The 273,052-nt window shown below is 45.8% G+C and overlaps 38 protein-coding genes, 2 long non-coding RNA genes and 1 other non-coding gene across 68 annotated transcripts in view; 21 read left to right on the top strand and 20 right to left on the bottom strand.

The window, feature by feature from the left end:
* The window catches only part of LOC121404613, a 5,921-nt gene extending 2,474 nt beyond the window's left edge, over nucleotides 1-3,447 (top strand). The window contains exon 2 of the long non-coding RNA XR_005968103.1: nucleotides 3,236-3,447. This is a non-coding gene — a long non-coding RNA (uncharacterized LOC121404613). The remainder of the gene's footprint in view (nucleotides 1-3,235) is intronic.
* Nucleotides 3,448-23,103: 19,656 nt separating this feature from the next.
* Nucleotides 23,104-34,158, bottom strand: LOC111078361 (protein suppressor 2 of zeste). The gene is given in 8 exon segments (XM_022373001.2): nucleotides 23,104-24,059; nucleotides 26,069-27,825; nucleotides 27,827-29,886; nucleotides 30,084-30,324; nucleotides 30,413-30,580; nucleotides 30,965-31,061; nucleotides 31,143-31,427; nucleotides 34,051-34,158. Coding segments are annotated over 7 exon segments (4,650 nt in total). The 5' UTR covers nucleotides 31,345-31,427; nucleotides 34,051-34,158; the 3' UTR covers nucleotides 23,104-23,934.
* A 19,805-nt stretch (nucleotides 34,159-53,963) lies between these two features.
* On the top strand, nucleotides 53,964-68,561 carry LOC111078360 (polycomb group protein Psc). 3 transcript variants are annotated; one of them, XM_022372996.2, is made up of 5 exons: nucleotides 53,964-54,940; nucleotides 56,811-57,639; nucleotides 59,725-59,815; nucleotides 63,885-64,088; nucleotides 64,201-68,561. In XM_022372996.2, exons 2-5 carry the CDS (start codon nucleotides 56,856-56,858, stop codon nucleotides 67,943-67,945), a joined length of 4,824 nt encoding a protein of 1,607 aa, XP_022228688.2. In that variant the 5' UTR covers nucleotides 53,964-54,940; nucleotides 56,811-56,855; the 3' UTR covers nucleotides 67,946-68,561. The 3 variants fall into 3 exon arrangements, with proteins under 3 accessions (XP_022228688.2, XP_022228689.2, XP_022228690.2); XM_022372997.2 differs by lacking the exon at nucleotides 53,964-54,940 and adding an exon at nucleotides 56,607-56,666; XM_022372998.2 differs by lacking the exon at nucleotides 53,964-54,940 and adding an exon at nucleotides 56,612-56,631.
* A 9,511-nt stretch (nucleotides 68,562-78,072) lies between these two features.
* LOC111081572 lies at nucleotides 78,073-80,417 on the bottom strand. Of its 3 annotated transcripts, none has more exons than XM_022377671.2 (4): nucleotides 80,251-80,417; nucleotides 78,820-79,211; nucleotides 78,582-78,743; nucleotides 78,073-78,486 (listed from the first exon to the last, which is right to left on the bottom strand). In XM_022377671.2, the coding sequence occupies exons 1-4, from the start codon at nucleotides 80,291-80,293 to the stop codon at nucleotides 78,187-78,189; spliced, it is 897 nt and encodes a 298-aa protein (XP_022233363.1). In that variant the 5' UTR covers nucleotides 80,294-80,417; the 3' UTR covers nucleotides 78,073-78,186. The 3 variants fall into 3 exon arrangements, with proteins under 3 accessions (XP_022233363.1, XP_022233364.1, XP_022233365.1); XM_022377672.2 differs by having other exon boundaries at nucleotides 80,269-80,416; XM_022377673.2 differs by lacking the exon at nucleotides 80,251-80,417 and adding an exon at nucleotides 79,571-79,680.
* Nucleotides 80,418-81,213: 796 nt separating this feature from the next.
* Nucleotides 81,214-82,689, top strand: LOC111081577. 2 transcript variants are annotated; one of them, XM_022377677.2, is made up of 3 exons: nucleotides 81,214-81,306; nucleotides 81,455-81,487; nucleotides 81,673-82,689. In XM_022377677.2, the coding sequence occupies exons 1-3, from the start codon at nucleotides 81,303-81,305 to the stop codon at nucleotides 82,530-82,532; spliced, it is 897 nt and encodes a 298-aa protein (XP_022233369.1). In that variant the 5' UTR covers nucleotides 81,214-81,302; the 3' UTR covers nucleotides 82,533-82,689. The 2 variants fall into 2 exon arrangements, with proteins under 2 accessions (XP_022233369.1, XP_022233370.1); XM_022377678.2 differs by lacking the exon at nucleotides 81,455-81,487.
* On the top strand, nucleotides 81,218-84,391 carry LOC111081576 (cell wall adhesin EAP1). Its single transcript, XM_022377675.2, has 2 exons — nucleotides 81,218-81,306; nucleotides 82,769-84,391. Exons 1-2 carry the CDS (start codon nucleotides 81,303-81,305, stop codon nucleotides 84,190-84,192), a joined length of 1,428 nt encoding a protein of 475 aa, XP_022233367.2. The 5' UTR covers nucleotides 81,218-81,302; the 3' UTR covers nucleotides 84,193-84,391.
* Nucleotides 84,392-87,587: 3,196 nt separating this feature from the next.
* Nucleotides 87,588-93,254, top strand: LOC111078350 (multidrug resistance protein homolog 49). Its single transcript, XM_022372972.2, has 8 exons — nucleotides 87,588-87,786; nucleotides 88,761-88,916; nucleotides 89,000-89,193; nucleotides 89,261-89,506; nucleotides 89,592-91,132; nucleotides 91,207-91,655; nucleotides 91,733-92,341; nucleotides 92,420-93,254. The coding sequence occupies exons 2-8, from the start codon at nucleotides 88,791-88,793 to the stop codon at nucleotides 93,167-93,169; spliced, it is 3,915 nt and encodes a 1,304-aa protein (XP_022228664.2). The 5' UTR covers nucleotides 87,588-87,786; nucleotides 88,761-88,790; the 3' UTR covers nucleotides 93,170-93,254.
* A 125-nt stretch (nucleotides 93,255-93,379) lies between these two features.
* LOC121404591 lies at nucleotides 93,380-94,465 on the top strand. The gene has a single exon (XM_041594299.1). The coding sequence runs from the start codon at nucleotides 93,415-93,417 to the stop codon at nucleotides 94,288-94,290; it is 876 nt and encodes a 291-aa protein (XP_041450233.1). The 5' UTR covers nucleotides 93,380-93,414; the 3' UTR covers nucleotides 94,291-94,465.
* Nucleotides 94,466-94,566: 101 nt separating this feature from the next.
* LOC111078347 (sugar transporter SWEET1) lies at nucleotides 94,567-96,074 on the top strand. Its single transcript, XM_022372970.2, has 5 exons — nucleotides 94,567-94,745; nucleotides 94,825-94,902; nucleotides 95,161-95,390; nucleotides 95,470-95,645; nucleotides 95,711-96,074. The coding sequence occupies exons 1-5, from the start codon at nucleotides 94,672-94,674 to the stop codon at nucleotides 95,828-95,830; spliced, it is 678 nt and encodes a 225-aa protein (XP_022228662.1). The 5' UTR covers nucleotides 94,567-94,671; the 3' UTR covers nucleotides 95,831-96,074.
* Nucleotides 96,075-99,176: 3,102 nt separating this feature from the next.
* Nucleotides 99,177-99,826, bottom strand: LOC111078348 (C-type lectin 37Db-like). The gene is made up of 3 exons (XM_022372971.2): nucleotides 99,804-99,826; nucleotides 99,646-99,745; nucleotides 99,177-99,581 (listed from the first exon to the last, which is right to left on the bottom strand). Exons 1-3 carry the CDS (start codon nucleotides 99,824-99,826, stop codon nucleotides 99,177-99,179), a joined length of 528 nt encoding a protein of 175 aa, XP_022228663.2.
* A 1,333-nt stretch (nucleotides 99,827-101,159) lies between these two features.
* Nucleotides 101,160-101,962, top strand: LOC111078357 (vacuolar protein sorting-associated protein 28 homolog). The gene has a single exon (XM_022372994.2). The coding sequence runs from the start codon at nucleotides 101,238-101,240 to the stop codon at nucleotides 101,871-101,873; it is 636 nt and encodes a 211-aa protein (XP_022228686.2). The 5' UTR covers nucleotides 101,160-101,237; the 3' UTR covers nucleotides 101,874-101,962.
* A 2-nt stretch (nucleotides 101,963-101,964) lies between these two features.
* LOC111078355 (protein lingerer) lies at nucleotides 101,965-111,494 on the bottom strand. 8 transcript variants are annotated; one of them, XM_022372987.2, is made up of 15 exons: nucleotides 111,412-111,494; nucleotides 110,128-110,527; nucleotides 109,879-110,053; nucleotides 108,352-109,808; nucleotides 107,848-108,281; nucleotides 107,587-107,667; nucleotides 107,373-107,477; nucleotides 107,134-107,240; nucleotides 106,546-107,045; nucleotides 105,409-105,543; nucleotides 105,210-105,335; nucleotides 104,887-105,138; nucleotides 104,660-104,815; nucleotides 103,670-103,702; nucleotides 101,965-103,170 (listed from the first exon to the last, which is right to left on the bottom strand). In XM_022372987.2, the coding sequence occupies exons 2-15, from the start codon at nucleotides 110,497-110,499 to the stop codon at nucleotides 103,072-103,074; spliced, it is 4,032 nt and encodes a 1,343-aa protein (XP_022228679.2). In that variant the 5' UTR covers nucleotides 110,500-110,527; nucleotides 111,412-111,494; the 3' UTR covers nucleotides 101,965-103,071. The 8 variants fall into 8 exon arrangements, with proteins under 8 accessions (XP_022228679.2, XP_022228675.2, XP_022228678.2 ...); XM_022372983.2 differs by having other exon boundaries at nucleotides 107,587-107,679; nucleotides 111,412-111,493; XM_022372986.2 differs by having other exon boundaries at nucleotides 104,893-105,138; nucleotides 107,587-107,679; nucleotides 111,412-111,493.
* A 713-nt stretch (nucleotides 111,495-112,207) lies between these two features.
* Nucleotides 112,208-113,710, top strand: LOC111078359. Its single transcript, XM_041594300.1, has 5 exons — nucleotides 112,208-112,582; nucleotides 112,642-112,916; nucleotides 112,974-113,139; nucleotides 113,218-113,412; nucleotides 113,453-113,710. Exons 1-4 carry the CDS (start codon nucleotides 112,579-112,581, stop codon nucleotides 113,355-113,357), a joined length of 585 nt encoding a protein of 194 aa, XP_041450234.1. The 5' UTR covers nucleotides 112,208-112,578; the 3' UTR covers nucleotides 113,358-113,412; nucleotides 113,453-113,710.
* Nucleotides 113,711-114,200: 490 nt separating this feature from the next.
* Nucleotides 114,201-126,508, top strand: LOC111078356 (putative uncharacterized protein DDB_G0277255). The gene is made up of 5 exons (XM_022372992.2): nucleotides 114,201-114,461; nucleotides 121,385-122,608; nucleotides 122,669-123,073; nucleotides 123,152-123,295; nucleotides 123,380-126,508. Exons 2-5 carry the CDS (start codon nucleotides 121,385-121,387, stop codon nucleotides 123,842-123,844), a joined length of 2,238 nt encoding a protein of 745 aa, XP_022228684.2. The 5' UTR covers nucleotides 114,201-114,461; the 3' UTR covers nucleotides 123,845-126,508.
* Nucleotides 126,509-134,716: 8,208 nt separating this feature from the next.
* LOC111078354 (protein Optix) lies at nucleotides 134,717-145,413 on the bottom strand. 2 transcript variants are annotated; one of them, XM_022372981.2, is made up of 4 exons: nucleotides 144,374-145,413; nucleotides 142,971-143,089; nucleotides 142,660-142,909; nucleotides 134,717-136,140 (listed from the first exon to the last, which is right to left on the bottom strand). In XM_022372981.2, the coding sequence occupies exons 1-4, from the start codon at nucleotides 144,658-144,660 to the stop codon at nucleotides 135,309-135,311; spliced, it is 1,488 nt and encodes a 495-aa protein (XP_022228673.2). In that variant the 5' UTR covers nucleotides 144,661-145,413; the 3' UTR covers nucleotides 134,717-135,308. The 2 variants fall into 2 exon arrangements, with proteins under 2 accessions (XP_022228673.2, XP_022228674.2); XM_022372982.2 differs by lacking the exons at nucleotides 142,660-142,909; nucleotides 142,971-143,089; nucleotides 144,374-145,413 and adding an exon at nucleotides 136,224-136,319.
* A 16,154-nt stretch (nucleotides 145,414-161,567) lies between these two features.
* On the bottom strand, nucleotides 161,568-162,689 carry LOC111078351. Of its 4 annotated transcripts, none has more exons than XM_022372973.2 (4): nucleotides 162,280-162,689; nucleotides 162,064-162,219; nucleotides 161,843-162,010; nucleotides 161,568-161,788 (listed from the first exon to the last, which is right to left on the bottom strand). In XM_022372973.2, exons 1-4 carry the CDS (start codon nucleotides 162,328-162,330, stop codon nucleotides 161,633-161,635), a joined length of 531 nt encoding a protein of 176 aa, XP_022228665.2. In that variant the 5' UTR covers nucleotides 162,331-162,689; the 3' UTR covers nucleotides 161,568-161,632. The 4 variants fall into 4 exon arrangements, with proteins under 4 accessions (XP_022228665.2, XP_041450231.1, XP_022228666.2 ...); XM_041594297.1 differs by having other exon boundaries at nucleotides 162,079-162,219; XM_022372974.2 differs by lacking the exon at nucleotides 161,568-161,788 and having other exon boundaries at nucleotides 161,882-161,972.
* A 1,043-nt stretch (nucleotides 162,690-163,732) lies between these two features.
* LOC121404590 lies at nucleotides 163,733-164,533 on the bottom strand. Its single transcript, XM_041594292.1, has 4 exons — nucleotides 164,381-164,533; nucleotides 164,165-164,320; nucleotides 163,944-164,111; nucleotides 163,733-163,888 (listed from the first exon to the last, which is right to left on the bottom strand). Exons 1-4 carry the CDS (start codon nucleotides 164,429-164,431, stop codon nucleotides 163,733-163,735), a joined length of 531 nt encoding a protein of 176 aa, XP_041450226.1. The 5' UTR covers nucleotides 164,432-164,533.
* A 2,809-nt stretch (nucleotides 164,534-167,342) lies between these two features.
* Nucleotides 167,343-169,738, bottom strand: LOC121404588. The gene is made up of 4 exons (XM_041594288.1): nucleotides 169,629-169,738; nucleotides 167,775-167,930; nucleotides 167,554-167,721; nucleotides 167,343-167,498 (listed from the first exon to the last, which is right to left on the bottom strand). The coding sequence occupies exons 1-4, from the start codon at nucleotides 169,677-169,679 to the stop codon at nucleotides 167,343-167,345; spliced, it is 531 nt and encodes a 176-aa protein (XP_041450222.1). The 5' UTR covers nucleotides 169,680-169,738.
* LOC121404593 lies at nucleotides 168,914-169,575 on the bottom strand. The gene is made up of 3 exons (XM_041594321.1): nucleotides 169,414-169,575; nucleotides 169,193-169,360; nucleotides 168,914-169,138 (listed from the first exon to the last, which is right to left on the bottom strand). Exons 1-3 carry the CDS (start codon nucleotides 169,573-169,575, stop codon nucleotides 168,983-168,985), a joined length of 486 nt encoding a protein of 161 aa, XP_041450255.1. The 3' UTR covers nucleotides 168,914-168,982.
* A 1,786-nt stretch (nucleotides 169,739-171,524) lies between the features above and the next one.
* LOC121404598 lies at nucleotides 171,525-172,235 on the bottom strand. Its single transcript, XM_041594328.1, has 4 exons — nucleotides 172,176-172,235; nucleotides 171,972-172,112; nucleotides 171,736-171,903; nucleotides 171,525-171,680 (listed from the first exon to the last, which is right to left on the bottom strand). Exons 1-4 carry the CDS (start codon nucleotides 172,233-172,235, stop codon nucleotides 171,525-171,527), a joined length of 525 nt encoding a protein of 174 aa, XP_041450262.1.
* Nucleotides 172,236-173,146: 911 nt separating this feature from the next.
* Nucleotides 173,147-173,913, bottom strand: LOC121404597. The gene is made up of 4 exons (XM_041594327.1): nucleotides 173,863-173,913; nucleotides 173,662-173,802; nucleotides 173,426-173,593; nucleotides 173,147-173,371 (listed from the first exon to the last, which is right to left on the bottom strand). The coding sequence occupies exons 1-4, from the start codon at nucleotides 173,911-173,913 to the stop codon at nucleotides 173,216-173,218; spliced, it is 516 nt and encodes a 171-aa protein (XP_041450261.1). The 3' UTR covers nucleotides 173,147-173,215.
* Nucleotides 173,914-174,399: 486 nt separating this feature from the next.
* Nucleotides 174,400-180,039, bottom strand: LOC121404596. Its single transcript, XM_041594326.1, has 7 exons — nucleotides 179,648-180,039; nucleotides 178,317-178,485; nucleotides 178,145-178,257; nucleotides 178,007-178,082; nucleotides 174,730-174,885; nucleotides 174,509-174,676; nucleotides 174,400-174,453 (listed from the first exon to the last, which is right to left on the bottom strand). The coding sequence occupies exons 1-7, from the start codon at nucleotides 180,037-180,039 to the stop codon at nucleotides 174,400-174,402; spliced, it is 1,128 nt and encodes a 375-aa protein (XP_041450260.1).
* Nucleotides 180,040-184,032: 3,993 nt separating this feature from the next.
* On the top strand, nucleotides 184,033-189,360 carry LOC111081088 (slit homolog 3 protein). 3 transcript variants are annotated; one of them, XR_002608582.2, is made up of 8 exons: nucleotides 184,033-184,799; nucleotides 185,136-185,723; nucleotides 185,809-186,031; nucleotides 186,097-186,386; nucleotides 186,461-186,641; nucleotides 186,721-186,860; nucleotides 186,918-187,274; nucleotides 187,486-189,360. XR_002608582.2 is itself a non-coding variant. In XM_022377024.2 (8 exons), the coding sequence occupies exons 2-8, from the start codon at nucleotides 185,330-185,332 to the stop codon at nucleotides 187,501-187,503; spliced, it is 1,425 nt and encodes a 474-aa protein (XP_022232716.2). In that variant the 5' UTR covers nucleotides 184,033-184,799; nucleotides 185,136-185,329; the 3' UTR covers nucleotides 187,504-189,360. The 3 variants fall into 3 exon arrangements, 2 of the variants coding, with proteins under 2 accessions (XP_022232716.2, XP_022232714.2); XM_022377024.2 differs by having other exon boundaries at nucleotides 186,918-187,096; XM_022377022.2 differs by having other exon boundaries at nucleotides 186,918-189,360.
* LOC111081090 (ornithine decarboxylase 1) lies at nucleotides 189,347-190,957 on the bottom strand. Of its 2 annotated transcripts, XM_022377026.2 has the most exons (6): nucleotides 190,647-190,956; nucleotides 190,414-190,571; nucleotides 190,058-190,355; nucleotides 189,747-189,995; nucleotides 189,618-189,686; nucleotides 189,347-189,543 (listed from the first exon to the last, which is right to left on the bottom strand). In XM_022377026.2, the coding sequence occupies exons 1-6, from the start codon at nucleotides 190,917-190,919 to the stop codon at nucleotides 189,403-189,405; spliced, it is 1,188 nt and encodes a 395-aa protein (XP_022232718.2). In that variant the 5' UTR covers nucleotides 190,920-190,956; the 3' UTR covers nucleotides 189,347-189,402. The 2 variants fall into 2 exon arrangements, with proteins under 2 accessions (XP_022232718.2, XP_041450192.1); XM_041594258.1 differs by having other exon boundaries at nucleotides 189,618-189,995; nucleotides 190,647-190,957.
* A 2,327-nt stretch (nucleotides 190,958-193,284) lies between these two features.
* Nucleotides 193,285-194,899, top strand: LOC111081093. The gene is made up of 3 exons (XM_041594259.1): nucleotides 193,285-193,446; nucleotides 193,683-193,863; nucleotides 193,974-194,899. The coding sequence occupies exons 1-3, from the start codon at nucleotides 193,405-193,407 to the stop codon at nucleotides 194,678-194,680; spliced, it is 930 nt and encodes a 309-aa protein (XP_041450193.1). The 5' UTR covers nucleotides 193,285-193,404; the 3' UTR covers nucleotides 194,681-194,899.
* A 2,505-nt stretch (nucleotides 194,900-197,404) lies between these two features.
* LOC111081091 (hairy/enhancer-of-split related with YRPW motif protein) lies at nucleotides 197,405-199,770 on the top strand. Its single transcript, XM_022377028.2, has 3 exons — nucleotides 197,405-197,652; nucleotides 197,728-197,942; nucleotides 198,869-199,770. Exons 1-3 carry the CDS (start codon nucleotides 197,435-197,437, stop codon nucleotides 199,768-199,770), a joined length of 1,335 nt encoding a protein of 444 aa, XP_022232720.2. The 5' UTR covers nucleotides 197,405-197,434.
* A 273-nt stretch (nucleotides 199,771-200,043) lies between these two features.
* On the top strand, nucleotides 200,044-201,311 carry LOC111081092 (mitochondrial dicarboxylate carrier). The gene is made up of 2 exons (XM_022377029.2): nucleotides 200,044-200,722; nucleotides 200,783-201,311. Exons 1-2 carry the CDS (start codon nucleotides 200,310-200,312, stop codon nucleotides 201,240-201,242), a joined length of 873 nt encoding a protein of 290 aa, XP_022232721.2. The 5' UTR covers nucleotides 200,044-200,309; the 3' UTR covers nucleotides 201,243-201,311.
* A 2,989-nt stretch (nucleotides 201,312-204,300) lies between these two features.
* Nucleotides 204,301-205,699, bottom strand: LOC111081100 (nucleoporin seh1). Its single transcript, XM_022377041.2, has 4 exons — nucleotides 205,534-205,699; nucleotides 205,035-205,472; nucleotides 204,767-204,975; nucleotides 204,301-204,702 (listed from the first exon to the last, which is right to left on the bottom strand). The coding sequence occupies exons 1-4, from the start codon at nucleotides 205,642-205,644 to the stop codon at nucleotides 204,396-204,398; spliced, it is 1,065 nt and encodes a 354-aa protein (XP_022232733.2). The 5' UTR covers nucleotides 205,645-205,699; the 3' UTR covers nucleotides 204,301-204,395.
* A 168-nt stretch (nucleotides 205,700-205,867) lies between these two features.
* LOC111081094 (acetyl-CoA carboxylase) lies at nucleotides 205,868-220,636 on the top strand. Of its 5 annotated transcripts, none has more exons than XM_022377032.2 (14): nucleotides 207,824-207,950; nucleotides 209,294-209,452; nucleotides 209,593-209,957; nucleotides 210,041-210,162; nucleotides 211,564-211,930; nucleotides 213,199-213,487; nucleotides 213,558-217,291; nucleotides 217,360-217,662; nucleotides 217,725-217,895; nucleotides 217,958-218,386; nucleotides 218,445-219,314; nucleotides 219,383-219,730; nucleotides 219,797-219,931; nucleotides 220,005-220,636. In XM_022377032.2, the coding sequence occupies exons 2-14, from the start codon at nucleotides 209,311-209,313 to the stop codon at nucleotides 220,137-220,139; spliced, it is 7,410 nt and encodes a 2,469-aa protein (XP_022232724.2). In that variant the 5' UTR covers nucleotides 207,824-207,950; nucleotides 209,294-209,310; the 3' UTR covers nucleotides 220,140-220,636. The 5 variants fall into 5 exon arrangements, with proteins under 5 accessions (XP_022232726.2, XP_022232724.2, XP_022232723.2 ...); XM_022377031.2 differs by having other exon boundaries at nucleotides 207,824-207,988; XM_022377034.2 differs by lacking the exons at nucleotides 207,824-207,950; nucleotides 209,294-209,452 and adding an exon at nucleotides 205,868-206,135.
* Nucleotides 220,637-220,651: 15 nt separating this feature from the next.
* LOC111081098 (COP9 signalosome complex subunit 4) lies at nucleotides 220,652-222,283 on the bottom strand. Its single transcript, XM_022377038.2, has 2 exons — nucleotides 221,632-222,283; nucleotides 220,652-221,565 (listed from the first exon to the last, which is right to left on the bottom strand). Exons 1-2 carry the CDS (start codon nucleotides 222,190-222,192, stop codon nucleotides 220,915-220,917), a joined length of 1,212 nt encoding a protein of 403 aa, XP_022232730.2. The 5' UTR covers nucleotides 222,193-222,283; the 3' UTR covers nucleotides 220,652-220,914.
* Nucleotides 222,284-222,320: 37 nt separating this feature from the next.
* LOC111081375 (PX domain-containing protein kinase-like protein) lies at nucleotides 222,321-225,783 on the top strand. The gene is made up of 9 exons (XM_022377423.2): nucleotides 222,321-222,377; nucleotides 222,446-222,663; nucleotides 222,812-223,097; nucleotides 223,154-223,565; nucleotides 223,623-223,804; nucleotides 223,869-224,108; nucleotides 224,174-224,487; nucleotides 224,600-224,798; nucleotides 224,896-225,783. The coding sequence occupies exons 2-9, from the start codon at nucleotides 222,562-222,564 to the stop codon at nucleotides 225,132-225,134; spliced, it is 1,974 nt and encodes a 657-aa protein (XP_022233115.2). The 5' UTR covers nucleotides 222,321-222,377; nucleotides 222,446-222,561; the 3' UTR covers nucleotides 225,135-225,783.
* A 1,054-nt stretch (nucleotides 225,784-226,837) lies between these two features.
* On the top strand, nucleotides 226,838-228,472 carry LOC111081376 (dynein light chain Tctex-type protein 2B). The gene is made up of 4 exons (XM_022377424.2): nucleotides 226,838-227,095; nucleotides 227,663-227,737; nucleotides 227,803-228,002; nucleotides 228,082-228,472. The coding sequence occupies exons 1-4, from the start codon at nucleotides 226,925-226,927 to the stop codon at nucleotides 228,245-228,247; spliced, it is 612 nt and encodes a 203-aa protein (XP_022233116.2). The 5' UTR covers nucleotides 226,838-226,924; the 3' UTR covers nucleotides 228,248-228,472.
* A 1,435-nt stretch (nucleotides 228,473-229,907) lies between these two features.
* Nucleotides 229,908-233,074, bottom strand: LOC111081373 (RNA-binding protein spenito). Its single transcript, XM_022377422.2, has 3 exons — nucleotides 232,953-233,074; nucleotides 232,096-232,730; nucleotides 229,908-232,015 (listed from the first exon to the last, which is right to left on the bottom strand). Exons 2-3 carry the CDS (start codon nucleotides 232,665-232,667, stop codon nucleotides 230,185-230,187), a joined length of 2,403 nt encoding a protein of 800 aa, XP_022233114.1. The 5' UTR covers nucleotides 232,668-232,730; nucleotides 232,953-233,074; the 3' UTR covers nucleotides 229,908-230,184.
* A 40-nt stretch (nucleotides 233,075-233,114) lies between these two features.
* Nucleotides 233,115-234,785, top strand: LOC111081381 (septin-2). The gene is made up of 2 exons (XM_022377434.2): nucleotides 233,115-233,208; nucleotides 233,263-234,785. Exon 2 carries the CDS (start codon nucleotides 233,390-233,392, stop codon nucleotides 234,653-234,655), a length of 1,266 nt encoding a protein of 421 aa, XP_022233126.1. The 5' UTR covers nucleotides 233,115-233,208; nucleotides 233,263-233,389; the 3' UTR covers nucleotides 234,656-234,785.
* A 211-nt stretch (nucleotides 234,786-234,996) lies between these two features.
* Nucleotides 234,997-236,562, top strand: LOC111081380 (zinc carboxypeptidase). The gene is made up of 2 exons (XM_022377433.2): nucleotides 234,997-235,356; nucleotides 235,416-236,562. Exons 1-2 carry the CDS (start codon nucleotides 235,012-235,014, stop codon nucleotides 236,406-236,408), a joined length of 1,338 nt encoding a protein of 445 aa, XP_022233125.2. The 5' UTR covers nucleotides 234,997-235,011; the 3' UTR covers nucleotides 236,409-236,562.
* On the bottom strand, nucleotides 236,503-238,800 carry LOC111081379 (protein RRNAD1). Of its 5 annotated transcripts, none has more exons than XM_022377430.2 (6): nucleotides 238,353-238,800; nucleotides 238,177-238,297; nucleotides 237,907-238,119; nucleotides 237,030-237,844; nucleotides 236,775-236,965; nucleotides 236,503-236,713 (listed from the first exon to the last, which is right to left on the bottom strand). In XM_022377430.2, exons 2-6 carry the CDS (start codon nucleotides 238,252-238,254, stop codon nucleotides 236,607-236,609), a joined length of 1,404 nt encoding a protein of 467 aa, XP_022233122.2. In that variant the 5' UTR covers nucleotides 238,255-238,297; nucleotides 238,353-238,800; the 3' UTR covers nucleotides 236,503-236,606. The 5 variants fall into 5 exon arrangements, with proteins under 5 accessions (XP_022233122.2, XP_022233121.2, XP_022233120.2 ...); XM_022377429.2 differs by having other exon boundaries at nucleotides 238,177-238,411; nucleotides 238,480-238,800; XM_022377428.2 differs by having other exon boundaries at nucleotides 238,177-238,800.
* A 996-nt stretch (nucleotides 238,801-239,796) lies between these two features.
* Nucleotides 239,797-251,368, top strand: LOC111081377 (SH3 domain-binding protein 5 homolog). The gene is made up of 4 exons (XM_022377425.2): nucleotides 239,797-240,388; nucleotides 249,244-249,306; nucleotides 249,366-249,543; nucleotides 249,613-251,368. Exons 1-4 carry the CDS (start codon nucleotides 240,347-240,349, stop codon nucleotides 250,743-250,745), a joined length of 1,416 nt encoding a protein of 471 aa, XP_022233117.2. The 5' UTR covers nucleotides 239,797-240,346; the 3' UTR covers nucleotides 250,746-251,368.
* On the bottom strand, nucleotides 243,165-243,246 carry Trnal-aag. Its single transcript has one exon. It is a non-coding gene; the product is annotated as a tRNA-Leu (tRNA).
* LOC111081378 (SAM50-like protein CG7639) lies at nucleotides 247,321-251,831 on the bottom strand. The gene is made up of 5 exons (XM_022377427.2): nucleotides 251,662-251,831; nucleotides 248,630-249,183; nucleotides 248,455-248,566; nucleotides 247,818-248,376; nucleotides 247,321-247,732 (listed from the first exon to the last, which is right to left on the bottom strand). The coding sequence occupies exons 2-5, from the start codon at nucleotides 249,142-249,144 to the stop codon at nucleotides 247,581-247,583; spliced, it is 1,338 nt and encodes a 445-aa protein (XP_022233119.2). The 5' UTR covers nucleotides 249,145-249,183; nucleotides 251,662-251,831; the 3' UTR covers nucleotides 247,321-247,580.
* Nucleotides 251,832-252,018: 187 nt separating this feature from the next.
* On the top strand, nucleotides 252,019-252,653 carry LOC121404583. The gene is made up of 3 exons (XR_005968084.1): nucleotides 252,019-252,140; nucleotides 252,403-252,520; nucleotides 252,590-252,653. It is a non-coding gene; the product is annotated as an uncharacterized LOC121404583 (long non-coding RNA).
* An 8,033-nt stretch (nucleotides 252,654-260,686) lies between these two features.
* LOC111079076 (nose resistant to fluoxetine protein 6-like) lies at nucleotides 260,687-263,578 on the bottom strand. Its single transcript, XM_041594279.1, has 9 exons — nucleotides 263,137-263,578; nucleotides 262,709-263,063; nucleotides 262,577-262,650; nucleotides 262,303-262,505; nucleotides 262,126-262,238; nucleotides 261,849-262,065; nucleotides 261,611-261,783; nucleotides 261,074-261,539; nucleotides 260,687-261,010 (listed from the first exon to the last, which is right to left on the bottom strand). Exons 1-9 carry the CDS (start codon nucleotides 263,447-263,449, stop codon nucleotides 260,756-260,758), a joined length of 2,169 nt encoding a protein of 722 aa, XP_041450213.1. The 5' UTR covers nucleotides 263,450-263,578; the 3' UTR covers nucleotides 260,687-260,755.
* Nucleotides 263,579-273,052: the final 9,474 nt, after the last annotated feature.

Here is a 273,052-nt window from a genome sequence, read left to right as displayed (position 1 = left end):
GAGCGAAAGAGAGACGTACATAAAACACTCAACACGGCAACCCAACCCACCCACGCACCATGGAGCAAGCACATGGAGCACACGTCACTCGTGAGCTCTAAAGCGCCCCTGGGAATTTGCCAGATACACTCGTAATTTATTTTAAATCTCGCCCGGTTCGCTCGCTTTAAATGTAAATCATTTATTTATGCCCATTCCCATTCCCCCCTCCTACCATATCCGTGCACCCGTACACCCTTTCAAAGCTGTGCAAAATGTGGCATCATTTCGGAAAACAGATCTTAATTAGCTGACGGGAGCTGCCTAATTGGCGAATGGAAATATGGCTGGGCCGTTGGTCAATCATCTTGAGGGGAAAATACTCGCTTGAGTCTTAACCGAATTACTTTATAGTTAGTTAGTGGATGCCATATTCTCTAGGGGGGGAAGGAACGACAATATATATTTAATTTTTGTATGCTGGTTGTGTATCTATGGGATTTGTGTGAGAAGCTTCGACTGTGGCATCTGCTAAAAACTAAACAGAACCGATTGAATTTGAGACCGACTGAAACAATGTCCAGAGTCTTTCAGAGGAACTCAAACAGGAAAACATGGGACAGGCTTTATCTGTTGTATTTAAGCAAAGTTTCTATAGGTATGTTCTGCCCAAGGCCCGAGTTATATAGTAATATCATTTACTTTTCCAATAGATGAGTGATTATTCCCGATCCGGCTGCCGTTACCACATTTTATCTAATCCGGAATACCTCTGAATGGGTTACGGGGCTGCTGAATCGACACAGCAGGTTGCCAGGGGCCGCTGGCCAGGGGTGGCCTGGCAATTGACATTTAACGTTGGCTGGCTCTGACCCTGCCACCCGTTTTCCATTCATTTTTTGTGTTCGTTGTTGTCGGTGGTGCAATTAACCGCAAAAGGTTTCCTTTTGTCGCTCGTCCAATCTCCCGCTCCCATTGTCCACGAACCCCCTGAACGGACACCGACCAACAAATATATGATTCTCGCTCCTGCTGCCGTTGTATTCGTTGTAGCAGATAGAGCTAGGGCCGTAGGCCGTATACCGTATACCGTCCGTCGCAGTGCTTTAAGTCACGAAATAATAATAGACCTGGCGCCCTGGCATAACTTTAATGGCAGAGTTATTAACTTTTGTGCCCTGGCCGTGGTGTGGAGTGTCCCCCGAACTGGCCATCGATTTGATTGTTATTGTCCTTCCGATGACATTAACTGCGTATTACTATTATTATATTATATTTTATTTATTCTTACGATATTACTTCTCCTTCAAGGAGGCAAAGAAATGTAGCAAGTGGGGAAAAATGTGTCATAATCATACCAATTACTGTGGAAGTTATATCCCCTAGGCTTATTCTTATTTTTGGGAAACTAAAAGGAATGGAGGATTAACTACTTTTTTAATCAATTGCAAAGAAAAGACAAGTTTAAATGCAAAAATTGCCTGTTCTTTCTAACATCAAATGTCAAGTTTACACCAGCAGCAATCACGGAAACATGCAATTTCCTGGCAGTTAACTTTGTTGCACATTTGCATCTGTTCACGACAGGAAGCTGAAGAATCTATGCCAACTTCAAGCAGTCCAAAGTTCAAGGACGAATAAATATATCCTTTAAGATTCCTCTCCCATGTTTAAATACGCTGATAAAGCTCTACTGCCAACCAGTTAATCCTGTATTGACTTATTTCGTACATTTCATTCCAATCCAGTTCATTAAATTGCGGGAATCCAATCCAAACAAGTTTGTTTCGATCATCACGACACAATTTCGCACAAAATTCTTGAAAATTTTAGCTCAATTAAGTTGCAATTCCACAACTGCAGCGGAAGTCCCTGCCAATTCTGGAACGCTTTTCGATGCCAATTTCGCCCATCTGGCGGGCGGCTCTTCGATTGCCAAGTTCGTTCGCAAGTAGTTCTCGAGGAATAAACTTTTGCCGGCCCTGTCGCATATTTGTGGCAATACAAAGGGCATTGCAACTGTGTGTGGAGTGTTTTTTGGGCACAGCAAACATTACCTAATCAGACTTTCAGTGCTCTACGTGTGGGGAGGGGTGTGGGGGGAATTTTATCAGCCGGCAATCAATAATACGAAATAATGGGAAATGCATTAATGGGCTGGACGGGCTGGGCTGGCCAGTGCGCCATAAACTGAAAATTGAATGCAAAAATGCAAAGTCGTAAAGCGAAAAGAAAGTCATAAATTAAATAATTAATGCAATAAAATTTTATAAATATTGCAAATGTGTGTTTTTTGTTGCGCCCAGCGTGAGGTGGCAGCGCCCAGCGGCAGCAACCAGTTTATGGCAGCGCAGAAGAAAAAAAATTAAAACCACACACAGATACTCATATATACATACATATGTACACATATAGTAGATACAGATACGAAACGAACAGAACAGAATGCCGAGTGCAGGGAACAACAACAACAACAACAGGCAACAGCACGGGACAAATGAATGCAAAAAGGCCTTCGGTTTATTTGCAAGTACAACAGCCGCAACAACAGCAACATCAACATCAACAGCCACAGGCACAGACACAGGCAACAGCGACAATTGAAATCGAAATGCAAATTAAAACGATCAATAAAAATGCGAATATGTCAATAAAAGTCAAATGCAAATTTGTCTCATGTTTCGAATGCATGCCGAAAAAAGGCAGCAACAGCAATCAAGGGTCGCGTTTGGCGGGAACTGAACAGAAACAAAATGAAATGAGATCAAATGGGATCACCCCGGGCTAAAACTATGTTCCAAATGGCCGAAATTAGGGTGGCAGGAAAAGTAGGGTTTGGCTTATACCCACAGGGGTTGACCTAAGGAGGCTTGAGCAACTCCACGCCACTCACAGAATTAAAACATTCAGCCCTACTTAGTTGTCAGTGAAGCATCTAAAGCATATAGCAATAGACCATACAACCTCTGTAAAAATTACTTAAAATAAGCCCAATAATTAATTTAATAATAATTCTAAGACCCACGCTATTGATAGTCATTCTAAAAATTAAAATGCTATCCCCATAAAGTACACAAAATGAAACATCGTTAATATTCATTTTAGAAACGAAGGAAAAAAATGTATCGACCCTTTTTGGGTTCACTTTAGCCTTTCCTTCTTTTCATCAAAGGGGGCGTGGGGGGAACTGTGCTTTTTCTGGATTATATTTCAGCATTTTTACTATTATAATTTCTATTATATTTCATATTCCCAGACTGACATCTTTCAGACAAATAAAAGGGAGAAACGATGAAGGACTCAGTGGACACCCACTCGCTATGTTCAAACGAAAAAGAAAATAAAAGTTCGCTGATGTGCGAATAGTAAGTTAAGGTTTTGAGAATAACACTTGACAAGAGTTTCTCCAAAACGTACAAATGGAAAAATTCTTATTTAGTATTTAATAAAATGTTCAACCAATTGTTATCCTTGTTGAATGAATTACTTATAGAATTTCAGTAGGGAAGACCCAGATCTACTCATTCATTCACCTTTGCCTGCTGCGTGGCAGTGTCTACAGAATATTTGCAGGGTTTTTTCAGTTCTCCTGTCCCTATACGATTGGAGGCAAAACAAAAAAGTGTTTCATTTTCAACATTCATATAAGACACATTTATTCGGATTCTGTTACTATTGTTAGCTAAAATTCACATTGGCTGGGCGTTCCTCATTTATCTGCTGCTTACCAAACTTTCGGGTCAAATGGGGCTGGGGCATTATCTTCTTGTCGTTCATGTCGGGTTGGTGTTGCTAAAAAGATAAGATGAAGGCGGCCATGGCGAAGCGATGCAATGCAAAGAACAAGGAGAAACTGGATTCCCTCTCCTGTCTCGATTCCCTGTGGATGCCGATCCGCAGATCAACATATTTCCATTGCACAGCAGCAAGGTAAATCATCTGAAAGATTATGCCCGATCGGTAGGTCATCAATCTGAATGGGAACATCTTGTCCGAGGAACATCTTGTGCTCGGAGCTTTGCAAGGAGCTCCAGCTGGCATCCGGAGAGTCGAGTGATGCTTGCTCTGTAGCACTTCCACTGGCTGCTACTCCGGAGGAGCATGGTCCTGCCCTGGTATCGTCTGAAGGAGGCGAATTGGGATTACAGTCCCCCCGTCTTTGACCAGATACCGCCATAAGCCTTTTATCAAGTAGACGATGAAAGATCGTCAGGATCACCCACATCTATAACCCCAAGCTGAATCACATTTAGAGCCGCGACTTGACCAAAACGCTGACCACCAAAATATATATAGAATCAAGGGACGAGGAATGGCCTCGTGTCTGGCGCCGTTCTGCTCGTTGCCCCCATCCCCCATCCGCCGAAGAGGAATTTCAATGAGGCTGCAGTTGCATTTTGTGGGTATTTTTGTGTTGGGCTCTCTTTTTATTGCTGTTGTTGTTTGTTTGTTTCTTATGTGCAGTGTGCGATGTGTATCTGCCGGTGTCTGCCTGGGCTGCGCTACCCCCATGGGTGTTAAAAATCGGGGAGCGAATAAATTGTCGTGCACACACACAGTCATGCATGCAGCGTAGCGCCCACTTAGCGGAGATACAGATACATGAGATACCCAGATACATGCAGCGATACCTCTCGGCCAGGCCAAGGAGAAAGAAGACAGAGAAAGAGAGAGATAGAGAGAGCCAGCAATCATCATCATTAGCAATTGGCGATGTGGCAGTCCAACGTCTTGGCGTAGGCAGGCAGCGCCGCAAATGGGGCAACGTCGACAGCGACACGAAGCGTACGCCGCGTCGTTGCTAATTAAAAAATGCTCGCCACAAAATAAAACTTAATTGCGATTTCATTCGAGATACGAGGGAGACGATGATGCCACAGAGAGTGGGGCAGGCAGCGCAGCTCGTTGCCGGGCATTGGTGCAGCAATTGAGAATATGCGGCCAAAGAGGATGATGAAGCACGGCACACGCGTCGTATGAGCGACAATTGCAAATGCAACAACGTTGACAACGGAAGAGAGGCCGACAGAGAGACAGAAGAAAAAGCCCCAAGAAGGAGAGCAAGAGAAAACTGAAAGCAGAACAAAAAGTGGCTGCTGCTGGCCCAAAGTTGCACTTTAAACAGGTTCGGGCTGGTTGCTGCCTCTTCTGGTTGCAGTTGCCGCTGCTTCTTCTTTTCTTTTTTTTGTTTTTTGATACATTGGCCAGCAGCACCCAGTGGTAGTGCTCTAGCGGGAAAGAGGGAAATCAGTGGTGCGGTGGAGCGGTGGCAAGGTAGCCCGAGCTTGCACTTAATAAAGATTGATTTACACACATTGCGGTCTGCCGGTGGGGAGCCGCAGCCACAGCCGCAGCCTCTGCCACTGGATGGAGACGGAGATGGAGCCGCGGTCGTCCGGCTCTACCCAGTAATGCGCAAAGTTATTGCAAATGAAGCTCACTCACTCTCTGATTATTGTGCGGGGAAAACGGTGGAACGGAGAGAGTAGTGCAGAGAAGAGCGGAGGGGACGACGGGAAAGCCAAAAAGAGGAGAGAACAGAGATAAATCAGCTTTTACACGACACCTTTTCTACCGACGGCTATCCGGCCGAGCGGACTCAATTTCAACGGTGCAAAATGCATCATACAATAGCAAGGAGCTAGGAGAGAGGAGAAGGAGAAGCAATGCAGAGCAAATCTCAGCTAAGCTTGAAAGCAGGACGGACGGAGGGGAGATTTCGGTGGAGACACAATGCATTGAATGGGATGTTTGTGCCCCGCCGCCGCGAGTCGCCGCGAGTCGCCGCGCATCCCATAGCGTTCAGTTGAGCGTTCCGTGGCTGCCTCCAATCAAACTGACGCCGGCAGTGCCGCCGATGCTGGCGCTGTTTGCCATTTATGGCCTTGATTTATGTATCGCAGCTACTGGATCTCTAATGCGGACACGGACACAGCTACACAGATACAGATACAGCTACAGATGCACACAAACATACACACACACACACATTCCGAATTTATTTTGCAATTTATTTCATTTCCTTGGCTTTTCGATTGCCATGAGGCAGTGGCAGAGGCAGTGTCCAAAGACGAAGTGGAGTCGAGTCGCTGGGGAAGAACGTCAAGAGGCAGGATGCATGGATCTCAAGATTCGCTGTGCTGCATTGCCAGTGAGTGTCTGCCTGCCTCCGTTTTGTATTTGTATCTGTGTGGGTCTCTGGTGAGTGTCTCAGAATTTTTCCATTGAATTTGGAACCAGAAGGTACGGACTACGAGTAGCACATAAAGAGAGCCTACACACGTGCAAACTTATACCTAAAACGAAGATTTTAAATTACACTCAAGATTCGAAAGGGGCAAACATTGCATTAGTGTCCCCGCCCGATGAAGGGACCCCGCTTTGTGGTCATACGAGCATCGCAACGGATTAGATTGGCACATCGTTAGCCGCCGTTTAACAACCCCAAAAACAAAACTGCTCTGGCTCTGCCTTTGGCTCTGCTGCTGCCCATCCATCCATCCTCCCAGCGACGAACAACCAACCCCCGAAAGGCCGCCTCTAGCCGACTCGCAATAATACCCGTACACCAAAAAAAAAATAAAAACCAACCAAGTCGAGGACTTCTACACGGAAGAGGACAAAACAAATTCAATTTGAGAGTTAAGATGTTAGATACCGCACCGAGGGCTCAGCAGCAATCGTCTCCAGGAGTCGCCATTGTTGTTCAGTTTTCGAAAATATCCACAGCAGGAATCCACTTCACTTGAGTTCGTTCTGTGCTGAAAGGGAATATCTAGTTATCAATCAATGTACTTACATTTTGTGAGCTTCTATTAGCTCTTTAGAGCAATAAACTTGTAAATATCTGACAAAGTTACAAGCCAACGGATAACCCCTTGGCGTTATTGAAATATCTAGAGAACAAATAAAGTATTCAGAAACATTTTTATATACAAATTTGTACTACATTTAAGCTGGAATAAGCTTTAATACATAAACAGAAAGGTATAATTGTAGATATTTACTAAGCATATTGGAATATTTATTACATTTTGCGACCTCATACTAATACTTTCCTTTGATTGAGCTCTGCAGGATATTTACCACACTAATGTGGCAGACACTAATGATTCGAAACTAACGGCACCGACCAATTGAGAAAGTTATGGAAATAATTGTCAATAACAGCCAACCATGCAAAATATGCTTTCAGCCAATACCGTGCTAATAAGTTTATGACTTTAAAGGTTTAAATATATGTATTAGTTTTGCATGCTATGCCCCCAAAGTATTCAAAGTTTTTGCGAAATTAAAACCCAATTACTGAGAATCGCAAAAGCACTCTAACTTCTGGCCACACACACAAATCGAGTTTACTTAAAGCCTCGACGATCAAGCAAACTTAGTTTATTGTTAGTTGACTGAAACCCCGTGGCCAGGCAGCTTTTCGCAGTTCGGGCTAAATCCACACAACACCAAACAAGCCTAATGAGGTCCAAAGTGGAGTAGAGCTAAAATGTTGTTGAAATTTTTGTGTTTTCGTTTTTTTGGCAAATGCAAATGGGTTCTGGCGACGAACGCGATGAACTTGACAGATCCCATGGAAGTGGCAAACATTTGTGCACATATTTGCCTATTTAAAAGCGTCTCGTATGCCGTATGGAAAAAATTTAAATGGAAATTAAGTTGGCAAACCTTGAAATGCTCTCGGCCCGTAGCTGAACCCGAACCCGAACCTGAACCAACTACTTTCCACTTCAACCTGTTCAAAGACAACGCTTAGGTATGTATGTACATATGTATGTATATAAGAATATATATAAATACTATATGTGTATGTATATGCATAGCTAAAGTAGATTCTTCAGATTGCAGACAAACAGAAATTGCTTTGGAACATTTCTGCCATCTCATGGAATTTAACACGCACCGAACAAAGAAGTTTTCTACTCTCTAGACAGGCCGCAAAAACCTCAGACATCAAACAGAATGGACGGACGGACCGACGGACGGACAGTGGAAAACATCGCATCGCATCGCATCGCAAAAAGCTGCTAAATAACATCGACACAACATAAAGAAGACGATGAAGAACGATGAAAATGCCAAAATACAAAAAGCGAGAAACTGAAACTAAATCTATAAAAGCTTAATGTTTGTATGTACATATGTAAATATGTGCACATATAATCTAAATATGTGTAAGTAAATATATACAAATACAGTTGCGGGTAAAATTATAGTATGCTTTAAGATAAATCAACAACAAATTAACCTATTTTTTATTACACTATATTATTACAACTTTGACTTGTGGTGCAAATCGTATGTCTTTTGCTTTAATACGTATGGAATAGTACAGGAAAACTCGAATAGGGAATGTTTGAGTTAGTGAAGCTCAACCGCATTCAGAATATTAAATAGTCCTAAATAATGTAAGGGACTATCGCATAGTGGAAGAAAGAGAATTCACATAAATTATCTGACTATCCATTCGAGATAGTCGAAAAGATAACCAAAAATAATTATGGAAATATATTTTCAAAAATTAAAAACAGATCGCAGTACGCTAATCTCTTGCCCACAACTGTACCTACATGCATACGCTACATACATATAGTATATGGGTGTATATTTGTTGTACATACTCGTACCTAGAGTGTAAATAAGTTTTTCTACGGCTGGCTGTGTTTTTATTGCATGGCATGGCACCAGCTTAAAGTCTAAAAACAAAACAGCAAACAACAAAATGTGATTGCGACTGCGAATGCGAATGAGAGTGGAGTGCCAGAAAGGCCACAAAAAAGTTTCTTATCTTGAGTGCTTTGTGTGCTGTGCTGTGCTGAGCCGAAAGCAAAGCAAAGCAGAAGCTTGCTTGGTTGTTGTTGGCGTTGGCGTTGAACCCCGCCCGAGTGTTAAGTCGCCAACTAGACGACGCGACATCCGCAGAGAAATGTTTTGGAGCCTTCTTGGAGGGGCTTGGATCGCAGCCTCGAATCCTGTTGAGTGCGCATCGGCGTCTCCAAGTGTGAGCATCGTTGCCTTTTTATGCTTTTCTTTTTTCCCTTTTTTCCTGGTTTCTTTTTCTCTCTCGTCTCTTAACACATTTGAGCCCACCCACAAGTGTGTCCGTCCGTCCGGCTTACCTGTCGTCGTCATCGTTAAAATGAATACATAAGTGAATGAGGGTCTGGTCTGAATGAATGGGCGAGGGCGAGCCGTGTGCATTCGTTCTACTTTATGTTTTGTTGTTGTTGTTGCTTTTCTTTGATGACTTTGTTGGCCGTGTATTTCAGTGTGTGTGTGAGTGCTAGTGTGTGTCTTACCTGCGGGTCCTCCACACGAAGGTATGAATGTGGCATAAACGGCGGGCGGGCGGTGGCGTTTTTATTTTTATGGCATGATATCTTCGCCGCTGTCCAGGGTAAGCCATTAACACACAGCAGCACCAATAACAGCAACAACACCAGAGGGCTCTATCTTTGTTGTAAGGTCTCCGGGACAGAAGTTGAGCTTGATTTTGGGAAAGAAGCCGAGACGAGCGTCGCTGGTCGGGTCGGGTCGGGCATCGTCAATGTGCCCGACGCCATTTTATATCGGAAAAGGTCGCTGTGGCACGGCCACGATTCCAGCCTCTACTCGTAGAAGTTCTCCGGGGCGACACTCAAAGTTTGTGGCACTCTGAATGTGTGTGGGGACGGTGGGTGGGTGGGTGGTTGTGTGATGAAACGTGCCGATTGCCTCGCATTACGATTTCTGTAGCATAGGAATGGCCTAATGCATATCTAAGCAAATTATGGCAATTGTCGGCAAAGGTGTTTGGGAATACACACGGCACTCCGGCAGCCAGCTCGGCGCTTAAGGTGGCAAATTGAGAGATATTCACTCCACATTAGCCACAAATTATTATGCAAAGTGTTATCTTTATGGCTTTTATAGGTTTTACAGCTCAGACAGCTCCTGCGTTGAAATGTCTATCGAAGATTCGTTGAAAATTCCACGAGAATTTCTACCGAAATTTGCCGCAAACAGATTAGAAATACGAATAAATAAATTTCTAATTTTGTTATTGAAACAAAAACTATAAAAATTCTACAAAAAATAAGCAAATGATCATTACAATCACTCAAATAAAGAATTTTAGTACGAATAGTAATGAAAATAAAACGAATTTACATGAAACTACGTTGTCAAAGAGTTAATCTGTAGAATATTCAGATACTGTTCATTAGCTGTTTAGTTTAGTTTATGTTGGTCTGCCAGTATATTTCCATAATCGTATTTATTCAGTCAATTCATAGGCCTCTTTAGCCTTCGAATTCATTGCGTTATTCATTAGAGTCAATGACTGTAATGAGCAACTCACTCACACTCGCACACACCCATACAATACAGTCGCTGCCTTATTCATCCATCTGGTGCTGCCTTATAAAGCTAAACACACTTTGGCGGCCTCTTTCCGTGCATCTCGTCGGGCTTGAATATCAATTTGCCGAGACTTTTTTTATGGATATTCTGGCTGTCGCCAAATTTGATGCTTTCGGTTTCTATATTTGTCATAACCCAAGAGTTATGGGCCATAAAAGACGTCTCAAAATGGCCGCAGCTGGTTTTCATATTCGTTTACTTAATTGTGCTCAAACTGTTGCAGGCAGCGTGGAGGAAATATACCGCTGGGGCTAATAAAAATGGTGCCTGCCTGCAGTCCAACTATACTTGGTATTATAGAAGCAACATACAATGTATATAGAAGGCATACATTTATGGATAGATTGTAGAGTATTCGATTACAGAATTCTCCGATACCGCTTTCCAAGTGTGAAGCCACAGAAACTGTATCCAAGTGGATAAGTACAAGTGTGCAGTAAACTCAAAAGTACAGTCGCGTTGGCAGTTAAGCAGGAAAAGTTTGCAAAGGAAGGAACGTTTAAAAGACACTAACTTGCTTTCTTTATATCAACTATATGAAGATATGTACATATGTACTTATGTATATGAAGTATTAAAAGATTAAATTATATGTAGTAGGCTTTTAGCTAACTGAGCTGCGGGTGAACCTAAGCGGTAAACAGAATGTACAATTAGGTAATAGAATATATGTAAGTATGTCCTAGAAGTATGTCCCTGTTCGGCCTTACTATCCCTGGAATGTACAGTCTGCTCCACAGAATATCTTACTAATTCGAATATATGTACATACATATGTACAAGATATCTCGACTTAGCTGCGCAGATTTACTGAAAATAAACTGAAGTTTAACTATCCATAGCAAATATTTCACATCTCTTTATTTGTCAAAACTAGAATCATATGTACACCTATGGACATAATAATAGGTGCTTTTTTTTTTTCTTTTTCAACTTTTAATTTCTAATTCATATCTTCTCTAATCTCAACAAATCAAAGTTTTTTCAAAACTTACAGTTTCACAGACCCTTTAATTTACAAGAAAATTAAATATTTCCTTAAATCCGTCAATTTTGGCTGGACACAATAATAGGTGTATGAAGCAAAACATTAACCTGTAGTTTATTAAGATAATTATTTAGTTGCAGAAGGTAAGGTGTTAGCAAAACATACCTAAATATAGACTTAACAACCATTAAAATTGTATAAGATCTGCCGTGGGCGTCCCTGCAGTGCGTAGGAGAGAAGGCTCATTCGAAGACTCCGAGATGATGGAAAAACTTATAAATCCATTGCCAGGTTAACTCCTATAGAAAATATTTCACATCTCTTTAAATGTCAAAACTATAAGCATATGTATGTATATATGTAGGTTCCAGCTCCCTCCCACCCATCTTTACGAACTGTCTAACCTGCAAATATGTTACTTTGAACAAGAAAACTTTCTCCCAAGTTGAAACTTTTCAAATCACGGCAAAAAAAAAAGAAAAAGTCTCCCACAGCACCCAGCGGATGTGTGCGCTTAATAAACCGTATGAGAATCATTGGTAAACAAGGTTCTAGTACGAAATTCGATTATAAAACATACTTTCAGATACTAGAAAAATCAATTTCCGTATCATGCTAAAGCGAACAAATCGTATGCATTATTGAAATGCCGCACTCTCCTGCCGCAAATGGAGGATGATGGTGGTTAGAGCAAAGCTGTGCCACAGCATCCTTGCGAATGCCATGCTGCTTCTGATGGCTTCTCCAAATGCCAATCAAATTACGGAGGACGGACACGTATAGCAAGCGGCAGGATGCAGGAGGTTCTGCACGTGCACGAGGCGACATCTAATGGCTGTCATGCGGGGACTTTCATTGCATGCAGCGCTGCAGCAGGTGCCGCCATTTTCATATCAGTCAGTGGCAGTGGCGTGGCAGTGGCGTGGAAGTGGCGTGGCAGTGGATGTGGCAGTGCCTCCACCTTTTGTGTGCCGCGTTTGTCGTGTTCAGCGATGTGAAAGGGCCATCAAGAAGCTCCGAAGCACTTGTAATTAAGCACCAGAAACGCTAATTGCGTTAACACTTTCTGTTAATTTGAATTTATGAAATGCTCTTCAAACGCTGAATAATGAAAAGCTTGCCGCAAAGTTTATCCAAATGCCAACGGCGGATGAGTAGCAGCAAAAAAAAAATACGAAAGGGAAAAGGAAACTTTACGAATATAATTAAAACGATTTTCCATGGAATTTAAAATGAAATTTCGCAGCGAGAAAAGTTGCCAACAAAAGGAGGTGGACTGAGCGTGGAAGAGGAGAGAAAAAATAAATGAAATGCCAAATAAAGCGAAACAGTTGGTTGCTTACACACACACACACACACACATTGGAAACTTCAGACCCCCGCCCCCGCCCACAGCATAAACAGCCAACGAACTGCAGGCGAACGGAGCATTGAAGAAAGCTAGAAAATTGCCAAAGGCCTGGGGAGAGAGAGCGGACAGGGCAGCGAATGGTTGTGAAGAGAGAGCTCGCCCAGTGAAGGAGGTGGTGGAGAGAGCAGAGCGAACAAGCAAAAGAAAGAGAATAGTGGGCTGTGTGTGTGGGCTTGGGCTGCGAGGCAGGGTGGCAGCAGTGGAGAAAAAGTTTTGCTACTGCTGACGTTGCTTGTTCGTTTATGCGTTGACTTTGCTTGCGATAATGAAACCACGAAATGCACAGGAGAGAATGGCTGGCCCACTGAGCGAATGTGTTCGCAATCAAGTCGATATCGAGTTAATACGATCGTATAAACCCAATACTCTAGTACTCTTGCCAGTTTCTGGGCTAAGGACTGAGCAACGCTGCTGGGAGAAGGAAAAGAAAAAGCAAAGACATTGCTCACACTGATGAATGGGAGCTAGGAGCAAAGGAATGTCTGAGGGGGGCTGGGCAGAGTGGGTGGACAGAATTATCGCCCAAACAGCAAACAGCAGCAGCAATAAAGCAGCGGCAAAGGCAACGTCGTCGACAGCAACAAAGCGACACATGACAAATGGCGCACTAGACGAAAGCGACGTCTATGTGTGCATGGCAGTGTACAAAATAAATTGTCTGTATATGTGAGAGCGTGTCTCTCTCTCTCGTCGCTCTGCCTTCAATACTCTATGCAAAAGCAAACCTTGAGCTGTGAAAATTCAAATAAAAACGTTGAGAAGAGAAGCTGAAAAAGCGCGGTGAGTGCTCCATTTTTGGCGCGCACTGCAATTTAAAATTGCTGTCAGCCAGTCAGTCATGCAACGAAACGAAATGAAATACACCAGCCAGCCCCAGCAGTGGGGCAGGGTAGCCAAAAAAGAAAAAAAAAAACTAACACCAACAAAAGCAACAGCAGCAACATTCAATTTGTTCATACGAATTTATCGCTTGTTCGAGACGCTCTGGAATTTCAACCGACACTCAAAGCTTTTTGTTGTTGTGCTGTCGTTGCGTCGCTTTGTGTGGAAGCGTCAAATGAATGTGGATCATATATGTATGTATATGAGATGTTCTCGATAAATAATAGCGCGAAAAAAAACACCACAATATTATTATAATAATAAAGCCATAAATAGTTATCGTGTTAATTTATGGCTCATCATCGATGAAAGAGGGTTGTGGTTGTTGCTGTTTGCTGCCTTTGTTAGGGGTTGGGAAAATGCAAAATGGAGATGTGAGATGGATATTTTCAGTTGGGTATGCTATAGCAGCAAAATAATACAGTAAGTAGAAGAAATAAGTAGCTAATCCGATATGGATCTAATAGACTTCTATTGTGTAAGTTTGAGGTGCTAAACGGAGCATTTAACAATGAATTATTGAGGGGTTGACAACTCTTTGGGGAGATACCAAATCAAGATACCAAATCAAGTAATGTGTAAAAATGATTAGCACTGGAATCAGTTGGTTCGAAGAATTAGGAAGCTATTTAACTAAGCCAAGCTAAATTAACTAAATATAGGACATCCAGCTATGTGTGTGAGATATGTGTGCACAGAAATATTTACATACGAGCATGTTTCTTATTAAACTTAACTTAAACGGTTTTAGTTATTTTACCAGATCACTTGATCGGATAATCAGCAATTCGAATAAAGCTTACGACTTATTTAGCAGTACAAGCAACGGCATTTGTCTGAATAAACTTTGTGCTACTGATTTGTACCTCTCATTTTTATCCTTCCTTCTGGAACCAGTAGCATCTTTAACAATAATTATAGCCGTACTCAAAAAGAGTTAAGGGGTATAATAGATTTGTGGTAAAAGTGGATGTGTGTAACGCAGAGAAGGACACGTTTCCTACCCCAAAAAGTATACATATGTATATATTCTTGATCAGCATCAATAGCCGCGTCGATATAGCCATGACCGTCTGTCCGTCTTGATGAGCGACTAGATCTCAGAGACTATAAGAGCTAGAGAAACCAAATTTTGTTTCCAGACTCATGTGATATCACACGGCTACAAGTGTATTTCAAAATTCGCCCCACAAAGGACGAAAATCTGTGGCAGGCACAATTTTAAAGATACGATAAAACTAAAATAGCAGTATCGTAGAGAATGACCATTTTTACCAGATTGCTGAATCATATCGGATTATTATTATAGCCAGTATAAAGAAATAAATTTTCAGTGCAGATGTAGATAACAAATGTAGCAAACAAAATTAAAATGTAAAGTATTTTAAACTTCGTCATATATCATAACCTCAAAAATGTATATACTGACTGAGTACGGGTATGAAAGTAGTGTCGCGTCCCCAAAAGCGACTCACACGTTCCTTCCCGTTTTGATTGGCTTTATTCTAATTTATTTATTTAATTTACAGAAGTTTCTCTTTACAAAGCTTCCCGTTCATTTTAGCTTGAAGCATGTGTAGACAAATAAAGTTTAATATTTAATGGTATTTTATTTATTCAGTCAATCAATTAGGGATGCAGCAGAACACAGAACATAGAGCTTTTAATCAGGCGGTGGTAAATTAAAGTGGTTCTTTAAATTAAGATCAATATTTGGTAAATTAAAATGCATTTCTTAATCCTTAATCTTTGATCTTAGAATGAGGCAAGGAAACAGAAACAGTTAAACAATGGAGATGAAGCTTCTCCTTGCTCCGAAACGTACAGTCTAAATGGCCATTGTTCTCACTTCGACTGCCTTCATCTTGCTGTTTCTGGTTTCATTTGAGGAAAAGTAGAAAATTATTAATAAATATTTAAATGCTGAGAGCTTCAAACACAACACTGACGATGTAATCTCAACGGAATTACTTGAACATTTTATGATACATACATATGTACATACATAGGTATGTTGCACAGACTTATTGACTTATTGATTCGTAATTGACGGACGTTGCAGCTTCTCCCAACTGGGGGATCAAGCTGGCTACAATTGAAAGCAATTTTGAATTAATTAGAAGTGAATTTGAGGAACTTGGATAGTTTGCTTTCAAGCAGCAGCACCGCAGCTCCGCTGCACCGCTGTTCTCCCGGCACTTGAGCTGAGCGGAGCGGATCTGGAGAGCTGCATAAACAGACCAGACCCGTGTCCGTACAGATGTGTGTGTGTGTGTGTGAGATGAAGGTCGCTTGTGCAGCAGCCAGCAGTCAGTGGCATCCACAAAGGGAAGTCGCAACATTGCTTTTCTCACGCATCGAGCGCCGAGCCGAACGTCTCGTACTTCACAAATGAGTGCACATAATTTTTGACGAGCTGGAAAGCGGTGGAGCGGTGTAGCGGTGGAGCACAAGAGGTAATAAAACAGCAATAACAGCTCCCCAAGCAAACGAACAGCAACAAAAAAAGAAGACAAAAGAGAAGAGGCAAAGGCAAGAACAGAAACAGAAACAGAAGAGGCCGCACGAAACATAACAAGGCGCGAGAGGCGAGGCGAGGCGAGGCTGCCGCCACGGAGGCTATCATCTTCCATTCCAATTTCAATTCCAGCGAAGCGAAATATTTTGAAAAACACGCCAATTGGTCATGTCTCGACCTCGTCGGGGGGCTGCACTTTGTATCTGTGTGCGAATCAGTCTGCATTTGTGTCTGTATATGGGGTGTACGTATGTGTGTGTGTGGTGTGCGCTTATTATTCGATTAACTCGAATCCCCCTGCAGCGGCAATATAACTTTTATTTGAGTTCCGCCTACAGACGACGGCTCTGTGGCAGGGGCAGGAGGAGAACGAACACGGAACAAAACAGGCAGCCAGGCGCAGCCGACACCGACGGCTAAAACAGTCAAAACGAAGTTCATCGGAGAAGGCAAAGTTCAGCGAAACAGATACAGATACAGATGAAAAGGCACAACCGTAACAGGTGCGCTCACTCTCACACACACTCACACACACATACACAATGCGCACTGATTGAAGCTGATTCAGAATTTCGGGGGAGCCATCCATCTACAACGTTTCCCATTTCCCTTTTGCAGCACGTTCGCTCCATCACCATTGAAGAGATGAGTGGAGCCCGAAGGGGAGCGCTGTGATTTCGGAACTGTGGAATATGAAAAGCTTCAAATGAATATAATGAAAGAAATCTATTCAAAAAGATCAGACTAGACAGGGTGAGCCAAGAGAGCTCTTACACTGGGAAAAACAGTTTCAGTAGATCAAGAATTGAATATTGAATGATTCAATGAATGAATGAACTCTAGGACAAGTATGTACACTGTACATATATTTATACTACTTAGCTACTAGTTACTGTTTTACTAGTTCAATCAAGTACTTTTATATTGAGATTAGTTTTTGTTGGGACTGTATTTCCACGTTCCAAAATGTTCCTGCTTGAGAGTGTTACTGCTAAATCGTAAATTAAAAAAGAATCTTTGATCTTTAAAGATCCCAAACATCTTGTAGCTACATTCAGTTAGCTGTTTCCCCTTGGTGTATTTTTACACCACAAAAACCATCATTTGACGAATATTTTACAGCACCTGGTCACACTTGGCCAAGGCTCAGCTCTAATCAGCAGCCGTGGCAGTGGCTGTGGAATTCCACCCTCGCGCCCCCACGCGCGCCACAGCCGACGCCTTTCCTTTGGCGTCCAATGGAGCCGCAAAATTGTGGCCTGTCCTCCTCGGTCGACTCCCGACTCCCGACTCCCAAATCCCGACACCGACTCCGACACTGGCTCTCAGGCTCCTCTGTGCTTCGTTCAAAATGGCAAATTGCCATGCTAGCCATGCACTCCAGGGAGGGGGAGTAGTGTGCGGCGGGAGGGGGTGCAGAGAGGGGTTGCTTGTGCGGCAACGGCAACGGCAACGGCATCGCATCGGTACAGGCGAAATCGAATCGCTTTGCGTGTTTCGCATAACGTTGCGAGCTTCGCCCCCTGCGCTGCCCCTCCCCCCACCCGCAAGCCAACCACTTCCAGTCACGGACACACCTTGGTCGTCCTCTGCCCCTGATCCCGCCCTCCCTGCAGCGCAGCGAACTCTGCCGCCACTGCTGGCGACTCCTGGCCTCGTGTAAATTCCAAAACGTGCCGAGGATTCGCTTGGTTAACGCTCATTTTGTTGCTATTCTCTTCGTTCGCTCTCTCGCTCTCGCTCTCTCTCTCTGTGTTTCTGCCTCTTTCTGTCCGTCTCTTTTTGTGGCTTGCATTGCCTTCCCTCTTCATTAATTTTAATGGTTATGAAAATAATGCCCCTCGGATTCCATTCATCTGGGATCAAAGTTGAGGCTTGAGTCTGTGCTTTTGGCAAAAGCTTCTGCACTTATCTTGCTTGCCGCCCCGATCTGTGGAGAGCCCAAAATCTCCAGCCAAATGAATGAATACTCGCGGTCGCAGTTTCTATTTGACTGAATCTTAACGGCTGTCCTAAAACTAATACGTTCCTAATTGCCATTGATTTACGGCCAACTAGATTGGATTTATGCCAAGAATTTGTTCCACCATCCGTCGGAGAAATGTACTCGTACAATTATACCCACTTGGGGTACGTCAAGGATATTGTGTAGGCATCCAAAAATACAGAAAAAACCAACGGTGCTCTGTGAGTGAATATCAGTGGTATAATCCTCATTAAAAGTATAATGTTTTTCCCCGCAAATAGAGATGCCTTTTACATATTTTAGTTCTCAATTTCTATGATTAAAATTCTGTTTTTAAATTAATCAAAAATTTGCATGTGCAGCACTAGATTCCATTATTAGTAGGAAAGGCCTTTAGTTTTCCGATTATTCGCGACTATTCCGGTCATTCATTTGCGCTCTCTAGTAATTATCAAGATTATAATTTCAAAGTATGTAATTGGATTGGAATTTTAAAATTGCGAATGCTAATGGTATTCAAAATACAAAGCGTAAATAACGGCTGTATAGCCGATTGCCACGTTATCAAAGTTGTGGGCGTAATCGCATACAAATTTGACTGAGACTCTTCTAGCATCTGGAAAATAGCTATTTACTAAAAAGATAAGTTCGCGCTGCATAGGAAAATATTCATTCATTTAGATTGCTGGAAATGCTGGTGGTACGAAAAATGGCGGAAGAATTTTGATTAAAAGGCATAACTTTAATAGATATTTCCAGATAATACATCAAATTTGCAGCGTTCAATCTATTAGAGGACTCACAGTATTGATGGCTCTATTGCACTCATTATTGGACACCGAACCGATGGGACACGTGCTTTAACCTGGGCAGCACATTTGCAAACAATGTAGTTCGATTAGCCTGACCGACCTGCCCTGCCCGCCCACTCTGTGCAAATTGTTTATGCAAACTTTAAGTGCAATCTATTAGCATTAATAACCTGTCGAGACAAATGACTGGCACGGGCTGCGCGAATTCCAATGGAATTACTTCACTCCACACACCGATAACGGTTGCGTAAGCAGAAAGGTTTCGACTACTCGATTAATTAGCATGTCAATATCAGAGACAGTTGCCGGCAGTGTTACCTAACAACTTGGGTAGCCAGCCCAGCCACTGACCCCTTGCAAAATACTCTCCTGATTCTCGTACTTCGATTCTTGGAGCTCAAACTATCCTTGCACTTTTATCCCAAAGATAAAAGATGGTTAAATATGAAATATATCAAGATAAAAGCATATGGGTATATATTTCATGATTTTGGCTTTGTGCATGATCGAATTGCGATGATTTTTGAAAGATTGTTGCATAATCACGAGCCATATAAGTACAACAAACAACGGACTCAGATAGCTTAAATTTTGATTAAATGAGACATGGTAGAACTTTCAAGAAAATGTTAGCGTAAGGAACTGTCCTGATCAGATATGACAATGATGACGGTGTATCCACAAATTTGATTTGTAATTTTGTGATGATTTGCCCTGTTAAAGCGATCGGAACGTAGTAAATTTTGATAGGTTGGTAGCTTGTAAATATGCCTAGGAGCCGTTCATATAATTTAGTATTTAGACATTCTTTAACATAGTGGAAAAAAACCAAAACTATTTCCCAACAAAAGATTATTATTTGCATTAATATCTTGCGTGCGTTTTTTTTTTCTTGCTGAAAATTCAGAGATCCCGCGAATCAGGTACCAGGGAGAACGTTTATCAACCCTTCGAATTTGGCTAACAATACTGATATACACGTTTGATTGATTCGTTTTTAATTACTAGTATCGTACTATTATTCAGGCCAACAATTGAGTTTGTGAAGCAAATGAGATTTTCCATACAATGTCGCAGCTTGAATGGCAGTTACATCAGCGACAGGGGCAGAAGTGGAAAGTACACAGATAATAAATCATAACCGTTAAGTGTTTTCAATTACCCAATTTACCAATCGCGAATCGCAAAGCGGGGCACGTTCCAACTGTGGCAACAACAAAGGCGCAACAGCAACGGCAACCGGCAGCGGCAGCGGCAACACTAATACTTAAATGCTATTTATCAGCAGAGCAGAGCAGGCCTGGCACGGGGTGGTGCTGGTTGTGCTGGTGTGGTGTGGTGGGGTCGAGTGGGGTGGGGTGTGGCAGGGAGGCAGCACATGCCAAACGGGTGGCCGGATGGAGCAAAGCGTCGCGAGGCGACTTGGAAAGCTCTCTCGTAGCCAGGCAGGCAGGCAGGCAGGCAGGCAGCAAAAGCAACAGAAACAAAAGCTGATAAGTCTGTTTTTGCAACGACAGCAAAAAGTCAAACGGCGTCTGCCTTTCCCCCTGCTCAACTCACTCTCTCTCTCTCTCTTACAATCTCTCTCTCCCTTTCCCCCACTCAGTCAACCTCTCACTCTCTTGCCAACACTAGGGATTCTACGGATTGATGGGGGAGGAGACGCGGGTGTGGGTGTGGGTGTGGATGTGTGTGCGCAGTAAAGTGCGACATTTTGCTGCTGATTAAGTAGCGTTCGTTTTTAATAAAAGTACGACAAGCAAATAAAACAACAAGTTGCACAGCTAGTGATGGCAGCGTGACACGAGCGAGCTTCTCGTGAGCGAATGACTTGTAGAACAGGAGTAACGGAGCCTGTAGCAAGGTCTTAGTAATTACTGGCAATAATAATGATATAAATAATATTTTCAAGAGTTCTTTGAGCTCAGAATATTCAAATGTACATTGATCGAGAGTCTACGAGTTTTGTGTTACTTGCATTAAGGGTTTATCTTAATGCTCCATTAGCCCTTGAAGTTGGCTAACAACTCAAATATGCGATATGGTAGTTTAATTTCCAGCTATCCCCCTGGGAGCCTGACTCGGCAGCCCCGTCACGCACACATCTCTGGGGCAGAAAACACACACACACTTACCGTTGGATGATATACACATGGCCACAGAGCGACAGGCAGGCCTGCCTGCCACCCACTGAAGCTTCGGCGAGCGGGCTCGCTCGGCAATCGTTTACTCGCCTTCGTCCTTGTGCACGTCCTCGTGCTGTCACAGCAACAATCGCCCTTGCAGAAGGTTACGCTGCTGGGACGCCGCTGGCACGTGCCCTGCCCCGTGCACTGTCCCGTTATGTGGCTAGGGCTCTGCGGCTTTTGTGGGGGAGGATGAAGGGCATGGACAACGACAACGACAACGGGGTTTGGTTTTAGCGTGCTGCCATATGTTTCCGGCAAGTGTCCGCCCAACTCCTTCTCTTTGGTGGCTCCCCTCGGTATCTTATGCTTGGAGTGTCAGCTCCAGCTCCCCCCTCATGTGAGGCATGAAAAGCGTTGAAATCTGCAATGCCAACAACAAGTAGACGAGGGGTGGAAAGGAAAGGAACGGAACGGAACGGGAGTCGTGGCTGTAACCTGATCCAACTTCCCTTTCACTGGTGGGGGAGGGGAGGGGGCGACACCTTCTGTCGCCACCGACGCTTCGCTCTGATTTATCTGTGCCACAGCCATATCCATAAAAATATATAGAAAACCGCATTCGTATTCGCATTTGCCATCCCAGTTCAAATATTTTTCACATACAGGGTGTTTTCATTATGATGATTTCTTTTTATTTGTTTCGAAAATCAGCTAAATTAACTTAGAGTGTGTGTGTGCGTGTGTGTGTGTGGATTACATTTCGAGTGTGGTCTAACAATATTTCATACAAGAGTGCGTACAATCAGAGCTATATGCTACATATGTATATTAATAGGTTTTTGTTTCATTATTTAGTTTAGGGTCTCCGAACAATAAAATATCAGCTTACACAAGTCCAAAGATCCGATCAAATATACAACTACACATACATTCATATACGTACTTACATATATCTAAATATATCTCAATAATAGGAGTAAATAAATATAAATATACAACAATCAGGAGTCGAGACAAAGTTTTGGAATAGCTGGAAACGAGCTGAGCTGATTTTCAATTTGTTTGATTGCCTGGAAATTATGTTAATTTCGTGCCGATCACGAGGGATGCTGTGGATGCCCAGGGGTTGAAAACAAAAGGGTAGGTTTATCTCTCTCTCTCTCTCTCTCTCTCTGTCTCTCTGTCTCTCTTTCACCATTCTACAAATCCAGCTATTCCCGTAAGAAACTCATATATTTTAGTACGATTACTTCCAGTCCTCCTTCGCAATTTTTATACTTTTTTTTTCACTGTGTAAAATATGTACATACGAGACGAAATAACAAAAACAAAAAAATATCAGCTAAAAGCGGTTAAGGTTAGAGGGGAAAGTATGAAAACCTAAAGCCTTTTTTCAAGTCTACGAATATCGTAAATTTAAGAGTATAATATCATTCATATCTGCATAATGTATAATAGCCATAGCATATGTAGTGTATTTGTATTTGTATTTGGTCAAAGCTCTAAAATAAAAAAAAAAATCCAAATTTAATTCCATGTGCCGTGTGTGTGTGTTGCTTTTTGTTTTGTTTTTTGTTTTTTGTTTTTTGTTTTCATTTCGCTTTGCCCGATTCATTTCGATTCGATTCGATTTAAATTTATGTACAAAGTTCGTGCTGCAATTAAACGTAACGCGCTTAAACAACTAATGCGAAAAAAGTATCTACAAGATATACGCGTATCTACATATACATACACATGTATATATGGATATGGATGTGTGCGCCTGTGTGTGGGGGTCTGTTATTTGCATTATTCCGTTTTGTTTGTTTGATTTGCTTATAGTATTGTTTTGTTTTATATTTTTATGCCTGACACGCTCGCTCCAAAGCGGCGCAAAATCGTTAAAATTTTATCGCCTCGTTGAAGAACGTGAGTATGTATCGGGGTATATGTGTATGCCTGTGTGTATCTGTGTATATCTATCGGGTATATCTGTATCCCGAGTTTTTGTGTGTATCTGTATCTGTGTGTTCTCTTCATCTTCTTTATGGGTTCTGTAAGTGCTGTTCTATCCGTTCCATCCGGACAGCACATTTTTGACTCCACCACCACCATGCCATCGAAACCACAACTTCACACTTCGTAGCACATTCTCCACGCCGCACTGGTGGCAAGGCGCAAGTGTGAGAGGGTGAGAGGAGGGCACAGACACAGCGCAACACTTGCCATAATCAAATATTCTTGATGCGATTACACTTTTCCCCTAACATTCAGGCGTCCCCTATCAGGCATCGCCATTCTATAATCCTATTTTAAATTAAAAAAAGTCTCTCTCTATCGGCTACTTCTAGTGTGGTTCGTAGTGGGGTTCTGTTCTGGCTGGACTTTCCCCCAAAAATAAAGCGAAAACCCAAAAAGATCCATCAAAATCGTTACCCGTACGCGACCTTATCTCAGGTTCTTGTTGATATTTTATAATTAATTCGTTGCTGCTTTGTGCTTTTTGCCTAACTTCTCTTCTCTTCTTCTTTTTTTTGTCTGTTCTTTTTCGCTTGTTTGATTAATTTATTTACGATATTTTTTAACATTTTACTTGCTGCCTATTATGGAATATTTATTAGCTTAGTGGCATCCACTTAATACAATGTCAAAATATTTGCTTGGCTATGAAAACGATTCGGTTTGATCTCTAATCTATTCTATATTGCTTTCTATTGAGGATATTTCGGGTCGGTTGTAAGGCTTTACGAATCTCGTCTATTTCAAGTTAACTGATTTCACACAAATTGCACTTTTCTTTTCGGGAGCGAGGACAGACGACAGGCGACAGACACAGGTGTCTCAGTCTCTGTCCTTCTCAGTTGTTGTCATTGCTGTTGCTGTTGTTGTTGTTGTTGTTGTTGCTGTTGTTGCTGCTGTTGTTTTGTAGGTTCTCCAGAGGCGCCACAAGATACATTTGCGTTCCGCACAGCCACAGAAAAGCTGCAAGCAAAGAACCAGAAGAAGATGGAAGAAACAAGAATGAATGAAAATGTTATTCGCCTTTCTATGGGTGAAAATACAAAATGATGTAATGATGTTCATTAAAAGGCCAACCGAACAACCGAACAACCAAAAGAACAGAACGAAAAGTGGAAGGCTAGCAAATATTTAAATACCCTACAGATCTGTTGTGTTATTCGGCTAGCTATATAATAACAGTAATCCGCCAAATGAAGCGAGTTATCTACAAGTATTTAAGACTACAATTTGCAATGTTTGGTTGGATTTTCTTTTCTTTTTCCAATAGCCACCAAGCGAAGGATTCGCATAATTTTTGCAGCCAAATGAAGGGTATGTGCAAAGTTGTATCGTAAATACCTCAGGGGGGTCAAACATCTAACCAAAATTATAAATACTCAACGGACGGAAGGGTACGAAAACAAAACTCAAATGCTGCTAACGGCAAAAATAAAAGCAGACTAGAGTTCGTTCGGTATGAATGACCGACCACGACCGCTGCCGAATGACGAACGAGAGAGACAGATTGTGCTGGGAGAGGGAGAGAGAGACAGAGAGGAGGTATAAGTACGCGAGAGAAAAATAGTAAAAGAGAGAGAGGGAAAGGGAGAGAGCTAGTAGAAGAAGACACATTATTTGTGTATAATGACTACTTGAGAAAAGTAGAAACGAAAAGCAGCAGCAGCAGGCGGAGTGGAGTGGAGAGGTGAGGTGAGGTGAGGTCAGGTGAGATGGAGGAAGAGGCCGGAAAAATAGGAAGAGTGAAAAAAGGCAAAACACGAAACGTAATTTGTATAATTCGAGTCTCTATTCCGTTCCATTAAGTGTGGGAAATGCGCCAAAACGTACAAATTATAGCCAACTCATAAGGGAAATAGGAAACAAGTTGGCTAGAGCTCAACTCTGAAGAAAGAAGCATCCAGAAGATAAACCGTTATGAGGAACCCGACTTTGGTAACAACCTTATAGGGTTTGAGATGAGAATAAATCATAAAGGAAACATAGCCGGAATTGGTTTAAATAAAATCAAGCATCTAAAAGAGACTACCAAAAGACAGGAATTCGATTTATAGAAAATCTAGGATGAAAAGAAAGGATTATCTACACAGAACAGGAATAGGCATTAATCGAATCTTTAGTAAATAAATTGGAAAAACAGATATGCAGCATGGAATGGAAACTTCCAGAGATTCGAGGAAAATTACAAGAAACCAGAAACAAAACTGATAAACAAATGAAAGTCGAGCGTAGAATAGCGAATCAAATACAGTCCCACATGTTGAAACGATTGCCGTTTGCAATTAAAGCTGGAAAGCTGGCCGGCCAAACACAATATAATAATTGTTATTTTGTCTTCGGGACGGCCCTATCTAATGGGTATAGGTAAAATACACCGCTGCAGCGCTGACGCTCACGTACACGTGCATTACGTGGTTGGCACCAATACAATGTTCCGTTTTGCCTGCTGTCTACGCACACAAACGCATTGCAAACCATGTGAGTGTGTGCGTGCCAACCACTGGATTAAAGGAATTGAATGAATCCACAGAGAACAACTAACCGCGTTGAAATAAGACAGATCTGTTCGATGTTTCAGTCAAAATAAATCTTTAAAATCTAGCTAAAGCCCATAGCAGCCACTGCTAGTTTATCATCACTTACTATAAGGTTTAAACATTATAAAAAGTTATTAAATAAATAAAAAACAAATCTTTAAAAAGCAAATCCAAAGATACATCGAACTGATCAAATAAATGTAGGATAGAACATTGATAATGTGAACTCAAGAAGAAAAAAAATAGGATTATAATCAGAAAAAAGAAAACCTCTTTGGCTCCCATAAATCACATATTGACCCCCGATCAGAGAAGCAAGTAAAAGTGCTAAGCATCGAGTAAACCTAATGAGAACTCAACTCAACTTGGGAATGAACATCATTATTTACGAGTAGCTAAATGCAATTAAAAGTTCTTCAGTTATGTGGCACTCACCTTGTGACTAAGCGGAACTCGCCACCGGAGCCAGGGTGTCCGTCGCGGCGATCTGTACGGGCGGCTTGGGCAGGGCCTCGGACTGGCCCACGAGGCCCGCCGCTGCTGGCATGGGCAGGAGAGTGCTGGCCGCCGAGACGGTGATTGTCGTCTCCTTGGTCGACTCTGTCTTCGGGCCGATTGCGATTTCGGGCTGGGCTGTGGCTGGTGTTGTTGTTGTTGTGGTTGTTGTTGTTGCTGGCACTGTGACCGCCGCTGTCGCTGTCGTCTTGGCCAGCTCCGGTGACTTGGAGGAGCTTGTGGTGAGCACCAGGGGAGCCTCCTCGGCCAGAGCAGCGGCTTTGGCCTCGGCACGAATATTCAAATTGGCCGCCACTTGATCGATCGTCGTCGGTTTCTTGGTCAGGGCACGCGGCGAGGTGGCTGCTGCACTGCATCCAGAGCTGCTGTGGCTGCTGCCAGTGCTGCCAGTGGGACTGAGCAGGCCCGGCGCGGTGGTTGACATCTTGGGCTTCTCCTCGGCCTTCACCGTCAGTGGTTTCGTGATTGCACTGGCCATAGATGCTGCGGCTGCTGCTGGAGCTGCTGCTGGAAGCGTTGTCTGATTGCGAAAGGCCAGTGCGGATGGATTGGGTATGCTCCGCACCGAGGCGTTCTGTGGCCGCACCACTGCATTCCCATTCTTCGGCTTGTTCTCGAAGATGTTGCTGCCGCCCGACTTTATCGAGATCTTCTCGCGCGCCGTCGCCGATTCGGAGAGCAAATGCAGATTCTGTAGATCATCGCCAGTACCAGTGCCAGTACCACTGGCTGTGGCAGTGCCACTGCTGCTGCTGCTGCTGCTGCTGCTGGTGGTGGTGCCGTTTCCCGTGGTTGTTGCTGCTGCTGCTGCTGCTGCCGCTGTAGGCCCAGAGGTTAAGCCTCCTCCATTGCCATTCCCATTCCCATTGCTGTTGCTGTTGGCGGATATGTTCTGTATGATTTTGTTTAAGGTTGCCTCCAGGCTGTTGCTGCTGTTGCACGCAGGCGGTGATGTGGATGTGGGCGCCCTGTTTGTCCCAGCCAATTTGGTGCTGTTGCTGCTGCTGCTGCTGTTGCTGCTGCCGCGACCCGGGTTCGCTGATAAATCAAGTATGTCGGCATCCTTGGCTGCTGCTGCTGCTGCTGCTGGCAACGCTGTGCCAAACGGCGGTCGAAATTCGCGCAAACCCGTTTTCGATGGATCCAATGCAGTGGTGCCATTGGTTTTGCTTTGACTGCTGCTGTTGCTGCTGCTGTTGCTGCTGTTGCTGCTGCTCGTCGAACCACCTCCGATGCAACCAGCTACAGTTCCCGCTGCCGCTGCTGGCGGGGATTTCTTTGAATTGGCGTCTGCCTTTGCGCTTGACTTTGATGGAAACGGGAGTGGAACGGTGTTGCGCAGATTTATTAATGCAGGCGGAGATGCGCGATAAGCCGCATTGTTGTTCTTGTTGCTGTTGTTGCTCTTGTGGTTGTTGTAGTTGTGGCTGCCACGTTGCCCACTCAGTGCCACTGACAGCGGCGGTGACTTGACAATCGCCGGAATCGGCATTGGCAGCGGCATCGGCATGGGCATCGGCATGGGCATGGGCATTGGCGGCGACTGGACAGCAGCCCTCTTGGCCTGGCCCTTGGCCTGGCTTTGAGCCTGATTCTGATTCTGGTTCTGGTTCTGCTTGGCCGCCGGTGGTCCCATTATCCGACCGCCAGTCATCATCGCGGGCGACTGTTTGGGCACCGCAGCCGCCGGCTTGCTCCGGACCCAGGCGCACAATCTCCAGGGCGGGCAAGTGGCTGGCTGGCTCTGGGAAGGAGTAGGCCATCTGCTGGCTGGGACGCCCGCGGGGAGTGATGGTCACCGAGCCGCTGCTGAGGGTGGTGCTGGGCAGGGACATGCTGATGCTGGCCGGACAGTGCACGGGCAGCGCCTGCTGCTTGGCCATTTCCGGGCCGTACAGCCGCATCTGGGGATTGGGCAGGTAGGAGGCGGAGGCCACCTTGGGCCCGTTTCCGTTGGCCTGCATCTGGAAGCGAGCTGCGTAGCTGGCCATCGCCTGGACCTGCTGCAGGCGCGCCTGTTTGGCCTGGCCACCGGCCAGGGACTCGTCCACGGAGACGGAGCGCTTCGGCTGCTTGTTGGCCGAGCTGGCGATGGAGCTGGGTGTGGAGTGGTAGCGCTGCATGTGGTACATGTTGCGATTGGCGTGCTGCGGCGGTTGGGGCACCACAAAGTGTCCACCGGGGGCCGCCAACTGGGCCTGCTTCCGGTTGTTGTTGTTGCTCAGCGGCGGCTTTGTGGCAGCCTTTGCCGGTTGCTGCTGCTGCTGCTGCTGCTGCTGCTGCTGCTGCAGCTGCTGATGTTGCTTGGGCTTGGACGCTGGAGCGGCTGTCGTCGGGGATGGAGTCCGGATCGGACCTGTTGCTGGTGCTGGGGCTGGGGCTGTGGCTGGGGTGAAGGCCTTGAAGAGGCTGGGCGGCAGCGGTGGAGATGCCGGCAGCGCGAGCTCCTTGGCCACCAGCGCCATCTTGGTCGCTTCCGTTTCCGCTGTGGGCGTGGGGGGCGGCGTGGGAGCGCCGGTCATGAGGCTGCTGATGCTGCGCGACTCCTCGCCGAGCGTCCGGTTGAGCGCATCGCTGGTGGCGCCTCTCGCGTCGTCCAACTTCAGGTGGGAGAGGGAGACGGCGGAGTCCAGGCCCCGGCCCAGTTCGCCGCCAGCCAGGGAGTGGGATCGCTTCAGGTCCAGCTTGTGCGCCTTGTGGTTGGTGGTGGGGTTGGAGGTGATCTTCACCTTCATCTTGCCATCGGTCTGCGAGGAGATCTCCGCGTGCAGCTTCTTCCGCTTCCCGTTCGCGTCCTTCGGCTCCTTGGAGTGCTTCTTCTTGCGCTTGCGATGGGAGCCAGACCCCGAGCTGCAGCTCGGAATGGAGGTTGCGGAGGCATCTGCTGTGCCCAGGCCATTGGAACCGGACCCCGAGCCATTCGTGGATGTGGAGCACGAGGACATGGGCGAGGCGTTCGGACTGTATTTGCTGTCCGCTGCGGCAGCCACCGCTGGGGCGGAGTGGCTGGAGTGGCTGGAGTGGGTGGTGGGTTCAATGGGCTTGAGGCCGATGTTCTTCGCGTAGGTCTCCAGGTCGAGCTGCTGCGCAGAGCAGGAGGTGGTGTCCTCGAGGCGCGGCTCCGCGGACATCGGCATGGACAGCTTGCTCCTCATGCTGTTCAGCTCGATCTTCAGCTTGGGCAGGTTGCCCTTCTTGTTGGCCGTCTTCAGCTCAAAGTCGCCCTCGTCGACGTAGCCACTGAGCTGCGAGGGCGGAATGCTCACCACAATGTTCATGTGGGGCGGCAGGGCGGACTCTCGGGGCTGCTCTGCGGCATCCGGTTCCGGCTGGGGTTCGGGCTCGGCCTCAGGTTCGCTCTTGACGCGCGCCACGGCGTAGTCGCTGTAGCGCATGTCGTTGCTCCGCAGACTCTTGAAGCTGCTCACCGAACCGGAGCTGGAGCTGTCCTCCAGCTCCCGCTTGGCCGTCGCCAGCCGCTTGGCCTTGGGGGGTGGCGACGCTTTCGCGGATTTGTTGCTGCGCCCCTTGCCACGCGGTGACCCCGACACCAGGGCCGAGTCCATCTCCGATTCCAATTCGTCCGCGAAGGTCACCGACTTGCCGCTCTTGGAGCGACGCACCTTCTGGCCATTGTCCACGTCCCGGCTATTACTCTTCGACAGATTGTTCTCGTCCTTTTTTGCTCGCTCGCTCTCGTACACCATAATCCGGTAGCAGAAGGCCATCGGGGCATGCTGCAAGGGGTGCACAGCGCACAGTGGACAGTGGATAGAAGGGGGATGGCAGGGGATGGAAAGTGGACATTGAACGTTAATCTGGTGGCACAATTGGATTCGATTCCCCCCGGTAATTGGAAAAGCCACAACGTGCGGCAATAGACTCCGCCCCCCCCGCCCCTTAGGGCCACAGAGTAGAGGATTCCGGAACTTACCCCAGTCCACTTGTAGCAATAGCCCACGTCCATCAGTGTGAAGCTGGAGGGCAGCACCTCGTCCTCGTAGGTCACCTCCACCTCGACCAGCTTGTTGTCCGCATCGATGTTGTACTTGGAGCAGAGGAAGCGCCGCAGCAGCTCCACCTTCAGGCCGGCGGGGCACTGCAGGTAGATAACCGGCGGCACCTCGCCCGCCGCGCACGTCTCCAGCATCGCGGGATGGTACTCCAGGGAGAGGCTGCACACGAAACGACAAGCGACAAACAAAATGGGAGGCATTAGAGCCTCCGCTTGGACTGTCTTTCCCCCTTTGCGCCCAATCTTACCTCACAAGATCCGCCGACGTGAAGAACTCCGGCTCGGCCACCGGCTGCTGGTCGTCCGCATCCAGCAGTTCTCGGTGCTGCTCTTTGAAGTCGACCAGCTGGTCGCACTCTCGTCTGTACAGGCCCGGCACCAGCTTATAGATCAGAGATCGCAGTATGTCGTCCGATCTGGGATGGAAATGCGGGAATTAGTCTTGGGGGTTGCAAGTACAACGCAATGGGAACATAGAACCCTTGGGAACCAAATCAGAATTTACTTGAGAGCTATTAAATTGGGCAGAACTTGGAAGAAAAATACTAGAAGGTATAGCCTTGAATGGAGCTCTTTCTGAACAATTAAAATTAAATAATTAAAACTTAAGTTTGGCTTGAGGAATTGATGTTAGAATTAAAAGGTACATATCTAATAGAAATCTCTTATTTTAATATTTTAATCGAAGTTAAATATACTTTTCAGGGAACCAAAAGACTACCATTTGCGGAACTCGTAGCTCGAATCGAATTGGGTGGGAGGGAACCAATAGTGGGAATGGACTGTAGACATAGACCTACCTGAGATTGATCTCGCTGATCTCCTTGCCGCCGCTGGCCTTGCACTGCGGGCAGTAGGCGACGCGCAGCAGATGCTTCAATATGCAACTGCGGCAATCTGGCGAGGAAGGGGAAAGGGTTTTCACATGAGGATATCCTGGCGAAGAGGCCAATAGCGGAGGGCGGGGAGTCTACTTACATGTGTGATAGCAATAGTCCACTGTGGTGGGATCGATCATGTAGCCCTGGCAGAGGCCGCAGGTGATCAGTCCGTGGAACTGCCGCACATCGCAATGTGTGGCAGCAGTTGCCGAGGCACTGGATGATGCAGTTGAGATTGTGGAGTCCATTGCGGGGCTTGCCTCGGGCTGAGCCGTTTTGTGCGTGGTCTGGAGATGCATTCTCCTGCCGGAATTCTCCTGTGGAGTTGTGTGTCGCTGTTAGTTAGCCTCTTTTTGGACTGCACTCAAGCGGCAAGCATGTCCTGCAATAAAGCAAGCAATTCTGGTTAAGTTATGGATAATAAACTGATGCCCGGTCCATGCCCCGTGCACCCCACTAATGATGGCCAAAACGAGCGAGCCTCGACCCCACAACTGGCACAACAGACAACAGACAAGAGACAAGAGGGAGATAGAGTCAGAGTGAGAGATGGGCGAATGGGGGAATGGGGGGAATGGGGAAACCCATAACTGTGAGAAACACAAGATTGAGCAAAGTCCCATCATCACATCACCATTCGCCCATCATCGTCAACATCTTTGTGGTTGTCGCTCGTCAACGGCAGCGACAAAGCCACAGAGCAGAGATACATTCATCAACTATGTATCTGTATCTGGCCTCAAAGATACGACAACGACAACGTCAGCAGCAGCAGCACCACAGCACACACACACACAGAGAGAAAACTAGACACAAAACGGAAAACTTTAGACTAGTAAGGCAGCCATCCATATCCATGAATCGGAACAATGATGAAAACAAAAATATGGATAAAAAGAAAACAACAACAAAAAAGAGTACAAAAGTAGCAACTCTATGGGGTTGGGGTTGGGGCATGAGGGAAGGAAGGTTGCCAGAGGGGGGGCAGGGTCTGCAGTCTTTCGGGCGCACAAGCGACGCCCTTCGTGCCACAGAGGGCACCTACCGAGCGAGAGAGCCACCCGAGAGAAACACACAGACACAGACACGGACACACGCACACACACAGAGATACGGACAGTGGCAGTGGAGGCAGAGACACAGAAAACGATGTGCACTCGACGGTGTACTTGAAGCTAGTTTTAGCTTACCTCCCTGTCCGCCCCCTGAACCCTAGTGGACCCCGCCGCTTCTCTCCTGGCGCTGGATGATGTTGCCGTGCAAACGAATAAAACTACGAAAATTACGCTTTTGTGCCCCACACAAGCGAGACAGAGTCAGAGTCAGTCAGTCAGTCAGCCAAAGGCAGAGAGTAAGTAACAGAATTTCCATCATTATTACAATGACTACAACGATGATGATGATGATGCCGGGGAAGTTGGTGATGCCAGGGCAAAGTTCAGCAGGTTGTTTGGGCTGCAGATACTGTTATAGAGAGATTATTTGGCATACCCAGAGGATTTCCAGATGCCTGCAAGATCTGTCTATAAGATATCCCTGAGAAAAGGATCATTTGAACCTTATTCAAAATTATTTATTCTTATTTTGTACACTAACTAATACTATAATCAAACTATTCCGTTTGACATTATGCGGGTTTTGAATATTCCAAGCATCCCTCAGACGATATTTGAGTCTGTAATCCATTTCCATTTCCCTTAAGCATAAACATATCAAAGCAAACTTGATGTTTGGAGTATCCCATAAAACATTTTCATTACTTTTAGCAGCAATAAACTGAATACAACTATTCACTTGTGTTCTCTAAGTGTATTTCATGTCTCAAAAGTATCTCCTAGAGCGAATTTCTTTAGTTCTTGCTACCAAATCACTCAATAAGATCAAACATCGATACAAAGTGCTGAATTACCTATACAATAAAGTGTTAAATGACGATGAAACCCTTTGCAACCCTTTTTCCTGAATATCTTCTCAATAATTTCCCCACTTTTTTTAACCTATTCTCTAATCTGAGCTTCCACCACCCCCCAAAGGGCAGCCAGTCGTCGCATCAGCTTCATCCATTTTTTGTCTCGATTGCCGCTTTCCTCTCTTCCACCTCTTTCAGTTTCTGGTTGCTTGCTGCCGCACGCGAAACTGGCACGAAAGCTTGGGCTTTTGTGAAGGGAAGACCGAAATAGTTGTGGCAGTTGACAGCAGGCAAAATGACAACAGAGAAACGACGACGAAAGAGATGAGGAATAGTAGGAATGGGAGTAAGACGCAGAGCAGAGCGGAGCGGAGAGGAGAGCAGAACAGCAGAGCAGTGGAGGAGGCTGAGCTAGCAAAACAAAAACCCAAACAAAAACAAAAGCAAAAGCTCAAGAAACTAGAAACAAGCCAGAGCTAAAAAGTGGGCGCAAAGAGGTTGGAAATATGTAGAATATTAAGAAGATGGTGATGCTGCTGCCCCTGCTGCTTCTTTTGATTACAAAGTCGGGGGGGCGGATGCCCACACGCCCATGGGCCCGCCCACACAGCTGGGCAAAGGTGTGAGAGGGAGGACACATAAGTGCTCGTTAACGTGCCACCCAATGTGGATGTGGGCCGAACAATTGATGACGCTGCGTATTGATGACGTCGTCAGTGTGACGTTATTGTCCACGCTTTTTGTTTATACGCCGCAATTTCGTAAAAGGCGCGCACTACTCCACACACACACAGATACACACACACGCACGCATACAGTGACAATGACGAAATGGTCACAGCTTGAAAGAAACGCCAGCAGAGGCAGAGGCAGCGACAGCGACACCGACAGCGGCAACAATAATAACAAAAGTTACGACAAGCGCCGGTACGAGACGACACCCACCGACCCGCCCGCAGGGTGGTGGTTGCTACTGCTACTCAACACACACACACACACAGGCCCATCTATGTGGAGCACCATACGCAACAAGCTCTTGCCCGAATAGCAGACGACGAGAGACCGAGACCGAGAACGACAAGCGAACGAAACTCACATTTAGAAAAAAGGTAAAATAAAGCACGTCAAACAAATTTCACATGGAAACGGCAGCACTGTGCTGCCTTGTATAGCTTTTCTTGGGGCACGAAGACAAACTAAAAGCATTGCACGACGAAATTCAAATGCTACGTGCGGCACACACTAAATCGCGGTTTCAGATTCATTCGCCTCGCTCTCGTGTACTCGCCACAATTACGAACGGGCCCGAAAGAGCGCACGCGGCGAAAAACGCGACAACACCAACATGTGCGTGTGCTTGTGTTTGTATTTGTATTTGAGATTGAGACGACGACACAAATTTTGTAGATACATTCGCCGCCGCTGCGGCGAGAGAGCTCTGGCGGCGAATTCCAAGTGGGAGTGGATGGGAGAGAGAGAGAGAGACCTGGCGGCAACTTTCTACTTTTGCGCGCGCGCAATTTCGCCGCACTCAAACCGAACCGCTTTTCGCCGCACGACGAAATTCCCATACGACACACACACACACACACGTGTACACTGGTCACGTGTACGTGTGTTTACAAAATGTTCACCAATACACTGACACCTCACAGTTTTTCGGCGTAAAGTGAAATTTTCAGATTAGAAATGGGTTTCGTTGTTGTTATTTTTCCCATTTCCACTTGGCTTACTTTTCCGCCCGTACCGAAGGGAAACTGCGACGCAAATTGGCAATCCTCCCGAGCTGGCGCAGAGGAGAGTTTTCCCTGCCGAATTTCGAATGTCAGTTTTTACGCGCTTTTCTAATCGATTTACAATAAATGGAAATCCGTATTCACACACACAAACACACACACACACTGACAGCACCACACACCCAACAATCAGCGGCATCAACAGCGCTGCTTCTTCTTCCACTTCAGCTGGCTCTTATCGATTTCTCATACACGCTCTTTTTTCCAACCATACCTCTCCGTCCGTCTCGCTCTGTCACTTCTCGCCGTAAGCCGCGTAGTAATTCTCCCGTATATGTCTCGCTTACAGAGTGCACGCCACGAAAAGTCTTAAAAGACTGACTGAAAGATAGAAATGCTGGCGCTTTGAACCGTTTCGGGGCCGCTTTTCGTTCGCTCGACGAGATAGACATTCAGCGCAAACTCAGAGAGAGCGACCAGAGCGAGATGGCTCGATGTGCACGCGTTGCCGTCCCTGTCTTTGCCGCAGCTCGATTGGCTGCCCGAGCACTTCGTCACTCGCGAGTGGGTGTGTGTATCTGTGTGTGGTGCGAGAGAAGAACTTGATTTTTTGGGGTGCTATACACATCGCTCCGTTCGTAACGCTCGGTCCGTTCCGTTCCCGATTGATTCCGCGAGAGTGTGTGGGTGGTGTTTTTAATTGAATTCGACTCCCGTCAAATGAGAGATTAACGCGTTGGGGGCCTCTAAGGCCTTGACGTTTATAATTAACGCAAAAATGCTCGTTTCGCTGTTGCTTCATCTTTTTTTTCGTTTCGTTCGTTTTGGCCATGTCCCCATATCGCAGCGCCGTTGGGCATTTCATTTTGTTAAATCTGTTGAACCTGTTTTGGCCCCAGTCACAGTCACAGACGCAGTCTCAGTTCCAGTCACAGTCCCAGTTCCAGCGCCAGTGCCAGTCCCAGCCCATATCCACAGCCATATGCAAAGTGCGTTGTGTCTGTGGCTGACATCATTCGCGTGCCTGAAACTGATGCCGCCACTTGATTTTACATTCACTTGACAGTCGCCGCAGGGGCAAAAAGTGTTGTTGCATGGCGCAGCACACACAGAAAAACAACTGTTTTTAGTCGATCTGAAATTTGCATTACAAAGGATTATCGCAAATTGAAGGACAGCAGCAAAATGTCCTTGGATAATTTCCAGCACGTTCCACAGAAGCGTTTCACGGTTGCTTTGCCCCCCCACCGAAAAGCCACGCAAGAACAGCGAACCTTCCTCTGGAAGGCATCTCACGTTTGATCAACTGACAGAGATAAATGATGAGACTCTCATATCCATGTCGGTCATGTCCTCAAGTCCTTTGCCGCCGTAACTGCCATGGCGGGCAAATCCGTCTCACTGGCAACCAAGACGGATGGTTCCATTAAGCCTAAGTATCTTTAGATTGTCTTTCTGACAGCAACTAAAGGTACTTTGATTTCGTTGGTAAGTGTAAAATATGCCACAAAAAATGTAAAATAATATTGGATACTGCCTTTTCCAATTCATTAATTCTTTTAATTCTTCAAATCTTTGTGTGATATGGTGGTCCTCTGCTTTATTCTTTCGCTTTTTCGTAATTCAGCCTGTGGATTACCTTTTTCAGACCAATTTTTATTTAACTGCTCATCTGATTTTATTTCATCAAATTCCATTTTCCTACTATCAATCAGAAAACTGGATTGATTACACTCCATACTATCTTTCTGGAGACATACCGTACTATCGTTCGGGTACTTATCATTAGCACATTCCGTACTATCATTCAGTATACATTCCGTACTATCATTTGGGAAATCTCGAGAACCTTAATTATTCATTTTAGTTCTAGAATTTAACATATTTGTCTGATCAACAATAACACCTCTCGCCATTGTAAATTTTCTGGATTTTACACCCACATTTTATAGCCATTTGGCTCATAACCAATGAGAACTCCTTTCCACGACTTCTCATCAAATTTTCGATTTCTAGTCTTGTCAGGAAGATATACAAATACAAATACTTTCAAATACTTAAGATTTAGTTTTCTACTATGTTACATCTCGTATGGTGTTTTCATACTATCTTTCAATGCAACACTACGACTTCTGTTAGTTAAGTAGATTGCCGTCAAGACGACTTCACCCCAGAACGTTTTCTGCAATTTAGCTCCATTTTGCATGGCACAACCTTTTTTTTTTTTGATATTTTTCTAATAATTTTTTAAGAAACACCATTCAATTGTGGAGTATGTGGAACTGTCAGGTGGTAACTGGTTCCTTTCTGAACTCAATATTCTCGCATTTCATTAGAAAGATACACTTTACCATTATAAATATATAAATAAACTAATTTTAAATTAAATTTAAAGACTACAAAAACACCTGACTTGTATGTAATTAAATATGTTACACAATAAAGAGTGTATTGGTCAACAAATATTACATAATAATCTTTACCATTTGCGGTAGCAGGCTTAATTGGACCACACACATCAGAGTGCACAACAAATAATAGTCTCTTTATATATTCTTTATCTTTAAACTTTTCAAAACGAAGTCTAGCCTGCTTGCCGAAGATACAAGCTTCACATAGCTCATTACTAGGCTCCACATTATTAATTAAATTAACATCCACGAACATATTATTTCTTTTAATTTCTATAAACTTCCCTTTGCTTATGTGTCCTAGCCTCTCATGCCACAATCGATACGTATTATTTTTGTTTAAATACAGCATTTTGCATTCTTTTTACAGAGAGAAAAGTTTCTGGGACATCTGGGCAATAAAACACGTCCTCCAGAGTTATCTGACCGATGAATTCATTCTCGAGTCTCACTCTACCCTTCTTTTTTGCATATGTAAACTCTCCTTGCTTGGCCACAGCTTTATTCGGTATATTCGGTAAACAAGCCTTCATCGTTAATGAGGTGGTTCGAAGCTCCAGAATCGAAAAGAAAACATAAATTTTCTTCCTTCGGACGAACTACTTCACGTCGGAGCATGAACGCGATTCGCTGCTCTGGCTGAGTTTGTTTTGTTTTTGTTCTTGTTTATCTTGTTCACTATTTTTATAATTGTAAGACCTTTTGTAATTAAAACAGTTCTTTTTAATGCCACAATAATTGCACTTAAAATTTGCATAAGGTTTTGGTTTGTAATTTATGTTGTTTACTTTATTGAATTTATTGTATTTATTTCTCACTTTATTTGTCGTTATAAATTTTATTATCTTTTTTTTCATTTATTTTCACATTTGGGTGTTTATAGTTCACGACTTGCAACGCTTTTGAACTAGTGTCTTTACACATTCCTTTTAGCTTCACTTCGTGATCCAGCAATCATTGCTTCACAAATACCAGCTTTAAATTGTCTTCCGACAGGGTCTCAATGGCCGTGTTAACGCCATCGTAACTAGATTTCATCTAATTTAGCTCCTGCAGCTAGTAACTAGCGTATGAACTCATCAAATGTATTGAAATGATTCAGCAGTTGGCAGTCCCCTTACAATTTCAAGCTTAATAATTTTTTTCGCAGAAATGCCAAACCCTTAATTCATATATTGCATCTGAATTAGCAAATACTTCTTTAGCACTGCATTTAACACTTGCGAAACTAAGAAATGAGTCACTGAGATATTCTATTATAACGCTTTTCGCCCTTTTGTCCATTTTCATCCATTCATTTGAACTTCTGTCTAGATTGTCGGCATCACCACACTTGGCACGTCCATTTCGTTTAACAAGGCGCGCCACACGAGATTTTCAGATCGAATATTTTTCGCCATCGAATGGCTTTAAATTGCGTTTTCCGTTTTTCCATTTCAGACTTATTAATTTAGCAGACAGTACCGTAAACTGGGCACATAACCTATTAGCAAACAGTTCTGTTTTACTTTTATAAATTAATTTTTATTGTTCAGTTTTATTGCATCGACTTGTCACAAACGCTTTTACAAAAAGAATGAAGGAAAGAAGGAGCCGGTCGAAGTACATGCATGGCATGCATGTGTGTATTATCTCTCCTCTTCGCCCTACCACGCATACACACACATAGTCCTCTTCTGTGTCTTTTGCATGGAATTACGAAGCACGCTTACGAATTACGCTGAGTTTGAATAGTTTTCGTCTTAATTGCAGCAATATTTGTATGTATGTATGTACATATAAGCGAAACTATCAAAGTAGAGGGACATTACCGAGAGTTGGAATATGGCCGAGTTTAAAGTCAGGACTTCAATGACAAATATGCCAGATTGAATCTTTTTAATATGCAAACAAGAAGATATGTTCTAATAAATGCTGAACTGATATTTTCGCGTGTCCACAGCAATCGGAGGTACTGGCATTAAATCATTTTTAATTTGGGTAGCCCGTTAAATGAGCTGTGACGCTTTGTACAAAAGCGTGAGTCATTTTTTAGCATTAAAGTATATATGTAATTATTACCGCATTTATTAATTAAAAAGCGTTTGCTTAGTACAAAAACAAAGGTGATGAGAGAGGTGCAAAAAACTCGGTAGCGATTCAGTAGAGATTCAGAAGAGTGCACGAAAGGTCGCTCCAATTTATTCGTATTTCCCAACGAAGCACAGGTTAATCTTTTTGTAAATATAGTTTTCCCTCGGGACTGAAAACTTAAAATGAGATGTTACGTTACTTGTCAAGGACCCTTTTTTCGAATTTACAATAAGCATGATCAATTTGATGCTCCAAATATTGGTAGTATGTACAAAATCGAGCCCATTGCAAGTCTCTAATCCCTAATACAGAAATTGGCTTAAGGTTTCGTAAAATGGGAAAATGTAGCAGCTAACTAGTAAATTCTTAGCTAATTTACTATGTAATACATATTATATCGATTCTCCCTTTTTTTGTCCCATAAGTTCAACTATTAAATGTACCGATTCCTGCTCATTTTCAGTCGAAAGGTGTATCTTTTTTCGAAAGTAATTAAGAATGCTGCCCCCAAAATAAGCTCCTCTCGGTAACCACATGCTTGACTTGCACCGCCAAACACACACACACACACACACACTCGATGTGTTGTGAATCCTTTTGACTCGTTGGCAAACGAATCCTCTGGCAAAATGAATAATTAATGTAGCAACTGTTCTGTGGTTTTGTCGATGGGGTTGCAGATACTAGCTCCCACAAGGATGTTAGGCAAGGTGTGTGGGTGGACTGGTACTTGGGTGAGGTGTGGGGATGTATGAATGGCTCTAATTGCATTTTCTCTTGTCCATGGTTCTGTCGGTGGTATGCCGGATACAAGAGCATGAGTTATTCACTGACTTTCTGGGGAATCTGCATACAATTTTATTGCAACATGAATTCGCGTCATGTTTCAATTAAATGGGGATGTAGGATATGCTGTGAAAACTGCCTTGGGGAGCAGACTCCTACGGCTCGATGGAAACTGCAGCAGCATTCCTGCATAGCTCGAACTGAGATTTACTATCATAGGGAGAGAGAGAGATGTCCATACAAGGTAGCTACATATATGAAACATGAACTTGCGTCAGGTTGTAATTAAGTCTGCAGGGATAGGATCAATTCCGTTCCCTCGTACTTCTGTCCGCCCAAAGGATATTGAAACCTTGTTTTCTTCCGGTTAAAATAATGTCTGGAACGTTAGGAACTTGTATAAAAGCTCTCTAGGGTGGAATCTTAAAGTTGCCTGTTTGCCAAGGGAAGATATCGGTATTCAAATGCGAGATGTCTCTCACAGAGAGACGGAACCGTCAAATGGAAAGATATTTCGCTTTTCATAAAATGTTAGCTGTTGTAGACGGAGATTTCCGCTAAAACGAGATGGTAGTTCGTACTTAAGGTACGCTCCAGGGAAAGAAATGGAAGTAAAGACAGTTATTTCCCTGTATAAATTAATATCCTATAGGAATTATATAAGCATGATTCTATTCGCTTTACAATGTCCCTTTTGCGGTGAACGCCCCACAATACTTTCCGAACCAAACCCAAAAAGGCATAATTCTGCTGGAAAATAATTTTGACAGGTGCACTTATTACGGTGCTTTCTAGCAATTACATTCTGCCCGCCCACTGCCGCGGCTTGGGCCGCCACCCCTCGCCGCCACACACCCGCAATTAGTCGAAAATGTACGCTCAAAGTGACAGTTATCAGAAAAGGGAGGGGAGCAGAGCATAATTTATTAACCAGATCGTCGGTGGGTGGGAGCGAGAGAGCAACACACGGGAGGCAGCGAAAAAATGAAACGACCTTTTATTTTAGGGTACGAAAAGATGAAAGATTTGCATTGGATTGGGATTGCTGCAAAACAAATCTGTGCAGCGCAATGAAATATCTTTTCATATTAACCCTCGTAAAAAATGCCATGCAGTGTGTGTGTGTGTGTGTGTGTGTGTGAATCCGTAATGAGTACTTGCGGTACACGGATAATGCGGGGTATTTATTTCAGCGCATTCAAGATACCAAAAGCAACGACGAAGCAGCAAAATAACGTTGCCCCGCCACTCTCTCAGTCATTCACTCTCTCTCTCTCTCTCTCTTGCTCTCCGCCGCACACATACAAACACAACTATGCTTGTGCTTGCTGTTGTTGCCTTTGCTTCTCTCGTTCATCGTTCCATTTACGGCGCAAGCAAACAAGCATGCGAATCCTAGTGACCAATTCGCTGGCGATGGTGAAAATATTTAGTATGTTATGGTTAGCTTCGAATTGCATGGTTTTAAATTTTGTCTAATAACCAAATTAAATAAGAGCCCTAGATGTATGCAAATACAGTATATACCAGTACCTGAATCATACTCTCCATTCTTTCTTAGTTTTAAAATACTATCTGCTGTTGCGCCCCTTCAAATTTCCAACTGGGTCTGTTCTGTTTCCTCTTTCTGTTGACGTTCGCTAGTAGTTAGACAGAGTGAGAGAGAGAGTGCGGGTGTATGTGTGTGGCTTGGTATTGGCATATTTGCTGTCGGCATTGCCAGCCGCAGCCAGCGTCGACGCCGACGTTAGTGCTTTCAGCCGCAGCTTGATGTTGATGTCGTGCGCAAACATGGCGTTGCTTTTGCATTTGTTGTCCACAGAACGAAAGACACAGCCACAATATTCTTAAATTGCAGCCCAACAAACCCCTCCGCACACCCACCACTCCAAACCCCCTGCCACTGGCCAACCGACTGTGTGGATTTACATTTTGATTGGGAAACTGCCGCCGACCGAGGCTCATTTTACGGGTACATTTGTGTGTACACTGTATATGGCGTGGGTGTAGTTTAGCATTCTGTTGTTGTCGTTGTTTCGTTTTTCTTTGTTTTGTTTTTGCCTCGGTGTTTTATTTTTTCTTCCTTTTTTCGTTTACGGGCACATAACAGCTCATATGATGCATGTTGTATCTCTCGCTGGTGTGTGTGTGTGCGTGCGTGCTGTCTGCTGACTGTGTGCGTGTGTCTGTTTCGGGGCGCTGTCATTGCTATCCACTTTTGTCCAATTATAATTTGTTTCGATTTATCACACGGTGTTTTTATATTGAGACAAGAACAGCGGCAAGAAGAATGATACCTGAAGCATGATTAATTAATCGAGGGACCACAGAAACGCTAATCTCTAAACAATCGAAACGCAATTTATTATATAGAATTGAGTTATTCCAAATATTTCCCAAAAATGGGTATGGTATGCTGTGGGGGTATACGGACATGAAGCAAGTTTTGGCAATGAATTCGAGATTTTTTTATATCATTTGTATCATAGCTTTAGTGTAGGAAATTGCGCATTAAAAAGTTTTTGAAATATGTAGACTTATGTACCTTAAGTATTGTGAAGTTAAGATTAAAGTAGCAAGGTGCAAAAACGGCTGTAAAATGTACATACCCTTTGCTTATTTATTTTCGTCTCTTCTAATATTTTTCACCAGATTGTCTTTTCAGTGACGTGTCTGATTGGTTTCTATTTGAAGTTTGCGTCAATATCTATCGGCAGTTCTTTGTTTAATCAAGCTACTTCGTTTAACATTCTGCGTCTCATATTTTTATCGTATACCTTGGATATAATAGATTTTAGTACCCCAAGTGTTTTGAAATCATTTCTTTAGACTCTGAATCCTAGATTCCTAAAGTAATTTTGAATCGTTTTGTTTTACATCATCATTTGAATAGATCGATGGATAGGTTGGCTGGTTATATGTACATTTTTATTAGAACTCGAAGCTTTACTTAGGTAATAACTAAAATGGACACATAAAATCATTTTTCCTTTCATGGCTTTTTGTTCCAGCATTCTTTCATCACACTTTGACTCTTCGTTTTAGTGGTATGCTGGATGCCAAAAGGTTCCGAAGCATTGTTAAATCTAAAAGGTAACTGCAAAGCTTCAATTTATTTAGGCAAATATTTAATTTCTTAGGGCAGTTGTGCTATAGCCTGCTGTCGTCTGGCTTTGGTTTCTCAGGTCCGTGTAATGACACAGCAATTTTTCATAATTATTATGTAATAGAAATTGCTTCGCTTTTGACAACCTGCGGGATTCGTCACACCCCAAATTTCGAACCCAAGCCAAGAGCCACGAACCCAGACCAGTCGCGACTTTTGAAATTATGTCACTAATTAGTTTATGCTGGCAACATTCAGGAGGTAGAACAGGCTGTTGGAAGTGGGGGAAGGGTGGAAATTGAAATACCAGAAAGCGTGCAACAGGATGAGGCTGAGGCAGGGTGAACTGTGTCGACGCCTGGCCGGCCTCGCTCTGGTCCGTCCTGCTTTTAGTCGAGCCCTGGCACTCGCCTTTTCCCTGAGGATATTGCGAAATTTGCAATTTAAGAGATTAAATTGTTGTTTGTTGTTGCTGTTTAATCTCCGTCGCAGTTAACTTTAAAAAGTCCCCATTAAAGTGGATTGAAATGGTCCGAGCGGAGACCTCTTCGGCCTGCCGCCGACTCAGACACTAAAATTTGCATAATTATAGCCCCGACTTTCAATATAGAACGCTATAAAATGCTCACTAAGTTTGATCAGAATTCAGCTCAAGTCGGCTCCGGCTGTGGTCCCCTAATGATTAGTTTGAGAATGAATGGGTGCGGCTTTGGAAACTTGTTTTTGTTCTTTCAACGAAATTCAGATGAAATGGCGCTTATAAAACCGAAGGGAAACGGAAATTAAGAGGCTGTATAGAATATTTTCAAATAGGGGGTAGCAACAGATCTCCGCCCGAAATATAACCCCACCGCCCATACAATTTTCGGTCGGATATTGTACATATTGTACAACAAAAACTATCAGATAAAAAAAATCATATTTTGCCGCTTAACAATTATGGCCAAAGGTAAAATTATACAAAAAATCCTGCTAAAATCCTAAAATATCCTACTAATTTTATTATTTTAATTTGTGAACTCTTGAGGCCACTGCTGGATATGTGTGAGTAGTGCATAGACGATTTTCATGGTGAGTAGACGAACTCCCACAAATTCTACAAAAACATGCCTGAACATAATAAATTAATAAGATCATTAATTCTCTTACGTCCTGTCCTCTTGCATAATTCTGTTGATTTACACAAAAATGGTTTTCTTTATAACTATTTTAGCAACAGCTTCTTCTTATCTTATAATTGAGAAATTGCATTTCAGCTTTCTAAATTGGGGGTGTTAGGCCCCAAAAACAATTTTTTTTTCTTTCCATTGGACATGGGCAGGAACAACTTGTATGCCACAGCTCAATTGCCCAAATCTATCGTATTTAATTCGAGAATCCAGGATCAGATCACTATATCATACCGCTATTCTGGGACAGTGAGCCCTTTATTAAATCATGCAGAACATTGTGAATGTTATTAGCATTCATTTGTAGAGAGTCATATCTACAATTTAACAATTACAGTGGAATTTCGGAAATAAGAACCACTTTGCTATAATTTCTGAAAAGGTACAATTTCTGGACACAAAACACAAGACACAAAAAGACATTAAAATTCATAGAAAAATATTTAAGTTATTTTTAAATTTTTAATTTTAGCTCTTTAATTTTAAGTTCGGCCTTCAGTCATCAAATAACACAAATTTCTACAAGCGAATAAAAACGAGAAGGAACGTGTGAGTCGCTTCTGGGGACGCTACTCTACTTATACCCGTACTCAGTCAGTATATACATTTTTGAGCTTATGATTTATGACGAATTTTAAAATAAAAAAAAATTCTACATTTTACATTTTTTTGCTACATCTGTTATCTACATCTACATCTACAATGTATATTCTACATCTAACATGTAGATTCTACATGTACCATTTATATTCTACATCTCCTCCGCTAGGGGTTGCTCGCGCACTGAACGCGGCAGAGTGTGCGAGCGAGAAGGAAAATGAGTTGCGTTGTCGTTTGCCGGATGGGGCGGGGGGAACCAACTGAAAATTAATTTCTTCATTCTGGCTATAATTATGATCCGATCTGATTCGGGAATCTGATAGATATGGTCATTCTCTACGATACTGCGTTTTTAGTTTTATCGTATCTTTCTGAAATACACTTGTAACAGTGTGATATCACATGAGTCTGGAAACAAAATTTGGTTGCTCTAGCTTTTATAGTCTCTGAGATCCAGGCGCTCATCAAGACGGACGGACGGACAGACGGACATGGCTATATCGACTCGGCTATTGATGCTGATCAAGAATATATATACTTTATGGGGTCGGAAAGGTTTCCTTCTCTGCGTTGCACACATCCACTTTTACCACAAATCTAATATACCTCTTAACTCTTTTTTGAGTACGGGTATAAAAAACCATGCAGATGACCAAATTGTACACACCACAATTAAAAAAGTCAAAACTGTAAAGGTATTAAAAAAATTATTCACTTAGAATCACAGGTTCTAATTTCAGAATCGCCAATGCAATAAAATGCCCGGTTCTAATTTCTGGACAGCTCTAATTGGTGGGGGGTTCTAATTTCCGAACTTCCACTGTATATTAAAAATTTCTGCTTAAGCTTTGCATGAAATTTACCTTATCAAGAGAACATTCAAGATAAGTGACAGATAAAAGCTGATTCTCAATTAAGAGCCAATGGGAGAGGACACGCCTTTCCATGGATTGGTAACCACCAAGGCAATTATTGATCCATTCCCAAATCAGATGCTCTCGCTTCGGAAAAGTGTGTGCTTCGATTTGCAAGTGTACCAATGATTAAAATTAGACTTCTTTTGAACAATGCCTCTAGCCACCCTTGTCCATGGTGAAGTTCGGCTACTCCCTCAATTTTTGTATTTCCCAATTTGGAAGCATGTGTCCGTGGCTCATGGTTCAACCCATATAATTGAGATAATCCTCTTATATGTGATGCCGTTTGATTTTGGTCCGGTATCTGCAGTTGTCACTGAGAAGGATTGGGCGTTAAGCTTTCCGATTTTACAGTTGTTTGTCACATGAGGGCGGAGTATCTGATTGTCCATTTATCTATTGGGTTCCATACGTAGAGAAAACGTATTCCATCATTCTGCACTAGTTAAAAAAAGAGTTTCCAATGAAGTTTGAGCTTCCGTTTAATTCTGAATTCTGTCAATCTTTTTGACTGGAGTTTTTAGCAGCAGCTTTAGTATTTGCAAACTAGTGGGAAATCATGTAAGTTTTATATATTTATATGCAGTACTCCCCGAAAAGCAATCTTGAATTTTCTTCATTGCCTCTTAGTCCTCAGAGACTATTAAAGCTAGAGCTACCAATTTTTATGTGCAGACAGTCTCCTATAATATAATATCACATTGAAACAAGCGATTTTCAAAATTGACACAGATGGAAATTTGTCAAAGATATTAGAAAACCGAAAACGCTGAATCGTAAATGGGTAAGATAACCAGATTGCAAGAGATTTGGGATAGATCGTGTCAATATTTTAGCCAGAATGATGAAAACTACATATGTCCTGCGGCTGATCTCCGCGCCACTTATCGCTCTCTATAGTGTACATAATTCTCGTTCAGTGGCGTCCCTGGAGGAGTGAGGCGGAATATAACGGAATAGAATAGCTCATAAAATTCCATATATTTCGTTTCGAACAGGTTCGAGGCTCCATCGGCTATAAAAAAACCAAAATTGAACTGATAATACCCGTCGAACATTGAAGGCGGTTTTGCTGATTAGTAAGAAACCTATAAACATTACGATAATTCTAGAGGATCCAAAAATGTACCCATATATGTTCATGCATTCTAAACAAACAGAATCAATGGTAAATAGTATCATATTTCCGGAATCTCTGCCAGCTCGGAATAAATTCGCACAGAAACCTAAAGAGAAAATGCGCAAACGAAAATAATGATTTGTTTATTTTGAGACTCTCCTTTGATGTACATGTACATACATATATGTATCTCCTCTCACTCGCAATCAATGTACATGTACTCGTATAAATAAATCGAAAGGAAGTATTCAGAGTAATTCAATAATCTGGAAGAGGGATCTCCGCAACTCGGGAGTTTATCAGCTTCTTGGGGTCGTCCGTCCGAATTTCGAGGTGAATCTGTCTCGAGAAAATTGATTTTGCATCTTTGAGTGCGTCAAATCCGCTTTCAACTGTGAAATGGGCCGGGTTTTGCCCATCGCCTGTCATCTTTCAACTTTGCCAAGGACTTCAGAGGCTGGAAGAGAGAACCCCACCCATCCCTCTATTGACGACCCAAACGACGCATTGATCCGCTCCCGGATTTCCTTTACGTGTTGCGCTTCCTCTGGCCCTGCCCTCGTCTCTCCACCTCCACGAGACATCGCATAAAAGTGGCGTGAACATAAAAAAGTTTCACGACTTGGAGTGAACTTTTGGGTAACTTTCTGTTAAGTCTACCTCCTCCAATCCCTCCCTACCAATCCGCCCGCCTTCCATCAACCTCTTCTCCTTACCTCTATCATGTTCTCGTTTCGTATAAAAAGAGATAGAGAGGGAATGTGAATGGAGAGCCTGACATTTCAGCTTTTTCGTATCTTGTCGCCCTGGAATGGTTGGAAGGACTGGAAAGGTCTGAAGGGAATTGGTATTGTGGGAAGGACTGGGCTGAATGGTGGGAATGTAATGAAATTACTGGAATAGATGAAGACATTGGAATGTCTGGAACTGGAATCATTACTAGATGAACTAGAAAGGCTTGTGGCTCGAATCCTAGCTCTAGGAATGCCTGCAAGGACTCCAATGAATGAAAACACTCAAATGGATGGAATGCCATCCAAGGAGGGGAAGGCTGAAAGTCAGCTGCCTGTTGGGCCAACTTAACAAACTAATTCATTATGGGCCTCAAAGCGGTCGGCTTGGCCTACGTTTAATTGAAACTAAAATATGTTTTGATTAATTATGAACTGTGCAACAACAGCAACAAGAGCAGCGTGCCAGCAACCTTTTCTTTCCACCACACAAACAAACCCAGCGGCTGCGTCAGCGTCAGCAGCAGCAGCGCCAACGTCAACCACATGAGGCGTTCTTCTCAAGGCTGGTGCGGTATCATGCTGGGCTCTGCTTGCGCCTCTGCCGACGTTGCCCCAACCTTTTGGCCCCAGTCACCGTCGCTGTCGTTGTTGCTGTCAGCAGCAGCAATGCACACACACCACACACACTCACACATATATAGCCATACATTCGGCCTCTTATGTATTCGCCTCTCTGCCTTGTCCCGAGTTTTGTCGAGTGTCCGCTTTGGTGTATCTTTCGCTAGCATTTGGTATCGTTTCTGTACACGCTCTGCCTTCAGCTTTGCTCTCTCTCTCTCTTTCCCTCTCTTTCCCTCTGCTTTGCTTCCCTCTCAGTAAACGCTTGCTTGCTCTCCTCTCTCGAACCCTCTCACAAACATATTTGCTTGTTTTTCGTTTCTGCTTTACTTATGTTGGCTTCATTCTGCTCGCATATGTATGGCTTCGCTGCTGCTGCTGCTGCTGTCAGTTATTTTTCTCCATTCCACACATATTCTTGCCCTCGCACAGCTCTAGGAACAACCAGTTTTATGTTTATGTACATACATAGGGTATGTACGAGGGGTTGTATGTATGTATTTACGTAGCATGTAGCGTAGCTCGTTTCGTTTGGTCGTATCTTGTATCTGGCAACGCAACCAGCCTTATTTATAATTCCAATATTATTCCATATTATCCCTTCTGCCCTTAACCCCCCGTTCGACGAACATACACTGGGAAACTGTGTGGAAACGAAAGAGACAAAGTGAGAAAACTCATTATTATGCTCTGTACAGCACAAATTCTGACTCGACTCCGACTCTCTGGCCTGTGCGAGCGTAGATAAACGCGAGGCAAAACCAACTGCTCCAGGGTTGTCGACTGCGGCAAGTAAATGCATAATATCAATTGTGTTGGAAAATCTGTGGGAAACAGAGTAAAATATTTTTAAAGAATATAAACACTAAGAAAATAATAATTTAGTAAGTAATATAATTTATGCAAAATATACAGAATAAGTAGATTTAAATTTATCTATATTGAATATCGTATAAACGCTAAATTATTATCAAAAACTCTTGTACATTAACATCGCTTCACTTACTTTTAAAACCGATAAACTCGAAGCATTTTCAATTGCCACTCGCAATCGGCGCTCTGGCAACCCTATGCCAATGCACACAGATGCATACTTTTTCACACATACTGCACACTGGCGCACATAAACATCTGCTGTTGTGCTAATAATGATGGGACCGATGATGATGATGATGACGATGCTGATACATACATGAATACATACGTATGCATATAAATACAATGCGACTGTATATGTGCTGTTCGTCTTGACATGCGCCCTGAATTCAGCCAGCGAGCGCCAGCAGCAGCAAGAACAACAACGAATCTCTGAGGTTCGGTTCGGTCATTGCTTGTGGGGATTTGCTAAGGTGGGAAGTGGTAGGAGAGCCAAGTCGGGTTGGATCGGATCCGACGCGAAAGAGAAGAGGAGAAAACGGCAGCATCGACACGGCAGAGGCAGAGGCAGCGACAGCGGCGTCAACGTCAGCGACGGCACACAAATTAAACTTAAATGCCCCCCATTCACTGGGAGGCTGCTACTGGAGTTGCTGTTGCTGCCTCTCTTGCAGATGCTGGAGCTGCTTGTTATACCCTTGCCGAGACGGTATTATGGCCTTGCCAAGAGGTTTGAAACGCAGATAACGAAGCACTTCGGACGCCAAAGGTTAAAAATGTATTATAGAGCCACGTCTGTCAGTTTTCTCATTTTGCAGAGACCTTTCATTTTTCCCCACCCTCAACACACTTGTAGTAGATCTGGCTGACCACATCCTACAACTGCCATTGAAATGATGGCTCAGTAAGGGTATCAAAAGCCTCGGCCCGCCAAAGCAAGTATTTCCCTTGTTGTTGCTTTTAGTTGCTGGGCATCTGGAAGCGAGCGGGGGGGCAACAGCAGACAACGGACAGTGGGCAGCTATAGACACGACTCTGACTTCGACGTCGTCGTCGTCTTTCCACAGTGCGGCACATTATTAGTTTCTCTTTCTCGTGCTGGAGTCTGAGCTGAGCCCGTCCGCGCTGAGTATGGCATGGACTAAGCCCGAGTCGAGGTCTGGGTCTGTCGCTTTATCGCATTTATTGCTTCATGGGGTCTCAATTAAGCTGTTAAAACCAGTTGAGGCAATCTATCGCTCGGCATTAAAGCCAATCAATAATTTACTGCTCTCTGGGCCCCCAGTCCAGTCCAGTATCATCCCAACCCATCCCGCCAGAGTGCACCAGGCAACAGGCGAACGCCCGCCGCACAGGATGAGCTCAATCAGACATTGATGACGACGGCCGACTTAAGATGGCGTCCGCCTCCGATAGCCACCAACGGTAGCAGAACGGAACGGGACTGCTGGGGATACGGCAGCGACTACAGATGGGGCCACACTTAATGATTCCGCTTAGACAGAGAGAGCAAGTGACTCGGGGATTAGTGTCCGCTCGAGTGGCTCTAATCGGCCAGAGTCTCAGAAACAGGACAATTACTGCTAGAATGTAACTGATATTCCTGATGAACCTGGGAATATAGAAATTAGCTATTATACCACGCGATAAACACAGTCAATTAGTCACTGGGAATATTCCTTTTCAGCAGTCCAAACAGAATTTAGATCCGAGTAGAACCCGGACGTAATGATGGTAATTTTACTTCTAATGAATAAAGAGAGCAATGTGGAAATTACGTACTATTCTATCCTATACGAGATTCGCTCATAATACATCTCAATATTTCCCAGAGTCCACAAAGTGCAAATTGAAATGGCAGAGTCTTTCTATCAAAACACTCATGACTTTTACGTTTTTCATTACTTCATCGACAGCGCTCTTAAGATATCTTAGCTAAAGATGACATTACAGGAATTTGAAGAAACAATATGTAAGCACAAACAGCTGTGAACATTGAAATAGTAGTGCCGCACCTCAGCACTTTCAAAACTCTTTTTGAGACTTTTCCAGTCTTTCATTAGCATTAGTCACATCTGTCACATCACAGGCAGAGCGATATCACATTTTTGAAGATATTGAAGTTATGGTGTTGCCTTCAACCATCGCCGACCATCCTCTAAAAGAGAAGTTTTTTGCTTAGAAAATCAATTTTCAGTATATTTCTTATAGATACAAGAGTGAGAATGCATAGAACTTAGTTTTCAACTCCATTATACCTCTTGCCTTTAGTTTTTAGTCAACTCTTAGGACTCCCCTCTGGACCGAGCATTGATTTCTTTTGCGCTCCAAAACTTAAAGTAACAACCATTGCCAAAAATGTCTTTCATTAAAATATTCAATAACTATTCAATACGGAATAAAACTTAACCAACTTGGTTCAATTGTCCATACCTTCAGAAACTATGTTTTGTATGAAGCTTGTCTAGAGATTCGCTTTTCGATTCATACATATATTTATGTATCATATGTATGTACCTACAACTATGGATGGCCCACTATCCATTTACTATGAATCTCAACCGATATCCCAGTACTCGTAAGTACATTCATATGGTTACATATGAAGTAGCATAAATAAATAAATATGTATATCCTGTAATTCATTGAAGATTATTCTTATAAATTTCTTTAGAAGTCATATGAGAGCAGAGATAAAGGCAAGTTCTATTATTCACCAATTAGAGATAAATTTGTTGGCAAAGAGCACAACAAGAAATTGAAATTGTTTCCTTTATAAACGTATCGTTTACTTTTAATGTCCCTTTATTAAATTACTTACATCCTCAAAGAATCATTACTCATTTGTTTTATTTAAATTATATTCTGATTCATGGTTAGATACATAAGAGCGGGTTTCACAACCTTAGGGAGGGGGTTGGGTTGAATCATGAAACCAAATTTAAACTGCTGTAATTTAGACTCTTACACGAGTGCAATCGTCTTTTAAATTACATTTCGTATTGGCAATTGTTAGCCTGGAAATGTTATTACTGAAAATGTTCAATATTCAAGATTGTCCCAATTTCTAGCTGAAGAATTTGGCAAACTAATCGGCTATATTAGATTATATCATACCAAATTTATTGAAACTTTATATCTTTGAGTCTAATTCTGCATTGGTTTTTATGTAAACACAAATCGTTCATCGACTACATTAATGTTGATTCTGCCTAAATCGTTCAGAATAATAAGACAGAACTCCAACGAATAATAACTGCACTCTTAAAAGAAAAACAAAAGCTTAGGCTGTAAATTCAAGTGGACCATTGTGCATTTTCAGACATGTTTAAAGTTGTCTGAAATAATGGAGTTATTTGTTCTCTTTAAATTGAGTGTCCCTCCCTCCCTTTGTTTGTGCTGCACTGCGTAATGCGATATTTAAGCTGTTTTGAAACGTTTTTGTCAATAACTTTTAGTTGATTTAGGAAGAACAGATGTACGTCAACATTATAGCTTTGGGAGTCTATCTTCCTCGTTGTCCGCTTGTAACTTTATACTTGCAATCAGACTTACGTGTAATCGCTGGCTCTGCAATCCACCACTTTGTGGGACCTTTCGCATGCTTTATCTGCTCTTTGCCAGGGATTTACCCATCAAAAGTTGATAGAAACAAGGTCCCCAATTAGCTCATTAGTACATCTAACAAATCCAGCCTGTACTTTCCTTTAATTTACTCGTAGGACTTGTACATCGTCTAATCATAGCCTTTACTTTGCCATTTGTGTTGTCCATTTAAAAGAAATTCTACTAAAATTCAAACTTCAGGAAAAAAGAGGCAGCGTAAGCCTCTTTTCAACAAAATTCAGATACAATATATAGATTTTTTAAGTCTAACACCAAATAATACCTTCAATAAGAATGATTGAAACTAAATAGTTTTCGGCATAGGTAGTGAAAATCTTGTATATTTCGCCAGATGCTTATGTCTGGTAATTCATTCCTTTCCTTCCTTATAAAGCATCTTCACACAAAGTAAAGCCCAAATACTCGGCTGTGGAAATCTGCAACCCACGCGAAAACATTCAGTTTTTTCGCATAGAAAGTGTGCCGCAACATCTCGTCGTGGCCTGAGAGTGGGACTCTGGGACTCTTTTGTTATCTGTTAGATCTACATTGTTACGTAATCCAACGGTACATTCGCGATCGCAGAAACGGAAACGGAGCTGCTGCTGTTGCTCTAGTTGGGGCACTGCTTGCGCACTGATTGGAGAGAGCTTTTGTTGCTGGGACTCGACTCGGACTCGGACTCGAGTGGTGCCTGCCTGCCTGCCTGCTGATTGCTGCCGATATTCCAATTTGGGGCCTAGACTGTGCGAGCAAGAGAGGCGGAAAGGGGAGGCCCTGTGCTGTACTGCACTGTACGCCTACGTGCAAATATGCAATTTTCCGTCTACGGAAATTGCCGTAACATGAGTGCGCTGCAAATGTGGCCAGTGGGTAAGGTAATACTCTTATGTACACAACCATTTTACAAAGTGTTTACACATAGGATTTCGACCATACACACATACTGTTTGCATATGGATCAGAAGTTGAAGAGTCATAAAATGGAAAGAGTGCGATTGAAAGGGAAAAAAAGTACATAACAGACGGCCGTACGAAAAGCAGTCTCAAAGATTGCTCAAAGCAGTAGATACATAGATATTGCTGTACATGGCCAAATAGTATCTCCAGAGCAGCTCTGTACATGAAAACTCCGAGTCGACGAACAAAGAAACAGCAGGCAAAGCAAAAGACACAAAAGGCAACAGCAAACGCAGCAAAAGCAAAGCCAACGCCGCAGTCAGCGTCGCAGCAGCGAAGCGACCCAAAATGCGATTCAGATACGAGCGAAACGAGAAAGAGAACGGTTCGAAGCGGACGAAACAAAGAAAGGAAACGAAACGAAACGAATAAAACGCCCCATGAGAGAGACCAACGCGGAGTGAGTAGAGAGCTGAGAAAAAAGAAAGAGAACGAAGCAGAAGGAAACAGCCGTCCAGTGAGAGGCCTGAGCGAGTGAGATAGCTGCTTAGTGCACGCAGTTAGTTGGCTGTCTACCTGCGTTAGGGAGCGCGCGCGTGTGTGTGTGTGTGAGTGAGTACATAGTCGGCAGAGAGTTGCGGCAGAGCAGAGGCATAGCAGCGAGCGGCAGAAACAGCGTGGTCTCAGTCCGCAGACGAACGGGAAAATTTGAAACGAATGGACGTGTGATGCGGACGCTCCACATTTTCGCTATCTGAATGTGTTCCGAGATATTTACTGTAACCAGTGCACAAGTGTTAAACGGTTAAAGTGCTCTATAAAACTAAAAAAAAAATAATTCAAAATAAATAATTAAAAAAAGGAATAATTATTTTGTCAAATGCAACAGCAACTATCGGTTGCATGCTCGAAATTTCCTTTGTGTCTCGTTCTTGTGTGACAAATGCCGCAGCAACAGCGGCAGCAGCATTCGGCCTTATATACCCCGTCTATGTAAACGAAACGACTCGGTTCAGTCTGGTTCGTGTGCGTGTGTTTGTGCGCGCTTGAAAACATAGAGCAAAGCGGAATACACAATAAAGGTGCTGTCGAAAGCAACGCGCCGATGAGCGCAAAAGTGTGAGTGTGTTGTGTGTGTAGTGTAGTGTTTGTGGAGTAACGCAAGAAGAGAAGTAAAAGAAATGAAACAACGCTGTGTTAAAGCTGAGTGTTAGCATACACTGTGGATTACTTATATTTATATATACCCTGCAATTGGATACAGTACCTCGTACCCCCCACACATCACTATGCCAATTAACTGGCTGGATTAGCAGCATACAACCAACCAAAAGGTGAATATAGCTAACGAAACGAGCCGTTGCTCAACACTGCTCAGACACAGCTGTTGCGTGCTCTCCCCACCCACCCACAGTTTTGGGCCCCTTATCTGGCGACACACGTTGACAGCGCAAGCAACAAAAACAACTTGCCCCAAAGTGAGAATTTCGATTGGGCACAATTGAAAGTCTCCCCAAGCCGCATTCGAACGTGTGCGTTTGTGTGTGCATGGTTGTGTGTTCCAACCTCTGATTATCTGGCATTCTGTTTTGCTGCCTGCTTCTTCTTTTTACTGAATGAAAGCGGTCGTCGGTCGTCGGTAGGCGCTTGCAAGAGTACGCGACTGTGTGTGTGTGTGTGTTGTGAGTGTGTGAAAGAGGAGATAAAGCCGCAGTCTCGGCTTTCGGAGTCCTCTGCATTCTCCGAATTGCGTTCGCTGTCGTCCGTCGCCGTCACCGTGCATTGTCACAGTCTGCGCTCTACCTCCCTCCCGGCTCTTCGCAGGCACCACAGCTCTTACCATTCCATCCCTTTGCCTTTCCTTTGCGTCCTTTCCACTCTCCTGCACGCACACACACACACACACTTAGAAATGAGAAATTCCGCTGCTTTTTATTATCCTTTTCATGTTGGTACTCACATTTTTTTTGCGCGCGCGTTTCTTCTCCCCTCCAGCAGCCAAGCCGCCTGTATATATTGTGGGAATGGGAACAGAATACGGGAATGGAGGAAGGAAGGGTTAAAATCTTGTGTCGGCAGCCTCTTAAATTTTGCTGTAAAAAGGATTTAAAGAGGCTTCTCCCGGACACAAGGCCCTCCTCTGCACTGCGCTTCCTTATTCTCATTCATATTCCATTTCCATTTTCATTCCCATTCCCCATTCCAATTTCCCATTCGGTATGATTTTCGCATTCGGTTCGTTGACTGAAAAAGTTTTTGGGAAAAGTTTTTCGTGTTTGTACCTTGACTTTTTAACGGGGCGTTGATGCAAAAACAGCTTGAAATTGTTTGGAATACATTTTCCATGTACTTGCCACTGCCACTCCGGGTGTCTGGGCAGCCCTTCACTCCCACCACTCTTCACCCCTTTCGGGAGTGGAAGTGGGAGTGCGAGAGAGTCAGAGTCGGAGTCTGTGCGCTCAATGCTCCCCCGAGTGCTGTGGATTTCAATATTTGCAAACATTCCCATGGCAACGGCAACACTGCTGTGCCGGGGCCAAAACAACAGCAACAACAGAAACATCCATTATCGGAGGCCCCGCATCCATCGACTGATTGCATATAATGGCTCACATATTGTTTAATGTCAGCAGTGGAACAGGCATGCCACCCACCTCCTCTACTGCGCTCACTCCTGCCACAAAGTTACTCCTCTGCCTGTACCTTCAAAGTCCATCCCCAGCTTGTGTGCCCTGCCTCGAGGTCCTTCCTCTATTGCCTGTTTGCCACTGGCGCTGTGGCCATGTGGCCATTGTTTTGGCTTTAAATGTGGCAGAAATTGCGCTCTGGAAGTCTGTTTTTGGATCTGTTTTGTGCGGGGCACTAAAGATAACAGAATGCCTAGGTATCGCTTTTCATTCTTCGATCAGCAGTTTGATTCACCACAGTAGGCTCTCCGATTCCCAGATATTCTGATTAACAGCAGTTTCTGAGTTCCAATGACAAGGAAAACAGCAAACAGAAAACGAAATCCGATCGTCGAGAGGTTCTGAAGGTTTCAAGAGCTGCTTCCCCAGAGCAGTAATATTGAATTCTATCTAGCGGAGCTTAAAGCTCTTGCCTAAGCTTCATTCTGGATTTGTTTATAATCTGCATGGATGCTACTCCGCTCAACCAATTTCCATTTCGCATTTAATTTCAACTTCTGCTTTGTCTATTTTCCAGATTGACGCTTGTGCAACACACAAGCGAATTCGAGCAACGAGTATTATGATTATGATGACGCCAGAGTCGAAAGCGGCAACAACAACTGCAACTTCGACTGCAACTGCAACTGCAAATACAGATACAAATACAACAATGGCAAACACACAAAAGCCAGCGGCAGCGTCGCAGCTCTCCGCAGTGGCAGCAGCGAAAGCAGCAGCCAAAAGCAGCGCTGTCAGCAATAGCAGCAAAAAGCTGGCTTTGTCTCTGAAAGCGCCAACAACAACAACAGCCACTACGGCCAGTGCCAGTGCCACTGCCACAAATGTGACGTCGACAAGTGCTGATAAAATGCAAATGCAGCAACGCCAGCAGCAGCAGCAACAGCAACAGCAACTTTTTGCTGCCAGCAGCATTAAAGTAAAAAGTGAAAACACATTAGCAGCAGCAGCAACAGCAACAGCAACAGTTGCAACACCAATAACAGAAACAACAGCAGCAGTAAAAAACATGTTAGAAAAGAGCATCAAGAAGGAATCAACGCCACCGGCAACAACTCCTAATGTCGAATCAGTCGAGGCACCCGCCTCCTCCTCCGCCTCATGCTGCTCATCGTCGGCGTGGTCCACGACAACAGCCACGTCAGAGGATGCCAGCAGCAATGGTGGCGCCTCCGCTGATGAGGAGGCAGCAGATACTTCCGATTTGGCAGCACCAGGAACAGCACTGGGAACAGCAACAACGCCACGACCAGTGCTGCTAACTGCCGTTAATCCGCACATCATCTGTCACCTGTGCCAGGGCTACCTGATCAATGCCACGACAATTGTCGAGTGTCTGCACTCCTGTAAGTATCCCCCACTGTCTCTCATCTTAGTCGTGTTGCATCTCCTAATCGCTATGCCTTGATTAGAATGAGTATCTCTATTCCCATTCCCCTCTCACATCTCCCACTGGCACTGGGACTGCCCCTCCCCCAGGCACTGCCTCCTGTGTCTGTCTAGAAGCTCGCCAAAATTGCCTCGGCGCGATGAGTTATGTCTGCCTTTGGGTTGGCCAAAAAGGGTGGTGAACGCGGGCTGGTGGGGGGCAGGGTGTCGTGCCACAGACGACACGCAGATGTTGTCGGGCGATAAGTTTGTGGGCCCATTAATGGCTCGAGTCATGCAAGGAGGGAAACGGGGAGTAGGGCTAAGTACTTGACTCTTGATTGGGAAACCGTTGCAGGCAGCTGTGTGGATATTGGATGAGGAGAGAGGAGTATCCTGTTTAAGCATGGTTTAAATATGCCTTCGAAACCGCGAATAAGCCAAGAATAAAAATAAATACAAATTAAAAGAATATTTAACTGATTTTAGTCATACTTTAAGAGTTTTTTATAAAACGTTTTAGGTTGCGTTGGGGCACAATTCTTGATTAGAATTATGTAGATCCATATTGAAGATGGCCCATTTCTTATACTGTCCAACGAGTTTTATTTTCTGAGACTGAGACTTATAAATTACAGAAATCACCCAATAATACACGACATTAGCATTCCCGGGATGAAATAAACCCAATAAAACTAAAGAATATAACAATATATCACACACTCTCCCTCACTCTCTTTCTCTTTCTTTGCCATTAAATGTTGGCTCCCTTTTTGCGGCGTAAGGTTAATTTCGCAACTCCTCCCCTTTTACCCTGCATCCTCAGCCTCAGCCTCTGCCCTGCCCTCCCCTTTTTGATGTTCGTAAATCTAGGAAACCAATGTGTTGATAATGGACAGACACACTGGCCGTGGATACATTTGGTCAGGCTCATTTAAATCTGTTGGTCAGTCTGCCAGAGATGCCCGACGATGGCAGGGGTGGTGGGGGGTAGATGGGAGACTGAAACGAAATGGAGCAGCCAACCAGAGAGACAGACAGACAGATATATAGAGCACCCGGGAGTCCCATCTAACTGTCAAATGCGCCAGACTGGACTGGGTTCGGCCCAGAGGCAAACCTGGACTCTGGACTGTGTGCTGTGTACTGTGGACCGTGTGTGGCTGGCGGCAGCAACAGCTGCCGTCGTCATCGTGTGGAAGAAAATTTTGTTTGCTGCACTCTCACAGTCGCTGTGGCAACAGCAGCAGCAACAGCAGCAGCAGCATCTCTCACTCGAGGCCATTTGGTGGGCAGCAACATTTTTTTTTTGTTTCCTGCCACCCCACTACAGACAGACTGTTGCGAATTTTTCCTTCATTTTTTTTGGTTCCCCCCTGTATTACATTTTCGGCATTGGACCAAAACTGACGGACAAGCGTAACAAGCCAAAGAAAGAGAGACTGGGACGAAAAGAGAGAGTCAGCTTGAAATGACTTGGATTCTGCGAGACCCCCAGTCTATCAGGTCTCTGGTTCTCTGGTTCCTGGGTGACAGTTGTAGCGTGCAGGACCCTGGCCTGGCCTGGCCTGGCCCTGGCATTGACATTAAAGTCAAAACAACTTTTTTGCAGTAATTTTTTTCTTGGCTCGTTTCCCTGAAACGTTTCTCCTCTGTCTCTGCCTCTGCCTCTGCCTCTGTTTTTCCCCAGTTTCAACTCTGTTCTGTGTATTTGCCTGCTTTTACTTTTGGCTACGTGGGTGTGGGTGTGGGTGTGGGTGGGGGTGGGTGCCTGTGCCTTGATTGCGTTTCCTTTGCCCAGAAGGTGGAGCTTGGGTTTGCTCGGAATATTCCAAGCGGAGCAGCAGAGATGTTTTTACATAAATTTGAATCGTTTCAATTTGGGAGGGAAGTGGGTAGGGGAAGCAGAAATCTGTACAATTTATTTATGCCGATTCGCAGTTGCCATCCTAATTTGCCTCTTTGTATTGCACTATTGTACGGAGTAGCTTTCGGATATCAATGGGAATTTGAAAGCCCTACTAATGTACTTTTCTCTCTCTCTCTCTCTTTCTGTTTTGCAGTCTGCCACAGTTGCCTCATTAATCACCTGCGCAAGGAGCGCTTCTGTCCACGGTGCGAGATGGTCATCAACAGCGCCAAGCCGAACATCAAGTGAGTAGAATCCTCAGCGTGGCTGGATAGAGTCGTTCGTCGTGTTGTCTGTCTTTGACAACAGCGATTAGATGATAGATACAATAATGGAATGGAAAGGTGAAGCAGCCCTGGGGATGGGGAAATACTTGAAGATGCGATTTGTTGTCTGCCACTTGACACGGGAATGGGAATGGGAATGGGCATGGCCATGGGCATGGGAATGTAAAAGGAAGCTCAGGCAATGGAAAAACTCTTTGAAAGGAGATACTTATCTCTACCTTAAGGAGTTGTGCATACATCTTCCACCTAGCCCCGACTGGTGCTCCTCTGAAGCTTTGTGGAAATATATGTATGCATACATGGGTGTTTTTTTGCAATTCAGTTAATAGAATTGTAAGCAAGAGTGTATCCAATATCCAGTATTAACGTAGGAGGCGGCGTGATCTTTGTTTCCAGTTTTCCCCATTGGTTCCGTTCAGTTAGCCTCACTGATTAGCTTTGACTGCTGCCAAAGTACTTGCACACATTGTCACCAGGGACGAACCTGCCTACGAGTGTAAGTGTAAGTGTCAGGGGAGGGTGAAAGCTAAGGGAACGCTCGCTCCCTCTCCCTTCTGTAGCTTATAACATTTCCGTTTTAGTTCACTTAGAGATTGATTTTCCCCGGGGAAAACCACTGCCGCCAGTGGCAGGATTGTGGAATCGGAGTAGTATGTAGTTTCTTTATAAAACTGCTGCTTCGAACCGCACAACTTTCCGTATCGTTTGGGGAGGTAATTGTGGTTGAGAGGCGGTGCGGGCGGTGCGGTGCGGTGCCCAGGCGGAAAGTTTATCAAAAACCTTTGGCCCCAAAGTGGGGCATAAACTGAGACACAAGACACTTTTCGGGATCCCGATCCCCCACCACGTGCTGGTGGTGGTGGCGGATCCACCTTTGTTCGTGGAAACTTTTGGCTGTGGTTAACTTTATTTGACGGGCCATGGGCTGGCCTTTGCTTTGCTGTGGGAGGGAGGGGGACTGTCGTCCCTAACTGAACGTGAACCATCTTGTCTGGCACGTTTCAATTCATTTCATTCCATTTCGTTTCGTTTCGTTTTGGGTGGATAGATGGAATGGGATTGGGATTGGGATGGGGGACGGGACTCGGGAATGTGGCTGCGTAATGAAAAACACGTTTCGTGTAGAAAGGCAGGCCAGGCAGGCGGGGAGATGTGGCAGAATCTATTTAAGCTGCAGCAACTTTAATGGGAAGCTCTGTACAGTAAACCACCCGCTGGTGGCACGCCCACGCTCCCCCCCCCAATCCAACCAATGCTCGCCGCCTGCGCCTGCCTCCAGCGTCGCACGTTGTAATCTCTCCCGTTGCACACACACACACACACACACACACCTCGCACAAAAGATAATGAATACAAATTCAAAGAGAGGCGGCGATATTGTGGGGGCAGACTAAATGAAGAACAGGTGAATGGATGAACCTTTTCGTTGGGTCTGACTCCGAGTCTCTGGCCAAATGGTGTGAAGTGCCTCCCCGGTTAGGGGAGGGGGAGAGCCGTGGAGGAGTGGTAGTGGTAGTGGAGGTGGAGATTGACTGCAAACAAGTGTCTTTTGTGCCTGGCCCATGGATGCCGCTGGCTGGCTGGCTGGCTGGCTGGCTGACTCTGCTTTCCATGAATTTTTAGTGGCCCTAGTCATAGTGGTAGAAGTAGTCGTGTAGCATTCAACCAGTCTCAAGTCTCCAATTAAATTTATTGCGAAAGTTTATTGTTTAACCCAAAAAAGGGGCACAGGAAGGGGAAACGGAAAAGGAAAAAAGAAACAGCAGCAGCAGTGAAACACACAAAAGAAAAGTCAGTTTCACTCGAATTCAGTTTGTCTTTGAAAAGATAAACAAAAATAAAATAAAATAAAGCTCGCTTTTTGCTGAAAAAACAAATAAAGCTCGCACTGGGTATTGGGTGAAGGCACGGGGAGGCAGGCACAACAGATACGGTCAAAATAATAGTAAAGCTGACAAATTTTAGACGATACTTGGCTTGGGTTCCATAGATCTAATAGTAGAGGATGAGTAAACTAGCTTTTCGCAGAGCTTTGGAGAGCTTTTCAGGATCGTTACGGGATCATTGGACAAGTTTTGGAAAGCTATGTAAACGGAAGCTGCAGCCATTCATAGCGAGCATTTCTTTAGGATTTTCTGCATATATTTCCATAATATTGGATTGAAAATATTACTTCTATATAGTATCAAGACTATACTTTTCCCCTCTGCTGTGGTTTTGCCGCACATATTTTTCGTCATGCCGGCCATGTTTTCATAGCTGTCTCTGCCGACGTCTTACCTTTAAGCAGTGGAGCGGAGAGGAGAGGAGAGACAATGCCGACAGAATCATCTGATATAAACTGCCAAAACGGGCAAGAAAAGAAGTAAAGAAAGAAAGAAAAATAAACGGAGAGGAGAACTTCCAGCAGAAGAAACAGAAACAGCAACAACACAACAACAACAACTACAACTGGCGGTAAGGCGACACGCATTTCCAAGAAAACAAATCGAAATACGGCAAAGATAATTAACGGGCGGGTCTTGCGCTCAGTTTTCGCCGACGGCAAACGACAACGACAATGACGTCGACGCAGACGCTGACGTAGTGAACGATGATGGGGTAGGGGGGAACAGGGGACAGGACAGCAGCTGAAAAACAACAACTGCTGAAAGCGTAGTAGGGCAGCGGTAGGGCAGAGGAAGTGAGAGGGTGAGCGAGAGAGGGAGAGGAAGCGCGAAGAGTTGCGGCTTCTGTTTTTTTTTTTTGTTGTTCTTGCCGTGCATTGGTATTCTTTTTGTGAGAGCGATTACCGAACGAAGCTAAAAAAGAGAGAGTGGGCATGAGTGGGAGCGATACGAGAAGCAGAGTGTGGGGGGAGAGAGTAAATAAAAGTTGAAAGAGCTCAAACTTTAGTTCGAGTTGAAGAAGTTGCCTGACAGTGGGTGGGTGGTATTGGGATGATTGAGTGTTATACAACAACAACAACAAAAAACAGAAAAGAAGAAGTTAAGTTTACCCTGGTATGGGGAGGGGGAGGCCGGTAAAGTTATGGCATCTCTAATTTGTTTGATCATTCACTGATGCGCCACATCGCTGACTTGAATCCAATCCAATTGCTGAGGTTAATAAATACTGATAGATTGATCGGAGAGATATCACATCTCCCCCCCCTCCAGGCTACCAAAAAGAGATATGTTAATGAGAGAGTAGTCTGGCATGCCTTATCCCTCTACTGCGCCTGCCTGTCCCTCTTTATCATCTTCGCCGTAGCTCACCTTTCCCTTCCTCCCTCCCTCCCGTGTCATCTACTCATTCCCTTTTTCATCTTTCTATTCCATTCAAGACCTTTTTTTGGGTCTCTCCACGCTCCTTCTGTCTTTTTGTTTGTGTGTGTGTGTGTGTGTGTGTGCGTGGAATGATTGAAGTGAGCGCCTGCATGGATGGGCCGGAGAGGAGAGCAAGCAAAGATGTTTGAAAGGCGACTTAATGCGAGAGTAGAGTTCCGTTCGTGTGTTCCACCACCACCGCCGCACCGACGAACCACCACCACCACCACACCACACCACACCACATCGCTCTATCACCATCGTCACCCGGGAGCAGCAAGCAGCAAGCAGCACATGCCAAGGAGCAATAGCTGTTGTAGTTTCCTTATTTATCCCACTTCCCCTGCCCCTGCCCCTTTGGCTGCGCTGCTGCCTCTCCTTGTTTAGCGTTTTTGTTGCGTGCCATTGAAGCAATAGAAAATTGCATCTGCCGCCTAATTTGTACGGGCGCTTCTTGTCCTGTCTCTCTCTCTCTCTCGCTCTTCCTCTCTGTTCCTTTCTTTGTGTGTGCTCTCATTTCCGCGCCAAGGAAGTGCCTCTGTTTCGACTTCTTCGACTTTGGCTTCTGCCCCTGTCCCTGTCCCTGCTCCTGTCCCTTCTCCTGCTACTGCTCCTCTTCCTTTGTGCTACAGTCCTTTCCATTCGAATGAGCACGCACCAGGATGAACCGAACCGAACCGAGTTGTAACCGTTCTCTTCTTAATCCCTATTATTTGCAGATCGGACACCACACTCCAGGCGATCGTCTACAAGCTCGTGCCGGGCCTGTACGAGCGGGAGCTGATGCGGAAGCGGGCCTTCTACAAGGATCGGCCGCAGGAGGCAGCTCTGGCCACGCCCGAGCAGCGGGGCGATGATACGGAGCACTTGATATTCGGCCCCACGGATAACATGTCTCTGTCCCTGGAATACGCCGAGTTGGGGTAGGTTTCATCAGCCCCCATTGTGCCTATATATATAGCGCCAGATCCATACCCCTGATCATTGACTAATCCATGGTTTCTTTCCCTCTATTTGAATCCTTTCCCCCCACAGCGAGCTGAGCACCGAGTCCGAGGTGGAGTTTCTGCGACCGACGTACCTCCAGTGTCCGGCCATGTGCCGGGTGAGCCACCTGAAGAAGTTCGTCTACGACAAGTTCGACATCGATGTGCAGCGCTTCAGCATCGACATCATGTACAAGGTGAAGACGATCGTCCTGCTGGACTACTACACCCTCATGGACATTGCGTACATCTACACGTGGAAGCGGGACGCGCCCATGCGCTTCTACTTCAGGGTGTACGAGTCGACGCAGCGGCGGGTGAAGCCCCCGCCACGTCGCATGCTCCCAGCGCCCCTGAAGGTGGTGAAGCAGGAGCAGGAGCCGGCGCCAGAAGCGGCCAAGGTGGAGCAAACGCCGCCGCCTGCAGCAGCATCTCCGCCCGCCAGCATTAAGCAGGAGCAGCAGGAGGAGGTCCGTGTGCCCAGTGAGCAGCCCCTCAAGCTGATCATCAACCGGAATATGCTGGAGAAGCGCGAGAAGAGCCACTCGCCGCAGTCCTACAGGTCGAGCGCCAAGAGCGCCAATCACCACACGCCCACCACTCCGTCCTCCTCCTGTCCATCGCCCAGTGGGGAGCTCAACATCAAGCTGAAGATCGATCTGTCCAAGCACAACAGCGTGACCATCATCAACATGTCCGATCCGGACCGCAAGGAGATCGTCAAGCCGCTGAAGCCCGAGAAGGAGTCGCGCTCCAAGAACCGGAGCAAGGACAAGGACAAGGACAAGGACGGCAGTCCGAAATCCTCGAGCAGCAGCAGCAGCAGCAGCGATCGGAAGCGAAAGAGTCCCAGTCCGCTGACGGTGCCTCCGCTGACTATTCGCACGGAGCGCATCCTCAGCCCCAGCGGTGTGAGCACCCTGAGTCCCCGCTGCGTGGCGAGCACCGTCTGCCACGAGGATCCCAAGTCGGAGTTCCTCAAGTCCTTCGCCCTCACCCCCATCAAGGTGAAGATCGAGTCCCCGGAGAGATCACCCAGCAGCAGCGGCAGCAGCCACAGAGCTCTCACCCCTCCGAAAACTTCTGCTTCTGGCGCTGGAGCTGCGTCCCACTCGCATCACAGCGGAAGGTCCAAGGCCAGCCTGGAGGACAGGGAGCTGATGAGGCCGCCCGCCGGAATGGCACCCAAGTCGATCGCCTCCTCAAAGCGCAAGAGCAAGGAGCCCGTCAAGGCCGTCTACAAGAAGCCAAAGCTCTCACCGCCCCTGCCCCGCGAAGACTTCAAGATTCGCCTGCCCGCCAGCAACTCGCATTCGCAGCCGCAGCCGCCGCCATCTCCGTCCACGCCGCCACCTTTTGTCGGCAGCTTGGAGAAGCTCATGCCGCCACCGCCAAAGCCTCCGATGCTGGCCCCACGCAAGCCCCAGCACGCGGCACAATTCACTCCGTCCTCGCCCCTGCATCCGGGCATGCAGATGGCGGCTCCAGGCAACCGCACGCCCATCGCCAAGCGCTACCACCCCATTCTGCCGAAGGCGGCGCGACCCAATCCGTTCGCCAACATTCCCAACGAGGTCAACCGTCTGCTGAAGGACGCCGGCACCGAGATCAAGTCGATTGGAGGCAACACAAGCGCCTCCTCCTCCGCCAAGTCGCATGTGTACGGGCCCAAGGCTGACAGCAAGATGGGACCACCGCCGCCACCGGCAGGCGCTGCAGCTCCCCACGCTGGACGCCACACGAGCGGAGGGCACGCCAAGGCGGGAAGCAACAATCAACCGCAATCCCATCCGGCCCCCAGCTCCAACGGTGGCCAGAACAAGGCGGCCAACAACTACCTCAATTTGGCCCTGTTCAATGCCAGCAAGTCCAAGGGCCGGGAGGCGCCACCCGGCTGCCGCACGCCCATGTACACGCCCAACTCGCCCATCTACTCGCCCAGCTCGCCGCAGTACGTGCCCAACTACAACATCCCCACGATGCCCACCTACAAGTACACGCCCAAGCCGAGCCAGGCCACCGCCGGGGGCTACCTGCAGAGCATGCTCAGCGGCAGCGGCAGCGGGGGATCGATGGGGTCGGGGTCGCTGTTCCCCTCGCCGCCCACCAAGGCCGACCAGAACACCAATCCGGCGGGAGCAGCTCCGTCCGTAAATGCCTTCCAGCGTGGCGCCAGTCCCAACAACGAGGACGCGCCCGAGAAGCAACAGGTGAAGGTCAAGTCGCTGCTGAACTCGTGCAACATCAACATCCCCTCCTCGCTGTCGATCACCATCTCCAGGGACAACGGCGACTCCTCGTCGGCCAGCAACGGGTCGCATCCGAAGCACAAGAGTCCCGTCAACAACTACATCGAGATCGTAAAGCTGCCCGACCAGCCGCAGGACCAGGGACAGAAATCCAGCGCCGCCGCCGGTGCCACGGAAGCCCAGAAGCGTCAGTCGTCGCCAGCACCTGCTCCCGGACGCACTCCGCCCCCAGTCCAGGCTCCTGCTCCAGCTGCCGCATCCATGCGTCTGCCACAGCCACCGCCCTCCAAGGCCATTCCCTCCCCGCAGCACCTGATGTCGCGTATGACGCCGCCACAGCTGCCGCAAACAGCCCCGCCCTCATCTTCGCCCACCGCTCCCAGAGGGATCACACCGCCCAAGATATCGCCCCCGACCAGCGCCAAAGGCGCGCCCCTGAAGACCGTGCTGACGCCCTCGCAGGCGGACACCAAGAAGACGCCCAGTCCGGAGAAGCGCAATGCCGCCCAGATGGGCAGCCACTCGCCCACCGCCAGCGAGAACAAGTCACCAAAGTCGGCAGGCCAGTCGGCACCAGGCTCTGCCACTCCCAACGGAGATCCGGCGGCCAAGAAGTTCCGGCCCATTCTGCCACGCCAGAACGCCCAGATCCCAGACATGGCCGCCAAGCTGCCCAGCCTGGCGCCCGCCTTCAACTTCAGCCAGCCCCAGAGCCAGGTGCAGACCGTCGCCAAGAAGGTGCCCACCAGCAAGAAGTCGCCCAACGGAGGAGCAGCTGTCTTCCTGCCGCCCCCGCCGAAGCTTCCCAACGGCAGTCGGCCAGCGCAGAAGCCAAGCCCGCCGCTGAAGAGCCAGCAGATGGGTGGCAAGAAGCCGACCAAGAACCCCACACCGCCGCCTTCATCGTCTACCGGCTTGGGGGGCGGTATCCAAGGGAATCTGGGCAAGCTGATGTCCCATCCTGGTCTGCCGGGGTTGAACGCTCCGCTGAGCATCGCCTCCAGTGCGGCGGCCGCTGCCGGTCAAATGGATCTGAACAACTTCATCAAGGAGAACCTGATCCGGGCTCAGGTGGCCCAGGCCGCACAAGCCGCCCAGGCTGCCCAGGCCCAAGCGGCCGTCAATCAGTCGAGTCTGCTGTACAACTTTGCCCAGATCGGGCACATGTCTCCGGCGATGTACAACTACCAGCAGGCGTACGTCTTGGAGCAGATCACGCGGATGCAGCGGGCGGGCAACGAGGTGTTCCACGACTACCTCCAGAAGCTGAAGAGTGCGGCCAATGGCCAGCAAGGCGATGTGGACCACAAGACGATCATGCCCATGCTGCCAACCGTCACCCTGCCCAGCCCCTCCTCCGCAACGGCGGCAGCCAGCCCCAAGAGCTCGGCCCTGCTTAACGGAAAGCTGACGGCAGCAGCCACGGGAGCGCCATCCAGCCACACGCCATCATCGCTGGCCAAGGGCGGCAGTGGGGCTAGTCCACGACAGCAGACAACGGCCAACACGGCCGCACCCCACGCGGCTGCCACCAAGAGCAAGTGAACAGCAGCCACCCGTCCATACCCGTTCCCATTGAGGCGGAAGCTGAAGGGAGTCCGAGTCTGCATCCGGAGCGAGGTGTGAGATGGCCATGATTAAAGGAGAGGCAACATCAGAAGCACCAACGCCAGCAGCAGCAGCTCCTGGACAGCTCTAATTAATATTTAAAGACTTTGTTTTTAGTTGTACCCGTAGACGACCCGCGTCACCCCGTTCGCGAGTCAGAACCCGAACCAGAACCAATTCCTCGCCCTAATTATTGTTAGAAGCAACCACCACGCCACCCCAGAAAGGGGTAGGTAGTAGCTCATGCCGCGCGGCCTCCAGCCGAGCGTTACGCATCCATCCGCGGAGTGTAAACTTCCCCTAGGCTATAGACCGTAGACCTATGTAAATATTGATCATTTTATCATCTATCAGATGTATACAGAAAGAAAATAAAGACAGCGATTCAGAATCGATTTATGCATATACGATAATCATAGAAATAAATAATTAAGTGCTGCGGCAAAGTTGAGCTAATCCTAAGTGTAAATACCATCCATTAAATACGATTTTATATGTATAATCTTTTTTACCCAAAAACTAAGCGGAAAAATAAAAATCTAATTTATACCAAAACAAAAAAAAAACAAATACATAAAATCAACGTGAATTTTCTTGCTGTTCGTCCACATCTAAAAGGGAACGGAACACACTGACACACACAGAGGCACTGTGGCACAGTGGCACGGACAATGGAATCGACCAATCCCTATGCTAATCAACTGCTCAAGGTCAGAGGTCGACCTTCCCCGATGACCGACCGCTGAGTTTCGAGCATTTCTAATCTGCCAATTCCGTCGCACCGTTTCCCTGCCAGAGAATAAATGTCAAAGAGTCTTTAAAATGAAAAATGCTCAGCAACGAACAACTCGGCCCAGACCAGACCCAGACCCATACCCATACCCATACCCAGACGGTTCTTTCGACCATCCAACCGACCCTTGGAGTGAGACAAAGAAATAAAAGATTATATTGGGTTTCTCACTGATACGGATGCGGCGGACACGACACGACGGCCACTACGGGATTGCAGCATCAGCCATCGCATCGCATCGCATCGCCCGTCTGTCCGTCCGTTTGTCCGTTTGTCCAACTTTTGGGCATTTTCTTTTCGCTTCGAAACATTCAATAAAAACGATTGGAAATCCTGTGGCCTTTGTTGTTGTTTCCCTTTCTGTGTTTCTTTGCTGTTTTCCTTCTTTTTCCCCTATTTTCTGTCACTTTTTGCAGAGTTTCCGATTTCAAAAATTGCCAATTTTCACCAATGTGTCCCAAAAGAATGCCAATCCGAACCTTGAACCTAATTCGTATAATGAATATGCTGGCAGATAAAAGGCGGACACAGACACGGACACGGCGCCCAAGAAATGGGATGCGAGGTGAGAGATAGTGCCACACACAGGGGTGGATTAGGTGAGAATTGCCTCTCCACAGGGAGATTTATGTCATATGGGGGCTACGCAGCCAGGAGATCTGTGGCTCCATGAGGCTCCACGAAAACAATTAACATCTGATTCCATCTGGAAGTGAACTCATCTCTGGCCAACACTCTCATCTGGCTTGAATAATTTATGCGAATTTACGGCCTAAGCCGAAAACTCCAATTACAATAATTAAACCCTTTTCCCCAAAAGCTCACCTTGCCGCAAAAGTGCCAAAAAACCACGCAGATATATTTATGCTACGTACCTCTCTGTTCCAGTGGCACGATGTGGCAGGCCACATCTGAAAACCGGTTTAATATGCTTGGCTTTTAGCGCATTAAGTCGGCATTTATAAATCATTTCGGTAAGTACAAGATGCGAGTGCAGGCAACACAGACAAATATATGTACATACAAACAAACATATTGCTGGTGAGCATAACAACAAATGCAAAATTACCCTCAGGTAGAGAATGAGCGCGGGAATATGTACACGAGCATGTACAGACATATATTGTGGGATTCTTCCCATATGCGTGCCATACCCATGGCGAATTGTATTCATATTTGGGCCTCATTGGAATGATATTGATTTGAAGTCATTGGCAGTGCAGATCCTTTGTCAGCAGACTTATAACTTTACATACACGACATTTGATAGCTAATAAAAAAGATAATAGAAATGCTAGATCAATATAATGTACATATAACTATAGAAAGAAGGAAAGATAGATAGATAGATCAATATAATGATTTAATATAAATACAACTATTACTATTAACGATTTAAATTTTGAGGACAAAATTTTAAAATTCTTCCTTCTTGCAACAAGTACATAAGTTTACTTTTCTGATCTACCAATTTGAGGGTACTAAAAGTTTGAAACTATTAAAACAGATGTGTAGCCAATGAAACTTGTTGCTCTGAACTCTTAAAGCAGGCTGCTCTAAAACTATAAGCTTGGCTGCTTTGAATATTCCTATAGATTCACAGAATTTACAATGAAAAACAATTAAATAAACATATGTACATACGAGTCAAGAAATAGTCTTTTGAATATCCTCATAAGCTGTTCAGTTTGTTCAAGTAAATACCACGTGGCGGTAAACCATCTTTCCATCCTTCCAGTTACTTTTATGGGTGTAAATACTTTTCCTGACATTATCAAAGATTATGCATACTTTATTGGTTTGTTCTTGGGATTATCGTTGCATCACCTGAGCGTAAAACTTTTGGGCTGTCGCTTAGGGAAATGTGAGCCAAGCTCTAGCACTAAAACACTTGTAAACTTTAGAAGAGTAACAACATAACTTTGCTTTTGCCAAATCTTTACTGGTGCTGTGCTTCCATGGCCCGTTTAGATAATCACGTTGCCGAACCAATCCAGTATTATCCGAACTTTGCTGTGTTCTTGAGAGTATTTTGCTAATTCAGAGTGAGTATTGTTCTCGCAGAAAGCAAAGAAGAGAAGTGAACCCATGTGAGCTGCACTTAAACTTCTTTGTTACATCGACATCTCTTAGCCGTTTCCCGGCTTCCAATCAATCGTAAACTTTCAATTGAAAAACTGCAATAAATCCATTCTGTTAGCAAGCACTTTAAGTTGTCAAGGCAAAGACAGTCGATAAATCTAGCAGACACCAGTTCTATCTCTCTCTCTCCCTCCGACCCAAGATACATCTCCCTTCGACTTGCTGGGTGCCTCGCAAGTATTTTAATGAATTAATCCAGCTCAGTCAGTAAGTGGCATTTGAAGTGTCATACGGGAATCGCCACTAGTTTCCCGGAAAAAATTCGCAACTCACTGACGTTTCCTTCCTTTGTGAGTCTTGAAGGCATTATTATTTTCACACATGGCTAAATGCCGTTTGTGCTGGAAATATAAGTATCAGATAAATTTCTTCATTGTAGTTTGTATCTAAGATTAATGATTGATTTTAACAATATAAATTCTTCGATTTAACCAGTTTGAAATCTTGACCATATGGGATAGAAATCATCGCTTGTCGAACATTACGACAACCCAAATCGGTAAAAGATAAAAACTTCTGTAAGAGGAAATTAACGTTCGGCGGTTATGATATGTATCGTTTATATTTATTTACCCAATCAGATATTGGGCCACACATTTGTATTTGCCAACAGGTAGATAGCAGGAGAGCCGTCCTGTCCGAAATGTTTATGGAAAGTTTAGTTATTATTCTGCGCTCCACCGCAGATTTATTACCACATCGATCATCCATCACATCGGTGAAGTTGTGGAGCGTTTAATCGAAAGACAGCCGTGTGATTGCTAATTAAATTTCATCCGATGAACGATTCAACTTGTCGCTGTCGGAAAAGTCGTTCGCTTAATTTATCGGCGTTATGTAACAAATGTTAAGCACGTAAATTGTTATTTAAGAGCCCTCCTGTGCGACAGAACAAATTGTAATTGGAAGGACCTGGTCGGGCGAGCGCCTTTGGAGCTGGCAAACAAAACTTTTGCCAGGAGCAAACTTTGTTTACCAAATCAATTAAAGTCGCTCTCTGCTGCTGCTGCCGCTGGCAGCATTGTCCGTCTGTCGCCATGTGAGCCGTTGAGGGGGCTTGATGCAGTGGAGCGGAGATGTTTTGTCCAGGGTTTTCCCCATGTCATTTTATGGGAATTCATTAATCAGAGGGAGAGTGGGAGTCTCAGGGCTGGTCGGGAATGCATTCTATTAATGAGAATGGCGTTCTATTAATCTAAATTAGACAATTGTTAGTACAGTTTGTTAATTATTCGCACTTTAAGCTTTAGTTTTCAATGATTTTTGTTTCAATTATCGTACCACTTATACTTTGTTTTCGTTCTGCTGAAATTAATACTAAATCCAATACCGAATCCCCTGCTCGTCTTCGCAAGTGAATGATCTAATAAATTTGAATATCATTTGCAAGTGCATCACGCGAATTTGTCAGAGTCAGAGACAGTGTCAGGGGCCCCCATCCCCATTTCAATTGAGTAATTCCGCAAATTTGGAAATTCACTCAGAGGGTGTCGCTGTGGCGTAAGTCCGGCAACACTTTCCCTCGATTCGTTGGCTGTCCCTCACTAATTTGATTTATCAGACATAATTCAGTCGTGTAATCAAATAAAATGCCAGCATTAAGATCCAATTAGTGCGCCATTATGAATATGGATGGGATGGATTGGATGCTCGTCGCGACCGAATCTCAAGTTGTCTCCCTGTCTCGTTCCTTATTCTTTTTTTTTGGGTGCTCTGAAAAAAATGCGAACTGAACGAACCCCAAAAGTGAAAAAAGTATCAATTTACCAACCCAGGAGTATGGTTTGGTATACTGTTTACTGATGCCGTGAACGGCAGGGAGCGGTACGGGAGAGGAGGGATCGGTCGAGGTTGCGGTGCGTCAGAGAGACGCCCAGAGTTCTGGGCGGCTTGGACTCGGACCCAACACAAGACGAAAATCAACGAAAATCCTGAACCGGAAATAGGAATAATAACTGCGCGAATTGCTAAACGAGTGCGGAACGACAGGGCAAGGCATAAGTTATGGGAACGACGAAGTTGTCTCTGTTGTGGGGAGGGGTGTTGAGTGGATCTGGATATGTATCTGTATCTGGTTCTGGTTCTGGTATTTGGCGGGGGAGGGGACCACATTGATTGATTTGAGTGGCAGATAGGGCTGCTGGCGGAGAGCCACTCAATTGTCTCTGAGGTGAGATGCAATGGGGTTGGGGTGTTGGGTGTTGGGTCTTAAAAGTCACTTTAACAGGAGATAAATGAGCGGGGCGGGCTTGGAGTTGAGTTGGAGTTGCCTCAATGGCGCCAACATTGGTGGCCGTTGTAATTAGTTGATTACACAAGCAGCTTCCTCCTCCCCCCCCTCTGTCACGACGCCCACTCTGAGTGAGAGCTTTTGCTGTTTGCATTGCAAATGAAGTTGTGACAGGGGTGGGGTGGCGATGGATGCTGTGCTGTGCTGTGCTGTGGCGGGACAGCTGCATGACGTTGCCATTTGCGAGGAGTTCTCTGCCTCTACCTATGTATGCCTTTGGCTCTCCATTCCACTCCCCTTTGGCCAGGAGGATGTCGAGCACGCACTGGTGCACGTACTTGTGTGCTTGCATGTACATACATACATGCATATGTGTGTATGTGTGTATATTTACCGTACCGTCCACAATTTGCCGGAGCAACCAACTCATCAACTTTTGCCTCAATTTTTTATTGAATTATCAGCATGCCACAGCGTTCTGACAGGGGTACAGGGGTACAGGGGTGGTGGTGGTGTGTGCCTCGGAAGGGGAGGAGTAAGGGTAGCTCTGTTTAAACCACTCAGGCTATACATACATATGAAACGGTAACCACAATGACGACGACAGCAGCGAGCGAGCCCCAGCAGCCAGGGCCACCAAACCAACTGCAGCCACGACAACCGCTCGACAAGGGGGGCAGAGCCAGTGAGTCGTGCGGTTTACATAGTCGATAAGCAGGCTCACACACACACACACACACAGGCACGCATACACTCACGCCCACTTCAACAACAGCAAAGAAGCAGCAAAGAAGGATGGGTTGAAGGAGGGATGGGGAGGGGAGGATGGATGGATGGTAAAGCAGAAGCTGAAGCTGAAGCAGTGACGGACGGCACAAGGGTGCTTTTGGGACAGAAAGTAGACGAAGCAGAAGCAAGGAAGGCCCAAAGGCAGCAAACGAACCTAATTTGATAGCGCGCACACAGATACACACACACACACATACCCGTCCATGTACACGAGTATATAGGTAGGTATCTATGTATATTCTCTGCCACGCATTCGTTCAACTGGCAATGCTCATTAAATACTCTTCTTTCTCTCGGCCCCTCTTCCAGCCCACTCCGCTCTCCGCTCTCCACTGTGTGCTCACATTCGTTACGTGCCAGACATTGGATGGGAATTTAAATTGGTAATGTGACCATAGTTGTTGTTGTTGCTGTTGTTGGAGTCGCTGCTGCTGCTGCTGCTGCTGTTACTGTTGTCGATGGTCGGATGTTAACGTCCTCGACACTATCGCACACACTTGAGTACATACGACACAACTACATAGCTACCTACCTACCTACCTACCTACCTACCTACCTACCTACCTACATAAATGCATGTGTACATAGTGTGCAGTGAATGCTGTACATGGGGCATGGCATTCGTGTGTACATAACCATGGCCAGAGGGGGCTTCAAGATTCATGGCAGTGCCAAGCCCCCCTTGCATTCAGTGGATCCATGCACCCAATGGCCTCCCAATGCGACCCCTTTCGGTTCGACGCCCCATGCTGAAATATGTACTGAAATATGTATGTGTTTTCGAGGCGCACAAGCTGCACACATAATGCCCCCGCCGCCGCACCACGTCCCTCCGTTCCATAGACCCACAACAGCAACGACGTCTCTGCCACAACAGCAACGACGTCTCTGCCACGGCCGCTGCCGCTGCCTCTGCTTCGCTGCCTCTCTGCCTGTGTTTCTCTGCCTCTGCCTGCCTCGACCGCTATTCCAACAGGGTTGCAACATGGACATGGTTTTCTCGTTTCTCCCTTCTCCCTCCTTCTGCTTCATGGTTCCTCTTTGGTCTTGCGTTCCTATTGAGGTTGCGTTTTGGAAAGAGCATTTGGTGGGACAATTTTTTTTCGAGTTTCTTGTTTCTGTTTCTTTTTTTCTCTCTTTTGCTTCCGCTGCACTCTGGTGCTGCTGGGCTGGTGCTGCTGCTGCTGCTGCCGCTGATTGTTGTTGCTGCTGATTCACACATTCCTAATTGAATTATCACGCATAAGCGGACTGGGGCCGGGCACGGAGACGGAGCGCCAGATGAAATGTGTTATGTGCCACGGAGCTCCCCTTTGGAAATTGTATTTACGGTCTGGCTCTATTTTTAGACGCCGAAAACTAATTAGACGAATATGTACCAGAGAAGAGATGCAGTAAATACTCGCCTTGGCAACCCTGCCAACAAAACTAACGGTCCCGGCTCAAGCTTTGGCGCTGGCGTCGCAGTCGACGTTTCAGTTCAGTGGATTGGATAGGAGGCCAGGCCAGGCCAGGCCAGGCCTTCTTGGTACATATTAAATTCGTAAAAGGTTTTCGGTTTCGGTGTCGTTTCATTTACCGAAACGCCCACCGCTGCCGTGGCCCGCTGCTGCTGAGGGCTTAGCGAAACGTAGTCAGTCGCACATTTCCATTTTCCTCGATTCCGTTTTGTTTTCTCGATTCGTGTATATGCTATGTGTTTATTTTATACCTACACCCCCCCACCCCCCGCCGCCACGACAAACCCTCATACACCACTTAAACGCTGAACCAGCTGAAACCTCCGCGTGTCCTCTTCCCAAAAAATAATTTCACTCCAAGCAGCGACGCAGCCACAGCCAGAGGAAGGAAGGAGCGAACGGAGCGAACGGAACGGAACGAACCCACCCTTCCAGGACAGGCACACGAATACGCAGACACGACACCACCACTCCAATCCAATCCACACCACTATATAGGAGAGGCAACATCGAATCGTACTTTGGCTTTCCAGCAACTAATTGTATCGTATCGCATTTGTTGTGCGGCCTCCGAGTATATATGTAAGGCTTCCTCTCCATGTATTACATGCTCTGTACATATGAGTGGGTAGAACACAATGTTTTTCCCTCACCCCCCACACATGCAACCCACTCCACACACCATCCGACACTCGCCAGATACAACAGATACGCTGCTAGGTGGCACGGCGGCACGGCACGGCACAGATTCAGATACAATGACAGCCCGGAGGCGAAATTTTGTCATTCCTCTGTAGAAACTGATATTCCTCGATGCCTCGATGCCTCGATGCCATGCCTGTTGTTGTTGTCGTTGTCGTTGCTGTTTGTTGCTCGGGGCAGGAATTCCGAGCATTTTCACAGTTATTCGAGGGTTGGCGGCGGCACGGCCAAAGGAAGCTTCGCTGGGATGTGGTCTCTGATAGCATCACAGTTGCTTTTTAATATCTTTTCAGCTAAATGGATACAAAACTTCAGAGGCGGGGGCCCTATCTGTGTTCGTACCCCGTACCCCGTACCCCCCATCCCACCCATCCCACCCATCCATGTGTGTGCGTTTTTCAATAGCAAAATTAAATTATAAGAATTTATATTGGCTGTGGGGCTTCTTTTGGGGCAACCAACGGAGTGTGATACATGGGTTTTTTCTTCCTTATACTCGTCTGTAGGGCTTTGAAATGATGGCTTCTCGTGTAAAGTCACGTTTTAAGAAAAAACAAAGTTTATTGGGAGTCGAATAAACCTCCAAATCCAAGGAAAATGCATTTAATCATTCGAAAAGTAACAATTGGATAGTGTACCTTGCCTTTGGGTGTAGTTCATGGACCAATATAATTGTCTACAATGTTTGATAATTCAAATTAATATTTTCCAAAAATAAAATATCGAAAAGTTCGAATCTTCAAGCACATATTAAGTGGTTGGGTACTCACAAAATGAATTATTATGATTTGATTTAATTATTAAACTTTAACCTCTCTCTGGCTGTAGTTTTATTCTCCCAAGAAGGAGGAAGGGAAGTGGGTCTTAAAAATAGGTCCGTTCAAAAGAGAGACAAATACAAGTTTCACTGGCAATAATACAAATATTCAACTACAAAATAAAACAGTTCTTAGTGCCCTGATACCCGTCGGACTTCTAAATATACTTTATTTAAGAGAGAACACAGAAAAAACAGCATAAGAAGCTTCTATGACTCTATTTCCATTTACAAAGTACAAACTTGCATCAATCTATGAATCATTTCTAGTCCTGAAACTGAGTAACTTCCATGGAACCGTTTCTTCCAGGTTTCGGGGAATGGTTGTTGTCTTCTGACAACCGAAGCGACGGCATTTGCAGGCCCAAGATGTGGTTCCATCCAAAACCAGTTTCGCGAGCAGAACACGAGTTGAAGATACGAAGTGGAACCCTATGGATACACGCCTCCTGGTCTTGGCCTTTTTATACTTGCCACATGGGGCAAGTATCGCCACCACAGCCAATTGAAACCGACGTTCGTTCAGGCCGCCACCAATCACGAGACAGCTGTTCCGAAGATACTCCGCCAGCCAATCGGAAACGAGTGGAAGCAATCGTTGCGAGCGTGAGTGAGAGGAAAGTATCTGCTCGTAAGTATTCGACGGATACGAGTAGCTCTACGTGCCATGCTACATGCCATGTAGAGTGGCATGCGAAAGCTCACGAAAGCTCCACAAAGTGAAGCATACGATGGGGATTTGTTGGGGATCGGATCCGATCTGCAAAACAGTTGAGTCGCCACAGAAGGCAGCCTTCGATTGCAGTTGCAGATTCAATAGCAGAGCTGAATCCCGAGGGACTTGCTATGCCCAATTACGCATTTGAATTCACGTTTCCTGATGGATCTTTATCTCTATAACTTGCTTGTATAAGATATCGCTGCTCATTTATTTTACGGTACTCTCCTTATCCACTTGCAGCATTGCACTCACTTTAATCTGCGCACTCTTTGCTCCAGCTTTCTTCCAGAGGCTGGAACCCCTTCAAGGGGAAAAGTCTGGCCAACGACCTCTGGTAAAATAAAATATATATACATATGTATATACCTCCTGCCTTCCCTGGGATAGTCGGAATAAATATTCAAAAAGGCTTTGCTGTTGGCTTGAGTTTTTAATGAATCAAAGTTGGATTTGTGACTGATGGAATATAAATTATGTGACCGAAATACAGAAGCTAACAACTACAAGGCGGTCGAGGCGCCCGCTTAGGCCCGGACGAGGACCTCGTAGGCGTCTAGGCGCACCTCATCGCCGCCGAAGGGGATGTACAGGCAGCGATGGGAGGGATGGATCTTGCCGGGAGTCAGGCTGCCGGCGTGGTAGCCACGGCCAATGTACAGGCTCTCGCCTTCGGAGGTGCGGCCGCAGACGATGGCATTTGGTGGCACATTGCCAAAGCTGTCTGGAACCCAGCCATAGCCGTAACCGGCCAGCAGCTCAAAGTCGTGCTTGACGTGCTCGGAGCCGCCGAATGCCACATAGGCGCAGCCCTTGCTGGGAACGACCTGCAAGCGAACGAGGAAAGGCATAAGGCATAAAGGATGTGCATGTGGATTGCTACTCGCTTAGCTTAGGAGCGTAGGAGCTGACTGTGTCGTACCTTGGCTGGCAGCAAGTCGCCTTCGTGGTAGGCGCGGCCCACATAGATTTGATCGCCATCGGCATCGTGACCGCCCTGCACTGTTCCGGGCACGATATGGCCGCCGGAGGAAGAGATCCAGGTCTCCGGCTGGACCAGCACTTCGTACGCCTCCAGGCTGTGCTGCAAGGAGAGAGGGCAAGGGAGACGTAAGTGGATGTGGACACCACTCGTTCCGAGTCGAATGCGGAATAGTTACCTCCTTGCCGCCGAAGGGAATGTAGAGGCAGTGGTGCGAGGGATGCACCTTGCCGGGCGTCAGGCTGCCCTGGAAGTAGCCGCGGCCAATGAACAGAGGCTCCCCGTCGGAGGTCTGACCCACGCGGATGGCATGGGGAGGCACGTGGCCGCCGCTGGATGGGATCCAGACGTAGTGGTCGCCCGTTAGGATCTCGACATCGTGCTTGTTGATCTCCTCGCCGCCCCAGGCGACATAAGCCTGGTTCTTGTTGGGAATAACCTTGGCCGGCAGCATGTCCCCGTTGTGGTAGGCGCGGCCCACGTAGATGGGATCATTGTCCGAGTCGTGGCCGGCGACGATGGCGCAGGGCGGCAGCTGGTCGAAGACGTTGCGGCTGATCCAGGTGTGGTCTGCAAGGGGGGAAGATGTGGCTCAAGGTTAGACCTGACGCTTGTCTAGAATCTAGATATATGTATATATATATATATATTCAACTGATTACAGTCCAGCAGTCGAAGCACTGCTGATGTGTACAGTTGCAGACTGTGCCTCACCACACCACACCACACCACAGCACAGCACACCTGACACATTAATCACTAGAACTTGGTGGTCGCTTATCTAACTGGGTGTGAAATCGCAAGATCCCGTAGCTCCAGGGGATTTTCACTGTCAGCTGAACTTGGTATCGATGGGTCTTCGGCACTTGTTCAGCCGGTTAATTGCAGAGCACTTTTCGCTGGAAATCTACCAGCGTCCGTCCACCTACCCATTGTTTGTGTGTGTTGACTGTTGTGGGATTATTCTTCAAGGAGAGAGCGTAGGGACCGTGCTGTACGGGCTGACTTTAGTGACTGGCTAGCAGTCGTGGCGGGTGTTGCGCTTTAAAAGCTGTTTGCTGCCGCTGGGTGATGGGTGGTGGGTGGGCTAGTCGTCTGCTCTGCCTCTTGCTCCCTTATCGGTCGGCAATGTTAACCGACTTTGATAAGATATCTTAGTCAAAGCTATAGGGCCGCGCAGTCGGTCGGTCCGTCGGTCGGTCGTTCGCTGTGTCACAGCGAGTGGTTTTATGGAAAAAACTGTGTAATGTAAGGGGATCTTCCAGCTCCTTCAAGGCACCCACCAACAGTCACGTCAGTCACACAGTGCAAACCGAAACGGGAAGCAGTCATTAGTCAATCCGTCTAAATATATATTGTATGTATATATTTGTGTGTGATGCAAGGCCCTTATCTATGAGCGATTGGCCACGCCAGAGGCCAGAGGTAGAGCCAGAGGTAGAGCCAGAGGTAGAGGAATCTTATCGCCGTTAGTCAAAAATAACTTTGATCAATAAGCTCGTAAAGTGTACACCTCTCGATATGAACACGTATACACATGTCCGTGCCACAGGAACGGAACGCAACGGAACGCAACGGAACCCAACCCAACCCTGAACTCCTATCTTACCCTCAGATCTATACTCACAGTCGTCCATTTCGTAGGATTGCATTGGGGGAATTAATTTTGAAGCTTGGGAGAGCCAAAAGGGTATGAGCAGAGTATAACCAAAGTCGGTTAGTTCTGTGGCTAGTTATGTATTGCACATCTGGATTTTGGATATCTGTTCTAAGGATCCAAGTAAGGGAAGTGTTGGGATTTTAAACTGATTTCGACTTAGCCATAAGGAAAAAGCCAACTTTCTGACTGCTTTCCTTGGGGAATCATAATACACAGCTAAAGATATCTATACCTATTCTTTATGGCTACTCGATAATACCCTGTGGAGGTTCAAAGTTAGCTTATAATCCATTCCGTTGGAATATGCTTCCTTGTGCTATATGAATGCGTCATCTTTCGTCACAGAATAACTGAAGTTTATATACATATCTGTATATATAGATATGTATGTATATATATGCCTGTACAATGTACAGGAATTTTAACAATAAAACAATTGTTTCGCACCTTTTTCTTCTAGATGGGGAGGCTAATCAACTCTTTCGGAATATTGTTTTGGGGGGTTTTTCGACATATGTATCTGCTGACTGGCAGGCGTCATATTGTTTTATGGATTCAATGAAATGGAGCACCTGCTTTCGCTTTTTATTGTAACTATACTCCTGGCCTCTCGCCTGGCCCGACACATGACTCATTCCCAGACAAAATATGTGATAAATGTGTGAGCTTTCCCAGTACATTCGCTGGAACAGAAAAACAGAGATATCGAAGCGTAGAAATCAAGGCCTCAATATCAATATACCCACATGCATATGTGTATGTGTACACACACAGATACTACCTACCCCATATGGGGTAGCTGGAGCCCAAAAGCTCGTTGATAAGAAAATGGATGAATCAACTTGGCTGGGGCGCAGTTTTAACGACACGCCGCTGCTGACCAATCTGTCAGTGGAAAAACAAACCTCAAGCCGTGCAGTCGCGTACATATACCAGATAAAATATCGTAATTTATACAAAGGATTCTCATACGTACCACAGCACACCCACAGAATATCGAAATGGGTAAGTTGCATGGGAAGTTGGGTCGCATATCGGTTGAATGTTTGGATCCAAGTCGAGAAGTCGAGAAGTCCACTCCCAGCAGATCTGTGTCTGACTTGAGTACATTTCTCTCCCCTTTGGTTCTCCGCTTTTCTTTGCACTCTTGCAGGCGCCGTGCAGCCAGGAGCAGTTGTGAGCATTGGTAGGACGAGTGCGCCGCGTCAGCCCAGCCCAGCCCAGGGAGAGTCTAATTCGTAGAATATCTAGAAACTTCCCAACCAAGTACCCAACCAGTCCGCAAATCCGTATAGAACTAACGAAAAAGAACCGAGTGTTATCTTATCGCGCAGTCAATGCTTATCGGTTCCTCTGGTCCTCTCCTTGCAGAACACACCTGGGTGCACTCGACTCCATACGCCGCACTGCCCCCGTACGCTGTCATCGGTGGCCACGACTCCGACCGCAGCCCCATCTATGTGGGCCGATCCTTCCACGAGGGCGAGAACCTGCCCGCCAAGGTTATTCCCAGCAAGGGCTGTGCCTACGTCGCCTACGGCGGAGCGGAGCACTCCAAGACCCACTACGAGGTGCTGGTCGGACAGGGCTTCGCCTGGGTGCCCAGCTGCAGCGGCGGTGTGCCACCCAATGCTGTGCGCAGCGGCACCACACGCACCGGGGAGCCGCTCTACGTGGGTCGCGGCCACCATGCCGGCAGCTTGAGCGTCGGAAAGGTGCATCCGTCGCACGGCTGCCTCTACATCCCCTTTGGCGGCCAGGAGGTGCGCATCAACACCTATGAAGTGCTCATCTACCAGCAGCAGGACGTTTGGGTTCCGGCCTCTCCGGCCTACACTCCGCCCGGAGCCGTTGTCGCTGGCCACGACTCGGACCGGACTCCCATATACGCCGGACGGGCCAATCACGAGGGCGAGATGCTCCCGGCCAAGGTGGTTCCGAGCAAGGGATGCGCCTACGTCTGCTACGGTGGCTACGAGTTCCAGAAGCCCACGTACGAGGTGCTCACCGGCTACGGATACGTCTGGGTGCATGTCCACCATCACGGCATTCCGCCCAATGCTGTGTCCACGGGTCGCGCCCGCAACGGAGATCCCATCTACTTCGGACGCGGACACCATCAGGGCAGCCTGACCCCGGGTCTGATCTCGTCGCGCCAGCGCTGCCTCTACATCCCGTACGGCGGCCGGGAGATTCGTCTCGACTCCTACGAGGTGCTCTGCAGGCAGTGAATGCCGGAGTGAGTCCCGGAGCGGAGTCGATGAGCCACCACCCACCACCCACCACCCACTGCATTTAGCATTGATCAACGTTCAAACGTAAACCCTGTAATCGAGTATTACCTACCCAATAAAATCCAATCTTTGCCAACCCAAACGAAAACCCCGGTGTCGTGTCTTCCTTCTCCTACTACTACTACTACTCCGTACTAGCACTAACCCCGCCGCACTTTCCTCCCCCGTTTCAGCCTACAAATGGGTGCAGTCCTCGGCCTACTCCTCCATCCCCGAGGACGCTGTGGTGGGCGGAAACGACGAGGACGGAGCTATGATATACGTGGGTCGGGCCGAGCACGACGGCGACATGATGGTCTGCAAGGTTGTGCCCTCCAAGCAGATCGGCTTCATCTCCGACCGCGGCGAGGCGCTGCCCAAGGACATCTTCGAGATGCTGTGTGGCCAGAACCTGGTCTGGGTGAAATGCTATGACCACGTGATACCCGAGACGGCCGTGCTGTGCGGACGCAGCTCTCTGGACCAGCCCGTCTACATCGGACGCGGCCACTACGAGGGTCACCTGATCATCGGCAAGATATCCTCCGTCCATCGGGCTCTCTTCATCGCCTACCGCGGAGCCGAACGCCGCCTGGACTCGTACGAGATCCTTGTGGAGGAGAGGAGGGTTGTGCCCGGCTGGCAGTTGCCGCCGCCTCCGCCACCAGAGGAGCTGGAAAAGTGTCCTCTCACACCGCCGCCGCCGCCGTCTCCACCTGCACCTGCACCCGCTCCGCCTGTGGCCGAGAAGCCGTATCCGTATCCGCATCTGGCCGCAATGCCGTTCCCAATGGCCGACAGGCCACCACCTTATACACCCACGACCGACCCTCTGCCGCCGGTGGGCGGAATTCTGGTAATGCCACGCCCCACACATGCACCGCCACCGGGAGGCGTTTTTGTGATGCCACCTGTCCAGCCGCAGCCGCAGCCCCAGCCCCAGCCACCACCAACACCCTCGTTCTACCCCGCTGAAGTCGCTTCAGCCGGAATCGTCGCCGGACCATCGTTCACACCAGCGGAGACGTACAGGCCAGGATTCGTACAGGATTCCTACGGAGCTGCTGGCTACACTCCGGCCGAGTACGCGCCACCGCCGGCATACGAAGTGTTCCCCTCCTCCTCCTACGGCTACGAAAACAACTACGACGTCTGGGTGACGGCAGAGCCGGGCTACTTCTACGCTTCTGATGCCGTCATCGGAGGCCACGACAGCAACATGGCGCAGCTGCTCGTCTGCCGCGCCTACTATGCGGGTGTCCACGTTCCGGGCAAGGCAGTGCCCAGCCAGGGATGTGCGTACATCGCACACGGTGGACGCGAGATCGTGGAGCCCACGTACCAGGTGCTGCTCGGACAGGGAAAGTATCACTGGGTGCGCGCCTACGAGGGCAACATTGCCCCCGGCGCCGTGATGGCGGGTCGTGCGCCCGGTGGCGAGCCACTCTACATTGGACGCGCCCACTACTGTGGCAGTCTGACGCCCGGAGTGCTGCAACAGTCCAACCGCTGCCTGCAGATCCCGTTCGGTGGCCAGGAGATCCGCATCAGCAGCTACGAGGTGCTGGTCCGCAGTGACCTCTACCATAGCCAGCAGGCCATCCGCCTGGTCTACTGAGCATCGATATCGATTGAAAAGCGAAACTACCGAAACGAGAGCAGCTATCTCTGAATACCTCTGTATACCAAAGGATCCAACATATTTACCTTGCTTTGCCCTTTTACTTGCTACATACGTACATAATATATTTATCTATTTATGCGAATAATGTTGGTCTACTTGTGCACTAATTATATTCATTCACCCTTGGAGTTTTACTTACTGCTGTTTTACTGAGTCTTGCGATTTTTATTTGGGTATCCGAATCATTAGTGCACTGATTTAATGATTTAATGGGAACATGAATTTAATTTGCGTTGCTGCTTAAAAAAAGAAATGCGAATATCTAGATTTTGTATCACAATTATGGCTGTAATCACAAATATTCATACATACATATATTGATAATATTATCAGTCTGAAGAATGGATATCAGTAGATAAACTTAAACTTTGAACGTCACTTTAGTTCGTCCGATATTGGAGTATTCTTATTGAATCAGTTCAAAAAAAATGTTTAATCTTTGCCCTTAGGAATCTGAACTGGGACTCTGGCAGACTCTTACCACCATACCGATCTAGGCTTAAGCTTCTCGATCTTCCCTCATTAAACCATCGCAGAATTGGCAATGGGGTGATGTTTATACATAAGCTTATTGTCGGGTCTGTTGACTCCCAAACACTTTTAGGAAAGATAGATTTCGCAGTTCCATCCAGACCAACCCGTACTTTCCGACCTATCCGATTACCCTTGTGTAGGTCTAACTACGTCCAACATGAACCGTTTCACGTTTTATGTAATAGTTATAATTCCCTTTACAATATTATATCCCCTGAAATATCCCTTAACATCTTGCTACAAAATAATTACTATCATCTAGATTTAGCGAATTTGTAATTTTAATTTGTATTTATTTTATCATTATTTATTTTTATCCTAGTCCATAATTAGCAAATCATTTTTAATAAATACCCCCAAACAATTGCTGCACCTTTTCATTCAACCATTCACAACCAGTAATTAATGGTTCCGTAGGTAATGCAAGTTCACGTCCCTTGATAGAAAATACTAGAAGGACAGAAAGAACTTTCAAATAAGTTACACACTCACATCAAGTCACACAATCATCCAAATAATAATCACACGCATTAATAACAAAGCACTCTACAAAAAAACACTCAATAAAGAAATTGCTTGTTCGGCAAGTTCAGAAAAGTTTCGTTGAAAATACTCCACAAAAATATCGATATTATTAAAAATAACTCACTTAAAAGTATATCACCGCTAGCTTTCTGAGCAACATTTTTAATTTTCGCAGTTGTTGGCGCGAAATTATAAATCGTAAAAAGCGTCGCCAAGCTGTTTGAATGATAAACGAAAATGTTATGAAGCCTAAAAAAACAGACGGATACGACAACAAATAATAAAAACAGCAATAGCCAATAGATAAAATGGGAATTATAAATGTTAAACAAGCCGATTTGGAATTGGTTAAAACTAACAGCAAAATTTAAAAATATCGGGGAAGAATATACTCGTAACTCGTAACTCTTTCAAAATGCAGCTCATGATCATTCCAAAAAGACTTGTTATTAACAAAGATTTCTTTAAACGGATTGGGGTTTTTATTTATCAACGACATAAGTCGCAGGGATGCAGAAAATGAATGTGCGTCTGCGTCACTGGAAAAAGTGGGAGAGTTACCACTTATATAAATAATAAACAGAAGTATTCTTTGGATAGAATAAATATTGCCGCTGGAGATTTGTTTATCATGTTGGTGATATCTTTATTGGGAAAATAATCTACATAAAAAAGTATTTGGAACTTCCCAGGGGTCAGTTGGGTCTCAGGTGGTCTCTGGTTGCAGCTGTGAAAGCTCGAAAGGCATATACTAAATACTACATCCGCATGACCTCGTTGAATATTACACAGTTTGTGTTTGATGTAGATCGTTGACGTTCGTTAATGCTTTAAATTGATTGGGATTTGGGGAGTCTAAAGCTCTGCTACAGAGCTTATCTCTCTCAAAACTCTTGAGAGGCGGAGATTTCTTTGCGCGTAAACGGATCGTGGCATACTAATTAAGAATATAGGGGTCGCTGCTAACATAAGCTCTCAAAAGAATAATGTCTCCAACACAACACAGAGCCAAATAAAAAGTCAGACAAATAATTCAAATAAAGGCAAATACAGACACGCTTTCCTCTCATTGTAAATTCGCTGCTGTTTGTCCAATATATTACCCATACCCATACCCATCTCTATAAACATAAACATCCACACGTCTCGTCACGAATCGGAAGTTCGTTCGTTCGTTCATTCGTTCATTCGTTCGTTCGGTAGAAACAGAGAACATCACAATGGCCATAACCATAACCTGGCACAAAGGAAATACAAAACAAACCCGATTATTTTACGCCAAGACGGCAAGTGGTCGAAAGAGAGCTAGACTAGACCTTGTTGTGGCAATTATCTATCCGATTTGCCTTGTCTAAATTGCGACAATTTATGTCTATCTAGCCCGTAAAGAGTACGCACATCTCCGCATTGAATATACAATGTTCTGTGTGGAAAAGGTATAAGCGTATAATTTTTATTAAGGTTTGATAGTACAATAAACAGTTCTTACACTTAAAGATTAGATTCCGTTTTATTTGTGGGGGAAAATTTTCGAAAACATCTCTCAAGTGTTGCCAATAATGGTGAAATAATCAAACTAAATCAACTGATTGTCAGAGGCAGTCTGTATGGCACACGTGGGAATGCCTTTACGCATCCGCAGGTATTCCACAGAACACCTGACAAACGGATGAATCACGGTTTTCGCACGCGATACAGATTTCGTCTCGGTTAGTCCCCCGATGTTGAGAGTTCTGCTTAAACGATCTCAAGGGGGGAAATCCATGCACGCAAATGGAATTGGAACTGACAGACTGGAATTGGAATAAGTAGTCGCTTGCTCCCAGCTCAGCTCAGCTCAGCTCGGCCCAGCCCAGCCCAACCCAGCCTCCTCCTCTGCAGACTGCATGCGGGTGCGGGTTTGTTTAGAGTGGGTAAACAAAACACACAAAGGCAAACAGGTTATGCCACCGAGAAGCACAGAACGAACCGAACCAAGCCGAACCAAACCAAGCCGAACCGAGCAGAGCAGAGTCGTCTATCGGAGTCTATCTAATCTGCATGCAACGAGGGCTATAATCACTTGTCGAACTTAATGTTTGGCCTGAAATTGTTTACCAGTCAGGACAGAACAAGGAATGAGTGTTGCTCCCCCAATTGGAGCGCGTCCGACGTCCGTCGGTTGCCAGGGGGAGCACCGATTAAAATATACGATCGTGTTTATTGCTGTCGCCGATGTCGAACCGAGATCTGAAACCGAGCTGTCGTCGCAACCAATTGAATGCAGAGTCGTCCAGTTCAAATCGCGCGCTCGCTGGCCACAGACGCCAGCCTCCAACTCTGCTCTTGCTCTTGCACTTGACCAAGTGATATACAGTCTGCTCTGGCCATTATCGTATCAGAGGTACAGAACGTGAATCGAATCGAATCGTACCGTCGCGTCCTATCATTCCGTCGTTGATTGCCGTCCAAAAAATCAGCACGTGCTGCGTAAGTGTCCAAATTAGGGAACGAAATCTCTGAGGAGTGTGTGTGTGTGTGTGTGTGTGTGCAATCTGGAAAAATCATATACCATATAAATTGTTCATGTACATATATCTGTCTAGAGTTGAGACCATAGAATCTAGACTCCAGAGGAGAATGTGAAGCAGTGCGCGTACATCGACAATTGTCAATTGAGAATCGTAATGAACGGGAAAATATACCCACTTTCCAATTGTTGTTAATTTATTAATATATGGATGCTTTTTTATTTGCGCAATCAAACTAATTTTCATAAATTGACTTGGGAAAATGGTTTTTACTTTTTAATCAGCCCCAGCCCTTGCACTTTATCTGTGCTCGTGTTTCACATCAATATATATTGGTGTATAGTATATATTTAATCAATATGTATATTCGATATGAATAAATCAAGTAGTAGATACATTAATGAATAATTACAGAACTCAATTGGAATCCAAGTATTTCTGCGCCTTAAATAATGTAAATTTCACAATAAAATTATTATTATTTTCGGATATATTCAATATCGAAGATGGCATTTAAATTTTGTAGTTAATTCAAGAAAGGTCTCTCTAATTCGAATTATTATGCATAAACTCAATGAAAGTGTCATTAGCAGTGGCGGAGTAATTAATTTCTTTGACTTGCAGACCAACCAAATATATATACTTATACTTTTTACAATGGCCAGCCAATACCATATAATTGTTGCAATAAATCCTAAATTGGTTTCTCTGCAAGGTAGTACTTGCTTTACAGTGCCATTTATTGCTCTTTTGGCTCGAGAATATTTTGAGGTACATATGCTCGTATTTTGGGGTCACTGACCCATTCAAGCGATTACTCACTGGACCACCATTATTTAAACGACAACCTCCGAATAATTACCCAACTCTATAACAACAAAAAATAAGTGTTTGTTAGCTTTTTGAACCACGAACGAATCCCCTTGCTTACAGGTTTAAGTTGGAATTGTCCGCAGCAACAAAATGGATCTCAAAGAAACGAAAAAGGAGGAGTCGCAGCTGCCCCAAGTGGGTGATTTCCTGGCACAGAAGGGGCAGGGAGCTGCTGCCCAGGAAAAGACAGAAATTAAGTACAGCTACCTGGATATGGTGAGTCTGCGATGCTCGCTCAGCTTACAAATGGAATCCTTCATTTGCGAGTTTCGTTGTCGTTCTCGTTCTCCGATCTGCAGTTTAGATACTCGACCAGCTGCGAGCGAGCACTGATGGGATTCAGCATCGTGCTGGCCGCCGTGGCATCGGCATTTATTCCGTTCTTCATGATCATCTACGGAGAGTTCACATCCCTGCTGGTCGACCGCACAGTGAGAGTGGGCGCTTCCTCGCCCACATTTGCGCTGGCCATGTTTGGGGGCGGAAAGCGACTGTAAGTCCGGCCAAGTAGTCCCGCGGGGGCACAGGAGCAGTGCTAATCCAGCTTAACTCGGTTGCAGGTCGAATGCCAGCAAGGAGGAGAATCAGCAGGCCATCATCGACGACTCGATCGCCTTCGGTGTGGGAAGTCTCGTGGGATCGGTGGCCATGTTCGTGCTCATCACCCTAGCCGTTGACATTGCCAATCGGGTGGCGCTAAAGCAGATCGTCCGCATCCGCAAGGTGTTCCTGGAGGCCATGCTGCGACAGGACATTACGTGGTACGACACCACCTCTGGCACCAACTTCGCCAGCAAGATGACAGAGTAAGTCACAACTCATCCGAATCGAAGCTCACACCTGACTGTTCGGACTGTTCCGACTATTCCGACTATTCCGACTGTTTTTCAGGGATCTGGACAAGCTGAAGGAGGGAATCGGCGAGAAGGTGGTGATAGTCACCTTTCTGTTCATGACATTCGTCGTTGGCATCATTGCATCCTTCCTGTACGGCTGGGGCCTCACACTGGTGATTGTCGGCTGCTGCCCCTTGATCATCATCGCCACCACGGTGGTGGGCAAGCTGCAAGGATCCCTCGCCGAAAAGGAGCTCAGGGCCTACTCCAACGCCAGCAATGTGGCCGAGGAGGTGTTCAGCGGTATCCGCACGGTGTTCGCCTTTAGCGGCCAAAAGAAGGAGCAGGAGCGCTTCGGGAAGCTGCTGCTGCCGGCCGAGGCCACCGGCCGCAAGAAGGGGCTCTACACGGGCCTGGGCAGTGCCGCCACCTGGCTGATCATCTACCTTTGCATGGCCCTGGCCATCTGGTACGGCTCGAAGCTCATTCTGGAGGATCGCAATCTCGAGGACCGGCAGTACACTCCGGCTGTGCTTGTCATCGTTTTGTTTGCCGTCATCATGGGGGCACAGAACCTCGGATTCGCCTCGCCGCACGTCGACTCGATGGCAGTGGCCACGGCCGCCGGACAGAACCTCTTCAGCATCATCGATCGCCAGTCCCAGATCGATCCCATGGTCGAGGTGGGGGCCAAGCCAGAGAGCATCACGGGACGCATCCGCTTCGAGAACATTCACTTCCGCTACCCCGCCCGACCAGACGTCGAAATCCTCAAGGGCCTCACAGTGGACGTGGAGCCGGGCCAGACGGTGGCCTTCGTGGGTGCCTCGGGCTGCGGCAAGAGCACGCTGATCCAGCTGATGCAGCGGTTCTACGACCCCGAGCAGGGGAGCGTCAAACTGGATGGACGGGATCTGCGCTCTTTGAATGTTGGCTGGCTGCGGTCGCAGATCGGCATCGTGGGCCAGGAACCGGTTCTGTTTGCCACCACCATCGGCGAGAACATCCGCTACTCGCACCCGGAAGCCACGCAGGCGGACATAGAGCGGGCGGCACGGGCCGCCAACTGTCACGACTTCATCAGCAAACTGCCCAAGGGCTACGAGACCCAAGTGGGCGAGAAGGGCGCCCAGATCTCGGGCGGGCAGAAGCAGCGCATCGCCATTGCCAGGGCACTGGTGCGCAAGCCGCAGATCCTGCTGCTGGATGAGGCAACCTCCGCACTGGATCCCACATCCGAGAAGCGGGTGCAGAGCGCCCTCGAGCTGGCCAGCCAGGGACCCACAACTCTGGTGGTGGCCCACCGCCTATCGACCATCACGAATGCCGACAAGATTGTGTTCGTTAAGAACGGAGTGTTGGCCGAGCAGGGCACCCACGACGAGCTGATGCAGCAGCGTGGCCTGTACTCCGAGCTGGTGAACATTACCCGGCGGAAGGAGACCACCGAGGAGGAGGAGAGCGGCGACAGAGCTCTGCAACAGGCACAGGACCTCTCCGAAGAGGAGGACGGCGAAACCGATGACGAGGAGCCAGAACTGGAAGCGGGCACCAGCAGGGAAAGTGGATTCAGCCGCGCCAGCACCCGACGCAAGCGTAAGTACAGGAACGAGTTGTGCCGGTCCCCGTCCCCGTCCCCACAGGATAACCAGGAAACTTCCATTTTGCAGGTCGCTCGCAACGTCGCAGCAAGAAGCAGAAGCAGAAGCCGGAGGCTCCCAAGTTTTCCTTCGTGCAGCTGATGAGGCTGAATGCGCCCGAGTGGCGCTACATTGTGGTCGGATGCATTGCCTCGGTCTTGCATGGCGCCACCTTCCCGCTGTGGGGCCTTTTCTTCGGCGACTTCTTCGGCGTGCTCTCCAACGGAGACGACGACGCGGTGCGAGCCGAGGTCATCAATATCTCGTGCATCTTCATCGGCATCGGCGTGCTGGCCGGACTGGGGACGATGCTGCAGACGTACATGTTCACTACGGCGGGAGTGAAGATGACCACGAGGCTGAGGAACATGGCGTTTGGGACAATTTTGGCCCAGGACATTGCCTACTTTGACACTGAGCGGAACGCGGTGGGTGCGCTGTGCTCCCGCCTGGCCAGCGACTGCTCCAACGTACAGGGGGTAAGTTAGGACGCAGGACGTGTGGCTGGGGTATCCTGCTAATCCTCCCAATCCTTCCGATCCTCACGTGGTTACAGGCAACCGGTGCTCGCGTTGGCGTCATGCTGCAAGCCGTCTCCACTTTGGTCATCGGCATGGTCGTGGGCTTCGTCTTCTCCTGGCAGCAGACGCTGCTCACGCTGGTCACCCTGCCGCTGGTCTGTCTGTCGGTGTACCTGGAGGGTCGCTTCATCATGAAGAGCGCCCAGTCAGCCAAGGCGGCCGTCGAGGAGGCGTCCCAGGTGGCTGTGGAGGCGATAACCAACATCCGGACTGTGAACGGACTGAACCTTGAGCGACGCATTCTGGACACCTACGTCCAGCAGATCGACAACGTGGATGTCGCCTGTCGTCGCAAGATTCGTTTCCGTGGAGTGGTCTTTGCACTCGGACAAGCCGCTCCCTTCCTGGCCTACGGAATCTCCATGTATTACGGTGGGCTGCTCGTGGCCGAGGAGGCTATCAATTACGAGGACATTATCAAGGTTGCGGAAGCCCTGATCTTCGGCTCTTGGATGCTGGGCCAGGCATTGGCGTATGCCCCGAACGTGAACGATGCCATCCTGTCCGCTGGCCGCCTCATGGAGCTGTTTAAGAGCAATTCCACCCAGCCCAATCCGCCAGAGAATCCCTACAACACAGTGGAGGTGAGTCCCGTTGCTGCCGCTTCCCTTTCCCTTTCCCTTTGTCACGGATTCTCACATCTTGTTTTGTTGCTCTTCCAGAAATCCGAGGGAGACATTGTGTACGAGAACGTGGGCTTCGAGTATCCGACCAGGAAGGGCACTCCCATACTGCAGGGCCTGAATCTCACCATCAAGAAGTCGACGACTGTGGCTCTTGTGGGTCCGTCCGGGTCTGGCAAGTCCACGTGCGTGCAGCTGCTGCTTCGCTACTATGACCCCGTCTCCGGATCGGTGAATCTCAGTGGAGTGCCGAGCACAGATTTCCCACTGGACACGCTGCGGTCCAAGCTGGGCCTGGTCTCGCAGGAACCAGTGCTCTTTGACCGCACAATTGCCGAGAACATTGCGTACGGAAACAACTTCCGGGACGAGGTGCCCATGCAGGAGATCCTCGAGGCTGCCAAGAAGTCCAACATTCATAACTTCGTCAGCTCCCTGCCGCAGGGTTACGAGACGCGGCTGGGCAAGTCGTCGCAGCTGTCTGGCGGCCAGAAGCAGCGCATCGCCATTGCTCGGGCTCTGGTGAGGAATCCGAAGATTCTGATACTCGACGAGGCCACCTCTGCGCTGGATCTGGAGAGCGAGAAGGTGGTTCAGCAGGCGCTGGATGAGGCTCGTTCTGGGCGTACCTGCCTCACGATTGCCCATCGTCTGACCACGGTGCGGAATGCCGACTTAATTTGCGTCCTCAAGCGCGGCGTTGTCGTGGAGCATGGCACGCATGACGAGCTGATGGCTCTGAATCGCATATACGCCAATCTCTACCTGATGCAGCAAGTGGCGGGATAACACATTATTATTTAGTATGTAGATTAGAGTAAGAGGACATGTTGAGTACCTTAGATTCGAATAGAATACATAAACAGATAAGCTACGAAGTAGACTTGCTAGCATCGAGCCTGGATGGGAAAGGGGAAACGTTTTAAAAGGGGGATGTCCTCTGAATACCTCCCTTACTTGAAGGAAGTTTTTCCGAGTTAGTAGGCCAGTCCTTGATCTGTCACTGACTACAGAGCTGGGCCACACTACACACAATGTATGGAAATGATATTTCGACCGAGCAGGCACACGAGCAGCCCCCCTTGCACATTCAAGGACACCCATTGAGCCAGTGGCACAGGTCGGAGGCAGTGGTTGGATCTGCACCCATTCCGGCAGCAGCTTCTGGCCTTCTGCCTAACAGTTCGGAAGTTGGGATGCTGAGGAATTCCTCATTGCAATATGCGGATAACACATCGAATGCTGAGGAATCAGATTGGGTCCAGAGCAACCAGACGGTAATGGAATTCACGGAAAACTGGGCAGACTGCTATGGGACAACCGAGGGTAGAACTGATTCCAGAAGATTTTACGATTTTAATGTCCTGGCTCAAGAGTGCGCAAATCTAATCAATCCTGGGTTGGTAGCGAGCGAAAATCATATTCGTACACCCATGAAAATTCGCTTTAAAGATAATGTGCAGCCCAGGGCCAGGGCGGAAACAGTTGGTGATCCTGATCCTGATCTCTCGGTGCAGCTGGACAAACTGAAGATTTTCTCAACAGAATTTCCTCAAGTGAATCCTCACAGCCAGCGGGACAGTGCGGGGGAGGTTTCGATATTAAAGAATTCGTTATTGCAAAGTGTGGAAAACACATCGAAGGCTCCGGGATGTGGGTGGGTCCAGGCAAGTAACCAGACGGCAATGAGATTCCCGGAAAACTGGGTGAAAAGCGATGTGATGGGCAATGGAAAAAGCGTTTCCAGTAATCCCTACAATTTCAATACACTGACTCAAGAGTGCGAAAATCTAAATAACGGAAATCGCTCTTCCGATAATGTAAACGTCAATGAACTTTCCTGCTATTTCGACGACATTCTACATATTCCCAAGAAAATAACGGAATGGGCTGATAGAATGTACACGTGAAGGTGCATATGCTACGCCGATGTAGGTAGGGTGTCTTCTGTGTTAGCAAAGGCGGCATGGCATGAATAATTCTTAGTGTTACTCAATGATAAAATACACTAGATAATTATATTTCAGTACCAATATAACCAAATTATAATATTTATGTAAATGCATAAACATCAGCGCATGTCATATTTGGTAACCCTACCTGTTATTGTTATGCCATGCATAAAAACAGCAGTCGATATATCGATTACTTCTGTGGCTCTGCGATATTCCATCTCAGTTGCAGCTGTTCCATTTTTTTGTTGACGTTGTATATACGCGTAAATTTCATTATTATTAACTTAAATAGTTTAACTTTAGTATAAGACTAGTAGAAAAAAGAGAAAGAGCACCATGTCGGCGGTGGCCTATGAGCTGCTGTCCACAACGGCTGTGATCAGCACCGTATTTCAGTTTCTGTCCGGCGCGTAAGTATTAATGTACATACATACATATGTACAGGTATGTTTTGAAGCAATTAAGATCTAACGATTTATTTTCATGTAGCATGATATGTCGCAAGTACATACAGAAGAAGAGCACTGGCGACTCTTCCGGCGTTCCATTCATATGCGGCTTCTTATCGTAAGTACAAACTGTCGACGTTGCCTGCCATCCTATGACTGGCTCGACATCCCACGATAAATATGTACATATGAATTGGTTGCGGTTAGCGTGTACTTCTCGTACTCGGTACAAGAGTAGATTGTGTTCGTGCTGAGGCTGTAACACGTCAAGGGATACCATACGATACGATACCCATTATCTACTTTTGCATCGCTGGCACCTGGTGAACGTTTTCGCGCCTTTACACATTTAAATAAATAAACTTTGTGTTCACAGCTGTAGCTTCTGGCTGCGATACGGCGTTCTAACCGAAGAGCAGAGCATTGTTTTGGTCAACGTAATTGGATCAACGCTCTTTCTGATCTACACGCTGATCTTCTATGTGTTCACCGTCAATAAACGTGCCTTCGTCAAGCAGTTTTCATTCGTACTGATTGTACTAGTTGCAGTCATCATATTCACCAATCGGCTGGAAGACCAGCGCGACCAAATGATACACATTACAGGTATATGAGCACGTTCGGTCGAAGGCATATCTCATTGATTACATTACATTACTCTAATAAAATCATCTGTGTTTTCCAGGAATTTTCTGCTGTATTGTCACCGTGTGTTTCTTTGCCGCCCCCCTGGCCAGTCTGCTGCACGTGATTCGGTCGAAAAACACCGAGAGCCTGCCACTGCCCCTCATTGCCACATCCTTTTTGGTGAGCCTGCAGTGGCTGATCTACGGCATTCTAATATCGGACTCGTTTATCCAGGTGCCTAGTTTCCGCTTGCTCCTTCCCAAGACATAATTTTTAATATACACACTACTTTATTCCAGATACCAAACTTTCTGGGCTGCCTATTGTCCATGCTGCAGCTGAGTTTGTTTGTGGTGTACCCGCCACGCACCTACTCTGGGCAGGGGTATAAACTAGTCGAGCAGGCTGTGCCATTTTAGAGACTATTTGGATGTGGGATATGTGTATATTCGAATATACGGAAAGTATTGCGGACGGATATGCTGCTTGCTTATTTACTACAGACATACGTAATAGTGATTGTATATTTTAAAGTATTTATTAAATTATTTGTCTCAAATGTGTGTGTACTTACATCACTGTGCTGATTTGTGGCGCCCATCGCAATTCATCCTGTATATTATGTCCTTGCTTAAACAATAAAACGCTGTAATGTTTTCGAAACAAGTTATATGTTTTATTGCGCTATAATTCAATACTCGATACCTGACACTCCCGATCTAGAGCCCAGATTTAATTGGGGAAAACATCCTTGATACTGTAAATTGACTAAATCCATGATTTTCCCCGAAGGCGACGAGGCGTAGTACGCCCGGATCAGATGAAAAAATACGATTTTATTAAAAAGGAGGATGTGAATTGATTTCAAGGGATCCGGCACATTCTCCCGGTTGAGCGGTAAGTTCTTGAACTATTCTCATTTAGTTGCAGCAGTTGCTGTCGATCTTAGGTGAACATCCACCAGGGAAAATTTAGTTCAAGAAATCGCCGGTGGTACATGTGGGGGTGCCACTGTGCAACCAAAAAGAAACTACAACAACTAATTGTGTTATACAAAAATTTTGGACTTCAGAACATCAAGGATATATAGCCATAATAACTCTATTCATAAATATAGTCCCTATATCGCTATAATTAAATACAAAAGTATTAATTGCTTGTGTATCTCTAAGATACAGAATTATCTTACAGTATGAATCAGTGAATGAAAGAATGATACTTCATATTGTGAATATTACACTCGACAAAATTGAACTTTTTATTTAGGCTGTGAACCAAAATGACTTTTTCTGATAGATTTCCGGATTTCAAAATTTTTGTAGTACTTTATTATTTTTTTTATTTTGTAATTTTTTTTTAAAGAATTTAAAAAATCTGGTATTTTTTTCATGGTTTTTTCAGAGGTTGTGCTTCTATTTTTCACATAACTTAAGTATCTTAAATTTGGTTGCATAGACCTTTGCAGTTCTGAAAAGCTAACAAATGCAACTATAAATCGTGCTCAGACACTTTTTATCTGCAGCTTAACGCCTGAAAGATATTAAGCTTTCAAATTCAAATTTTATTATTTTCTGCGGTATTTTTTTTCGAAATTTTTTAAAAAACTCGGGAAAAGTCGAAAAAAAAATTATTGGCCAACATTTTTGGTTTTAGATAGACGCATTAATTAGGCGTCGTTTAAGGTATTGCTCATTAGAATCTATGGATAAACAGTCAACTTGCAGCCGTTTGACCAAAACAACTCAAAAACTGCATAAGATATAAGATACTTCATTTATGTGAAAAATAGAAGAACTACCTCTGAAAAAAACAAAAAAAAAATACCGGAATTTTAAAAATTATTAAAATAAAAGCTACACCACAAAAAAACCATAATTCTTTAGAAAATTTTTAACCCCGAAATCTATAAGAATCTATATTTTGGGCCAGAGCCTAATTATAGTGTTGACTAGTGTTATTAATAATTTTAAAAATCATCAATGGATATTTTTGTGGTACTCAGCGGACTTGTCTCCTTCAGTTTCTCGAACGTCGCCTGTCTTTTTGGGATCTTCACAAATTTCTGCCTAGGCTTCCATAAGTCAGTTAGTGGCGAAGCAACTAAAGCAAAATTATCAATACAATTTCGGTACCATCCTACCATCCCCAGGAAACCCTGCAGGGATTTCTGACTCTTGGGCAGCGGACAATCTTTCATGGCCGATATTTTCTCTGGGTCAATACGAATGACGCTATTCCCCACATTATGGCCCACATTCCCCACATTATGGCCCACTGTGAGTGTGAGTGCTGTCTTATCGTGCGAGCTTGGCTCTACTTGCCAATATGCGTCTTTCAAGTCTAATAGCCTTTTTACACTGGGCGCGTCTGCTATCGATATCGGCATAGACGCAATCACTAACCATACAGTATATAGATGTGCCAGTTCATACAACGAAAGGGGCGCAAGCTGAGTGTTCTGTCCCGGCTCCCAGCGCTTCGGCTCTCTGAGGCTGAGACCCCGGGTCGTGACCGGCCGGGCGGAGGGGCGGAGAGACCGGGAGAGAGAAAATTAAGAGAGTGAAGTGAAGGGAGTTGGCCGCTGATGGTTTTTGTGTTTGAGGGCTGATGGGACCGGGCGGAACCCTCAACCACCACAATGGGCCCATGATTTTCCAGGGCAATATTTTTATCAATTGATTTCAACAAAATTGTCAGGGGGCAGGGAACGGCGGACCGAAGACAAGGGATGAGCATACGCCGCCGCCCCGACCCGAATGGCCGCCCACCCGAAGCGGGAGCCGGGACAGAACACCAGCTGCGCCCCTCGTATGAGGCACAAGTAGGTAGGAGGGGGGGACGGGGGGGAGGGGGGGGGGAAGAGCGGAGGAGGAAGGGGGGGGAGAAGACCGGCCCAAGGCAGGGGGGGAATTTATTATAATCAGTTCAAGTATTTTTTAATGACTTTATGTTTTTCACCTTTGCACAATCATACATTTAGCCAAATTGTGGGAGGGGGGGGAGAGCACGAAGAAGACACCACTCCCAGACCATACAGTATATAGATGTGCCAGTTCATACAACGAAAGGGGCGCAGCTGAGTTTGCAGGACGTTCCCAGACTTTGGTTTGGGAATGGCCGTTGGGCATGACGTCACACGAGCCGACTGGAGCAAGCATGCATGTGTTGTGTACGTGTACACTCCAAAATATATGATTGTATGCATGAATAATTTTTAGTGCCAAAACCGACTTTGTTGGTTTGTTTAGTAAACTGTTGTGGGCTTCTGGGGGGGGGGGGGGGGGGGGGGCGGGACCGTGGGGGGCGGGGCGCGGGGGGGGGGGAGTGGCTTAACCTATGTAAAAAAAACTGCGTCTTCGCCAAGACGCAAAGAAGCATGACGCAGCCCCAGTGTAAACGGCCTATTAGCCGAAAAGGTGTGGCAAAAATCGTATTCTGAGTGAGAAAATCGGATTATTGTCTTAAGAGATTTGAGCATTCAACATTCAACAATGACCATTTCTTAAGTGAGTAGCAAATTTAGCTTAATTTTTATGGAACCGATTCAGCCACGAATCATTTAAATTGTATAAGAACGATGGTTTTTTCCTTTTATACATTATGATGTTTATTTATTTATTGAAAGCGAATTACTGTCTATAAAACCAAACGTTTCAGTAAGTAAGAAGACATCGTCGCTTCCGTATGCAAAAAGCAACGAAATTATTATATGGAGCACAGACAACAACGCATAACAGAACTCCTGGAGCTCCATTTACATATAAACTATACAACTACAGAAAGACTTCTATTCCGATCTGACCGAGTAAACTCGAAATTCTCAGTCTTCTTATGAATAACCTCGCATAGATATGAGTATTCTTTGAAGCAATTTAGGTCATGCATAAACCAAGTTCCGCTGCTGAACTTGATGCCCAGGCAGTTTTCCGCACTGCCCGAGTCATTGGGTTCGGCAGTGGCCCACTTGAAGTAGGTCTGGATCTTGGAGTTTGCCAGCGAGATCCAGGCCCCGGACTTGATGCCAAAGCTAGAGAACCAAACCGCTTCGTCTGGACCAAAACCCAACTGATTGAGGTATTGCGATATGGCATTGAGCTCTTGCTCGCTGTCGATGGTAGCCAACTGCGTTCCTAGGTCCATGCAACTTCTGGCCGCATCCCACCAGTTGAACTGAAATTGGAGGACATCATTGCAGTGGACCAGTACACATCTGGAGCATGGAGTATGGCATTACCTTGCCGCGCTCCAACTTGAAGGCGCTGTTTCCCAAATGGACATAGTCCACCGAGCACTTCAGTTCCTGCGCCAGGAGGTCATTTTCGCAGTGAATTTCACTTTTTCGTTGGGAATGTCGACTATTTATGATTGAAAATTATCGAAAAAATACCGCACGGAAACGTGCGAAATAGGAACATCCCAGATGGATGGTGTAATAACTGGTAAATTTTCGGAACGGCAAAACCTTACGGACAATCCCCGAAATGGATGGTGCATGGTCGTCAGTGTGAAAAGGCTTTGAATCGGTGTTTCACATCTTTCAAAATGAATTTTATAGAATAGAGATATTGTTTGTAATTTCAGGCTCCCAGTCTACTCAGTCTCTGTTTGAAAAATATTAACGAAGTTTTGCAGCTCACGGGTACCAATAATAGGTATCAGAACCGGGATAAATGTATTTATAAAACACAAAACATAAGCATTATTAGGTCAAAATTATGTCAATCTAGGATAAAATGCAATGTTAATGTTTCTAAGCAGCTTGGAACAACAAATTTAAAATCAATTAAAGGAAATATGGTATTTAAAGTACATACGCATAGAGGAAACTTGGTTCACAAGCAACAATGACGTCACATTTCGTACACACTTACGTTGTATGCTTTGGCCGTTTTTGTTTGAACCTTATTAAGTAAACAATCCAATGAAAACGAGTTCTGAAAACTATCCAATCTTGTAGAAAATTTATTGAGGAATTGGATAAAAATATTTTTTTAGGGCTGAGAGGTCTAACTAGCTAGTAATATTAAACTGAATATCAAAATCATGGAATACGATTTCAATTAATAAAATAGAACGAACAGGGGGGTATTTAATATTTCCACGAAATGTATGTAATTTTAACCTATTTTACGCATTACAGGTGAAAGATGTCGGTGGTCATTTTTGTTTTGTAAGTGGTGTTAAGTGGGTTAAGTCTCATTTGATTGCCATGTAGAGATGGAGAAACATCGATGTTCGTGGAAATCGATTTTTTTCGATGTTTTCAAAAAAACATCGATGAAACATCGATGTTTTAAAAAATATAAGCAAATTTTTTGTTAATTGAAAAGATTTGGTTCATTTTATAACAAAATAAAAAGCTTTATTCGTAAAAGCAAAAAAAAAAAAATTTCAATGAGATCAAAATACAAAACTTATTCTATAATTTTAACAGAAAATGGTTTGGTTCTTATTGATAAACATAAGTTTATCTACGACATCAACTTTAATTCTGGTGCGACGGCCCGATATGATCTGTCCAGCCTTGCTGAAAGACCTTTCGGACTCGCACGATGTTGCCACACATCCACCGATGTTGCCTACACCAGCAGTTGAAAATCTGAAAACATCTAAATACAGTTAATAATTCAATTTATAAATATATTTTTACACGTACCTTCTGCGCTTCCTATACCTTACTTACCTTGGAAAAACATCGATAGTCGCCATTAAACATAGATGTTTCCAAAAAATTTAAAAACATCGATACATCGATGTTTCTCCATCTCTACTGGTGACGAATCTGAAATATACGTGTTTATTATTATAACTCGATCAACCTTCAAAATGATGCATGAACAAAGTCCTGAGCTGTACGAGGAGGTGAAGCTGCATCGCAATGCCCGCGAGCGGGAGAGGTACGACAACATGGCGGATTTGTACGCCATTATAAACACAATCCAGCAGCTGGAAAAGGCCTACATTCGGGACTGCATTACGCCGCAGGAGTACACGGCTGCGTGCTCCAAGTACTTGGTCCAGTACAAGGTTGCCTTCAAGCAGGTGCAGTGCGACGAGTTCCCCACAGTGGAGACGTTTGTCAAAAAGTTCCGTCTGGACTGTCCAGCAGCGCTCGAGCGCATACGGGAGGATCGCCCCATCACCATACGCGACGACAAGGGAAACACATCCAAGTGCATAGCCGAGATTGTCTCTCTGTTCATTACGATTATGGACAAGCTGCGTCTCCAGATCAACACCATGGACGCACTGCAGCCCGATGTGAAGGACCTGGCCGACAACATGAACCGCCTATCCCTCATTCCCGAGGACTTTGATGCCAAGCAAAAGGTGGACAAGTGGCTGGGAAGCTTGAACGAAATGCAGGCATCGGATGAGCTGACCGAGGGCCAAGTGCGCCAGTTCCTCTTCGACTTGGAGTCTGCCTATGCGGACTTCAACAAATTGTTGCACAGCCAGTAGTAATTGGCAGTTTTTCGTCTCTCTCAGTATCCAAATGTAATTTAAAATAGTTTATTATATTCCGCATTAAAACGTTTTATATATATATATATTCGTGTATAAAAGCTCTGTGGTCTTTATTCCATTCCAGATAAACAAAAATGGGTTAAAGATTTGCATTTGTTTGGATTTAATCGTATCTTCTTTTTTTTGTATTTAGTTTAAATATTAAGGTTATAATTATACATATAAGTTTAAACCGATTACAATAATTGTTGTTTGTTTTGTTTTGTTTCGCATTATCTTTATCATCCACGTAATGTTTGTTGTTTTGTTTTAGTTCTCTTTAATATATATACTCGTAGTTTTTAATTTACTCTTCTGCTGTTCTGCTTTCTGTTCGGTTTCTGCTCTGTTCTGTTTCCTCTTACGCACCTAATCTGATCTGTTGATCTGTTACATCGCTTTACGCCTTTAATAATTAATAATTGTTACTCTTTATCTTTGTAGATTTATTTGTATGCAATGTGAAAATGGTACTTGGTATATTTATGCGGATGTTGCTGTATGTTTCTTGTTTGTATGTGTATGTGGCATTCATGCGTGTACGCGTCCATGAGAGGAGGAGAAGCATCCTCCCTGCACCGCACTGCCTTTTCCTAACTCTGTGCTCCTGTCTAGGGTATGGATGCTGGTTGGGGGCGGGGGCATGGGCATGGGTATGCTGAAGGAGGAGGCGTGGCCTTTTACGGTGCGCTCGTAGTAAAAACGTTTCTTATTAAGTAAAGTATGATCGCTTATCTTCGTATATTAGATAGTCATCGGCCGATGAAGGCGACAGCTCCTCGCTCGCCTCTTCAACGGCGTGTGGTTGTGTGTGTGTTTTGGGGTGGGAATTGGATAGGGCTTCAGGCTGCTATGGTTGTGACTGCTCCTGGAACAGCATTAATAGCGGACTGGGAGTGGTGGCTAATGCTGTGGTTGTGTAGGCGTCGTCTGTGGCGACTCCTGTTGCTGCGGCGGCGGCTTCTGTAGTGGTCACTGTTGCGGCTGTCGTCGTATTGTCTGTAACGGACAACGCTTCCGGATTGCTGATACTGTAGTTGTAGCTGTGGTTGTTCTTGTAAACGTGTATGGGCGTGGTTCGAAGGCTATAGAATTCGCTCGCTAGGCAGGCGGCAGGCTGCAGAGCGATCTGCCAGATTGCGTTCTCCGGAAGCTAGTTCTGTCCGGTCCAGTACGAGGGCGAGTAACCCTGCTTTCCGGCCGACTTGGACTGGCTGCTCGACTGCTGGCGCTGGCCGGCGCTGTTCGAGTCCTGCAACAGAATGGGAGGGTCACTAATTAGGCAAAAACAAAAAAAAAACAACCAGACTTTGAATCCCCTGTTCCCAATAGAACAGTGCTCTCCCTCTTCCGGTCTCCACTTAGCCATCGTTACACAAATGTTAACATACATATAAAGTACATACACATATAGTAGGTATATCACTTATTTATACAGCAGATATGGTATGATATGGTCATGACTCATGAGTGATGATTCTGATTAAAGTAGGGCCTTTCGATAAATGATTTCCTCTGATTACATTTTGTTTGTGTCTCAGCTACGATTTGGCGTCGTTTCTATGAAGGAGGATTCATGCAAACTACAGACTAAATGAACCGATGTGTGGATGGAGTCGAGAGATTATTATTGGCATGCTTGGGCGTGTAGGATGGTATGGATCGAATGGGGGGTTAGATACGAGTTGAGTTGTGCGTGTTTACCAGAAATTAAGCAACTTTTACACATGATTTACAACAAAGGAACTTACCCGGCGGGATGAGCTATGAATCCTGCCGTCCATCTAGTTGTCCCATAAAAAAATCAAAAGAAATTATAAAGAAAGGTCATACAATAGAACAATTTCATGCATTTTAGAATTCTCCCAATCTCTCCAACCTAATGGATGTGGCGTTACGGCTGTACATATTTCTCAATTCCGTGTTCTATTGATGGGATGGGAGTCTACACTCCGCTGAGACTAATACCGATAAATTTTTCATCAAAATATAAATTACCAAAATCAGAAAATGCATGAAATGTGTTTGGGTTAGTCACGAATACATGATTACAGAAAAAGATAATGGGGGAAAACAAATGATCGATTAAGCGAAAATTAAGAAAATGTTTAATGTACAGACGTGGGTGGATGCATATAAGTATTACAAAGTGGTAGTGGGGTGTTGGTTAGTCTCTTGGGTTTACAACACTTTTCAATGTTTGCTTATTCTGTTGTTATGGCTTCCGTTTTACAAAGGGAAACGTGCGGAATAAACTATGTATGTTGTCATCTAAAAATAAAGCCAAACCAATCGGAAAGGGTCTACGAGAGTGTGTGTGAGTGCCGCATAGAGAGTGTCGTGTAGATTAACGTAAAGCAAGTGTAAACTCAAGCAAATGGATGGTTTATTGTGTTTGATTCGTGCGTTATGCTGAGCGAATGATGATGGGCTGTATTTGGTCTAGTGCTCAATGGCGGTAGGCTGGGCTTGGCTGGGCTCTATTTCCCCTTGTGTTCCTAACAGTTGGAAATTAATGATTTTCCACTGACGTTATCTTGAAGCTAGTCGGACTGTTCTGGCTCCTCAACATAGCAGTTGCATTCTTGATCGTAGTATTCGCTATCTGTTTGAAAGCCATCACCGACATAGCAAGGATCCAGCCAAATCTGATCTTGATTGAATTCGCCAGGTGTCCCAATCTCAAGGAATTGATTCTCGCCGCCTCGTACCACAATCACTTGTTGCATTTCGGACCCTACCTGGTGTATGGGCTGATGTATCATATTGTGGTGTCCGGCTGCGGGCATCGGCAAGTACATGCCGTACGGCTGGGCCGAGGTGCCGCCCGCTGTCTGCGTGTTGGCCATGTTGAATGGTGGCGGTGTGCCCGAATGGAAACTCTGCTTCTCATACGACTGTAAGGGGAAAGTGGTGAATCGGAATGGGGTGTTAGCGCGTCTAGGATGACTGGCAAAGCTGTACGTACATTAACCTTGTTCAGCGCCACGTGGCCCTTGCTGTACATCGATGAGGTCAGGTCAGAGGCAGTGCCCGCCTGCGGCTGGTTGGAAACCGTCTGGGGTTTCGCTTGCTGATTCACGCTCGACGAGTAGCCGCCCTTGCTGTAATCCTGTGTGGTCTGTGAGAGGGTATCGTAGTTGGTTGAGCCGTAGCCCGCGCCATACGATGGTTTTGGGAACTGTCCACCAGATGCGGTGTTTGCCGTCGGTATTTGTTGCTGTTTAAAAAACACAATTACACACATTAGCATGGGGAAAGAATTTAGTCAGAGAATATTCAAGAAATTACTGGATAAATGGCAGGCGTGCCGTACTGGAAACCACCAGGCATCACATTGCCACCATAGAAATAGGCATAAGGAACATTCAGCATGGGTGCGCTTGAACCCGCCTGTTGAGACATTGTGCTAGACACCTGCAAGGCAAAGATACAGACAGCGACAATTAGCTACTGTTCGCGTATAACTTGGACAGAATTAAGGACTCACGTTGCTAACTGGACTGGAGTTATTGTCGGTGCGGGCAAAGCGTCCATCAGTCATGGTTGAGTACGCCACAGATCCGAGATTGTCGCGTCCTGCTCCCAGGCTGGTTGGCGTGTAGTTCAGATCGTAATATCCCTGCTGCAATCGACAGAAAAACACACAAAATTAGGAGGCCGTCGAGGGGGAGTGGGCAGAGTCTGTCTATAATGGCACGATGGCTGACGGACGCAGCTTTGCCAGACTTTTGCGCAATCGGAACTCAAGATCATGGCCGAATTATCTGTATAGTTTGGCAAAGCTGTGTGCGGGTCGGACCACCTCAAAGCTCATTTGGATGGAAATGGAAAATGAATGATTTGTTATGCTAAATGCTTAAATTAATCACATGGAAAATATACATATACAAAATATGAGAGCAGGTTAGGAGCGTGGAGTGGAGTGGAGTGGCGAGAGGATGCGGTTGCGAGATTAGTAAGATGAAAACAAAACCCAAATTAAAGCAAAGTAAATTTTGTAATTAGTTTTTTTTTTGATTTTGCATGAGATGTTCTTTTTTTTGGCTATGGAGGGATAATAGCATGGATCGGAGATAGCATGTTGTGTGGTGGGATGATCTGAGATGAGATGGGGATGAAGGGAGTGTGGAAGCGGAAATGGTATGACAAATATATATACATATATATAGAGTGCATAGAGTAACAAAAGAAATCGTGATGATATACACATATACATAAACAGATCATACAGACAAGAACATAGACAATAGAGATATAGGCACAGACATCGCTCGAATGTTAAATATGTTACAATGCACACTGAGGAGAGAGGATCGGATCTGTTAGAAGTAGAACAGTAACATTTGCGAGCTAGAGGCCCTGAAGCTGCTGGAGGATGCGCGGAGCCATTTAACTTGATCATGAATATACAATACGATGAGTAGTAGTAGTATAGTAGTTCTTATTATCCTACGAGTGGAGTGAATGGAATTTGGACAGTGGCTTATGCGGATGCGGATACGGATAGAATTGATTGATTATTGCTATTATTGATTCGATTGATTGATTGGTTGCATTTTGTTGTAGGTTTGATTTGGTTTGGTTTTGGTTTGGTTTTTGCTTTTGCTTTTCTCCATGAACTCACCACATGTGGCACTCTCTGTTGCATCATTTGTAATTCCTCGTAGGAATAAACCGGTTGCTGATAGTATGGCAATCCAGTCTGAATATATTGACTAACCATTTGGATGTTGGTGGGCACCAAGCCGCTGCCGCTGCCACCGCCACCACCACTACCAGCACCAGAACCAGCGCCGCCTCCGCCACTGCTTGCGCCGCCGACGCCGCCCGCTGTTGTGGCGCCACCGCCGCTGCCGCTGCTGTTACTGCTGCTGCTATTTTTGTTGGTCAGCGAGGCCAGAACTGCTGCGGTGCCCGCAGCTGTTTGGGCTGCAGCCGCCGCTCCTACCACCGAGCCGGCATTGTTGTTGTTCACATTCACACCGACGCTGGACGCACTACCGCTGCCACCGGGCACGCCCACGCCGCCGCTACTTACGCCGCTCTGGCTAACGCCTCCTCCAGCCACATTGCCGCTCGTCACGCCCGCCGTCACGTTGCTATTCGAGCTGCTCACATTGTTATCTGCGGATGAGGAAAACCAAAGAGAATACATCACATGTTGCCTGGGGAGCCCCCGGGATGGGGGGATCCGCACTGTTATTTCACTCACTGTTCGACACAGACGCCTGGTTAACCCCTGGCTGCCCACTCACAGCACCTGCCGCTCCGTTGCCCGTGCTGCCGCTGCTGCTGCTTACGCCGCTGCTCGTCGACACACTGAAACAACATACACAACGAAACGCATTGATTAATCGATGAATCAAGGAATTCGAAACAGAAGCTTTTACTTCTACATCCTGCTGGGTTTTAGTAAGTGAACTGAGGATCAGCATGCAGCGATGAACTTACCTGTCGTAGTGCGCGGCGCCGCTGGCTGTGGATGCATCCTTGAGCTTGGCGCTGGCACTAAAGCTAGCGTACTGCGAGGACGCGTTGCTCGCACTGCCAGCAAACCTGAATAGGCGATTGGGGGAGGAGATTGGTCAGGGCAGAACAAAACAAGGGAGCATGTGTTAAAATATGGGAGGATGAAACTGGGAGAGAGCCGCATTCCCATACATACCCGCTGCTGTTGCCATAGACACTCTGGCTGGACTGGTAAGCGCTTTGTGGCGTCGAGTATCCCGATGTGAGATACGCAGAGCTGGCATTGCCGCTGCAACATTGAGCATGGGGCAGGGCAAAGGCAGGAATTGGCAGGTTGAGGCGGGTTTTAGCAAAGAAACAAACAGTGAACGTGTGTTAGAAGAAGAAAACAGAACAGAGCAACAGAACGGCATATGTTAGATCAACGAATGGCAACAAAGAAACGGCGTGACGTTACCTGGAGCTGTTCTGGCTGGCACTTCCTCCGACCGGAATGTTTTGCGTGGCTGCTGACCCACTTCCGGGCACACCACCACCCGCGGAACTCTGCGTCCCAGCGACAGTCTGCTGCTGCTGGTAAGAGTTGACATTAGGCTGGTACGAACCATAGCTCTGCGTCTGGTAGCTGTTGGCCACCGACGACTGGACATTCGCATAGCTGGAGTTGCCGTAGCCGCCCTGCGCCGCCGTCTGGTAGGCACTGTTCGCCTTGCTGGCTGCACTACTCTGGTACGCATTCTGATAGGCACTGCCCGCACTGCTTGCCTGCCCGTACGGATCGTTCTTGGTCAGTTGATCCAGCGCATTGCTGGCAACGGCCGAGCCACCGCTTTGCTGCTGTTGCTGCACCGTTGACCGGGACGCATAGCCGGCACCACTTAAGGCATCACCCTGTTCAAAACATTATTGCGGATTAGATTATAGAGACCATAGGGCGTAGAGCGGTTATGAGGGAACTCACAATTTGAGAACTTTGCAGGCCCGCTGTCAGAGTCGACTGCTGCTGCTGCTGAGACTTGTTCTGGTAGTCGTCCTGCTGCATCTGCTGCTGTTCGACGCCCGCGTTGAACTTCTCTGGCATGGCGTCGAAGCTGTCGTCCGTGCCAAAGTCCAGGGCACCGAATTGCACATCCAGGTAGCCAATGTTGTTCAGGGCATTGTCGCCGGGCATTTCTACCGCGGTCGCTGGGATCTTCGATGGAGGCGGCAGTTTGACACGTGCCCTCCTCACCTGCGTCTGCTGCTGCGACTGATCACCAGCTGCGGAGCCAAACACATTCGCATACGTGCTGGGGTATTGGCTACCAGCTACGCCCACACCAACACCTACACCTACACCCCCACTCGTACTCGTCTGCGAGTAGGCGGTGGCAGAGCTTTGGGCATACCCAGCTGGCGTTGGCTGCACGGCAGTGGAACCGGGACTGACGCCCTGGCTGGCCAGGGAGTTAAAATACTGAGATTGCTCAACAGAAAGGGTAGCCGACGGCTTGATGGGAGTCGTCTGCTGCTGCTGGAGCTGTTGCTGCTGCTGGGCCTGCTGCACTAACGTGGCTGCTGCCGAGGCGGCGCTTGTGAATGTGTCTGATGCGGCGGATACGAAGGATGATGAAGCGCTGCCCCCACCGCCAGCTGCAGTGCCTCCGCCGCTGCTGTGCTGCGTGCCCTGAGACTGCATCTGGGGTGGTGGATTGCTGACCGCAGCGCTGTACTGAAGGAGCGGCGTGGTGGCCGAGCCCGACAGCGCCGATGGCGGTGTGGCCGGCGGTCCACTGCTGCCAGTATTGTCCTCACCGCTTGTTCCCACTTCAACCGATGACACAAGAGCACCCAGATGAGATCCTTGTTGGGCCAGGGCACTGCTGCCCAGATGATGCTCCAGTCCTGGCGGGGCCGAAAGCTCGCCCCCAGAGCCAGTACTTGACGCTGCACCTGCACCGGCACCTCCTCCGCTGACCACGTTGGCGGTCGTCTGTGTGGACAGATTGCTGGTGGTGAACACTTTGCTGTCCTTGAGGGACCCCTCGTACTCCTCGTTATTCCAGTCACCCCAGGCATCGTCGTGGCCAGGCTGCTGCTTCTCGGCATTCTGCGCAATGGTGTTGTCCCAGAGCTCCACCTCGTGGTGATCCTCGTTGGCATTACTACTGCGCCCAGCTCCAAAGCCACCGCTGCCACTGGTTCGATCTCCGCGTGGACCACTGCTACGACCACCCATGCGACCTCCTCCGCGTCCAGAGCGTGAAACGAAGCCACCGCCACGTCCACCACCGCCTCCTGGCGCACTTCGTCCGCCGTTGCGCTGGCCGCGATAGTTGTCGTTGGCCCGGTCATCGCCACGTTCGCCGCCGCGTTCCCCACCGCCACCGCGAGATTCGCGAGTGCTGCGCTCGTTCTCGCGGGTCTCTCTGCCGCGCCCTGGAGGCAAACAAAAAATCATTAAGTAGGGGGGGTACGTTCATGAGAGTAATTGTTAGGATATACTTACATCCACGGCTGTCAGTGCCGCCGCGTCCGCCACCGCGGTTCGAGCTGCGGTTCCGGGTATTTTCTCGCTTGTCTCCATTTGCATTGCCATCGGCCCACTCGCCATCACCAGCGGCACCATCTGCAGCGGTGCTTGCAGGCCTCTTCTTCTTTTTCTCGTACTTGGCAAAGGCGCCCTGCAGGGATTCAGATTCAGAGAGGAGATTCCTCATATAGTGGTTGTGTGCCTTGCGGTTGTAGAATCACTCACCTGAGGGAGCTCCTCGATCAAGAAGTTGGCTGCTGCTTCCAAGTCGTAGTCGCACTCGTTGAGGGCGCAACACACCTCCTCCTCGGAACGCTGGGTCATGGTCAGTAAGAGGGTAACCTTTTCGTTGATCTGAGGATCCTCTGTGGTGCTATTGGTAATCTGGGCAATGCGCAACTGTTCCGTGGTGGCCTTGGGCTGGGCCTTCTCTGGCTTGTCTGTCTTGTTAGCATCGCCCTTCTTGTTCGCTGCTGCATGTGGGGCTGCATCGTGACCCGTTCCCCCGCCAACATTGGCGGAATTTGACTTTTTCTGGCTGCGACTGTTGCCGCCTCCTCCGCCAACGCCGCCGCCTGAACGAGTTTGTGTGCTCATCTCTATGTACACTGTATATACAAATTAGCTGCAAGCGGCAAGAAATCAACAAAAAGGATTAGTATGTGGGTTTCCAGTCTAGATAACAATCGAGGCGCCTTCTCTATGAGGCCAAAATTTGTGATGTGTTGTGTTGCAAAACAAGTGGCAGAGTAAAGGCTAACATGATGATGAGAGCCGCCGACAGATGAGAGTTCAATGTACATTTAATCAAAAAGAATGAAAGAACCACACACACACACACACACCTCACAATCCTAATAAAATACAAGAGAGAGCATATGAGAGAGCCGGAGCGAGAGAGCGACACGCACGCACAAACAAAGCAAATATTCAGAAATAACAAAAATGTAATGCAAACCGTGCATGCGGTGTGGGACGGGGAGGGGAAATTAGGAAGTAATAGCAGCAGTGCCATAGAAAAGGCAGCGGCGGCGGCGGGGTGTGTATTGGCAAAACAGGTAACGGAAAGGGAGCGGGACGTTGGCGGGGTGCGTGACCGAAACGCATCACAACGAAAAACGTCGACCGCTTTTCGAATCGGTGGTTGCAGACGGAGAAGTAGACAGCCGGAGGGGGGTGGTTGGACACACAAGAGAGCACTGCACAGACGACAATGACCAATTCTGAGAGCCCGCTCTGGCCCGGTGCACGACCCCGATACCAAGTGCATCTGAATCATTTAATGTTGTCACCGCAGTTTTATCAAATCTCGCCATGAATAATGACATTATTCATATTCACATAAACGCACACACGCACACACTTGGCCCCTCTGCCGCATACACTTTTTCACATAGGACACACATTTCGCACGTCCGTCTACAGCCGCCTGTCGCTCACAATTCTAAGTATATATTTCTTTTGTCAGCCCCTAGCATATGGGGAGGCGCAGACCAGACAAAATATTACTTGGATATGGCCACAATTGCGAGCTCGGGCATAGACAAGAATTGATTTGCAAATTCTTGGCCTCCTCGCTTCGGTTTTCTGCTTTTGCTTTGTGCTCGGATTTCTACAGCTGCCATAGCTTCATCTCTGTCGCACTTTCCCAAGCGCTTGGTATTGCCAGGTGTGAATGGTGGGCCCGGCGTGTTGCGGATGCGATAAATGTATTTACCAATGCTTCGGGTAACGAAAGATATAATTTGCGTGAACTATTCGAGCAATTTAAGGCAATAAACTGGCTTTTTTGTGAGGAAAATTCACTTTTTCGAACAACATTTCGCCATTACACATCACTGGGCTGGCCGCGGCGGCACTTGGCAACACTGAATGCGAGGGCATTGAAACCGAATGAAGCGCACAAAGCGGAATAAAAAACCGGACAAAATGGTGTACACTTCACTGAATATGAAATGCATTGCCTATTATCATTGACTATTGACTATTATCAATATATTTCCAGATTGCGAGTGCTTTCTGAACATATGAAATGGGAGAGCAGTTATAAATAATTAATAAGCAGCCCCGGCCATTGTCTAAAGTCTTGGCCATGTGCACACAACACACTTCGACTCGACGCCATTTCTGCAAGCAATATAGCCGACTCGCTCGCTCTTATGCAAACTTATGGCCACAGTAATTATATTGACGGCGACACTGCCGCTCCAGACAGCGGGTGAGTATTGAATTTTCAACCAAGTTTTACGCCATAAAAAGATTGAAAAACACCAGGAAAACACTACACATATACGGAAGAGCACTTTAGCAACACTTTAACACCTAATTCGGATATTCATCACGCTTTTTTAATGTGTAAACAAATTTTTAAAACGGAGCCACACAAAATACCTGCAAATGCGCCTTATATTAAAACAGTGTTGTGAAATACTCCAGGCAGCTAAAGAGTACTGCCGCGATACTTATCGAATAGAAGTATCGTATCACCATCGCCTAGTTGCAACAACAACGAGAACGTCATCTAGATATGCGCGATTTACGATAGCTCCTAAGAGAGCATCAAAACAATGCAGAGCAACGCATCTCTAAGTGCTCGGTTGGAAAACAAATATAAACCAAACGAGCGCCCAGAATTGTTAACATATATTCACAAACACATCATTGCTGTCGCAGGCGATGGGTAAGACATACTTCCAGCCATATTCCCTATTCTTTTTCCTAATGCCATTAAATCCACAGCGTTTGCCCGGAGGAATAAAGAGGATCCACTCTCGTCGAACGACGATGAGATAATGCAAATCAAAATAATTGAGCTGCAGGACAAATTGGACGATATCTTGAGCAATCAAGACTTGATAATCACCCTCCTAGGCCAAGTAGCAAATCCTCTGGGAAGCACTATTTTGACCGGCTCTTCTGAATCCACAGAGGAAAGAACGGAATATTTCCCAGTGCGAGAGCCGCAAGAACTGACAAAATTAGACTCCGAATTGGCCAGGGCCGGAAATAGCTTTGTGAGTATACTACAGGATCGTGTCTACTATTCGCACATATTAAATTTAGCTCTGCAGATTCCTATGATGAAGCGAATATTGCGCCCAGAAGGCATCATCCAGCCACTCAAGGATAATATTCCCAAGATATTCGGAGAGGAAATAATAATGGGCTTCAACTTCGATGGTGTTAACCACAAGCAGCCGTTTAGGCAGTTTAAGAATATTAACAAGACCATCTATGGTGAGTATTAATATATATGTGTATACCTAAAGGTATGTACGTATCTGTACAGAAATTAATCAACGTGTATTTATTTAGAGATTCAAAAAAGAAGTGGATACACTGAAGCAGACTACATCGCAGACATAAGAATCACCTTCCACACACTGAAGCGGCGCTATCATAAAAGAAAACACGATGTGATGAGGAGGAGTAAATTGAACAAATTCTTTGACTGAGTTCAGCAAAGAATATGTGCTTAAGAGCAGTTGTGCTTATGATAGAAAACAGCAAATGTGACAAGAGCAGTTGTGCTTATGATAGAAAACAGCAAATGTGACAATAGCATAGTTACTAACATCATAATGACAATTCAATGATGAGCCCAAAGACATTTACAAGACACACTGAACGAGGCAGTGCAGGCAGTGAAGCCAGAGAAGATCGATTACCTGAAAAAGATGTTTTTACTCAAGTTTCTTCCTGAATTTTTACGAATATGTGTTGCGTAGGAGAGAGATAGTGACCGACCCTTTTGAATGGTTTTCTTCTTAAAAATATACTATATTCTTATGTTCGTTATATTGAAAAATCATTTTGTTTATCATTTAATCCGATCTCTTTGAGCATAGTTTTGTAAATAGGTTTCCCTATTATTTAGAGGATCCTGAAATACCTACAGAGGACAGGTCAAAGCTGATTGCCAGAGGAAACAGTATGTTGGGCAAATACATTTTTCGATTGTCTTGGCACTATGGGTAATGGCAACAACTACCAGTACAACACTTGTGGCAAGTACAGTGCACAGCAGACGTCGTTGGAGCTACAACCACTGGCCATAAATGAGAACTCAATTAGAACGTTTACATTTCTGTAAGACAGACCAGCAGCAAAGCAAACGAGTTGCTGTTCTCCTTCTTGTTGTTGCCCGTTGCTGTTGCTGTTGCTGCTGCTGCTGCTGTTGTGGTACATTATTTTTTGGCCTAAATAGTAGGCCTTGAGGAATCGGAATCGGAATCGCTTGAGTTGTTTTTGTTCACCAGAGAGCGCCAGCCGCCCCAACGGCGCAGCAGCAGCAGCACACTGCTCACTCTGCTGCCGTTGCTCTGTGGTGGTGCCTCGTCGTTTTGCCGACGCCGCTTCAGTGTAAATTTTTCTTTTGGCCCATTCGGATGTGGCCACGACGCGCGCGTTGTCCGTTAAAATTATTCTTATTATTATTGTTGTTATTATTTAGGCTTTAACTGTGGATCCGATCCGCTGCGCTTGCCCTTTCGTTTCTGTCGTGCATATATTTGTGTTCCAGTTGCAGCAGCGTCCCCGAGTCCGGGTTGTGGGAGGAGGTTAGTTGTTGGATAATAAGTGTGCGACGCGACTCCAAAGTGTACGCAAATTGCAAAATCCCCCCACTGTAGCTGCCACCCAGCCAGCCAGCCCCTTCCCACATTCGTGTCCATTGAGAAACATAGATCCAAGAATTGCAGCTCTGTGTCCATGTGTGTGTGTTTGTGAGTGCGAGAGAGGCAAGTTGCCTGCCGAACGAAGGAAAGAGATAGAGCGCGCGAACCAGAGAGCGCGCGCCAATGTGTTCTGCGAGTTTGTGTGCCTGTGTGCCTGTGTGTGTGTGTGTGTGTGCTTGTGTGTGGTGTGTTAGAATGCACCTTGTGGTATTTTGAAATCTAAAAATTGCCAAACACAAACGTTTCTTTTTTTTCGAGAAGCATTGCAAAAGACTCCAGCTGTGCCTAATGCTAAGGTAACAGAAAACATCAGAAACTGAATAAAATCAGACAGACGGCAAGAACCACATCCATCCACATCCACATCCAAGGCTGTTTTTTGGTTATAGAAATCTGTTTTGGCGGGTATGTATCGCACAATCTGTAATTACGAAACTCCCTTCGAGTGGTGGCTATTTCGGATCTTGGATTGCGACACATTTTGTTGGATTTTGTGTTATGGATTAAGGGCGCCAAGGGTACAGCAGCAGCTACACCATTCCCATTACCATCATCATCATCCTCATCTAGGTGCTTGCTTTCCCAAAAACGTTCCCACACACACACACACACACACAAACAAACACATACAGGCACAGTGGGAAACACACCAACACACAGATAGACGGCCGCATTGGCCAACATATTTACCTACGTCACGCCCACCTGATTTCAGTGCAATCGCGTTGGCCCAGTTTACGGGCATGCTCCAAGACAAAATATACTCCTACAAGGTCGATTGCCTGCCTCTATGTGTGTTTTTTTCTATACCAGTTTTCTATAAACTTGCCGCAGCGACTAGTTTCAATTTCTACTGGGATTATCTGCCGCGCTGCCTCTGGCTCTGGCTCTGACTCTGGCTCTAGCTCTGGCTCTGTGTCTGTCTCTGCTGCAGGTGGCTGCAGCAGCTTTTGCCTCTCTGGGAGCCTCATTATTCCTCCTCTCCGTCTTGTCTCTCCCTCCTTCATTTACCGTCTCTGTCTACCTTTTCGCATCGCTGTGTGTGTATGTGTGTGTGTGCGATTGTGATTGTGACACAGAAACCAACTAAGAAGTATGTGGAAATCTCTTGGCAGCAACGAAATCAATTCAGAAACCCAAGTTAGCTGCTTGCCAGTTGAGTTTCCATTTCAGAACATATGCGGATTTTCGCCAACATTTTGCAACAACGGACACAACTGATCCCTGCTACGGGCTGGATTATGTTGTGGGCAGAATGGAAAGATTTGATTTGATTTCCAAAGGGTTCCTTCCGTTCCCCTTTTCCGTGCATCACTGAAGCCCTGAAGTTGTGCTGCATCCCTGGTTCATTTACCCAAATGTAACGGGCGCCCTCTTGTCTCCCCTTTTGCACCCACACTGCGGTGTGCTCAATTCTGATATGCGTGTGTGTGAGAGTGTGTGTGTGTGTGTGTTCGAGTGCATCTCCCCCACAGCCACTGCAAACTGCACGAACTCTGGTGCAATAAACGACGGAACGAACGGAACGCATATTGCGTTGGCGGCGGCGGCGGCGGTGGCAGCGATAGCTTTGCTTTGGATGTAGCTGTCTCTGCCTCCGTCGCTGCTGTTGCTGTTGCTGCTGCTGCTGCTGCTTCTGCTTCTCTCTTGATGATGACAGCCGAGGTCGTAGGCAAAGACGACGGACGGCATACGCTCGAGTAACTGGCTCAGGCCCACTACCACAATCAACCAAACCTGTTGACCTAATTTCAAATTCTGCTGCGTCTTGTTGTTGGTGTTGGTGTTTCTGCTGCTGCTGCTGCTGCTGATCTGTGTCTCTGTGGCTGTGAGAGTCTGCGTGTGTGTGTGTGTGTGTCTGTCGGAGAGCCAGAGCGCCAACGATTGGCAAATCTTTGACAGTGGTAGGAGTGTTGGGTGCTGCTGAGGGGGATTGATTCCCTTGGGGCTTAAATATGTTCGATTCAAGATGCCCAGCCATCCAATATTGGCTCTCCGTCTGCATTTGCACCTCTTTCGGGGGGCATAACCTTTTACTGAGCGACCGGACCCCCCTTTGGGGCGAGACGCCACCCTTGTCATTTCCGTTCCCAAACAAAACAGAGACAGATACAGTTGGGTCTCCTAGTCAGTCGGTCGGTCGGTCGTGTCGGTCGGGCTGTTGGTGCAACTGTCATTGCATTTTTCGATCTAAATTCGAATTTGAATTTGTATTTGTGGTACGTTTCAGTTCGGTTCTAGCCTATGTCGCTCGCCCGCGTTCCCTTCGATCAAATCAAAGTGAAGTTTGGATTAGCATAGAATCCCCTGTCTATACAGTGATACACATACATATATATGCAGATGTACATGTATCACCTATAAATAGTGAGTAATAAATTGGGTGAATAAAGATTGAGCTCCTTTCCCTTGCACCTGCCCACGCCTCCACCCCCACCCCCACACTCCCCCTTTTCCACATTCATCCCACCTCTGAACAATCCCTAGCATGTGCATGTTCTGTGGAAACCCAATAATGTGCGTCCCAGTAACCACAAGAAATTACGGTCGCCTGCCCCAATGTGGGGCTGCTGCTTCTGCTGCCACTGCCACTGCTGCTGCTGCTGCTGCTCCACTTGTCGTCCCAGTGACGACGACACGTTCATGTGTGCGTCTGTGTGGTTGTGAGCAGAGAAAATCAAGTGAATCAAAATGAGCGTATAATTAGGTCAGCACAACAAAAATTATACGCTAGCCAGTGCCACTTACCAAAGAGAGCGCGAGAGAGAGAGAGATAAAGAGAGAGCCCCAACAGCAGCAGCAGCAGCAGCAGCAGCAGCAGAGTGGGGTCAGGAAACGGAATCGGAATCGGAAGTGGGGCAGAGCCCATTGCATAGGCCATCAATTAGAAATTAATTCACGCGGCTAATGCTGATAAATTGCAATTGTTGGTGCAACCACAGGCGAGCAGAAGAAGAACCATAGCAAAAAGAGCAAAGAGGAGAGCGCGCATGCACCTGCAATAGAAACAACAACAACAACAAGAGAAGCGCAGCGGCAAACCATAAACAAAAATGGGACATGCGCTCCACTCGAACACAGAGAGTGGGGAAAGAGAGAGCTGTCTGCTACTCTGGCTATGGCTCTGGCTGTGGCTGTGGCTCTGGCGTTGGCTTTGGCTCCCTCTTGCTCCCACTGAACTATTTTTTTTTTCCAATCTTTTTTCCGTTTCTTGATTTTCTCGATGTCCGCTTGTTGTTGTTGTTGTTGCTGTTGTTGCTGTTGGTGCTGTTGCTATTGCTGTTGCCGCCATTTGGTTGTTGGCCGTGGCAAGTGTTTCGCAATGAGTGCAGGCCAAAATGAAATCATCGTGCTCTGCCGCTGCTGCTGCCGCTGCTGCCTCTGTCGCCTCTGCCTTCGTTTTGGTGGCATTGATGGGGGGGAAATTCCTGTTCCACTTTCTATTATGGGGAACCCGAGTCCAAGTTGTTGTTGTTGCAGCAGCAGCAGCAGCAGCAGCAGCGGCAGTGGCAAAAGTAGCAAAAGAGCACGTAGCATATAAAAGTGTGTCGCCATGGAAAGTGGTTTCTTTCTCTCCTCTCTCTCAGTCTTCTCTCTCTCTCTCTGTTGTTGTGTCTCTTTCGGCTTGTTCTGGTTCTCGTTTCAACGCACATGTAACGCTCATTTGTTCTTGTTGTTGCCGCTGCTGCCGCTGCTGCCGTTGTTTGCGGGGGGGAATGGTTCATTGATTTGCTAGAGACGCCACAGCGCTCCATCGACCGACTGACTCACTTTGTTGCGTGACGCCAAAAGGCAAATGGAACAGCCGACCTGGACGCGGTTGGAGTAAATGGCACAGAGGGCGCGATCCCCCTCCTGCTTTCCCCCTCCCCACCTGAACGGCACCAGCAAACCGGTAGGCAAATGTCTGCTAAGGTCAAATCAGTTATACGCTCTCTTTTGTCTTTTTTGTTTTGTTTTGTTTTGCATGCGATCAAGTGGGGGGGCCGGCCTCCAGCCTCAAGCATCGCCGCACCAGAAAAAGATGCGTCCGCTTTGGATTTGGATTCAGATTCAGATTCCAACACCATTCGAAGACCGCTCTTCCAATGGCTGGCCAATGCAATGCTAATGGTCTCGGCTTTAGATTCGAATTTGAATTTGAATTGGAATTGGAATCGGAATCGTGAGGCGAAGCGAAGCGAGGCGAGGAGGTGCCTGAGGCTATCCAAAAGATTAATTTGGCCTACAAGCCACTGTGCCACTGTGCACAGTGGTCTGAGTGCCAGTCGAAAGAGTCTTTCACTATTTGTAGCTACAGATCAAGGAAGATCTTCAGATCTATCTATTCAAATCACATCTCACAAATCCTTTAGAATTAATTTGCATAGAAGAAATTATTGCATTTACCTTTCTTACATTTATGTATGTACATGGGAAGAACGTTGCTCGTTGGTGATTATGATTAGGTTTAAGTTACGCTATAATCGCTCTAAAATTAGCCCCAATATTGGCGCACATTTCTCCCCCATGCTGCGGACACTGTACACTGTACAACATCATTAAGGGCTCTCAAAGCGCTCCAATTATGTCGCTCACTTGTGTGTGTGTGTGTGTGTGTGTGTGTGTGTGTGTCTCATTTCTGGAGCAGCTCAAGCTCAGGCGCTGGCGCTTATATATTTTCTTTTGCTTTTGGCTTTTGGTATTCCGAATTGGGAACACCTCGCAAGTGAAAATGCGGGACACCCCACCGGACCTCAGACCTCAGTCCCCGAACCCACCGAACCCCCGAACCCCCGAACCACCGAACCACCCGAACCCTCTAACCCGAGAGCCAAGACCAAGTTGGGTCGCCCAGCCAGAGATGGTGGACAGCGATGTGTAGGATGACGATGACGATGACGTGATGATGGCGATAATGATAAAGCATGACCCAGTTGCACTTTAAAACTTGACCCAATGACTCCATTGGGTTGGCAACAACTCGAGGCCCGGGCTAACTATGGCATTTATAATGCCAGAGAGCAGAGCCGAAAGCAAAGCAAGAGCCCCTCATAATTACTCAAAATGCAAACCAACTTTTTGTGCGTTTTCGGTGCTATAGTTTTTCGCTGGTCCGTCGCTGCTAATGCTTACAGGTTTACAACATTCAAATGGGTCCGTCCCCATCACCATCACCATCACCATCCCCATCCCCATACCCAGTGGGGAGTCAGTCGGTGAAACCTGTTATGCATCGAAAAGTGAATTCGTAATTATGTTGATATCTTTATGCTCTCGCACGAGTGGTGTGGTGTGGCGTAGTGTGGTAGGCCCTACGACACACACATTTCAATCTCTGCTCTGCGGATGATGAGACGATGAGAAGGCGCCCTCAATCTGCTGACTGACCTGACCAGAAATGCACACACATCTCCATCCACATCCAACAGCACACATTCGAATGGTGGATGGTGGCTAGTCGGTATTCGGTATTCGGTATGGGGAAGCTTCATAGCTTCAGCTCTTTAGTCTGGGGCTGAGGTCGTCCCCCATGGCTCTTGGCTTTTGTGATCTGGCTAATGCTAATGCACAAGCAGCATTCAAGGTTGAATTGAATTAGCTGCGAGAAGAGCTTCGCACCAGCTCTGCCGAATGATTATGGATGATGATTTATGCATACATATGTATGTATGTATATGTAGTATTCACATTTGACCTATTGCCAAATATCCAGACCCAGACCAGACCCCGATCAAGTGACATGCGTCTCAGCCAGCCTACATGAGCGAAAAACCCACAACAATGGAACAATATAAAACTGAACTCAACGATCCCTGGGAGAGAGACTATGAAATCGTTTAAGATCTTCAGTCTCTCAGTTCTTACCAAAAGATTGTATGCCGAACCAAGGTTTGGGTGTCAGGTTAGGCACAACCTAAATAAGATCTGTAAGAAACTATAGAGATGAATGATAAACACTCGGAAGAGTTTCGTACACAAAATCTTGAGAGAAAGGTTCCACTATTAGCATGGGCATCAATTTGGAGAATTAACTTAGAAATGGCTTCTCTTATGAATCAACATTTCCCACATAATACGAATATATATCAAAATATATCCAATATATTTAAAGATTGGGCGATATTTTCATGTTTTAAGTACTTTTAAGTACTGCATGGAAATCGTTGCTCAGAGTTCTTCTTTAAAAATCCATCAAAGTTTCCATGGCGAATACCTAGCATTGTGTTTGGGGCAAACTTTTGAATGATTTGTGCTGTTTGTTGGCGTGGTGTGGTGTGTGGTGTGGTGGTCTCTCCATCTCCAATCCCCAAGCAGTCTGTTCTGGCTTTGTATGGGTGTCCAAACGATTGCCCACCTGCAAGACCAGTAATTGGCCCCAATAACTTTGGTATTTTCATAGAGCAGGCCCCGCACGAAGTCAGCGTCAACGTGCCACCAACAACAAGCATAGTCAGAGCCAGAGACAGCCACAGCCGCAGCCACAATGTGGAGGCCGCCCAAAAATGGTCGTTGTTGGTTCTTAGCGAATTCGCCGCAGGTCTCCGCTCAACCTCGCCCCCCTCTGGCCACCTTCCCCTCCACCGTCAACACCCGGTAACCCCCCTCACCCACCCCCTGCCCATACCAGTCAAGCTTCGACGCTGACACCAATTTGGCTTATTAGAGTCGAAGTCAAAGTCTGAGTTTGGGGTTTGGGGTTTGGGTTGCTTTGGAAGCACTTGAAATGCCAAAAAAAAAAAAGCCGCAACTTGTCATCGATTTTTGGGCGTGGCTCGGTCTAGTCTTGGCACTTATCCACCTCCATTATCCATTATCCATTGCAGATGGCCGAAACGATCAGCAGCGCAGCCAGCAGCATGGAGCTGGCCCTCAAGGACACCAGCCCCTCGGTGGCAGTGGGCGGTGGTCTCATAGTGGACATGACGCCGACGACGGCAGCTCTGTTGCACCACAATGCGCTGGCCCTGCGCAGCCTTAAGGAGGCGGCGGCCCATCGGGATGCGTCCGTGTCGGGGTCCGGATCCGCCTCGGAATCAGAGCTCCCAGAGCCGCGCTCCCCGACGCCGACACCCACGAATCTCAGTACTGGCGGCCCCCACTCGCCGCCCATGACATTCCGCTGCGAGAGATGTGACAATTTCGAGACGAGCTCCCGGGCCTCCCTGCTCCTCCACGTAGTGCAGTGCTTGGCCGGGCAGGCGGCTGCGGCCGCGGCGGCGGCCTCGGTGCGCCTGAAGAGCGAGGATCTGGGGGAGCCGGAGAACATGAGCCTCAGCCACATGGACACGGGAAAGCCCTCGTCGGACAACGTCGGGGGGTCCAGCTCCTCGGCCAGCTCCTCGCCGGCGGGCAACGGCAGTGGCAACAGCAGCAGCTCCAGGAAGGTATTCGAGTGCGACGTGTGCAACATGAAGTTCTCCAACGGAGCCAACATGCGGCGCCACAAGATGCGGCACACGGGCGTGAAGCCGTACGAGTGCCGCGTCTGCCAGAAGCGATTTTTCCGCAAGGACCACCTGGCCGAGCACTTCACCACCCACACCAAGACGCTGCCCTACCACTGCCCCATCTGCAACCGCGGCTTCCAGCGCCAGATCGCGATGCGCGCCCACTTCCAGAACGAGCACGTGGGACAGCACGATCTGGTCAAGACTTGCCCCCTCTGCAGCTACCGGGCTGGGTCCATGAAGTCGCTGCGCATCCACTTCTTTAACCGGCACGGGATCGACTTGGACAACCCCGGGCCCGGCGGCACCTCCTCCCTGCTGCTGGCCCTCGAGTCGCAGGCCTCGGCGGCGGCGGCTGCGGCAGCTGCCAGCTATGTGCCGCCCGGCATGAGTCCCGTTCCCGTTCCCCAGGGTCAAGCCCAGCAGCATCAGCATCAGCAGCAGCAGTCGTCCTCGGTGGCGCCTCCTCCTGCCAGTCATCAGAGCGACAGCGGGGAGTCGATGCGCTCCCTGGAGAACGCCACACCGCCCATGCACTTCCTCACGCCGCACGTGGAGATCTCCACGCTGAGCGAGAATGGCAACACGGAGCTGTTCAACGTAAGTTCCACTCGAGCATCTCCTCCACCAATCCCCCTTGCTTATAGTAAGCCCCCACAGCTGATTTGCGTTTGGCGTGAATCTGCATTGCAGGGCAACAACAACAACTGCAGCAGCAGCAGCAGCAACAACAACAATAACAACAACAACAACAACAACAACAACAACAACAACAACAACAACAACAACACCAGCAACACCATTAGTGTCATTAGCAATGGAAACAGCGAATCGAATGCGGAGAAGGTGAAAGATCGCGCCCTGATCATGCAGTCGCCGGTGGAGCTGCAGCTGCAGCTGCCCATGGACTGCAACACAAAGGCCACACCCATCACGTCGAGCACCACGACAACGGTGAGCCTCAAGAGTCATCTCCAGCAGCAGCACCAGCAGCAGCATCATCACCATCACCACCACCACGAGAATCACATAACGCCCTCGATCAGTCTGATACCAATCAAGCAGGTAAGTTCCAGCGACAGATCTATCGAATGATCATAGGCAAATAATGCTCGTCTTTAATTCCAACTCAAACATTTGCAGGAGCCAATGACAGAGGATGTGGACAAAAAGTTACAGATCAATGGCAGCGATCCCAGCAGCGACACTGAACAATCTTCCAACCACAGCAGCAGCCCCCACAACAACAACAACAGCAACAACAACAACAGAACCTCACTGATCAAGGTGGGTGGATCACTGATCACTTATCACTTATCACTGATCATGCCATGATTACTATGGTTTTTGTTTTTGTTTTCCTTCGGGCAGGTCTCACCATTGAAGTCTCTCCTGCGTGAAGATCTGAAACGTCGAATATGCGCCAAGGCCAACAACCGGATCACACGGAATGCCACACCCCTGGAGAGCAACAGCGTGCTGTCGAACAGTCTCAGCAATGGATCGGGTCCGGGGTCTGGATCGGGCGGCGTAAACAGCAGCAGTAACGGCGGTGGCACACCCGCATCAGCCTTGCCAAATCCCAGCAACGGGTCCAGCTCCACACAGATATGCAATGGGACGATCACGTCGACGGGCCAGGATGGGGATCTGCTGAATCGCAAGCTCATACTCACCTGCCACTTCTGCGGCATCGAGTTCCCCGACGAGACGCTCTACTTCCTGCACAAGGGCTGCCACTGCGAGAGCAATCCGTGGAAGTGCAACATCTGCGGCGAGCAGCTGAACAACGTCTACGACTTCAATGCTCACCTGCTGAGCAAGAGTCATCAATAGCAGCCACAGTTCGCCAGCGGCATGTAAGCCAGCTGGCACTTGGATGCGATGGAATGGGATGGAGTGGGATGGAGTGGAGTGGAGTGGAATAGGATGGGATGGGGAGGAGATCCAATCCTCCAGATCCGATGGACAAACACGGATGCAAAAGCAAAAGCAAATGCAAAAGCGAAGGCGAATGCGAATGCGAATGCGGATTCCGAATATTTACTTAGCTCAATTTTGAGAGATTTTCCACAACCAGGCACACAGTTACGCTCAGAGCAAATGATTATACACCTACCATCTAGTTGTACATCTAGGTCTACGTTTACATCTACATTATATATAGTTATATACATACATACGTACATATAGAGATAACACTCATCATATTTTTATGATCTGCATGCGGAGCCTCTGCAGGCGAGGCATGGAATGAGAGCTACGTAGTTACCTAATCCCTTAACGAATCGAAACTTTATATGAACGTTTAACGTGACAAGGAAAAGAAACAGAAACAGAAACGGAAACAGAAACAGAAACGGAAACAGAAACAGAAAACGAAACCGAATATGATGTTGAATACCTTCCCCTAAGCGAACCGAACCGTACAGAACCGAACCGAACCACCCTGTTATGTAGTGTTATTATGCATTAGGTTTAGTAGTTTTAGTCTTTAAGTCTTGGCAATAATTTTCCAGCCGGTTCAACTGGCAGCAACACACTTACGCGATACGTAACAAGTACAGTACTTTCACGTGACGTAAGTGATCTTAGGTCGGTCTTAGTGCATTGTAGTGCATTACGGGGGACGCCTCAAAGGTGGCAATTTATGGTTTTAAACTGGGCATCCGGCATCAATCTACTCATCGTATACACCACATCGAACATCGTATATGTACATCGTACACATTAGTTTGTATGTATGTATGTATATTCGTACATCAAAATGCCTAAACAGTTTCAACAAAGGCTTTAAATTTGTTATGTTTTCAGAGTTTAATAGAACAGCAACAAGTTTAATTATAACAGATCTATATGCAAAAGCGGTATAAGCAACGTTACAATTCATATATGTAAAACAGGATATATATATATATAAACACACACACACAAACACATAGCCAGGTTATATACAAGACCCTCTCACTGACACACACCAACTCACACTAACACAGGTACAGATACATAGATACAAATACATTAGCAGATACAGATACAGCTACAGATACAGCTACAGATACAGCTACAGACATAGACACAGTTTGTTTTAGCTTAGCAAGAGGTTAACGAATTTTGAATTCAATTATTATAATCGTAACTTTTACTTAAAAACAAGCAACAAACAAAAAACGAAAGCAGTAAAAGAAGCAGTAAAAGGAAGCAATAAAAGGAAGCAGTAACAGCAACGTAACAAAAAGTAACATTTCGAATACCCGCACAGTGCTGCTCAACAGTTTGCATACATCGCCTGTGTCCCACTGTGTGTCCAAAGCATAGCAACATTTTTTGAAACAAGCAAAACGCAAAAAGAAATGCAAAAATTACAATTGTGATACGAAATTGTTGTAAATAATTGGTAAACTGAAACATGAAACCTTATTGTTTAGATAAAAACTATGCCTTAGATGCCTATGATATAGCATTACATAAGTACACACACACACACACACACATTTATAAATATACTGACAAGTATATGTATATGTATATGTAGATTTACATCTATGATACGAGCACGTGTGCGCAAACACTGTACAAAGGAAACAAAATGGAGAAGCCAACTTGGACACGAAGCTGTTGATTAGTATAGTTAACTTTAGTGTAAATCAAAATTTAAATACTCCCTTTCCTGAATCCACGTTTCCCATTCCCCTTTCTCTTTCCCGTTTCCTGTTCCCGTTCCCCATTCCCATTCCCACCTCAACTCTAACCCAATCTTGGCTGACGTCGCGGGTTGTATGCAGTCAGCAAGGCGCCACTGTGCGGCGCCAAATTTTACTTCAGATTTAACATCCGTCCATGATGTTCACAAATTTCTAGGCCTGATAGCGAAAGTAATCCACGTATTCATAAAATTCATCTGTGTAAAAAAAATGAAGATAAGGAACATAAACTAAAACCCATCCCAATGTGTAGGTCCTTCTCTTTCGGTTGTTAATGATCTTTACACTTAGTTAGAATTAATCATTAGTCGAAGATTTTTGTTAGACTTTTTATTTGTTTCTCATCTCTGTTAGCGCATTCATTGTACATTTTATCTTCTTCTAGACATGGTAATCTTTCTTTTACAACACTTTGCTCTTCTCTAGCCAATTCCCTTGTGTAAAAATGGTTTGTTGTGTTCATTTAATATAGTACCCATATTCAGTAATCTATCCTAGGGATTAATTATGTTTTTGTTTTTATACATACACGTACGCCTGCGTACGCATTGAACTTTGTTAATAAACTAGCATCCAGTTGTTATTAAAAATACCAATCCATTTCGAAATCAAAAGCGTATAACGTTGAATGTAACGATTGAGCAATTTTTAGCTGAACTTTCGTGTTGAATTTTAATAGAATTAAATCGATAAATGAGAAAAAAGAAAGTGGAAAAACACCAAATGCAGAAACAAAACATTTACTTAATTAGTGATTATAATTATAGCTACAACAAAAAGGCATGTTAATTTTTTAGAAATAAAAATGGTTGAAAACAACAAAACAATGGGTTTTATTTGAAATTCTTTTTAAATCTCTAACGGCAGTAAGCAGTGAAAGCAGTACATGCAAGCAGTTTGCTGCTGTTAAACGTAACATAGCTCTGTTAACGTGCTTTCTTTCGATTGGTTAAATAGCAGTCTACCAATAAGACCATTTACTTGTGTACATACATATGTATGTACACACACAAACACACACACAATATGCATCTCTTTCTAGCGGGTGTTTCACCCTAAAAGATGAATGAAACCGTGATTAGTTTTGAGAAAAACAACATGTAAGGTCACATTCTCATCGTTCCGTGTCTGCAATACAACCCACACACACTCGTACATGCACACCATATTGTTTAATTAAAAGGGCAGCCAAAAATCCGTAAATAAATGAAAAACAAATTTCCGTCGGAATGTCATCAAAAATGGGTTTCTATGTATTTACATACATACATGTATGTAGATCCAGTTTTAGCTTTTGAAAATTAAAATACAAGAATCTTTGTAAATATTATGATCAATATTTTATTATATATATTATATTATTCGAAATCCGCTTCAGTTATTTTCGTGGTTGAGACTCAATAGACAAACATACATATGAATGTATGTACATATTAACATCAATTGATTTTTTAAGGTCATTTTCGCTATGAAATTCATAATAAGTACATGGAAATACATATAGTTAACGAACCAGCCAAATAACCCAATTAGTATGTGTTTTTTAAATTATATAGAATTAATTTTTCCATTGAAACCATATCAATATAGTGAACATACCAAATATTTAGCAAATCCATCACATACCTACACATAAATACATATGTATGAACGACTTAATCAAACAACCCCCTAAGAGAGAGGGAGATAGAGGCGACTATGGTATCATTGGCAGCTCACTTCCGTCGCCACTGAAGCCATTTGACAATTTGTCTAATACCTTCACGATCCCATCCCAATCCGGATTCCGAGCATATGCTCTGGTTGCCCCGATCCGGTCCCATATGCATGTTTTCCTCGTTCTTTCTCTTTTTTTTTCTGTGGTTTTGCTTTGCGGCAATTTGTTTGCAGTTTTGTTTGCGATTTAGGGATAATGTGCCATAAAGCCAAAACATTGACGATTGACTGAGTCGCCGGTGACGACTAATCGGAATAGAGCGAAAGATAGGTAGAGTGAGTGAGAGAGATCTGGCAGGACGGACGGATGGATGGATGGATGGCTGGCTGGCTGGCTGGCTGGCTGGCTGATCGGCTGAGGATAATACCCGGCAACTCCATTGTGTACGCATCAATAGTTATAATCGCAGCATCAATATTTACCCTAAGACCGACTCGGGGGCCGATCCGGAGCCGAGCGCAGAGCATAAGCCCCGACTCCGACCGGCCGGCGGACAACAATGCGAGCAAATCCGCTGCCAGCGTTCCAATGAGGCGATTAACACCTAAATATGTGTGTCATTAGAGGCGACGAATGGAAAACGTATTGACAGGCAGGCAGACGAAGGCTTTGACATCCTTATCCTCATTTCCAGCCTGCCAGAAGCATTGCCGTCGCTACTACCGATGGGTTACACTGAGAGACGTCGGTGGGAAGTACTGCCTTTTCGGTTCGAAATTTAATACAGATTTAATAACAATAATTGGAGATACCCACAAAGGTTAAACGTATTTCAAAAATTAATTCAGTTCGAGATTCTTTCTGGGTTTCTCTCAGTGTAATTCCACATATCAAAATCGCTGTGCAGGCTGTGGATGCTGTTCTGTTTTTGGTCTGTTCTGTTCTGTTCGGGTTGGTGTCAATAATGCGCGTGTTTTTATTTTCAAATGCCGATAACTTGCCCTTAAGCCGATTTGGCATACGTATCGTCCCTGCATGCATACATATGTACATATATGCACACACATATACCCAAAAACACACACATGCAGATGCACTTTGGCCCAGACGATCCATGACATCAGCTAAAGTGACACCTCCAAGGCGGGGGACACGGCCAAAACTGCAAAAACTGAACCCATTTTCAAGGATGGGTGAAACTTTTTTGGCAGAGTGTAAGAGCCTCACCACAGCACTCCCACAAGTTGCGGTCGGTGTTCTTTTGGGCTCTGGTCATCCATCGATAGATGGGATCCTTCTCTCCTGTGGCATGTGCATCGTTCCCCTGTTCCCGTGTGTCTCCGTGTGTGGGCGAACCTAACCTAACCCGATTAGGGCCTGCCACAGCCCGGAGTAAGGTTAACATGGAAGGGGGGCACTTAGCTAATGCAGTGGTTGATTAAAAAGCCCCAATGACACTTTGGGTGACACTCTACACCGCATGGAAGGAACTGTACGGGTGGCTTTTGGCTTTTGAGGCTTTTGAGGCGAGTATTGGGAATGCAGCAGCTCCCCTACAGAGGCAATGGTTTGCTCTTAACTTTAAGATCCGACAAGTAAATATAATTCTAACATATATGCAGTGGCAACGAAGCCCTCAGAAGTTTCTTATACGTATTCGAAGACCCCCGAATTTGATCTTCAAATTGAAATAAATTTCTTGTATTTAATGCCGAACAAAGGCTGCAATCTGTGCGAGTAAAATAATTAACAAAGCAATGGTTCTCAAATATTATCTATCCACTTCTTGTTGATCTTCCAAGCGGATTTATTTGACCCCCCTGCTGCTGCTCCCTGCCCTTCCCTTGGCTGACACACAATCTCGCATCGGAGCGTTAACGCTCATGTCAGTAAGTTCAAATTACATTTAATTGTTGGACATTTTTTGGATTCGTTGTGCGGGAGGGCGAGGGTGTTGCTCGCACATCCACACATCCACAGATACACGATAGATGTACATATGTACATGAAAAGCCACCACAAGGCCATCTCCGAATCCCAAAATCCGGCATGGAAAATGTAGTCGGGCTTAATTTGTAAAAGAGATAACATTTACACGTCAAAAGCGTTCAGGACTGGGACTGGGACTGGGACTGGGACTGGGGCTGGGCTTGGATGAGGGCGTTACGAATGATGGTGGTGATGTGTCAGATACTTACTTCCATTTGAAATATAATAAGTTGATTCCGATGGCAGTTGGGGTAAGTGAATTTGAATCTCAATTGAATTGCGAATCGTTCGTTGGTTTGGGGGAAGCGAAGCGAACGTTCGTCAGTCCGTTCTTTACGCCTGTCTGGTCGCCCAGGTCCTGCCCTCCTCATCGCCTGCCCTGGCGAACGAACCCAATTATCTTTCAATAAAAGGGGCAGCAGCAGCAGCAGCAGCAGCAAAAGTGCATCCTCAAGTTACACGCATGTTGTTGTAACGGATTTGTGTGTGTGTTTTTGCCCAAAATCCAAAATCCAAAAAGCCAAAACAGCAACACAGCCAAAGCCAAAGCCAAAGAGAACGAACGAACGAGCGAACATTTCCATAGGGGTTGGACTTGGACTTGAACTCTCTCTCTTTTTCTATGTAGCCAGAGAACTTGCTTGCCGGGGCCCCTTTTGTCTTTTGGCTGGCGTAACCCAAATCTGGCCTGCGGGCAAACATCTTTATTAATTCATAATTCAATCGGGAATCGCTGGGGAAGACACAATAGAACACAGAGACCGGGGACCAGGGACCAGGGACCAGAGACCAGGGAGCATGCAACATGGAAAGCATCGCACATTTGGCAACATTATGGATTTTGATTTAACTTCAATTTTCGTAGGTCTATGGTCTCCCTATTTCACTTTTGTTTCAGTAATTCAATACGATTTTTCAATCTCCCAACAATGGAGAGCAGCCACAGATGATTTCAATGGGAAAGCTCACTCGGGCAGCCTCAATTTTCTAAACGAGATGATAATGTTGATGATGATGATGATGGGAGGATGGTACAATGGCAAAATGGTCTGTCCCAAGGCATGTTTTGGACAGCAAGTGGAAAATTGGAATAGCAATTTAGTTTAATTAGTTTGAATGAAGGCAACCACTGGCCGATTAAGTTAATGCATCTCACATTAAGTTTTCCCAACTGCAGCAGCTAGCTAGGGAACAAGGATGTGTTCCTCGTATCTATCGAGGGAAAGTGATATTAAAATTCTCTCAACTAACTTCAACCCATCAGGGATCATCGGGGGAATATGCCATTAAAACTAAGCAGAATTTCTACACATTAATCGTTCGCGTATGTACGTATATATCTACGCATCATCGGTGTACGTACGATGCTATCGGGGCGAAAAACCGTTTACATGGCGTTCCAGTAATCACATGGAAAATCTGCCAGCCACGGCTCATGAATATTTTGGGCAGCGCAGCGCAGCGCAGGAGAGAGAGAGAGAGAAAGCATTTAATGCATTTTTCCCCCGACTTTCCGTCTAATCCGTTTTCAAAATCTGTAAATCCATGCGGTCTGCGGACAAGAATAACAATGCCAACAAAACTGAAAGAGAAACAGAAAGAGAAACAGAAACAGCAGCGGAAATGTTTCTAAAATCAGAATCGGAGTTGGCTGAACTGAGCTGAGTGCTTTTGTTAATCCGAATCCCAGGGACCGACCCCAGCAGAGGAGGCGAGTCTCTTTAGCACCGAGACGCAACCACAATAGCCACGCCCTTCTTTTTCTCAGCCAGAACAAGAACAAGAGCCATAACCAGAGCCAGAGCCAGGATGAAGACATCATCTTGATAGATACAGATAAAGGGAGACGTGGGACTGTTACTGTTACTATTGCTGCCTTTTCAATGCTCTTATGAATTACGGATCGACGCCTCCTGTTCCTTTTGTCTGGTGCACCTTTCGCCCGAATCGGCATCGGGCATCGGGCATAGGGCATCGGAGTCCCCGCCCGTCTCGTCTGAATATGACTCCCCCATCTTTATATCGATGGCTCTATCCAGGGAAAATCTCATTAGACACACAAAAGGGAAAGCGACTCATCTTTCGTTTGGGATGCTCGGCGACAATTAGTACGAGTGTCGAATTATTCCGCAACCGAAGGTACGGTGCAGTAAATGAAGCATTAATGAAGCACACTGAAGAGGTGCTTCAGGTGCCCCACAGGTACGCCCACAAGCTTTCTCTATAGGGAGGAGGATTCGCTTGGGGCGAAGTGTCTGTCCTGTGTCCTCTCCTCGCCAAAAGAAAAGGGTTATTTATATGTACAGTCTGGCGCATGTGTGAAGTGTTTGCGTTGCTCATTTAATGCTGCAAATATTTGGACAAAGTTCAAGCCTATCCAAGTCCCTCGGGCCATTTAATTCACACCCCGAACCGCTCTTCAACAATTTGTCACGAAAAATTATCATAATAAAGTCGGAATTTATTGATTCGCCTTGTTGACTGTTCACAATTGTCGGAACACAGTTCGGAACAGATGGGCCTTTCTCGGTTTCGACTGCTGTTTGTTTGGGGAATTTGCATTGCTTCCGCCAGCCATACCCATCCTCCTCCACCTCCTCCTCCTCCTCAATCTCTTCCAACCCACGGCAAGGCAGACAACAATGCAACTCTTTTGGATGAATTATATTCAAAGCGCGTTTGTCTATTTACAGTACATTTACGCACTTAATGATGGGGTTCGTTCTGCTCGTCCCTGCTCGTCCATGCTCGTCCCTCATCATCATCCCACCCCCACCCACAGACAGGCGGCGTGAGCAGAAAGTGAGCAAATGTCAGTCAAAAGATTTAAAGATGTGCCCGTTAAATGTTTTATATTGTGGTAAACGTTGCCCCCGTCTCCTGCCTGTCTCTCTCTCTCTCTCTGTGCTTTGTCCCTTTGTCAATAAGCTCCGAAGACAGTGGAGCAAACGTGGCACAATCCAGAACAGCATCTTTTCTGAGAGCTGCACAACATTAGGCTTAGCTGCGTTCGAGTATCTCTCCTAGTATGAAGTCCAATGCCCGTCCAATTGCCTTCTTATGAAAACAAACATTCAATGTGGCCTGTCCAAATATTTTGGGCACCCACAATGAGAGTGCATTCCACTGTGAGCATGGGCTTTTGTTCGGGGGAGTTGGTTGAACAGCAATTTCCGAACTGTGTAGACGGGACCCAGAACGAGGCGGGCCCCGAGGATGGGATGGGATGGGATGGGATGGAAGGAAACTCTGTACAAATTGACGACAAAATAGAAAGAGACACACACACACTTTTTCCTGGAGGGTGCATAAATTCAATTTGAAATTTGTGTGTGTGCAAACCTTTGCAGCGAGCGAGACGATCTTTTTTTTATTTTTATTTTTATTTTGTGGCTAACCTAATTGAGTCGTCTTGTAAAATATGTAAATGCAGGACCGCGACACACCACCCACCCCCTCAGTGGGCCCATAGAGGTCAGAGGTTGTTTGACTGTTCCTGTTCCCGGGCGTTGATAATTATCAACCCTCGAAATTATGTCCACGACGCATTAATTGGATAAAACAACAGAAGCAACTGGAGGGCAGTCCAGTTCCAACTTCAGTGGAACCATTCAATAGATAGACATTTCTCACACTCTCGCCGTGAGCACCGTTGGCTGCTCATGTAATTGGTCAATGGCTCTCTCGAATGACACATTCCCTGGAAGTACGAGTATATGCTCATGCTCCATGCGCTAGTAAATCAATTACGCGGCAGAGGTGGGGAGGGGAGAGGTGCGTCGCCGGCTAATTGGAGACATATGGTGTTCGTCTATCGCCTATCGATTCCACTACCAATAACGGACCACAGACCTCAGACTCAGACTGCAGACTGCAGACGCCAAGAGGCAGTGGCGGAGGTGGATCCGAAAATTGGTGGAGGATAGTGCAGGGAAATAGGGTCAAAAGTGTCACATCATGCATAATGATGACGGTGATGAGGCGGCGCGAACGGTGCGAGACGGCACTAAAAATAAAAACATGAAATGGCCGAAAATGCCTTCTTGCATCGGGGAAAATTAACTGACAATGCGGCGTATACTTAATGCCAGGCCCGGGCTACTGATAATTGCGCTTTCAAGTGTTTCTAGCGCTGACGACTGTCGGATGGTCTGACGACTTGCACATGCTCTAGCCCCCCCCCTCTCCACCATTGGATTCACCTTGTAATTTGAGCCGAAAATTTGTTGTAAAAAGGAAGCACTTATCCAACTAGTCAGTCAGTCAGGCAGGCGGAGGCCCATCAATCTGGCGAAAGAGTCTTCTCCTCTTCTGGCGCTTGCTCTGGCTCTGGCCTGGCGCTGGCGCTGGCTCTGCTCAGATTAGATCGCATATGCACAGCCGGAATGATTCCATATTCGATATATATATATATGGGTATATATGGGCATGGATATGGACACAGAATGTTCCCAGGGCACACCACAGACGCGACTTTTGAGCCCATAATGACGATGATGTGGTGCATTTGTGTGTGAGTGACAGTGACGCGTCACTTTCTGTGGATACTCCGCTGCGCTCCTCTCCTCTTCACTCCACTCTCCTCTCCTCTCCTCTGTGTTTTTTTGGTGAGAGGTGCGTGGTTCTGGTTGGTTATATTGTGGTTATTCTGCTTGTGGCTGGATGCATTCGTGTGTTTGCGTTTGCGTTTGCGTTTGCCCACAGCATTGGATATTTTCATAAGGCAGCTAAGTAAACCACTCAAGTAGGACATGGCAAGGCCGGACATGTCATCGTTGGCGCCATCCGCCGACGCCGACGCTTACGCTTACGCTGAGGCTGAGGCTGACGACGTTGCCATCATTTGGATAGGATGAGGGGGTAGACGTTTCTCCGTTGTTGTTCTTTCCCTTTGGACTTGACTTGGCCTGCAGATGACTTCGGTGCCGCATGCACTCGTACTGAAGTCTCTTGTTGATGTTTACACAGAAATTGATATTTTATTTCAAAATATCAACAACAATCGGGGAAGCAGCACACACAAACCCACAACAGCAGATGAATAAACGGAGGATCGACACGGGGAAGAGCGAATTTTCCCGATCCTGTTCAAAGTTATTGAGAGATTATTTACACAGAGTCTGATGTTTGCCCCGAGGAAAGCTGAAAATGATAGCTGGCGAAGGCATTCTTCAATCTCATTAATTAGGTTCTCTTCCCGAAGGATTGGAAAATATCATTCCCATCGTCATATCAGCCGAAGAATGTGCAGATACTTCATAGATCTGTTACTCAAGAGATGTCTCCAATATATCTGCATAATGATTGGCATTCCACAGCCACCAGAAGAAGAAAACAAATTCGTTTAATGATTTAAATTCTTAACTGTTCGTTCGGTTTTTATTGCAATCTAAATGTATACGTAAGCTCTATGATTTGCATACTTAAACTCTATTTACAATTACGTACACACACATAAGTTTGAATGAAAACGTTTCGAATTCAAGTTTCACATTCAGCTCCCAGGCCTCGGCATCGGCATCGGCCTGGCCTCTCTCTCTCTGTCTGTCTCTGTCTCTGTCTCTATATAGTACGAGTGTATCCCTCTGGTTCCTCTATCTGTAACTCTCCTTCCAACTGGCTTAAATGGCTATCTTTGAAGAGTGTGCGACGCTTGCGTTTTGCTGTGGTACGAGTACTTGCTGGGGCTTACGAGCATAGGGTACGGTACGATATAGGGTAGGTAGTAGGGTAGGTAGGATCTTGCCGGATTCAGTTATTGCTCGAACTGGAACTCGCTCCAGGGATGCGCTTAACTACATTTAACTTAGAATTAGAATTGAAACAATTTGAATAGCTGGGCCTTAGTGCTTCGGGGTATAGATGGGGACAGGTATGGGTGCGGGTGTGGGTGTGGGTGCGGGTGTGGGCGTGGGTGTGGGGATGTGGCGACACCTCAGACCCGCTGATATCATGTGATCTCTGGGGCACTGTGCTTCAGCTCGGGCGACGTTGAGAAGGGTCTGTGCAGCAGCAATTGCCCACTGTGGTGGTAGCCCGTGTTCGTTGCCTCGTGATGATGCGACGCACCGCCTCCTGCTCCTGCACCTGCTCCCGCTCCCGCTCCTGCAACGGCTGCCGCCACCGCCGTCGAGTTGAGCTTCTCCGGGGAGTTGATGCGCAGCTTGGGGGGCGGTGGGTGCTGCTGGGCGTGGCTGGGCACGCACTCCACATAGGCCGCATAGGCGGGATGATGCAGATGCGGAGGTCCGCCGGCGCCTCCGTTCAGAGCCAGCGGCTGTGGCAGCTGGGGCAGCTGTGGCAGCTGTGGATGCGGCCGCAGGACTATGGGCTGGATGGGGAACTGCTGCGAAATCTCCTTCAGGTTGCTAAAGCTTTGCAGGTAGCAGCCGGCGCTGAACAGACTGGTGGCCGCATCCAGCTTGAAGGGCGGCAGACAACCCCCCGGCCCGGGCAGTGGAGGACCACCCCCACCCCCACCCGCTCCACCGAACACGACTCCGACGTGGGGCAGCTGGGGCGGGGTCAGGCCGGGCGAGGCCAGCGGCAGGGAGCTGCTCAGATCGCGCGGCTTGTCGTCGTCCACGCTGAGGCTCTCGTCGCGGTCATTGGCGCCGTTGGAGGTGCTCCCGGGGCTGTGCTGCAGCTGCAGGCTGCTGGGCACCGGTGAGTGGGTGCCCAGCGAGATGTCCGAGTCGGAGCTGTCCGAGGGCGTGGGCGAGGCAGCGCCATCTGCACGCCGGCTGCGGCAGCCCATGCCCGAGTTCTGGTTGTGCTGGAGGCTGCAATGAAAAGGAAAAGGTTGAGTGGGGGCTTCTCTGATGTAGGTACATTAATTAATAGATTGTGGAGAGGAAGGAACTACCTTCTTTATTCTGAAGATGGCAGAGATCAGATCAGAATATCCGCCTAAGAGCCAACTAAAATAAAATATCTGCTGCCTCAAATGTCACCCCATAAATTTACAGGCTCTGCTCACATCATATGTACATATGTACTATGTACAATATATATATGTAGCTGCCATGTGAACGCTCTTTCTGCCAAACCCCAGGACTGTGGCAGTTTCCGGTGCCCGTTTCAGAGCAATGCAATAATAATTGATCGAATGGCTAATAGAATTAGATCGGTTCCCAAGCCCCCATTCGATCGGCATTCACTTCTTTTGCTCCCACAGACCCGCCGCTCCATCGCTATTTTCCGCTCTTCCACCTCTTGATGGACTTCGGTCTGTGACTTTCATTGCATTGGCTTCAGCATTGGCATCAGCATCGTTAATTAGTCGAAGGCCGACAGTTGCAGTGAGGCTGCGGCTTGACGCCCATTAAGGCGGCTCATTTGTCGCTGCCCTCCAGCGGCAAGGGGGTCAAAAGGAGCAGGGGGAAGTGCAGCAAGAGCAGCAGAAGGAGGCGACTCCGACTGGGACTCGGACCCCGTTCGGCTCATAAATCTGACACAACTTTCACACATGCTTGAGATAAATTGTCTGTGGCCAAAACAAAAGACGCGCCATCCGACCAGAAGATGACTTGATTAGCCGCCATAGATTCGACACCAGCAGCGAGACAGAGACAGCGAGACAGAGACAGAGGCAGACAGAGGGTGAAAGAGTGGGGGTAGAAGGGCGAGAAGCATTCTCATATACATCATCATTTGCCATCGCGCCATGACTCCTGCAATGTCATAATTATCGGTTAGGATTCGCTCAAGTTGCCGCAATTTGTTCGCCACACTCTGCCCCACCGCTGATCCTTGGGCGGCTCGTGTTGTGTGATTAATGGTGCACCACTTGCACTCACTACCAACAGCCACCACATCACCAGTGTGCACCAGCGGACGGGGGAGCAGAGACACTGGCACAGTTGGGGCCTCGAAATGTATATGCGGCTACCTTTTTGTGGCCTTTGTCTTTCGCCTTTGAGGGAGCATTAAATCGTTTAGTTGCCTAATGTGCCAACTTGATGGATCACTGCCACAGCCACAGCATCTGCCCCTTCGCCCCTTCGCCAGTGTTCCCGGCCAAGATGAATTGTTAGCTAAACGATCAGGGGAGCAGCATGGGGAGACTACCCGCTGTTGGGATACTCCAGAAAAAAGGGCCTACTACGCCGATTAGAAAGGTTTTTCTGCCTCTGATTTTCGGTAATTGGAACCCTCCAACGATGGGAAAGTATTGGAAATCGGTGTGCGGTGGGTCGGCGGAATGAAACCCTAGCCCCGGCGGTAGCACAAACACAAATGTGGAGCGATGGATGCCATGCCAGCGATGTTAGGTATCCTTCTGGTAAGTAGCCAACATTTTTGGCACGGGCGACACTCAAGGCCACTTTTACGCTCCATTGGGAGCATCGCTTGGCTTGGCTCGCCTCGGCACGCTTGGCTTGAGCCAAGAAACCAAAAACTTGGATACATGAATCTGATATATATTTTCCACACAATTGACTTGTCAGGGCACAGAGCAGGAGGCAGCAGGAGGCAGAAGGCAGGGGGTAGCAGGAGGCAGACTCAGAGTCCAGGGGCAAAGGGTTGAATGAAATCGGATACCGTGTGGCACCTAACCTAACCGAAATGACACGTATGTAATTACCCGCTTGGACATGGCCAGTCAGAGGAAGAGCTGGCTGGCTGGCTGGCTGGCTGGCTGGCTGGCTGGAAACCCGAGAAGAGAAGCATTGAAATGTTCTTTAATCGGCTCATGTCAGAAGATGGAGATTCCGACTCGGATTCAATACGAATCGAATACGAATCCAAACGAAACGAAACGAAACGAACTGAGACCCATTCAGGCTGCAGAAGAATGCTGGTAACATGATCCCCGATAGACCAACAAAAGACTCTCTCGCTGCGATTTAAATATGGCTTAAAGACCCAGAGACAGACCCAGAAACAGACCCAGAAACAGACCCAGAAACAGAGACAGAGACAGACAGCACAATCAGTGACAAAACCAGCTAGAGGGAGCAGTCCAAGTCCTTTAGCAGCCCCACTCTACATTCTACATAGGATGTTGAGGTAACTCTCTACGGGAGCAGCCAATGTCAACAGCAGTTGGTACCAAATCAGGCAGAACATTGCCTCGCATTGCATCGCATCGCATCGCTTTCGAGCCATTTCGATAATTGTGTCAATTCAAATTGAATGCTCTAAATTGTGTAAATATTTAGACAAGCCTGAGCCTGAGCCTGGGCCTGGGCCTGGGCTGCCTCTAAGAGCCATTTCCAGTCAGTCGCTCCCGAGGGGTTTCTGTTTCTGTTTCTGGAGTGGCGGACCTAAATGCAATCAACATTTATTCTGTGCTCTTTCTGCCCTGCCTGAGTTCCACAGAGATCTGTTGACAAACGGGATTTAAATTTGTTCGCCTTTCAATTTGAATATTTGCAACCCCCCCTCTGGGGAGGAATGTGACCCGTCCGCGCCTCGTTCAAACCCCCCTTCACACCCTCTTACCCTCTCTATCACTTGTCAATTGAACAAAGGCCACATCCGGTGTTGCTCGATGCTCGAAGCCATCGATGCAGAGTGAGTGCTGTGCTGTGCTGTGCTGTGCTCCGATGATGATGTTGATGACTTCTTATTAATTTCTTTAATACACTTTCTATATGGCATTGAAGTGTCCGACTTCTCATTCAACTCATTCAACTTCTTCGACTCGCAGCTTCCATTGCTTCCCATCTCCAGCTCCCAGCTTCCCAGCTTCATCCATCTCTGGCTCCTGCTCCCCATTGCATGCAGCATGTTGAATATTGTATATTGTATATTTTTCTCACAAGCCACCGAAAAACGGTAGTTGGTGTTGTGCAAACAGCGTCGAGTGGCGGCCGGAGTCGGAGTTGGAGCTCCCTCACGGGGGCTTCCATCACGGCATCATGGGCATGGGCATGGGCATGGGCATGGGTATGGGTATGGGTACTTATGTGGCTCGAGTGCCCTGTCCGAGCGCTCAGACAAGTGCCCACTCGGACTCGGATATTGACAATGGACGGTGTACACGGTGTGGATGTGGATCTGCTTCTGCTGATGCTTCTGCATCTTCCTTTCTTCATTAGAATTCGGGTTCGGGTTCGGGCTTGGGTTTGGGTTCGAGTTGAGCTGAGATGTTCGGATGCTGGGAAATCGATGGGCAAAACCTCTTCAAATTTAGTGGCAGCTTCTTGTCCTTATCCCTCCTCCCCTCTCCCGCAAGCCTGAGCTATCCTCTTCTCTCTCTCTCTCTCTTTTCGACTGGCTGATGTATCTCTGGCCCAGTGCTCGTCTCTCTCTCCCCACAAGTGTGTCCGCAAGTGCGTGTTTGTTATTTTGATTGATAATTGACATTTACAACATATTTGTTGTGTGTTCAATTTTATTACACTCCCCTCCGGGCTCTACCATTCTTTCGGGCACAATTCCAATTCCAAATCCAATCCCAAAAGCCCGAACCAGTACCCAAATGTCCGTTGATTTGATTTCTGCTGGCACATTTCGTGTTCTGGCTTTGACAAATTGCTCTTCTCGCTCCCAGCTCCCCGCTCCCCGCTCTGCTCTGCTCTGCTCTCCTCTCTGACAGCTGACACCCGCCCACTGTGCCCCTAATTTGGGCCCGCTGCTGAGCATCCATCCCATCCCATCCCATGCCATCCCATCATCCATCTGTGTGGGCGAATCTCCAGTGGCTGGCTGTCCACGAGCCACGCATTTCGGTTTCGTGTAATTCACGCAATAAAACAATTGTGGCGGGCGAGGCAGAGGCAGAGCACAGCACGGCACACATTCTGAGGCTTGTTTATCCGAGAGCAGAGCCGAGAGCCGAGAGCCAAGAGCCTCATATCGCTGTCGTGCATCATCAAGTGGCAATTGTAATTGATCAAAATCAAGTCTATGGCTGGGCTAAGGCCATTAGCCTGAGTCGCGTTTTCGGTTTGAATCAATTTGCCAAGAACTGAAGCTTCTTCGAATTCTGATTTCTAGTCTGAAATATCGTATGACTCAGCCTCGGTGTTAATTGCTGTGGATATTGTGGAGTCAATATCGGAATGAACGTTGGGTTAATTCAACTCTTTCTCTCATACACGCCTCGAGGGGTTTTCGTATCTCCTGGATACAATACAGGTACAACTATGCCATTCACATCACTGCCAGTGGGCTCCCATGTCAGAATTCTTGTATAATGTGCTGCAATCTTGATTTTGAATATCTCGCAACTGCAACTGCGGCTGCGGCACTACACTTGGCAGTTGGAGGCATCAGAGCATGACAAGTTTCCGCTGGCTCGAACAGAGTCAAGTTGAGTCGATCAATCTCTGATGTCTTAATTACTCAATTCGGGAGCAGGCGCTGCCTTTCTCTGTGGAGCCTTTCTAATACTTGTGGTGCCCTGACTGCGTATTTGATTGATTTACCATCTTAGCTGGAGCCACAACTTGGCTCCCTCTTGCCCCCACGATCTTGTTTTGCTTGGGCCGACAGCTCCACCGCCAACTCCAGCTCCAACTCCAACTCCAGCTGCTCTGTCTGTATGTCTGCCTGTCTGTCTGTCTGCCTGTCCGTGTATCTTTCTGTGCTCCCCGTTTGCACAAGTGCAGTAGCAAAAATGTGAACAATTTTTCAGCGCACAATGCTTGAACAGTCAGCGCCTGTTCTTCGCCAGGTCTGAGGCTTTCGATCTGGGTTCTGGTGAGATTGGTCTGACACTGCCCCGCTGCCCCGCTGCCCCTCTGCTTTTGTATACTACACTACACCTCCACCCTGCCCTGCCCTGCCCTGTCCTGTCTTGTCCTTTCCTGCCGGAATCCCCTTCATATTCTGCTGTCTGCCCATCGCCTGGCGCTGTCGAAGTGCTTGCCGCTGCCGTCGCTGGGGCATATGAACGGCTTTTAATTTCATATTTCTATATATACAGATACATATTTGTATACCCTCCGATGCGCACATACATACGTACATATATATCTTTTGGATATCTTGTAGACATTTGTGTTCAATGCGCTTCTCGTTTTTTCTCTCCCTTTTTTTTTTGTCTCATCTTGAAGTCTTTTGCCGGCGCTGCTTAATAACACGATGAGACTGCACGAAACCTCGAATTCGAGCTGCGGCTTTGGATCTCAACCTGGCTCCGGATCGGGTGCAAATACGAGTCAGAGAGTCAGAGAGTCAGAGAGTCAGAGTCAGAGTACGAATGGAGCTGTAATGGCCGCGTATCCATGCTGCTTCGGCTGCTTCTGCTGCTGCTTTACAAGCGAAATAATCGCCATCATTTTAACTAATGACCCGTTCCAAAAGGCGCTCGCTCGCATCGGTTTGTTGTTGTGGTTGTTGTTTATTTTGGGGGTTATACGTGGATTGGATTGGATTGGATTGGTGAATAATGAATGTTGCTTGGCGCTTTGTGCAGATTCATTCAAGTTGAGACGACTCCTAACTTAATAAACACAGCCCCGCGGATCGGATCTCGGGGCTTCTCGGCTTCAAGATCTCTCCGAAGAATGCCAAATGTTGTCTCGATTTCTTTTACTTTTCCTTTCCTTTTTTCTCCGTCTCTCTCTCTCTCTCTCCGTCGCTCTTTCTCTTCATTTTCGGTTAGCAGGTAGAACTTGAAATATTTGCGCATCTGCAGGAGCAGCCAGGCACTTGAGTGGACTACGATTTCGACTCCGAGACTCCGTCCTGTCCTGGCTTTTCTTGCAGTGTCATTCCACTTAACTTGCGTTCCTTCTCCCCCGCCTGCTGCTCCTCCTCCACCACCACCACTTTGTGGGCATCTTCTGTGCGGGATCTTCTTCATTTCAACTTCGCGCGAATTGGTCGAGTTTTAACTTCTCCGCCCCCCGATCTCTTGATCACTGTCTCTGGTCATATTTTGCAAGCGGTTGCACCTTTCCAGCTGAAGCCTGAGCTGCTGCGTTTACATTGTCATCGTCATCGTCATCGAACGCAAGTCGGCGGCGGTCAGTTTAATGTGGCCAAAAAGCGACGACCGCAACAAACAGAACAGCAGAAATCGAGAACGCTTCACTGAGTGCCGCCACCGCGCCATAGCCACCGCCATAGCCACCGCCACCGCCTCCACCACATTCGAGTATCGGCACGGATCAATGAAATGGAAACGCTCCTGTATGGCTCCCACTCCACTGCGCTCCCCCCCAGCGAACCCCACGCAAACCCACTGGGCCGCTTAGAAGGAGATGTGATATCGTTTTACCTAGTCCAGCTCGAGTTACCTCCTAGCTGGAGCTGGAGCTGGAGCTGTAGCTGTAGCTGGAGCTTGGAACGAGTGGGGTGGGATAATTGACCCCCGAGAAGATGTTGTTTGTGGTGAAACTTACCGATTCTTGGCCGCAGCAGCCCGATCCCGTTGGCGGCGATTCTTGAACCAGTTGCCCACTTGCGTGGGATTGAGGCCGGTGGCCTTGGCCAGCTCCCGCTTCTTGGTGGGATTCGGATAGGGATCCTGTAGGTACCATTCGCGCAGTAGGCTCCTCGTGCGCTCCTTGAAGCAGTGCGTCTTCTGTTCGCCATCCCAGATGGTCGGTGGCAGCGGAAACTTCTTGCGCACTCGATACTTGTCCACGGGGCCTGTAAATGGGGATTTTTCTGTTAGATGGGATCTCCCCTCAAAAGATCTACTCGCACGTACCTAGGGATCGACCGCGCAGCTTCTCGGCCTCGATGTAGTGGGCCTCCAGCCACATGGCCTGCAGCTTGCCGTAGGATGCCTTAGTAAATTTATGATTCTCTATTATTGCATAAAGTTCCCTGGAATATACAAATGGAATCAAAGTTAATGCACTATAGTATAGGAGGAGTTGCGTTGCTGGACTTCAACCCTATCGCCAACCCCGCTGGGATTGCTCCGGGGATATCCTGCTGGGAAAGCCATTTCCATCCAATTCCAACCCCCCTAGTCGGCCGGCCGGCCGGCCATATGTATTTGGAAACAATTTCATAAGCATTTATTGTCGTCACTGGCGTTGACAGCTCCGCTGAGTACGTCAAATGATTTTAATTGGAAGTCGTTTACTTGCCAAGTCAAAGCAATCAAATCACTTGCCACAGCAGAGATCCGTATATGCATATACAACTCGTACTCATACATATACATATACATAGGTATATGTATATAGATAGTATTTTATTCGAGTGTATCTTAATGTGCATTCACATTGATTGATTGTAGTCAGATTTCATAGCTGCCATGGCAGCCCCATTTGATTTGTCAGAGACGAAAAGAAAAACCTGATGCAACCGTAAATAGTCGCGTGTACTCGAACCGATCGGATAATTGTCTATATCGATTGCCGTTGCGTCGAGTCAGGTTGGGAACGGGACCCGGTTTGACCGCCTGCTTTGCTTGCTTTAACTGGCATTCACTGGCATAGCTAAGTGGGTCTATAGCCTGTCTAGCTCTCGGATAGGTACTGATTCCCCCCACTATCCCACACTCGGGCTGGGCTAATTTCTGGCGATTCCTTTGTGATCGCGACCCATTGAAAGCTTATTGCTCGCTGCTGCTGCTGCTGCCTAAATTTCGATTGAAATGAACTGTTTCCGGCTTTCTTAGATATTCAAATGTAATGTGAGAATATTTTATAAGTGGCGACGCGACGCGACGCGACGGAAGCCGAAACATCAGACCGATCAGACAGACCCAGAACCAGACCCAGACCCATACCCACGTCCATTCGCATTCGCATTCCCATTCCTGTGCCCACTCCTGTACCCCGATCCTGCTGCATTGTTCGGTCGGTCGGTGTTTTATTAATCAAGCCTGCTCCACTTGGCTTTGGGATGGCTGCGATGGTTCTTTAATTAGTAAATTAATTCCTTTGTTTATTAATTTAGGAACTCATTGTGCGCTCATTACGGTCGAGGCACAAAGCTCGGGGAAAACTATCGAATAACCAAGAGCAGATCAGTTCGGGTCGGATCGGATCGGGTCGGGTGGGGGGGGTTAATCAGGGAGGCTGCCCTGCTGCCTCTGAGGTTATTTGATCTGGCCTGGGGGGCTTTTGTGTGGCGTGGAATGGCGTGGAATCCTACCTGAAGTTGCCAACATGATAGGCGACCACTGCCCGGGCCCGGAGCACCGCCTCGCAGTTGAGTATCTCGTGCATGTTTGGCAGGGCGACGGGCAGACTCCAGAGGAACCGGGCCAGCCGCTCGATGTCGCCCGAATCCTCCAGGGTCTTGCAGACGATCTCCACCTGGGCGGCGGAGAAGGCGAGTGTGGGCACCGCCAGTATCGGACTGGGCGCTATAATCTGGTGGTGCGTGGGCGAGAAGCTCTCTGAGGGCGGCTGTTTGCCCTCCGTCGGTCCAACGGCCATTTTATTCGTTGAATCCACTGTGGACGAATTCGCATACTATTCTGCACCGAAACGAAGCAATCTTGCTTGCCACACCAACTAGACCAGAGTGGAGTCCCGGATGGAGTGCGTGTTGCTGGATTTTCTTCTTCACTTTAAGACACTTTTTTATTCGATCACTGAACGGGGGCGGGGGAGTCGTCTGTATCCACGGATATGTTGTATTTATATATTTAAAAATGTGTTAGCACTTCAGGAGAGGATTTGGAATCATTTAAGTGTGGTTGGATCACTCGCGCGTGGCTTGGACAGCGATCGTTGAGGCTGAGGCTGAGGCTGAGCCCCTGGGGATTTAGATGTGGATGTGGATGTGGATGAGGAGGTGACCACCGCGTTGAACGCACTACTGGCGGTGTCGGCGTGCGAATCCAAATGAATGCCAATGAGCCAGCTCATGAATGCGATACCCGGTCCCGGTTAACGAGTGCGAGTACGAGGGCGAGTGCGAGTGCGAGTACGATTCGATGAGACTGCAGAACTGCTCTTCCAAATCCACTTTGTATCCAAGCCTCCGACGGAGGGGGGCCTGGGACTGGGCGTGCTATGGATATAGCCGAGCAAACCGAGCAAACCGATCAACCAACCGAGGTACCGAGCGACGACCAACCAAACGGCCAACCGAGCGCGCAAAAAATACGTCAAATAATGGTCTTGTAACTGAGCTGCCTACTATGCGACGGGAACGGTACGGTACGGCAGTGGCAGCAGAAGCAGCAGTGGCAGCAGCAGCAGTGGCAGCAGATACAGCAATAGCAACACAGCAGTGTCAGTGGCAGTGGCAGTAGCAGCAGCAGCACAACAATGACGCGCCACAGATACAGATACTCTGGCAGCTAGCTCAAGCTACTGCTACTGCTGCCGCTTGCCGCCGCCTGCCAGCTGCAGACACAGATACACCGACACAGATACAGATACAGATACAGATGCAGATGCAGATACAGATATGGTAACAGAAACGAGTTGCCACCAATACCAGCCCAATGCCAGACCAGTTTGCTGCCGAGTCCATGTACCAGGCACGCACACAGATACTCCAGCCAGCCAGATACACAGCTACGCAGATACGCAGACACAGATACGGATAGTGAAACACCACCATACCCAAAGGCCCTCCGCTGTGGCAGTGGGCGTGGTTCGCCTTGCTCCTATTGCCGTCTCGCTTTGATCAACGCCTTGCGACCCCCAATCGGACTCTGCTGCCATTTCGCTCTGCCGCCTGCGGTGGTGGCAGTGGCAGTGGCTGTGGCAGTCAGTCGCCGTTTCTTGGGTCTCGTTTAAATGAAATGTATATAAACCCTACACACACACACACACACACACACACTCTTGCACTCATACTGCTGCAGTTGCAGGATAACAACAGGGGTCTACAATCGGAGTTAGGAATGGAGATGGGTGATGGGATGGGGCAGAGGGGTACAGCGGAACAGAGGGGTACAGTGGAGTGGAGTGTGGAGTGGCGTGATGAGGCAGAGGCAGAGGCAGAAGCAGCTCTGATATTGATAAAGAAATCAAATAGAACAAGCAGGAAGAGGCAGGCAGAAGGGCAGGCAGACGGCAGTACAGTGGTTCCGTGGATCAGTTGGATTATTTATAAATTATAATTGGGAAAAGCTAACCATGAACCACTTAAATAAATAATAATAATATAAATCAATAAATATTTGCATCAATTATAATAATTTTAATATAATATATTAATTGAACATTTCATTGCGGTATATTTCCCATGTTTTTCTACTGAATGTACTTGCTATATTCAAGGTATATACTTCTCTTCCATTCCACTATAACCTCATTTTGAGTCCACCAAAATGTACTCACCCTTTTCCATATATTTATGCCACTGTGGCTAAAGCATATTGTATAAGTGTAGCAAAATGTTTGACACCATGTGGTCTGGCAGCGTCTACTTTGGTCCCCTCTCTGCTGCTAGTTCCTGGCTCATGTATTCGGTCTCCTTATGTTCTCGAATCCCTCGAATCCTTGTCGCCAATTGCACAACGAAATCACGTTTCTATTTTGGCAAAAGAGAAAAAAAGGAAAAAAGGAACTTTTGATTACGAACGAGGGAAATATTCACGAGCAAAGTTGCCATTGTGGCGCTGTCACTGGTGGTGCTTCATCATACTCCGCCTGAATGACAGGAGCCGGAAATACTGAGAAGGGTGGGGGACAAAGCGGTGAAGCCGGGTAGGTGGGTAGGTGGGTAGGTGAGTGGGGGAGTAGGGGGGCACGGGGGCACGGAGAACACGCTAATGTATCGTTCGCGCTTTGTCCAGAGTGTTAACAGATTAGTTGTTTACATGCCACAAGTAAATGAGTTTTCGTTGCCACCGTTGCAGTGGCGTAGTGGCGTGAGAGTGAGCGGCACACCCACTTCACACCCCACACCCCACAACCCACACCCGAATCCCAGACCAGACCTCCCTCCCCCTGCCACCAATCCCCGAGTACATACATACATATGTACACGAAGCCATCGACTGCCATTGCCTGCCACTCGCCTCCCTCCATGTGGCACTCAGATCAGCCACTGGCATCGGCATCCGCCGCTGGCTGGGCTCTTGTTAAATCTGAACGATGACTTTTTGAGTAGTTGGTTGAGCGTTTTGGACAATTTCATTACGTGAGCGGCAATCGTTGTTCAGGGATAACTGTGTGTGTCTGTGTCTGTATCTGTGTGTGTGTGTGTGTGTCAGATATATAGATACTCAGGATGAGGCAGAAGATAGGGCACGCATTGCGGCATCTTCATCTCTCACATGGCTCACATTATGTGCTGCAGCGCCTGCTGCTGCTCCTGCTCCTGCTCCGTGGTCCTCTGAATGCGCTCATTATGGTATCGATCACCTTTCATGAGCCACATTTGACGCTGCCAGCGAAAGATACAGTCGAAAGATATGCACCCAAAGGCAGAGATATAAACACAAATGCAAATGGCATGGGATGGGATGGTGTGAAGGTCTTTGTTGGCTAGGGATTCATTATTCAGGAGTACCATAGAAGATCTCTACAATAGTTCCATGATGGCACACGGATCTCCATACTTATATATGTACATATATACATATATATATTTACATGTGTATTCTTTGGGTTCAATTCAAGAATTCATTAAGTTTGCATCCCCTCTTAGAGGACAGTTCTGTTAAAGTCTAAAGACAAGTCAATCTGTGGCAAATGTATTTGTGAAAAATGTCTTGGGTTCTCTATCGGCTGTTTGAATATTAAAACGAGAATCAGGTAAATAAATATATTTCATTCGTTTACCCCAACGGATTTTGCTTTTTCGTTTTTTCTCTGAACTCTGAACGAAAAAGCAATTGCGATTCCATTTGAATTGGCTAACGAACCGTGATTTCTGTCGGGGGAGTGCTGCCGCGCACTCGTATAATGTATAATGTCATATTGTTGACAATTTCGCTTGCGGTGCTAATCAAAATATCCAACTCCGGAGTGGAACTCCTCGACTCTCGACTCCGGCAAACTGTGTCACTGGCCCAATCGAATCATACGCCCAGTGGTCCATTAAATGACAACATTTGCGCGCTTAGACTGGATAGCGCCCTCGCCCTATGGCTAGTGGATAAAGGGCCCATGCAATTAGGCCAAATACAAGTGCCGTTATGGCTGCTAAAATTCGTTTTGCGAAAACAATTAAAAGGCAATTAAGAGCAATTTTTTGTTATGCTCGCTTGGCCAGGCTTTAAAGGCTTCTGCGCTCCACCAAAAGCCAACCGCAAACAACAAAGGGACAACAACTCTTGCTGGGGTTTCACTGGGGAGCCCGCGGGCAGAAAGTAAATTTCCATTATTGCAGTCTAGTGTGCCCTACATATGCTGGGGTCTGGGAAAGCACCAGGACCAGGACCAGGACCAGCACCGGGACCATGTCCGGACCGAAGCTATCTTTTCGTAAATAAAATTTAAATAGATTCCCTGTTTTTTGTGTAGTTGTGTTTGAGGATGTGTGCTGTTCCTCGTTCCTCCAGGGTAAGTAAGTTGCTATCCCTTTGTCTGGGTCTCAATTTGCTTGGAATAACTTAATCTGATTTCATGTACCTGAATATTCATATACTCGTGCGACAGTGGGACAAGGGTTGTTGGACCAGGAGGTGTTAAAAGTGCCACACCAAACACACAATATCCAACGGGCGCTGGACAGTATCAATCATTTCTCATTTAATTTAATTTATATATTTTTTATTGTTAGAGTTTCGCAAAGAATAATTTGACCCAAGACCCCCAATCCCAACTACAGCCAACATTGTGTGTAAGGACCTCACGCTGGGCAGCGTTCAAAAAGGGATCAAAATTCGATTTAAACGTTACATGAAATCGTTTCTCCGTCTGATGTTTGTGGCTTTTGGACTAGAGTTCGTTAACCGATCCGAAAAGGTTATCAAATATTTGGCCAAAATACCGCAAGCGGGAATAACAACTGGCAACAAGCAAAACTTGGCAATTATCAAGTTTGTCGCTGAAAATATTTAATATTTTAATTTATACGAAATTCAATAAATCGAGAAATGAAATGAAATGAAATGAAAAAGCCAGAATTACTGTCGCACTGATTGAAAATGAAGAGATGGAATAACTTTATAAGAAACAAAAAGGAGCAGGAGCAGGAGCAGAAGCAAGGCGATGGCTAGGGGGTGGGGGGGCATCATCAACGATGAAAGATCGGCGCTGTGGCAAGGTATTCGTTTAATTTACATCGTTCTTGTTGTTCTGCTTCGGCTTCGGCTCTGGCTGTGGCTCTGGCTCCTGCAGACGCGCCGGCGTTTAGAGTGGACAGTGGGGAGTGGGGAGTGTGGAGAGTGGAGCCTAGAGGACTCCCAGTCCAGTCCCTATCGCAGTCAGTCGCAGTCCCAGTCGCAGTCACATTTTTGTGGCCGCTGCCCGCTTCTGGTGCGATTGGGCTGCATTCCATAGTCATAAGGCTGGCGACGGCGGCTCCGGTTGCCCCAAGAAATATCTTTGGGCATTAGGTTGCGGAGGAATGCCGGCAATTCGTGGCAAATGTATTGAGCTGCATTTAATAATTATGATGGGGACGGGACGTGGTCGACAACTCAGGCAAACGAACCGCATTTTGCTGGCCTGGCTGACTTTTCGGCTGTTCCGCCTAATGGATATGTCAGACAGTCGCTGTCGACGGTGGACGGTGGCCGGCAGACGGCAGTCGGCAGACAGCACACCAGACGACAGACCAGCTCAGTGTCATCTGCTTGCCCATGCCCTGGCCAGCCCAGCCCAGCCCCATCGGTATCGGGAGCAGGACAGGACCATTTGGCCCCGGCTACTGTTTAGTCAGAGCTGCGCATATTAATCAACTTTACGCAGAGGTGCGCGACGAACAGGAGCAGACGAGCATCCTCTTCTTCATCATCATCATCATTATCACCATCATCATCATCATCATCATGGTCGTAGTGATACGCGGCACGGAACATGCGTGAAATCTTCTGGCCAAGGCAAGATTAAGCTGGGCCCAGTGGCTTGGCCAGCAGGCGTACACAAACAAGAGCGCAAAGGGGGAAGATCGTCAGTTCATATATGGCTGGATATCCCTCCGAAATGAATCCCCGACTACGCCATTGTCTCCCGCCTGTGTGCGAGTGAGGTGAGTCTTTGTGTTGGGGTTTTTTTGCGACACTTTGACCAGTCGTGCCACTTTTGATATTGCCATCGCCACGCAAAAAGTGTGAAATTGTCGGACTACTGCAGGAGCAGACACCGATGGAGGCTCCAGCCTCGGGACTGGTTGCCTGGTTGCCTGGCTGCCTGGTGGTTTAATTAAGTCATTAACACCAGGGGCTGCCAGTGGGGGGAAATCTCCCGCTCTCGCTCCCGCTCTCGCTCTCGCACTTGCGGCTTTTTGTCCCTGTGGACAATATCGAATTTGCCATATTTGGTCAAAATAATCTGATCGAAAATGGTCCGTGGAAGCGATACTGTTGGCCATATAAATATGTATATAAATTATGCAAGCGTGTTTGCCCATTATAAAGCGTCGAGTGGGAAGGGGAATGGGAATGGGAATCGGCCACGGCACATTCATCAATACGATTGACATTTCGCTGTCAACAACCATCGCATCGCTCTCCCCATGGGGGCTAACTAAGCATGTGAATCGGAGTCGAAGTGGCAATAATCGGGGTTGAGTTGCCTAACAAGCGCTAAGTGGATAATTACTGCGATAGCTCTGATCGTCTTGATCGATGCTAAAAAGCATCATTATTCCATGCATACTCCGAGTAATGACAATGGCCCCCACCACATCCCCCCGTCTAGTCCCTTCTCACCAGCAGCTAATGATCAATGCTCACTCACTCACTCTCCCTCTGTCTCTCACTGTATTGTATCTGCATGCGCATGTCGAACGATAGGAGAGGGAGAGTAAAAACAGTAACAAGTAAGAAACGAAGCAGACGTGGGGGGCTATTAGCATGCCGATCAAGAAATAATACCCACTGCGCTGGGGCACACACTGAAAAGAAGAGCGCACTCAATTATAAACTAGATGTCGAAGAGGTAGAGAGGTTGGGAGTGTCAATTAATGATCTGCTTTTGTCTCCCTCCCTGGGATCCTGTCACTCCTCCCCCACCCCATCCCTTCAAGCTCACAAAAGAAACGAACGTCAAACAGCGCGTCAAATGAGCAATGAGCTTAATTCGTTGCGCCTGCGCACCATTTACGAGTGTGTGCTGCTCTCTCCCCTCTCTCTCTCTCTCGCTCGATTGCTCTCCCTTTTGGTTTCTCTCCCTCTCCATATCTCTTCTTCGGTCAATTGCGTTGATTGCCTTTGTTTTAATGTGCCGTGCCCCTTGGGGGAATGAGATGGAGATAGCGAGTATTTTGACTTCTGCTGCTCTTTCGCTGGCTCTGTCGTTCGTTCGTTCGTTTCGTTCGTTCGTTCGCTGCTTAATTGAACGGGAATGCTTTGTGACATTATTATATTTGGTGTTGCCCCTTCCTCCCCCTCCCCCCCCCCAACCCCTCTCTCGCTCATCATCCTTCTCCTCTGACATTTTCTCGTACAAATATAAATGAATGTAACGCCTACCCAGCGGAGCTGCCTTTTGTTTTTTTTTTGGCAAGAGGGAGCGAGCGGACGATCACCTATCCCCGTAATATCCGCTGTCCATTGTTCTTGGCCACAATTCATTAGGAGCGGAATGGGTGTTGACGTCTCCGAGTGTGAGTGTGAGTGCGAGTGCGTGAGTGTTTGAGTGTGAGAGTGGCTGTGAATGGAACTGAACTGTGCCACACACAACAGCCACACAGCCTGGCTATTAATTAGATAAGTATCTTGAGAAATTGCCCATTTTCAAATAGACGGCGAGCATTCGCGTAATTAGATTTGCTTTTCACAACATTTACGTTGGGGCGCGGCCCAGTGGACTGGCGGGAGGGGAGTGGATTTGAGGGCAGTCAAGTGGAGTGTGGAGTGGAATGGAGGTGGAGGTGGAGGTGGAGTAATGCGATGTCTTGCCCAGGTAAAAGTAGACAGGTAAGAGGCAGGCGCGTGAGAATACTCGTAGTCCAGTAAGTCCCCTTGCCACGTATTTTTTTTTATTTAATTCTTCGGTTTAGATTCTACAATAAAACAGAAGATACATATATGCAGATAGTATCCTAGAGTGCATACCAGGGCGGGTTAATTTGAAGCCTCCACCAGAATCGGAATCTACGAAGAATTCTAAGAACCTTTCACCAAGAAACGATGCGTCTAAAATCAATTCCGGCTCGACCGATCAGTGAAAATTTGCTGTTCGAAGCGATTTCTTCTGGGGTTACCTGTACTTCCGTGAGTGACCTCAGTGGAGTTTGACTATCACACGGATCACGCACCCATCGCTAGAGAGCAGAGCCAAGGGGTCTGCCTGCTGCCGCCCGTTGATTGCATTTGGCGGCTGCGACTCAACTAACTTGGGCGATTAATCATTGCCAGACCCGAGTACGAGTATACGAGTGTACGAGTGTACGAGAGCCCGAACCCAAGCCCAGGCCGGTGACCCAGCGAACACGAGCAGAGAAGAGAGCTACCGACATCAACCGGGCCATGTGTAAATGCCGCTTTGCGGTTTGTCACAATTTATGAGGTGATAATTATTCATGGCGAGCCGCAGAACTGTCATAATATTGTAATTAACGTTAGGCCAGCAATAAAATTAAACGCATTTGATTGCGGCTGCAGTTGTGTTGGTGGCTTGACCCGCACTGGCCAGCAACTCTCTCCCAGCGTATGCCAATTACAGCTCTTGGCCAGCCCAGCCCAGACCAGCCGAGGCCAGGCCAGGCCGCTCTGGTTTCCCTATTGACTACAAATCCGATGCGGAAATTGCCAGAGCCACAGCAGCAGAGGAAGTCGAGTCAATCGATCGATAACATCGTCCTGTCTGGCAGCAGGAAAAGGATAAGAAAATCCACAAACTAATCACGAAAAAGGAAATAAACGAAGGCGGTAAAACGAAACGGTACAGAGCGACAAATACTCAATAATGTACTGTTCGCAATCGAATCATTGGAATCACCTTCAGCAGCAGCAGTCGATGGAAATTCGAGCTGTGCAAGGACACAGCCGACTTTGGTGGGAAGAAGACCACAAATGTGGTTATACCGATGCTCCGATAAATTCTGTTCAATGGTTTCCTTGGAAAACGAACTGATAAGAGTTTCCTTCGAAAGCAGCTGCAGCAGCTTCTCCTGGCAAAATTCCATCTACAACTGCACCAAAATGTTCACCAATTAATGGCCCTGTGGACTATAACAATTAGCTTTGTTAACTCATATAAATATATGGCATGGACCCATTCATCGTGGAGAAACTAACCCCTAACCAATGGGAGAGACGGAGACGGAGACCAATCCAACCCTCCTCGCCACGACTATGTAAATTGACTCATCCGTGTAGTCAGTGGCATCCGACTGAGTTTCAGATTATGCCAACATTCTGCCAAATGCTGTAATTTGAACTCACTTCAGCGTCAGACAGGAGGGGCAGGACAGTGGACAGGGGACAGGGACAGGGACAGGGGACAAGGCAATTCTTGTGCCACCTTTTTCGTATTTTCAATTTTTTCCTGATTCATTCGTGAATAGAAATCATTGTACGAGCATAGTATTGTGCTTTGTATGACCTGCCTACCATGGGCCTCTGCTAATGGCATAATGCGCCTTCCCTTCCTCTTGCTTCATGCCTCATGCCTCTTGCCAGTGCCTGCGTCTATGGACTCTGGCTCTGTCCTTCCTGTGGCCTGTGTGCCGCTCCTCGGGTTCGTTTGGCCTCACGTTGGGCACAACAGTAACTGATTTTTTAATTTCATTATGGCGCACAATAGGCGTTCCATGTACTGTGACGATTGTGACCCGTTGACTACCATGCAATGCCCTCCTCTCCAAGTGCAGTAGAGGAGGAGGAGGGGAGGAGGGGGGGGATTGAAATTGTTGCCATTTAATGTGGCTGCCATTGCCCTCGCCTTTGTGTGGATATGGGCGTGAGCATGGGCCTCCCTTCCTCGGCTGGGATCTGGCCAGGAGGAACGAGCACTCATACCCACATAAATACATATACATATGTATGTATGTATGTATGTATGTACGTGCGGACACATTATGTGCGCAATTTCAATTTATTTGTATTGCAAAGTTTGAACAGTGGAGTGGAAATGTTCGCCGAGTGTACCGCTAACGTGGCTTTTGTGGCATTCATGCTTCTGTTTCTGTTGCCATTCGGGGGGTGGTTTGGCTTTGGCCAAGTGGTGTCGTCGTGCAGTTGTGGAAGGGGTGCTCTGTGGGAGTGGTTTCTAACGCCCCAAAATGTGAGGCACGAACGCGCGACGCCATTTCAAAAGGAAAATCTAAACTCTGTTGGCCAGTGGCGTAGTCAGAAGCCAAAGGGGGCAGCCAGTACAAATAATAGTGCTTGGAAATCCCTAATTTACCAAAGAAGGAACCAAGAATGTATTCTCACAAGTTATTGCTTCTATTATTGCTTGGATATCCCCATCTCTGGCCCGCTTCTCCCCCACCCCACTGCCCCAATCAGCTCACGTACTCAATGTATTACAAAATGACTTCCATGTCATGTAACTGGCTGCTCTGCGGCTGAGGATGTAACAGATGGACCGGGATGACGCCCCATCGGGTTTCCTTTGAATTGCGCTCGAAGTTGGAACAACTGTCCACCACCAGCCAGCTCACCGCTCACCGCTCCCCTGCCCCCCCCCCAGTGAACATGTTGGAAATCACATAATGTGTCATTTAATAATCAAGCTCAATATTGACAACGACACAGCGCAACAATGTGTGCTGCAGTGGCAGTGTGAGCGGAGGAGAGGCAGACCATACACAAAGTAATACAACAATCCCGCCATTAGGCATAAATTCATTTGTATCTGTGTGTGTGTATGTGTGTGTGTGTGTGTGTGTGTGTGGCAACAGCAGCCATTGGCACAATCATAAAAGCATAGCAAGCATATCTATTGGGCACTCTTCACATTCATCTCTCCCATCCGATCCGATCCCATACCATACCATACCATACCAGCCATCCATCCCTGAGGCCTGCTTGCTGCTGCTGCTGCTGCTGCTCCTCTGGAAATGGAATAAAAAAGTTAAATAAACCTTAAATGAAAAATTCAACTCAATTGAATTCGTTAGCGTGAAATGTCGTTCTTCCTTGTTACTTCATCGTCATATAGCAACATTCCCAGCGACAAGGAGAACGAACACCATGAACATCATCGTAATCATCGTCAGTGCACATCAATGTCATGGAGCGGAGCTGGAGCTGGAGCTGGACTCGGAGCCATTGTCGAGCCGGTCCTGTCACTGGCAATGTCCTTTGGGGCGGGCAAAACATGTGGGCTGGAATGTTTTTTTTAAAGGAAAGCTTTAAGAATGATTCCGAATGGAGCGGAAGACGATTATGGGCAGCTTATGGACGTGCTATTATTTCTAAGTTCCCATGTACGTACAGTACACCCTTAAGGGGTTGAAAGTGCACAGATCTAAGGTTATATAATTCCATGCCTCAAAACATTTAGTTGTTGAGGGGAAGGGAACGGAACAGCCTGTCCGGATGGGCTGACGGTGTGGCAGGTAGTTTTCACATAAAGGAATACCAGCAGAAGAGACTTTTCAGGCATGAGTACATGATGATGATGCTGATGATGATCGCGGCTATAATGACTGCGATGATATGGCAGAAATGAGCGAGGCGGATGCCAATGCTAGCAAATGCGGCCCGGCCCGGCCTGTCAACACGACTCCGACTCCGCTCGGCTACCGTGTGCGGGGGCGACTTTATAGCCACACCGCCCGACAAATTGCCATTTACACCACTCTCAAAGACAGTTACAACAACACCGACAAGTGGCACCGGCCCAGGCACGCACACAGCTGCAGATACATTGTGAGTGTGTGTGCGAGTGTGTGTGTGTTCATTGAGCATTTATTTTCCCTTCAAGTTCCATCTATATGGTTGTCTCTTTTCTGCCAAAGTGAGGCGTGACCATTTCATGACACGCCCTCTTTCCCAATGGCAGCCACACAAGACAGCGAGCAAGAGAGAGCGAGGTAGAGAGAGGTAGAGAGAGAGAGAGCGGGATAGCGCTGTATATAGCTTACATCCGCTAGAGCGCGCGTATCTGTGTCTGTGCGCACAAAAATTTCACAGATGCAGATACTTGGACACTTTGTTGCAGCAGCAGCAGCAGCAGCAGCGGCAACAACAGAGGAGCAGCAGCAGGCAGCAAGCAGCAGTAGCTGTAGAAGAAGCAACTTTGAGTAGCTGCCTTTGACGTATTTTGAATAAATTTTAATTGAATTCGCACAATGAAACTGTTTACTTAACTTGCCACTTTGCCCGATGAGCTTCATCTGAGCGCCAAAGCCAAAGCCAAAGCGAAGATACGGTTACACACTCGTGGAGAGCCCTGCTCCGTCGCTTCTCCCATGTGTCGTTTAAATTGTGGCTCTGGCGGGAGTCGAGTGGAGTCTGTGTGCTCCTCTTGGCCTCCGTTTAATTACACCAGCCAGTGGCTCGGCTTGGTTAGCTGCTGTTGAGTCTATGGTAAAATGTCTGACTGTCTGCACAGTTTGTTTAATATAATACTTTAATGGAGTAGTTCGATAGATCTTCTAAAAGAGTGATTCACAATACCCGCTGAGTAGACCCACTTTTTCTTGTGTTAGCTATTTCGGCAGTCCGTGATCTATAGTATTTAGTCGTTTAATTAATATCTTTGTTATCAAACAATTAGTACAGGAGGTTCTCAGCTAATTGGCACCCTCCACTTTTCGCCAATGTCTTCTTACAATTCCTTAGACGACAGCCCCAGCATCCAGGAAAATGTGTGAATGGAGCAAAGTAAATAATGAACGTAAGAAGAGTCGTCTCATTGCAACATTAGGGGGGATTCCCCATCCATCCCAGTGTTTCCGGTACGTGGTACATGTGCACCGTGCACCGTGCACGGAACCCGAATCACGTGTCAGGTAAATGTGTCTGACGCGCAACACTCCTTCATTAAGTTAATAACAGTTTTCCAAGTACAAAGCGAAATTCCGTTTCACAATTTTTCAGCAACGTTTTCCACCAGCCCTCCCCTCCCGCTCTTCCATCTCAGCGCCCTTTTGTGAGGCAACTGCAACTGTAACTGTAACTGGAACGAACTGTTTTTGCTGTAACATCTCACAGATCTGTAATTTGCCATCGCTTGCCTTTTGATTCTTTGACGGTTTTTTGTTTGGTTTTGAATTACAGCCGCCGTGTTAAGGCCTCAGACCGACAACCTCGCCCTCACCCTCACAGCCCCGACTTGTAGACCCTCGACCCCCTGCCACTCCTCCTGCCGGATTGTGTTTTACATCTTGATTATCTTCCGTTTGTTTATATAGGACTCAGAGCAGAGAGGGCAGAGAGGGCACAGAGTGGCGTTACGAGCAACCCCAACTCCATATGCAATCCCCATCCCCCATTAGCAGCGAAGGAAACTGAAATAAAATTCTATTCAAATCCATTCAAGGATAAGAAGTCAATCAGTCTTCAAAGTGTAAAGGATTTCGCACTTTGTCAAATGCAAAGTCCGCTCGTATCCCAATGCTGATTCCCCCGGCTGACTGCCACCTCTTGGCATCATAAGCATAAGCCACACTGCCAGCACGGCACAGCACAGTATGGCACAGCACGGGATGCTGCTCCAGTTGCCTGAAAACTTAATCCATGCCCTGAAACAACCCCAAGACGCTCGGTAAGGCAAAGGAATATCAAATTGAAACTTTGGTCCAGACCAACCGACAGATGAAGGCGTCTTGTGGCACGTGGCAACACCAGCACACAGCAACACAGCACCATAAGCAGCAGAAGGGAACCAAGAAGGGAATGGGTTGAACGGCCTGTTCTTCAATTACCCTTTCGACGACGTTCGGTCATGTTATCATAATCGCATCCTAATTGCGAGAAAATTACGCCCACGTGCGGCTGTAACCTGATCAGGATTGCCATCAAAGGAGTAGCCGGCAGAGGCATAGTAGCATTGCAAACTCCACAAATTCAATATGTTTAACAGGTTAAAGAAGTCATCGTTGGAGTATGCATAGCGACAGAGGGAAACGTACATACGTTTGTACCCTGAACTATCAAGAATCTTTTGCACTTTCTGTCACTTTCCACTATACATTACCTGTATTGTATTCATATAATGTTGAAATAACAGACCCCCCCAATCAATTAGATATTGCAAACAACTTACAACAATCAATGCATCAAGCTTTTTATTTATGTCGATCATGAAATTGATTTGTTATACATATACATATATTGGTAATATTATATTTGTCAGAAGAATACAAATTAAGTTATGTTATGCAAAAGAAGGGAGAGAAGGGAACAGAGAAGGGAGAAGGGTAAAATTTCAAAATTTGCGCCACGTTTCATAGCTGCGAGTAATTAATCGTTACCTCTCTTTGACACTCTGACAAAAGCTCGCCACCATGTATATATCTATCGTTATCGATTTGTCATTCAACAATAGCTGAAATAAATGAAACTATTATTATATACTCGTTTCGCTCGTTCGCCAACCACCAAGTCTTCTATATCATTTTATAGTTTTTGTTTTTTTTTGTATTTGAATCATTTCATTCATATCCATAAAAAACATAGTCTCGTATTATTTTCATTTAATAACCATATGACATTAGACTTAGACAATTTTTCTGTATAGAGAGGGATATCACTAGAGACGAAATGCAACATTATTGTTCGTAGCCGTCTCTAGACACGTCTAATGGCTTTTAGTAGAACAACTGAGGCACTTCTTGACACACAATGATGTTTTCCAGCAGTTTTCCAGCTCGCTCTGACTGCAGGCATTTCCCATAAGGCCATCTTTATTTTTCCAGCTAGTCAGTTAGCAAAGTCTAATGTCATATGCCTATAATAGAGGGGCATTCTCATCAGAATTTTGAATTTGAAACACAGTCATATTGCTGATTTTTTCCACTTACTTGCAAATATATTTGATAGATTGCACTGAACTGCAGAACGATAGTCAATATCAATGTCTACGCTGTTGATTTCACGTCCACCATTATCGATATTTTTATACCCCGTACTCAAAAAAGAGTTAAGGGGTATATTAGATTTGTGGTAAAAGTGGATGTGTGTAACGCAGAGAAGGAAACGTTTCCGACCCCATAAAGTATATATATTCTTGATCAGCATCAATAGCCGAGTCGATAGAGCCATGTCTGTCTGTCCGTCTGTCTGTCCATCTGTCCGTCTTGTTTGACGCCTGGATCTCAGAGACTATAAGAGCTAGGGTAACCAAAGTTGGTTTCCAGACTCATGTGATATCACACTACTACAAGTGTATTTCAAAATTTCGCCCCGCCCCCTTCCGCCCACACAAAGGACGAAAATCTGTGGCAGGCACAGTTTTAAAGATACGATAAAAATAAAGACGCAGTATCGTAGAGAATGCCCATATCTACCAGGCTGTCGAATCTGAAACAGATCGGATCATAATTATAGCCAGAATGAAGAAATTAATTTTCAGTTGCTTCCCCTGCCCCCCCTCCCACAAACGACAACGCAACTCATTTTCCTTCTCGCTCGCACACTCTGCCGCGTTCAGTGCACGAGCAACCCCTAGCGGAGATGTAGAATCTTAATGGAACATGTACAATCTACATGTTAGATGTATAATATACATTGTATATGTAGATGTAGATATCAGATGTAGCAAAAAAATGTAAAATTAAAAAATTTTTTTTTTTTATAAAATTCTAAAAAATCATAAGCTCAAAAATGTATATACTGACTGAGTACGGGTATAAGTAGAGTCGCGTCCCCAGAAGCGACTCACACGTTCCTTCTCGTTTTTTAATATGTTAATTATTAAACTGAACATATCCAGCATTTTGATTGACTGAACACGTGTAATTTTCTAATGACTCTCATTAAAGACTTCAATTTTTGCTTGATAAATAATTTCAATAATTCATTGGGATGATTAAGTAGCTCGTCCACCTCTCCAACTATGCGCCTGGCTATTGCCGAACTGAGGTTATGGCAACCGCAACGTGCATCTACGCGATTGGTTAGTGCGCGATTTATGTCCTCACCACCCATGAAGTATACATATTTGTAAGAACTCATGTGCTTCGTTTGGCATTGGTAGCAAAAGGCCTACACTTGTCCTTTGATTACTACTTTGATTACTACTTACTACTACTTTGATTAATACTTGTTCAAAAATCATTAAACATACGTAATGTCACAAAACACAATGACAGTTAAATCAATGCAATGTTTGACAAAATAAAAATGAAATCGCGAAATCACATTTAAAAGTTAATTGGTGGCAATATGGAGATCAAAAATAGTTTACGACCTCTGCGCAGGCCTACTTAACATACGACAATAACTTCATAAAAATCGGTCGCGCAGAAAAAACACTGACAACTAAATCAACTTCAGAAACAACGAGAAGGAACGTGCGAGTCGCTTCTGGGGACGCGACTCTACTTATACCCGTACTCAGTCAGTATATACATTTTTCAGCTTATGATTTTTTCAAATTTTTAAATTAAAAAAAAAAAATTTTACATTTTACATTTTTTTGCTACATCTGTTATCTACATCTACATATATTATGTATATTCTACATCTAACATGTAGATTATACATGTACCATTTAGATTCTACATCTCCTCCGCTAGGGGTTGCTCGCGCACTGAACGCGGCGAGTGTGCGAGCGAGAAGGAAAATGAGTAGCGTGGTCGTGGGCTGGAGGGGGCAGGGGAAGCAACTGAAAATTAATTTCTTCATTCTGGCTATAATTATCATCCGATCTAATTCAGATTCGGCAATCTGGTAGATATGGGCATTCTCTACGATACTGCGTTTTTAGTTTTATCGTATCCTTAAAATTGTGGAGGCGGAAGGGGGCGGAGCGAAATTTTGAAATACACTTGCAGCAGTGTGAAACAAAATTTGGTTGCTCTAGCTTTTATAGTCTCTGAGATCCAGGCGTCAAACAAGACGGACAGACTGACATGGCTCTATCGACTCGGCTATTGATGCTGATCAAGAATATATATACTTTATGGGGTCGGAAACGTTTCCTTCTCTGCGTTACACACATCCACTTTTACCACAAATCTAATATACCCCTTAACTCATTTTTGAGTACGGGTATAAAAAGGGCACAAGCTCAATTGCACTGGCAATGGTGTCAAATTCATGTCAATGCATCATTAAGTCAACTATTTTTTTCCTTTTGCAATTAAGATTTGTTTGCGACCTCGGAATGATTAGAGTACCCGAAGGGGGATGAACAAAACTTTATTATCGAATTTTATCAAACAATTCAAAGGCATTTTATACATTCATATATCTGACAAATACATAAGTCAAGAAAGAGTATAATAAAATTTGATCACAGACCGATTGATGTCGTAGGCAAGCCAATTTAATTCTACCATATAATCCCCTTCCGGAAATGGCAGCACTTTAGTAGTTTGGTGATTTATAAACTCGGTTGATAACTTTTCCAGAACAAGTGCCCCCTGGAAAAAAAATATTTTCAAATTGTTTGATACGTCCACAATGGATTAACTTACATTGAAGGGACACGAATGGTTCAAATTTGAGAATTCAGCAAATGAGCTAAAAAAGAACAATGTAACTGGGTTCGATTTGGGATTCTTCAGGAATCTACAGGCATCCACAGTGATGTTGTACATAAAAGGCCTATAACCATTGAATCGTTTATACAGTGAAAAATTTACCTGAGATTTCAGAGTGGAATTAATAAGTATAACTTGCAGTGTGTGGCACTTACTTTCACTTTCTTTACCGGTGTTTGGTACAAGTTACTTTTAACAGACACATATTTGTAGGTCCGATTCACCGACTTCAGATAGCAGTACTCAAACTCGGAAAACTCTTTATCGAGGGAAGTACATACAATGTTGGTAAACTCGACCTTCGAAGCGACCTGCCATATTTTAACGAGGTTTTAGAATATATCGCAGTGATTAAGAATGGATATACCAACCTCATATGAAACCACAATGAGCAGAAAAAGGACACCTCCTGCGTGGGACATGTTTAAACGTCGATGACCTAACAGCAACTGTTTTGGCACATTCCAGTTAAATTCGCATATTTGATCGATTCATCTCAATGCAATTTTTTTAGTCAGTGGAAAATTAATGCTCCCATTTTTTTGATGTACAATTAATGATGACAAATAAACAATTAGTTTGCAATTAACCCTATATGGTCATGCTTCGTTGATTCGACGTTTTCCTCTGCCATTTATTGCTACTCTTTTTTTACAGCTCAGGCCATTGATGAACTGCTGCAGTGTGCCGACCTTACAAGTCCATCGATCACCTGTAACTACGGTTTTTGAAAAGTTGCGTTGCAAAAACGACGAAGCATGACCTTAGTGTGATTTTTTTTTTAAAACATCATATATTGCACATATGTACATATATTTGTAACATTATAGTAACCGTGGGGGAAGCAACTGAAAATTTCTTCATTCTGGCTATAATTATGATCCGATCTAATTCAGATTCGGCAATCTGGTAGATATGGGCATTCTCTACGATACTGCGTTTTTAGTTTTATCGTATCTTTAAAATTGTGCCTGCCACAGATTTTCGTGCTTTGTTATGGCGGAAGGGGGCGAGGCGAAATTTTTAAATACACTTGTAGCAGTGTGGTATCACATGAGTCTGGGAACCAAATTTGGTTTCTCTAGTCTCTGAGATCTAGGCGCTAGGACAGATGGACAGACGGACAGACGGACATGGCTATATCGACTCGGCTATTGATGCTGATCAAGAGTATATATACTTTATGGGGTTGCAAACGTTTCCTTCCCTGCGTTACACACATCCACTTTTACCACAAATACAATATACCCCTTAATTCTTTTTGAATATGGGTATAAATAGTTCAAATAAAATGGCGCAGCATACATATACCGGGGACTTCCGATTGAAATTTCAATGCATTGCAATGCTGGCATACGACAGACAATGAACCGATATCAACGCAGCGAAGAACCTGTGCAATAATTAATTTATTCTGCACGTTCCTCTTGCTTTAGATTAATAGAGACATTCCGATTACTTATTTCACGTATTTTATGTACGTCTTCCAAGGTTTGATCGTCTAATAGCAGGAATATTATAACTCAATTGATGAATAATATCTCGAGTTTAGAACTTATCTTCAACTATGACAATTGCCTCTTCGCCTACTTCCATAAGATAAACAGATATAAAATCCCTTTTTTCGCGATCGAAGGTTGGTTTTCCCAGCATTTTCTTTCGTAGAAAGATTCTTTTGGCAAATAGGAATAACTGAATATAAATTGAAACCAAATCTGCCCAGCCTTTCTCACGTGATGATGCACTACTATACATTTTTATCTCTCCATTTTAATATATATATATGTATAGTACATATGTACATATATCTGAAAAATTCTTAAGTCAAGAAAGAGTTAAATAAAATTTGATCACAGCCCGATTGATGTCGTAGGCAATCCAATTAATTTCTATCATATAATCCCCTTCCGGAAATGGCAGCACTTTAGTAGCTTGGTGATTTACAAACTCGGTTGATAACTTTTCCAGAAAAAGTGCCCCCTGAAAAAAAAAATATTTTCAAATTGTTGGATACGTCCACAATGGATTAACTTACATTGAAGGGACACGAATGGTTAAAATTTGAGAATTCAGCAAATGAGCTAAAAAAGAACAATGTAACTGGGTTCGATTTGGGATTCTTCAGGAATCTACAGGCATCCACAGTGATGTTGTACATAAAAGGCCTATAACCATTGAATCGTTTATACAGTGAAAAATTTACCTGAGATTTCAGAGTGGAATTAATAAGTATAGCTTGCAGTGTGTGGCACTTACTTTCACTTTCGTTACCGGTGTTTGGTACAATTTACTTTTAACAGACACATATTTGTAGGTCCGATTCACCGACTTCAGATAGCAGTACTCAAACTCGGAAAACTCTTTATCGAGGGAAGTACATACAATGTTGGTAAACTCGACCTTCGAAGCGACCTGCCATATTTTAACGAGGTTTTAGAATATATCGCAGTGATTAAGAATGGATATACCAACCTCATATGAAACCACAATGAGCAGAAAAAGGACACCTCCTGCGTGGGACATGTTTAAACGTCGATGACCTAACAGCAACTGTTTTGGCACATTCCAGTGAAATTCGCATATTTGATCGATTCATCTTAATGCAATTTTTTCAGTCAGTGGAAAATTAATGCTTCACCTACTCGTATTTTTTTGATGTACAATTAATGATGACAAATAAACAATTAGTTTGCAATTAACCCTATATGGTCATGCTTCGTTGATTCGACGTTTTCCTCTGCCATTTATTGCTACTCTTTTTTTACAGCTCAGGCCATTGATGAACTGCTGCAGTGTGCCGACCTTACAAGTCCATCGATCACCTGTAACTACGGTTTTTGAAAAGTTGCGTTGCAAAAACGACGAAGCATGACCTTAGTGTGACTTTTTTTTTAAAACATCATATATTGCACATATGGACAGTTCCTATCTGGCGTTACGTTACATTCGTACGACAAAATGTTGAAAAAAATAGTAAAAAAACTGAAATTTGGAAAAAAGATTATCCTCATCGAATATAATTTGGTTAGACCTATATTCACCAAATTGGCAATAATCGAGCGTACGGTTTTAAAGATATAAGCCAAAGTATGACCCAAAAGTGCGTTACATAAAACAGAAGTGGTTTTCGAGGTTGGGGTACAAAATGGCAAAACTCTGCGAATTGGATAGGGCTATCTGTATAACATTTTTTGTGCTAATAAATGAAGTATTGAGAGTTAATTTTCAAACTTATTAAATTCAAAACTTTTCCTGTTTTTTTGTTAAAAATCCGCGGAGGCATCTGGCGAACGTTACTGGCGTTACGTTACCAAATTCCGCGATTATAAAAGCCTAAAAATATACTGTTAGCCAAGGTTCGACCAACGTTCTGATAATGGTTTTAGGTAGTTTAATATATTAGAAAGACTTTAAGCAGAAACTTTTATCAATAATAATCTTCTTCCTAGGAGATAATAGTAAAAGAAAACATGTCTATAAAAATACCAGAAAATACCAAAAACGTGAACTTTTGCTTATTTTCATAGGTTTTAGGATGAAAGTTAATGAAATTATATGTGAATAAAGTAAATTAGTTACCTTTCAATAAATTTGGAAAAAATATCCGGAAAAAATTATATAGAAATCGGTTTTTATTGACTTTTTATGATTTTTGGCCCTTGGACCTTTTGGCGGAACTGCCCATATGTATGTTTGTAACATTATAGTAGCCCTAGCACAAGCTGGCAGGGGTGGCTTCGGATGTCGAGGCACTGCCGGTTGGGATTCTCTGGTTCCGAGGGGGTTCGGTAACATAGATGGGTGGGGAGGGGGTGTCCTTTGACCGCGTCTCGACAACTACTACATAAACTTAATATAGAATCTCTTGACTCCACAAGGAGTCATCTGCATCTACAATTTAGATTAAGATTATACATCTTCTCCGCCAGCGGGCGCTCACGTACATAACGAGGCAGAACGAGCGAGCGAGAAAGAGAATGAGTAGCGGGTCTCTTGCTGGAGACCGTGGGGGAAGCAACTGAAAATTAATTTCTTCATTCTGGCTATAATTATGATCCGATCTAATTCAGATTCGGCAATCTGGTAGATGTGGTCATTCTCTACGATACTGCGTTTTTAGTTTTATCGTATCTTTAAAATTGTGCCTGCTACAGATTTTCGTCCTTTGTTATGGCGGAAGGGGGCGGGCCGAAATTTTAAAATACACTTGTAGCAGTGCGATATCACATGAGTCTGGAAACCAAATTTGGTTTCTCTAGCTCTTATAGTCTCTGAGATCTAGGCGCTCATCAAGACGGACAGATGGACAGACGGACATGGCTATATCGACTCGGCTATTGATGCTGATCAAGAGTATATATACTTTATGGGGTTGGAAACGTTTCCTTCTCTGCGTTACACAGATCCACTTTTACCACATATACAATATACCCCTTAACTCTTTTTGAGTATGGGTATAAATAGTTCAAATACAATGGCGCAGCATACATATACCGGGGACTTCCTATTGAAATTTCAATGCATTGCAATGCTGGCATACGACAGACAATGAACCGATATCAACGCAGCGAAGAACCTGTGTTATTGAACAGGTCCTGTGCCTCTATTTTTTTTTTATAAGTGCATTAATTTGGCGTCGTTTAAGGTATCGCTCATTAAAATCTATGGAGAGACTTTGGAGTTTAAAAAAAATCATCATTTTTACATTTCAATGCTTTATATTTCCCAGACGGTAAGCTGAAATCACAAAGAGTTTGGGCTTAACTTCTAGCTGTTTTAATTATCTTTTCAAAATAGCAAAGTTCTTTACAACCAGACGTTAGATACTAGAGTTATGTGAAGGAAACAAGCGCTACCTCTGAAAAAATCTTAAAAAAATACCAGTTTTCCAAAATTCTTTAAAAAAAAGTTCTGCCATAGAAAAAAAAAAGATCATCAAACCATTTCTAAGCCCCAAATCTTTAAGAAAAAGTTCGTTTTGTTCCTTGAGGAAAAATCGTGTTGACTAGTGTAATTAATTTATTCTGCACGTTCCTCTTGCGTTAGATTAATAGAGACATTCCGATTACTTATTTCACGTATTTTATGTACGTCTTCCAAGGTTTGATCGTCTAATAGCAGGAATATTATAACTCAATTGATGAATAATATCTCGAGTTTAGAACTAATCTTCAACTATGACAATTGCCCCTTCGCCTACTTCCATAAGATAAACAGATATAAAATCCCTTTTTTCGCGATCGAAGGTTGGTTTTCCCAACATTTTCTTTCGTAAAAAGATTCTTTTGGCAAATAGGAACAACTGAATATAAATTTAAACCAAATCTGCCCAGTCGTTCTCACGTGATGATGCACTACTATACATTTGTATCTCTCCATTTTAATATATATGTATGTATAGTACATATGTACATATATCTGAAAAATTCATAAGTCAAGAAAGAGTTAAATATAATTTGACCACAGCCCGATTGATGTCGTAGGCGATCCAATTAAATTCTATCATATAATCCCCTTCCGGAAATGGCAGCACTTTAGTAGCTTGGTGATTTATAAACTCGGTTGATAATTTTTCCACAAAAAGTGCGCCCTGGAAAAAAAAACATTTCCAAATTGTTGGATACGTCCACAATGGATTAACTTACACTGAAGGGACACGAATGGTTCAAATTTGAGAATGAAGCAAATGAGCTAAAAAAGAACAATGTAACTGGGTTCGATTTGGGATTCTTCAGGAATCTACAGGCATCCACAGTGATGTTGTACATAAAAGGCCTATAACCATTGAATCGTTTATACAGTGAAAAATTTACCTGAGATTTCAGAGTGGAATTAATAAGTATAAATTGCAGTGTGTGGCACTTACTTTCACTTTCTTTACCGGTGTTTGGTACAAGTTACATTTAGCAGACACGTATTTGTAGGTCCGATTCACCGACTTCAGATAGCAGTACTCAAAGTCGGAAAACTCTTTATCGAGGGAAGTACATACAATGTTGGTAAACTCGACCTTCGAAGCGATCTGCGATATGGTTTGGAGGTATTATATTTATATTAGCCCGTTCATAAAGGAAGTTTTACAAACCTCAATGGTCAAATATGAAACCACAATGAGTAGGACAAGAACACTTAATTTGGGGGACATCTTTAAACGTGAACGATCTAAATGGAACTACCAACGAATTTCAGCTCTGTATATAGTGCTTATAACCACATTATGTCTATTCATCTTCACGCTATTTAAATCAAACCAATACGAGTAGGTGAAGCGTAAACATATTAATGATGCCAATGAGCCGATTGAGCAATTAGCTTCCCCACTTTTGGGAAGCTGCATTCTTCGCAGATTACTGGACAGTCCATCAGTTAATCAAGCTGTCCCTAATCACCAATGTGGTTTCAGGCTGCGGCACAGTACTCCGGAGCAGCTGCATAGGGTGGTGGATCATATCCTGGACATCCAGCAAGCATTCGACAGAGTTTGGCACGACTTGCGAAGATAAAACCCCTGATAAACCCCAAGCTGTTCCTGATTATTGGATTATTCCTAGAGGACAGATCGTTTCAAGTCGCACAGAGCGGAGCAGTTTCCACGGTGAAGGGGATTGAAGCCGGAGTCCCGCAAGACAGCGTGCTAGGGCCAACGCTGTACAGCCGTTTCACGCACGATATGCCTAAAGCTAGCGTTGACAATACGTCCCAGCCAATCGATGTGAAACTTGAAAATTGTACTTTATTGTGTGTGATAATTGTTCACATAAACCTACATAATTACCAAAAAAACGAGAAAGAACGTGTGAGTCGCTTCTGGGGACGCGACTACTATCCCGTACTCAGTCAGTATATACATTTTTGAGCTTATGATTTTTAAGAATTTTAGAATTAAAAAAAAAAATTTTACATTTTACATTTTTTTTGCTACATCTGTTATCTACATCTACATATATTATGTATATTATACATCTAACATGTAGATTATACATGTACCATTTAGATGAACAAAACTTTATTATCGAATTTTATCAAACAATTCAAAGGCATTTTATACATTCATATATCTGACAAATACATAAGTCAAGAAAGAGTATAATAAAATTTGATCACAGACCGATTGATGTCGTAGGCAAGCCAATTTAATTCTACCATATAATCCCCTTCCGGAAATGGCAGCACTTTAGTAGTTTGGTGATTTATAAACTCGGTTGATAATTTTTCCACAAAAAGTGCCCCCTGGAAAAAAAATATTTTCAAATTGTTTGATACGTCCACAATGGATAAACTTACATTGAAGGGACACGAATGGTTCAAATTTGAGAATTCAGCAAATGAGCTAAAAAAGAACAATGTAACTGGGTTCGATTTGGGATTCTTCAGGAATCTACAGGCATCCACAGTGATGTTGTACATAAAAGGCCTATAACCATTGAATCGTTTATACAGTGAAAAATTTACCTGAGATTTCAGAGTGGAATTAATAAGTATAACTTGCAGTGTGTGGCACTTACTTTCACTTTCTTTACCGGTGTTTGGTACAAGTTACTTTTAACAGACACATATTTGTAGGTCCGATTCACCGACTTCAGATAGCAGTACTCAAACTCGGAAAACTCTTTATCGAGGAAGTACATACAATGTTGGTAAACTCGACCTTCGAAGCGACCTGCCATATTTTAACGAGGTTTTAGAATATATCGCAGTGATTAAGAATGGATATACCAACCTCATATGAAACCACAATGAGCAGAAAAAGGACACCTCCTGCGTGGGACATGTTTAAACGTCGATGACCTAACAGCAACTGTTTTGGCACATTCCAGTTAAATTCGCATATTTGATCGATTCATCTTAATGCAATTTTTTTAGTCAGTGGAAAATGAATGCTCGCATTTTTTTTTATGTACAATTAATGATGACAAATAAACAATTAGTTTGCAATTAACCCTATATGGTCATGCTTCGTTGATTCGACGTTTTCCTCTGCCATTTATTGCTACTCTTTTTTTACAGCTCAGGCCATTGATGAACTGCTGCAGTGTGCCGACCTTACAAGTCCATCGATCACCTGTAACTACGGTTTTTGAAAAGTTGCGTTGCAAAAACGACGAAGCATGACCTTAGTGTGATTTTTTTTTTAAAACATCATATATTGCACATATGTACATATATTTGTAACATTATAGTAACCTTGGGGGAAGCAACTGAAAATTTCTTCATTCTGGCTATAATTATGATCCGATCTAATTCAGATTCGGCAATCTGGTAGATGTGGTCATTCTCTACGATACTGCGTTTTTAGTTTTATCGTATCTTTAAAATTGTGCCTGCTACAGATTTTCGTCCTTTGTTATGGCGGAAGGGGGCGGGCCGAAATTTTAAAATACACTTGTAGCAGTGCGATATCACATGAGTCTGGAAACCAAATTTGGTTTCTCTAGCTCTTATAGTCTCTGAGATCTAGGCGCTCATCAAGACGGACAGATGGACAGACGGACATGGCTATATCGACTCGGCTATTGATGCTGATCAAGAGTATATATAATTTATGGGGTTGGAAACGTTTCCTTCTCTGCGTTACACAGATCCACTTTTACCACATATACAATATACCCCTTAACTCTTTTTGAGTATGGGTATAAATAGTTCAAATACAATGGCGCAGCATACATATACCGGGGACTTCCTATTGAAATTTCAATGCATTGCAATGCTGGCATACGACAGACAATGAACCGATATCAACGCAGCGAAGAACCTGTGTTATTGAACAGGTCCTGTGTCCTCTATTTTTTTTGTATATAAGTGCATTAATTTGGCGTCGTTTAAGGTATCGCTCATTAAAATCTATGGAGAGACTTTGGAGTTTAAAAAAAATCATCATTTTTACATTTCAATGCTTTATATTTCCCAGACGGTAAGCTGAAATCACAAAGAGTTTGGGCTTAACTTCTAGCTGTTTTAATTATCTTTTCAAAATAGCAAAGTTCTTTACAACCAGACGTTAGATACTAGAGTTATGTGAAGGAAACAAGCGCTACCTCTGAAAAAATCTTAAAAAAATACCAGTTTTCCAAAATTCTTTAAAAAAAAGTTCTGCCATAGAAAAAAAAAAGATCATCAAACCATTTCTAAGCCCCAAATCTTTAAGAAAAAGTTCGTTTTGTTCCTTGAGGAAAAATCGTGTTGACTAGTGTAATTAATTTATTCTGCACGTTCCTCTTGCGTTAGATTAATAGAGACATTCCGATTACTTATTTCACGTATTTTATGTACGTCTTCCAAGGTTTGATCGTCTAATAGCAGGAATATTATAACTCAATTGATGAATAATATCTCGAGTTTAGAACTAATCTTCAACTATGACGACAATTGCCCCTTCGCCTACTTCCATAAGATAAAAAGATATAAAATCCCTTTTTTCGCGATCGAAGGTTGGTTTTCCCAACATTTTCTTTCGTAGAAAGATTCTTTTGGCAAATAGGAATAACTGAATATAAATTGAAACCAAATCTGTCCAGCCTTTCTCACGTGATGATGCACTACTATACATTTTTATCTCTCCATTTTAATATATATATATGTATAGCACATATGTACATATATCTGAAAAATTCATAAGTCAAGAAAGAGTTAAATATAATTTGACCACAGCCCGATTGATGTCGTAGGCGATCCAATTAAATTCTATCATATAATCCCCTTCCGGAAATGGCAGCACTTTAGTAGCTTGGTGATTTATAAACTCGGTTGATAATTTTTCCACAAAAAGTGCGCCCTGGAAAAAAAAATATTTCCAAATTGTTGGATACGTCCACAATGGATTAACTTACACTGAAGGGACACGAATGGTTCAAATTTGAGAATGAAGCAAATGAGCTAAAAAAGAACAATGTAACTGGGTTCGATTTGGGATTCTTCAGGAATCTACAGGCATCCACAGTGATGTTGTACATAAAAGGCCTATAACCATTGAATCGTTTATACAGTGAAAAATTTACCTGAGATTTCAGAGTGGAATTAATAAGTATAAATTGCAGTGTGTGGCACTTACTTTCACTTTCTTTACCGGTGTTTGGTACAAGTTACATTTAGCAGACACGTATTTGTAGGTCCGATTCACCGACTTCAGATAGCAGTACTCAAAGTCGGAAAACTCTTTATCGAGGGAAGTACATACAATGTTGGTAAACTCGACCTTCGAAGCGATCTGCGATATGGTTTGGAGGTATTATATTTATATTAGCCCGTTCATAAAGGAAGTTTTACAAACCTCAATGGTCAAATATGAAACCACAATGAGTAGGACAAGAACACTTAATTTGGGGGACATCTTTAAACGTGAACGATCTAAATGGAACTACCAACGAATTTCAGCTCTGTATATAGTGCTTATAACCACATTATGTCTATTCATCTTCACGCTATTTAAATCAAACCAATACGAGTAGGTGAAGCGTAAACATATTAATGATGCCAATGAGCCGATTGAGCAATTAGCTTCCCCACTTTTGGAAGCTGCATTCTTCGCAGATTACTGGACAGTCCATCAGTTAATCAAGCTGTCCCTAATCACCAATGTGGTTTCAGGCTGCGGCACAGTACTCCGGAGCAGCTGCATAGGGTGGTGGATCATATCCTGGATAGCTTCCATAAGAAGCAGTACGTCGTAGCAGCGTCCCTGGACATCCAGTAAGCATTCGACAGAGTTTGGCACGACGGATTACTTGCGAAAATAAAAGCCCTGATAAACCCCAAGCTGTTCCTGATTATTGGAAGCTTCCTAAAGGACAGAACGTTCCAAGTCGCACAGAGCGGAGCAGTTTCCACGGTGAAGGGGATTGAAGCCGGAGTCCCGCAAGACAGCGTGCTAGGGCCAACGCTGTACAGCCGTTTCACGCACGATATGCCTAAAGCTAGCGTTGACAATACGTCCCAGCCAATCGATGTGAAACTTGAAAATTGTACTTTATTGTGTGTGATAATTGTTCACATAAACCTACATAATTACCAAAAAAACGAGAAAGAACGTGTGAGTCGCTTCTGGGGACGCGACTCTACTTATACCCGTACTCAGTCAGTATATACATTTTTGAGCTTATGATTTTTAAGAATTTTAGAATTAAAAAAAAAAATTTTACATTTTACATTTTTTTGCTACATCTGTTATCTACATCTACATATATTATGTATATTATACATCTAACATGTAGATTATACATGTACCATTTAGATGAACAAAACTTTATTATCGAATTTTATCAAACAATTCAAAGGCATTTTATACATTCATATATCTGACAAATACATAAGTCAAGAAAGAGTATAATAAAATTTGATCACAGACCGATTGATGTCGTAGGCAAGCCAATTTAATTCTACCATATAATCCCCTTCCGGAAATGGCAGCACTTTAGTAGTTTGGTGATTTATAAACTCGGTTGATAATTTTTCCACAAAAAGTGCCCCCTGGAAAAAAAATATTTTCAAATTGTTTGATACGTCCACAATGGATAAACTTACATTGAAGGGACACGAATGGTTCAAATTTGAGAATTCAGCAAATGAGCTAAAAAAGAACAATGTAACTGGGTTCGATTTGGGATTCTTCAGGAATCTACAGGCATCCACAGTGATGTTGTACATAAAAGGCCTATAACCATTGAATCGTTTATACAGTGAAAAATTTACCTGAGATTTCAGAGTGGAATTAATAAGTATAACTTGCAGTGTGTGGCACTTACTTTCACTTTCTTTACCGGTGTTTGGTACAAGTTACTTTTAACAGACACATATTTGTAGGTCCGATTCACCGACTTCAGATAGCAGTACTCAAAGTCGGAAAACTCTTTATCGAGGGAAGTACATACAATGTTGGTAAACTCGACCTTCGAAGCGACCTGCCATATTTTAACGAGGTTTTAGAATATATCGCAGTGATTAAGAATGGATATACCAACCTCATATGAAACCACAATCAGCAGAAAAAGGACACCTCCTGCGTGGGACATGTTAAAACGTCGATGACCTAACAGCAACTGTTTTGGCACATTCCAGTTAAATTCGCATATTTGATCGATTCATCTTAATGCAATTTTTTTAGTCAGTGGAAAATTTTCCACTTAATTAATTAATTAATGCTCGCATTTTTTTTTATGTACAATTAATGATGACAAATAAACAATTAGTTTGCAATTAACCCTATATGGTCATGCTTCGTTGATTCGACGTTTTCCTCTGCCATTTATTGCTACTCTTTTTTTACAGCTCAGGCCATTGATGAACTGCTGCAGTGTGCCGACCTTACAAGTCCATCGATCACCTGTAACTACGGTTTTTGAAAAGTTGCGTTGCAAAAACGACGAAGCATGACCTTAGTGTGATTTTTTTTTTAAAACATCATATATTGCACATATGTACATATATTTGTAACATTATAGTAACCGTGGGGGAAGCAACTGAAAATTTCTTCATTTTGGCTATAATTATGATCCGATCTAATTCATATTCGGCAATAACTTTTTTGATAACTTTTCCAGAAAAAGTGCCCCCTGAAAAAAAAAATATTTTCAAATTGTTGGATACGTCCACAATGGATTAACTTACATTGAAGGGACACGAATGGTTAAAATTTGAGAATTCAGCAAATGAGCTAAAAAAGAACAATGTAACTGGGTTCGATTTGGGATTCTTCAGGAATCTACAGGCATCCACAGTGATGTTGTACATAAAAGGCCTATAACCATTGAATCGTTTATACAGTGAAAAATTTACCTGAGATTTCAGAGTGGAATTAATAAGTATAACTTACAGTGTGTGGCACTTACCTTCACTTTCGTTATCGGTGTTTTATACAAGTTACATTTAGCAGACACGTATTTGTAGGTCCGATTCACCGACTTCAGATAGCAGTACTCAAAGTCGGAAAACTCTTTATCGAGGGAAGTACATACAATGTTGGTAAACTCGACCTTCGAAGCGATCTGCGATATGGTTTGGAGGTATTATATTAGCCCGTTCATCAAGGAAGTTTTACAAACCTCAATGGTCAAATATAAAACCACAATGAGTAGAACAAGAACACTTAATTTGGGGGACATCTTTAAACGTGAACGATCTAAATGGAACTACCAACGAATTTCAGCTCTGTATATGTGCTTATAACCACATTATGTCTATTCATCTTCACGCTATTTAAATCAAACCAATACGAGTAGGTGAAGCGAAAACATATTAATGATGCTAATGGGCCGATTGAGCAATTAGCATCCCCACTTTTGGGAAGCTGGATTCTTCGCAGATTACTGGACAGCCCATCAGTTAATCAAGCTGTCCCTAACCACCAATGTGGTTTCAGGCTGCGGCACAGTACTCCGGAGCAGCTGCATAGGGTGGTGGATCATATCCTGGATGGCTTCCATAAGAAGCAGTACGTCGTAGCAGCGTCCCTGGACATCCAGTAAGCATTCGACAGAGTTTGGCACGACGGATTACTTGCGAAAATAAAAGCCCTGATAAACCCCAAGCTGTTCCTGATTATTGGAAGCTTCCTAAAGGACAGAACGTTCCAAGTCGCACAGAGCGGAGCAGTTTCCACGGTGAAGGGGATTGAAGCCGGAGTCCCGCAAGACAGCGTGCTAGGGCCAACGCTGTACAGCCGTTTCACGCACGATATGCCTAAAGCTAGCGTTGACAATACGTCCCAGCCAATCGATGTGAAACTTGAAAATTGTACTTTATTGTGTGTGATAATTGTTCACATAAACCTACATAATTACCAAAAAAACGAGAAGGAACGTGTGAGTCGCTTCTGGGGACGCGACTCTACTTATACCCGTACTCAGTCAGTATATACATTTTTGAGCTTATGATTTTTAAGAATTTTAGAATTAAAAAAAAAAATTTTACATTTTACATTTTTTTGCTACATCTGTTATCTACATCTACATATATTATGTATATTCTACATCTAACATGTAGATTATACATGTACCATTTAGATTCTACATCTCCTCCGCTAGGGGTTGCTCGCGCACTGAACGCGGCAGAGTGTGCGAGCGAGAAGGAAAATGAGTTGCGTTGTCGTTGTCAGGAGGGGGCAGGGGAAGCGACTGAAAATTAATTTCTTCATTCTGGCTATAATTATGATCCGATCTGATTCAGATTCGGCAGTCTGGTAGATATGGGCATTCTCTACGATAATGCGTTTTTAGTTTTATCGTATCTTTAAAAATGTGCCTTCCACAGATTTTCGTTCTTTGTATGGGCGGAAGGGGGCGGGGCGAAATTTTGAAATACACTTGTAGCAGTGTGATATCACATGAGTCTGGAAACCAAATTTGGTTTCTCTAGCTCTTATAGTCTCGGAGATCAAGGCGCTCATCAAGACGGACAGATGGACGGACGGACGAACAGACAGACATGGCTATATCGACTCGGTTATTGATGCTGATCAAGAATATATATACTTTATGGGGTCGGAAACGTTTCCTTCTCTGCGTTACACACATCCACTTTTACCACAAATCTAATATACCCCTTAACTCTTTTTTTAGTACGGGTATAATAAAAAACGGAATTAGCATGCAATTAATATTATCAAAGAACAGTGTAGCTTGAAGCTAATTTTTCAGGGAGGCTCATGCTTTCAGTTAGTTTGGTTTAGTTTACGGCATACGGTACTTTATTGAATTCTTGGTATTTTGGGATTGCGCCGCACGGTCACACAGCGGGGAGCTTTAATTCATATTTAATAAATACAAAAATGTATATTATTGATACTTTCTTTTGCCGACGGCAAAACAGAAAAGCTACTATTATTACTAACAACTAACAACATGATGTTGCTAACATGCTGATTGATTAAATTTCCAAAAGAAATAAATAATATAAATATAAATATTTATTATTGACTGATAATTTCTATAAAAATTATACATATATATACATATTCTATTGTTTGTTTCCTTCTTTGCATTTGTTTTCTTTATTTATTTACCAACACCATGAGAAATAGATCCGTTATGATATGTGTTGTGTGTGTGTGATGACGCGGCGCGCCAAAGCGCTTAAACTAGCTTAAACGCTGAAACTTACTACGTAAAGAAACTACGTAACGTAACGTTAACTTAGTTAGTAAGTATCTAGTAACAGTAGTTACCTTACCTTAAGTGGAGCAACAGACCGACACATTAGCATAGTTACGTGTGTGTATGTGTGTGTGCGTTCGCGGACGCGCGCCAAATCGGCTTAAACTCTCTCACTTAAACTCGCTTAAACGCCTAAACTAACGGTACTAACTACTTACCGTGCAGTAACTACGTACCGTTAACTTAGTTAGTAACGATATAATACCAGTAAATACCTTACCTGTAGCAACAGCCGGGCATCCCATTTTGAGCATATACGTGTGTGTGTGTGGACGCGACGCACCAACAGCTGTAATAATGAGTAAAAGGAGATACGTTAAGTCTTGGTTGGATGACCAGGCCGCCGCCACAGGTAACGACCATGTTGAGCATGACCATGATTACGTTCCGGTGTCAAGAATGTAAGTAGCGACGACGACTTCGATGTGACGTCGAGCAGTGGAGATTCGGATGAGTCCGAACACATTTCGCAACAGGACGCCGCATCATGCCCGTCCACAGTGACTACGGTTATAAACGTGTACGGCATCCTCCTAAACAGTGGAAATGCGGGCCATGTGCTGCTAAAAAAGAAGCACAAAAACGTAAAGCTCAAAGCGACGCAACAGAGGAAGCTCGTAACGCTTGTGGGAGAGTACTTTGTACATAATAACATTCGCATGACGCTGGGAGACGCCAGATATTTAGAAGGCAACATGCGAAGGGTTTTTCCGCTGGAGCAAGAGGAAAAGTGGTGTGATAGGTTCTATACCTGGTTCACCAACAGGAAAACAAGACAGAGAAAAAAAGGACAAGGCCGCCGATATCCCAAACTCCAAATCTTCGGTGAACAGCAACGGTCCCCAAAGGCTCCAAGCGGCTTTGGGACGTCCCCACCAAAAGTCCGACAGTCCCACAGAGACGGCGAGCAGTAGCAGCAGCGGCCGTTTCTCTTCCAGGGACAGCAGAGACCAACATCGGCAGGATACGGATAAGTCGCAAACCAGCGCCATTGCCAAGCGTAGTGGGGCGTGAGTATAAAGAAACCAGTGCTGAGCGTGAAACGAAAGAATAGATAAGAAATGTTTTCCCCGATGAGTCAGCGATGACTCACGTGTTGTATTTGGGCGCACACACGATGGCCAGGGCCTCCGGCATCATCATCTGGTAGGAACAGTGCGTGTGCAAGTCCACGGAGGACAGGAAAGCGGTCTGGCTGGGATGAGTCTGTAAGGGAACCGAAAATCAGAGAATCGAATAGAGACTACACAGTAGAGGCTACACATATGGATCCAGCCGAGCGTGATGAGCTGCATCTGATCCTGCACATCGAATATCTGCTCTTCGTGCATAGTGTTGCAACTGTCGGGCGTGCCCTGTTGCTGCGGCGTGATGATGTGCGTGATGTAGCTCGCTTCGCCCGCAATATTCGGATATATGCCCCACAGGAAGAAGCTGAAAAAAATAAGTTTAAAATATAATATATTTCGTGTTTCCTGTTTCGGAAGATACCACATCTTCCTCATCAGCGATCTTTACTTTTTCCAATTAAGGAAAAAGATGGTTAATCATACAGGCTGTCGACCAACCGGTCGTTTAAATTCATGAATTTCTTCAAGAATTTTTACATTTTAATATTTGCATTTTATCGACCAACCGGTCGTTTAAATTCATGAATTGAATTCAAGAATTTTTACATTTTAATATTTTTAAAACTATTCAGTCTTGTCCAAACAGCCTATCCATTTCCGTTTCAATCTCAAGATCTTCTTGAGAAGTTTCGGGAGGCTCTGGTGGTTCTTCGGGAGGCTCTGGTGGTTCTTCGGGAGGCTCTGGTGGTTCCACCTCAAAAGGTGCTTCCTCATCCTCCGGTGGTGGTTCATCGAGCATTTGCATTTGCTCTAAAGTGCATGCCAATTGAAATGGGACTATTTCAATTAGTCCCATCGGATTGCCATCTAGGAACTGCATTTTTCTTTGACGCATCAAAGCCTTATTGCACTTGTGATGTCTCCTGAATTTTCCACAATAGCCACATTGCAGGCAAATGTATTTTTTCGGAGTGACAATGCACACTTTGAAGTGCTGTTTTCGCTTCTCCGTGGAAATCTTGTGGCTTACTCCACAAATAATACATGCATGTCGTAAGCCCTGCGCCATTTTAAATCCTGGAGGTGCCCAACAGCCTTTGGGCACTCTCCACCAGGGGATGCCGTCTATAAAGGAGACGCATTCCCCCGGCATACGATTATCGGGCTGCAGGGGTGGACTATTGTGGTCGAAATATCGCATTGGTGGGTACCGAATTTGCTCGTACCTTTTAGGTCGCGATTGCTTCAACTTTAATGGGGGAAGCCCCGGAAGTGAACTGGAGTTCACTTCGAATGAGAAATTTTTCTCGTGCTTCCCTTTCATGGGTTTAAATGTGGTTTTAACCCGGGGAGTTTTCACTGCACCCGGCTTAAACTGAACAGGGAGCAGAGTGGAGCTGGAACATGGAGCTAAAAACTCAACGTCCTCGCCCACTCCCCGTTCAAGCCCAGAACGTATTCCAGTGCTGGTGCTGGGAATATCGTCGCTGGGAATTTCACCAGCGCATTTTGCTTGGTATTCGTACCTAGTCTCAACTGAGGCACTTGTGCTATTCTCAGCTAAGACAGAGCTGCTCGTCTCAGCTGAGGCACTTGTGCTATTCTGAGCTGAGGCACTGGGAAGGTTCTGAGGATCCGAACTTATGCTATTCTGATTGAAGTAGCGAAGGGATAAGTTCTGAGGATCCGAACTTATGCTCGTGCTAGGCACACTCGAACGGCGTGCCTCCTGATCCATCAAAATGGACAGGTGGAGGCTCGCTTCGTCGCGAACGACTAAAAGAGCTCCGAGCTCTTTTTCAGGTGCTCCACGATCAGTAGCGTCCACCAGCTGTTGGTGCGCACGTGAGCGAGCTAAGCGAGCTTGAGCCACCGGAATTGATTCCGTTGGCTCGAACATATTCTGAGTTTTCCTCATACTTACTCAGTTTATTTTACGTCTATCGACGGCCAATTTCACACTTGTCACACAACACGTACACTTGTACACACACGTACACTTGTACTCATATCGGAATATATACCGAAAATTCGGTATTCGGTATTCAGTATATGTTGTATATACTGCATTATTGGTATTGCCAGACTTAAAAAAAAAAAACAAATTCACAGTTAGTTACTTGCTCAAAAGTAAACATTGAAAACGAAACGCAACAAGCATGGAAACTATCCGGAATTATTTTGAAGCCAGTGAACGGTTCGAGCTGCAAAATATAGATTCTGCCATTAACTTTGCCAATTCCGAGCAGGGGCATATTAATGAACGTTTAATTGTGGAAAGCGTAGATGTATTACGGTCTTTCTCACAATTCTTCCTCACATTTGACGAAATGCACCTCAGACAGTTCGCACCAAATGTAAGTATTTATTTAAATTATTTAAAATAAATTGCTGAGAATTTTTTAACTCAAAACAGGACGGAATATCTTCAAAAATAAAAATGTTGGTGATTGCGGCCCAAACTGCTGAGCTGAACAGCAGGTTTGCGGTGCTTCACATTGCGGTGGTAAGTGATAAATAATAAAAAGTGATAATAGCTCCTTTAAAAAGAATATTTTTAATTAACAGGCAGTCACAGAAGAAGTCAGCATGGGCAGCAAGAAAATTAAGGATCATGTTCAACGTGTGCTGACCCGCATTGGTGGCATACGAGTGAATGGAGAGAGTATCCAAAAAAAAATATTGGCGGTAATATGCGACGGCTGTCCAGCTAATGAAGTGGCGGCTCAGTACGCATACCATTACGCCCACATTCCTGTACTTACCGATTGATTACACGCACTTGGATATAACGTTGTCGACCAATTACAAGTGCGCGAACAAAATATTACGTAGGTTATACAGGCAAACAATATACAAGAAAAGTTCGTGGCAGTCGGAGATGGACGCTGCAGATGCAGCTGCAGCGTTGTCGCCCCATTGGGAGTATAAGGAGCGGGAGCTTAGGAATTTAAGATTAATGTTAGGGAAATTTTTCGATTTATGCCCGTCAGACGATCTCAGTCTGCACAATACAAACAATGATGACCTGGAGACGTTCCTTCGATGCCTCCAGAGCGAAATTGTTTCATTAGCAGCCGGCCACGTACCAGAACTGAATAACATAACAAGAGCTCCAATATTTTTGTTGCAATTTGCAGGAGTTTTTATGAAATTGCTGGAAATGAATTAATAATAATTGAATAATAATAATAATATTTCCCGTATTCTGTGTTCTTCATTTTTCAGTATATTTTCCATATATATATATTTTCAGTATTGTATTCAGTATATTTTCGCCGAGAATGCATATGTACATACATGCCGTAACGGTAAAAATATACATATACATATACACACATATGTGCGCTATATGTACATACATGCCGTAACGGTAAAAATATACATATACATATACACACATATGTGCGCTATATTTGAAAAATTATAAATAAAAACAATATACAATGTTTAGTTTTATATTTTTTTTTAAATTTTATTAGTCAATTTTGCTCTCCGTCGGTTTCCACGACCACAATTTCTACTTCGTCGTCGAAATCGATCAGATTGTCGATATCGCGGTCTTCCTGTGGTTCTGCGACAGCAGGTTCTTCAGCGACAGCACCGCCACGTCCTCCACGTCCTCTACGTCCTCCACGTCCTCCACGTCCACGTCCAGGCATCATCTGCAGGAGCAACTCCTGCTGCATGGCGTGCGCCCGTGACAGCTCCATGCCTGTTGACACACTCTGCATAAAGGCGCGCCGAAAATCTCGGGCTCGCATAGCGCCTTGTCCCTTCCTGTTTGGCCTGTTTGGATCCATATCTGAAAAGAAAATAATAAAATTAATATAATTATGTATTATGCATATGCTACATAGCTTGTGTACTATACTATGTGTGTGCTATGCTCTGTACACTGCATATTTCGTACACTTAAAAAAAAAAGCGGTGTATCGTATGTGCATATACACAACACATTATATGTATATATAATGTGTATTGTATACCTTTGTACGAATACACAAATACACATATAAACACAACACAAAGTAAATTAGATGTATATTTACCAGTTTAGATTAAAGCAGTTGATCGGTTGGATATCCATTCATATGATATGAAATGTGTCGATGTCGATACCTCGACTACCTTGACTACTCGATACCTTGACTACCATACGATACGATACGATACTATACGATACTTCGCTCCGCTCTGTTAAAATGTGAACTGCTGCTATTTTAACAGAGCGGAGCGAGATATGTTAAAAATTTAAATCTTTAATCTTGAATAAGTATTTATTTTTTTTGGTAATATACGTAATTTAAAAGAGGGATTGTCAAATATTTCGATGTCGCAGTGCGACAAATGCCAGTATCCGCTTTTGGTTAAGAGGCGGTATCTGCAATAAATCAAGTGTTAGATGGATGCCAGAATGTGTCCTGTTACCTGCGTTTTATCGACATCGCCTGTAATTGTTGCATTTGCATCCATTTTTTAGATATTTTTTTATTTTATTAACTAGAGATGGCAAGCTACCATTCCATTCCATTATATTCCATTCCATTCCTTATTATTCTTGGTTTTCTGTTTTGTTTTTTTTTTAACTTTATATGTCTGTATATGGACGCGAGGGCTATGGCACTGTGTTCTTTGCCATGGAAATGGACGTGGCTGGACTGAATCTGGATGAGATTGGTAAGTGATTGGGGAGGAGCCAGGCCAGACAAGCATCATCCGCCAAGAACTATTCTCGCTCTCTCTCTGCAGTTTACTTCCGTAACAAGGGGATCATCATTTATCCTGACGATGAGAAGAGGCCGCCTATCAACCAAGGCCTGAATCGTGAGGCACAAGTCACCCTCGAGCAGGTATGGCCCGTGGACAAGACCCAGACCCAGACCCAGTCTGTGCCTGTTGTGAAGGATGCGCAGCGTCTGATCGAAATGAATTGGGAGGGACATCTGCGTTGCGCCTGCTATGCAAACGATACGCGCTTCGTCGAGTATCGCCCAGAGACCGGCAGTTGGGTGTTTTGTGTGAAGCACTTCTCCAAGTACGGCCTGGACGAGGACGATGACAAGATGACGCTCCATTCGTTGCGGCCCAGCGTATACCCGAGGATTCGCGGCACAAGGTTCCCCGGCCGGTTCCTCGGCCAGTGACACATCCGCGCGCGCACTCTTCTTCGCCAATTCGTCCTTTGTCGTCGTTTTGTGGCGCTGCCAGACTCGTGCAATTCGTAGTTTCTGCGGGCTGCCATACCATGATATTTTGTGATTTTTGCCCATAACATAAGTTCGAAAACGTAACATAACATAAGTTCGAAAACTTAACATAACATAAGTTCGAAAACTTAACATAACATAAGTTCGAAAACTTAACATAACATAAGTTCGAAAACTTAACATAACAGGCCAAAAAAACTCGTCAAAAATGAAGAAGAAGAAGATAAACCTCTGCCTAGGTAAGGTTCCATTTATTGCCGCCCAGTGGCGTTGCAAACATAACATTTTAGTGGCGCCACTGTCTATTTTGTGAGGAAGCAAACCTAAAGTGCTCACTTTCCAGCACTGTAATAAAACTTGAGCAGCAGACCCATCTATCGGCCACATTATTCACACACTTGGCTGCAATAAAAGAAGAGGGAAACATCAGTTGGATTTTGAACTCAAACTGATGTGTTTTTATGTTACCGACAAAAAATGGATCGATTTCTAAATCTTATCAACCAACATAACGCTATTCATGGACTTGAAAAAAGCTGTGGCTTTGGTAGGTTTTAATTTGGATCCCAAGAACTAAATATGTAAGCACAAGCACTGTTTAAATTTAGCGAGTGGAGAAGCTCCAAATAAGCTTTGGGAAGCTCTGAAATGAAATCAACCCCCTGAACGGTAAATGGTCCCCCAGTTTTAGTCCTCAGTCCGCAATCGTCGGTTCTGCCAACCAAACGTGCTTCATATTCTAGTAAAATAGACTTCTATTTATTTTCCGAATCTGCTGCTGCTGCTGCTCTTACAATTCAACCCATTCCATTCCAAAGATAATGCAACAGGAATTAAAGTGAAAACACACTCAGCACATGGATTGAATAATCACATCACTGATAGCCCACTGGCTTTTGCTGGCGATCCCTGCTCCGTGTGGTGTTTGCGTGTAACGCAAGTTGAGGAGGATACGACATAGGACATTCAAGGAACAGTTATAGCATCCCCTATAATTTATATGTACGGACTGTTGAATTAGTCAGAAGCAACAATTACAAACAAATACCAATACTCGTGCCTCCGTTATCCTCTTCAGTCGTGTGTGTGTGTGTGTGTGCGTGTGTGTGGCTCTCGCGTTCGGGTGTGTGTCGAGGAGGGAAGAGAAGACAACAAAACGGTTTGGTTTGTGCCATTCAACAACCTCTTTGCGGCAGTATCGATTTTCCGTTACATCGTTATACACACACATTTGACCGAGTTCGCACCCAGCCATTACGCACACGCCCCAAGCCCCTCCTTAAGTTGATGCGCGGCGGCAGCAAGCAGAGGAGGCAACAGACCCAGAGGCAGAGCTAATCTGTTGGCATTTCAACGCGATTCCCCCAAGAGCTGAGCCAGAGCTTAGCGTGAGCGAATTTGTTGCATCTTGGCGGCACTGGAAGCATGTTTCAGTTGGCACTTGTCAGCGGACGGACAAACCATTTAGGTGAGAGCCACCACTTCCACAGCGAGCGTAACCAGGCACCGCAGGCAACAATAGGAGCGATCCCACTGTACGTACACATGTACATATGTATGTACGTACATACGTAAGGCTCAATTGCGGGCAATTTATATTTAATCCACGAATCCACGATTCCACAACCTAAATAAAATCGCGCATTGTGCGCTTAATTTGCGTTTCGCTGTTGTTGTTGCTGCCGCTTTCATTTGGTGCCGTGCCGGATTTCAATGAATGTACCCGTACAAGCACTCACCCACATTCTCCGCTCTCCTCTCTCCCCACTGTCCACTCTCCACCATCGACCATTCTTCTCGACAGGAATACAGCAATAGCCACTGTAAATATCATCATCAGCACCTACTGCAGGCACAGACAGCATCCACAGCATCCACAACATCCACAATATCCACAGCATCTACGGGAAAGTTCAGAGACGGCACCTTGAGAACGGTTTTTTCCTAAGAGAAAGCACAAAAACCGTCATCCAGGTCGACAACGGGATCCACCAGTCGATGTTCATCATGATCCAGTTGAAGCAGCTACAGTTGCACTCCAGCCACGCAGCATTGTTGCTGATGCTGGCGGCGGTGGTGGCCGTGGGCCAGGCGGGGTCCCAGAACACACCTCAGCAGCAGGTGTGCCCGGAGCAGGGCGACATTTCGCCCTGCATCTGCACGGTGAAGAAGAACGGCCTGGACATACTCTGCGAGACAACGGACCTGGCGCACATCACCAAATCGATGGGCACACTCAAGGGCAAAAGTCCCATTATTTTCTACCTAAAGCTACGCCACAACAACTTGCCCAAGCTGCAGGGATTCGTTTTCCTGGCCCTGGACATTCGCCACCTGACCATACACAACAGCAGCCTAGCGGCCATCGAGGAGAATGCCCTCAGCTCGTTGGGTGAGTGCTTCAAAAAGCTACGCACCTGCATTTTATAACCACAGCACCGTACCCTCGTCCCGTCCCGTCCCTCCCTCCATTACAGGCACTGGACTCACACAGCTGGACGTGTCGCTGAATCAAATGAAAACCGTGCCATCGCAGGCGCTGCACAATCTGTACCACCTGTTGATCTTGAACCTGAACCACAACAAAATCACCGTGATCCACAACAACGCCTTCGATGGACTAGGCACATTGGAGATTCTGACGCTCTATGAGAACAAGATCACCCAGATAGACCCCGAGGCGTTTCGCGGACTGGAAGGGTAAGATTATCCATCCCTTCCCTGATTGTGTGTTTCTCTTCATCTAAAGTCTGTGGGTCTTGCAGAAAATTGAAGCGTCTGAATCTGGGTGGTAATGACTTGAGCAGAGTCCCCCAAAAGTCTCTGTCTATATTGGACACGCTGAAGAAGCTAGAGATACAGGAGAACAAGATCCGTATCATCAGTGAAGGTGACTTTGAGGGCTTGGTAAACCTGGACTCCTTGATTCTGGCCCACAACATGATCACAACCGTGCCTGCAAATGTCTTCATCCACCTGACCCAGCTCAACTCTCTGGAATTGGAGGGCAACAAGATCAGCGTTATCGATAAGGATGCGTTCAAGGGCTTGGAGGGTAGGTTCTCCACCACCAGTACCCCTGGAGTCTTCTATATTTTCGAACTTTCGTCCTTTTGTTTCGGTTCTCAGAGAACCTGCAGTATCTGCGCCTGGGAGACAACCAGATCAATGCCATTCCCAGCGAGGCCCTGCGCCCACTACACCGTCTGCGCCACTTGGATTTGCGCAACAACAACATTAATGTCCTGGCCGATGACGCCTTCACCGGATTTGGCGACTCGCTCACGTTCCTCAATCTGCAGAAGAATGAGTAAAGCTGCCGCGTGACAAGACATCCCCGGAATACTCTTACTTATCCGATTCCGATACGTTCTGCATTCCAATTTCAGCATCAAGGTGCTGCCGAGTTTGCTGTTCGAGAACCTCAATTCGCTGGAGACCCTCAATCTGCAGAACAACAAGCTGCAGCGCATTCCGCAGGACATCATGGAACCGGTCATTGATACCCTACGCATCATCGATATTACGGGCAAGTCATGGGCCTCGCACCACCGCAGCGAAGTAAACTAATCTCAAACGATTGTAGATAATCCGCTGAACTGCTCCTGCGAATTGACCTGGTTCCCCAAGCTGCTCGAGGACCTGAAGAACAAGGATGACGAAATGTCGCAGAAGAAGAAGCCGCTGTGCCACATGTCGCTGGACAATCGCGAGTACTTCGTGCAGGCCATGCCCACCGAAAAGATGCACTGCGCCGGCCTCAATGTGAGTCCCTCACCCACGAGCGGCGGTCTGATGCGGATACTGCAAGTGAACATTCTGGCCCAAATTGCCATGTGTAGCGTGGCGTTTCTCATTAGCGTTTAATCGCTTCCGATCCGATCCGATCTGAAGCGTATCGGTCCCTAGTCTAGTTAGGTCCGGAGACCACTTTTCCATTTGGGTCAGTTTCATATCCAGATTCAGATTCAAGCACAGGTGATAGATGTTGATGGGGAGTCCTCACTTGCGGGCTCCCCATTCAATACAGTTCAGTTCAGTTCAATTCGATTCTGAACATAGAAAATCCCACAAAACAAAATACCCATAGATACCATACCTTTTGTATGCCTGCAAACCATTTCTGTGTTGTTGTATTGTATATTTTCTTATAGATTATAGTGAATCCGTGAATTATGCAACTCTGCCAATTATTAGACCCAAAAAGCACGCTTTTCGAACCGTACCGTACCGTAGCGTTCGCTCGTCCAGCAGCCTACCACCCACCACACCAGCAGCAAAACATCACCTCACCAAGAACAGCCAATCCAGAGCGACACGTCCGTGTCTGGTCAGTTCCTCCCACCTTCACCCTGTTGAATTGATGCACCCAACAGACAGACAAGACACCACAGTCCACAGTTGCAACATCTACGACACGAGACACATGCACAGTAGCTCGACAGCGACGCCTTCCCAGCTCGCACACCCCGTGAGGAGTGGAGAGGAGTGGAGAGGAGTGGAGTGGAGTGAAGAGAAAAGAAGAGAAGGGAGTTAGATGATAGAATCTCCTTACATATCATATCGATACGGATAAAGCCTAGACCTAAGTCAGAACTAAAAACATATCAGAATAGAATTTTAAAGCCGAAGAAAGCGAAAATTGTTACGCCCAAGAAGGGACAGGACACTATTGTTACGATTACATTTGAGCATTTGATCATTTGAGCATACGAGCACTATGTACATGTACATGTACATGTTATTGTGTGTTGTGTCGTGTTGTGTACATACTTATCAATGTGTGCATATCTATATTACATATTTATTATGCATAGTTTATCGTCGTTTTGTCGTCGGTGTTGTGAGATACAATCATTATAAGCAAGTTTTCTTCGTTTCCTGTTCCCTGTTTCCTGTTCCCGTCCTGCCCTCCACCTGCACCCGCCCCCAAAGCAGCTAACAAGCAATCTAACCTAGTCGAAATTGTCAAATCTATATCAATATCTACATACATGCACATACATATATGCGTGTATATCTTATTATTACATAGATTTATGTATATGTATATGCAACCCACTTTGGGCGCCGGGCAGGAAAATGTACACAAGGCAAGGCGATCAGGCGATCAGGCGATCAGGCGAAAAGAATGGATACAAAAAACAAAAACAAAATCATTTGCATCAATCACCAAGAACTGATTATGGAATAAGTAGTTTGTACTCTTTATTTGCCAGAAAACATGGGGCAAATTGTAACTGCAAATTGTAACTGCAGTCGACACACTCACCCAACTTCCAACTTCCCAACTTCCAGCTTCCCAAACTCCCTTCCTCGCCCATTCCCTCCCCATACATACACACACATATCGTTATATTGTTATTATCGTGACATATCAAGAGCTCCCCAAGTGCACAGCGCACAGGATGACTCGCACACACCTAAAATATAGGCATTTTATAGAATTTACCTACATTTTAAAAATCATGTGACAAGTTGATATTTATGCGCAGAGAGCGCAGAGCAGAGGAAACCCAACAGAACAAGAGAACAGTGGCAAAGTGTATGCAAAAGTGGAATTTTTGAAATGTTTTTATACACATATATACTTTTATATACACATACACATACACAGACATGCATATGAATTCTGTCTATTCGAACTAAGTTGTAATCTCCATTAGAAGTTAACTATCATTACCATTGACACTGATATTTGAAGGGTTTGCCAGCAGTCGGAGCGGACCCACTCCACATCGGCCAGTCCGTGGCTTCGGTCAGTAGCCACTCTCTGGTGGATGGTGGCCAAGTGGTGCTCCCGACTGGCTACCCACAGAGAACCAGCCTCTGACGAAACGGTTGAAGAAATATTTTCAAGAGAATGCGCTATACCACCAAATCGGGTCAGTATTTTTGGCAGCAGCTGTTCTCTTCAAAATATTTTAGAACCCCACCGGAAATGGGGGCACGAAAGATGCTTTTCATAGGAGGAGCTATGTCTTCTCAGCCGAAATAATAAAGAATCCATGATGGTTACAAATACCAAAAGAAGGGGCAAACGTTTCCTTTATTTCTGTCAGCATTTTTAGTCACATGGCCCGGAAGTACAGGGTTCGTGGCAGCTCGAAGCCATTAAATGGACTGGCAATGGGCACCGTGTAGGCACCCATATTGGAGAAGCCCAGCAGATCGCCTCGGTTCAGGTTGGGCAGCCGCAGATCCTCCGATATCTGAAAAGAATGGATACATTGACAGCTTTAGTAGCCTCAATCAATGGAGGGAGGAGGGAGGAGGGAACGCCTACCTTGTCCAAGGCATCACAACTGGGACCCCAAATCACGGACTTGAATTCGGGCAAGGCCTCGGCTTCATCCTGCAAATAAATTAAGCCAAAGTTGAGCATTGAATGGGCTGGAGTCCGCCGGTTAGCTACCAAATAATGCTCTGCCGTCACCACCTGATGATCGTAGAGAATGCAGTTGAAGGAGCCGTAGACGCCATCATTCAGATAGTACATGATAGTGTCCAGCTTTCCGGCTTCGTTACGCACCTCACGTCTGGCATGGATCTTGCAGACCAGCGTGTAGGCCGCCGCCACAAAGAAGCGTCCCGGCTCGGCAATAATCTGGACGCGATCATCGGGGAAGTGGCGCTGCACTGAGCTGTTGACACTATCCGCAATCTGCAAAGTACTCGTATTAGAACCCATTAATCCAGTGGTTCCGGGGGTCAAGCTGAACCAACCTTCTGGAACTTGTCATCATCGCTGCCGGGAAAGCCGCCACCTATGTCCAGGAGATTCATATCAAAGCCGAGCAGCTCTCCGAACTTGAAGATATTCTTGGCCTTCTTGATGGCCCGATCGTACGCCTCCAGCTCGCTGCAGCCGGAGCCCACGTGGAAACTGGTACCAGTCACATTCATTTCGAGCGCCTTGGCCAACAGCATCAAAGCCGTGGCATCCGCGTCCGCATCGCATCCGAACTTGTCGCCAAGCGGACACTGTGCCTCCTTGGCCTCCGATTTGAAGCGCACAATCAAGCTGCGAGAGAGATCAACCGATAAGAGTGGCGTCGGAGAGCGAGGGAGAGATCACTTACTTGGACTGGGGATAGTGTTTGTGCAGCTTGTAGACCTCAAACTCGTTGTCCACCGTGCCATTGGCCACCCGATGCTGTTGGGCGTACTCGAGGTGGCTGACCGGACGGCAGGGATTGGCGAATATAATCCGCTCTGGCGCTACATCCAATCCCAGAACCTGCAAAGAACGGACAATGGAAATTCCCCCTTTGAGTTAGGTTAGGTAATATTTGTGGATTTTTCTCACTCTCACCAATTTGAGTTCGTTCTTGGAGGCACAGTCGAAGCCGGCGCCGAGTTCCGCCAGCACCTTGACAATAATCGGATCATCATTGCACTTGACGGCATAGTAGGGGGTGATTCGGGGAAGATGCTTCACCCACAGATTATACTTCCGCTCCACACTGGACAGATCGCAGATATTGAGGGCAGCGTCCACGTTCCGCAGATTCGACTGCTCCTCGATGACCCGGCGAATGTTGAGCTTGTGCTCGTAGTATTGGATTTGCTTGACTCCGCTCGACATCTCTGCACGGCTGCCCACTCCAAGTGCGACTGAGATTGAGAACGAGAGAGTGCTTTGACTTAGCTGCTGCGACTTTTAGGTGATAAGAATACTATCAGCATCATCGGACCTCAAACGATTAGGGTCCAAATCCGAACAGACTTGCCAGCCATTTAAGCTGAGCTGGCTGCGGGGGGAACCGAACAATGAGGCTCTAATTAGCAGCAAAGGTCAAGCGATTGTGTCGTCCGTTACAATTCCATGCCACGCAACACACATCCACATCCACATCCACATCCCTTCCTGCCTCGTGCCTCCTGCCTCGTGCGCCTTGTGCCCCTGATATTTGCCAGAATGCGAAATTTACAACCAACAATATTTGGCATCGTAAATAATTTTAATGCCCTCGAACCGCTGGCCGAGCATGTAAAACTAATAAAATGTAAATTTTCAGCATCGATTGCGGCCATGCCATCATCAAGACGTGCATAATTGACACTTGCCCGAGGACACGGACACTCTTCTCTTCGGTCCTTTCCGTGCCGTGTCAAACCCCTCCACACACCCCTAACAAATTCCACGGCAATGACCATAAAAATAGTCGAGTACGTGTCCTGGCAGGAGGAGAGGAGAGGAGAGGGAGCGAGGCGGATGGGCAGGGTAGGATTGCGGTCTGTTCTCCTGACAAATCGAGCGCAACCCCCCCGAGGGCACAGCGAACGGCAATTAAAAATTAAAATCCAACTTTTGTAATCGATATTGGCAATTGCGGCGCGCTCTTCGTTCTGTACTCTGCACTTTCCACTATCCAACCGCCTTTGCCGCAGATGGGTCTATCAATCAATTGTTAATTGGGCAAGCTCATCAATATCTTCCGCCTCTGATGGGCCAACACCCTTTCGGGCTGCAGCCAAAGAATGTCTCTTAAAAAAAAGAAAGCCAAGAGCTGAGAATGACAACTGTCAAAAATCAAAATCCAAAAATATTGAGCGATGACCAAAAAGGGCTATTGTCACGCTCAAGAGCCCGAAGATGGGATTGTGACTGTCCTGTCCTGTTCGGTCGGGTCCTGGCGAGTGCCGAATCATTGCGATTTGATTGCAATTTGCTGCGAGTGTCATCATTCAATTCACACTACATACGAGATTTCATAGATTTCATTTCAGTTTTCAATTCGATTTCAAAATAACCCGAAACCACAGCAATGTTCTGTGTATCCTGCTCCTGTGTCCCCGCGGCAGCAGCCCTCACTTTGAGTGATGTGACAAATCGGCGTAAAGTGCTGGACGAAAGTGTTTCCATTTTCGACAACCAAATAAAAAGCGAACTCGAAGGGAAAAACTGGTTTAGATATTTACACGAAAATGCATTTAAATCATTTGCTTAATTTGCTTGAAATTTACATGCAAATGTCATTAATTAGGACTGACGCTCGGGGCCAGCGTCAGTGCCTTGGGTTTCGTTTCCCATAGCAATTGATTAACCATTTCGACTCCCCGAATTTCCACTTGCTGTGAATGGATCCTTTTTTTCAGTTGCTTCTCTATTCTTTATTTAACCTCTTGAACGGCTGGTCTGTGCGGCTTTTATATGCGGAATTTAATAGTCTACACTTGATTTCATTATCATTTCGGCTAGGGTCAAAGGTTCAGGCAGCTGTGATGTGATTTCAGCGTATTTAAAAGCTGATAAGCCCAACGAAAATTAACTTGTCAAGGAAGCAGAGTTTTAGTATTAAATTGTGAATGAATTGAAAACAGAACGGCCACCAAACACCCAAAATATGATATGTGTATGTAGGTATATATCCTTCCTTTTTGAAATGTCCCAAAAGGCTGCAGGAAGCTCTCTCCGGAAATAGTTTCCTAATAAACTTTCCTCTGAGACTCTCGGCGCCCACAATACTGAAACACGAAGCCACTAATCCGACCGCAGGACCTACCTTTGGCCCAGGAAATTAGTGGGTTAGGGGGGCCCAAACACTTGACCGGCCATTCGAGGGCACTCGGACGAGTAGGAGAATTGTGGGCTGACGGGGCTGGGTTCGGTTTAAGCACCGCTATTACCGCATTAGGCGCCCCAGCTCCCGCCCCAGACCCCCCACTCGAGATTCCGCAATCTGTGCGCTCGCCTGGCCATATTCTGCGGATTATACTGCGCCTGTGCCGACCGCATCGTCGCGTCGCGTCGCGTGGGGGTCGTCTCTCAGCTGGCATTTGCAGTGGCTGCCATGAGTCATGTGGCACACGACCGAGGGAGGGTGTCCTTGCCAGCTCCACCTGCAAGTCGCCGCCACCGCCACCGCCGACGCCGCCAGCGAGGGTTCAGTTCCCATTTCAGTTTCAGTTTCAGTTTTGTTTTGTTAGGCCAAGGTGCTGCAGCAGCCGTCGCAGCCGTCGCGATGAGGCAGGCTCCTGTCAACGTTTAAGCCACAACAATAGCCGCGATAATTGCACAGTTCTGCCTTATTTTTGGAACACAGACGGAGTCAGAGACGGCAAGCAGAATGTCCCATTTGCTGAGGCGCACCAAAAAGTCCTGTCTGAAGGTGAGTGGGCGGTGCGGTGCGGTGAAGACTTGATTGGTGCCTGGCCGAGTGCTGGAGTGGGCAATCGATAAAAAATCGATGCCCCTGAAGGCACTAAAATAAACATTCAACGAACAGGCGGAACAGGAAGCAACGAACCTCCGCCGGGGGGCAACCCCCGTGCATATAGTTTCTTATTCATACGACGCGTTGGCCGCTCACTTTTAACGATTTATTTTTAACGATTTGCCTTACAGTTGCTGCGCAGGATATCAACTTCAAGGCAACTCTTTGTGCAGCGCCTGGACGAGGAGGATGGCGACGAGGAGGAGGAGCAGATGGAGCAGCCCGATGGGGAGGCGTATCTGCAGAAGGATGTGAACAGCAATTGCCACACGGCGGAGGCCATCTACGAAGAGCTGCAGCTGACTGAGTGCAGTCCCAAGCCAGACCAACACCAACACCAACACCACCACCAGCAACTCCAAACGCAACCACAAACCGTCCAACACTTTGAGTATGCCAGCGAGGCGGCAGAGGAGGAGAAGGAGAAGCAGCCCAGCCGCAGCTTCACTATCCAGAGGCAAAGCTAGACCTGAGGAGCAGGTACTTGCTTAGTTCGAGCAACTATGAAGTGCTCGAGTCCACCCCCGTAACAGACTCCGGCATTGAGTTCGAGCGCGTGCCCTACAGGGCCAATGTGCGCTATCTGCGCCACACTCCGTCCAACTCCAGCCTGGATCTGCATCTGCAGGTGGAGGATCAACAGAAGCAGCAGTCACAGCAGTCACAGCAGTCACAGCAGTCACAGCAGCTGCAACCAAAACAGAAGCCACAACCAATGCAGACTGCAGCCAGATTCCATCCGTGCAGCATCAGTCTGGGATCGAAGTTCGAGGGCAACTACCACAACGTGGTGATCATGGAGCCGCCGCACGACGACTATCCCATCGTCAAGTGGGACATCAATGGCAACTCAATGGACGATGAGAGCATGGATCGTTGGCAGCTGTCCACCCACTGGGATGACTTTGATAGTCGGTGGCGCAGGGCGGCGACCGGTCCCTCCCACTTCCGATCCCGATCCCAGTCACAGTCGCAGTCACAGAGGTCGAGCCACCAGTCGAGCTCCTGCACTTTGGAGACGTGGATCGATGAGGCGGAGCCGCTTAGCCTGGGGCCCTTCGTCGACGAGCAGCAGAAGCCCCAACAAACCACAGGAACACACAGTAATCTTTGCCTTAAGAGCTTCTAAATTCGGTATTCGGTGGCCTCTGACTTTGACCTCCGCCCGAATGAAATTATATGTAACCAGATATGTGAGAAGGTACTTACTATATGTAGTAGATATGTACATGTGTATGAGTATATTGTTGTATGTATATGATAGACCGCAATTTTCATTATAGAAAGTTGTTGCTACAAATCCATTAAAATAAAGTGTTTGCGACGCTCCTTTGGCTCCATACCTTGAATGCACTTCAAACAATTTGTCTCTCGTACCGGGGGAGTATCCCAGTGCACTCTCTCTCTCTCTCGGTCTGTCTCTGTCTGTCTCTCTATGAAGCGGACGGCGCACGACCTGCACGTGCTGAACATGCGTGAGAATCCCCGGACCTTTGGCTTTCCCACGAGCCACGAGCCACGAGCCACGGCTGCGATTTTGGGCCCGTCGGTGGTGCAAGTTCAACTTGCTGTTGCTGTTGCTGTTGCTGCTATCCATTCACTTGATTAGGGGTGGGTTCCGTTCTCAGTTCACAGTTCACAGTTTCATAGTTGCCGCCGCTTAGAGATTGTCCCACGCTGGCCCTGGCCCTGGCATTGGCCATTAAACATTTTTCACTTTACTTTTTGTTACATTTGAAACCTGAGCGACAGCATGCCGAATCAAATTAAAAGCACTTTTTTATTATTTTCCATTCTCAATTCATTTCGAAATTGATATGAGCTCAAGCATTAATATCAAGCATACGCCACGGAAACGAGCAGAGTTTTGGGGCATCGCAACGGAATTGGTCAGATTTGGAAGGGGAATTGCTTGCTGCCGAGGACTCTGTGGGGAAGGGAAAGGAATGCAATCGAAACCGAGACGGTGGGCAGACTGTTTACATTAATTTCTTAATTTTAAAGAGTTTCCTATGCCGATTACATTGCCAGACAAATTATTTCTTCAAGGGTATGCCGAGAGCTGGAATACGTTTAGATCCACAGGATCCTTGCCGCAGTTGGAACTCGTGACAGCCGTTTGTTCATACGCAAGTCTGAATATTTAGCTGGATATTATTAGCATTGTGATATACTTCAAATTAGTAAAGGGAAGCCAACAAAATGGCACACTGTCTACAAAAAGCATTTGACAACATTTTCATGAATGAGCTAGACTCATAACACAGTCGAACAGTCGAACAGTCGAAAAAGTCAAGTGTGAGTTCAATTCATATCAAATGATTTGTATGAATAACACAGGAAAGTCAGAGGGACTACGCTGCTACTGTCATTCCATCCTAAAGCTACAAACAAGAGTCAATATTGCTGGCTGAACTGCTAGTGTGAAAACATACTACATACTAAGTTATCACTGTAGGAGTAACGATATAGCTACTACATACATATATTAATATGTTTGAGCTCTCCTTATAATGTTTTTATCATTTTTCCCTCTAAAGATTGCTTGGTGGAATATGAAATGGAGTTCATTTAATGAGCCAATTTTATTGGGAATTAATGCTACCAAAGAAGTAAAGAAATAATTATAATTATCAATTATGTATTTTGGATATCGGCACTGCAGATGCCGAGTGAAAATTACGATAGTCACAGAATTGCGGGTCTTGAATTAAATAAATATAATTTGGGGGCTAATTGCTAATTATATTATTATAATTATATATTATTATATATTATAAGCATGCCAAAACCAACCTGTTATGTCGCTGCATAGCACAAAAACACTGTTGCTCGAGCTTTACTTTCCTTGGGTGCCTAACAATTAACAGGGAAGTGTATCGATTTCATCTGAGGCTGAAGGTCAGCACACCGCCTCCGGGCACCTGCCCACGCAGGGCGGATGGGATGCGGCTCCCGTAACCTTGAGGCAACACTGACCTAGAAATGTGGGCCAGACACGGGACGTGCGTTCGTATGCAGATAAAGGTCAACGACGGCCGTTGCACTTGTTGGGGCACGGCGCCAGGGCCATGGCCACACGACCGGCCGCTGTTCGGGTCGCGTGCTCCAGTTCCAGCCATTCCATGGGCCAGCAGCGGCAGGAGCGGAGCAAGTGGCAGCACAACACAAGTCAGTCGACGGACGGACGGACAGACAGACGCCCACGGCGATGTCGTGATGCTGGTGCTGATACCGATGCTGATGCTGATGCTGATGCCATCGACATTGATGACAGGCGGATGCGATTGCGTCCGTCCGTATACACAGGGATTGCTCTTTTGGCCGGCATTCATTCATTCATCCATCCTTCCATTCCTCTCGCACACTAAGTCCGTGCTGCTCACGCCAAGGCCGTCTCGTCTTGTCTCTCTCTCTCTCTCTCTCTGTCTCTCCCTCTCTGTCTCGCTGGCAGTTCGCCCTTGTTCATTTGTTGGTCTCTCTGGCCTTGCAGCGATCATCGCGGACTATTACCTACCCCCAGCCTGAACGTCGAGAGTCCTGGAGAGCGGCGGCACGCGTTGCCAGGGGGTGGTTGCTGCTGCATCTTATTGGGCGGCTGCCGGCGGCGTTAGAAAGGGGTTGAGCGGCGGCAGCGACGACGGGCAGGTCGTCCGTTAGTCGTGTGCTGCAAAATCAGTCGAACGCCGTTCGCGCACACGATAAGTCACGTGCTCAAGCCAGCTCCGCTCCGCTCTGCTCTGCTCTGCTCTGCTCTTCGGTTCCGAGTCCAAGTCCAAGTCCAGTGCCGCAGTAGAGAGAATCTCAAGTGATAAGACAATCGCCCAGTGCTCCCAGTCAAGTGTCCAGCAGCAGTGTGCAGCAGGATCAACAAAGGACAAAGATGGACCACAACATGCACGTGAATGCGCCACTCCACCATTGGGGCTATGCGGCAGGTCCCGCTGTGGCCTTGCCAGCCACCATAGCCACCAGCACGCCCCAGAGCCACTGGGTGCAGCCGCCGCAGAGCCATCACAGCCACGGCCACAACAGTCTGAAGCGGGCGCTCTCCGAGAGCGACTGCGACGACCTCTACTCGGAGGAGTCCTCCAAAGAACAGTGCGTATGCGTAATCTACACAAATATTCAGTGGGCTCTTCCTATTAACATTTCGCTCATTTCTTCCGCTTGCAGAATCTCTCCCAGTCAGCCGGGTAGCTGCCAGCTCATGAGCCGCAAGAAGCGTCGCGGAGTCATCGAGAAGAAGCGGCGTGACCGCATCAACTCCTCGCTCACCGAACTGAAGCGTCTGGTGCCCTCCGCCTACGAGAAGCAGGGATCCGCCAAGCTGGAGAAGGCCGAAATCCTCCAGCTCACGGTGGAGCATCTCAAGAATTTGCAGTCGAAAAGTAAGTTTCAATTTCTTTTATTACAGAATTTTTGGGGGCACAAAAAGAGATTTTGGGAAGGAAAATTATACGAAATTCCTCATCAAAAATGGATTACAATTTCAGTTTGCGAAGGTTCGATATAACTCGATATTCATGATTAATGAATCCCTTTAGTCGATTAGCCAATTTTCAAGATACAACGTCTTTAGAGATCAAGAAAGGGTTATCTTCACGTATGCTTAGATTTAGAGGGTAAAGCTAATATGGAATTTTATTTGAATCCTTTTGTTATTATTTAGAAATTTGTACGCAAAGCCAAAAAAAATAGAGAAAGAAAAAGCCTTACAATTTCGCATACAGAGTTCTGGGCAGCAGTTTCAAGTTCCTATCGAATTGAATAGTTCCAAAAAAACTACAACTAAAATATGAGGAAGCAGTTTTGCATCCCACAGCGTACGCTAGGGATCTCAGCACTTTTGGGAGGCATTTAAAACACTAAACTGGGATAAATATTACACAAATTATTAGAAATCTCTGTAAGCAAAGGCAACCTGTTGTTCCCATAAACAGGAGGGAGGATTAGGGTGCGGGCATTATGGGAAAAACGCAGAGACAATAGCCGTGAGCCGCACCGCCCAAGTGAATCTCGAATCTCGGGGCTTCCCACGCTGCTCATTGCCCGCCTACCACTCGCTTTTTATACCCAAAAGCGGGCGAACAGGGCGCTTCCACCCCTGGGCCAAACATTGGCATTAGCAGTGCCACCCCCTGCCTCTGCCCTGCACAGTCCCTGCCACTGTGGCTTGTCCCATCCCGAACAAGGACATGGGGGTGGTTGTTTAGGCAGTCGCGTGGGAACAACTATTTTAATTGTTTGCCCTGGTCTCTGGCGATAGATTAGACAGCTTATTGACTTTCGCCTCCGCCTCCTCTTCTTGTTGCAGCATTGGACTCGCTCAGCTATGACCCGCAGCGCGTGGCCATGGACTATCACATCATCGGGTTCCGGGAGTGCGCCGCCGAGGTGGCCCGCTACTTGGTGACCATCGAGGGCATGGACATCCAGGATCCGCTGCGCCTGCGCCTCATGTCCCACCTGCAGTACTTTGTGCAGCAGCGGGAGCTCTCGGCCAAGAGCTGTGCCAGTCCCAGTGGCTGGTCCGCCTCTGCTGCAAGTGCCGCTGGCTACCAGCCGACCGGCAGCTGTGCGGCCACTCCCTACCAGACATATGCCGCCGCTGGAAATCCTGGAGGTGCCTATGTCGCCAGCTCATCTCTGCACAGTTACCCAACGTTGAGTGCATCGCCCTCGCAGCAGCAACCACAGCAGCAGCAACAACAGCAGCAGCAGCAGCAGCAGCAACATGGTGGACGGACCAGCGTGTCCAGGACGAGTGGATCGGGTGGTGTCATTGAGGCTCTGCCACCACATGAGCTGCACTCCGACAGCAGCAGCCAGCAACAGCAGCAACAACAACAACAGCAGCAGCAGCAGCAGCAGCAGCAACAGCAACAACAACAGGTGCAACATCAACAGCAACCTGCCACCCATGTCCGGACCCAGACAACGCCTCAGCCGCCCCAGCAACAGCAGCAACAGCAGCAGCAGCAGCAACACTACACACACGATCACACGGTTGTCCATCCGGAGCAACAGATTCCCACCTACATCGATCTGACCAACAGCCACCGACCTCCAGCCAGCGGCGAGAGTCTCAGCTACAGCACAGCTCCTCAGTATCCGGTGAGCGGGGGGCAGGACTACAACAACGCCAGCGTCCTGCAATATGCCACGCCCAACGGCGCCAAGCCCTACCGACCCTGGGGAGCCGAGATGGCCTATTGAATGTCCTAGTGGAATGGTGAACAGAAAGGAAACAGAAACAGAAACAGGATCAGCAAATGGAAATGGAAATCCCAAAACAGAGTCTAGTCAGGCCCCAGTGTGATAGTCGTAAGTTTGGCCTCCTCCCGGAGATCCCAGTGAGATCATCTCGTTGGGATCGTATACAGCAACAGAGGCACCTAAGCAACCTAATCTAAGCAACCATCTATCATCCAGAATTAAGATCTATGAACCTTTTGTGAAACTATTGTAAATAAAGGCATTTGTTTAATAAGAAAAATGGAGCAGTGGAAACGCCTTTGGCAGAAGGAACGAGAGGATTCTAAAAATATATAAGAGTACAATTTCATGCCATCTAATTCCGTTCTGTATATCCTTGAAGTTTACGGGGCACACAAATTTCCCCTCACCAGCTGAGGCGGCCTGGAGAGAGACGGAATCCAAAATCCAAAATCCAGATTTGTAGTATTTTTGTACTATGTGGAAATCGGTAGACGGATGCCACATAACGCAATAAATAGTTGAGAATCCACCGATCCATGTCAGATATCGACAAGCAGCGTCTGCCGCGATGGTGGTCGGGCGGAGTCTGCTCCGCCATTGCAGTGACAACCACGCATCCGCTGGATCTGGTTAAGGTGCAGCTGCAGACGCAGGCGCAGGGCGATCAGGTGTCGGTTGGCCGGGTCATATCGAACATCTACAAGCGGGGCGGCTTCACGGGCTTCTACAACGGCATCTCTGCCTCCTGGTTCCGACAGCTAACCTACACGACGGCCCGCTTCGCCCTCTATGAGTACGGCAAGAAGTTCGTGGACGCGAGCAATGTCGTTGCCAAGGTGCAGCTTGCGATTTTTGCCGGGATATTGGGCGGAATTGTGGGTGTCCCGGGAGATGTGGTCACTGTTAGGCTTCAGAACGACAGCAAGATGCCGCCGGAGAAGAGGCGAAAGTGAGTAGTGGAGAGATTGGGGATATTTAAATGTATCCAAACGTATCCAAACTTCCCCAGCTACAAGCACGTCTTCGATGGCCTGTACCGCATACAGAAGGAGGAGGGCGTCAAGAGTCTCTTTCGGGGCGCCGTGCCCGCTGTGACCCGAGCCGTGGTCCTGACAATCGGCACTAACGCGACCTACGATCAGGTGAAGCAGATAATCCAGGGCACCTTCGGCACAGAGGAGGGTCTGCCCCTGCACTTTCTCACCTCCACGATAGCCGGCTGCATTGGCACCATCATGACACAGCCCATCGACGTGATCAAGACCAGATACATGAATGCCAAGCCGGGCGAGTACTCCGGCCTTGGTGCGGTGGTCCTTAGCATCTTCAAGCAGTCGCCGTTGGCATTCTACAAGGGCTTTATTCCGGCCCTGTTGCGAGTGAGTCCCAACACGATAATCACCTTCATGCTGTACGAGCAGGCGCGTCTGCGCTTTGGCTACCTTCCGCCGAACGCCAAAAAGGAATAGAATCGATCATCCAGGGCCTCCCATTTCGACATGTAACTCAAATTTTAAGTAAACCGAAACCCCTGTCGTATTGTTGCGTATCCATTGGCCTGGAAGTAATCCCCTCATGCCGTAATCGCGACTAATAAGCTGCCACTGACCGTTGGTCAGCAGCAGCAGCCGCAGCAGCAGCAGCAACGATGGGGGTCAACGGCAGTCCTGCGTGTTCATATGGAAATGCTGTTTATGGTTTATGAAATTTGCATAAGCACAGGGATACGCGTACGAGTATACCCCCATTCATATACCTGCCTGTGTGTGTGTTATGTGTGTGACAAGCGCTAACTAAAAACAGAGAACGAGAAAACCCAATCCAAATGAGTTAGTTAAGCCGGCTGCACGTTCGCCGCTTGTAATTAGGAAACAGAGGCCACAAGGTGCAAAGGGTCGAATCGAACCGAACCGAACCAAACCCTCACCGAAACCCCGGGAACCACAGAAAAAACAAGAATTTTCAAAACTGGAAACCAAAAGGGCTCAAGATTTTGTCACCACTGAACAACACGTGTGTTTTCGTATATATTTTTATATTTATATTCATTCTTTTACGTTCTTTAATGAGTGAAATTTTAAAATTAAAGATCATTATTGTTCCTACTAAATATATTTTATTTATTAATTATAAGCTTTATTTACAGTTTGTTGCTACACTGATAGAAAAAAGGCATAATAAAAATAGCTACACTCGTATTTGAATTTAATATGTGATTTTTAAATACAAACATAGTTAAATTAAAAAGAATTCACTTTGGTTCAAATATAAATTTATTAAAAAGGCTTTTTAATACGTTCATATTCAATCTAGATACAAAACACTTTAAAATAACTATAACATATTAAATTAGCAGTGAAATATGTTTCATATTCATATTGAATATTAATTTGAACATTTTTATTTTGAAATCAAATGGAAAAACTCTAAATATTCCATATTGAATGAAATTTCTTATTTAACCAATTCACACCATAAAGAAATGAAATGTGGTCCGCTAGGCAAAATAATAAATAATTAATTTAAACATAAAACATATTCAATTTAAATATGAAATATTTTTAAATTAAATATGAAAAATATTAGATTGCATTAAATTCAAATAATTTCATATTTATATCAAAGTATAAGTGAAAATTTTCAATTTTAATACAAAAACTCTTGGATGAAAATCAATGTAATAAATATTAAAATCTAAGTGAAAATATTAAAATTGATAACCTATACATATGTATCTTTTGATCAACTTGATAAATATGTGAACCTGGAATTCCGTATATCAAATCCAATTTCAAACTAATGATATGCCAGATATATCCGTAATTTCCTTTTCCACACTCGAAATGCACTTGAATCCCGAAATTACATTTGCAACCGAGCAACCATAATTGCTCTCAATTCTATGGGAATATTCGGATTTCCAGCAACCCCTAAACAGCCACGGATAACTGTTTTTTTGTATTGCAGCCTACGAAGAAACAATCTTTTGCGCATTAATTTATTTTTGCCAGCTAAACACATATAAAATAAATATTGTCAATACTCGCACGACACGACCGAGTGAGAGACCTCTGAGCTTTGACTTCCCACGCCGGTCGGTCGCTCGGTCGCTCGGTCTACGAATCCACCACCACCACCCCGTGCGGAGAGCAAGTCCCGTATTGGAATCGTAGTCGAGGGTGGGCCGCCGAGGCCGGTCCGTACCGAAGATCGGCGTCAACACCATCAGCATAATACACACGTCACAACTTCCAATTAGAGACAATCATTCGGATACAGGACAGCCGGGGGTGGGGTAGCATACCATGGGGTGGTTCTACGAGTACTGTCCTCGGCAGTGGCTACAAAACCAAAAGAGCGCTACGAAGTGGGTTTCATTCCTTGGATTACGTTCGGGCTAGAAGCACACTCATAGGACAGGAGCAGAGACAACCAGCAGAACCTGCCGCGGGGTGGATATTCGAGGAGTGCTTGGTGTAGTTTTCATTGTGTGAATGGATGTCATAAATAGTCAAATGATTTCGTTTTTATTGCGGTGCGAGTCAATTAAGTGGAATAGTTTTCATATATTTCTGAATGGTTTTTCGTGTTAAAGGTGTCGGAAATATCCATAAAAGCTGGCCACTTGCTGGGATTACTTAATTTATGCACATGTGCAAGTTGAAAAGGATTTCATGTGCGCGCGTAATGGTTCATTGATTTGAGACTTGGGGAATGGGGAATCGGCGATTATGTAGATCATTTCACTTGTGTGGGGTTGATTAATCGAACCAAAATATGCGCCAATATAGCAACTCAATTTGAATTAAATAAATGAACTTGAAATATGTTTGTTTTCCTTTTCTCTATTTCTCCCCGCCCCTGGTGCATTCTACCTATCCATCTTTTCCAACCCAAAAATAGCCCAGCGAGCCGTTAGCACATCAGTTCCAAGGCCACACTAATACGAGGTGACGCTTGGTCGCAGAGTGCTCTCATAATTTTGAATTCAATTTTGATTTTATTTTATGTTTTTCCATTCCATCCGTTCCAGCAAAGGTTTTTTTGGATAAAGGTGTGGCATTCCAGCAAAATCGTTTGACAACATAATTTCTGCAGTTTGTACGGCCACACTGATTCTATATCCTTCAGAAATATTTATTAAAAGTAGTGGCCTCACCTTCTCACGAATACACCTTGTATCAGATCTGCCTCTTGCGCTGCGCGAATTTCGTTTATTATTTTGTGAGTTGAGTGAACAAATTTGATTTGAGCTGCTTCTGTTTTTGTGAACTTGTCACAAAATCAATAAACGAATTGTTTCAGTTTGGCCGGGAACACGTTCATGCCACAGCCATGCAGCTGCTGCACGCGATCCGCACGTTTCTGTGATGTAATCCGAGATAACCGAGAAATGTGATCGGGAAACATGTTGGCCAGGACGCTCTTGATTCGCTGCTGCAGCGGACGCTGCATCAGAATGGCCGCTCCACACGTGAAGCGTAAGTGGGATGGGATCCGCCCAATCAGCAACAAAGGGGAATGGAATCCACTCTCAGATATTTTATTTAATTCGGAACTTAAGCAATCTACTACAACATTCATCGCTACTAAACATTAGTGGGCCTGTGCGGGTAGGTCCATCAGTGCCACGGCACCTGGTTGCCAATGGTGCCCTTCTTGTAGAACTTGGCCGTGGCCGAGGCGGTGGCGGCCAGCGTGGGGGTTGGCGGAGCCGGCTCGTAAGTGGGTCCACCGCCCTCGGCCTTCAGGACAGCGGCACACCTCCACTGCTTGTTGTAGTTCATGCGCCAGAGCCGCACACAGCCGTCGTCACCGGTGGAGATCAGCATGGTGGCCAGCATGTTCCAGCAGACACGCCACACGGGGCAGTTGTGGTCGCTAAACTTTACCGTCTGGATGTCCAACTTGGTGGTGCCCGTGGAATCTCTAAAGCGATGAAAAATGATTAACTTTAGGGCAGCTCCAAGAGTACAATCTCCCCCGTTCTTACGTGACGCCGCGAAGATTCACAATATAAAGATCCTTGCTGGCCACGGCCAGCATGTGGAAGGTCCGTCCGGCATTCGGGGCAAAGGCCACATCCGTGACGGGATCCGTGATGTCGTTTACAGTGTCAATCTTCACACATTTGCGGGCATTGTCGCTGTAGGCAAAGAGGAACACCTTACCCGTGGGCGTGGCGGAGTCGTCGCTGCCAGCCTGCAAGGGAGAGGACGTACGAGGTTAAGAGATCCTGGTGCCGAGTCATGTACACTTACCGCCAGCAGTTGGGTGACCATGTAGGTGGACGTGTTCCAGGACAGACAGCTCAGCGGCAGCTTGTTGGCTATCTCATGCTGCACCGGCCACTGGGAGAGGTTCATGATATCGGGAGCTTCGTAGATGCGTATGATGCCATCCGCCGACGCGGTGGCCAGCAGTAGGCCCAGATATTTTGGGGCAAATTCCACATCCGTGACGCTGGTCCGCGAATCGACGAGCGTCGTGCGGCGCACCCATCGCCGAGTCGGCGTGTTCGTGGTGGAGACTTTCTCGCCGATCACCTCTTCCCACACGGAGGCCGTGCGGTCGAAGGAGCAGGTGGCCACGACCTGCCCGAACTCCGGATGGGCCCACGACACGCGCCATATGGAGCCCGAGTGCGCCTTCCAGCTGCTCGTCACACTCCACTTGCCCTGCGCATCCTCGTCCCAGATCTGCAAAAATTAAGATGCTAGTCGTAAATTCGTTTGTTTACCCCGCCGGTAGACTACCCACCTTTACTGTCTGATCGCTGGAGCAGGTGGCCATGCGGCGGCCGTAATAGTCGAACACCACGTCGTGAATGACATCCTTGTGGTCGGCAATAATGGGCTCCACATCGAACATATTTCTTTCGTTGGATTTGTTTGTAAGAGGCGTCGCCAAATGTTTATAAAATACACGCGCGCCGCGCGGAAAATCTGCTGCAGAGAAATGCAGCCCTGATGAGGCCAAGTGTTGGCAAACGAGCGGCAGTCAGCTGTTTTTGGTATACGCAGTGTTTCTGTATTTATATTATTCTGGGGCGGGAAAACGGTCACATTGGCGCTGCAGTCTAAATTACGCGTGAAATACGAAAAAAATCAAGTGGAAAAAATAAAAGAACAGAAGAAAGCAGCCGAGCTGCCCATTAACCATACGCGGGGCACTAATCAACGTTGCCACACGATCATTGCCTGTGCCGTGAAAGTGCTAGAACACTCCCCTCGGCATCAAAAATCTTAGTGCCACACACAGCCAGGCCAGGCCAGAGCTTCCCACCCGGAAAAGAACAGTTACAGAAAACAAAATTGCTAACAGAAAGAAACGTGGAAAGCAGCGCAATACGATGGAGAAAAGTAAGTCGTTGCAGTGTGCGGTAATCTAGGCAGTAAACATGTAATTACTATCTGATTAGTGGCAGCTGCATAGATAATATGCATGCTCCTATGCAAATAACAACAGTAGCCGCACCTGGGGGTTATTCACCCTTAGGGGAGAGGGAGAGGCATTATTATGTACATATGTCTAGGAACTGCTGGGGCCCCAGTCTAAATCAAGATTCCGTTTGTTTATCATTTGCATTCGTTTGATAAAGTCCACATTGTGTGTTTTGTTCCATCAATCAAAGTACAGGCCAGCATATTTTCCTTCCAATATGTTGTGCTTTTTCTCTCGCTACTCTCTTTCGCTCTCACCACTGTTACTGACCTTGATTCCCATTGGACTGTGAACATCGCGCGATGGCCTCGTCTCTATGTGTGTTTGTTTGTGAGAGGGAGAGAGTGTAAATATATGTATGCATGCGTGTGTGTGTGATGCTGCCTGTGGGTGGATGGGAAGCCAGTCAGCCAAGCCTAGTCCCATTCCAGTCCCAGTACAAGCCGGCTTCCATTACCTAATCGGTGTGAGTGCATCCATATGTAAGTCAGAGCGAGAGCCAGCACCAGCCAGCTGATAGGCGTCCCCACTTCCCCTCGGTCTATTATTGGCCATGGTATCAGCAGGCAGACCCACTGGCCACGCGCCAAACATGAATAATGGGACCGAATTTTGGTAGATCCCAATACAACAGTAAATTTCCGCCAGCCTCTGATAAGCGCTGGCCCACCACTTGATCGCATGGTGTGGAGTGTTAAGCGGGAAACAGAACCGTCGGCGCCAATTATGATTAATAATTCGTCGGAACATACAGGTCGGCTGTTTTCAATGCCAAAATCGGAAGATTTTCCACGGTTATCGCATAGATTATAGAGAGCAAGCGTCGTCGACGGGAATTTCTTTTATGACTTTAAAAAAACCTCTGCTGATGTCCAAACAATCACGAATCCCAGAGATTCGCGTGTTCGGCTCGTGGCAGCGTGCTGAATTCGTTATTAATTCCGATTTAAGGGCATTCCGAGGCGATTCAATAGAGATAATCAATATTGTATTACCTCGCTAATTCAACTCTAATGCGTAATCAGAATCTGGCTACTTACGGTAGCAAATTGATAGATTAATTTTGTTGCTAATGTTCCACACGTTAAGTGCACTATCGTCATCGGGAAAGATTCAGCTTACCGTTTACACAGCAACCGCAACAACAACAACAACCTTGACTTAAGTGTCCCACAGTGGGTGAAGAGAGGAGTTCCGGAGCAACGGCAAAACACAGCTGATCGCTATCGACTCTTATCGATTGGAAATAAACATGGAAAATGGGATGGCAACTAGCGAAAACAAACTGTAAATAAAACACGCTGCTTGCTGCTCTTTTACCTTTTCTTTTTGTGTAGTCAGCGGTAGCAGCAGCAGCAGCGGCGGCAGAAACAGCTCGACCTCTGCGGCCCTCTGTCGCGATTAACATACGGACGCAACAACCTGTGCACGCACACACCAGCAGCACAACCGTCCCGCACCGTCCATGCACGCACAAGTATAGTTGATATCGATAGTGACAGCGACGCCGGCAGAACTAGCCGCTGGACAGCGGCAGCAGAAGCAGCAGAATCAGCAGCAGCCCTCGCGATAGTGGGTTCCAGACGAGGAGCCTGTCCCCACAGCGCCACAGTTGAATTTAAAGCGTCGGTCACTGCAGTATCACTCGTGCGGAACTTGTGCCCGTCTAAAGCTACGACTGCAGTAGTCTACACAAATACGTTAAAGAAATACAGAAACATATAAGCAGAGTGGTAAAACTCCCATTAACTCGAATTTAAATATACTACTCGTATGTATATTTATACGCATCTACATCAAAAGCGAGTCAAGGCCCTAAAAAGTGTCCAAAAGTGTGGCCCTAAAGATAATTGCCCCTGGCTTTGAATTCGTTCCGTCTTTTTCGTGTGTGTGCTTATGGCGGTTGAGTAATCTTTACGGCAGAGATTCCGATTCTAGTCGAGCACTTCAGCTCAGAATTCTTATCTGATCGACGGGAGGAAAAAACATACGACTCACATTAAGCCAATTAGAAATGTTTATAGAACTGGGCCACAAACTCACAGATCGAATTTCCCATCCGCATCGGCTAAAAAGAGCTTGGGATCCATCTGGGGGATTGTATTTCGAATCCTTAAGACGGAAAAAAAGAGCTGAAAAACAGATCCGCAGCTTACTATTACATAATTACCTGATAAGCCTGTGCTACTTAGTGGATCGATTCACCTTTTTGTGCCTTTCAAAGCCCTGCCTGTGGCTGTGGCTGGCTGGCTGGCACACTTACATATACATACATACATACATGTATTGTAATGGCAAAATCATTGACCTCTTCTATAAGCAAAGCCAATTTGCATTTCCACATACCATACACATACTGCTTTTTTTGTGTTTCAGCTTTTGTTATTTCTCATTTTCCTTCTCCCACTTTTTGGATTTTCGGTTTTTGTTTTAAAATTTAAATGCGATGCACCCGAACATTGAACACCCCAATAACAGAATTATAATTTTGGGTATTTTGTAGCTTTATTACCCTCTGGAAGGGTATTAATTGTGAGGTACCAACTTATGTACGTCATTAGCTCGGCAATCTTTTGCCTTTGACCCATGGACCTTGGCATTGTAATATTCAGTATTCCGACTGTTTTTCTTCCATATTAAAATGCCCTTGGTTTTTGTTTGTTGTTTTGTTAAAGGGTATCCCGATTTCGGATCTTCTTTGGTATCTTCATTGACCTGGCAACGATATTCGATTTGGGGTATTTGGGTCTTTATATTATGGATTTTCGATTTCTTAATTTGTGTCTGCAAACTAGTTTATGGATAGGTTAGCATTTTGGCTTTGGTTATGTTTTGTTTTGCTTCGTCGTTGCTTCTTTGGCCCACAAATTTGTGGCAAAGTTTTTGAACTTGAAATATGACCAATCGAGACGAGACGAGACCTGCAAACTATAATAATATTCACGTAGATTTGTGGCTCTTCTTTATCCGCCAGACACTTTCACTGTCCCATATAATACATACATACATATGTAGTAGAGCCGGAACAAAAGATATCCATTATCTAATCCAATTTGAATTCACCGATTTAAAGCAGCTTTTTGGATTTAGCCGATGTTGATCACAATATTAGGCACTCTGGCAGCACTTCTCGCGTTCCTCTTCACCCTGATCTTTGGCCGGGGCCAGAAAAGACCAGTCCACGCGGCATCCACCAGCGCAGCCAGAGAAACAGAGACTACAACACCGATTAATCGTAAGAATCTGAACACTTTATGAACCCATAAGCAGCACTAAAAGGGCCCGAGTCACACAAAGCACATTTAACTGATAGTCTAATCGATCTATTATATCAATCTATATAGTAATCAATATTTTTCCTTGATTAATTTCCAGGCAACTCCAGCGTGATTGCAGCTACAGCGCCACCAGTCACAGTCCCAGCCACAGCCACAGCCACAAGCAGCTTATCGTCGACCACTGCGGGAGGAGCGGGAGCCACAACAAAGCTGAACGAGAAGCGATTCCCCAAAGGAGCCAGCATCAAGAAGGTACAGTTCTCCAGCGAGAGCCTTAAATCGGAGGTGGATATTGCCTTGTCCGATCTGAGCTGTCACCAGAACCACAACAACAACACAACCATCATCAAGAACAAGAACAACAACAATAGCATTGTCGACATTAGAAAGAAATCATCAGGCGAGATGAGCGAGGAAACAAATGCAGCGGCAGGCACGGATGCGGAGCGTCCAAGTTTCTTGGTAGGTCTTTGACACAGTGGCAACCACTTGGTCTAGCGGATTATCTGAATCTAAATCTGAATCTTTTTCTCCGACTCTGGCAGGTGGGCGATGAGATTGACGAGAAGGCAGCCGAAGCCGGCGAAGCTGTGGACGAGTTCCCACAGAAGATGCAGAACGAAGTTCGTCCGAATGGCGATATATCGGAGAAACGCAAGCGATTGAGGTATGGCCGCACCCTCCCCTCCCGGCATAGAGCAAACGCAAGAGGGAAGCAGGGTATGGGAATGGGGTGACTGAGCAAAACAAAGAACAGGTGACTACGTCATAGATATCGCGCGAGTTTATCAAAAAGAGACAGGGCAAGCTCTTCCGCTGAGTGCGAATGAGAAGCAGCGAAGCAATTTAGACAACTCTGAGAGAGGAAGAGCGCAAAGCGTTCTGTGTGTGAGAGCGAGAGAGCAGCCTTTGGGGACGACGCCATCACATTTTGTTTTCATTCATAACGGAAAGCGTTGCCTCAAAACTTGTTTTGTTGTTGTTACTCGGATTCGGTACTCTCTCTCTCTCTCTCTCTTTCTCTCTATCTTTCTGGCTCTCTCCAGGCGACCTCTGAGCAAGCTGTGGCCCAAACTGTCTGTCTGTTGGCCCGGCTATCTGTTTTGGCCCGCTTGAGTCCGACCCGCCAGCAGTTGCACACCAGTCGTCGGTTCCATCGGTCGGAGAAGTACAAACCAGCAGCAGCAGCCGCATCAGCAAAGTCGAACCTTAGCAGTCGCCGAATTTCTCGTTGCCTAAATAGGTTTCTCGCGTGTGTGGATATTCCGTTGGACATTGATTTTCTGCCGTGTTGCTCGTCATCGTCATCGTCGTATCGTATCGTATTGTCGGAGTGCGGAGAAAGTGTTGCTTGCAGCAAAAGTGGTGTGTGGTGTGTGGTGTGGCATAAAAAGTGTTTTTTTGTTGTTTGTTCTTCGTTTTCGGCTATTAGTCAGACTTGCATAATTCGCCAAAGGGGGTGCCCGTCCCACCAGCCAGTTCACTGTGACCCCTGAATGCTATTTGCCCTCGTTGAGCTAGCCAGCATGTTGAAGCGTCGTGCCAGTAAGCGTTTTGTACTTGTTGAGTCTGGCGAGGAGCCGCTGGTGCCGGCAGCAACAGGTGCAGGTGCTGCTGCTGGAGGATCTGGATCGGGTTCGGTCATACCAGTCATTCCACACTTTGTGGCCATGGACTGCGGACAGAGCGACAGCAACCACAATGAGATGGATGCCAGCACCAGTACCGCCACCAGCACCAGCACCAGCACCAGTAGCATCCCCAACAACAACAGCGGTGTCAGCAGCAACAGCAGCATCAGCAGCAACAACAACAACAGCAGCAACAGCAACCCATCGCCAGGACTCCTTAGTGTGCCCACCGTGGGAACCCTAAAGTAAATACACATAAATATGGGAGGAATAAAGCTTATTTTGTTTGATAGAATTTCGAATCGATTTGACAGGTAGCAGCCCCAGAACCGGTTCCGCCAAATATTCTTTGAATTGCTCTCTCACCCTTCCCCTACACTGAGCAACAAAATCATTGTCTTCGAATGTTTACTTATCGAATATTTAATATCTTTCAGACCCAGCATGTCGCGTGGCACTGGCCTCGGCCAGGATCGCCATCAGGATCGGGACTTTCATATAGCCACCACCGAGGAGTTTGTGAAGCGTTTCGGCGGCACTCGTGTCATAAATCGGGTCCTCATTGCCAACAATGGCATTGCGGCTGTCAAGTGCATGCGTTCCATACGCCGATGGGCCTACGAGATGTTCAAGAACGAGCGGGCCATCCGATTCGTGGTGATGGTCACGCCGGAGGACCTGAAGGCCAATGCCGAGTACATCAAAATGGCCGATCACTATGTCCCCGTTCCCGGGGGCTCCAATAACAACAACTATGCGAATGTTGAGCTCATCGTGGACATTGCACTTCGCACCCAAGTGCAGGTGAGTAGTAGTTGCGTCTGGAGGCCGCCACACCAGTACCCACTACCCACTGCCCAGTTATAGATGTGGCCCAGTGTCAATCCGTTTGGTTTGGTTGCGCCTTAACCGCATCGCATCGTACGATTCGTATTTACACACTGTCGATCTCCCGGGGGCTGAAAAAAGTCAAACGATCGTATGTCGTATATCGCATATCGCATACCAAAGCAAAAGCTCTCTCTAAAGCTAAATATTGTCTGTATGTTTGTGTGGATTGTAACACTGTGCAACAAAAAGTGTGCTGTAACCTTCCACCTTCCAGAATCGTTCCTGGTTCTGTGTACCTTGCGAATTCCTTCATTTAAGTACGCGTACAAGTACGAGTACGAGTATTATTTGTTGATCACGTAAACATTTATTTGCTGTAGATCTTCCCTTCCCTAATGCTGAATAATTGCATTGAAAATAGCAAGAGATCACTTCTCAAATATTCTCAAATAGAGGTATTTCTCCAACGGTTTTTGCACATTGACTTTTACTTTGTTGTAGATCAGATCTTAATAGGGCACTTATATAGAAATATTGTAATGCTACAAAGTTGATTGAGAGATAAACAGCAGCTGTTTTCGAGTACATAGTAATTCTGTTTCCTCAAATTATACTTTGTCGCCGCTCAAATAAACTTGATTTTCTGTAGATCTTCTTATAATCAAGGGAATAGCTAATAATGGCTTACAAACCTTGCAAATTTCTGAGCAATTGTAGGTGTAGAAAGCACACCTTCTGGTGATCTTTAGATCTTTGGAAGTGCAACAACCACAATAACAAATTAAAACAAAATCTAAGCGAAGGTCTCGAGTCGAGCACACGTCTAGCATGTTGTTTTTGCCATTCCCTTAAATTCTCTTTGGCAGAATTCACTTGTGTGTCTTGAGTCCTGCCCGCAACATGTGGGAGACGCTGCTTTAGATCTTTAGGCCTCTTGATAGCTAATTTAGAGGCGAATAAATGGCTTTCAATGGTTTTTGTTTCTGTTAGTTCTAATCTAAAACCTTCATCAATTGGCAAACACTTGGAGAATGCCGTAAGATAGTAGTTCGTATGAGTGGAGTGTGTTTGCTTTCCATTCCACTAATTAGTACCAAAAGGGCTAGCACCAACACCTTGTTGCACAGTGTGAATTATCTTTTTCGTCGTGCTATCGTCCGTAAATGAGGTCATAAAGTGTTATACCTATTACTGTCCTTGGGGCTTAAATGAATTGATTATGAATGAAATTATGATTGCAGGCCGTCTGGGCTGGATGGGGTCATGCCTCGGAGAACCCCAAGTTGCCGGAGCTGCTGCACAAGGAGGGTCTGGTGTTCCTCGGGCCGCCGGAGCGTGCCATGTGGGCGCTGGGCGACAAGGTGGCCTCCTCGATTGTGGCCCAAACGGCCGAGATACCCACGCTGCCATGGTCCGGCTCCGACCTGAAGGCCCAGTACAGCGGCAAGAAGATCAAGATCACCAGCGATCTGTTTGCCCGCGGCTGTGTGACCAATGTGGAGCAGGGTCTGGCGGCAGTCGCCAAGATTGGTAAGTCCCATTGCATGTCTTGGGATGGAACACGCCTGATTCTCATCTGTTTTCCACCGTCCTCTTGCAGGTTTTCCCGTGATGATCAAGGCATCGGAAGGCGGCGGCGGCAAGGGCATTCGTCGCGTGGACACCACCGAAGAGTTCCCCGCCCTGTTCCGGCAGGTGCAGGCCGAGGTGCCCGGCTCCCCCATCTTTGTGATGAAGCTGGCACGCGGCGCCCGCCACTTGGAGGTGCAGCTGCTGGCGGATCAGTACGGAAACGCCATCAGTCTGTTTGGTCGCGATTGCTCCATACAGCGTCGCCATCAGAAGATCATCGAGGAGGCGCCGGCCATTGTGGCCAAGCCAGAGGTGTTCGAGGACATGGAAAAGGCGGCCGTGCGTCTGGCCAAGATGGTGGGCTATGTGAGCGCCGGCACCGTGGAGTATCTGTACGATCCGGAGGGCAGGTACTTCTTCCTGGAGCTGAACCCGCGTCTGCAGGTGGAGCATCCCTGCACGGAGATGGTGGCCGATGTCAATCTGCCGGCCGCCCAGCTCCAAATCGGCATGGGCATTCCCCTGTACCGTCTCAAGGACATTCGCCTGCTGTACGGCGAGTCGCCGTGGGGCTCCTCCATCATCGACTTTGAGAATCCGCCAAACAAGCCGATGCCCTCGGGCCATGTGATCGCTGCGCGCATCACCTCCGAGAATCCCGACGAGGGCTTCAAGCCCAGCTCGGGCACAGTGCAGGAGCTGAACTTCCGTTCCAGCAAGAACGTGTGGGGCTACTTCAGTGTGGCCGCCTCCGGGGGACTGCACGAGTTTGCCGACTCGCAGTTCGGTCACTGCTTCTCCTGGGGCGAGAACCGGCAGCAGGCGCGCGAGAATCTCGTGATTGCCCTCAAGGAGCTATCAATCCGCGGCGATTTCCGCACCACCGTCGAGTACCTGATCACGCTGCTAGAGACGAATCGCTTCCTGGAGAACACCATCGACACGGCCTGGCTGGATGCCCTCATAGCCGAGCGCGTGCAGTCCGAGAAGCCGGACATACTGCTGGGCGTGATGTGCGGAGCCCTGCACATTGCCGATCGCCAGATCACCGAATCCTTCTCCAGCTTCCAAACGTCGCTGGAGCGGGGCCAGATCCAGGCGGCCAACACCCTGACGAACGTGATAGACGTGGAGCTGATCAACGGCGGCATCCGGTACAAGGTACAGGCGGCCAAGAGCGGGGCCAACTCGTACTTCCTGCTGATGAACAGCTCCTTCAAGGAGATCGAGGTGCACCGCCTCTCCGACGGCGGCCTGTTGATCTCCCTCGAGGGCGCCTCGTACACCACCTACATGAAGGAGGAGGTCGACCGGTACCGCATCGTCATCGGCAACCAGACGTGCGTCTTCGAGAAGGAGAACGATCCCTCGCTGCTGCGCAGTCCCTCGGCGGGAAAGCTCATCAATCTGATTATCGAGGATGGGGCACATGTGGCCAAGGGCCAGGCGTATGCCGAGATCGAGGTGATGAAGATGGTGATGACTCTCACCTCCCAGGAGGCCGGCACGGTGACCTTTGTGCGTCGCCCAGGCGCCGTCCTCGACCCGGGCTCCCTGCTGGGCCACCTGGAGCTCGATGATCCCTCGCTGGTGACCCAGGCGCAGCCCTGCAAGAGCCAGTTCCACCAGGCCGAGAACGCGCCCATTCCCGAGAAGCTGAACCGCGTCCACAACACGTACAAGAACATTTTGGAGAACACCTTGGCCGGCTACTGCCTGCCGGAGCCCTTCAACGCCCAGAGGCTGCGCGACATCATCGAAAAGTTCATGCAGAGCCTGAGGGATCCCTCGCTGCCGCTGCTGGAACTCCAGGAGGTGATTGCCTCCATCTCGGGCCGCATCCCCATCTCCGTGGAGAAGAAGATCCGAAAGCTGATGACGCTCTACGAGCGCAATATCACCAGCGTGCTGGCCCAGTTCCCCTCCCAGCAGATTGCCAGCGTCATCGACAGCCACGCGGCCACCCTGCAGAAGCGCGCCGATCGCGACGTCTTCTTCCTGACCACCCAGAGCATCGTGCAGCTGGTGCAGCGCTACCGCAACGGCATTCGCGGCCGCATGAAGGCAGCCGTTCACGAGCTGCTGCGCCAGTACTACGACGTGGAGTCGCAGTTTCAGCACGGCCACTACGACAAGTGCGTGGGCCTGGTGCGCGAGCACCACAAGGACGACATGCTGACGGTGGTCAACACGATATTCTCGCACTCGCAAGTGGCCAAAAAGAACCTGCTCGTCACCCTGCTCATCGACCATCTGTGGGCCAATGAGCCGGGCCTCACCGACGAGCTGGCCAACACCCTCAGCGAGCTGACATCCCTGAACAGGGCCGAGCACTCGCGGGTGGCTCTGCGCTCTCGCCAGGTACTGATCGCCGCCCACCAGCCGGCCTACGAGCTGCGCCACAACCAAATGGAGTCGATATTCCTGTCCGCCGTGGACATGTACGGCCACGACTTCCATCCGGAGAATCTGCAGCGCCTGATCCTCTCGGAGACCTCGATCTTTGACATACTCCACGATTTCTTCTACCACACGAACCGAGCCGTGTGCAACGCCTCCCTCGAGGTGTACGTGAGGCGTGCCTACACCTCCTACGAGCTGACCTGCCTGCAGCACTTGGAGCTGTCCGGCGGCCTGCCGCTGGTGCATTTCCAGTTCCTGCTGCCCACTGCACATCCGAATCGTCTCTTCTCGCGCATGTCCTCGCCCGAGGGGCTGGACCAGGTGGCGGCCGAGTCCATGGGCAGCTCTTTCGTTCGCACCGGAGCGATTGCCGCCTTCGATTCGTTCGAGCACTTTGAGATGTACTCGGACGAGATATTGGACCTGCTCGAGGACTTTGTCTCGCCCGCAATGGTCAATGCCAAGGTGCTGGAGGCCGTGGAGGCAGCCGACTCCATTTCGGACGGGCGGCACAGCACCTCCATCAACGTGTCGCTCTCGGATCCCGTCACCCGGGCCAATGCCGCCGAGGAGGCCAAGTCCACGGAGCCCATTCACATTGTGAGCGTGGCTGTGAGGGAGACCGGAGAGATGGACGACCTGCAGATGGCCCAGATCTTTGGGAATTACTGCAAGGAGCACAACGAGGAGCTCTTCCAGCGCCGCATCCGCAGGATAACGTTCGCCGCCCTGAAGAAGCGCCAGTTCCCCAAGTTCTTTACGTACCGCGCACGCGACAAGTTCGAGGAGGATCGCATATACCGGCACCTGGAGCCCGCCTCTGCCTTCCATCTGGAGCTGAATCGCATGAAGACGTACGACCTGGAGGCCCTGCCGACGGCCAACCAGAAGATGCATCTGTATCTGGGCAGGGCCAAGGTATCGAAGGGGCAGGAGGTGACTGACTATCGTTTCTTCATCCGCTCGATCATCCGCCACTCGGACCTGATCACCAAGGAGGCCTCCTTCGAGTACCTCCAGAACGAGGGCGAACGGGTGCTGCTGGAGGCCATGGACGAACTGGAGGTGGCCTTCTCCCATCCGCACGCCAAACGCACCGACTGCAATCACATCTTTCTCAATTTCGTGCCCACCGTTATCATGGACCCGGCCAAGATCGAGGAGTCCGTCACCAAGATGATCATGCGGTACGGCCCCCGCCTGTGGAAGCTGCGCGTTCTCCAGGCCGAGCTGAAGATGGTCATCCGCCAGTCGCCGCAGTCGCCCACCCAAGCGGTGCGCCTCTGCATTGCCAACGATTCTGGATACTTCCTGGACATCTCCATGTACACGGAGCAAACGGAGCCGGAGACGGGCATTGTAGGTGTCAACTAGATGATTGTCCCCTTCCCCCGTTTCTTATTGCCTGCCTTTGATTGCCGTTTCAGATCAAGTTCAAGGCCTACGGAGACAAGCAGGGCTCCCTGCACGGCCATCCCATTTCGACGCCCTACATGACCAAAGACTTTCTGCAGCAGAAGCGCTTCCAGGCGCAGTCGAACGGCACCACCTACGTGTACGATGTGCCCGACATGTTCCGCCAGATGACCGAACGCCACTGGAAGGAGTTCTCCAATGCCCGCCCCTCCGTGGACATACGCATACCCGACAAGATACTGATCGAGTGCAAGGAGCTGGTTCTCGAGGGCGACACCCTCATCGAGTTGCAGCGTCTGCCGGGCGAGAACAATGTAGGTTCCTTCGATGTCTGGACTCCCATCGCCATCCATTTATTAACCCTCTGATCTTGCAGTGTGGCATGGTGGCCTGGCGCATTGTCCTGGCCACGCCGGAGTACCCGAATGGGCGCGAGATCATTGTGATAGCCAATGATCTGACCTACCTGATTGGCTCCTTTGGCATCAAGGAGGATGTGCTGTTTGCCAAGGCGTCGCAGCTGGCGCGCGAGCGTAAGGTGCCCAGGGTAAGCACCAAGCATCAATTGGCAGGCTGCAATCATTCATCCGGCAATATTCGCTCCCACAGATCTATATATCGGTGAACAGCGGTGCCCGCATTGGACTGGCCGAGGAGGTGAAGGCAATGTTCAAGATAGCCTGGGAGGATCCAGAGGAGCCCGACAAGGGCTTCAAGTACCTCTATCTGACCACCGAGGACTACGCCCAGGTGGCTAATCTCAATTCGGTACGTGCCATTCTCATCGAGGATGAGGGCGAGCAGCGCTACAAAATCACCGACATCATTGGCAAGGACGATGGCCTGGGCGTCGAAAATCTACGGTATGCCGGCCTGATTGCCGGCGAAACGTCGCAGGCGTACGATGAGATTGTCACCATTGCGATGGTCACCTGCCGCACCATCGGCATCGGCTCGTATGTGGTGCGTCTGGGCCAGCGTGTCATCCAGATCGACAACTCGCACATTATACTCACGGGCTATGCGGCCCTGAATAAGGTAAGCTTTTGGAATCCGAATCCGTGGGTGGATATTAATGTGTCTTCTCTCCCTGCAGCTGCTCGGTCGCAAGGTGTACGCCTCAAACAACCAACTGGGCGGCACACAGATTATGTACAACAATGGCGTGACCCACAAGACTGAGGCCATCGACCTGGACGGCGTGTACACCATTCTCGACTGGCTCTCGTACATTCCCGCCTACATTGGCTGCGACCTGCCCATCGTTTTGCCCAACGATCGCATCGATCGGCCCGTCGATTTTATGCCCACCAAGTCGCCATACGATCCGCGCTGCATGCTGGCCGGTCGGGTGAATCCCACCAATGCGAATGAGTGGGAGAATGGCTTCTTTGATCGTGATTCGTGGAGCGAGATTATGGCCCCGTGGGCCAAGACCGTGGTCACGGGACGTGCTCGTCTGGGCGGTGTGCCTGTGGGTGTGATTGCCGTGGAGACGCGGACTGTGGAGGTGGAAATGCCCGCTGATCCGGCCAATCTGGACTCGGAGGCCAAGACGCTGCAGCAGGCGGGTCAGGTGTGGTATCCCGACTCCTCCTACAAGACGGCGCAGGCCATCAAGGACTTTGGGCACGAGGAGCTGCCACTGATTGTGTTCGCCAACTGGCGCGGCTTCTCCGGCGGCATGAAGGACATGTACGAGCAGATCGTCAAGTTTGGGGCCTACATCGTCGACGGACTGCGGGAGTACAAGAAGCCGGTGCTCATCTACCTGCCGCCCAATGCCGAGCTGCGTGGCGGAGCCTGGGCTGTGCTGGACTCGTTGATCAATCCGCGCTACATGGAAACCTATGCGGATCCGGAGGCCCGTGGCGGTGTCCTCGAGCCAGAGGGCATTGTGGAAATCAAATACAAAGAGAAGGACCTCATCAAGACGATAAATCGCCTGGATGCGACCACAATTGCTGTGAGTTTCGTCTGAACTTGTTGCCTGCTCTTCTTTTACTAATCTATTCCATTCCGGGTTCCCTGTAGCTGAGAAAGGAACACGAGGAAGCAACTGCAGCTGGGGATAAGACGCTGGCCGCCCAGGTGGATGAGAAGATCAAGACTCGTCTGGCGGTACTGATGCATGTCTACCACACGGTGGCGGTGCACTTTGCCGACTTGCACGACACGCCCGAGCGCATGCTGGAGAAGGAGTGCATCAGCGAAATTGTGCCATGGCGCGACTCGAGACGTTGGCTCTACTGGCGTCTGCGCCGCCTCTTGCTGGAGGATGCCTACATCAAGAAGATCCTGCGCGCCCAGGACAATCTCTCTGTGGGACAGGCCAAGCAGATGCTCAGACGCTGGCTAGTCGAAGAGAAGGGTGCCACAGAGGTAAAAGGATATCCAAAATCGCTCCCTTTCCTCTGTCTTACAACCAATTTGTTACGTTTTTTGCAGGCATATCTGTGGGACAAGAATGATGAAATGGTGGCCTGGTACGAAGAGCAAACGAATACAGAATCTATTGTCTCCCGCAATGTGAGTTCCGTGAGACGGGATGCCATCATTTCAACCATTTCGAAAATGCTCGAGGTAAGTTCAGCTGCAATCTGGTTATACATATATACTCATTATGATATTAAATGGCATTCTCTGGATCTAATAGGACTGTCCGGACGTAGCGCTGGACGCTGTGGTTGGTCTCTGCCAAGGCCTGACGCCCGTCAATCGTGGCGTGGTCGTGCGCACACTGGCGCAAATGCAGCTGAACGAGGAGACCTCTAGCAATACCCAGGGATGATTGTACGCTAGATTCTAAGTTCTTTTAAGCCTATCCTACCCTACCCTACCCTACCCTACCGCTCTCTCGAAGCCAACGCATTGGCTATGCCTGGATGCCATTAGCCTGGAAGAGAGTAGCTTCCACCTACCTGCATCCTGTTCGGAAGCCTGGCGTCTGTGTGGCTATTGTAAAATACTGGAGTAACTGGCATGATGTGCATTTTGTTTAGTTGAATTTGTTTAAACGTAATTAGAATAAATGTAGCCTAGCCTGTAGTATGTTAAAATGGAGAGCCCCACACTGGAGATGTGTGGGGCATGGGTTGGATGTTGCATGAATAGCCCCCGATTAACTTGTAGTAACATGTACATATTTGTGTATGTATGGTATGTATATCTCTTGAATACAACAAACTTTCCACTAGTTGTCTAAGAACCAAGTCCTTTGTACACAGAGCTTTTTGAATTATACGAATTATTGAAAATACATTATCTACGATTATGGTACAAACACGATTCAAAGCGAGTTAATTGTGGTTGGCTGTGGTTTTCTTTTTCATCGCACACAGGATCTCGAGTCCACAGGATCGATAATGTACATAATTTCATTTATTTCGTAAATTAAAAATGAAATCTATCGCAGCGCAGGTGAAATTATTCTGAAATGCTTCGCTTGCATGGATTGGGTTTCGGTTTGGTGTGGGTTCAGTTCGGGTATTCTTCTTGGTGTTTCCACCTTGATGATGATGAAGTGGAGAATTTCAGTGGCGAGAGCTAGATAACAGGAATCTCTTTCAGTTCAGTTTATCAAGCCAATCGGGCTCGGCGACGCCGATCTTCTCTATAATGGAATTGACTTGATAGCAGAGCGATTGGATTTGGCGATCCCATTGTGGCAGTAGCTCGCGATTCTCGAAATGGACAATACCAGAGATCTGGTCGATGTGCCCGTTCATGCGACCCTCGGTGATCATCTGGGATGCGATTTTCTCCGCCTTGGCCGCCGGTATGTCCAGCAGGGCACCCAACTCCTCAAAGGTTATGTTGTTGTACAGCTTGCTGGCCGACAGCAAGTTGTGCTCGAAGACAGCGCGATCCAGAATGGACGAGCCATCGGGGGTGGCTGCCTTCTGGTGCTCCTGCAGCAGTGCCTCAAACTCCTGCAGCTCCGAGCGTCGAATGATGCGCTCCAAGTACATCTTCTCTAGGATGCCGTAGGCGGGCAGGTGCTGGCAGCGCTCATCCTTGAAGAGTGTGGCCAGCATGCGGGAGCGCTGCTGTCCGGCCGAGGCCAGGACGGTGCAGATGAGCGCCTTCTTCAGCGCCGTCATGCGCTCGCCCTGGTCGACGATTTTGCGGTAGGAGAGCTCGTTGTAGCGTTGGGCAGCCTCAATAAACTTGCGCCGGTAGTCGAGCACCCGAGCATAGCAAACCTTATACAGCACCTGGCAAGAAGGGAAGCGTGTGTGTGTCAGGGAAGCGCCCAGCACTAGTCCAGAGTTAATACGCACCTGGAGTTCCTCGGAGTTGGTCTCGGCCTGCAGCAGCGAGGCTCGATTAATGAACAACTCGGCCTGCACAGAGTCATTGTCCTCCAGGTAGAGTCGGGCTATCTTCAAGTAGGTGCCCAATTTGCACTCGGTGGAATATTGCTTTTGGCCAGTCTCCAAGGGTATGCCGACTAGCACCGTGGCAGCGTCGCGCCACTGCTGGTTCCGCTCGTAGATGTTCGCCAAATGAAAGCGGATGCCGGCAACCTGTTCCTCAAACGAAATGACGCGTGGATGGACCTTTTCCAGTGTGAAGTGCGACAACTGCTTAGAGAGATCATCGGGCAGCTTGCTCAGCTCCACGCCCACGTCGTTGAGGATCTGGCGCGAGATAACCAGGCTGACATGTTCATTGACAATCGCCTCAACAAAGAGCCTCAACGCATCGATCAATTCTTGTCCGGTGTTCGACAGGACGGTCTTCAGAAGCTGGCGGTACTTGTCCGCCTGGTCCTTGTGTGTGCCGGTGAAGTTGATCAGGCTCATCAACTGGTTGCGCAGGATAGCCGTCGAAATGCCCATTTTTGAGGATGCAGATAGCTTATTTTTTAATATTTATAAAAACAACAACGTCACTTATCGATTGTCTGTAACACAGTTTTATCGCCGCCATTGGCCGTTTTACAACACTGGCATAACGATTAGAAACAGTAAACAGTGAAAAGATATTTCTCCGAAAATAACAATCAGAAATAGGTGTATAAGGTGTATGTGCTAAATTGTAAAGTTTAATTGAACCAATTGTTATTGTAATTTTATTGTGCAATCGATCAAGGGTGGCGACAATCTGTTAAATACACACACACACACACACACACATATCGTTTCGTAGAGAGGCTGCCCTGACCCGAGCAGATTGGAAGAGAAAGAAAATGTATCCAGATACAACCAATGGCAATTTTTGCGAGCAGATATGAACGAAAATTGCCAATTGATGATACCCAAGCGCTGAGCTGCGAGATAACCACAGTCGAGGAGGTCGACGGGCATACGGTGAGTGGAACAGCAGGGCGAAAACTTTTCCTGGGGCCCACCTAAGAAAAATCAATAATTGTTGATGATTTCATGCGAATGATAATATGTATGTATCCCGTAATGTATGTGCATGTGCATGTCTGTCTGTCTGTCTGTCTGCCTGCAGGAGTACTTGCTGCGTGTGCAGAGGGGGCCGACAACAGAAAACTGCTGGAACGTTCTGCGCCGCTACAATGACTTCGACAAGCTGGACAAGTGTCTACGCATCTCTGGCATTGAGTTGCCGTTGCCTCGCAAGCGCATCTTCGGTAAAATGCGCCCGGAGTTCGTAGCTCAACGAAAGCAAGAACTGCAAGTATACATAAACGCCGTACTAATGAATCCCATATTGGCATCATCGTTGCCAGCGAAGCGCTTCGTTGACCCTGAGAGCTATTCGCAATCATTTCATGGTAACACTATACCCAATAGCCCCGTCAGTATAATCAGTTGAAATAACTCATTACAGACCATGCTGTGCAGAATGCAGTGCTCTGTCTGCGCAACGATTCGGCGTGGACCCTGGGTGGCACAATGGGTGCCATAGGCTGGCGTCTACGCAAGCACTACTTTAAGGTGACGCCCAAGCCGCCAGAGAAGGGCAGCAACAAGTTGGTGAAGAGCGGCTCGCAGACGCATCAGAGCAAGCATTTCGCGGCCGGCAGCAGCAGCAATGGCAGCGGCCATTCCATGGATGGTGGTGGTTCGTATGATCCCAACGCCGAGATGGTGGCCGAATGGCTCGAGGCCGGGCCGGACAAGTTTATCGAGGAGAAGGAGATGACCGGCATTCTGAAGAGCCTGATGGGACTCCAGCATCAGCACATCGAGCCAGTTATCCTGGCCGGCCACACGGAAAGCGGATGTCTTGTCATCAGAAAGTAAAATTGCAGAATGGGATTAATGGCGTACGTTTGGCTGATCTGTTTCTCTTTCAGGTTCCACAAGCATGGCACCCTCAAGGATGTGCTGTGCATGGCCACGAACCCAAAGAACCCCTTCCTGAGCAAGTACGGCAATCCGAAGGGACGTACTGCACTCTCCATGAAGCAAGTGGCCACCTACGGCAGGCAGATCCTAGAGGCTCTCATATTTTTGCATTCCAAGGGCTATGCCTATGGTGAGTACTTACCGATCTGTCTGGTCCTGTCTGGTGTCTAATATAATGGTTTCCACTGCTGCAGGTCACCTACATTCCGGGAATATAGTCATTTTGGACGATTGTGTCAAGCTGTTGGACATTGAGAATCAACTGCTGGGCGTGCCGGCCTTCTATCGGCCATTCTTCATGCAGCACAGCAAGATTCATACCATGGAGACCGTGGACGTGTACTGCTTCGGCCATGTCCTGTTCGAAATGACCATGGGCTATCCCCTCCAAGAGTCTGTGGTCCGGCAAATTACCGAATGCCCCGAGGCGCTAAGTGAGTCCCAGATGATGATCCCAATCCATGCTGTGGCTTCTCTATTTAAACGATTTCTCTTGCAGAATGTTTGCTGGAGAGCATTCTCTCCAAGGAGGCTTGCAAATCTGGCCTCCCATCTCTGGAGCAGCTGATTGGCCACCGTTTCTTTGCACAATATGCCTCGACGGGTGAGGCAGCTGCTGCTGGCGGGGCTAATACCGAGAAGCCACACTTTAAATTGTCCTTAAACGCCAAAGAGCTGCTGAAACAGGCAGCCATAAAGACCGAGACTCGGCTGCAAAACGAGCAAAAGTCGGTGAAGAACCAGAAGAGGATTGTGCGCGTGCAGGAGCTGATGAGCTCCGAGGAGGAGAAGCGCAAGTCCAAGCAGAAAGCAGTTAGTTATCCATATCTAGCATCTCACGTAGCTCCTTCCTCTCACAGCAATTTAACGAACACGTTTTGATTTCTCTTTTTCGTTTATTGAAACATTTAACGCTTATATCTAGAAACTAGAGCACAAACAGTCCAAGCTAAAGCAGCAAGGTTCACTGCAAACGAACAACGGACGCTTGTCGCTTGCGGCTGCGACTGCAACTGCAGCGACCGCTTCATCCGGCACCCTGGCTGCTAGTGGGCCAAACGCGGCAGACTCCTTCAACCGCTCTGACAGCACTCCTGAAGAACCCACTCTGGCCGCCCTCAAATGTAGTTATCTCTGTCGTCCACACCTTAAAATTTATAATTAGCTTGCTGTATCTCCTCATACTTACCCCACTGATGTGCTGTTTCGTCTTCCCCGCAGCCCCACCGCTTACACCGGCCCCACATTTTGGTACGATCTACAGGCGGGAGCTACCTGCTAGCAGCGCATCCACATCGGCATCTGGATCGGTGGAGAGGCAATCCTCCACTCCAAATATGCTGGCAGAGGATCCTGAAGCCGCTGAAGGCGAGGGCGATGAACTGACGCGCTCCGCACTGCTCGAGTCTATTTGTAAATTCAATCGCGGCTCTCTGCGCAAAGTGCGCTCAAACGACTAGGGCGACAAATCTAGCAGGCAAATCGAGATTTATAAATGTTAAAATTTGGACCAAATGTGGCGTTATGAAATAACCGTGCCATCAAAAATCAATATAAAGAAACCCAATTGAATTTCGAAAGCTACATTTTTAGATGCATATTGAGAAACAGGACACGGAAAGAATCGACCGATCTATCGCTAAGCTTAGCATGCCCACAGAAACAATCCAGCCTAACACTACTTGTCTTTACGAAACCCACTGATTATACATACATATATATATATATATAATTACAGCCTATATGTGTCCACTATTTATAGCATACTCGTACAAAATAATCAGCTAAAGGGATATATTTATACTACATATGTATATGTACACGTTACGAGTCACAACACATTGCAAACGGTCTAAACGAAACGAATCCCAAAACAGGCTCCGGTTCGCAACTAAAGCTTTACTTATATGTGTCCACTACACGACTGAAACTGACTTTGGTACGAAAAGAAATATCAAAAGAAACAAACAAACAAAAAAAAAAACCAAAACCAGCAAACTGAAAACTGAAAAACCAAACGACATACAGAGAAATGTAATACTTTCCAATATTTACATACATATAAGTCTGCACCAAAATTTGCACCACGGACGATGCTATCTAAACAAAGAACTATCTTTTATAAAAACCCAAGGGTTACTTTCGTACAATACATTAATGTTAGATGTCTAAGAACTTGTTCCTCAGTGTTGTGCTCTCTCTCCCTCTCTCTCTCTTACTCTGTCTCCACCAACACACATACGTTTTGATCGTATCGCCAATTTTTAGTAGTTGTACGACAAGACTTTTTGTATCTATGTAAAGTTGAGTTTTCGTCTTCGAAGAGCCACGAGTGTTTCAAAAACGCTCAACTGTTCGTTAAGCCCTCCCACCCCCCGGAGTCCTGGACTCGCAAACGAAGGACAAGGATAGGGATAGGTGGCCCAGAGTCTTGCACTGTTATTGTTTTCCCCTCCGGTTTTATAGAGAATTTATTATGTGTGTAATTAACCGAATTATATTGTCAGAATAATGTAAGTATGTATTTGAATATGTGTGTATATATGTGTACGTGTACTCGATGTTTTGTAGCATACCATATCCTCTACCCATCCACCGTTAGAGCACAAAAACTTAAGATAAACTTGTAACTTGATACATATGTATGTGTATGTAAAAGTGTGTGTTATCGTCTACTCTACTGACTGTGTATACATACTCGTATGTTAAACGATACTTAACGACAAACGAAACGCGATACCTACTCCACCTACACTCCCCCCTCAACCAATTATTGCAAACCAAATAAAGTTTAAAGAAATTTGCCGTTGTAATCGGGCCTATCATAAGTGAGATTTACAGGTATCTACAGGCTAAACGCGATCTGGAAATGACTCTTCCCCAAGGATGAAGCAATCTTTGATTGGGCGGTAGCAGGAGCTGCGTTCATGCCTGGGCTTGGTGTAGTCATTGCATATCAACATTCAATGTAAACTGGCTTCCTTACCTTTGGAACTCGATCATTTATTTGCCATATTCCCGTGCTGGAACTGCAGAGCAGAGGCGTCATTAATCAGAATTCTTCACTTGCTCGGACCCAGTTTTAGTTGAATATCATCCCAAGTTATGATAACCTCGAATCTTAGCAGGCTATCCCAGCTCTGGGATTGTGTCTCCTCTCAACTTTTATATTTATTTGTAGTCACAACGGGAAGATCTCCCTTTAGTATTATTTCCAAATAGAAAAAAAAAAAAATTTACCACTCGGATAATGTCCGAGTCGCCAGACGCGCAAGCACCCAAGGATGAGCCTGCGGCTCCCGCTGCCAAGGAGGAGGATAAAGCGGCAGCCCCTGCTGCTGCTGCTGCTTCTGCTAAGGAGAAATCTGGCAAGGGAAAAGACAAGGACAAGGAGGGCAAGGACAAGGCGGCCAAGGGAGAGGTAAGTTCGGCAGTCGGCTGCCAAGTGGCACACATCCACAACATCGGATTGGGGGCATATTTTGTGTGCCATTTATTGATTCAACAAAGACTCCGGGACATTGCTACGGCGACATGCGGCACTTTGTCATGCTGGGAATGGCTAATCATTTGTGGTTTTATGGTTAACCGCGACGTACTCGACTCGATTCCAATATTGACGGCACGCCAAGCGCTCAACCGAAATGGCCGACTCTGCAGCCAAGAACTGGTCGGGTCTGGTTACCCTCTGCTTGGGCCAGGAGCGTGAGAAGGTACACGATTGATTTTGCCATTATGATTCCATGGGTATTTGATGTCTTTTTAATGAATTGATGCTTGTAACGAAATGTGAGCATGGAAATGCATTTGCTGGACGAAATTTGGCCCAGTCACGCATATCCAGGCCAAAGCAGGCATCACATTTTGGGATATGTATAGGTATAGAGATTTTGATGTGTTGTGTTGTGCAGTGCCGTGGGCTTGGGTTTGGGTTTGTCGACATGTCTAATCCAGAACTAACGTGTTATTTCGTTCTACCACCATGCAGAGACAGACTGGCAGCCAGCGCCAGTCCAACACTGGGGGCGTGTTCAGCCCCATGGGCATGGCTCCGCAGCCAAAGGTAAGTTGTGGTAGCTCCACTCAAACTGGTCGCCGTCCCCTTCTAATATCTCCCTGCTGTGGCAGCCCACAATGCGCTTTATGCCCACCTATCGCCTGGAGCCCAAGAATCCCCTGAACAAGGAGCAGGTCGAAATAATCATGAAGACGGTGATGGACAAGCACTACAACGATGCGTACTTGTTCCACCCAAAGCACTCGCTGCACATGGCAGCCCAGATAAGCGAGGAGATTAAAAATCGCATCAAATTAATGAACTATGACAGGTAATCCCCATACAACCATCTGTCGCACATCGTCGTACTCCCTAATCTAATCTACATGTATTTAATAATAATCCAACAGATATCGTTATATAGTGCTCGTCACTGTGGGCGAGTGCCTGATGCAGGGCCTCTATTCGATGGTCAACTTCCTGTGGGATGCTGAAAAGGATGGATTCGTCACATATAAGGTTGAGCAACCTTCGTATTATGCTATCTGCACAACCTTTTACATATATTACGATTGAACGATTCAACTTGCATTGTTATTAAATCAAACATTAGTGCCATATCCATGGCATGGTTTATTACCTTCCTCCATCTGGGATCGGATCGGATTGGATTGGATTGGATCGTTGCACCGCACTAAAACTCACTTTTTGTTTAAACACCAGAACTTTGAACACATTGACATTGACATTGTATTTGGGATAGATAGTTGACGATTATATTTTATTTAAGTATCAGTATAATAGACAATTGTTTTGTAACATTTTCTGAAGCATAGCATGGGGAATATTTTCATAGTTACTTTAATCCTTTTGGTATTGTGTATATGCATAACCTTGCTTTGCTTTCAACTCGAATTATTGTTTTTTATTTGCTCGGTACAACTATCTCTGAGGGTACAGATTCCAGGATCTATTTCGGTTAAACATAATTTTCGAATTTTTCAATAAATACGTATCAACGCACGCATACACATACACATGCACTTTTTTTTCTGTGTAAGCTATTAACTATAGCTATATATTTATATTTATATGTATATATATAATATGTAGCATTGATTTTGTTCCGGCTCTGGGAATGGGACACTTGAACACACAGAAACGCCAAATCATATATGTAGTATTTTTGTAAAATTAATAATCGAAACACCACACCACACCACCTTTGTTGTTGAGAGCAACCACAAGAGAACCAATGTAACAATCGCCAAACCCATTCAAACAGCGAAAACATTTTGGAGCGAATGCTACACGACGTTCTCTATTCGGATGGAAGGCGGATCTGAACGGGATCGGATCGGATCGGGAGAACAGGGTCCAAGTCCGGGTCCAGAAAGGACCGAATACAGCACAAGATTCACCACACCTCACACCTCACTCACCACAGCAAGTGCCAAGCCAAGCAAGCCTCAAGGAGATTCGAGTGAAGCTCAAGGCAAAAGGCAACAGGCCGGCCACCAATGGAACAATTCAAATCAAATCATTGTTTTATTTAATACACTTTTTGCACAGGGGGAAACTGCTGCACTGCTGCACTGCACCAAGCACCAATCACCAAGCACCGTGCAACGAAATCAACTCGGAGGACACTTGACCATCCCATCTGCTTCAGAAACAAAATCTGCTGTTGGCCGATTGGTAAACATCGACAAATCAGACTGGGGGGTGCACACTTTTTGTCGCACTGTTTTACGTTCTTAAACTAAAACTTTGCATAGCATGGGGTATCGGAAAGAACACAACTCGAAATAAGGATGAATCTTAAAAAACAACACAAAACTATTTTCTTTTTTGTTTGCACTCGTTGAACATTTTCTGAATTGTTTCTCGCAAGGGATAGATAGATATCTTGCATTTCATTCTGCAATTGGACACTTTATCAAATATAATTACAAATTAAAAAAAATTACTTCTGTAGTTTTAGATAGGAATTAAAAGAACTTTTCCTGTGGATTTTGTTCCACAACTTTTTTTAGCACAACAACTGTACACTGTCACTAACACATCGAGAGAGAGCTTTCAAGGAACCATAAGGATCACAGATCGCCTCTCAAAGAACTGCAAAAAGAACAATAATTGATTAATTAAATGGGTTATGGGAGGGGGGTGGTGGTACTGGTACTATTACTGGGTATGGGGGATGTCTGCTCAATTCTTCGGATCTTCTGTAGGGGGGGGTGCATGGGTGCGTTACATTTTTCTATGGCTAAGTGAGAGTCGAATGTGTTTTATGTGTATGGATGTGTGATGTCTAGGATGTCTCGTGTCCACCACATACACGACCCATGCGTGTATGTTGTCTCCCCCATTTAGGGGGCTCTTTGTTACAATAGGTTCTCTACTTAATAGTTACATTGTGGCGGGGAGATCTCTCCAAAGAGCCCTGTGGATAGCTTTTACCTCGCAGTTTGTCCAGCACTTTCGCTCTCCTCCCCATCCCTGCCCCACCCAACTTAGGCCGTTCCACCGCGCACCACAACAATGACGAGATGATCCTCCTTGAGGGCCTCTTCGGTGAGGCTGACGCACGTGCGCTTCAGTAGCTCTGTGGAAAAGTCACAGGGGGGGAAGGCATACAAAACTCCCGTCGCCTCCGTCTCCTTGTTCAGCAAGGAGATCACACCAGCCGCCTCCTTTTGCTTAAGGTAGGACACAAGGTTGCGCAGTGGGCGCGTCTGAACGCTTGTGTCATCGCAATTGGTGTCTACCGTGGATCCGGCCAGACCCATGAAGATGGCATGCGCCGATGAGGAGGCGATGCGCTTCTGCACATCATCCAGCTTGGGAGGATCTAGGCGCAGTCTCTGGGTGATGCGTAGGTTGTGCTTGCCCTCCTCGTCCCGCATCAGAGACTCTACGATGTCCGTGTCGCCGTCTGTCAAATGGAACTTGGCGGGGAAGAGGGAGCTCTTAAGGATCAGGGCTCCCGTCCACACAGTGCCGCACTTGCGTGCCACTTCTGGTACTGTGGTGGCAGTGCCGAGTGCATCGTTGCGTCGCGTCGATGTGTCCGAGTCGGAGCCTGGAGAACGGCCGCGCTTGAGGGGCGAACGGGAGCGGGAACGCTCAACGCCCGGTTCGCGTGAAATGGAACGCGCTGTCCGATCGTAAGACTCGCCCGGTGGACGACGCCACTCATCATCCACTCCGCCTGGCGGCGGCACCGACGATGGCCCACCGCCCAGCGAGCCAGGGTGTGGAGGCCTGTGCACATCATTGTGATAGTGATACATGCCGCGACCACGTCCGCGATAGCCACCACGACCGCGGTAACCGCCACGCGGCGGATAGGGCGAATAGCCGCCCCGAGGAGCATATACAGGTGCCTCCTCGTAGTAGGGATCATACTCTGGGCGTCGATACTCCAGTGCACTCTCATCGTATGGTGGCTTGGAGGTCTTGAACGGTGCCGCTGGTGTTGCGCCCGGCAGCTCTGCAAAGTCAGTGCGCAGCCTGCGCTCCGGACCGCCCAGGGGGAAGCCGCGCATCTCCTTGACCGCTGCGGTGGCTGCCTCCACCGTCTCGTACTGTATGTACGCGTAGGGCTCGCCCTTTTGATACTCAATCTTCTTGATGGCACCGAAGCGGTCGAATTCACGCTCAATCTGTGTCACCGACGTCCAGGCACCCAGTCCGCCGATCCACATGCGTGTAGCTGGCGTCACTTTGCCGTAGCCAATCTTGCACTGGAACTTGCCAATGTACTGTCCGGATAGTTCGATTTTGGCCCGATGAGCCATGTCAAGATTCTGGTAGCGCACAAAGGCGAACGCGTTGCCGGTGCCAGGCGGTGGCCGCTTTATATCGATGTCATCGACCACGCCGTACTTGCTGAAGATGCGACGCAGCTCATCGTCGGCAATGGTCACCTCCAGGTTGCCGGCGAACAGAGTGCGCGTCGAGAGCGGATCATCCTCGGGCTGCACGTGGTGCAGATAGTTGGGAAACTTGTCCTTTTTGCTCTCCGGCTTCTCATACGGAACGTGCGGTGCCCGCGGTGCCATGGGCCTCATGGGGGCATACTGATGGGGCGGTGGATGGCCATGCAGATGATGCGGATGGCCACGGTGCATCGGGGGACCGCGCGGGGGATGAGGATACTCGTGGTGCATGGGACGGTACTCGCGTGGATGCACCGCATGCGGATGCATATGTGGTGGACCGTAACGATCGTACGGATCAATCGGAGGCCGGCGGTGGTCGATGGGACCGCCTGGCCCCATGGGCGAGCGCGAGTAGTGATAACGTTCGTAGTCCGGCGGCGATATAGAGTGTCCGCGAGGTCTGTAAATTGGTCAATTTGGTAATCGGTAATTGCTCGCGGGAGACAGCTGTAGCTACAGCTAAGAGCTAACGAATCATACCTGTAGTCAGGACGGGGTATCGACTTGTACACTGGCTCCACCATCACCATTTTGTCGTAGATGATCAGGCGCGGCTTGTGATGCTTCGCCTCACGAGCATCGTCGGGTGTGCGGAAGCACACATATGCCACCCGCTCGTCGAGATCGTGCGCGATGCGCACACTAAAGTCCCCGAATTTCTTGTACTCGCGGTACAGCGTCTCCTCGACGAACTCGTCTGGTGCCTTGGGGGGAAGTGCACTCACACACAAAACCTTGTACGCGGCAGGACGTTCGGCAGACGGAGGCCCACGCATGTACTGCTCCCGATGCGGCGATCCGTAGCGGCCACGTGGACTCGGCGAACGATCCAAGCGGCGTCGCATGCGCTCCGGTGAGATGCGCTCGGGCGAGTCGCCCGGCACTCCGCTGCCGTTGTCGTAGCCACGTCCCATGCTCCTGGAGTTCCTGGGAGGCATGTTGCCTCGGCCTGGTCCAGGGCCTGGGGAGCGCGAGGCGCTACGTTTCATGTTGTGGATTTTAACTGTGATGCGATCGAGTTCAGCTCCGGGTCCGTCTCTATGACTACTCATGAGCGGGTGCGTTATGCTCTTGCAATAATGGGGCTGCCTGAGAACTTTTTCTCGTGACTATGTCTGCAAGATGGCCAAGAACAGAGCGAATTGGAAACTAAGTAATGAATTGAACTATTAAACAATTAGTTGCACCGTCAGAGTGCCCGCTTGGCGAAAAAAAAGAAAGACGAGACCGACAATGACGAAAAAAAAATGGCGGCCGCCAGCGACAAAGAAAAAACCTCTTCATAGGCATGCAGAGATCCCAATGAACGAAAATCGACTTGCCAATTATGTTCTTACCACTATTTTCACTTTAAACCTAAATATATATTAACTTTAGGCAATTCGTCGGTAAATAAACCACGGAAGGCTAACTTTTTTCCTGTTTTCTGCGGCGTTGCAAATTCTGTATGCGCTAGAGATGGACTATTGGCGTGGCGTGGAAAGTAGCCCCATCGATATCACGCATATCGGCAATGCAACTCTTCTCTCTCGACATAACCTTTTTGGAGGGAAAATTTTGGTGCTCTCAAAATCCGAATTCGAAGTAACGCAGGTAAACTAAAGACAGGACAGGTAGAGAAGAATTAAACTCTCATTATCCCAGCAGATGCATATGCTGGGAATCCCGATGGGTGATTAGTCTGACGGGTTGCTGTTCGGGAATAGTGGCCATCTAATCATATAAAAGGATAGCGACCAGATCGTAAGAGAAGTAGTTCCAAAAAACAAACGAAATGGTGCATGTAGCAACGGAAAAAGCATCGGTGGCTGTTCCTCGACAACTTCCACTGGGGGGCCATGTGGGCTTTGACACTCTCCCAGATCAATTGGTCAACAAAAGCGTGCAGAATGGCTTCAGTTTCAACATCATGTGCATTGGCGAGACGGCGCTGGGAAAGTCAACCTTGATGGACACCCTGTTCAACACCAGCTTCGGGTCGACGCCCAGCTCCCACAATCTGCCGAATGTCAAGTTGAAGGCGCACACCTACGAGCTGCAGGAGAGCAACGTTCGGCTGAAGCTAACCATTTGCGACACGATTGGATACGGCGACCAGGTTAACAAGGAGGACTCGTACAAGGCGCTCGTCGAATATGTGGACTCACAGTTCGAGTCCTACTTGCAGGAGGAGCTTAAGATCCAGCGATCGCTGGCCACCGCCCATGACGGGCGCGTCCACGTCTGTCTCTACTTCATCTGTCCGACCGGACATGGCCTAAAGTCGATGGATCTGGTGTGCATGAAGCAGCTGGACACCAGGGTCAACATTATACCGGTCATTGCCAAGGCCGACACCATATCCAAGTCGGAGCTGGCCGGCTTCAAGGCTAGGATTCTCGCCGAGCTGCGCGAGAACAAAGTCAACATCTACGAATTCCCCACCGACGACGAGACGGTGTCCGAGACGAACGACTCGATGAACAGCCATGTTCCCTTCGCTGTTGTCGGCAGCACAGAGTTCGTAAAGGTCGGAAGCAAGATGGTCCGCGCCCGCCAGTATCCCTGGGGCACGGTGCAGATTGAGAACGAAGCTCACTGTGACTTTGTGAAGCTGCGCGAGATGCTCATACGCACCAACATGGAGGATCTGCGGGAGCTGACGCATACGCGCCACTACGAGCTCTACCGCCAGCGGCGCCTGCAGCAGATGGGCTTTGTGGATGTGGATTGCAACAACAAGCCGGTATCTTTCCAGCAGACATTCGAGACGAAGCGCACCAATCACTTGGCCTGTCTGCAGGCCAAGGAGGAGGAAGTGCGTCAAATGTTCGTGCAGCGCGTCAAGCAGAAGGAGAACGAGCTGAAGGACAGCGAGAAGGAGCTGCACACCAAATTCGAGTGCCTCAAGAGGGAGCATCTGGAGGAGAAGGCCAGCCTGGAGGAGGCCCGTCGCCGGCTCGAGGAGGAGTGCCAGGAGATGCAGCGCCGCAAGCAGCAGCTCTCCAATGGCAGCAGCCACCTGGCCACGCTGACCCTGGGCCGCGGCAAGAAGAAGTAAAGTAGTTTGCACATTACCTGAGGGGGGAATAAAACGAATGTGAAACCATCTGCAGTACCTAGGATTAAGTGGCTCATTTTCCAAGAAACAATAAACAACCGACCCGCGAAACATATCTGCGACGCTCTCTCTTGATTTCCCACACCCGCACTCGCACCCGAACTCTCACAATCACTTACATATGTGCATGCATATGTTTACTGCCCATATTGATAACAAACACAACAACTCTCTGGGTTGCGGGCCTCGAGCCTCTCGCTTGCTCGCTTGCTCGCTCGCTCTGGCCAGCACACACGCTCATGGGCGAACTAGTCCACGGCCCGAGGAGGGGGGAAAACAGAAATAATATTATAAATATGCTAACATGGCAAGTCGGCGCGCGGTTGTTAGTCATTCCGATTCTGACGATGGCAGCGAGTGGTATTAAACTGGAAAGCGGCGACGGAAAGTGCCTGTTGGACGCTGGCATACTGCCTCCGGCGGATCAGGCCCGCTACGACCATTATCGCATCTACAATGTGCAATTTGACAACCAGGAGCAGATCGAGCTGTTCCAGAAGCTGGAGGAACAGAGCGACAGCCTCACATTCATCGGCCATGCCCGCGAGATTGGCCAGAAGTTGTCCATTCTTGTGGCTGCGCATCGTGTGGCAGACTTTGCCGATCTGCTAAAGACCTACAAGTTGAAGCATCGTGTTCTGGTATGGCATTACGGTTGGATCTCTTCGTTATACATTGATTACATTTGGGCTACTTGCAGACGTACAACTTTCAGGAAAAGATCGATCGCAATATGGGCGAGGTGCAGCCCGAGAGCATAGATGCCGCGCAGTACGACTGGCAGCATTTCTTCCACCTGAAGACCATCTACGGTTGGATGGATAAGATGGCGAAGCAGTATCCCGATCTGTTGACCGTGCTCGACATGGGCACAAGCACCCAGGGCCACGCCATTAAGGGGGTGAAGCTGTCGAGCAATCCGGACAACAAGGCCATCTTCATTGAGAGCGGCATTCATGCGCGCGAATGGATTGCACCGGCCACAGCGACGTACATCATCAATGAGCTGCTCACCTCGCAGGACGCTGGCGTGCAGAAGCTGGCCAAGAACTACAACTGGATCATATTTCCGTGCGTGAATCCCGACGGCTACAAGTACACCTTCGAGCATGACCGCATGTGGCGCAAGAATCGTCAATTGTTCGGCACCTGCCGCGGCGTTGACCTGAACCGCAACTATCCCGATCACTGGAACTCCACCGGCTCCAGCAGTGACCCGACGCGCTATGACTTTGCCGGTCCCTCTGCCGGCAGCGAGCTGGAGACGCAGTGCCTGCTCCAGTTCATACGCAGCAACGTCAAGAAGGAGCAAATCACAACGTACATCGCACTGCATTCGTACTCGCAGATGCTCATGTTCCCGTACGGATACACCAAGGAGCGTGTGTCCAACTACGACGATCTGCAGGAGTTTGGCAAGAAGGCGGCGGCCGCCATCAAGGCCGAGAGTGGCCGCGACTATGTCAGCGGGAGTCTCTACGAGACAATCTATCCCTCGAGCGGTGGCAGCATGGACTGGGCCCATGCCGAGGCGGGCATACCCATTGCCTATACATTCGAGCTGCGCGGTCCACCCGACAGCCAGGACCTCTTCATACTCCCCGCCGTGGAGATACAGCCAACGGCCAGCGAGGCCCTCACCGCCATACGCGCCATTGTGGAGGCAGCCGCCGAGAAGGGCTACTACAACTAGACAGCAATTCAGCAAGGCCCCTCCCCGAAAACCTGAAGCAACATCAATCTGTATCCGTTCAACGATCTAGGCAGACTTTAAGTACTTAGTGTATCTGACATATGATAATATCTTTATCTTTATTGTAATAAAAGCGTATAAAAAACAACTTTAACTCTTCAAGATAAGCCCACTTTAGGCCTGAGGTCTGCGGTTTATTTATTGCTGAGACAGATTACTGCCGTCTCTGGTTTTCACAGCCCTGGTTATGTGGTTTCTCGGCGATAGGCGGGGATCGAAGATAGCCTGAAGCTCCACCTGGCAATCTGCAAGAAGGAATTTGCTTGTAAGGGAATCTCATAAAAATCAAAATGTTTCCAAGAATACCATTCTCGGACAGAAACAGAGCACGATCGTAGAGGATAATGCTTTCCACGAGTGGCGCAAGCATCAGACGAAGCGTGTAGAAGATTACGAGCCGCTGCCAGTGCTGTACGTCTGCACTGCATTGCTCAATACTCAGAACCTGTCGATTTAGCATTTCAAATCGAGTTCCCTGCACGGCTTTCTGGAAATAGCTACAGACCAGACCATCTGGATATCATGTTATTGAGATAACAATGCGTTGGGTGTATCACTTACTCGTCGAACGACATGCCAGGGGCATGTTTGACGTTGCGGAGCGCACAGTGCCGCAGATGTGGATACTGCTGGACAATAATGCGTTCGGCGGCGGCCCGAAACGAGTGTATTTTCAGATAGTCATATTCAGCAGCCTGTAGGCGGTCACGGTACACCTCCATGGCATGGCAAGAAATCTCCCTAGCCTCGTAGCTGAGCTGCGTATCTGTATCTCGTTTGCCCTGCAAAAACGAGCTCAAAGGATAGCCATGCACCTCCACGCGGGGATGCGTTGTTGGGGTGGTCATCTTCTGGTAGCAGCAGCCCACGAAGTTCAGGAACTTGGCCTGCGTGCACCCAAGAAACATTCGCATCAGCGTCGGCCCCAGATTCCCACACGGATGCAGGCCTATGATGCCAAATCGGAAGTCATTGTCTGCCAGTTGCAGGGCATCACGTATCCCTGCTATGAATTGCTCCGGTTGCGTGTTGCTCTCCAGACGCTGAGTAAGATGAACGGGCCGCTTGTAGCCGCTGGCTTCCGTGAGCTTGGCTGCAATCGTTTCTAGTTTCCTATCAATGGCCACTGCTTGCTGATTCAGCTCGGGCTGCATCTCGAAACAGCAGACTTGTATGCCAAATCCATAGCCCAGAATGCGCGCCAGGTGTCCAACTCCTGCTCCGAAATCGACAACAAAGTCCACTGGAGTCGTCCGGCAGCTGTAAGCACAAATCTCAGCCATTCGGGTGATTTCATGTTGCTTCTTGGGCTTCACACGTTTCATGAACAGGTGCTTCAGCCTGTGATGATGCAGCAACGGACAAGGAACCGATTCCTGCATGTGATTAAATGATTAACGACAAGACCCTACACAGGCTGTGGCTAGAGTTTACCAACTTTGGGATGATTCTCCTGTGTCCGGCTAATGCAGAGATTTCTTAGGGCTGCTCGCAACGCCAACAACTCCAGCGGCCATACTATACTATTTTTGGGAGCACTTTTACTGTCATCGCTGTGGAGTAGCGCCTCAAACGTTTCCAGGGGAATGCTTTGCAGACGATGCTGCCAACTAGCCGGCAACTTGCTCCAATGGTCATCCACATAAAAGTCCTATTGGGGTGGGGAGTCTCAATTAATAACTGTACAAGATTCTAACAATTCACTTACCAGAACGTAGGAGTTTAAAAGCCATTCGTACTTTTTCAGCAAACCCAAAGAGGATTGCAGTTTTTGTTTTGTTAACATTTTGTTGGCCACTTGAATTGATTAATCAGAGTAAGGGCACTCCCTAAAATACGAAAGGTGCACGGGTAATTGGACAAATCGACCTTTAAGTTTGTTACATTTTCTTATTCCAAATATGCAGGCTCTGTATGGTTGTCGATATAAACGTGTTTTATTGCTGTGAGAGATTTTAAGAGATTCACAAAATTTAAACATTTTTATAATTATAGTCAGTTTCAGGAATACCCATGATGATTTACTCGATAGTGGGGGAAAAAATATTTTATTTTATCATGGTATATACTGGTATTTTTGAACAACTTCCTGGTATATAATGGTATTTTCGACTTGGTCACTTTATTCGTTCGCAAATCGTGGTGGTTTTTCAAAATTTGCTCTCTTTTTCGTGGTGAAATTTGCTCTTGTTCGTGGTGTGAGCCACATGTAACGGAACATTTTACATAGGGAAATTAATTAGCAGCATTGTTGTGCAACTTTGACACTGAATGAGAAACAATCTACATACTTTGAGAAAATGAATATTATAGAATAGAGATATTGTTTGAATTTTCAGGCTCCAATTAATGCAAAAACTACTCAGTCTCTGTTCTAAAGATATTAAAAAAGTGTTGCAGCTCACGGTTTCCAATAATAGGTATCAGAACTGGGATAAATGTATATATAAAACACAAATATATTCATTAAGAGGTTAAAAACATGTCAATCTATGATAAAATCATAAATAATGTTTCAATGGAGCTTGGAACAAAACATTTAACATCAATTAAAAGAAATAAGGTATTATACAAAAGTACATATGTACGTATACAAGAAACTTGGTTGACCAGCAACACTGACGTCACATTTAGTCAAAATTTACGTTTTATGCTTTAGCCGCTTTTGTTTGAAACTTAATATGTAAACAATCCAATGAAAAATAGTTCTGAAAACTAGCCAATCCTAAACAATATTCATTGAGGAATTGAATAAAACTATTTTTTTAGTGCTGAGAGGGCCATCTATATAGTAATATTAAACTGAATATCAAAATTGACGAATTTCATATCACAAAATATCACGAGTCTGCCAGCGCCACAAAACGATGACACATTAGTTTTATGTTGTTTTTGTTTTAACTTTAATATGTAAATATTCCAATAAAAAGGACTTCTAAAAACTAACCAATCCTAAACAAAATTCATTGAGGAATTGGATAAAATTATTTGTTTAGGGCTGAGAGTCCCAGCTAGCTAGTAATATTAAACGGAATATCAAAATCGAGAAATATCAACGTTGAATGTTTTGAAAAAACAATCGATACTATCGTGATAGCTCTAATAATTATTAAAAAACCATTGAAACCTTTAAGGAACTTGTCCATTGTAAAAATTAGATGCCACCTGTCGATTTGTTTACAAATGTGTCTTCGTATCTTATAGCAGACAATCCAAACATATTAAAAGCGCAACGACTGTAGCTCGATACTATCATGATAGTCTCAAAACTGTCGATAGTAGAGGCCATCAGTAAAATATCGATACTATCGATAGTGCCCCCGATGGTTTGACACCTCTACGCGGTCGGACGCGTCTCACTTCCCTAGGGTTTAGCATTTAAAACACAAATATAATTATTATAGGGCAGAAGGTGGACCAGCAGTGTGCTTTGTTTATGTTTACGTGTAATTTGTCCATGTTTAAAGTAGTCAAAAGTCGATAGAAGCTGCGCGTGTGCCCTGTGTCCGTAACTTTTTCATTGGTGGCGTGAGAGACAGCATAAAATGCTATAATATTGTTTTCTCATAACAAAATTTGCGAGTTAAACAGCAATAGAGGCAGCCGCAGGCCTATTTACATAATATTAACAACCAAACACCAGCACACACTTACACACACATGCAGCCACTTGCGCTTTGAGGAAAATTAACAATTTGCTTGACGAAGGAGAGTGAGTGGGGCAAACAACAAGATCAAGTTGAGCGAAATGCAAGTGAAAATGCAAATGCAAATGCAACTGGAAATAAATTGAAAAGTGGCCCGACAAAAAAGTGAAAACTAACTCAATTGACATTCTCCTGGGGATTGGCAGCAGGCAGCAGCAAATAAACGCAAATATGTCGAATACTGAAGAAAGCGAGCTGGACCCGCAAATTCAGGTGAGTGGGGTTGGGGGTTCTTCTTCCACTTCTCTCTCTGTGTACCCCCTGTGGCCCTCAGATATGGACGGACACCGTACTAGGCAGTGCCAGGCGTTTCAGCCAGATACAATATACAATGTATATTATACATACATACATATGTACATATGAAAAACGCTGCCTTGGCACGTTGGTTTGTTTTTGTGTTTGCTGTAAATGTTGTTCCTACTATTTGTTAGTTCTCTCCCCCTCTTTCTTTGTCTCTCTCACTGCTCTCTTTTAATTGGCTTTGACAGACTCTTTACAGGAAAGCACCGTTGTGTTTTGCATTCCATTTCGTTTGCTATTTTTATTGCGTGCAACCTTTTTTACGCTCTGCTGGCTTTCAGCCACAATCACACAGCAGAAATCAATTTCCCAAGCCAAGCGCTTTAACAAATTGCAAGTTTCCTTTCCCGGCGAAAAGCGTTTCAATATTCATTGTGAAAAAATGCTACAGGAATTGCAACTCTCCAACACACACAACACTCATAAAGAGCCTCAGGGTCAAGTGTTTGTTTCATTTCGATCTCCTCCTCTCCACGCTGTCTCACTTCCCGGTAATGGGATTATACGTTCTTCCCTGCGTAATTTGGGAATTTTCCTCTCCAGTCGTTGTACCTAAAACAGATTCAAGTGCAGCTATTGCCCTCTCGCTGCCTCTCTATCGCTGTTTCTGATTTTCGGGAGAGGCTGCCTGGTGGCTGAATGCAAAATTAATAAATGGAAATACCGAAGCGCACACGCAAGCCCAAACAACATACCCTGTACTCGTAAGGAAGAAGTGTATATTATGTTTGAACATATTACAGCAGAATGGCAGCTTCTAAATTTAAACGGCTTAAACGAAATCATTTTAGAGAGGGTGTTTTACAGTCGAAACTTGTCTGGTTTCAGGTTCACTTTTGTGGGGTTGTGTGAGGCAATCCAAGACGAGAGAGACATACACAATAACACAATACAAAGTGTGTTGCGTCTCTGGTGCGGTCGTTTGTATCGCCCCCAGCGCATTTTGCATAAATTAAGATTTATTTTGTTACTTGTTCAACTACGCGAAATAATTTGCGAATTTCTAGTCGCTTAATGGGCATTAAAGGAGGAGATGAATGTGAATGTGAATATGAATATCCAGATATTCCCCGTTTGAATAAAATGGATCGCACTAGACCTTCGTTTGTCTATTTTTAAAACCCGAAAACCTAGCGGGAGACGTCACACGCGGCGTAAAAACCATTTACCACATTTGTTTGGTTCTGAGCATGTGACTTGATTGAAACACTCGATAATGTTAATGTCTATAAATATTGTGTGTGCAAAAATATACAATGCGAAAGCGGGAATCAGAGGTAAAAAGTAAGAGAGAGAGATACATAGCGAGATAAGGTTCTACTCTAAACAAAATTTGTTTCGCTTTAGTACACCAGAATGGGAAACCGGTTAGTGTGAGCTCTCTCATCTATACAAAAAAATATATTACCAAACACGCAAAAACATCTTGCTTTTTGCCAGGTATTTTTTTTTGCCGATTTTTCAATGCTTTATGCTCGACTTCCTCTTTAGACAAGCTTCGGCTGTTTTTTCCTTTCTCTGTTCTCTATTGTCAATGATTTATCAATGGATTCTTGTTCTTTGCGCGTGCAAATTCTGTTATCAGACGAAACTTGATGACGACAAAGGAATAGACAATGAAAAGATTAGGGTGGCGGGGGCCCAAAGTCTATTTAATTTCAATGCGTGTGTCTCCTCGACAGCTGTTTCTGTATTTATTTTCTCCCAAAACTAGCGAGTATTTGTCTTTGTTTTTATTTCTGTTGAAAATCCCACACGCGTCAGGTCTTGAAAGTATTAATATCATTTGCGTGCCGGGGGGAGTTTTTCTGCTCGTTTGCTTTGCCCAAAACTTTCATCGTCATGGGTTGTATAATTATCTGGCACTTATCGATTATACGATAATTGTTTTCATAGACCAATGCAGGGAGGGAGGGGAGTTAGCTGTCTTTCTTTTGGAGAGAAAACTGGTGGGAAAAACTTTGAAGAAAATTATAAATTATCTCTCAGCCTTGTCCCAGTTGATAATATTGGGTAATTCGATTAGCAAAGGAAACTTTATCCATGGCTTCAACTGATAAAGTTCAATGCCTAATGACTAACAATGTTTGGATTTCTGGGTGTCGGTTGCGCAAGAAAGGTGAGAGAAAGAAAGGTGCTTCCAGGGGGAATTTTGGTAGGCTAGAGAACGCCACCCCACTGAGGGGACAATGAATCAGAAGTGAGTCAACGTCAAAATATACATATACGACATTAGGAGGTGCTCCAGAATTGGATTCCACAAATGTGAGGAATATGAAAAGAAAGAAAAAAACTACATTAAATGCAGAATTCTTAGACGATATACATAGTATTTTCTATATTTTCCTCTAAAAATCCATCTATTAATGTAATTGCTTTCATTACGATTTAGAGAACTCGATTTAAAGTAATAATGACTAAACCATGTCCAATAACATGAGTCACCTGTGTGAGTTAACGTGGCTTAAATTAAATGTTATGTAAACTCATTTTTATATGGAAACAATTCACTGACTAAAACTACTTAATGAAGTAAAAGCTAAACGCTCTTAAAAAATTAAAACCAAGAAAGAAATTTCACTGTCAAATATAGAAATAATAATATTAAACTCCCTTAATAAGTGATTAGGTATAAATGAAATAATATTCCCAATAAAAATATGCTTAAAAAAGATTATTCTCAATGTGGCAGCGGTGGGATTCGAACCCACGCCTCCGAGGAGACTGGTGCCTTAAACCAGCGCCTTAGACCGCTCGGCCACGCTACCCTGTGAGTGATTGCGGTCCGAGTTGATTCTGATCGTCCGACAAAACAAGACGATGTCGTTTTGGGTTTATTTATAAAGAAAAAAAAAACACACAAAACAACTGTAGGAAGCTTATTAAAATAAAAAAGATTTGCACTTGCACTTGCTTAAATAAACGATATTCTGTCCTCCCACTGATTTTCCACTTTGAACCTTGTTGAACCTTTAAATGAAAGCAGTGCAGTGCCCCTGGGGGGCCTTTACCTTTATTATCATCAATGATGCATAACTGAAAGAGAGAAAGATAGTGAGAGGCACACTATTTTTTCTCTGATTTGCAGGTTTAATGAATTCATTTACATTTTGATTTGTTTCGTTTGTGGTTCGTTGTCTTTGAATTGGAATTGTTAATGGCATTCAGTATGTAACAACTATTATTATGCACTACAATGGCCACTTCCTGTGTTATCGAATCAGCAATGGGAAGAGCATGTCGCTATGAGAGGCAATCTTATCAGCCAAAAAGGCTCATGAACTGTGTTAATAAACGAATGAATATATCAAAATTGCACTCCAATTGCCTTTATTTGAACTTTGAACTTGGCTTTGGAAGGAGAACGAGGGAGAGAGTAGTACCAGAACGTTTCGGCAATTGAAATGAATTTGTATAAACATTTTAGTTTCCATACAAAGTGGGTCATTCCCCAGCCCAACCTCCAACCTCCACTCGACATGAATTCTTTGTTTAATTCAGCATTTTGAAAGTTCCCCTCCACCAAAAGTTGACATAACGCTTGGAGAGTGGACGTAGTGGATGTAGAGGTACTAGAGCTTGAACTAATTATGACTTGGATTATACATATGTACATATGTACATATACTCGCATACTCGTATGTACGTATAGTTTCGAGTCGCTTGGCATTCATTCACGCACTCGCTGCACCGTGTGGTGTGGTCTTCCTTTATATAACCCTGCAGAGCGACTTTCTTAGCCAAGTGCCTGTGCTGTTCTGGTTTTGTTTCGAGTACTTCTTCTACGGGAACTCTTATTGCCTTTTTTGGGTTGAATGTCCTTTGTTTGCCCTGCGCAAGTCGAATCGATGTACTACATAGTACATACATATGTATGTAGAATGTTTTATGGATTTCCATTACAGTGCCAATTGTATGTCCATTTTGGCAATATTGTCGCAACCAAGAGGGAGGGCTGAAGAGGTAGATACAGAGAAGGAGAGAGCGGATGTATGTAGGTCAGGTTAGGTCAGGGCAGCCCCGACGACGGCATCACGCCACCAAAGGCAATTGTCGTCATAGCGGAACTGGTGGAACCGAACCGCTGAGCGGAACAGGGAGTGTTGGCAATGGAAAAGGGAAAGTGCCAGTGGAAGGGGAAGGAATAAGCAAATATAATACTAATTCAATATCCGATAAACGGGTGGGGTTGGGTACTGTGTACATAGCGCTAATAACCTAAGGGAAAACTTTGAAAAAGGTACATGGATAGGAAAGGAAAGTAAAGGGAGGTTATGGTCCTATCCTTTTCAATTGTAAAATACTCTCCAGGAATAGATCCAACAATTACTAAAACTGGGTGTGTCCGCCCATGAGTGGCGGTTTTCCATTTTATTTATTGCTTCTGACTGTTTGCAAATATCCTAAATATAGTCATTACACTACGAGTACACATGTATATCCCCACAGGACTGACTGCTGACTTTTGTTATCCTCAATATTCATTGCGGTATGAGACGGGAGGTGGCGGCGGCCTCTAGTCTGACGAAATCGTTTGGGTGCCTAACGAGCCGCACTCACGTCATCTACCGATTCTAGTCAAGAGGCGAGACGCGCCTGGTTGTAACCTTTTGCATTTGATGATTCGCTTTATACATGTACATTCTGTGTTTGTGACTCAAGCCCAAGCCGGGCTTCGCTTCGGGCTGCCCTTTGGCAACGCCACTCTGACGAGATTGCACAATGAAAGGCACGAAAAACGTCGGCACATCGCGTGATTTGGTAACGTTTTGGGCCCAGACCCCGAGAATGGACCTTGTTCCACATGATTTTGGCCCTGTTTTGGGAAGCTTTAAATGTGCTTCAGCTGTGTCAAATAATAAAATCAATAATTGAAAAAGGAAATTTCCCAAAAAATTACCCGTGAAGTATTTATTCATGGATTTGCAATATTCCAGGAATATGGCTCGAGAATTGAGTTCTTGGAATTAATATTGATGTTTAAACAGTCCAGTTCCCCCGTTTGCCATTTTTTGTGTATTTACTTTTAATGCCAAAGTTGCGAAAATATTTGTACATATTTTCCAGCATCATTTCAACATTTCATTTATCCACAAAGTTGGTATTTATTTGTATTTGTTTTCTTTTTGCGGATAACCAAATATTTCTTTTTGCCATAATGCAAACACAGCCGGGGCTACCTTGGTTGGTAAAAATTGTGTTTCGATATTTACGATTGAAATTGCATGGCAATAAAACTCTTATGATTGTGCGTCATTTGTTGCCGAGGGCGGTGGGGAGGGAGGTCATGACCAGGCAGTACCTTCCCTCCAGCAAATGGGATGTGCCCCCTACCTCTCGCTGCATACGACAGCATTAATTATTGAGCTTTGCTGTGTGGTGTGTTTTTGTTTGTTTTTCCAGGTCTTCGCCTCAACTCTTTCCATTGCATGTTGCTGCTTGCTGCTGTTGCACTTTTTGTGGAAATGTGTAAAAGTGAAGGGTGGAAATAAATAAACTTTTAATTAACCAAAAACTTGCTAGGGAGATGCCAGACACAAAACTGCTGGCTCACTTGTTCCCTGCTCGTTCCTTGAGATCGCAAATTCCAGGAAAGTTCAAGAGCTGCTTTTCATCTGTGGCGGATGCCCCCCAAACTGGTTTCGTTTGTTTACAGGCACAAAAACCCGTTTTGGAGGGTACATATACATATACGCTATGATGGGCTCTCGCCTCTTTGGGCCTTTGTCTCGACTCTTAAATCAATCACGATTACAGCGGCAACTCGAGCAGCAACTCGTTGAGAAGACCTGCCCTCGCACTGGGCTCATGTTTATGTCCGGGATGTGGAGAAATGTTCAACGGACACGATAAAAATCAAACTGGGACAAGCCCAATAAAAGAGCTGCCGTAAAAAGAGGCAAACCTACAAACCAAAAATATTATAATTAAAACCAGTTTTCTCGACCACGAAATGTGTGGACCGGACCGTGTGGGTCCAACAACACACTGAAAACTTACAATGTACAAAAAGCCCAAAACAAAACAAAACAAAAAAGACTGTAACCAACCGCATGCAGTTCAGCGATCCATGAAAATGTCCGCTTCCCCATCCATGCACTTATACATACTATCTACCTATGTATGCCCTGCCCTCCCCTCTGCATGTATATATGTAAATGTAAATATTAGAAGAACTAACTATAGAATAATTAATGGCTAACGATGGCTACATTAACTTAAGCAACTCTCTGATTCTCTCTGAATTATCAATTTCCCCAATGTCTTCAATTTCATCGCAAACGAGAAATTGTTGAAAAATTCGTAGCAACATTCTCGTGCATAAGAAAAAAACTCCAACCTATCTACAATGATTTTCGAATACGAATAAAATCACCTTTAAAAGCTAAAAAAGAGCTTAGTTGCCAGCACTGATTCCATTGCATAGGAATCCGTGAATCAAAAGTCCTCTTTCAATTTTCATTTTTAGATACAGGTATAAACGACGTTCGCGTGGCGCAGAGCGTTGAGCATCTGGGTTTTTTATAGAAGTTTGTGGTTTGCTTGCTGGATAAGTCCCGAGTTCAATTCCTGCTCAGATCCGAAACCAAAACCGCTCGATTAAATTAATTTTTCGGAGGGCGATGATCTGTAATTTGCCCCTAGATTTTTATATGGAATTGTATGCTCAAAAGTGCAATTTCGATTCTCTCATGGCGGCTATATAATTACCACAGTTCGGTTCCACTCCACGGAGAAGATGCGTTCACTTCAATGTTCCTAGCGTCTTCTTCACTATTCAGACAAATCATGACCGACATTCACAAAATTTTTTGTTTGTTTTTGAACAAATAAATGTAGAATTGTTTAAACATTTTTGTATATTTTTCGTTACTCGTTTTACGTATGTACACACGCCTTAGGAACTACTTAAATGTGTTTGCTGGACTACAAATTAATTTGTTAGAGGAAAAAAATGCATTGACAAAAAAATACAGAACAGGACAAGCTACATTTTGTGGCAGGTGTTTTTTTTTTTAGCGATTCTCATGGGCTTTCTGCTGTGGGAGGGGGGGAACACTACATCCAGTGCCAGTAATTTGATTTGTTGAAGGAACAATTTTTAGATGAACTCGTAGCCGATGCCAAACTGGAAGCCATTGAGTATCCGGTCGGTGGCCTGGCGACGCACTGGGATGCAGTAGTTTAGTTCGATGCGTGCCCGATCGGCGAACTTGAAGGCCAGTCCAATGCCATACGCGGTACGCATATTCTCTGAAAACGAGAAACGGACAAAGAGATTAAAAGATTTCCAAAGAAATGAGGAGGGGAGCGGGCAGGCAGCCAGGCAGGAACTTACCAAAGCTAAAAGTGTTGGTGTTTCCAATGTTGTAAAAGAAATGCATTCTAAAGTTGCTGGCCAGGCTCTTGAAGACGCCGGCAAACGGCAGTGGCGCCCACAGATGCGCCCCCGTGCACCAGTAGGTCTGCGCCCCAATCGGTGTGCCATCGACCACGGGTCCAGCTCCGCCGTATTTGAATCCGCGCAATGTCATGGGTCCACCGCAATAGAAGAGCGAACCAATGGGCAGCAAGGTGGTCTGTTTGGTCTCCTTGACAATGCCCACGCGTCCACAGAACTGTGCCACAAATTTAGAGAAGAGCGGCACATTCACCTCGCCGTGAACTGTGCTGCTTTTGTAGGCGACGTTGCCACCCAGACCGCAGTACTCGTTGGTGGATTTCAGCAGAATGCCGCGTGTGGCAAAGACATTGGCATCCCGATTGTCAAACACCACCGAGTAACGCACCAACGAGGCCAGTTTGGGTCCGCAATGCTCCCGAATGCCAAATGGCACGGATTTGTTCAGCAGGCCCACGTTTCTGATCGAGTTCTCGTACTGCAGCGAGTGAGTTAGCTAACGGAATAGATGTATAGAAAGAACCTTCATTACATCGAGTTGATACTCCACTCCTGAGAGTTCTTTGTGCCTTACATCCACTCCCAGGCTGCTGTGGGCCGAAAAGTCAATGAGGTAGCCAAGATTTGTGGATTGAAAGGAGCTAATGTCGAAGCGATCCGTTTGCCTGAATATGCTGAACGAGAATCTGTAAAGATTGAGAATTAAATTTCGCTGCACAAGAGGGGGAGGAGGCTGTGTTGTTCCTTACTCGGGTCGATTCTCGCGAAAGCGGGTGTGGAAGAAGGGTTTCCAGAACTTAAGTTGCAAGTCGTTGGCCCTGGTGTTGCTGTAGCTGCCCTGCAGGGAGATGCTCTCGCCCCGCCCCAGGATGTTGGGGATGGTCAGCTCTGTGCGCAGGGAGCCCTCGTTTTGGCCCACCTCCGTGCCCGCTGAGCCCATCAGGCGGGAGTACTCGTGGCCCTTGAAGGTGACCTCATAGCCTTGGGGCGAGGCATCGGCACCGCGACTGACATCGATGTGCACGCTCACATCCTTGAAGATGCCCAGCTCGTGCAGATAGGACTTGGTGGACATGGCCTCCAGCATGAGGTCCTGGAAATTGTCCGCCTTGAAGAGTCCGTCCGCTGCCCTCATCACATAGTCGTTGTGGGTACGCAGCAAGCCGCTGACATTAACGCGATCAACGCGTGCCGAAATTTTACCCAGATCGTATTTCGAATCCTTGGAGGACGCGGCCCCGCCGCGTTGTTTCGATTGGGGCATCTTTGAGGAGGTCCCACGGGCAGGAGATTAGCGCAATTACTGAAAATAAGGGAAAATACAGACATTTAATGCCTTTTTCTTTGTCTATTCTATCCACAGATTGAACTGGAGAATCTCAATAGTGCTACGGATGAGATAAACAAGCTGGAAATCGAATTGGAGGTAAGTGGAGAATGGCCAACAGCCTAGAGATTCCTTTACTCATGCTCTGGTATCCACAGGAGGCCAATTCCACGTTTCGCATTTTGTTGAACGAGTCGACACGCCGCCTGAAGCTCTCCTCCAAGAAGCTGGGCAGCTGCATCGAGAAGGCTCGTCCCTACCATGAAGCTTTGGACAAGGCACGCGAGGCGCAGATCGAATGCCAGCGGGCAGCGGTTAAATTCCAGCGAGCCAATGGTGAAGATACACCACAATAGAAGCCACACGGCGCATCATTAACTCTTGATTTTCCCCCCGTTCTCCCAGAAATTCATGCAGCGGCCAAGGAAACGGTGGCGCTGGCCGAGCAACGTTTCATGTCCAACTCACACGAATGGCAGTTCGACAACGCCTGGCAGGAGATGCTCAACCATGCCACCCAAAAGGTGATGGATGCCGAGACCCAAAAGGCCGACTGCCATGCCGAGCACCAGAGACGCACGCGTCTCTTTCACGCGACCGAGCAGAAGTTGCAGCAGCTGGAGGACCGCTTCAGGAGGAGCATCAACAAGTCGCGGCCCTACTTTGAGGAGAAGCAAGTCTGCCAGGATCAGCTGCAGACGCAAAAGAATCGCATCCAAGAGCTGCAACAGCAGGTGGCCGGTGCCAAGAGCACTTATTCAACGGCTTTGCGTAATCTGGAGAGGATTAGCGAGGATATACACAGACAGCGCGGGGACTATCCCACACCGCCGGGACCCCGCGAGCCGGGTGTCGGAGCCGAGCTGAACACACCCACATCCAGTGCGTTGCCTTCGCTGCCGGACTTTCAGATGGAGCTGGAGAAATGCGACTATCCCTCCATAGCCGGCAGTCAAATGTCGTTGGCGGTGAAGCAGCCAGCGAACACAGCGGAAACTGAGGATGAGGAGGATGCTTGCGACTACGATGAGACGGGGGCTAGAGAATTTCGAGGCGCGGTCGACGAAGGCGATCTGGAGGCCCTCCGTCAGAAGGTGAAAATCCTCGCAGTGCGCCCAATCGAGGGCGGCGATGGACAGCAGCAGAACGATGTCTGGGAGCACGAACTGAAGGCCACGGTGGATAAACTGGATCATCTAATGATGCTCAAGGAGTCAGCCAAGCGGCAGCAAACCGAAAGGTTGAAGTCAACCGAGCAGAGGCCCGACTCCCTGGGAGCCGAGGCCCTCAAGCGCCACTGCGATGTTGTGGTGAAGATCACAAACACAACCAGCTTGCCAGTTACGCCCCAGCATCATCAGCAGGAGCCGCCCACGCCCATCAAGAAGCTGCAGCAGCAGCTGGCCCCCTTGCCCTCGGTAAATGTCTCCATGCGGGAGCTGCCGCTACTGGCGCGGCTCTCCAACGAGCTCCTGGACCGCAGCAGTGCTGCCATTGTCGGAGTCCGCCGTCAGCTACGCAGGCGCTCTCTTGAATAGGAATAGGAGGAGCAGCAACAGCAGCAGCAGAATCAGCAGGGAGCGAAAGATTTGTTTATATTAAATGAATAATTGTAAAAGTTAAATGCCGCATTTAAGTACACTCTCAACGATAAGTCTACACACCTACATGATATATTTTCGTATAAAATGTTGAACAATTTGTAATCTAATGTCCTCTGTATTTGTTTCTCACTGTTAATACTATAACTATGTAAATGTTTTGTGATTGAAATGCGTAAAAGAGCAAAGGAGAAGCAGCAGGAGGAGGAGCTCTGCTCTGCAAACAATAAGCAGCTTTAAGTTAACTTTAACACGAGTAGAATGGGCAAAAATCACTAATTTAAAACGAATGTGGGGCACATGCACTAAATAGATTTGCCTAAAAATAACAACAAATATAAATAAGACATAAAAAGAATGGGAAACCATTTTCGAAGTGTAACCCAATTCAATTAGATAATTAAGTGGAATTCTCAAAGTGAATGAAGATAACCAGATCCATGGAGGTAGTCCGTCTAAACCACAAATTAAAGTATTTCTAAAATGGGTAGTAAATATTCATGATAATGATATCCCAAACTGAATAATAAAACATCAATTCTAATTCACAAAAATAAACTGATGCGTTTCTGGTTGGTTTTATTTGGGGATCCAAACCCACAAAGCTGCTTGCCATGCCGATGGTGCGGTGCAGTGGCATTAACGATTCGTCCCCCCAAAGCTGATGCAATTGCAGGCATAATCAACCGAAATGGTGAAACCGAAAATACACAAATGCTGCGCGGCTCTAAAAATCGAACAGTGATGTCATTGTCACAATTGCATGCACATTTGATTGGGGAAAAAAAACCAAAAATTTCCGGCCCAAAAATTATGTAAGCTGTCTCCAAATTTAAGCCATCAGCTGACTTACCTGTCTTGGTTTTGGCCTGTGCAGATGAACACACGCGGATATCGTACTTAATGTTGACTAGACTAGTGTTGGGGCTATGTACTATTTAAGTGATCCAGCTGTAATTTAAAACTATTTTGCCCGATTTAAGCGTGTTTCGTCAAAAAATCAACAATGCTAGGGATGGCAGTAGGGTTGGGAAAAAATCGATAGCGCTATCGATACTATCGATGGTTGAAAAATTAGCCAACCATCGATTGTTTCGGTTCACCATCGATAGTATCGACCGGCAGAATGCTTCACTGGTGAAATGGCTCCAGAAATGCTTACGGCGGATGAATTTTATATTTTGGAAGATCTGCTAGAGCTACTGGGATATTTTGATAGTGCCACCACAAAATGTTCTGCAAAAGAGGTAACAATATACCTGATAATTCCAATCATATGCGGGCTAAATACAGAATTACTCGAATCAACAAAGGCACTAAAAACTAAAGAAGGTAAATAAGTATGCAGTTTTCTATTGGAAAAAATAAATTCAAGACATTCCCACTATGAAAACCGATCAGTGACCAAAATAGCAACGATTTTAGACCCACGGTTTAAAAAAGATGGATTCCGGTCTAATAATATAGCACAAAATGCAGTCATTTTAATTGAAAATGAGCTTGCTTCTTTGAAAAGTCAATCTCCCGAAAAACTGCCAATTTCACCAGATGCTCCAGAAGAATGTGAAACGTCCATTAACGATCTACTTTTCAGTTTTTTAAAAGCCAAACACGCTGACAAAGCTGGTTCGAAAAGGGTAGATTCTATCAAAGCTCTTAAAACCTACATGGAGCAGAGCCATCTAAATCAGGACCCTCTTGAATTTTGGAAGGTAAATACAATTAAATTCAACAATTAAAAAGTTTAAAATTAGTAATTTTAAAACAATTTATTATTGCAGAATTTTACAGATGAAACCGTTGGCCTTCAACAAATAGCGAGGCACTGTCTGTTTATTCCCGCAACTTTCACAAGTCTGAACCAATGTTCAGCAAAGCGGCGGATATAGTTTCCGCAAAAAGGACATTACTAAAAACATCCAATGTGGACAAACTGCTGTTTTTAAACAAATTAAACAATATTGATATATAAAATATTATAAGTTATTTAACCTTTTGAAATGGACCTTTATTTACCTAATACATAAGACCGTATGAAATAACGTATTATTATTTGTTTTCACAAATTTTGGCTTTGTTTAATGAGGTTTAAAATTGTCCATACTATCGAGCTTTTCCACCATCGATTGTGGAAAACACGATGGTGGCCACTACGAGTTTCCCAACCCTAGATGGCAGCAGTGCGACCCTCAGAAATATACCGTCTCATTTTCAGAATATACCGTAAATATACCGATGAAAATCATATTCATCAATTTTGATATTCGATTTAATATTACTAGCAAATAACAAATTCAGTATTTTTTCTGCGCTATCGAATATGGCGGTCATTTTGAAAAGTGCTTTAATATACCTTAAAAAAAAGATTGATGAAATTGATTAAATATAGTTTTATATTTCGATATAACGTAAATATACTGACGGATACGACAAGCTGTGATGCATGGTTATTCATCGATTTTAATATTAGTCTTAATATTACTAGCTAGCTAGGACTTTTACTGAAAACATCATCGTATCAGATAGATGAATCAGGTGGAGTATGCCACTTTCTATACCCAATTAGGAAATTTCCTTTCAATATTGTTAAACTTCTGTACTAGAGGTGGAAAAACACGAGTTTGGAGACACGAGTTTGGGAAACACGATGTTTGTAAAATAAACAAAATACAAGGAAACTGCAAAGCATATGATAAAATTTAAAAAATAACAGTTTTATATCATTTGAAAAAATCCATTCATATATAAAAAAAAAAGTACATTTTCCAGATTATATCTTAAAATAAGTCTTGATTCTTTTAAAAAAATAATTGGTCCACCAGTTCCGGCTTAAGGCGGCTACGACGATCGGAAATAATTTGCCCACCCTTGCTGAACATCCCTCCACAAGTGTTCCGGCACTTTTCGGCGCAACGCAACCAAAAAAACTGTAATTTGTAATTTGTGAGGGCCGGGGCCTCCTGCGAAAATATTAAATATAATAATTATATATAATATATATATGGTTATACTTACGCGCTGGGGGGCCACCGAAACCTGAGGCAGCACGTTATGCTGCCTCAAGCGCTCCAACAAGGCGCGCCCTTCCACTGCCATGCCGTCTCTTTCGCCACGGTGGGCGGCCATAATCATCATAAAGGCACGGTCGCATATGGCTTGCCTACGTTCTTTCCTTTCTTTCAACGTGTTTGTGCGGCCATATGTACCGCCACGGCCACCGCCACCCCCCCCCCCCCCCCCCCCCGGCCACCGCCACGGCCACCGCCCGGCCACCGCCCGGCCACCGCCCGGCCACCGCCACGGCCACCGCCCGGCCACCGCCCGGCCACCGCCACGGCCACCGCCCGGCCCCGCCCGGCCACCGCCCGGCCACCCCCCCCCCGGCCACCGCCACGGCCACCGCCACGGCCACCGCCACGGCCACCGCCACGGCCACCGCCACGGCCACCGCCACGGCCACCGCCAGCGCCGCCAATATGGAAATGAATGGACATCTGGAAAGGAAATTAAATTAAAAAGGATATATTATACGTATATATATAATATATATATATATATAATATATAAATATATAATAATATATGTAAATACTTACGTTGTTTGTTGTTTGACTTCTGACACGTGCTTTCAAAATGGGCTCCGCTCAAAAAATGCGATCAGCCGCCGAAAAATCTAGAAGACGCCGGCCGCCGTCGTCGCCGGCCGCCGTCAACGCCGTTCAGTTGAGCTAAATGAGCGGCGCGGCTCAATTATTGAGCACAAAATAAATATATATTTTTTATTTTTAAATTGACCTGCCAAGCTACATATCATATATCATATCATTTTATTTTCATTTGTTTATATCTTCTAGAGCGAACAAACTTTAAGGTAAATTTAAAATTACCCGCAAAGTCAGCCATTTATAAATGGCTCATTTTGAGCACTTTGCGTCCATCCTTTTTCCACCGAGTTGGCATCATCTCATCGGCCTATCTGGTCACACTCATTTTTCTGCAAGCCGGCGCCGGTTTTCGTTTAGAGTTAACAACCAAACAAACAAACAAACCAAACTAAACAACATGAATTCATCTTCTTCAAGCGATGAAGACCATCCAACAACCTCCACCTTACCTCCATGGGACGAAAGGCCATGGAACAAAGACTTGCCCGTAACATTCGAAAGATGGGTTGAAGTGCATGGTCATGCGTCCAGTTTTTCAAGTTGCAGTTCTTCCAGCGATGTAAGTAAATTAAAGTATATGTAAGTATATTTTATATTTTCACTTATTTATATTTTCTAGAGCGAACTAGAATTAGGATTCGTAAGATGCGAACAATGCAAGAAAAAAATGATTAAAAAATCCTTACTAAGACATAAACAGTTTAGCTGTGCATTTGGACCAAAGGCAACAAATTTCGAATGCCCGCTCTGTCAATATAAGAGCGCTCTGAAAGGGAATCTGGACAGGCATCTTCAGAGAGTCCATGACGTTCACGACTCGCCTGAGCGAATTGAATCATCCGAATCGGAATTGAGCTCAAGCTCAAGCTCCGACAGCGACGACGACGTTCTAAGTAAGTACGAACCGAACATTATTAGAACAATATTTTATTTTGCATTTTATTTTTAGATCAAAAAATAAAGAAACTCAACTGCCGCCGCATCTTTGCCCCAGGAGCCCCCAAACCACCATTGAAAGCCTATAATCGGTTCACAAACGAAAGACGGAAGGAACTGAAAAGCGACCCTACCTGGCTGCAACTTTCGAAAATTCACCGCGTAAAATTCATTTCTGATAAATGGCATCAGCTTTCGAAAGAGTGCAAGGTTCCGTACATAGAAGCGGCCGCCAAAGGCCGAGCTATGTAAGTCAAGTTAAGTTAAGTTTACAGTGCAATGTAATAATTATTCGTACTTTCCTTCCATAGATACAAAAAGAAGTTGCGCCGATTTTTAAGGCAGAATCCAAACATTCTGGAAGAAGAGTTGGCGAAGCTTAAGAAGAAACAAACGAAAAGAAAGGCCGTCTCCAGCTCCAGCAGCGATTTGACTGGTAAGTACATTTTACAATGCAAGGTGTTTTTGTAAATTGATCCCCCTTTTTCAAGATGATGACGACCCACATGACCTTGTCCCGCTATCCAAGGTTATCCGATTAGATGATCCCCACCGGGCCAATGTAAGCTCTGCTGCTGTCAAAAATAAGGAGCCAGTCGCGTCTACAAGCAAAAGTCTGTCCACTGAGAGTGTTCCCCTGCCTCTCAATACGCGCCGCACGGGCGGTCCGCGCCCAGGCTAATATCGTGGACTACGAAAGCGGAGACGAAACGGATATTCGAGAACTATATTAAAATGAAATGTTTTCGCGTATACGTGGAATATTTCGGCACGTTAGATGCAGAGTAAACAGCATTTCGTGCAAACACGAAAGGAGTAGTATAAGAATATGAATATAAAGAAAAAATGTATTAATTTTGTTTTGCCCTAATAAGTGCATTAAAATGTAATAAAAAATAGCTATGCTATGTAAAATTAATTATGTGGTCGCCATCGATGTAGTCGTAGTTCTCGGAGCGGGTGCGACGCGTCCAGACGCTCTTCCTTAGATTGCAGAACCTAAGCCCGGATGTAGGGTCTGTGGACTATGAAGAGCTCCCTACGGATTGTGGTCTACTGCAGTAGTAAAAGCTCAGAATCTTTCCCACCAGCGCAGTCACTTGCCGGCCAAAAACAAGGCGGACACCACCTTCAGAACCCTCAAGCGCCACATGGAAGCAGATGAAGCCCTACATCTGTGCAAAGAGCTTCAATTTTCTCGCCGCTCTCAATGATCACAAGCTGGCCCACACCGACAAGTGTCCCTTCGAATGCCCATCTGCCACCGAGAACAAGGCCAGACTCAGGGTAGAGTAGATCCATCTCCGATCCACTTCCGACACCGTGCCACCATCTGCAACTGCATTCCCATCTCATCCTGCACACCGGCATACGGCCGTACAAGTGTAATTTATGCGACAAGGACATTGTCGCTCGCATAAGCGTAAGGCGCATCCCAAGGAGCTGTTGCCCGTAATCGAAGAGCAGAGCTAGCAAAGGCGTGAGTACAATATACTTTAGAATGCTCAAATATCAAGTATACGTATTTATATACGTAAATATACGTATAAGTATAAGTACACTGATTAAGACTATACTTATAACTTATATATTATATAATCGTAAGGCATTTCGAATCGAAAGAAGGCCATTCCATCGTCCAAAGCGAGTGGGAATTCCGTGAAAGAGTAAGATCTGTGAAAGCGTATTCAATATTTCTGCAATCAACTGAAACCTTCGCCAGAATGCGCGGCGAAAGCATCGGTATAGAACCACTTGTGAGGCGTGCCTCCTCCGGCCTCTTCAGATCTGTCTCCAGAGTCCTCCACATAATGTGTGGTTAAAATTGAACAGGTGTCATCACTGAAGAAAAATGTGTGGTTAAAATTGAACAGGTGTCATCACTGAAGAAAAATGTGTGGTTATAATTGAACAGGTGTCATCACTGAAGAAATGTGTGGTTATAATTGAACAGGTGTCACCACTAATATACTGATGATATAGTTTGGTATTTTTGGTATTTTCGGTATTTTTGTTTGCAATTTCAAATAAATAAATTTTGGAAGCCCGCTGCGACGCAATATTCTAAATACGTTTTTTTCATTTGAGATCAAGAGTTCCGAAATCCATTCACAAAAATATATATGTACATACATATATAAAAAAAAAGTACATTTTCCAGATTATATCTTAAAATAAGTCTTGATTCTTGTTGAGAAATAATAATTGGTCCACCAGTTCCGGCTTAAGGCGGCTACGACGATCGGAAATAATTTGCCCACCCTTGCTGAACATCCTCTCCACAAGTGTCTCCGGCACTTTTCGGCGCAACGCAACCAAAAAAAACTGTAATTTGTAATTTGTGAGGGCCGGGGCCTCCTGCGAAAATATTAAATATAATAATTATATATAATATATATATGGTTATACTTACGCGCTGGGGGGCCACCGAAACCTGAGGCAGCACGTTATGCTGCCTCAAGCGCTCCAACAAGGCGCGCCCTTCCACTGCCATGCCGTCTCTTTCGCCACGGTGGGCGGCCATAATCATCATAAAGGCACGGTCGCATATGGCTTGCCTACGTTCTTTCCTTTCTTTCAACGTGTTTGTGCGGCCATATGTACCGCCACGGTCACCGCCACGGCCACCGCCACGGTCACCGCCACGGCCACCGCCACGGCCACCGCCACGGCCACCGCCACGGCCACCGCCACGGCCACCGCCACGGCCACCGCCAGCGCCGCCAATATGGAAATGAATGGACATCTGGAAAGGAAATTAAATTAAAAAGGATATATTATACGTATATATATAATATATATATATATATAATATATAAATATATAATAATATATGTAAATACTTACGTTGTTTGTTGTTTGACTTCTGACACGTGCTTTCAAAATGGGCTCCGCTCAAAAAATGCGATCAGCCGCCGAAAAATCTAGAAGACGCCGGCCGCCGTCGTCGCCGGCCGCCGTCAACGCCGTTCAGTTGAGCTAAATGAGCGGCGCGGCTCAATTATTGAGCACAAAATAAATATATATTTTTTATTTTTAAATTGACCTGCCAAGCTACATATCATATATCATATCATTTTATTTTCATTTGTTTATATCTTCTAGAGCGAACAAACTTTAAGGTAAATTTAAAATTACCCGCAAAGTCAGCCATTTATAAATGGCTCATTTTGAGCACTTTGCGTCCATCCTTTTTCCACCGAGTTGGCATCATCTCATCGGCCTATCTGGTCACACTCATTTTTCTGCAAGCCGGCGCCGGTTTTCGTTTAGAGTTAACAACCAAACAAACAAACAAACCAAACTAAACAACATGAATTCATCTTCTTCAAGCGATGAAGACCATCCAACAATTTCCACCTTACCTCCATGGGACGAAAGGCCATGGAACAAAGACTTGCCCGTAACATTCGAAAGATGGGTTGAAGTGCATGGTCATGCGTCCAGTTTTTCAAGTTGCAGTTCTTCCAGCGATGTAAGTAAATTAAAGTATATGTAAGTATATTTTATATAGCGACATATCTCAGGGCGACATGTCTCCTGGCAGGCCCTAACGACATATCTCCGCACGGAGATTTTGAAACGACATACATATCTCCTCGCGGAGTTTGGGGTCATATCTCCGCCCAGAATTATGCGACATGTCTCCTGCTAGAAGATATGTCGAGATATGTCGCCCGGAGATATGTCGTTACCCCGTAGGATATTGCCGGGACGCACAAATATTTTTGGGATACAGCTTTAAATGGCATCTGCCGTCTGTATTTATCTAAAAATGTAACCATTTGAGCTTCATCTTCTTCTCTCTTTAGGTTTTTATATATTAGATTTGTGGTAAAAGTGGATATGTGTAACGCAGAGAAGGAAACGTTTCCGACCCCATAAAGTATGTATATTCTTGATCAGCATCAATAGCCGAGTCGATAGCCGAGTCGAGTCTGTCCGTCTGTCCGTCTGTCTTGATGAGCGCCTAGATCTGAGAGACTATAAGAGCTAGAGAAACCAAATTTGGTTTCCAGAATCATGTGATATCACACTGCTACAAGTGTATTTCAAAAATTCGCCCCGCCCCCTTCCGCCCCCACAAAGAACGAAAATCTGTGGCAGCCACAATTTTAAAGATACGATAAAAATAAAAAGTATCGTTGAGAATGACCATATCTACCAGATTGCCGAATCTGAATCAGATCGGATCATAGTTATAGCCAGAATGAAGAAATTAATTTTCTATTGCTTCCCCTGCCCCCTCCTGCCAGACACACGCTACTTATTCTCTTTCTCGCTCGCACACTCTGCCGCGTTCAGTGCGCGAGCAACCCCTAGCGGAGGAGATGTAGAATCTAAATGGTACATGTTCCTTCTCGTTCTTTTATACTAGACGACAAAAACATAAAAAGAAAACATCGATATTCCCCATCGTGCTTATAGTTTTAACATCGATGTATCGATAACACGAGTTTTTCCACCTATCGGCCGGAGGACGAAATACTAATTATAAAGCGGGTATAGTTACTTTTTGTTAAGTTCATTTTTATGGTACCGTAGTTAAATATTTTTTTGTGCGGATAGTAGTACTTTCTGTTTACTAACCGTACGCCAGTTATAGGGTTTAACTAGGCGGGGCCGATAATGGTCTTACTGGGTATTGCTTCCGTTGGTGTGGTTCCGCCGGTTGATTCGGCTTGTGTTTTGTGCACGTTTAGATTTTAGATAATAATAGGATAGGCATTAGCTTATAACCATTTTAAAAGAGCACCACACTCGTAGCCGACGAGCCAGCAGCCGGAATGCAATTTTGCGTGCCGTCCAAGCTAGGAAGGAACATCTTTCCTACTCCGTGGGTTGAACGTTACGCAATGCAGCTTGGTCCAAAGACCATTGCAATTACTTATACATATGTACTTATGGACATTTGTTTTAACCTTGTGTCACGAAGACGACTTGAATTATCGTAATTTGAAAATTGTCGAGAATAAAGACAATTAGACATATTTTATTCAGGCGGTCGGAAAAACCCGACAGCTCACAACCAAACCAAATTTCTAGTCATAGTACTAGAGATTTCTAAAAACAACCGAGAGAGCCAGCTGTGTCATTTAGAATTCAAAGACAGTTGGAATGTCAATCTCTGGCCCCTTCGAAGAGATCTTTTAGATTTTTAATTTGAATTACAATTGTAAGAGATTTACATGTGTCCATACATACATACATATACAAAATATGTACATACATATGTATCATAAAGTGAACAAATTTTCGGCATAAACATTATTTTATTTAATGATATACTTATAGAAATGAATAAAATTCTAGAACTATCATAAATACGGAAATCTAAAATTAAAACCTAATTGTTCGTATGCGCAGCCTCTTTGCTTCTTACTTCAGGCAGGGGTGACTTCGTCATAAGAGTAGGAACAGGTGCAGGTGGTGCTTCGATGGCCTCACCAGTCTTGTGTTGCGTGACGAGGACAGGCTTTTCCTTGGTCCTGTGAGTGGGCAGAAATAGGCTTTCCAGATTACCGAAGGGTGCTTCGATAAGGATGTACACGAAGAAGGCGAGCAACACAGTGAAACCAAAGTCGCCCCAGAAGCGAAGCATCTAGAATGAGGTAAATTTCAGTCCTCAGTTGTCTCCACACAATCAAATGCTATCTGAACTCACCACTTCGTAGTCACTGAAGAAGGTGTTGGTGCGCGTAATGCCGCCGTTGAGGCTTTCGATGAACATGTGAAAGATGTAGGCAGAATAGGAAAGCCTCGAAAGGGGCTGCCACAGTGGCGACGAGAGGAAGCTGTTGGCCAGGCCGCCATAGCCGTGCATGCAGGCGAACACTACCCAGCACAGTCCCAGGGGCCACGCAATGCGTGTGAGTGTCACGTAGAAGGCCTCATTCAAAATAGGCAGTGATTCGTTGTTGTTGTGGTACCCATACAACGAAAAAATGCAGGTGAAGAGCAGGGCCAGGCTTCCCATCCAGCCCAGGAAGACAACAATGCGGTTCAGCTTCACAGACTTGCCCCGGTTCATGTGCACGAAGTAACCGAAGAGGATACCGATAAGATAGGGCGAGGCCCGTGTGTGCGTGGAGAAGTAGATCTTTTTCATGGCATCGTTGGTTTGGGAAAAACTGCAATGAAGGAGATTTAAATAACTGGTTCATCTGTTTCCACCGATTTTCTACGTCCTGTCCTCACTTACAGGGAGTGCTTGCCAATCACCATTGTGACGAAGAGGCCCGAAGCCAGTAGCAGCATTAAAACAAAAATAGCTGCCGCTCCCTTTCTTCCCCACTTGTACAATGCAATCAGCAGGAGAGGTGAAATAATGTAGAGCTGCATGTCCACAGCCAAATACCAGGAATGACCCAAGCACTGGAAGATTTCGAAACACCATCAGATGACTTCATGTCATTATTGCATCGTCTTGGGCAACTTACAATTGTGTCCGTGGCGTAGTTCTGAACATACAAGAGTGTCCAGTACCAGGTCTCCTCGCAGACGGTATAATTGTCGAAAGTAACTGAACCATAAAGCGGTCCGTCAGCTACAATGGGCAAGATCTTCATGTATATGATAATGGCCAAGGCAAGAACGGGTGTAAGTCGCAGATAGCGATGCAAATACATCATGGGTATGTTGAGCTTTCCCTTTGTCCTAAGCATCATACGAACGGTTAATATGCTAAACACAAGCATGATGGTAGTTAAAACCTACCTTTCCATTGTGCGCAGAGCGATTACCACGAGCAACAGTCCGCTCAAGAAGAAGAAGGTATCCACCGAGTAAACCGCATGCTGTATCAGCATGCTGTAGGCAGACTGGGTCCACTATGCCAAGGAAATTCGAGTTGAGCGTCAATTTTACTTTTGTTGGCAATTGGTCGGTGCTTACCGTAAATGCTTGGATAAAGTTCAAATTGGGCCCCATAGCAGCCACCAGATAGTCATGTCCGTAGACCACCCAGATGAAGGACAGGCAGCGCATTCCGTGAAGACAGTCAATAATATTGGGGTTCGATCTGGTGTCTATAATCCGGAAGAGTACACGCGAGTTCGCACGCGCTGAGAAGGCCTTGACCAGCGGGGAAAGTTTTTCTAAGAAAAAAAGATTAAAGCATTCGTTTAATTAAAATGAGACTTGGTTCTCTTACTTCTCAGTCACTTACTCTGATCCTTAACGAAGAAATAGTCATACAACGTGGACAGGACCATCAAAGCACACAACACCGACAACACGACTCTGCAATGCGGAGAGTAAGAAAATAAACCAAGCAATATCACCATAGAATGGGACATACATGGTGAATATGGTGAGGCCATCATAGGGCTCCTTCTGGGCAGTCTTGCACGTGTTCTCATTCACCAACTGCATGTCCGTATCAATTTCTACGTTGAGCAACTTCTCGAACAGCCGTCGCAGCATCGTGTCCATGAGAGCAGTTGAGCAGGATGCAGGAAAGCAGACCGCTGTCTTTATGCTGAGTAGCGAAGATATGCTCGGGGCGAGCGAGACCTTGGCAAAGCAGTACTTTCCCTGGACGCTGTGACTTGTGGTGACAACGTGATCAATGTTGAGACACTCGTCGTAGTTTCCAAGATCTCTCAAGTTTCCGTAGAGGATTCCTGAAGGCAACGAGCCCCACGAGTCAATCACTGCAAAATTAAACAAATCAAAAACATAGTGTATCAAAGTGAATCCACGTATCAAAGCAGCAATGAAATATACTTCTGACGGCCCAGATTTCTGCTGATTCCAGATCCTGTGTTAGTAGTGCCAAGTCCGCCAGGCATTCTAGATCCAGCGCGGAAGGAAGCGCATGCTGATCCCGATTCATATCTAACGCCATGTCCGCCAGAGTAATATTCCGATAGTAGTCAAAAAACTCTACCGCTAAGCGACGCAGTCTCGATGCGGCCACATAATTCTCTGTGGCCATGGGTATGGTTTGAAGGCCAAGGCTGACGCTGGAGCTGGCGCTGTCGCTGACGAGCGCCAGGGAACACAGCAGTAACTGGAGCACTAGACTTGTGGTGCCCATGTCTCTGGGTCTGTTGTTAGCGATTGATTGTTTGACTAACAGAATTTTTCTGCTTTTATGTCCGAGGGCTTCGACACCGATAAGGGAAGGTCGTCCATAGTCGTTATTACCACAGAACACTCCGTAGATCTGGAAAAGCACCGGAGCAATTAATAGGTAATCTATTATCTGAAGAACCGATTGCAATGGCTACGTTAGCGCAGTCTGATCAAGATTGGCTAAGTCTGCTAGTAAAGTTATCGGACGAATTTGGTCAACACTGGGTATGACTATGCTTTTTCTACAAAATAAAATCATCCCGATGAAGTTCCTAGTATTCCATTTCCCTTTATCCACACCCACATTTTCTTTTCATATTCGCCTAGACTATTTTGTCTCCAGACCTAATCTGCTATAAAAAGGCCCCAGTATATCATCAGTCTGGACTGAGATAAAAGAATTTTTTAAATTTTATCGGTTGAGAAACGTGTAAGGCTCTGAATATTTAGAATCTGTTATTTATATTGTATACCAAATTCGCTTTTGTTAAGTAGAACTCTTGAGCAACCGCCTGGACTTTGATCCGATTAATGTTGTTAGGCAATGCATAGAAAAAAATTATAATAATGAACCAAAACATAAACAGATCGATCGAATATGGCTATGGATGATTAGTAACAATCAGCAAACGTGAAACCATTTACGGATTCTCGAAAACATATGAATATTATATGGGGGCCACGGTTGGCATTAATCGCCATTACACTTCAAAAAGCTAAATTCACTTAGGAATTATTTAGCATTAGAAGCTACATACTCGTAGATACCCGTTGGACAAAAGGTATAAAAGAACGGGGTTTTTTTTTGTGTATTTCGTTGACACCGCAGTAATTCCGTTTAACTAAGATAATTCAAGTTTAAAATACGCGGAATCGTATCATCGATCACAGTGATATGAAAATCCAAATAAACAAACAAACAGCGATATGAATAATTACAAACTCGAAATCCAAGAAGTCAATCACAAACAAACTCACAGCTTGTCAAAAAAAATAGACCTTTTCCGATCAGATCCCAAAATGTTCCTTCCTTAGAAGGGGTTCTGTTTTACATGGGGCTAGTGTTCCGATTCTGAAGTTTTAGCCCTAGGACTCAACATTTTAAGGTTTGATTTTATAAAAATACTTATATTTCTTTATCCTCTTTCCACCTAAAGACATATTTGAAAATAATAAATTTTTGAGTACGTATCTCATCTGTTTCCATACCGCTTAGTCCACATATGTACATATGTATGTAAACATATAATTATTTAAATATGTGTGTGATATACAGAGAGCGAGAGAGAGCAATCACGTGAAAGGCGTGAAACCAAGTCAAATAATTTTTATACCCGTATTCGAAGAGTTAAGGGGTATATTAGATTTGTGGAAAAAGTGGATGTGTGTAAAGCAGAGATGGAAACGTTTCCGACCCCATAAGTTATATATGTATATTTTTGATCAGTATCAATAGCCGAGTCGATATAGCCATGTCTGTCTGTCCGTCCGTCCGTCTGTCCGTATTGATTAGCGCCTAGATCTCAGAGACTATAAGAGCTAAAAAAAACAAATTTTGTGTTCACACTCAAGTGATATCACACTGCCAGAAGCGTATGTCAAAAATTCGCTCTGCCCCCACAAAAGACGAAAATCTGTGGCATCCATAATATTAAAGATATGATAAAACGCAGTATCGTAGAGAATGACCATATCTATCAGACTGCCGAATCTGGATCAGATCGAATCATTATTATAGTCAGAATGAAGAAATTAATTTTCAGTTGCTACCCCCACCTTCTCCGTCGCTGCTGACGCAACTCATTATCTTTCTCGCTCGCAGAAAGAGATGTAGAATCTCTCTACATGGTATATGTAGAGTTAATGACAGATGTAGGGAAAAAATGTAAACTGATAAAATATTTTTAAATACTACATAAATCATAAGCTCACATATTTATATACTGACTAAAGTAGAGTCGCGTCGTTTTTTTTTTTTTGAGTATAGACTCCCGAATTGAGCATATACTCTTTGCCTAACTTGGCCAAAAGCGACTATTTTGACCTCGATGCGCAAGGGTCAGACGTTAACCGATTTCAAATCCCTTAACAAATCCTTTTCTATCACTGCAGTGCCCAGTGCACTGGGGCGGCTTAAGTTTAAAAAAAAATTTTGACTTTCGGCCCGCTCTAATATGAATACCTATTCGCACATAGAGTGACGACCATTCATAAGTATTAGCAGAGGAATAATACTATATATTGGCCTTCTGCAGTTTGAAGAGCTTTTCTATCGCGGTTCTTAAAGTAAAAATAATCATCCCCGAATCCATGGGTTTTATTAAAAGGATCAAGTAAAAATATATCCGTCATATATAGATTGTTATTGAGTCTTAGAAATATTTGGGCACGGATGTTCATACCATTAGCTTACAAATCTCCCGTTGCTAGGCACGTGTTTCTGTTGGGAAGCTTAGATTGTATGAAATGATAAATCAATAAACTGTAAGGTTAGTGGCCATATTTGGCCTAAAATAAAATGCAAATCAATTTACAGCGACCAAAAGATAAACTGCGCAAGGTAAAGGCACCAAACTTTTAACTTAAGCTTTTAATAGTCGGTACTTCCCCTTTTTAATATTTATTGTGAACATATTCTCAAAAAATACGACAATTCAGTGTGCAAGCCACTCAGCAAAGCCGAATCTTCGATCAGCGAGCGTGCATTAGATAAATATGAGTGAGTGTTGATATAAGCAAATAAACACCGACGCAAATAAAACACCCACCGCTAGAACACATTTCACTCATAGAAGGAAAACAGTTTTGGAAAGGTTATGGAATTTCTTATTTATTTGCATCTGCATAAATTAAGATTTTAATGGATTCAACTCCTTTCTTTTCATTTTACGATTGCCATTCCGCTGCCGAGCTAAAAACTTGCCACCTCGGCAAGGACCAGGAACCATATTAACAAAAAGGTTAAATCAACGATGACCAACATTTTATAGAACTACACACAAGGCTAAAATCTGAGCTCCGAAAAAAAGTGTCCGTTGAAATGGAACCTCCTAAGATGTTGTGTTCTATACGAATTTTTTGGGGGGATTGGGGAAACCTCTTGAGTCAAAAACGTTATGGTATATACATTTTCCAAGTGTTTAAATTACCGCTCACATATTTCTCATTTTAAATATAAAAATATATTACAAATTGTTTATATATTTGTATATGTATAATAGCTTTTTCCCACACTGCACATCTATGAGGATCGGTGGTAATTTTTGACAGATGTGAAACTCCGACTGGGACCTGGCACCATCCATGGAAAAACAGCTGATGCATACAATTTTGTGCGGTGGAAAATGTGTTTACTTTGATAATAAATATTTAATTAATAACACTACTCGACAAAATTGAACTTTTGATTTAGGCTGTGAACCAAAATGACTTTTTCTGATAGATTTCGGGATTTCAAAATTTTTTTAGTACTTTATTATTTTTTTTATGGTGTCATTTTTTTTTAAGAATTTTTAAAATCTGGTATTTTTTTTCTTGGTTTTTTGCAGAGGTAGTGCTTCTATTTTTCACATAACTTAAGTAGCTTATATCTGGTTGCATATAACTATCCAGTTCTAAAAAGCTGACAAACGCAGCTATAAATCCGACCCAGACCTTTTGTATCTGCAGCTTAACGCCTGAAAGATATTAAGCTTTCAAATTCAAATTTCATCATTTTTTGAGGTTTTTTTTCTCGAAATTTTGAGTTTAAAAACTCGGCAAAAGTAAATATAATAAATAAAATATAATTCTTGGCCAACATTTCTGGTTTTAGATAGACGCATTAATTGGTCGTCGTTTAAGCTATTGCTCATCAGAATCTATGGATAAACGGTCAATTTGCAGCCGTTTGACCAAAACAAATCAAAAATAATTTTACCTGAAATTAGTGATTTTTTTCACATAACTTAAGTATCTTACATCTGGTTGCATAGAACTTTGCAGTTCTGAAAAGCTGCCCAATGCAACTATAAATCATACCCAGACCATTTGTATCTGCAGCTTAACAACTGGAAGATATTCAGCTTTCAAATTCAAATTTCATCATTTTTTTGCGGTATTTTTCCCAAAATTTAGACTTTAAAAACGCGGGAAAAGTCGAAAAAAAAATATTTCTTGGCATGCATTTTTAGTTTTAGATAGACGCATTAATTAGTCGTCGTTTAAGGTATTGTTCATTAAAATCTACGGAGAAACGGTGGAGCTAAAATTCGTTAACCAAACCTCAAAAGTGAAAAAATAAACAAAAAATACTTATTGGAATGTTGCGGGCCCAACTGCCAATTGGAAACAGAGCAAACGAAAAAGGGTTGAATTTTTGGTAAAATTTATTTTTTGTCTATTTTTATACCCGTACTCAAAAAAGAGTTAAGGGGTATATTAGATTTGTGGTAAAAGTGGATGTGTGTAACGCAGAGAAGGAAACGTTTCCGACCCCATAAAGTATATATATTCTTGATCAGCATCAATAGCCGAGTCGATATAGCCATGTCCGTCTGCCTGTCCGTCTTGTTGAGCGCCTAGATCTCAGAGACTATCAGAGCTAGGGCAACCAAATTTGGTTTCCAGACGCATGTGATTTCACACTGCTACAAGTGTATTTCAAAATTTCGCCCGACCCATTCCGTTCCCGCAAAGAACGAAAATCTGTGGCAGGCACAATTTTAAAGATACGATAAAACTGAAAACGCAGCCTCGTAGAGAATGGCCATATCTACCGGGTTGCCGTATCTGAATTAGATCGTATTATAATTATAGCCAGAATGAAGAAATTAATTTTCAGTTGCTTCGCCCGCCTCCTTCAGCAAGAGACCCGCTACTCATTCTCTTACTCGCTCGCACACTCTGCCGCGTTCAGTGCGCGAGCTTCCTCGAGCGGAGGAGATATAGAATCTAAATGGTACATATAGAATCTACAGGTTAGATGTAGAATATACATTGTAGATGTAGATAACATATGTAGCAAAAAAATGTAAAATTCTAAAATATCAAATCAAAATAAAATATGTATATACTGACTGAGTACGGGTATAAGTAGAGTCGCGTCCCCAGAAGGGACTCACACGTTCCATCTCGTTTTTTGTTTAGTTCTTTAAAATTGTTTCAATTTTTTATTTTTACACACCCTAGCTAGATGAAATTATATTTAACTTGAACATGTGGAGCAGTAAGCGCGTTGTTAAAGTCAGCTGATTTTGTACCACGTGTTTTGTATGAAATTGGCGGGTAAAATTTTACAACTTTGATAGCTTGCTATGGAAAACGATTGTCCAGGTATTTAAAAATTTTGTTTACAAATATTTGTGTCTATGTTATGTGTTTTTGTCCAATTGTGACGTGTTTTGTCTATGTGTAGTTTTAAATTGACCTTAACAAATTAAGTTGTGTTTCGTGGATCAGTACTTTTGCATAGCAAAGATTAGCAAAGAGTTTTAAGTGAGTAGTTATTACCCAAAGTATGCAGATTAATGAGGCACTAACGCTTTTACTCCGAATTCACACGTTTTAGCACAAATCGAATTTTTCTAGTACAATATGTGTAGACATTTGGAGCAAAACAATCCCTTATAAGACGCAGAACATCAGCACATATTTCAAACTATCACTCAAAAACATTTAAATGACCAGCATTTATTATAAACATAATATATAAATAAAAAAGTGAAAGCCCTCGTCAATTATATTAATACACACTTGCTAAAGTGTAATATAACATCTCGCTGCAAGTCGGCCAGATTGGTTATATGGCAGCTATATGAAATAGTGCTCAAAATCTTATGAAACTTAGTAGGTGGTCTTGTGACCGTAAAATTTGTATACAAGCCAATTTTCACTTCAATATCTTAATAAACAAAATAGTCAGCCAGATCGGGTATATGGCAGCTATATGAAATAGTACTGGAAATTATATGAAACTTGATTGGTCTTTTTGGAACCTTAAAATATGTACACAAACCAAATTTTAACTCAATAGCTTTAAATTTAGAGCTTATGCTAAAAAAAAAAGGGAAAAAAATTATTGTGGGCTGGTCAAAATAATGTCTGATTCACTAGTGGACCGTGAGTGGGTTTTTAGCAGAGCCAAATTCGAAAATCCGTCTATCATCATGTGTGTTAAAACATTTCTCAGTGGAGCCTCAGCCGTTTAAAGTGCAGCTGATAGCAAAGTCTACCCTATATTATTATCACCAAGGTCTGTGTCTGGACGATTTCGTCATTGTTTCGAGCCGATCAGATAATCGTACTAGCTCCTTTGACAGGTGTCTAATCAGCAAATGCCGGCTAGGGCAATTTATTGGATCCACGTGAAATAGTCTGCTTCGGATCTTTCACATACATTAATACAATTTATGTAAGGAGCATATGCTTTAATATAGCCGTATGTACATTGTACATATATTGTATACAATTAAACAGTAAACAGTTAAAAAGCTAAACAGTTATCTTTGAGTACATGCCAGACGAGAAAACTCATCTTCTACTGTTAACTTCTAGGCACGAGGAGAATCAATCATAGGAAATTGTTGCTTAATTCTGTCTATAGCAAGATCCAATAGTTAACATATTCTACAAATTTTTAGAAAAGATAGTTCAATATTGTTCTGCGTGTTCTCGTCCATTTAAAATTGTGGGTGTTACAAGAATTTGCGATTTGAGCGGCAGGGGAAAAATTATAAACCAACAGCATACGTATAATAAAATCCTAGATATAAATATAATAAATGTGCTTTAACTGAATTTTAAAACCTAACGCAAGGGTTTATTATGTTTGTGTCAGGAACTGCAAAATTTTGTTGACATATACAAAAAAAAGCGGAAACATGAAGCCGCCAAAAATGGCGGCTAAACATATTTTTTATTGAACAAACAATAAGTGCCTTTACAAAAAAAAAACGAGAAGGAACGTGTGAGTCGCTTCTGGACGTACTCAGTCAGTATATAAATTTTTGAGCTTATGATTTTTTAATCTAACATGTAGATCTACATCTACACCGCCAGCGGGCGCTCTCGTACATAGAATGACTAGCGTCAGCAGCGCCGGAGAAGGTGGGGGTAGCAACTGAACATTAATTTCTTCATTCTGGCTATAATAAGGATTCGATCTGATCCAGACTTGGCTGTCTGACAGATATGGTCATTCTCTACGATACTGCGCTTTATCGTTTTATCATATCTTTAATATTATGGATGCCATGTCCGTCTGTCCGTCTTGATGAGCGCCTAGATCTCAGAGGCTATAAGAGCTAGGGCAACCAAATTTGGTTTCCAGACTGTTGTGATATCACACTGCTACAAGTGTATTTCAAAATTTCGCCCCGCCCCCCACAAAAGACGATAATCTGTGGCAGGCACAATTTTAAAGATACGATAACACTAAAAACACAGTATCGTAGAGAATGACTATATATACCAGATTGCCGAATCTGAATCAGATCGGTTCATAATTATAGCCAGAATGAAGAAATTCATTTTCAGTTGCTTCCCCCGCATCCTTCAGATAGAGACCCGCTACTCATTATCTTTCTCGCTCGCACACTCTGCCGCGTTATGTACGAGAGCGACCACTGGCGGAGGAGATGTAGAATCTAAATTTTACATGTAGAATCTACATGTTAGATGTATAATATACATTGTAAATGTAGGATGTAAATAACAGATGTAGCAAAAAAATTTAAAATTTAAAATTTTGTTTTTAAATTCAATAATTCTAAAAAATCATAAGATCAAAAATGTATATACTGACTGTTTTAGATAGACGCATTAATTAAGCGTCGTTAAAGGTATTGTTCATTAAAATCTATGGAGAGACGGTGGAGCTAAAATTCGTTATTTCTCTTAAGGGAGGTGTTAAGTGACTTTGGGTTTAATGTCAAGAGATGTGCTTTTTGGATAAGTTTTTTACGAAGGCTTTAATTTTATTTCTAAGGAATTGTGAGTGGAAATAATTCTATCTAGAACTTACTTTTTTTTTTTAAGCCTTTTAGTTGTTTTTTACATTACAAATACGCGAGTCGGAGCTATTAATTATGGAAGTGTATAAATTCGCGGACCGCTGTTCTATTCTAGTATCTATGGGCGAAATATTAGACTCGTACATACGATTTCGTATCGGAGTTGTTCGAAATGCGCCTAATGCAATTCTAACTCCTGCATGAAGAATTGAGCTTATTTTTTTAGAGAGCTTTTTGAGACAGATCCATAAAATGGCAGTGCAAAAAAAATGTTAGCTATAATAAGAGATTTAACCACAGAGATTAATGTTTATGTGCTGCAATTGTGTTTATGTGTTTATTTTTTTCCGGGGCGGCGGGGGGGGGGGCCCCGGGGCCCGGGGGCGGGGGCCCCCCCCCGTTTTGTATTTGTATTTGGGTATTTATTAACATTTATCTGCTAATTACACTACTCGAACAAATTTTTCCCGCTGTGCCCCACGAATTTAAGGAATTATTATTTTTTTTATGGTTAATTGTTTTTTAAGAATTTTTGAAGTTTTTTTTATGTTTTTTTTCAGAGGTAGTGCTTCTATTTTTCACATAACTTAAGTATCTTATATCTGCTTTGCAGTTCTGAAAAGCTGACAAATGCAGCTATAAATCCGACCCAGACACTTTGTAGCTGCAGCTTAACGTCTAGAAGATATTAAGCTTTCAAATTCAAATTTGATAATTTTTCCCGAAATTTTGACTTTAAAAATTCAGGAAAAGTCGAAAACAATAATTTGTTGCCAATCATTTTTAGTTTTAACCCCATTTCATGGATCTCCCGATTCCAGTTATTTGGAATGGAACAGCATTGGAGTAAAAGTAACTGTCCACAACATTTACAGCCCAAATGGATATGAACAGGTAGGGTATATATGTAAGTTAAAACTTGTATTTTGTTTAGTAGTACTTTATTTCACTGCCTGTAATCCAATTGGAATACAGCAGCAGCAGCTAAAGCTGCTTTGAAGTCTTAAGTAACAATGAATTTTCTCGTATTGGCATGTTTGTGACCTGGATTATATACCATAAAGTGCAAAATGAAATGAGATGGATGTAAAATTTAGTGACAATTTTCGCATAGATATGAGTTATGACAAAGATTCTATAACACAACAAGATGCGTGTTATAGAATCTTGGGTTATGGTTCATGGATGACAAACATAGCACCTTTTTGTTTCTTCCTTAAGGAAGTAAGCTTCCTTCAAGAAAACTTCTATACGCTGGGAAAAATGAGGCATAGACAATAGGAAAAACGGTCCCGGAAATTTACCGCATACAATAACAAGTTCCCCCATTGAAAAGGATCTTGTTGGAGTGCCAATCATAAATTTTGGTAAACACATAACACCACCGTATAACTAATCATCTGATAGAACTGTTTACTCGTATTATCATTTGTTATTTATTTGTAATATCGCAGTAATTACACGTTTCAAGATGAACTTCAAGGTATGAAGTATGTTTGAAAAAGAGGATAAAACTCACCACAATATATAACACACCATGAGGGATTTGATTTTAAATTCTTACTGTCTCCGAT

The sequence above is a fragment of the Drosophila obscura genome, unplaced genomic scaffold (genome assembly GCF_018151105.1).
Source record: "Drosophila obscura isolate BZ-5 IFL unplaced genomic scaffold, ASM1815110v1 contig_25, whole genome shotgun sequence".
NCBI classification, from domain to species: Eukaryota; Metazoa; Arthropoda; class Insecta; order Diptera; family Drosophilidae; genus Drosophila; species Drosophila obscura.
The sequence above is the reverse complement of the archived record's forward strand: the minus strand, read 5'-3'. Positions and strand labels throughout refer to the sequence as shown.

Bases quoted from the DNA above. Each gene is read 5' to 3' on its own strand.
- LOC111078360 (XM_022372996.2), top strand. From the start codon at position 56,856: ATGATTATGATGACGCCAGAGTCGAAAGCGGCAACAACAACTGCAACT. The intron at 57,640-59,724 runs GTAAGTATCCCC...TCTGTTTTGCAG, and splicing joins TGTCGAGTGTCTGCACTCCT to TCTGCCACAGTTGCCTCATT. The intron at 59,816-63,884 runs GTGAGTAGAATC...TATTATTTGCAG, and splicing joins AGCGCCAAGCCGAACATCAA to ATCGGACACCACACTCCAGG.
- LOC111081572 (XM_022377671.2), bottom strand. From the start codon at position 80,293: ATGCAATCCTACGAAATGGACGACTGTGAGTATAGATCTGAGG. The intron at 78,744-78,819 runs GTAACTATTCCG...CTCTCCTTGCAG, and splicing joins TTCCCTTCGGCGGCAAGGAG to CACAGCCTGGAGGCGTACGA. The intron at 78,487-78,581 runs GTACGACACAGT...GTTCGCTTGCAG, and splicing joins GCGACTTGCTGCCAGCCAAG to GTCGTTCCCAGCAAGGGCTG.
- LOC111081577 (XM_022377677.2), top strand. The intron at 81,488-81,672 runs GTAGGACGAGTG...CTCTCCTTGCAG, and splicing joins AGGAGCAGTTGTGAGCATTG to AACACACCTGGGTGCACTCG.
- LOC111078350 (XM_022372972.2), top strand. From the start codon at position 88,791: ATGGATCTCAAAGAAACGAAAAAGGAGGAGTCGCAGCTGCCCCAAGTG. The intron at 88,917-88,999 runs GTGAGTCTGCGA...TCCGATCTGCAG, and splicing joins AGTACAGCTACCTGGATATG to TTTAGATACTCGACCAGCTG. The intron at 91,133-91,206 runs GTAAGTACAGGA...TCCATTTTGCAG, and splicing joins CGCCAGCACCCGACGCAAGC to GTCGCTCGCAACGTCGCAGC.
- LOC121404591 (XM_041594299.1), top strand. From the start codon at position 93,415: ATGTATGGAAATGATATTTCGACCGAGCAGGCACACGAGCAGCCCCCC.
- LOC111078347 (XM_022372970.2), top strand. From the start codon at position 94,672: ATGTCGGCGGTGGCCTATGAGCTGCTGTCCACAACGGCTGTGATCAGC. The intron at 94,903-95,160 runs GTAAGTACAAAC...TTGTGTTCACAG, and splicing joins TTCATATGCGGCTTCTTATC to CTGTAGCTTCTGGCTGCGAT. The intron at 95,646-95,710 runs GTGCCTAGTTTC...ACTTTATTCCAG, and splicing joins TATCGGACTCGTTTATCCAG to ATACCAAACTTTCTGGGCTG.
- LOC111078348 (XM_022372971.2), bottom strand. From the start codon at position 99,826: ATGTTCCTATTTCGCACGTTTCC. The intron at 99,746-99,803 runs GTGCGGTATTTT...CCAACGAAAAAG, and splicing joins TTCCTATTTCGCACGTTTCC to TGAAATTCACTGCGAAAATG. The intron at 99,582-99,645 runs GTAATGCCATAC...CTCCAATTTCAG, and splicing joins TCAAGTTGGAGCGCGGCAAG to TTCAACTGGTGGGATGCGGC.
- LOC111078357 (XM_022372994.2), top strand. From the start codon at position 101,238: ATGATGCATGAACAAAGTCCTGAGCTGTACGAGGAGGTGAAGCTGCAT.
- LOC111078355 (XM_022372983.2), bottom strand. From the start codon at position 110,499: ATGAGCACACAAACTCGTTCAGGCGGCGGCGTTGGCGGAGGAGGCGGC. The intron at 108,282-108,351 runs GTGAGTTCCCTC...TGTTTTGAACAG, and splicing joins GCCTGCAAAGTTCTCAAATT to GGTGATGCCTTAAGTGGTGC. The intron at 105,544-106,545 runs GTGAGTTCATGG...TGTCGATTGCAG, and splicing joins AACAGAGAGTGCCACATGTG to CAGGGATATTACGATCTGAA.
- LOC111078359 (XM_041594300.1), top strand. The intron at 112,917-112,973 runs GTGAGTATACTA...TTAGCTCTGCAG, and splicing joins CCAGGGCCGGAAATAGCTTT to ATTCCTATGATGAAGCGAAT. The intron at 113,140-113,217 runs GTGAGTATTAAT...GTATTTATTTAG, and splicing joins TATTAACAAGACCATCTATG to AGATTCAAAAAAGAAGTGGA.
- LOC111078356 (XM_022372992.2), top strand. From the start codon at position 121,385: ATGGCCGAAACGATCAGCAGCGCAGCCAGCAGCATGGAGCTGGCCCTC. The intron at 122,609-122,668 runs GTAAGTTCCACT...AAGCCCCCACAG, and splicing joins GCAACACGGAGCTGTTCAAC to CTGATTTGCGTTTGGCGTGA. The intron at 123,074-123,151 runs GTAAGTTCCAGC...AAACATTTGCAG, and splicing joins GTCTGATACCAATCAAGCAG to GAGCCAATGACAGAGGATGT.
- LOC111078354 (XM_022372981.2), bottom strand. From the start codon at position 144,660: ATGGCCGTTGGACCGACGGAGGGCAAACAGCCGCCCTCAGAGAGCTTC. The intron at 143,090-144,373 runs GTAGGATTCCAC...TGTATATTCCAG, and splicing joins TATCATGTTGGCAACTTCAG to GGAACTTTATGCAATAATAG. The intron at 136,141-142,659 runs GTAAGTTTCACC...TTTTCATTGCAG, and splicing joins GCTGCTGCGGCCAAGAATCG to CCTCCAGCACAACCAGAACT.
- LOC111078351 (XM_022372973.2), bottom strand. From the start codon at position 162,330: ATGTCCCACGCAGGAGGTGTCCTTTTTCTGCTCATTGTGGTTTCATAT. The intron at 162,220-162,279 runs GTTGGTATATCC...AAAATATGGCAG, and splicing joins TCATTGTGGTTTCATATGAG to GTCGCTTCGAAGGTCGAGTT. The intron at 161,789-161,842 runs GTAAGTTAATCC...TTTTTTTTCCAG, and splicing joins ACCATTCGTGTCCCTTCAAT to GGGGCACTTGTTCTGGAAAA.
- LOC121404590 (XM_041594292.1), bottom strand. From the start codon at position 164,431: ATGTCCCACGCAGGAGGTGTCCTTTTTCTGCTCATTGTGGTTTCATAT. The intron at 164,321-164,380 runs GTTGGTATATCC...AAAATATGGCAG, and splicing joins TCATTGTGGTTTCATATGAG to GTCGCTTCGAAGGTCGAGTT. The intron at 163,889-163,943 runs GTAAGTTAATCC...TTTTTTTTTCAG, and splicing joins ACCATTCGTGTCCCTTCAAT to GGGGCACTTTTTCTGGAAAA.
- LOC121404593 (XM_041594321.1), bottom strand. From the start codon at position 169,575: ATGGCAGGTCGCTTCGAAGGTCGAGTTTACCAACATTGTATGTACTTC. The intron at 169,361-169,413 runs GTAAGTGCCACA...CTGAAATCTCAG, and splicing joins CACCGGTAAAGAAAGTGAAA to GTAAATTTTTCACTGTATAA. The intron at 169,139-169,192 runs GTAAGTTTATCC...TTTTTTTTCCAG, and splicing joins ACCATTCGTGTCCCTTCAAT to GGGGCACTTTTTGTGGAAAA.
- LOC121404588 (XM_041594288.1), bottom strand. From the start codon at position 169,679: ATGTCCCACGCAGGAGGTGTCCTTTTTCTGCTCATTGTGGTTTCATAT. The intron at 167,722-167,774 runs GTAAGTGCCACA...CTGAAATCTCAG, and splicing joins CACCGGTAAAGAAAGTGAAA to GTAAATTTTTCACTGTATAA. The intron at 167,499-167,553 runs GTAAGTTAATCC...TTTTTTTTCCAG, and splicing joins ACCATTCGTGTCCCTTCAGT to GGCGCACTTTTTGTGGAAAA.
- LOC121404598 (XM_041594328.1), bottom strand. From the start codon at position 172,235: ATGTCCCCCAAATTAAGTGTTCTTGTCCTACTCATTGTGGTTTCATAT. The intron at 172,113-172,175 runs GTTTGTAAAACT...ACCATATCGCAG, and splicing joins TTTCATATTTGACCATTGAG to ATCGCTTCGAAGGTCGAGTT. The intron at 171,904-171,971 runs GTAAAGAAAGTG...CTGAAATCTCAG, and splicing joins GTAACTTGTACCAAACACCG to GTAAATTTTTCACTGTATAA.
- LOC121404597 (XM_041594327.1), bottom strand. From the start codon at position 173,913: ATGTCCCACGCAGGAGGTGTCCTTTTTCTGCTGATTGTGGTTTCATAT. The intron at 173,803-173,862 runs GTTGGTATATCC...AAAATATGGCAG, and splicing joins TGATTGTGGTTTCATATGAG to GTCGCTTCGAAGGTCGAGTT. The intron at 173,372-173,425 runs GTAAGTTTATCC...TTTTTTTTCCAG, and splicing joins ACCATTCGTGTCCCTTCAAT to GGGGCACTTTTTGTGGAAAA.
- LOC121404596 (XM_041594326.1), bottom strand. From the start codon at position 180,039: ATGAGGAAAACTCAGAATATGTTCGAGCCAACGGAATCAATTCCGGTG. The intron at 174,677-174,729 runs GTAAGTGCCACA...CTGAAATCTCAG, and splicing joins CACCGATAACGAAAGTGAAG to GTAAATTTTTCACTGTATAA. The intron at 174,454-174,508 runs GTAAGTTAATCC...TTTTTTTTTCAG, and splicing joins ACCATTCGTGTCCCTTCAAT to GGGGCACTTTTTCTGGAAAA.
- LOC111081088 (XM_022377022.2), top strand. From the start codon at position 185,330: ATGTTCATCATGATCCAGTTGAAGCAGCTACAGTTGCACTCCAGCCAC. The intron at 186,032-186,096 runs GTAAGATTATCC...TGGGTCTTGCAG, and splicing joins GCGTTTCGCGGACTGGAAGG to AAAATTGAAGCGTCTGAATC. The intron at 186,387-186,460 runs GTAGGTTCTCCA...TTCGGTTCTCAG, and splicing joins TGCGTTCAAGGGCTTGGAGG to AGAACCTGCAGTATCTGCGC.
- LOC111081090 (XM_041594258.1), bottom strand. From the start codon at position 190,919: ATGTCGAGCGGAGTCAAGCAAATCCAATACTACGAGCACAAGCTCAAC. The intron at 190,356-190,413 runs GTAAGTGATCTC...TCTCTCTCGCAG, and splicing joins AAACACTATCCCCAGTCCAA to CTTGATTGTGCGCTTCAAAT. The intron at 189,544-189,617 runs GTAGGCGTTCCC...CATTCTTTTCAG, and splicing joins GTTGTGATGCCTTGGACAAG to ATATCGGAGGATCTGCGGCT.
- LOC111081093 (XM_041594259.1), top strand. From the start codon at position 193,405: ATGTCCCATTTGCTGAGGCGCACCAAAAAGTCCTGTCTGAAG. The intron at 193,447-193,682 runs GTGAGTGGGCGG...TTTGCCTTACAG, and splicing joins CCAAAAAGTCCTGTCTGAAG to TTGCTGCGCAGGATATCAAC. The intron at 193,864-193,973 runs GTCCCAAGCCAG...GAGGAGGAGAAG, and splicing joins GCTGCAGCTGACTGAGTGCA to GAGAAGCAGCCCAGCCGCAG.
- LOC111081091 (XM_022377028.2), top strand. From the start codon at position 197,435: ATGGACCACAACATGCACGTGAATGCGCCACTCCACCATTGGGGCTAT. The intron at 197,653-197,727 runs GTGCGTATGCGT...TTCCGCTTGCAG, and splicing joins GAGGAGTCCTCCAAAGAACA to AATCTCTCCCAGTCAGCCGG. The intron at 197,943-198,868 runs GTAAGTTTCAAT...TTCTTGTTGCAG, and splicing joins CAAGAATTTGCAGTCGAAAA to CATTGGACTCGCTCAGCTAT.
- LOC111081092 (XM_022377029.2), top strand. From the start codon at position 200,310: ATGTCAGATATCGACAAGCAGCGTCTGCCGCGATGGTGGTCGGGCGGA. The intron at 200,723-200,782 runs GTGAGTAGTGGA...AAACTTCCCCAG, and splicing joins CCGCCGGAGAAGAGGCGAAA to CTACAAGCACGTCTTCGATG.
- LOC111081100 (XM_022377041.2), bottom strand. From the start codon at position 205,644: ATGTTCGATGTGGAGCCCATTATTGCCGACCACAAGGATGTCATTCAC. The intron at 205,473-205,533 runs GTGGGTAGTCTA...TAATTTTTGCAG, and splicing joins CCAGCGATCAGACAGTAAAG to ATCTGGGACGAGGATGCGCA. The intron at 204,703-204,766 runs GTAAGAACGGGG...TCATCGCTTTAG, and splicing joins GTGAATCTTCGCGGCGTCAC to AGATTCCACGGGCACCACCA.
- LOC111081094 (XM_022377032.2), top strand. From the start codon at position 209,311: ATGTTGATCACAATATTAGGCACTCTGGCAGCACTTCTCGCGTTCCTC. The intron at 218,387-218,444 runs GTAAGCTTTTGG...CTCTCCCTGCAG, and splicing joins GCTATGCGGCCCTGAATAAG to CTGCTCGGTCGCAAGGTGTA. The intron at 219,932-220,004 runs GTAAGTTCAGCT...TGGATCTAATAG, and splicing joins CCATTTCGAAAATGCTCGAG to GACTGTCCGGACGTAGCGCT.
- LOC111081098 (XM_022377038.2), bottom strand. From the start codon at position 222,192: ATGGGCATTTCGACGGCTATCCTGCGCAACCAGTTGATGAGCCTGATC. The intron at 221,566-221,631 runs GTGCGTATTAAC...CCTTCTTGCCAG, and splicing joins CCAACTCCGAGGAACTCCAG to GTGCTGTATAAGGTTTGCTA.
- LOC111081375 (XM_022377423.2), top strand. From the start codon at position 222,562: ATGGCAATTTTTGCGAGCAGATATGAACGAAAATTGCCAATTGATGAT. The intron at 224,109-224,173 runs GTGAGTCCCAGA...TTTCTCTTGCAG, and splicing joins CGAATGCCCCGAGGCGCTAA to AATGTTTGCTGGAGAGCATT. The intron at 224,799-224,895 runs GTAGTTATCTCT...TCTTCCCCGCAG, and splicing joins CACTCTGGCCGCCCTCAAAT to CCCCACCGCTTACACCGGCC.
- LOC111081376 (XM_022377424.2), top strand. From the start codon at position 226,925: ATGTCCGAGTCGCCAGACGCGCAAGCACCCAAGGATGAGCCTGCGGCT. The intron at 227,096-227,662 runs GTAAGTTCGGCA...ACCACCATGCAG, and splicing joins ACAAGGCGGCCAAGGGAGAG to AGACAGACTGGCAGCCAGCG. The intron at 228,003-228,081 runs GTAATCCCCATA...ATAATCCAACAG, and splicing joins AAATTAATGAACTATGACAG to ATATCGTTATATAGTGCTCG.
- LOC111081373 (XM_022377422.2), bottom strand. From the start codon at position 232,667: ATGAGTAGTCATAGAGACGGACCCGGAGCTGAACTCGATCGCATCACA. The intron at 232,016-232,095 runs GTATGATTCGTT...ACCAATTTACAG, and splicing joins ATACCCCGTCCTGACTACAG to ACCTCGCGGACACTCTATAT.
- LOC111081381 (XM_022377434.2), top strand. From the start codon at position 233,390: ATGGTGCATGTAGCAACGGAAAAAGCATCGGTGGCTGTTCCTCGACAA.
- LOC111081380 (XM_022377433.2), top strand. From the start codon at position 235,012: ATGCTAACATGGCAAGTCGGCGCGCGGTTGTTAGTCATTCCGATTCTG. The intron at 235,357-235,415 runs GTATGGCATTAC...GGCTACTTGCAG, and splicing joins AGTTGAAGCATCGTGTTCTG to ACGTACAACTTTCAGGAAAA.
- LOC111081379 (XM_022377428.2), bottom strand. From the start codon at position 238,254: ATGTTAACAAAACAAAAACTGCAATCCTCTTTGGGTTTGCTGAAAAAG. The intron at 238,120-238,176 runs GTAAGTGAATTG...CCACCCCAATAG, and splicing joins TTTTAAACTCCTACGTTCTG to GACTTTTATGTGGATGACCA. The intron at 237,845-237,906 runs GTTGGTAAACTC...AATCACATGCAG, and splicing joins CACAGGAGAATCATCCCAAA to GAATCGGTTCCTTGTCCGTT.
- LOC111081377 (XM_022377425.2), top strand. From the start codon at position 240,347: ATGTCGAATACTGAAGAAAGCGAGCTGGACCCGCAAATTCAG. The intron at 240,389-249,243 runs GTGAGTGGGGTT...TTCTATCCACAG, and splicing joins AGCTGGACCCGCAAATTCAG to ATTGAACTGGAGAATCTCAA. The intron at 249,544-249,612 runs GTGAAGATACAC...CCGTTCTCCCAG, and splicing joins TAAATTCCAGCGAGCCAATG to AAATTCATGCAGCGGCCAAG.
- LOC111081378 (XM_022377427.2), bottom strand. From the start codon at position 249,144: ATGCCCCAATCGAAACAACGCGGCGGGGCCGCGTCCTCCAAGGATTCG. The intron at 248,567-248,629 runs GTAAGGAACAAC...CAATCTTTACAG, and splicing joins TTTCGCGAGAATCGACCCGA to ATTCTCGTTCAGCATATTCA. The intron at 247,733-247,817 runs GTAAGTTCCTGC...TCTCGTTTTCAG, and splicing joins CACCAACACTTTTAGCTTTG to AGAATATGCGTACCGCGTAT.
- LOC111079076 (XM_041594279.1), bottom strand. From the start codon at position 263,449: ATGGGCACCACAAGTCTAGTGCTCCAGTTACTGCTGTGTTCCCTGGCG. The intron at 262,651-262,708 runs GTATGTCCCATT...TCCGCATTGCAG, and splicing joins GGCCTCACCATATTCACCAT to AGTCGTGTTGTCGGTGTTGT. The intron at 261,540-261,610 runs GTAAGTGAGGAC...CCTTCATTGCAG, and splicing joins GTGATTGGCAAGCACTCCCT to TTTTTCCCAAACCAACGATG.